Below are 288,358 nucleotides of genomic sequence, written 5' to 3'. Positions count from 1 at the left end.
CAATTGTTGTGAGCCCGCGACCAGCCCACGCTATCGACTCTTCTGCCCTCTCAAGCGTCCGCTGCGGCAACGGCGTCGCCAGTGAGTTATTCCAGACAGGTCCCGCCCTCGTTGTGTTGCTGGTGAGCATGCGTATCGTCGCACGTGCTCACCAGCACCAGCCACGGAGAATAGAATCGTTAATCATTTCAGCGTGGAGCTGTCCCGTGGGGCTGAGCTTTAAGTTCATTTATTTGGTAGAGCCCTGTGAGCCATTCGGCTCTTGAATCGGGTGCAACCGCAACAAACAAAAACATGAACAAGAAAACATCTTAAAGTGAATATGTGACTGTGCAAACAGAAAATCCAAGAAAAGACAGCAAAATATTGCAGAGAAAGCACCGTTACACACCAACGCTGTGTGCAAAAATCCCAGTGGGATGCAAGTCAAACAACAACAACCACAAGACAACTTAGATTAAGGCCATCAGTCTTACTCCGTACTACAACAAACAAACATAGCCAAACCCCAAAAAACTTTTCGAAATCACCAAAATAAAGCCATGAAAGCAATGAAACAGCCCCCCGGTGAAGCAGCAGCAGCAGCGGAGAAGTAATACTCCGGAATAAAAAATATATATTCACACACCCCTCCGCCTCCACCATCTGAATGTGGTGTGGAGTTGGTGGTCGAAGGGAGGGGGGATTCCCAGATACGATCCATCAGAAATGAAGATCTGCTCACAGAATGTATGCTTGCTTAGTCCGAGGCAAAATCTAACTTGATGTGCTTGTGTGCTAGTCTCCATTTTCCTGTGGCCAGTTAGCCAGATGACCAGATGGATTTATTGTTGTGTTTAGTTTGTTGTCCTTACCCCACCCCACACCTCCGATTAGCACGGTTGGCTACGTACGGTGCGAAAACAATAAACATACATACTGTGCAATTGTTTTGCTCGCTGCTGCCCAGGGCCTGCAAGCAAATGACTAAACAAATCCATGTCAACAAACGGAGACCAACCTTTTGCTTGCACCCATTCACACAAGGCGGGCACATTTTCAAGTAGTCCACAGAGCAAAGCGCACACGGGTGCCATTCGGCACGCTTAATACCGGTTGCTGTAAAACCGTGGCTTTTTTTTTAAGCCGCATTTCAAACTGAAAAAAAACATTTCTGATTTCGTCAAGGAACATAAGCCATCACGCGAATTCCGGTCATCCTCGCAGCGGCTTTTGGCTGGACATCGAAGCAAAGACGGTCACCGCATCGCGTGTGTTCAGATGCGCTTCTGCGGCCGTCTGGAATTCTCCTCCTGACGTTAGGAAGCCATGATGCACTTTTAAATCTCGATTGAAAATTCATGTCTCAGCCTTGCTGTGCGCTACGTTGCACCACTATCCGAGTAGATAACCTCGCATTCAATAAACCTTCAGAGCCAGGGTGAACATCCGACTCCAAACGTATTTAATGAATTGAACGAGGTAAAACTGATGGATAAACAGCACAAAATACAGCATCTGTTAATACTTGGAATATCAATACAATTGTAATGCGGGCGAAAGCGACCTTCCGGATGTGACGTCACGAGGAGGCGGAGCCAGGTGACGTGGGTGAAAGGTAGGGGGTCCTTAAGCGGGTAAACCGGAAGGAGAAGTCAGTCGGGGTGTGAATGGAAAGGTGTGGGGCCACGCGGGCGTACGAGCCGAGGGGGCACCGTCAGAAGCGGGAGCCAACCCTGGGAACAGTAGGGAGCTACTGGGAGGTGTAAAGCTGCAGACAGAGATAGGCAGTAAGGCTGTGTGTGAGGGGCAGCGAGGTGGCTGCCAAGAGTCGCAGGAGCAACGAGAAGGCGAGACAGCACGAGGCTGTCAGAGCTGCAGCAGGAACAGCCAAGGGAGCTGTGTGAGAGTACAGCAGCGGAGCTGCTGTGGGGCTGCAAGAGCGACAAGAACAGCAGCGGGGCTGCTGATGTGGACTGGAGTGACATCGGAACCAGCACAGAGAGAATAAGAGAGACAGCCGTGTGGGAACGCAGTACGGACCGAATAAAGGACACTGAGCCAGAGATCGTGGTCAAGTCTTTTATTACACTGGGGTCAGAAGTGAAACGGCATGTCTAAGCAAGTAAGGAAGAAAATTCCCCCGGCGCCAGCATCGGCTTCTTCGTCCGACGACGACGAATTCCCTCCGACCACGGATTCTGCTGGGGTGGTGGAGGAGAGCCCTGCTGAGGCGAGCACGGGGACGGGCGTGGAAGATGTCGGCGCGATGGCGGGTCCGTCAACAACATCGGACGCTGACCAAAGATGGCAACAGGTGGCAGAACAACTGGAGACACTCAAGGACGTCCTGGCGCATCTGTGTCACCTCGTTACGCCAAGGACGACGATGGAACGAGAAGGTGCTCCACGGGCCGCCACGTTGCCTGCCCTGCCGCCGCCATTGGCCACGCGGCAAGAAGACGCCATCTTGCGTGCTCCGCGGCGCCAAACCGCCATCTTGGCCACGCCGCGGGCCGACGCCATTTTGAATTTGCCTCCAGAACAACCATCATTGGTAGACGGCGTAAAGAGGAGTCGGAGTCGCCACCTTACTACAGTTAAGGAATTCTCTATCGGGGGCGATTGGAGCGCTTTCGCCTGCCGATTTTTGGCGGCGGTTCGTTCAGCAAGATGGACCGATGCGGAGGCCTTGGAAGTGTTGCCGACTCTACTGGACGACGAATCTGTTCGATTTTTCCGTTCCATAACGGCCGATAAGAAGAAGACTTTATGTGGAGTTTTTGAGGAAATGGCCGACGCCTATGAGCCACCTGACGACGCGCATCGGCGATTCGCTCAACGACAACGAGCACCCGAAGAATCGCCCGTGGCGTTCAGGGGTGCGGTGTTGGAGCTGGCCATGGCAGCATATCCTGACACGCCACAGGATCTGCTCGAGCCTCTCATATTGGGAAAAATGCTGGAGCTGTCTCGGGATCTGGGGATCCCCATGCCTGTGTGTGGGCATGAGAAGCTCACGTCCCGGGCGGCAGCAAAGTGTCTGGATGCGCAGTTTAATCTCCGTCGCTGGAAGCAAGTGGCGGCATGGACGGGTGGGCCCGTCAAGGAAGGAGGCGCGATGGGGTGGGACCCCACAAGGGCGATCTATGTGCCGGATGAGCGGGGTCCACAGGAGCTGACGGCTGCCTCCTCTCCATGGTCGGGACGCGGAAGGCCGGGGCCGCGCGCTACGCCATCGGGACGGGGCCGCCGGGATGCAAGACCTGCGCTTCGGCGCAACGAGGCCGATTGCTTCCGCTGCGGCCGTAGGGGCCATTACGCCAAAGATTGCTGGGCCCGCTTCCCGGGTCCGCCGCAGCAGGAGCCCACAACACCGGACAAGCCGACCAAGGAACCTCCGAAACAGGCATGTCGGCACGCACCAGACACTCGGCAAGGCTTTACACCTCACCCACCACCTGTGTTGCGCGATCCTATTGTTGTTGTTAAAGAAAGGCCATCGACGGGGCCTTGTCATTCAGTTACGCAGTGGCGCAAATTGGCACGGAGAGTTGTCGCGGCCGCTACGGGTTCGTCCACTGTACCGGGGTCCATACAAGGTGTGGACGTGCGCATTTTGGTCGACTCGGGAGCGTCTGCGACTATTATATCGGATGTCATTTTCCATCTGTTGGGCATTCCGCCGGGGGCTGTGCGTCCGGTTTATGGGTCTTGCGTCGCTGCGAACGGGGGTAGTATGGGTGTCGTGGGCCAGGTGGATGCTAAGATATCTATAGGGGATGTGTCGGCTTCGGGCGTTGTGTTAATATCGAGATCTTTGGCGGTTCCTTGCTTACTAGGCACGGATTTTTTGGCTAAGATGCCCATTTTGATTAAAATCAATGAGAATTGTATTGAATTGCCGGGGGGCCGTCGAATCTCGTTTCTGCCGTCGCCCTGGGGGCGACCTGCTTCGGCCGTACAGGTGCAGGCGCTGTCCGTCGCATCTGTGGACATCCCACCTGGTTCACAGATGCTTATACCCTTGCGGTATCTGAAGCCCCTGCCCGATCGGCTAGGAGCATTAGGGGTCTTGTTGTCACCATCCGCCACGATAACAACGGGATTGGCGTTAGTTGGGGCACAGACCATCGTCCGGCCGGATCAATTACCGTTTTTACAGGTGCTTAATGCGGGGGTGGAAAACATCCGTGTTCCGGCCGGTACGGTTGTGGCACATGCCACTACGGCGTTTGCGACGCACGATTGTCCGCATCGCCGAGGAGTGGTCGCTGGTGTTTCCGAGCCAAGGGGTTCGGATAATCGTGGGATCGCTACCTTATGTGACGAAAATTCTTCCCTGTCTGTGGGGCAACGTGATGCGCTGCGTAAATTGTTGCTGACGTATTCGGATGTGTTCAGCTCCGACGATTTGGATTTGGGACGCACATCGTTGCTTTCCCATCACATTGAGACGGGCGACGCTGCCCCTATTCGGTTAAATTCGCATCGGATGAGTCCAGCGGAGCGAGAACACGTTCGGGGGGCGGTGGAAGACATGTTGGCTGCAGACATTATATCGCCATCTAACAGCCCATGGGGCGCTCCTGTGGTCTTGGTTAAGAAAAAGGATGGCAACTTGCGATTTTGTGTCGATTTCCGGAAATTGAATAAGATATCGGTGGCAGATGCGTACCCCCTGCCGCGTATGGACGACTCCCTTGACGCATTGTCGGGGGCTAAGTTCTTTTCCACACTGGACCTCTCTTCGGGATTTTGGCAGCTTCCCCTTGACGAGTCCTCACGGGAGAAAACCGCATTCCGTACGCCGCAGGGGTTATTTCAATTCAACTGCCTCCCGATGGGATTGAATGCGGCCCCTGCTACATTTCAAAGATTGATGGAGCTCGTTTTGACGGGGTTGCAGTGGGAGACGTGTCTTATATATTTGGACGATATTATTGTGTTCAGCCGCACATTTGAGGAACATTTAACGCGGCTGGAGACAGTGTTCACGAGGATGCGCTCTGCCAAATTGAAATTCAAACCAAAGAAATGCCACCTACTGCAACGGTCCGTCCGTTATTTGGGGCACATTGTGAGTGCAGAGGGGGTGTCCACGGATCCGGAAAAGACGGCGTGTGTCCGGGATTGGCCGACTCCGGCCTCTGTGGGGGATGTTCGGCGGTTTTTGGGATTTGCCTCGTATTACCGAAGATTTGTGCCGGGGTTTGCGACGATTGCGAGGCCCTTGCATCTCCTTACGGGTAAAGGACGGAAATTTGTTTGGGGAGAGCCGGAAGAGGCGGCCTTTCGGAGTCTGCGAGATCTATTGGCTACGGCCCCGACATTGGATTATCCCGATTTTGATCGCCCTTTCATTCTTGATACGGACGCGAGTGACACAGGTATTGGGGCGGTATTATCACAGTCTAAAGGGGGCGTAGAGCGCGTCGTGGCGTATGGTAGCCGAGTCTTGTCGCCTGCGGAAACACACTACTGTGTCACTCGTAGAGAACTTTTGGCGGTTGTTTTTTTCCTACGGCAATTTCGACCGTACCTTTACGGTCGTTCTTTTATTGTGCGTACGGATCATGCGGCCTTGCAATATGCACTTAAAATGGACCAGCCATCGGGACAGTGGGCACGTTGGTTGGACACGCTGCAGGAATTTTCCTTCCAAATTCAACATCGGAAGGGAGTGCGCCATGCGAACGCTGACGCACTTTCCAGATTACCAGGGCGCGCCCCTTGTAAATGTGCGTCGGGGACGCATAGGTGTTCGCCGATTCTGAACCCCCCTCAGCCGCTTTCGTTGGCCGTCGGGAAGTCGGATACTCCGATGGAACCGGGACCGACTGATGGGGTTTTGAATCTGCCGCGGTCTGTCTGGATTCGGGAACAGATGATGGACGAGTCGTTGTTGTCCATGCGGAAGCGGTCTATGAGGGACAATGGGAGTCCGAGTTCGGCTGTGGGGCCGCGAACCGCTCTCCGAGATGGTCTGCTTATGTGGCAAGAAAGGTTCCAGGAAAGCTGGCGTGTGGTGGTACCAACGTCCTTGCGATTTGAGTTGATTAGAACTCTCCATTGTGACACACTATTGCATTTAGGGGTGCAGAAGACCTTGTTGACGTTACGTCATTATTTTTGGCACGGCATGGCGACAGATGTCGTAGGGCACGTGCGCGCGTGCCCTGAATGCGCCCGGCGTAAGCCGCCTAAACATCCTTACGTGCCGCCTCTCCAGTCGATTCAGGTGTCTCGAGTCAATGAATTGGTGGCACTGGACATATTGGGACCCTTCCCACCATCGGCGAGGGGAAATAAATATTTGCTGGTAGGGGTTGAGTATCTCTCCCGTTGGCCGATGGCCTGGCCGTTGCCCGATCAGTCGGCCGCGGCCATCACCGACGCCTTTTTGTTTGGGTACATTATGGACAAGGGGGCGCCGGAGAGACTCCTCACGGACCAGGGCCGAAATTTCTCTTCTAAATTATTGGCTGAAGTGTGCGCAGGCCTTGGGACTAAGAAGATACGGACATCTCCATACCATCCGCAGACGGATGGTATGGTTGAGCGGCTGAACAGGACATTGTCTGCCATGCTTTGCCATACTGTGAGTGAACAGCAATCGGATTGGGATCTGCACATCCCCGGAGTGCTTTCGGCGTACAGGATGACGCCCCATGCGGCTACAGGGTATTCGCCGTTTTACCTTATGTATGGTCGGGAAAACGTGCCTCCGGTGGATGTGCAATTGGGTACTGGGGTGAAGGGACCTCGTAAACCACTCCCTGAATACATTCAGGACACGGTTCGCCGGGTTACGGAGGCGCGGGAAAACGCCCGCGTGGCTACGGCCAAAGCCCAGGCCCGGAACGAGCGGTATGCTCGGCGGTCTGAGGGGGAGTGCCCCTGGAAGGTGGGAGACCTGGCCTGGCTCCATTGCCCGCAGGTGTGGCCGGGGACCTCTCCTAAATTGCACAAACCTTGGCATGGTCCTGTGCGCCTCATTGAGGTTCCCAATCCACAGTCGGCGCGCGTGCAGTTTGGTTCTCGCCGTTGGTTTGTTCATACGTCGCGGTTGAAACCATATGTTGCTCCCCTACGTGATGCGTCATCTCCCAATGTTGCCTTGCCGGGGTCTGTTGCTGCTGACTCTGACTCTTCCCCGCCTGCGTCCATTGATCTTGCTAGAGCACCTGTCGTACCTGTTCCAGACAGGCCGACCGTGACACCGCGGGGGAGGAGTGGGCCTGTTCGGAGGGCGCCTGCCAGGGCTGCGGGACCTTCAGGCCCGGCGACCCTTCCGACCCCGCTGCAGGCGCATTCGCGGAATACGACCAAGACTGATTCGTCAGGGACACGAGACGTCGGTGGACTTCCAATCGCAGCAGGGGAATTACCCCCTGTCATTCCTCGTGTTCCATCGCGTTCCCGTTCTACAAGTGGGCCGCCGACCGTCCGGGACGGGCCGGCGACCCGCACTCGTTCCAAATCGCTTACGTTTCGTTGATTGTATGTTGTTATTGTTCTTGTTCTTGCCGTCGTATTTATCGCATGCTTTCGTACGTTCGTCGATGTTACTTGTGTGTTGTTCTTGTTGTTATATTGCATGCTTAGTGTCCTTTAAGGGGGAATGTCGGTTCACCGCATTACGCTTTGGTGTTGTTCAGCCGAGGTCGGCTGGGTTTTTTCTATGGGGGAGGGTGGTGTAATGCGGGCGAAAGCGACCTTCCGGATGTGACGTCACGAGGAGGCGGAGCCAGGTGACGTGGGTGAAAGGTAGGGGGTCCTTAAGCGGGTAAACCGGAAGGAGAAGTCAGTCGGGGTGTGAATGGAAAGGTGTGGGGCCACGCGGGCGTACGAGCCGAGGGGGCACCGTCAGAAGCGGGAGCCAACCCTGGGAACAGTAGGGAGCTACTGGGAGGTGTAAAGCTGCAGACAGAGATAGGCAGTAAGGCTGTGTGTGAGGGGCAGCGAGGTGGCTGCCAAGAGTCGCAGGAGCAACGAGAAGGCGAGACAGCACGAGGCTGTCAGAGCTGCAGCAGGAACAGCCAAGGGAGCTGTGTGAGAGTACAGCAGCGGAGCTGCTGTGGGGCTGCAAGAGCGACAAGAACAGCAGCGGGGCTGCTGATGTGGACTGGAGTGACATCGGAACCAGCACAGAGAGAATAAGAGAGACAGCCGTGTGGGAACGCAGTACGGACCGAATAAAGGACACTGAGCCAGAGATCGTGGTCAAGTCTTTTATTACACAATGAATGAACACTACAGCATCATAACATTGTCTTAGCATGAAACTCAACAATAGATCCTGGATGGACCAGGCACCTATATTAGTACTGAATAGCTATACAAGAGAATAAGCTACTGTATTAAATAAGGTCACATCGTATAATCACCATACTGCAGCCTAAAAGTGTACAGCACTGCACATAACACTGAACTGTGGGTGAGATAGTTTGTCATCCTTGCTCTCAAAATCGCAATAAGGTTACATGGGTACAAGTCTGACTCGACTTATTCAATTACAAGTAACATTCACAATAATACAAGTGGCAGGCTTCGTTGTTAACTAGGCCTCATATTTATCATAACAATTTAACAGCGTTATAAAGGCCATTCTATCATTATAACAGCATTCCCAGTATTATAACAACATAACGATCTTACAGACAATGCTTCTTAAAGTTCCACAATGAACAGATGCACCTGTCTTCACTGAGACGCTATGTGTGCCTCCATTTATACTCTGTGTAATGGCTGACACCCTGCCGCATGGCTTAGAGGATGTCAAATCGTAACTTCCTGGTCACGTGACCAAACTCAACATCAATACAGGAAATTCCTGTGTACGCACACCCCCACACCTGCCGTGAGACAGAACAATTCATTTATTTAGAACTGCTTCTTGCTGTGCTTAGTTTGTCGTCCTTCCCTCTCCCCGCACCTCCGATTTAGCACGGTTGGCGACGTGCGGTGCCAAAGAAGTTCAACATACATGCATACAAAAAAGCAGCCAGAACAGGAGTGGTGGGTGGGTGGGTGGTTGGGGTTCACGCTGCACTGGTTGAACCAGCCCGTGGTGCCAGGGGCTTGTCGTGTGACCGCACACAGCCTCGGAGTCGCACAGCGAGCATGCGCGCGGCGCAGTCCAGCTTGTGACAGCCTGCCAGATGTGACTGGTTGTGCCATCGTGCACGGATAATTGTGCGTGCATCTATCTTCGTCGCGTTAACATGCGTAAATAAATGGGCAGGCAGCCCGTAGAGACGCAGTGTGTTTTTGCGTCTGTTTAAATTGATTGCTATGAATATAAGCTGTGGGTGGGGTGATTATGCAGTGGTTAGCGCACTGCGCTGTGAACCTGATGGCCCGAGTTCGATTTCCGACAATGGCTAACATCGACCGGTCTCCGAACTGCACCCCGTCATCAATCCGCACTGACCAGAGTGGTGAAGTATGGTCAAACATCCCCCTACAACCGAGTAGGGTTGCCACCTTTTCTACAGACCGAAAACTCGGACGTATTTTTTGGTCAGCCTAGGTCTGTTAAAACTGTGCAGGATGTGCAGGATATTGTAATAAACTTTAACACAATATACCGGTATCTGATTCCTGTACAAATCATTTCCTGCCACCCAAACACAAATGCCAATTCCTGGACCAGTGGCAAGATGACGTGAGGAGGCCATCACAGTGGATTGACAAAGGGATGCTACATTATTACCATTATTTAATTACCGTAAATCTTGACAGCATACAGTACAGGACTAAAAAATCTAGATGGCCAGCCATTTGATGTCACCAAACCTCACCGACAGTACAAGAAATACACACAGGTAGCTTAGAAAAGATCACTGAATTATTTCAGATTGTTAAACGGGCCTGTTGAGAAGTGGTGTTTGGTGCTGAAAAGCAATTGTTTTTTAGGTACATCATAACAACACAGTAAAAACTGTTGATGTTAAATTGTTCGGACCAGAATGGGGTTTTTAAAGGGGCAATGTTTCTTCGACACTCATGTGCGTGTATGTTGTGCAGTGTGCTTACAGGCAGAGGTGTGGACTCGAGTCATGTGACTTGGACTCGAGTCAGACTCGAGTCATGAATTTGATGACTTGCGACTCGACTTGGACTTGCATAACAATGACTTTGTCCCACCTATGAGATGTGGACTCGAGTCATGTGACTTGGACTCGAGTCAGACTCGAGTCATGAATTTGATGACTTGCGACTCGACTTGGACTTGCATAACAATGACTTTGTCCCACCTCTGCTTACAGGCGCTCTCTTACAGCACTTTGCCCAAAAGTCTTAAGGATATACGGGGGAATCTTTGTCTTTGTTTACAGAGGACCTTCATAGGTGCTCACTTCCAGCACTTGTACCGACAGTCTGACATTGGCTATAAACGGGGATGTTTGTCTGGCTTGTGATTACAGATGACGGGTTGTGTGTGGACCTGACACTTTGCCTCCACGCATCACTTTTGAGAGCAAAAGTTGAAAAAAAGATGAAGACGGCAGCTTTAAGTAAATTTGGGGTCAGCGCAGAGAAACACCAGATGTTCCCTCTTTGTCCCCATGGACATAAATACGATCGATGTGATAATGCAGCCTCGACGTTGAGTACAATTTGGCATACACGAAGATGCCATTTGTCTCGTGTGATTTTAAATTAGTGCACGATGTTTGACTCGAGGGGTGGCCAGATTTAGCAAAAAACAAGTGGCATTCATGCAGCCATCTGCTTCTGCAAGGGCACATGAACTGAAAGATAAACAAAAAATAACGTTCAATATTTCATTTATTTGTTTTTTACTCTCAAAGTATCATTCGCAGACAGGTAAGGATACTCAGGGTAATGTATATAGTCATCGGATTTTAGTAAGTGGACTTTTACAGAAAAGATAATGGCTGATAGTAAAGACGATTTACACTATAAACTGAACTATTTTAAATGTTACCAGGTAATGCCCACTGAGCTATATTGCTCTTTTTCGGAAGCGACCTGACCACAAATGATAGCTCACCGAAGTGGCTCATCGTCACGTGTAAATTTATAGCAGCCAAAAATAACTCTAAACGCATGTTGATTCTAAATGTGGAGGGAAAAACTGGAGACCCGGAGAAAATTCCATGTGACCCTGGGAAGAACATGTAAATACACATATATAATAGCCCAGATCTGTCCTACTGTGACTGTGATTAACACCCCTGGATTGGTTGAAGTGCGTTACGTGACCGCAAGCTGGCCACTTCCTGTTGTGGTGTGCCCCGCACCTCGGAGGCCCGAGAAGCAGCAACATCACGGCCACAGCGCCGAAGACGCAGCCACAGAAAGCTGACAGTCGATCTACTCACACACGGCTCACTCATACACATAGCTCACTTACACTTACACGCAATCGCATGCAGCTCAGAGGAGACGGGTGAGTGAGAGTGAGGCAGAGCCGTGCTCCGTCCACTGCTGCCCTGAGGGACCCCCGTGCTCTCCACTGCTGGCTTGAGGGAGAGCCGCGCTGTCTCCACTGCTGCCGTGAGGGAGCCAGACGCACTCTCTCCACTGCTGCCCTGAGGTAGAGCCGTGCTCGCTCCGCTGCTGCCCTGAGGGAGAGCCGTGCTCCGTCCACTGCTGCCTTGAGGGAGAGCCGCGCTGTCTCCACTGCTGCCGTGAGGGAGCCAGACACGCTCTCTCCACTGCTGCCCTGAGGCAGAGCAGTGCTCGGTCCGCTGCTGCCCTGAGGGAGAGTTGCGCTCTCTTCACTGCTGCCCTGAGGCAAAGCTGTGCTCGGTCCGCTGCTGCCCTGAGGCAGAGCCGTGCTCTGTCCACTGCTGCCCTGGGGCAGAGCCGCGCTCTCTCCGCTGTTGCCCTGAGGGAGAGTCGCGCTCTCTCCACTGCTGCCCTGAGGCAGAGCCGTGCTCCGTCCACTGCTGCCCTGATATGGAGCCCCGTGCTTTCCACTGATGGCCGCTCGAGGCTCGCGCTCCCGGGATGCGCTCCGTCGCTTTCAGATGTTCTGTGTTCATATTTTGTTTGTTGCGGTTGCACCCGACTCAAGAGCCGCATGGCTCACAGGGCTATACCTAATAAATGAAACTTGAAACCAAAGACCCCTTAAGAGCTTTCAAATAATCCTAACAGTTCTTTCACTGAATAATAAGTCATAGCTCTTAGAAGTCAATGTAAATATCACAACTAAAGTTTAAAGACATTCTCATTCATTCACATTACAGTTACATCGCGGGATCCTCCTAAAAGAAATGTAGAGTGAAAGTTTTAAGTGTAAGCCGCATCAAGCCGCTCTCATTCGACTTATTGAAAGTCCTCAAGTACAGCAAAGCCGTTCGCGGTGTTTTTTTGTTTTTTAATCGTAATTCACTATCAGCTATCGTGTCTCAAGACATTACGTTAATAAGTAGTTGAAGGTGAGTTCTTTTAAAATTACATCTGACAAACAATGAAACTGGAAAGCCGTGCTCTGTCTACTACATTAGTACTCGAGGTTTTTTGGTGCTTAAATCCACTGCTGGATGAAGGCCCACCGCACGCTGTGCGAGTGGATCGTAAGGATTTACTTGACCAGTCTGTTGGGGGCCGCCGCACGCTGTGGTTGTTGGGGGGTGCCGCAGGCTGTGGTTGTTGGGGGGTGCCGCAGGCTGTGGTTGTTGGGGGGTGCCGCAGGCTGTGGTTGTTCTGGGACGCCCCCGCACAACTACATATTATGTTGTTGGGGGTGCCATAGGCGCCATAGGCGCCCCCCAACAACCTAGTTACAAATATACAGATATCAGGGTCGGGATCAAACCCACGTACTCTTATATACTAGGCGATGTTGTTAACATCTCGCCACCGTGACTAACGAGTGAATGGCAGCCAAAGGGAACTCTGCATGCCGAAAAGGATTTACTGAGGAGATGGAGCAGTGAATTCAGCCCGTGTGCTGGTGCAAGGTGTATTATCACATTTCAATATCGTGAGGGATGGAGACAGCATATGGAGGTCTTTGTCCAAGCAGATGATTGGGAAATGGCTGTAAATAAAATTATTATTATCGTCATCATTACCAAATAAATAAAGAAATAAAATAAAAGAGAGTTTGTCTTGTTGAAACTAAAACATCACGACACACACAGTGGAAACAACATCTGGATCCAAAATATGCACAGATGGCGGTGGGTAATGTCCCTTTTAGGATAATTCCACCATTGCGTGCTTATTGTACCCTACCTTAACGTGGTGACACATGCGTATGTGAGTGTTATGTGCAATGTACTCATCGAGTTTCGGTATAAAAGAACATGATTAATTTCCACTTTTACCATCACAAGCTTCCCAGAGTGTGCATGTGCACCAGGTGTTGTCCGATGCAGTTCAATGAATTATTGACAAATTTCCATGAAATTCACACGTGCTCTGTGGCCACACATGTGGTTGGGCCACTCATGTCCAAGACGAGCTGTGTTCGGTATTGACAATTATACTGGTAGGAACCTCCTGGTTACACCAGCCCACAGGGGATTATTGTGGCCGTCCGTCGTGCATCAAAAAATGGTAGGGGTGAGGCTGGGTGGAGCGGGGAGGGTGGGGAGGGTGGAGCTGGGTAGGAAGGGTGGGGCTGGGTGGGGGGTGGGAGAGGTGGGCTGGGTGGGGAGGGTCTGGTCACCCCGTGGTGCCCTTATAAAACTCAACGTTTAACCTACTCACGCCGGCTTGTGCCCGCCCTCACAGTAGGCCATATTTGCAGAATACACCACCATTGACCGAGCAACCCAACGTTCCTACCAGCTCCCTCTGCAGGAATGTGTTTAATCTGCCTGATGTGAGCCCGGCATGAATGAGTTTGTGGGGCAAAAAACCGTGAATTACAATGGATAAATGTACCATACAGCTCGTAATAATATTTGTTTTAGTTGTATTTACTTCCCAGCCACCTATTACACCACCACGTGTCTCTATTTATCATGAAAGTAACAAAAACAATAACTTTAAAATAACACATTGGGCGTGTTGTGCCATGGACAATTACATTGCCATATTTCGAGCACAACCGTTTTTCATGCATGTGTAATAATCCTTCAGGAGACGGCTTCGGAATCGGTCCTTTTATTTCCACTCCACAATACACTTTGCTCACTCACTCTCCGTTGCTGGCAGACAACAGAGAGAGGACAGACCACGCACTAAGTCCCCACCGCGCACGTGGCAACCCCAGCCCCCGTCCGCGCGTGACCCTGCTCTTGTCAGTTTCAGTCTGATCCCGATCGTTCTCCTCCACTCGCTCTTAATACCTTCGTCACGTGGTTCCCCCAGCCAATCGTTCATGGACAGCTTCGACCATTCTCGATGGTTCCCTGTCAATCCCGGGACCACGCCCCTCATCCGGCTCCCCATTAGCTGGGGCCCCGAATGGCTAGGCCAATCACTCCTGATGACCTGTCGTGATGACGCATGGGCCATGGTCCCTATCTCAACCCTTATTGGCTACAAGCAGGACCGGCAAGCCAATCCCCACGTGAACCCTCTATGGTTGTTAGTACATCACCCCCCCCCCCCGGTGAAAAAATTTAGCCGTCTCGGCTGGGAAAAGGGTGAAGAACCAATTCTGCAACATCTTATTAGGGCACCAAGGTGCGTTTAACAATTTGAGGGTGAACCGGCGTTCCCGCGCCTAACAACATTTAAAACAGTCACCCATAATAATAAAAAAATTACAACATACATTAGGGCGCCCCTGCAGCGCGGTAACGACAGGGAATCAGCGAAACGATCAAACGTTAACGAAACGGAAGAGATTTCGACCGCGTACGCGACGCGGGACCCTCTCCGCTCCCAGCGCAAGGTCGCTTTGCTTCCGGATGGACAGGAGGTGGCAGGCTCGAAGAAGAAATCGGTTGTTGGTGCTTGGTCACGTCTAGGGCGGGCCCCGTTGGACGGGGGGCAGCGGGGGCTTCCTCAGCCCTCAGAACCTGTTCATCTGCAGGAGGCACAACACAATCCCCCCTGGGATCAACGGGCGTGTCAAGCAGCGTAGTCGGCCCAGCAGAACCCGGCAGCTCAGCTATTGGGGATGAAGGACCGACACGCGCGTCAACATAGGGTTTAAGTCGCGAGGAATGAACATACCACCGACGTTTGCCGTATTGAACGCGGATACTTTGCGAGTTCCGAACGTCTACGAGCGTCACAGGCCCCCGCCATGGCCTGTGCAGTTTAGGGGATGTGCCCGCCGGTACCTGGGGGCAGTGGAGCCACGCCAGGTCTCCCACTGACCAAGGCATGCGAGTATGCGATCGACGCGCGTACCGTTCGTTCCTTGCCTGAGCACGGGCCGTCGCACACCGGGCAGCCTCTCGCGCTTCCGTTACTCGTTCAAGCGAGTCACGCACGTGGTCAGGCAGGGAGCGGGACGGTTGTTTACTCGGCGTACCCAGTTGCACATCGATGGGTGGAACATTTTCACGGCCATACATCAAAAAAAACGGTGAGTATCCCGTGGACGTGTGCGGAACCATGCGGTATGCCGCCAAGACGCCTGGTATGTGCAAGTCCCAATTGGTTTGCTTTTCACTGACCGTGTGACAAAGCATAGCGGAAAGGGTACGGTTGAATCGTTCCACCATACCATCTGTTTGTGGATGGTATGGGGAGGTGCGAACTTTCTTTGTACCTAGCGCATCACAAACTTCCCTAAGCAATTTAGAGGAGAAATTCCGGCCTTGATCTGTGAGCAGCCTTTCAGGTGCCCCCTTGTCCATGACATACCCGTTCAAGAAAGCGTCGGTGATGGACGCTGCCGTTTGGTCGGGCAGAGGCCAGGCCATCGGCCATCGAGAAAAATATTCCACCCCGACCAGAAGGTATTTATTGCCCCTAGCCGACGGGGGAAGCGGCCCCAGAATGTCGAGAGCCACTAATTCGTTAATACGGGACACTTCAATGGAACGCAACGGTGGTACATAGTGGTTCCGAGGCGGCTTCCTTTTCGCACAGTCATGGCACGAGCGGACAAAATCATTGATATCCGCCGTCATACCAGCCCAGAAAAAAATCCTTTTGCATCGCGGCCACAGTCTTTTGGACGCCGAGGTGCATCAACTTATCAGCGTGCAGAGCACGGAGCAGGTCGTAGCGAAGCGAAGTAGGCACCACCAAGCGTGGTCGGTCAGACACCCCGTCGGTACACATTAGCAATCCCGACTTACCCCGGAACATCTGCCACTTCCAGCCCGCCAATTGCGATTTCTGTTTCCCAACCAATTTACGTAGTGGAGACAGCGAGGCATCGGCCTCCTGCTCGCGCAACCAGACCGCGTGCGGCAGCCGTAAGGTATCATCGGTGTCCACCGACACCTGCTGGTCCTCCTCTTTCGCTTTCGCCCCTGCGTCGTCCTCATTCGCTATCGCCCCCATAACCGGGCAGGGCGACGTGGGCGGTGCGGCGCAGCGGTGCGTGCCCGTCAGGCAAGTGCACGGAGGAACGGGCGGCAGCCTTGAGAGCGCATCAGCGTTCGCATGACGGGCTCCCTTTTGGTACGTTATATCGAAGGAAAATTCCTGTAACGATTCCAACCACCGGGCCAATTGGCCTGACGGCTGATCCAATTTGAGGGAATATTGCAAAGCCGCATGATCAGTGCGGACCAGGAATTTCCGTCCATACAGGTACGGTCGGTACAATCGAACAAAATGGACAATTGCCAAAAGTTCCCGCCTTGTCACGCAATATCGCGTTTCCGCAGGGGACAGAACCCTGCTGCCATACGCCACCACCCTCTCAACCCCGTCCTTACGTTGCGACAAAACGGCCCCAATGCCGATATCACTAGCATCCGTATCAAGGATGAACGGCTGTGAAAAATCTGGGTAATCTAACGTAGGCGCCGTGGCGAGGTGGTCCCGAAGTGCCATAAAGGAACTTTCTTCCTCCGCCCCCCATTTAAACCTTTGATTTTTGCCAGTCAGAACGTGTAATGGTTTTGCCAACGTCGCAACGTTCTTAACGAAGCGGCGATAATAGGAAGCTAATCCAATAAACCGCCGAACATCACCCACCGAAGTGGGTGTGGGCCACTCACGTACACACTTCGTTTTCAGAGGGTCAGTGGATACACCGTCCGAACTGACAATATGACCCAGGTAACGGACGGAGTGTTGCAGGAGGTGGCATTTCCTCGGTTTAAACTTAAGGTCAGCCGCACGCATTCTTTGAAAAACTGTCTCAAGGCGTTGGAGATGTTCCTCGAACGTGCGGCTAAAGACAATTATATCGTCTAGATATATGAGGCACGTTTCCCACTGCAGTCCCGCCAACACCAATTCCATGAGCCGCTGAAACGTTGCCGGAGCCGCGTTCAGGCCCATCGGCAACCGATTAAATTCAAAGAGGCCTTGCGGCGTGCGGAATGCCGTTTTGGGTTTTGACTCGTCATCGAGGGGAAGCTGCCAGAAGCCCGAGGACAGGTCAAGGGTGGAAAAGAATTTAGCATCCGATAAAGCATCCAATGAGTCATCCATCCTCGGTAAGGGGTACGCGTCCGCTACCGAGATTTTGTTCAACCGGCGGAAATCAACGCAAAACCTCGTACCACCATCTTTTTTCTTAACCAAAACGACGGGCGCGCCCCAAGGACTATTGGATGGCGAGATAATATCCGCCGCCAGCAATTCATCTACCGCCCCACGCACGTGTTCCCTTTCCGCCGGGCTCATGCGGTGAGGGTGCATACAGACAGGTGGCGATGCACCGGTTTCAATATGGTGCGACAAAAGCGATGTGCGTCCGAGGTCCAAATCATTCCTGCTGAACACATCAGCGTACTGCAGCAACAGCGAACGCAAGGCGTTCCTATGTTCATTTGACAAGGAAGAATTCTCTCCGCATAAATCCGCGATCCAGCGTTCTTGTGAACGATCATGCGGAGACCCATCAGCAGGCATCCGAGCGCGCGGCGGTTTTTCACAAGAGGCGAAATCGGTAGTGGCGTGAGCCAGCACCGATCCCTCCGGAACAACAACGCGATCAGGTCCCCCATTCAAGACCTGTATGAAAGGTGCCTGACCTGGGCGCACAATTGTTTGTGCCGCCGCCAAAGAAAAAGATTTCGATACGGAATTCGATGGGGATAATAGCACGCCTTTCGCACCCCTTCCCATTTGAAGCGGTTTTCGGTAACATAGCGGAATGAGCATTTGCGCTCCCGATGGAACTTCCACCGTAGCCGCAACTACAGCAGTAACTGCGTTACCTGTAGGCGCCTTGGCCAGCAGGGAAGGCAGGAACGCCATCCTACGACCCCCCGGCATTTCCAAACAGTCCTGGTCGACCCGTATTCGCAACGGCATCCGGCGCAGGAAATCCGTCCCCAACAAGCATGGAACAGCTAGCGAGCGAGAAATTAACACAGGTCCTGTGGCGGTAATATTTCCGATAGCGATGCTCACATCCACCTGTCCGCAGATACCCATGCTCCTCCCATTGGCGGCAACACACGCATCATTAACCTTGCGTATTCTCGACGCAGGAATGGACAACAAATGAAAAATTACATCCGAAATGATGGTAGCCGATGCGCCAGTGTCCACCAAGATACGGACGTCAACGCCGTCGATGGTACCGCGTACCGTCGACGAGCCCGACGCCGCAGCCACAATCCTGCGAGCCAATTTCTTCCACTGTGTAGCAGAGCGTGTCAATGGAGCAGGAGAAGTAAAATTGGCCTTAGGAGTGTAAGAATGAGTGCGAGTGGATGAGTGATGTGACACGACCTGCCGGGTGTCCGATTTGTGCCGACTCGCCCGAGGTTGTTGCAGCTCCGCGGCAGGTAGAGGAGATGGAGGTCCCCTTGGCGGAGGAGGCGACAGCAGAGGTCGGCAGCGGCAGTCACGGGCGAAGTGGCCCCGTCTGCCGCACTTAAAACACGCGGCCGACGTCGGCCGGTGGTCAGACGACCCGGCCCTCGCACGCGGTCGGCCCGTGTAGTCGTCCCGCTGGTCGCGCAGCCGCCGGCCCGGAATCCTATGCGGGACAGCAGCAGCCAGCATGTCGTCGTCGCCCGAGTCGTCGGAGCAGTGGACAACCAGTCGCGGAGACCACCCCAGAGGCGGCCCGTCGATCTCGGGTTTCCCCGTCCACGCCGCCATCTGGTCCCACCACTTGATATTAAACTTAGCGTCCAGGCAGCGCGCCACCCACCGCGATGAAAGCGGTTCGTGGCCGCACACTGGTAGAGAGATGTTGAGCTCCTGAGACAACTCCAGCATGCGGGAAAGGATGAGTGGATCCAAATGCTCGGCCGTTGCGTCGGGGTAGGCGGCCATGGCCATCGCCATCAACGCCCCCCGATAGGCCAACGGCGATTCCTCCGGTGCCCGGCGACGCGACATAAATTTTCTGGTGGCCGATGTCGGCGGGTCGTAAAATTCCGCCATCTCTGTGAACGCATCCTGCAGTGTCTTCTTCTTGGATGCCGGGATGGAGCGGAAGACTCCCAGAGACACATCATCGAGCAGCGTAGGTAGCGCTCCTAGCGCTTCTTCCTCCATCCAGTTGACAGATCTAAAAGCCGACTCGAAGCGCCACGTAAAAGCACTCCAATCGCCCCCGGCGATAAATTCTTTTATTTGTGGAAGGCGATGTCCGCGGTGGCAGGCGTGTGCCGCGGGCGTCTCCGGCCGCCGTTCCCGCTCTCCGCTCGGTGCAGACAAAATGGCGTCCGGCGGCCGCGTGGTAGCAGGCGCGCCCAAAATGGCGGCCGACGACTCCGGCGCAGCCGCCCCACCCAAGACGACGGCGTCCTCCCGCGTGGCAGGAGCAATGGCGGGTCCCGCTTCCATAGCAGGACCCCTTCCCGCGGCGTCCAGCTGATCGGCGATCTGGCGACCCACGGCTGGTGAGGACGCCACCGCGGTCACCAGGCTTAGCAGAATTGCGCGCAACGACTCAATCTGCTCTGCCATCAGCCGCCATTCGTCTCTCGGTCCTGCGGTGGTCGCATCTTCCCCCGGTCGACGCTGAGAGGCGTCGAGGCGAGCGTCATCAGCCGGCGGCACCAGGGCTGTAGCTCCCAACAGCTCATCTTCATCCGTCTCGACCTCTTCCTCCGACAGAGGCACGGGCAGGTTCTTTTTTCTGAGGTGCTTAGACATCTTGACGATCGTCCAAACAGTCGCAGAATTACTTCTGACACCAGTGTAATAATCCTTCAGGAGACGGCTTCGGAATCGGTCCTTTTATTTCCACTCCACAATACACTTTGCTCACTCACTCTCCGTTGCTGGCAGACAACGGAGAGAGGACAGACCACGCACTAAGTCCCCACCGCGCACGTGGCAACCCCAGCCCCCGTCCGCGCGTGACCCTGCTCTTGTCAGTTTCAGTCTGCTCCCGATCGTTCTCCTCCACTCGCTCTTAATACCTTCGTCACGTGGTTCCCCCAGCCAATCGTTCATGGACAGCTTCGACCATTCTCGATGGTTCCCTGTCAATCCCGGGACCACGCCCCTCATCCGGCTCCCCATTAGCTGGGGCCCCGAATGGCTAGGCCAATCACTCCTGATGACCTGTCGTGATGACGCATGGGCCATGGTCCCTATCTCAACCCTTATTGGCTACAAGCAGGACCGGCAAGCCAATCCCCACGTGAACCCTCTATGGCTGTTATTACACATGTGATTGCTGCTACGCTTTGTTGAAACGGATGTATGGAAAATAAGCGGCTCGCTTGATGAAAGTTTAATGTGATGCCGAGTAAAAACAAACCCATCAAAACATGTAATGACTACAGAATTAATTGCACTTTATGATTATTTAAGCTTGTGGGGTGCGACGTCCGCCCCTTCCGCTCCCTCCTCCATCGCGTCGGCTGGCTCCTGCCGGGCCCCCGCCGACCGAGTGATCAGGCGCCCCGCGCTAGCGCCCATACTCGTGCTGCTGGCTTGTAGCCACACGGAGTTAACCCACATACCCGTGCACACCACAGCTATCGCTAACGCAGGGGTGGGGGGTGGGAGTACGAACGCGCTCGCACCTGCGGGTTTAGCCATGTTTGTTTGTTGTAGTACAGAGTTAGACTGATGGCCTTAATCTAAGTTGTTGTGGTTGTTGTTGGTTGAATTTTGCACACAGCGTTGGTGTACGGTGTTTTTTTCTGCAATATTTTGCTGTCTTTTCTTGGATTTTCTGTTTGCACTCAGTCACATATTCACTTTAAGATGTTTTTTTGTTCATGTTTTTTGTTTGTTGCGGTTGCACCCGATTCAAGAGCCGAATGGCTCACAGGGCTATACCTAATAAATTAACTTGAACTTGATTATCTCTTAATGCGCGTACACGCTGCGGCTCCGCGTTCACTCTCGCCACGCGTTCCCCCACGCAGTCGCTCCACACAGAAATCACAGACACCACGCTGATGCTCTGTACTAACTTTTATCCTCGGCACAAACCCCGCACTACCCAGAGGGATATATTTTACGAGAAGTGCCTAGCCTACTGCTGCCCAAGCCCCCAGATACTCAAACGCTCTACCATGTACCTCGAAGCTGTACTCATGGCGTCGCATGGACGCTGTGAGAGGCAGAGGGAAGAGGACGAAAAAACCTTGCCTATGACTGCCTCGTAGCAGGACTCGCTGGCATCACACAGATGCTGCGAGCGGCCCGAGAAGGCAGGACGACAGGGGCGGTCTTGGCGACCAAGATGTTGAAGAAGAGTTTTTTTCGTTTGAATGGTCCCAAGCTCCTCTCTTTATCCCCCTAACTTCAAAAGCCCGGGGGTCACGTTGTACCGCGCGGCCAATCGTGTGCCTACCTGTGATTATCGCCCGTTTTTCTTTCCCTGACATGGAACGCTATGGCGGTTGCTTCGGTGACCCATTGTCCATCCGTACTAATTAATTTGTTACTCACCCTGGTTAATCTGGAAGGACGCCCGGCTGGCGAATACACACCCTGCGAGTGTGTATTCGGTATGGGGGTCGGGGGGGTCGTGGCGCTGCGATCCCCTGACCTCATGTAGAGGCCGACCGAAATTCCGTTTCGGCGCCAAAAGTTGTCAAATGGCCTCTTTCGGCATACTTTTGGTTTCGGCCGAAAGTAATTTTTTTACTTAAGTAAATTTTTTACTTTCGGTCTGGTTTCGGTTTCGGCCGAAACTAATATTGACTTTTGGTCATCATTCGTCAACCGAAGATCTATTTTTAGAATATAACGCTAGTGCTACATCTATCACTCTGCCTATCGGCCGGTCAGTCGGCGCTAGGCAATCCTATGCGATAGGCTGCAAACACACACACACGTCAGCAGCAGCAGCTTGGGAGCGAGGTTACAGCCGCAACCATGATCTGCTCATCTCGAAAAACACATTTTGCTTCTGGTGTGACGTTACGAGTGTAAGGGGTAGCCAAACTGCCTGATCTCACGAACCACATCCAAAAATATTTATATGGCTGAGAGCCACGAGGTCACAAGGAGCGGTCACAAGGAGCGGTCACAAGGAGCGGTCACGCGGCCATTTCGCTCGTGCTGGTTGGATGTGGAGTTTCAAATTTAGAAATCTGCGGGAGCGCCCCGGGAGTCCTCATAGTTGGCTCCACTGACAGTGACTAAGTGCCCCCGGCCGCTCCTGCTGCTGCACGAACACAGTTAAATTGAAAAGTCAAGAAAACAAAAATAGCCGAATCGATTTAAATATGAATTTCAAAAGATTCTAAATTTGTGGTGATATCATTTTTAACAGCTATGCATTGGCTTTCTCCTTGTTTGGAATCATCAGTAAAATATGGCCATCATATGTTTCGGGTTTTATGTGGATAGACTCTCCCTGATCACTGCGGGGAGAATTGAGTAATACTCTAGGATGAGAGGCAATAACCCAATTCTAACACTTTCTGTAATTTCTGCATAAGTTATAATCGACACTCTCAAACAAGCCTGTGCACATCAAACGTCGGTATTGGCGATGCCACGTGGCATGCCAGGCATTATGGGAGGACTGATCCAATGGTCACAATTGTGCCTTTTGATGTCTGCAAATCACTGTACAAATTATGTCTTGATTCTAGCAGGCACACATTTTCTTAGTTTCTTTCTTAGTTTATCATAATTTAGAGGGATGGTTTTAATTGGTTGCGTAATATACTTCATTAAAGTCTACAAACAAACATTTTGCACATATACCCAGCTCTTCTCTATTACATGCCTTTCTGTAAATGATTATTTATTGAAGGAGGAAAAGAAATACAGTAAATCCATTGACACGAAACATTTACTCTTTTTCGCAAGGGCGACCTGGTAAAAAATGTGATTGGTACAACTCCCTTGCTGCACCCAACCACGCTCAATGTCCCTAAAGCACACATCCATCTCCATGTTCATAACAACTAGTGATAAACGCCTTCATTCCGCCAGAAAAGAAAACACATCTCTAGAAGTACCGTGTTCTTCTCTATACCCTCTTACGTAATAATATTATAACGTTCTCTTTGCAGTCGTGTAGCAACTGCTCCGTACTCCATAAATCTTATGGAGGGGACTGTGACATGGCCCACAGTGGTAGCGTGTCTTGCCGCTTGTTGCAGAGGTTGGCGGTTTGATTCCGGCAGGTCTCCCTGGTTAGTACTGCAGGTATGTACCAACTGGAAATCACTGCTTCACAACGGACGTTGAAAGATCTCGTGACCGTCGTTCAAAATGAGCAGGACACTGTGCGCCAGTGTCATAGTCCAAATTTGCCAAGTTAAAACAAAGGAGGATTTATCCACAACTCTGGTTGTCGCCTGATGAGGCTGATTGTAATTTCCGGCGAAACATCGGATGGTGGTGGGTTTGACACACATAAATATACGTGATCTAAACCCAAAACACCTTTATTATGCAAAAAATACATATCAAAGTTCCCACTAATTGGAATATTACTGCAGACCCTGTCTGTAAAACAAAGTGACTTCGTGAGAACCTTGAGCTGCAAAGAATGCCGCAAAATACTCAGGAATTTTGTAACCTTGGGGAACTTTCTTTTACACTCTTTGCAGTTGTGCTGTATAATCTCTCCAACGTGTTTTCAGGTTATACCACGTGTTGTTCAGTATGATGTCCGACGTTTTGCATCACGTGTTCGGAGATTTTTTGTTGTCGAGAGATTGGCTCAGATTAGGACCGATAATTACAAGCAAAAGCGGGCAGAGGAGAATGGAAGATTCTCATAAAAACAAATGACAATACGAATGTGTGGAGGCCGTCGTCCACCCCACCGCCCTCGCTGGGCAGGTGGGGCCCAAAGTCCGCCCCTTCTGCTCCCTCTTCCACTGCGTCGATCGGTTCCCGCCGGGCCCCCCGCCGGGTCCCCGCCGGGCCCCCGCCGGGCCCCCGCCGACCGGGTGATCGGCCCCACCGCGCTAGCGCCCTCTCTGAGGGACATGGCTAAACTGCTGGCTCACAGCCACACGGAGTTAACCCACACTCACCCGTGTACACCACCACTCACGCCGATGCGGCGCACAGCTGCACGACCGCACCCACACCTGCGAGCGATTTCATCTTAACACGCGCGCACACGCTGCGGCTCCGCGTTCTCTCTTCTCCGCACCCTACCATTCACGCTAACGCGGCGGCGCGAACGCGCACGCATCTGCAGGCGATTATGTCCTAACACGCACACACACCACAGCTAACGCTAATGCGGCGGCGCGGACGCGCGCGCACCTACGGGCGATTATGTCCTAACATGTGCGCACACGTTGCGGCTCCGCGTTCACTCCTCTCGCAATGCGTCGCTCCCCACACAGTCGCTCCACACACAAATCACCGACACCACACCGATGCTCTGCGCTAACTTTTATTCGCAGCGCAAATACACACTACCTGGGGGAATATTTTGCGAGAAGAGCCTAGCCTACTGCTGCCTAAGTGCCCAGTCACTCAAACGTCCTACCACGTACTGTTGTATATGTCGGGTTATGAAATTTTGATAAAAATAATTAAAATCTATAAAAATAAAAAAAAAATGCGTAAATCGCATGAATTATGCTAATGTATATAATTATATGCATAAATTATGATAATTACGGAGATATTCGTATTAATTTATGCGAATGCTTGCAATTATGTTAATGTGTGCAGTTATGATAATTAGGCTTAGCTTCGTTATCCAGAGTTGTATCAATCAGGATAAAACGATTATTTTTGATGAAACATTTATTGATTATCTTAGTGTGTTTATATTATGTTAGGTCTCCAAATTCATATCTCAACGCAGGATACAGTTCTTATAAATAAGAGTTTTGCATGGACTTGGAAAGAAACACTCAAACGCTTTTGTTAAGCAATTTTAATTCTAAACAAAAATATGACACTCTAATATGCAAAGGCGAACGCATACGTCAATAGATTCATGAGCAAGATTATGCAATTAACGAAAATGAATGACTAAAACACTTCTTATTCATGTAACTCGACTGCAGCAACTGCTTTGCACAATCAGTTGATATTGAACGCACTACCTTGAAATGGCAACCTTTTTCGAAACACAAAGATAACTTTTTGAAATAGTCTTCTTCGTGTGCGTGTTGCGTGTGCGTTGTATTGTTCCCTTGATAACTAGACAGGGCGCTGTGTCGGAGCTTGTAGGGTGGGGGAGGGGTATACAACCAGCGGCCAGAGAGGTTCCCTCTCGCTTGGGCGTGGCCGCAGCGAGCCCGTCTCTCGGCTTTCTCTCTCCGCAGCTAGATTGAGCGGCGTTGGCACGATGTCCTCGACGAGGCTCGGTTGCTTGATGCTCGGTGACGCTCGGGTGGTGCTGCTCGTGCGCTCTCTCTCTCCACTGCTAGATGAGTGGCGTCGGCACGATGTCCTCGACGAGGCTCGGTCGCTTGACGCTCGGTGACGCCCGGGTGGTGCTGCTCGTGCGCTCTCTCTCTCCACTGCTAGATGAGTGGCGTCGGCACGACGCTCGCCGTCGTGATGCGCGATGATTCCATCGTCGGATAGCGTGCAGCTCCGCCACCGCTGGACGTCTTTTCTGTTCTCAGCATGTGCTGGTCTATATGTGTGTGTATTAAACACACGGCGCATTTGATGGCACTCTCCTCTTCCTCACGGGCGGCCGATCAGGCTCTTTCCACTGCTCCGTTCTCTCTGGCGATGCGATGGCTCTCGTCGCTCATCCGCTGCTGTTGGTCCTCTGCGATGCTCGCTTGGTCGATGCTTGGCGATTTCCACCCTTTTCTCCAGGTTGATTGCTTGTTGTCGCTCGTCACTCTCTCTCTCTCATTTTCTCTGTGCTCTCTCCTTGATCGCTGCCAGCTTCACACGGACACCCGCCCTTACTTCAGGGCTGCGTTGGCTCAGGCTCTGGACGACGCGGCTGTGCGCGCTCACTGGCTTGGAGCGCTCTGGCGATGAACGATGCTCTCGTTTGTTGGGTTGACGTTGGGTGTCTTTGCTGGCTCGAGAATGATAACTGAAATCTCCGTCAGTTTCACTCGCACCTCTTAAACAACTGTGAAGGCTTAGTACAAGACCACTTGTCGCAATCCTTGACTTTGCGAGCATATCAACACATCAGTGTAACTGTAGCATAACTTTCAGCGATACTCTTGTCGACTCATGCCGAACCCAACTCTCAATCACCCATCGTTACTGCTCTTTGCGAGACATAACACCCATGATATGTCGGTGCCCGGCGCGCTCGCGACGGCACCGCAAGCCCGAGCAAGGCTGAAGCAAGACTCGAACCAGACTGCACTCAGACTTCTGCGACTCTAACGACCCCTCCTCCTCCCATCTCTCCTCGAGGCACGATGCGCCCCAACTTCCTTGCGAGCCTCCCTCGCAACGCTGCGTCGCAAGCCGAGTCACAAGACTGAGCGCGACTCGAACCAGACTGCACTGCGTGATGTGCGTTTTTGCTCTAAACCCAAAAACGTGAAAAAAACCCTCAACCCCCTTCTTGTGCATCTCTTGCGAGAGAAAAACAAACCGAAAAAAACAGACACCCTCCCTACCCCTCCTCGCGACCGCCCTGACCCCCCACTCCCTCTGAGTGGGTCATCCCGAGGCCAGACCCCTCCACGGATTTATGGCGGGCCTGTTTTCGTGCCGAACCGTGGGAAGACAAAGGTGACCGGGGCTTGGTGCTGACGTTTGCAGTTTTTAATGGCATTCCACGTTTTTTTCAAATGCCTGGTGTGGCCTGTGAGGAGTAGCGGGTTATTTTCATTATTTAATTAAACAAAAAAATATATATTGGCCTAATTATTCTTAATATTAATTTTTGGAAAAAGGGGCATAAATACAACAGTACCTCGTAGCAGCACTCGCTGGCATCACACGGATGCTGCGAGCGGCTCGAGGAGGCAGGACGGCAGGGAGTGGGTCTTGGCAGCCCAGAGGTTGAAGACAAGAGAGAGAAAATCGTCCCGGGATACTATTTTTATTCTCTAAACTTCAAAGGCCCAGGGTGACGTCGTACCGCGCAGCCAATCGTGCGCTAACTTGTGCCGTCGCTTTTCTGGACCTTCTCTTCCATGGCCTAATCCCCTCACTTCAAAGGGCCGGGAGACGGCGTTTGTACCGCGCGACCAATCGTGCGCCTACCTATGGTTACTGCCCCCCTTGTTACCTTGTCCTTCGTCGAGTGCTGCGGTGGCAGCGCTGGCCACCCATTGTCCCTCGTTGCTCAAGATCTGGAAGGGTGCCCGGCTGGCGAACATACACCCTGCGAGTGAGTATTCGGTTGGCCCAGGGAACATTTTCTTTCTGTGCCCATACAATTTTAAGCCAATTTAGGGGCACCGCAATGTAACCTTTCCTGTGAGGGTCGGCCAATCTGCTGGCACCGGGAAACCGTGGGACTTTCCCTCTAGGGGCCCTTCGGATTAAAACCCGATGTGCCAGGCAATCCCCCGCCAGGACACTACGTGTGTGCACTGCGTGTGTGTGCTCAGTGTAGGGGCCAATGGTGATTCAAGGCGCTTGCGGAGTTGCTCCGCAGCCTTGGCACCACAAATGTATTTTCTATAGATAACATCAATTATGGCCAGAGTTATACAATATAGTTATACAATATTTGTGGGAGCTTATTCAGGAAGCTTCTTCAGCCGGCACGTGGAGGGAAACGTCGGACATCATGCCAAACAACACGCGATAAAAGTGGAAAAAGCATCGGAGAACTCACCTTTCCACTTGCTGCTCACCAATTTATAGTGGTTCCTCCATGTTCTAAAGCCAGAAAAAAACAACTCCACATTGTCGTTTCTTTTGTGAGCATCTGCCATCTCCTCTGCATGGGTTTGCCATTAATCAATTCTGCCCTGAGCCAATGTCTCTTAAAAAAATGTGTTTTTTCTCTTTCAACTGAGCACACATTCCCAGCTGCGCTTGCTTACTGGCCATCCCAACAATTGTTTGTGTCACTTTCCTGGCCTTATCTATGTGGGGGTTTTTTGTTGTTTGAAAACTGACCCATTTCATCTTCTCTTTCACTCTTAGAATAAGCACCTATGTCGGTGTCTCAACCGCATCTATTTTATATCCCTTCCTAGAGTGCTTCTGCTTGTTATTGGCCTTCTTGTGTAAGGTTTGCAGGAGCTGCAAACTTTCCAGCCAATGATTATCTGGAATTGCTGTCGCACTTTTTGAGTCTTCCATTTCGATTTGTCAAAATGTCTACCTGCACCTCTTGTTTATTTACCTCCCAGAGTTTGCAAATGTCAGGTCGTAATCTGAGCTTGTTTCTCAAACCCTGTATTCTATTTTGTTTTGTAACATATCTCCTGTTCTCTACTATTTAACTGTAATGTAAATGACCAACATTTAATTCTCAACGCACGGTGATATATTTTGTCCGGTTGCATAACTTTCTGTTGGGATGGGATATGAGATGTAACTAGATTATTGTCACTACTAAACTCAAGCAGCTCTGTTGCAGTGTCATTCACTTCTATTCCATGCTAAAGCCTAGCACATGTCCCTTCTCAACACAATGTACTTCATGCCGACTTATGAAATGCCATGAACTCTGAAATAATTTCTTACGCTGGCTCAGACTTCGAGTGGATTTACAAACTTTGTGGAGCGCACTCTGGCACTGTGGTGGCTGTTCAAATGTGATGATGTCTCTAATTTGCTTTTGTTCTATTCTCCATGTGTTCCTCTGTCCGTATCCCAGTGTAATTCACAGCGTGTATCTCTCCATGGTCCTCTGTGTAATTTTAAGATTGTATTTCCTTGTTCATTGTAAGAGTCAATGCTTCAAACGTCTGCAACACCGGTAATTTTGCAACCTATAAATAGAGAAAAATATGTGAGTATATGGACAACATATTGAGATGGTTTGGTTCACATGTGCAGATAAAGTTCTTCGTGTTACGAGAATAAAGGGACACACAGAGATCAGGATCCAAAACTCTCAACTCACAGATTGGGGAGGACGCATGATGATAATATCAGTGACATGTATCAGTACACACAGTACTCTATGCACATCAGAATGTCAGTAACCAATCTGTATCTTTATCAGTAAGCCTGCACATAATGCATATACATATATCAAAATGTAATGCTTGTACGGGGATCTTGCCATAATATAATGGTTAGCACACTAGACTTCCACTCCACAGGTCTGTTGGCTTGATCTCCCAGCACGGTAGTTGAAACATTGGACACATTTATTAAATCTTCCTGCCTCTGCTGACCCAGCAGTATGTATGTGTACAACACCATGAGTTGATCGGCAGACCGCGTATATATGCACTGGCGGAGCCAGTGGGGGTGGGGTGGCACGTCCCCCCCAATGATCCGAAATCCCTAATTTCGATCGGATAATTGGGGGGGAACGTGCCACCCAATCATTGGGGTTTATTAGTAATAAATCGGCATTTTGCGACCCCCACTACCACTGTGAAGCATATTATTATGTGCCAGGGACTCTATGAGATGATAGGACAATTATCTGAGTCCATACTTGGCAATAAGTAACGGCAAAGCAGCTATAAGTGACTCACAGAATTGTGCGCAGTTGCGTATACAGTACACGACTTCCCTGAAGGCAAACACCTTCAGCGAGTGCGATGCCGATCACACAACGCGGTTTGAATTCGACCCTCGATCGATGGCTGCGCCATCGCCGCACATGCGTCGAATAAAAAGCAAGGGACCAACTCCTTACTTACTAACAACTCCTATCATTTTTCATTGCGGGAGGGGTTGCCCCCCCTACCTGAAAATCCTGGATCCGCCATTGTATATATGTATATTGAACTTTTTTCGCATCCATACGGAGCCAGCTGTGCTAATCGAAGGTGCAGTGGGATAAAGTCTGGGTACTCCCACTTTTGAAGAAGTCTGGCCAGCGTGGAAGAGTAGGCCAAAATACCCTTTTGAGACGCTCGCTACAGTGTCCTTGAGTGGAGGCCCTTTCACCGGCAGTGGCATGAGCAAATAATTGCAGGGCCGCACCTTTGCGTATGCCAGCCAGTACTGCATGTTCATCGCCGTATTATTTGCTATTGCAAAGACACGGGTTACATTGAACCGTATCAGATCCGCATATGGAATCTGCAATAACCTGCCGCATCAATGCCAAAATGAAAGACAAGCCCAGCTATGCGACTGCAGAGAAGACGTCCGAACTATGAGGGCATCAGCGGTGCGTTCGCCATTTGTTTCAAAGGTTCACGATTCGAATCCAGCGGTCGCTCCTGTTTATTACTGTGGGGAATATGTGTATATGTAGTGACATAAGAAGGGAGGGGCTGCTGGGGGCTCTGGGACCCTGGGCGGCCCAGGCGCTTGGGCCCCTTGGCGCCAGGCGCTGGGTTCCCAGGCGGCCCAGACGCTTAAGCCCCTTGGCGCCACCGACGGGGGGGGGGGGGGGCTGTGTGTGCTCTGTGGGATATCTGGGGGCGCACACGGCCCCACCCCTCATTGGGGACTAGGCATAAAAGGGGAGCTCCCTGGACGATCAGGGCCAGTTGTAGCTCAAGACCCAAGACCCAAGACCAGCCATATCAGGAACCTGGGATGTTGTGAGAGCCAGTGGTGGGACTCTGGAACTCCCGGCTCTACGTCCTTGTAAGGGCGAGTTCCAGAGCGTAGCCAGAGTAGTGTATCTAGACTGTGTACCTAGGCTGTAACAGAGTAGTTGGACTGTTGGAGTGTTGGATTGTAATAAAGAAGTTACCTCTACAAGTGTCTCCAGAACCCATTACATTTGGCGTCAGAAGTGGCCATGGAGACAAGAAGTAAGCCACGTACCTTCAGTCCTGACGGCGATGTCGAGAAGCAAGTGGCGACGGGGCAGCCAACTCGGGCCGACAACGACGCCGCACCGCTGGCTGAGCAGCCGTCCACCACACCTGCCGATCCTCCTCCAGCGTCGGGAGCAGCAATGGGGGAAACGCTGCTTCGCATCACTGAGCTGCTCCACGCCACCGTCTCCATCCTGGACGACATGCGTCGCTCATAGGCGGAGACAGGAGGGAGAGAGGCGGCGCAGCGGCCGCGCCATCCCGCCGGCTCCAACACAAAGATCGCAGCCGTTCCCGGCACAAATACATGCGGGTGTGTCGTCACTTCTGCCGGGGGAGCAGTGGCCGCTGGGAGTGACATCACTTCCACCGGGGGAGCAATGACCGCTGGGAGCAATGTCACTTCTGGGCCCAGCGCGGTCCAACCAAACAACGCCGCGTCATCAGCGCTGCGTCCCTCACTGCCGGGTGACAGCTGTCTGCAACCTATCAACGCCGCATCATCAGCGCTGCGTCCCTCACCGCCGAGTGACAGCGCTGCGAACGCGAAGCCAGCTTCAGCCGGGTTGCCAGGCAACGAGCGCGGGGCTCACGTCCAGCAACGCCTGCCGGAACTCAAGGCATATTCTTCAGAGGGGGGTGAGTGGGCAGCGTTCGAACGCCGGTTCGTCTGTCTTATAGAGACGTCCGGCTGGTCGGAGGATGAAAGCGCTCCAGGGCCTCCCGGCCATGCTCGACGACGATGCCCTCGCAGCACTCCTTGTGGTGCCACGGGCGAAACGTGCCATGCTCACGGATGCCCTTCATCAGATGCGGCTGATTTATGGACCTCCGTCCGAAGCATGTCACCGCTTCGATGCGAGGAGGAAGAAGGCCTCCGAGTCGGCGATGGGGTACCGCAGCACGCTGCTGGCCATGGCGCGGGTTGCCTACCCTCGCATGGATGAAGACGCTGTGGAGTCACTCGTGCTGCAGAAGCTCATGAGCTTGGCCCGCCAGCTTCGAGTTGCCGTGCCGACAGCCGACGACGACGACGACTTCACGTCGCTACGTGCTGCCAGGTGCATCCAAGCACACCTCCATTGCGATGAGGACACGACCATCGCCGCCTGCGCAGGCCCACCTGATGCACAAGCCTATGACGTGCATGCGAGGCCTCATCAGGCCTTCGCGGCAACAGAAAGTCGCGGATCGTCCAACTGGCGATCCCAGCGAGATCACCACCAGCGGGACCGGCCAACCTCGCACCAGGACGGGGCATCCATCATCTGCCACAACTGTGGCCTTCGGGGCCATGTGGCATCCGGCTGTCGGGTCCCCCGACGCCGGACTTCAGGACCTCCGGCGCCTCGCCCACCACCGTATCCTCGGCATACCCAGGTGAGTCACGACACCTCACACTCTCGGCCCCCACTTACAACAAGCACGCACCCTCACACCACACAGGGGGGTCATGCTTCGGAGGAGGGGGATTCGGGCCCATCATTGAACAACCGGGCGCTCGGACCAGGTCAATGGTCCGAGTTGGCCCATAGGGTCGTTGCCGCGGCGGCAGGGTCCTCTGCCGTAGTGGGTTCCATCGAGGGCGTTGATGTTCGTATGTTGATCGATACGGGTGAGTCGGCGACCATCATTTCAGACATAATTTATAACATTCTGCCCGATACATGCCGTCCCTTGCAGCCAGTTGATGTGCCATGCTATGCCGCAAATGGGGGTTCGTTGGGCATCACCGGACGGATCAATGCTCAGATCCGCATTGCTGACATCCAATTAGTTGGGCCCATTTTGGTCTCATCAACCCTCGCCATTCGGTGCCTCCTCGGAACAGATTTCTTGGGGAAGATGCCCATTAAAATTATCATTAACAAAGGGTGTATTGAGCTCCCCTCCGGCCGACGCATGGCCTTCCTGCCCACACCCACTCGGTTGCACTCTGCATCTACGACGGTGCAAGCGTTGGCGGCCTGTACAATTCACATTCCTCCCGGGTCTCAGATGTTAGTTCCCCTCCGGTTTCGTAAGCCCCTTGACTACAACGCGTTCATGGGGGGTGCTGTGATCGGGCCTTCGCGTTCAGCTGAGCGGGTGTCGGACCTCGTGTGTGCACAAACGCTCGTGCGAAGCGACCACGACCCCTTTATCCAGGTCCTTAACGCGGGATTGGAAACGGCCGTTATCTGTCAGGGAATGGTGCTTGCTCACACGACGCCAGCCCCGTCAGAAGATGTGATCGTGGGTCACGTAGAGGGGCGAGTCCTCTTCCGTTGCCAAGCCAGGTCCTGACACAGGATGGCTCGACGCGCTTTGCTCCACTTCTGCCGATTTGTCACCATTACAGCATGCTAAATTACGCACGCTGCTGAGCAATTTCGCCGACGTTTTCAGTCAAAGCAAATTCGACATTGGCTGCACTAAATTGCTAAGCCACCACATCGACACGGGTGATGCCACTCCAATTCGTCAAAACCCATTCCGGTTGAGCCCGGCCGAGAAGGAACATGTACGGGTGGCCGTCAACGATATGTTGGCGGCCGATGTCATTGCGCCATCAAATAGCCCATGGGGGGCACCGATCGTTCTTGTTAAGAAGCACGACGGGAGCCTCCGCTTTTGTGTTGACTTCAGGAAACTTAATAAGATTTCTGTGGCCGACGCCTACCCGCTTCCCAGGATGGATGAGTCGCTCGATGCCTTAGCAGGTGCGCACTACTTCTCCACCTTGGATCTCCTCTCGGGGTTTTGGCAGCTACCCCTTGATGACGCATCCAAACCAAAGACGGCCTTTCGCACGCCGCAGGGACTGTTCCAATTCAACAGACTTCCCATGGGTCTTCACTCGGCCCCGGCGACGTTCCAGCGCCTGATGGAGCTGGTCCTCGCTGGGCTCCAGTGGGATTCTTGCCTAATCTACCTCGACGATGTAATCGTGTTCAGCAAAACTTTTGATGAACACCTCACGCGATTGAAGGCAGTTTTCCTTAAAATGCGGGCGGCTAACCGCAAATTCAAACCGCAAAAGTGCCACCTCATGAGGGATTCGGTTCGTTACTTGGGCCATATTGTCAGCCGCTCGGGAATTGCCACGGACCTCAAAAAGACAAATTGCGTGCGCTCATGGCCAACTCCTACCTCTGTTGGGGAGGTGCGGAGTTTTATCGGCTTCGCCTCATATTATCGACGATTTGTTGCGGGATTCGCATCCATCGCGAAGCCCCTCCACGCATTAACGGCCAAAGGGGTAAAATTCCATTGGGGAGAGTTAGAACAGGCATCGTTCAATGTCGTCCGAAAAGCACTGGTCGATGCTCCTACCCTGTCTTATCCAGATTTTACCACTCCGTTCATTCTGGATACAGACGCCAGCAACACCGGAATTGGAGGGGTGCTGTCGCAAATTGTCAATGGAGTGGAGCGCGTAGTCGCCTATGGCAGCAGGGTGCTGTCGCCCGCGGAGCAACGTTACTGCGTGACGCGCCGCGAATTGCTTGCTATCGTTTTTTTCATAAAGCAGTACAGACCCTACGTGTATGGCAGGCATTTCACAGTACGCTCCGACCACGCGGCACTACAATACGCCTTGCGAGTGGACCAACCATCTGGACAGCTCTCGCGTTGGCTGGAGATCCTCCAGGACTTTGCGTTCACTGTCATTTACCGCAAGGGGATTCAACACGGGAACGCCGACGGGTTGTCGCGACTGCCGACCAATGGGCGCTGTGCTTGTTTTTTGGGTGCGGGGCGTTGTAGGCAGCCTGACGGGGTACCGCCCCCATCCCTTGCGGCCGCGGCCGGGGATGGGGTCGGGGACCACGGGACTCCCTCCACGCAAGTTCCACAGGACGCATTGCTAGGCGTCGGGTTGGACGACTGGGGACGTCTTCAGATGGAAGACGTCTCCCTCCTCAAATTGAGACGCCGCGCTAGGGATGCCGAGGGTCAAAGGGGGCAGGGGGGCCCCGTATCATATGTCATCCGGGAAGGCGTCCTCATGCATTGGGATGGTGGGTCCCAATCCCACACGTTGGTGGTGCCCACCTCCCTGCGAGGGCGACTTGTGTGGGAAACTCACAGTCGCCTCTTGCACTTGGGTGTTCAGAAGACACTAGCTAAAATTCAATTGGAATTTTTCTGGCCGGGCATGGCAAACGATGTGGCTGACCTTGTGCAAGGTTGCACAGAATGTGCACGCCGGAAACCACCTGCTAGGCCGTCCTGCCCGCCGCTCCAATCCATTAAGGTTTCCCGGGTCAATGAGATTGTCGCATTGGATATTTTGGGTCCGTTTCCCGCTACTCCTCGGGATAATAAGTACCTTTTGGTTGGGGTGGAATATTTTACCCGATGGGCCATGGCCTGGCCATTCCCCAACCAGTCTGCAGCAGCTATTACGGAGGCCTTTCTCCAGGGCTACGTCCTGGATAAGGGTGCTCCCGAACGACTGCTGACCGACCAAGGGAAAAATTTCTCTTCCACCCTGTTGCGGGATGTGTGCAACCTGCTAGGGACACACAAAATTCGCACCTCGCCATATCACCCCCAGACTGACGGTATGGTCGAGCGATTACATAGGACACTTACCTCCACGCTAAGCCACCAGGTGTCTGAGTCACAGACTGATTTGGATCTCCACATACCTGGTGTCTTGGCCGCCTATAGAATGGCGCCCCATGCTGCCACGGGGTACTCGCCATTCTATCTTATGTATGGTAGGGAGGTTTGCCCCCCAATCGACGTACAATTGCCCGGGAGGCTGCTCAAAATAACTCAGAAGCCCGTCAGCTTGCCAACGAGCGGTTGCGGAACCTCCGCACGTCCCGCCACGTTTGGGTAGAAGGGGACCGCGCCTGGCTCCACTGCCCGCAGGTACCATTGGCTACTTCCTCAAAACTGCTTAAGCCTTGGAGAGGCCCGGTTGTTATTATTCGCGTTCTCCGCCCGCAGTGTGTCAGGATCCAGCATGGCAAGCGACGTTAGATCGTGCACCCGTCACGTCTAAAACCTTACATTCAACCCTACACACCTCCACTTCTCCGGGGCCGAGAGCGCGACATGTCCGACGAGCCACACCGCGATGATGCTGCTTCTAACTCTCGGGCAGGTCCCGCTGTCCCGCCCTCAGGTGCCTCGGGAATGAAACCCGCCACGGCCAACCCAGCGGGAACAAGCTTGCCCGCGGGATCAGCGACCCAGGACACAAGCGCAACAGCGGGTCGTCGGTCCCCTCCCGCCTCCGTCGCGACCGATGGACCTGCCACTCGGACTCGCTCCAAACTCAAACGATTTTCATGACCCCCGCCCATGAACTCTTGTCTCAACGCGCTGCCACTCACCTTGCCATCATGTATAGTGGGCGGTTGGGGCGTGCGTTCATCCTGCATATATGTGTTTATACAGTGTTGTTCTGCATCGGTGGCCTGGAGTTTTTTTTATACGTGTGACCACAGGAGGGGGAGAGGCGCTTTCTTCTCATTTTTTTCTTGATTTGTCACACACTCATTCTGATGGTTAACAAATAATTTATTGTACAATTGTATTTTTTTTGACAGCCGGGTCGGCGGGAGGCTACGTAGAGGGGGGTAATGTAGTGACATAAGAAGGGAGGGGCTGCTGGGGGCTCTGGGACCCTGGGCGGCCTAGGCGCTTGGGCCCCTTGGCGCCAGGCGCTGGGTTCCCAGGCAGCCCAGACGCTTAAGCCTCTTGGTGCCAGGCGTTGGGTTCCCGGGCGGCCCAGGCGCTTAAGCCCCTTTGCGCCACCAACGGGGGGGGGGGGGGGGCTGTGTGTGCTCTGTGGGATATCTGGGGGCGCACACGGCCCCACCCCTCGTTGGGGACTAGGCATAAAAGGGGAGCTCCCTGGACGATCAGGGCCAGTTGTAGCTCAAGACCCAAGACCCAAGACCAGTCATCTCAGGACCCTGGGATGTTGTGAGAGCCAGTGGTGGGACTCTGGAACTCCCGGCTCTATGTCCTTGTGAGGGCGAGTTCCAGAGCGTAGCCAGAGTAGTGTATCTAGGCTGTGTACCTAGGCTGTAACAGAGTAGTTGGACTGTTGGAGTGTTGGATTGTAATAAAGAAGTTACCTCTACAAGTGTCTCCGGAACCCATTACATATATATGATCCCCTGACGTCATTCACAAGAGTAGGCCATTGTCCCAGCATCGTGGATACAAATTTTCCCAATTGAAAAATTGCACCGCAAATTGCTCAATTGTAATATATATATAGCAACACCCCCCTCCCGCCCCACTCTAAACACTTGGCAGGACCCTCCTTTCAAAAAAAGTCACGATTCTCAGTGAGGCTTTCCTTTGGGAAGCCAGTGAAATAATAATTGAATCAACCGCTGCTCTCCAAAGCCAGTTCCATAGTTGAGGAATCAGTCACATAACTCTGTTGCATGCAGCTGAACTGATTATAGTTGGAAATCAATGTGCAAATCACAAATAGTCGCTCTGGTGTAGGCCCGGCTGTAAAATTGGAGATCCTTCTTTTTGAGGAACAGCCTTCAATTGTTGTGTCCCTGGAAACCGTAGAGTGGATGAGAAACTTGAACATCCACCTTTAACATTACTTTTCAAGTTGCCATAGTAAACAAGTACATGCAGTGAATATCCATTCATAAATGTCAGTATGCAGCCATATTGATGAGTATGTACTGCATGTATACTAATATACACGTGTTTGTATATCCATGACAGTGTAGTACCGTCGAATACAGATCGACACCCGGGGTTGAGGCACACTGACGTTTATTTACAATAAGCACAGGGGACACGTAATACTGGAGGGAGTAACGGCCCCCTCACCCGGATAGCTGGGAACACACGGCTATCTACCCTGACCTGCCTCTTAATCCTCCAATCTCTGGGCTAGGGGAGGCTGTCTGGCCCGACACTGGTGAGTCGGGCTACGGCACCCGGAGTCCCAGAGTCCTAGCTCTGATTCACGGGGCCCCGCCGCTGGCTCGGTCCTGCGCGGCCCTTACAAGGGCGGCGTCCCAGGGGAGACCAGGGCTCTCACTAGGCAGTCTTCAATCTTCAAGAGTTACCAACACATTCTGCCTCGAGCCCTCCGGCTCATCCCCGTATATCTTGAACCCCTGGGGTGGGCCCTGTGCGGACGTCGTTGCGAGCACCCTCCCGTGTGCTCACGAAGCCCCGCCCACTGTGCTAGTTTCTCATACGATCCCATACATATCACCTCTACACATATCTCCTCCGTAAGACCCCTACATCACCCCCCCGTGTACAGCTCGCAGCCGTCCCGGCTGCAACATTGACAATAAAAATTTAAACCATCTCCATCCGCCCCAGCGTGTGCCTCATTATTTTTTTGTTAACAATAACGCAACGAGAAGAACAACAGGAAGGAAAAGTAACCCGACGAACCCCCCCCGAATAAATACGAAATCCGTAGGACGAGCGTATATACACGTGTTTCTCTTCCTGGAACCCCCCCAGCACACACAGAACACACAGAACACACAGAACACACACAGCACGCCCAACAATCGTACAACGCAACGTGCCGGGAACACAGCACGGACGCCCCACACCGTGAGCACAACATGCGAATGTACACCGGAAAGAGAACCCACAAAAGATGCCAAATTTTTTTTTTTTTCTTTTTTTTTTTCACAAGAGTTTGCGCATTTTTGCGCGCGTCCTCGCCGCAGGCCCGTCACACGGGACAGGCCCGGCCGGCAGGTCGTCGGCCGGCAGGTGTTCATCACCGAGTGAGTCTGTTGCTGACGTCGCAAGACCCTCAGCATCCCCTGCGGGGGTCGTCGGGCATGAGCCCGTCACTCCCGGTGCACCTGGGGGTGGGACAGCCGGCAGCACGTTAGGCGAGAGCAACGGAGAAGACCCCTCTGAGTCGGACGCCCCCCCACATGTTTGGCCACGCGCGTGTGTAGTGGGATCTCGCACCGCAACGAAGGGTTTTAGCCTGGAGGGGTGTACAAACCACCGGCGCCTCCCCCATTGAATGCGCACGCACTGAGGTCTCAGGACCTCAACCACCTCGACGGGACCCCGCCACGGTCGCAGCAGTTTAGAGGAGGACGCGAGCGGTACCTGGGGACAGTGCAACCATGCCCTGTCCCCCGGCTTCCACTGTAGCACATGCGCGCGACCCATTCTGAGGCGCTCATTAGCCCTCTGCCGCCTGGCAGAATTCTGCATGGCAGCATCCCGTGCCTCCGTTAATTTTTCCAGGTTGAATTTAACATGTTCGGCCAATTGAGTTTTTCCCTGCGGCGCTGGGATCTGCAGTTGGGCCTGAACAGGTGGCTCCGGTTCGCGGCCATACATAAGGAAAAAGGGGGAAAATCCCGTCGCAGCATGGGGGGCCAACCGGTATGCTGACAGGACCCCCTGAATTTTCAAATCCCAATCTGTCTGTGAGTCAGAAACGTGCTGCGACAACATCGACGTGATGGTACGATGCAACCGCTCGACCATCCCGTCGGTTTGTGGGTGATATGGAGAGGTGCGAATCTTTTTAGTGCCAAGGATCTCACAGACCTGTTTGAGCAATTTGCCTGAAAAATTTCTACCCTGGTCGGTCAGCAGCCGCTCGGGAGCACCTTTGTCAAGGACATATCCCTGGACAAAGGCCTCCACGATGGCTGCTGCCGACTGGTTGGCCAGGGGCCAGGCCATAGGCCAGCGCGTGAAATATTCAACACTGGTTAGCAAATACCTATTTCCCCTGGGGGTGGCGGGGAACGGTCCTAGAATGTCCAGCGCGACGAGTTCGTTCACCCGGGAAACCCTGATAGATTGCAGGGGCGGGTTCGACTCCTTCGCTGGTGGTTTGCGCTGCGCACACCTAGGGCACGATCCTAATAGATCCCCAACATCCCTTGTCATGCCCAGCCAAAAGAAATCAAGTTGGAGCAAGGCCAGGGTCTTTTGGGTGCCCAGGTGGAGGAGGCGCTCGTGAGCGGCCCACACCACCCTACCCCGTAACCCCGAAGGGACCACCAGCCGGTGTCGATGGGATTTGCCGTCCCAATGCATTAACAAGCCACCGAGCATTTCCCATGCGTCGGCATGACCCCTCCCCCGCCCCCGGTCCCTGACGCGGCGGCGCAACGCAAGGAGGGAAGTATCTTCCATTTGCAACCGACCCCATTCCGTGGCAGGCAACCCCAACAGGGAATCAGAACCCTGCTGTGCGATGGAATTTGTCACTGATGCTGCGTCGTCAGCAGCCGCCAAGACCGGAACAGGCAATTCAGCAGGATGCCTGCACCGACCAGACCCCAGGAGGCATGCGCATTCGGGGGTGGTCGGCATGCGTGACAGGGCGTCCGCGTTGGTGTGGCGAACGCCCTTACGGTACGTGGTCTCAAAATCAAAATCCTGGAGAACCTCCAGCCATCGAGACAATTGTCCCGATGGTTGTTGGACTCGCAGGGCGTACTGTAGCGCCGCATGGTCTGTACGGACGGTGAAACACTGTCCGTACAGATATGGCCGGTACTGCTGGATGAAGTAGACAATTGCCAGCAGTTCCCGACGCGTGACACAATATCGTTGCTCCGCTGGAGACAACACTCGGCTACCGTACGCGACCACCCGTTCCACGCCCTCAACCACCTGGGACAGCACGCCCCCAATACCTGTGTTGCTCGCGTCGGTATCGAGCACAAAGGGTTTTGAAAAATCGGGATAAACCAGGGGAGGGGCATTAACCAGAGCGTCCCGAAGTGAGCGGAACGCAGCCTCCTCCTCCTGTCCCCAATGGAAGCGGACCCCCTTTGACGTCAAAGCGTGCAAGGGCTTAGCAATGGTGGCAAAGTCCGCGACAAAGCGTCGGTAGTATGACGCAAAACCAACAAAGCTCCTGACCTCTCCCACCGAGGTGGGAGTCGGCCAGGAGCTGACGCACTGCGTTTTGGCGGGATCGGTAGCAATACCCGAGCGTCCTACGATGTGCCCCAAATAACGTACCGATTCGCGCAACAAATGGCACTTTTGAGGTTTAAATTTCAAATTAGCAGCCCGCATTTTGAGGAAAACGGCCCGCAACCTCTGGAGATGCTCGTCAAATGTTCTGCTAAAGACGATAACGTCGTCCAAATAGATTAAACACGAATCCCACTGCAATCCAGCCAAAACCAATTCCATCAATCGCTGGAAAGTCGCCGGCGCCGAGTGTAATCCCATCGGCAACCGGTTAAATTGGAAGAGACCATGTGGTGTACGGAATGCAGTTTTTGGCTTAGATTCATCGTCCAGAGGAAGCTGCCAGAATCCCGAAAGCAAATCCAATGTGGAGAAGAATCGCGCCCCCGCCAAGGCGTCGAGCGATTCATCAATACGGGGAAGCGGGTATGCGTCAGCAACGGAAATTTTGTTGAGGCGGCAAAAATCGACGCAAAACCGCAACGATCCATCCTGTTTCTTTACCAGAACGATCGGTGCTCCCCACGGGCTGGTAGAGGGAGAAATGATATCGGCGGCTAACATGTCATCAACAGCCGATTTGACATGGTCCTTCTCGGCGGGACTCAGCCGGAAGGGATTTTGGCGTATGGGCGCGCTGTCACCAGTATCAATATGGTGACGCAGCAAATGGGTGCAGCCCAGATCGAATTTGTTTTGACTAAACACATCGGCGCAATAGTGTCCGAAGTTTTTGACGCTCTGCATCCGACAGGTCCGTCGAACCCGCACAAAGCGCCTCAAGCCACCCTTCATCGGTGTCCGAATGTGGAGTCGGCAGAGTGGCAGCGCGCACGTGATTTGCGACAGACTCCTCACAGGGCACCGGCGTTGCGTGAGCAAGCACGGTCCCTTGGGGAATTACCACGGCCTGCGACCCCACATTGAGGACCGCGATGAAGGGGTCCCCGTCCCCCCTTACGATGGTCTGAGCGGGAATCAAATGCGGCCCGCTAACCCCAGCCCTAGACGGCCCCAGCAGGACACCCTGGTCCCCAACACCCTTAGTGAAGGGTCTACGAAGCTTTAGGGGCACCAACATTTGTGCCCCCGGCGGCACGCGAACCGTTTGAACTACAAACGCGGGTACCGTCGCGAACGCCGACCGATCCGTAGTAGGGGAGGGCAAAAACGCCATCCGTCGTCCCGACGGGAGCTCAATGCAACCCTGATCAATCATAATCCGAATCGGCATTTTGCCCAAGAAATCCGTCCCCAGCAGGCACGGAACCGCCAGCGAGGAGGAAACGAAAATAGGGCCGGACAATTTAATATCACCGATGGAAATTTGCGCGCGAATCTGACCCATGATACCCAATGAGCCCCCGTTAGCAGCGTAGAATGGGACATGAACCGGTAGCAAGGGACGACTTTGGACAGGGAGAATGTTGTATATTAGTTCCGAAATGCTGGTCGCCGATGCTCCTGTATCGACGAGGATACGCACTTCGACCCCGTCAATATACCCTACTACGGCCGACGACCCCGACGGCGCAGCCAGAACGCGATGGGCCAACACGGACCACTGGGCGGGTTCGATTTGGGTCCCCATAGTGGTTCGTGTTGGCCCCACGGTGTGCAATGTTGGCCCCCCGTTCGTTGCGGTGTGTACATGTGTAACGGGTGTGTGCTTCGGCCAAACGTGGGGTGCCGCGACTCGCCGGGTCATGTCGGTGGAGCTTGGGAGGAGGAGGAGGAGGGCCGGCGTCCCGGCGAGGCGTCGTCCCCCGCTGTCGAGGGGAGCGGCACCCCGAGGCGACGTGGCCCCAGATGCCGCAGTTATAGCAGCGCGGGAGCGCAGGTGGTGAAGACGTGCGGTCGGAGCGGGCCGACCCATCCCGGTCCGCCCGTACTCCCATCCGCTGCTGCTGTCGGAAGTCGGCGGCGTAGACCTCCTCCGTCGGTGGGGTGATGGCAGCCACCGTACGCCCGGCTGCTGCCCTGCTGGCCTTCCTTCGCTGCGACAGGAGGTTAGCGTGGAGGAGCCGCGCCGCTTGGAGGGAACCCATCTCTGCGTCCTCCTGCGCGACGATAGCGACGTCCAGGTCGTCCGCCAGCAGAAGGATCTTCTCGGTGACCATGGCGTCCACGCCTTGGTCATCCATACGAGGGAAGGCCGTCTTTGCCAGCGCCAGAAGGCTCGTACGGTAGGCGAGGGGCGACTCCTTCGCACCCCGCTGGCGATCGTAGAATCGCTGCCTACACTCCGCCGAAGGTCCGAAGACCCCAGCCAGCAATTGCAGCGCCATCTGAAGAGTAGAGCGCTTGTCCCTCGGTGCAGACGTAAGAGCGGCGAGGGCGTCGCCGTCAAGGAGCGCCGGTAGCACGCAGAGGGCTTCGGCGTCTGACCACCCCGCCATCTCTTGATGCGCGAGGAAGCGCCGCTGGAATCCCCCCCAGTCGCCGTCCTCAGCCACAAACTCCTTCAGCGGGGGCAGCCTTTGGTGTAGCGCAGCGACCGCCGTGGAGGCCCGCACTTTGCTGTCCCCGCAACTCGGCTGAGCGTCAGCCCGAACGACAGATGTAATCGCCTGTCGCGCAGGTAGTGACGCTTCGTCCGAAGGTGGTGACGCGGCAGCCCCAGCGGAGCCGATGTCGGACCCCAGGCTGAGGTTGGCCACGCCCTCGGCAGCTGCAGCGGCGATGGCGGGACTTTCAAAAGTGCCGTCGGTAGAAATGGCGGGAAGGCGCAACGGCCGTCGGCCGTCCTCGCCCGCGGTGGTCCAGCAGCCCCCAGCCGAGTGATGGTCTCGAGTGTGGCGGCAGCAGCGTACAGCAGCTCCGCCAATCTCGCATGCGCCAGCCGAAGTCCGTCGGACAGCGACTCCCCTTCCTCCCGATGCCCCGGTAATGGTGCATTCGGTCCCGGCTGCTCGTTGCCCCCATCAGCCGTTTCTGGTACCGCACTTCCCGCGGTGTCCTCCGCCTCCTGCACCCCGGCCCGAGCTGTTCGGCGCGTGTCCATGTTCGTTGTTGTTTTTACTTCTGACGCCAGATGTAGTACCGTCGAATACAGATCGACACCCGGGGTTGAGGCACACTGACGTTTATTTACAATAAGCACAGGGGACACGTAATACTGGAGGGGGTAACGGCCCCCTCACCCGGATAGCTGGGAACACACGGCTATCTACCCTGACCTGCCTCTTAATCCTCCAATCTCTGGGCTAGGGGAGGCTGTCTGGCCCGACACTGGTGAGTCGGGCTACGGCACCCGGAGTCCCAGAGTCCTAGCTCTGATTCACGGGGCCCCGCCGCTGGCTCGGTCCTGCGCGGCCCTTACAAGGGCGGCGTCCCAGGGGAGACCAGGGCTCTCACTAGGCAGTCTTCAATCTTCAAGAGTTACCAACACATTCTGCCTCGAGCCCTCCGGCTCATCCCCGTATATCTTGAACCCCTGGGGTGGGCCCTGTGCGGACGTCGTTGCGAGCACCCTCCCGTGTGCTCACGAAGCCCCGCCCACTGTGCTAGTTTCTCATACGATCCCATACATATCACCTCTACACATATCTCCTCCGTAAGACCCCTACATCACCCCCCCCTGTACAGCTCGCAGCCGTCCCGGCTGCAACATTGACAATAAAAATTTAAACCATCTCCATCCGCCCCAGCGTGTGCCTCATTATTTTTTTGTTAACAATAACGCAACGAGAAGAACAACAGGAAGGAAAAGTAACCCGACGAACCCCCCCCGAATAAATACGAAATCCGTAGGACGAGCGTATATACACGTGTTTCTCTTCCTGGAACCCCCCCAGCACACACAGAACACACAGAACACACAGAACACACACAGCACGCCCAACAATCGTACAACGCAACGTGCCGGGAACACAGCACGGACGCCCCACACCGTGAGCACAACATGCGAATGTACACCGGAAAGAGAACCCACAAAAGATGCCAAAATTTTTTTTTTTTCTTTTTTTTTTTCACAAGAGTTTGCGCATTTTTGCGCGCGTCCTCGCCGCAGGCCCGTCACACGGGACAGGCCCGGCCGGCAGGTCGTCGGCCGGCAGGTGTTCATCACCGAGTGAGTCTGTTGCTGACGTCGCAAGACCCTCAGCATCCCCTGCGGGGGTCGTCGGGCATGAGCCCGTCACTCCCGGTGCACCTGGGGGTGGGACAGCCGGCAGCACGTTAGGCGAGAGCAACGGAGAAGACCCCTCTGAGTTGGACGCCCCCCCACATGTTTGGCCACGCGCGTGTGTAGTGGGATCTCGCACCGCAACGAAGGGTTTTAGCCTGGAGGGGTGTACAAACCACCGGCGCCTCCCCCATTGAATGCGCACGCACTGAGGTCTCAGGACCTCAACCACCTCGACGGGACCCCGCCACGGTCGCAGCAGTTTAGAGGAGGACGCGAGCGGTACCTGGGGACAGTGCAACCATGCCCTGTCCCCCGGCTTCCACTGTAGCACATGCGCGCGACCCATTCTGAGGCGCTCATTAGCCCTCTGCCGCCTGGCAGAATTCTGCATGGCAGCATCCCGTGCCTCCGTTAATTTTTCCAGGTTGAATTTAACATGTTCGGCCAATTGAGTTTTTCCCTGCGGTGCTGGGATCTGCAGTTGGGCCTGAACAGGTGGCTCCGGTTCGCGGCCATACATAAGGAAAAAGGGGGAAAATCCCGTCGCAGCATGGGGGGCCAACCGGTATGCTGACAGGACCCCCTGAATTTTCAAATCCCAATCTGTCTGTGAGTCAGAAACGTGCTGCGACAACATCGACGTGATGGTACGATGCAACCGCTCGACCATCCCGTCGGTTTGTGGGTGATATGGAGAGGTGCGAATCTTTTTAGTGCCAAGGATCTCACAGACCTGTTTGAGCAATTTGCCTGAAAAATTTCTACCCTGGTCGGTCAGCAGCCGCTCGGGAGCACCTTTGTCAAGGACATATCCCTGGACAAAGGCCTCCACGATGGCTGCTGCCGACTGGTTGGCCAGGGGCCAGGCCATAGGCCAGCGCGTGAAATATTCAACACCGGTTAGCAAATACCTATTTCCCCTGGGGGTGGCGGGGAACGGTCCTAGAATGTCCAGCGCGACGAGTTCGTTCACCCGGGAAACCCTGATAGATTGCAGGGGCGGGTTCGACTCCTTCGCTGGTGGTTTGCGCTGCGCACACCTAGGGCACGATCCTAATAGATCCCCAACATCCCTTGTCATGCCCAGCCAAAAGAAATCAAGTTGGAGCAAGGCCAGGGTCTTTTGGGTGCCCAGGTGGAGGAGGCGCTCGTGAGCGGCCCACACCACCCTACCCCGTAACCCCGAAGGGACCACCAGCCGGTGTCGATGGGATTTGCCGTCCCAATGCATTAACAAGCCACCGAGCATTTCCCATGCGTCGGCATGACCCCTCCCCCGCCCCCGGTCCCTGACGCGGCGGCGCAACGCAAGGAGGGAAGTATCTTCCATTTGCAACCGACCCCATTCCGTGGCAGGCAACCCCAACAGGGAATCAGAACCCTGCTGTGCGATGGAATTTGTCACTGATGCTGCGTCGTCAGCAGCCGCCAAGACCGGAACAGGCAATTCAGCAGGATGCCTGCACCGACCAGACCCCAGGAGGCATGCGCATTCGGGGGTGGTCGGCATGCGTGACAGGGCGTCCGCGTTGGTGTGGCGAACGCCCTTACGGTACGTGGTCTCAAAATCAAAATCCTGGAGAACCTCCAGCCATCGAGACAATTGTCCCGATGGTTGTTGGACTCGCAGGGCGTACTGTAGCGCCGCATGGTCTGTACGGACGGTGAAACACTGTCCGTACAGATATGGCCGGTACTGCTGGATGAAGTAGACAATTGCCAGCAGTTCCCGACGCGTGACACAATATCGTTGCTCCGCTGGAGACAACACTCGGCTACCGTACGCGACCACCCGTTCCACGCCCTCAACCACCTGGGACAGCACGCCCCCAATACCTGTGTTGCTCGCGTCGGTATCGAGCACAAAGGGTTTTGAAAAATCGGGATAAACCAGGGGAGGGGCATTAACCAGAGCGTCCCGAAGTGAGCGGAACGCAGCCTCCTCCTCCTGTCCCCAATGGAAGCGGACCCCCTTTGACGTCAAAGCGTGCAAGGGCTTAGCAATGGTGGCAAAGTCCGCGACAAAGCGTCGGTAGTATGACGCAAAACCAACAAAGCTCCTGACCTCTCCCACCGAGGTGGGAGTCGGCCAGGAGCTGACGCACTGCGTTTTGGCGGGATCGGTAGCAATACCCGAGCGTCCTACGATGTGCCCCAAATAACGTACCGATTCGCGCAACAAATGGCACTTTTGAGGTTTAAATTTCAAATTAGCAGCCCGCATTTTGAGGAAAACGGCCCGCAACCTCTGGAGATGCTCGTCAAATGTTCTGCTAAAGACGATAACGTCGTCCAAATAGATTAAACACGAATCCCACTGCAATCCAGCCAAAACCAATTCCATCAATCGCTGGAAAGTCGCCGGCGCCGAGTGTAATCCCATCGGCAACCGGTTAAATTGGAAGAGACCATGTGGTGTACGGAATGCAGTTTTTGGCTTAGATTCATCGTCCAGAGGAAGCTGCCAGAATCCCGAAAGCAAATCCAATGTGGAGAAGAATCGCGCCCCCGCCAAGGCGTCGAGCGATTCATCAATACGGGGAAGCGGGTATGCGTCAGCAACGGAAATTTTGTTGAGGCGGCAAAAATCGACGCAAAACCGCAACGATCCATCCTGTTTCTTTACCAGAACGATCGGTGCTCCCCACGGGCTGGTAGAGGGAGAAATGATATCGGCGGCTAACATGTCATCAACAGCCGATTTGACATGGTCCTTCTCGGCGGGACTCAGCCGGAAGGGATTTTGGCGTATGGGCGCGCTGTCACCAGTATCAATATGGTGACGCAGCAAATGGGTGCAGCCCAGATCGAATTTGTTTTGACTAAACACATCGGCGCAATAGTGTCCGAAGTTTTTGACGCTCTGCATCCGACAGGTCCGTCGAACCCGCACAAAGCGCCTCAAGCCACCCTTCATCGGTGTCCGAATGTGGAGTCGGCAGAGTGGCAGCGCGCACGTGATTTGCGACAGACTCCTCACAGGGCACCGGCGTTGCGTGAGCAAGCACGGTCCCTTGGGGAATTACCACGGCCTGCGACCCCACATTGAGGACCGCGATGAAGGGGTCCCCGTCCCCCCTTACGATGGTCTGAGCGGGAATCAAATGCGGCCCGCTAACCCCAGCCCTAGACGGCCCCAGCAGGACACCCTGGTCCCCAACACCCTTAGTGAAGGGTCTACGAAGCTTTAGGGGCACCAACATTTGTGCCCCCGGCGGCACGCGAACCGTTTGAACTACAAACGCGGGTACCGTCGCGAACGCCGACCGATCCGTAGTAGGGGAGGGCAAAAACGCCATCCGTCGTCCCGACGGGAGCTCAATGCAACCCTGATCAATCATAATCCGAATCGGCATTTTGCCCAAGAAATCCGTCCCCAGCAGGCACGGAACCGCCAGCGAGGAGGAAACGAAAATAGGGCCGGACAATTTAATATCACCGATGGAAATTTGCGCGCGAATCTGACCCATGATACCCAATGAGCCCCCGTTAGCAGCGTAGAATGGGACATGAACCGGTAGCAAGGGACGACTTTGGACAGGGAGAATGTTGTATATTAGTTCTGAAATGCTGGTCGCCGATGCTCCTGTATCGACGAGGATACGCACTTCGACCCCGTCAATATACCCTACTACGGCCGACGACCCCGACGGCGCAGCCAGAACGCGATGGGCCAACACGGACCACTGGGCGGGTTCGATTTGGGTCCCCATAGTGGTGTGCAATGTTGGCCCCCCGTTCGTTGCGGTGTGTACATGTGTAACGGGTGTGTGCTTCGGCCAAACGTGGGGTGCCGCGACTCGCCGGGTCATGTCGGTGGAGCTTGGGAGGAGGAGGAGGAGGGCCGGCGTCCCGGCGAGGCGTCGTCCCCCGCTGTCGAGGGGAGCGGCACCCCGAGGCGACGTGGCCCCAGATGCCGCAGTTATAGCAGCGCGGGAGCGCAGGTGGTGAAGACGTGCGGTCGGAGCGGGCCGACCCATCCCGGTCCGCCCGTACTCCCATCCGCTGCTGCTGTCGGAAGTCGGCGGCGTAGACCTCCTCCGTCGGTGGGGTGATGGCAGCCACCGTACGCCCGGCTGCTGCCCTGCTGGCCTTCCTTCGCTGCGACAGGAGGTTAGCGTGGAGGAGCCGCGCCGCTTGGAGGGAACCCATCTCTGCGTCCTCCTGCGCGACGATAGCGACGTCCAGGTCGTCCGCCAGCAGAAGGATCTTCTCGGTGACCATGGCGTCCACGCCTTGGTCATCCATACGAGGGAAGGCCGTCTTTGCCAGCGCCAGAAGGCTCGTACGGTAGGCGAGGGGCGACTCCTTCGCACCCCGCTGGCGATCGTAGAATCGCTGCCTACACTCCGCCGAAGGTCCGTAGACCCCAGCCAGCAATTGCAGCGCCATCTGAAGAGTAGAGCGCTTGTCCCTCGGTGCAGACGTAAGAGCGGCGAGGGCGTCGCCGTCAAGGAGCGCCGGTAGCACGCAGAGGGCTTCGGCGTCTGACCACCCCGCCATCTCTTGATGCGCGAGGAAGCGCCGCTGGAATCCCCCCCAGTCGCCGTCCTCAGCCACAAACTCCTTCAGCGGGGGCAGCCTTTGGTGTAGCGCAGCGACCGCCGTGGAGGCCCGCACTTTGCTGTCCCCGCAACTCGGCTGAGCGTCAGCCCGAACGACAGATGTAATCGCCTGTCGCGCAGGTAGTGACGCTTCGTCCGAAGGTGGTGACGCGGCAGCCCCAGCGGAGCCGATGTCGGACCCCAGGCTGAGGTTGGCCACGCCCTCGGCAGCTGCAGCGGCGATGGCGGGACTTTCAAAAGTGCCGTCGGTAGAAATGGCGGGAAGGCGCAACGGCCGTCGGCCGTCCTCGCCCGCGGTGGTCCAGCAGCCCCCAGCCGAGTGATGGTCTCGAGTGTGGCGGCAGCAGCGTACAGCAGCTCCGCCAATCTCGCATGCGCCAGCCGAAGTCCGTCGGACAGCGACTCCCCTTCCTCCCGATGCCCCGGTAATGGTGCATTCGGTCCCGGCTGCTCGTTGCCCCCATCAGCCGTCTCTGGTACCGCACTTCCCGCGGTGTCCTCCGCCTCCTGCACCCCGGCCCGAGCTGTTCGGCGCGTGTCCATGTTCGTTGTTGTTTTTACTTCTGACGCCAGATGTAGTACCGTCGAATACAGATCGACACCCGGGGTTGAGGCACACTGACGTTTATTTACAATAAGCACAGGGGACACGTAATACTGGAGGGGGTAACGGCCCCCTCACCCGGATAGCTGGGAACACACGGCTATCTACCCTGACCTGCCTCTTAATCCTCCAATCTCTGGGCTAGGGGAGGCTGTCTGGCCCGACACTGGTGAGTCGGGCTACGGCACCCGGAGTCCCAGAGTCCTAGCTCTGATTCACGGGGCCCCGCCGCTGGCTCGGTCCTGCGCGGCCCTTACAAGGGCGGCGTCCCAGGGGAGACCAGGGCTCTCACTAGGCAGTCTTCAATCTTCAAGAGTTACCAACACATTCTGCCTCGAGCCCTCCGGCTCATCCCCGTATATCTTGAACCCCTGGGGTGGGCCCTGTGCGGACGTCGTTGCGAGCACCCTCCCGTGTGCTCACGAAGCCCCGCCCACTGTGCTAGTTTCTCATACGATCCCATACATATCACCTCTACACATATCTCCTCCGTAAGACCCCTACAACAGTATACTGCAAAGTCAAGCAAGTAGCTATCTATGTTTATTTGGATACTTTCAACGATTCCATTCAATTTACAATGGCCGGCTTCGAAAGGTCTTCATTCAGTAGATAGATCATGGCTGCTGCTAATCATCATCCATCGATTCAGTCTGCACATCATTCTACCATCAAGATGCGCATCACGCACACGAGCACAGTATGTACAATGGTATACCAGTGTGCCAGGTGGTGGTGGTCGTGCGTGCATGTATCCAGAACTGTGGAGGTGAGGATATTGGTGCATCTCACAAATGTTGTGAAACTCCCTTGCCGTGGGCGTCAAGGTGTTGCCTTACCCTAGCTCGCCAAGAGAAGGCACTGCAACAAATGTGGACTCCACCTGTTCCAACTGTAGGGAAAAGAGTGTTGCCACCAGACACAAATGGGTTTTCTCCAGTAGCTCCGGCTTCCTCCCACATGTATAAATTCTCATAAAATTGGCTGCAAACATCTTAACATATAGATGCATGGAGGCTCGGTAATTGTTGGCACTGTAGAATTAAAGAATCAACTCTTGAGATATATTGATTTGAGATATGTGTAGTGAGCGACTTCCAAGACATGTCGTGTAGAAGACTTATTTATTATCACACTTTAAGCACAACACTGGGCGATACATCTCTGTAACGTTCTACATAGCTACACATCGCCGACCCCTCGACACAACTCTATCGTCGGCGTCCAACTGCACAGCTGTCTGACTAGCGCAGCGACGGCGATGATGAGACCCTTGGAGAAGATCGGCCACGTGGCCGGAAGATGAAGAGAGATGACGGCGAGCAGCGACGCAGCCAGGACCCAGGACCCGCAACAGCACCGAACCTCTGGTTCAGTCCCCCTTATATACACCCCAGCACGGCAAGCCCCGCCTCCAGCCACGCCCCCTTCCAGAACCTTCGAGCAGGTTCCCGGAGCTTCCCGACTGACTCCGCCTTTCACCTTTACCCCAGATACGCCCCCCCCCCTCATAATTAAGACATTACGTAACATGCCCATAACCGCGATTACTCCTTCAGGCCGACAGGTGGTACCCTGTCATTACATATGTGTAGTGGTGATACGCGCTGGGTGTATATGTCGTGTGCCAGCGCGTATGTACGGGTGTGTGTGTGGTGACGCGCGCTGACGGGGAGGAGCAGGCGTCAGTGCGCGGGTGGGGGTAGTGCTGCTGATTGGCTGTGTGCCGGTGACGCGCCCAGAGGGAGTGATCGGGTAGCAGCGCGGTGTGATTGGTCGGGGAGTGGAAACACGCGCTGAGCGGAACCGGATCGTAGGGATAGCGCGTGGGGATTGGGTAACTGAGGAGCGGTGCCGACGTTGAGGTCCGCATCCGCTCCGTCTCCCGGGAAGAAGGGGTATATAAGGTGATGCACAGAGGAGCAGGGGGAGAAGTGGAACCATCTAAGAAAGGAAGACGAAGGTGCAGAGATAGAGCCCGGAGAGGAGAGTAATGGAGAGTAATGGAGAGTAGAGGAGAGTAAGGTATAAGTGTGTAGCCAGCGAGAGAGAACGGTCTACACGAGCTGAGTAATGTATAGTGTGTAGCCAGCGAGAGAGAACGGTCTACACGAGCTGAGTAATGTATAGTGTGTAGCCAGCGAGAGAGAACGGTCTACACGAGCTGAGTAATGTATAGTGTGTAGCCAGCGAGAGAGAACGGTCTACACGAGCTGAGTAATGTATAGTGTGTAGCCAGCGAGAGAGAACGGTCTACACGAGCCGAGTATGCATACGGTGTAGCCAGAGAGAGAGGAAGGTCTACACGAGCCGAGTATGCATACGGTGTAGCCAGAGAGAGAGATGCAAAGTCTACACGAGGCGAGTGGAGAGTGTAGCAGAGGCGCAGAGTCTACACGAGGCGAGAGAGGAGTGTAGCCGAGGCGCGGAGTCTACACGAGGCACAGAGAGCCGGCAGCACAGAATCCAGAGTCAAGAGAAGCGCATTGTGAAGAAGAGAGGCCACGCGTTGTATTGTTACAAGTCAAGATTTAATAAAAGAAGTGTGTTCCCGTCAAGGAGTTTCCTGCCGTCATTTTCCAATACTTCATCTGGCGTCAGAAGTGAAACGGGCTTCCAAGTATGGAGACGAGGAAGACCCGTAGGACCCACGGGATTGACCGCGAGGAAGACCTGGACGACTCGGGGCCGCTGGTGGCGGGGGGTGAGGAAGAGGACTTGCCCACGCTGCAGGGTCCGTCGACGGCGCCGGCCGAGCGACCGGGGACAGACGCCGGGCTTCGTGAGGCGCACTCCCGACTGGCGGAGCTGCTGCTCGCCGCCGCGTCCATCTTGGCGGAGATCAGCTCGTCGGGAGGAGCGGGGACGGTGGGGGACATTTTACAAGGTCGCCCCGCAGATTCCCGCCAAAACGAATGGGGGATTCCCGCCATTGCGCCTGGGCCTACTTTTGGCGGGAACGGCGAGCGCCACGTGGTGGTGGGTTCCCAAGCGCGCGCATCGACGTCATCAGCGCGCGAGGGGGTCCGCCATCTTACGTCTGCTGCTGGAGCCGCCATCTTAGACACCGACGGACAGGCGGAGAGGAACCACGAGGCGGATGACTTCATTTTTCAGCAGCGCCTGCCCACGTTGTCAGCCTTCAAGGCGGAAGGCGGAGACTGGGGCCAATTTCAGCGAAGGTTTTTGGCGCATCAAGAGATGTCAGCGTGGTCCGATGCTACGGCGCTGCGGGCATTGCCCGCCATGCTGGACGACGATGCGCTCGCGGCCTTCAGGGCTGCACGGAAGTCGGACCGCTCCACGCTGAAGGATGCGCTGGGTTTGTTGGCCAGGGTCTACGGGCCTCCCTCTACGTGCCGCCATCAGTTCTACGCAAGACGGAAAGCGGCCACGGAGACCGCGCTGGCCTATCGCACGGCGTTGCTGGCTCTTGCTGATGCTGCGTTCCCTCGGATGGACGAGGAGGGCCAAGACGCGATGGTTTTGGAGCAGCTGCTCAAGTTGGCGCAGGACCTGGGGGTCCCTATCAACACAGCTGACGAGATTGATATTTCTTCTTTGAGAGTCGCCACGAGTATTCAAGCGCACGAGGCCCTACAACGGAAGCAAGGCGTTGGTTGCAACGCTGCTGTCGTCGCAGCCCCGGGTTTGGTGGTCGCCGAACCCCAAGTCGTCAGCCCACGAGAGGAGGCGTTCGCCACGGGACGACCAGGGGACTGGAGGCCGGGGGCCCGGTCGCCTCTGCGATCGGGCCGAAAGTCGGAGCAACCAAGATCTACTCCGACCCTCGTCACGTGCTATAACTGCGGCCTCCGGGGCCACGTGGCGTCCGGGTGCCGCGCTCCGCGGCAGCGCGCCATGGGAGCTCGGCTGGACGACGACCGAGAGCCCAAGTCATCTCTACAATCCCCGGCAAGTCGCGGCACCTCACACGCTCGGCCTGTTTATTCGGCACACATGGGACGCCGCGTTGCGGCGGAGGAGGGCCGGTTAAGGTTCGGGGATTCGGTTCGGCGAGGGGGGTTCGGCCGGGACCAGGGAGACATTGAATGGGCGGAATTGGGGCATAGAATTGTGGCTGCTTCGGCGGGTTCGTCCGTTGTTACGGGATCTATTGATGGGGTTGAGATTAGGGTGTTAGTGGACACGGGGGCATCGGCAACTATTATATCGGACCTCATTTATAATATTCTTCCGGTCCAATGTCGTCCGCTGCTTCCAGTGGATGTGCCATTTTACGCCGCTAATGGGGGATCGTTGGGCATTATCGGTCAGGTTAGGGCGTCCATTTGCATTGGAGATATCAAATTGTCGGGACCCGTTTTCGTTTCGTCTTCTTTGGCAGTTCCGTGTCTTTTGGGCACTGACTTTTTGGCTAAAATGCCCATTAAAATTCTTATCGATCAACGATGCATTGAACTGCCATCGGGTCGCCGGATTTCATTTTTGACGGGCCCTACTGACATTCGGACGGCGTGCGCTACGATACAAGCGGTGGCGACGCAGACAGTGCAAGTGCCCCCGGGTTCACAGATGTTGATTCCCCTCCGGTTGCGGAAACCATGGGTGAGGGAGGCTTCGGGACAGAGTATGCTTTTGGGTCCTTCTAGCAAGGCTGTCGGGGGTCTTGATTTATCGGTGGCTCACACTTTGGTGCGGGCTGACAGGGATCCGTTTGTGATGGTTTTGAACGCGGGGTCGCGACCAGCTGTCATTCCGCAGGGCACCGTGCTGGCTCACGCGGCGCAGGTCCCTGGGGATGATGGGTTGGTTGCGCAGGTGGGCTCGAGCCCCGCGCGGAACGTTGAGCCAAGGGAAGACCTTGAGTGGGTCCATTCGTTATGTGCCGCCTCGGACGATTTGTCGGCGGCGCAGTTGGGTGCGCTGCGCGAGTTGCTCATTGAATTCTCTGATGTATTCAGTAAACATAAGTATGACATTGGGTGCACGGATTTGTTGCACCATCACATTGAAACGGGCGATGCGGCGCCGGTCAGGCTAAATCCCTTCCGACTGAGTCCCGTGGAGAAGGAACATGTTCAGTCGGCTGTTAACGATATGCTAGAAGCCGATATTATTTCGCCCTCCTCTAGCCCGTCGGGAGCGCCTATTGTGCTGGTTAAGAAGCAGGACGGGTCCCTGCGATTCTGCGTTGATTTCCGTCGCCTGAATAAGATCTCTGTGGCTGACGCGTATCCGCTCCCCAGGATGGATGAGTCCCTCGATGCATTGTCTGGTGCGCGATATTTTTCGACTCTTGATTTGTTATCGGGGTTTTGGCAGTTGCCGCTCGACGAAGAGTCGAAACCTAAGACAGCATTTCGGACTCCAGGGGGGCTGTTCCAGTTTAACCGGTTACCCATGGGACTTCACTCCTCTCCAGCGACGTTTCAGCGACTTATGGAGTTGGTTTTGTCGGGCTTGCAGTGGGATACATGCTTGATTTATATGGACGATGTCATTGTTTTCAGTAAAACGTTTGAGGAACACCTCCGGCGATTGAGAGGGGTGTTCTTGCGAATGCGATCGGCTAAGTTGAAATTTAAACCGGCCAAATGTCACCTCCTTCGTAGGTCCGTTAGATACTTGGGTCACATTGTCGATTCTTCGGGGATCTCCACCGATCCCGCGAAGACGGATTGTGTCGGTTCGTGGCCGACACCTACGTCCGTTTCCGACGTGCGTAGTTTCATCGGGTTTGCTTCTTATTATCGGCGGTTCGTTGAGCACTTCGCCACTATTGCAAAACCCTTGCACGCTCTAACGGCGAAGGGAGTGAAGTTCAAATGGGGACCGGAGGAGGAGGCCGCGTTTCGCTCCCTCCGGGACGCCTTGGTGGGTGCCCCACCCTTGTGTTATCCCGATTTTGCCAGTCCCTTTTTGCTGGACACGGATGCTAGCAACACGGGCATTGGGGGGGTGCTATCCCAAGTCGTTGGGGGTGTCGAAAGAGTTGTCGCCTACGGTAGTAGGGTGTTGTCTCCGGCGGAGCAGCGCTACTGTGTCACCCGTCGCGAGCTGCTTGCCATTGTTTTTTTTGTGCAGCAGTTTAGGCCATATCTTTATGGTCGTCACTTTACAGTCCGAACGGACCACGCGGCGCTACAGTATTCATTGAGGGTCGCCCAGCCCTCGGGCCAGTTGTCGCGTTGGTTGGAAGTCCTCCAGGACTATCAGTTTACGACTACGTACCGTAAGGGGTTGCGACACACGAATGCCGATTGCTTGTCGCGGTTGTTGCCTTGTGATGAATGCGCATGTTTGTCGGGATCGGCGCGCTGTAAACCGACGCTTGCGGGGGAGATGGGGGCACTGGCTGCGACAGCGGGCGCACCGATTGGGGATGATTCCACTGCCTCTCAGGGTCGGGACTCGCTGCTCTCGCTGTCGCTCAGCGAATGGGGCCGCCTCCAGATGGCGGACAGCTCGCTGCTAGCATTGCGCCGCAAGGTTGGGGGTCCCGAGGGGGACCAGGAGCGTACCGGCTCCTATGTACTTGAGCGGGGCGTGTTATTGAAATGGGACAGTTTGTCCCGGCGGAACGCACTCGTGGTGCCTTCCGCTGTGAGGGGGAGGGTTGTCTTGGCGGCACACGAACGCCTCTTGCACTTGGGAGTTAACAAGACGCTTGCCCTGCTTCAGCGTGACTATTACTGGCCGGGAATGGGAAGTGATGTGGTGCATATTCTCAAGGCGTGCGTTGAGTGCGCCAGGCGTAAACCACCGGCCGTGGCAGCTAATCCACCGCTGCAATCTATTCAGGTCTCGCGTACCAACGAGCTCGTTGCACTCGATATTTTGGGGCCCTTCCCAGTCACGCCGAGAGGGAATAAATATTTGTTAGTGGGGGTCGAATACTTTACCCGATGGCCTATGGCGTGGCCTCTCGCTAACCAGTCGGCAGCGGCTGTGACGGATGCCTTCGTCCAGGGCTATGTCCTGGACAAGGGGGCTCCCGAACGCCTGCTGACCGACCAAGGTAAAAAATTTTCGAGTAAATTGTTGCAAGAGGTGTGCGATCTGTTGGGTACCAAGAAGGTGCGTACCTCCCCGTACCACCCGCAGACTGACGGGATGGTGGAGAGACTCCACAAATCCTTGACTTCCATGCTGTGCCAGCAGGTGTGCGAGGCACATGTAGATTGGGACCTGCAGGTCCCGGGAGTCCTTGCCGCGTATAGAATGGCCCCCCATGCAGCTACGGGGTTTTCCCCATTCTATTTGATGTACGGTCGGGAAGCTGACCCGCCAATAGAAACGCAACTTGGCCTGTCCGCTCCACGAACTAATTCTAATTTGGCAGAACATATTAAGTTTAATATTCACAAGCTGACAGAGGCGAGGGAGGCCGCGCGGCTTAATTCGCGGGCTCGCCAAATTGCTAATGAACGGTTGCGGGCACGGAAGGTGTCCATGCACGAATGGAAACCAGGTGACAGGGCCTGGCTGCATTGCCCTCAGGCACCCTTGGCTACGTCGCCTAAATTGTTGAGACCGTGGAGGGGACCCGTGGAGGTCGTGCGCGTTGCACGGCCCCAGTGCGTTCAGATAAAGTGGGGAAAGCGCCGGTGGTACGTTCACCCCTCCAGACTGAAACCGTTCTCGCCTCCATATGGCCTCCCCTTGTGTCGTGATGGCCGGGCGTGTGACGTGACCGGCGACCCAGAGGGGGAAATGTCTCTGCCTGATCCACACGTATTTTCGCCTGATCTGCTCCCAGGTGTCTCGGAACTGACAGCTGCCGATCACCGGCGGCCGGATCTCCGCGGCGGGGGGCCGGCCCTTTCAGGCCCGTTCCGCGCCGTCTGGAGCAGCCGGAACCGCCGGACGGTCATCAGTGTCCCGCCCCATACGATGGACCAGCCAGACGGACTCGCGCCAGGTCGTGCTACTTTGCATGACCTGCCTCGTGAGGAGTCGGGGCAGTTGGAGCGCCTCGTCACTGCGTGTAGTCGCAGGGACGTGGGGCGCGTTCGTTTCGAATTTGCTCGTATCGTGTTATTGTTGACTTTTCGGGTTCATTGTCAATCTGTACATAGTTATTCTTGTTGTTGTTGTTGTTGTTGTGTTATGTTACGGGGCACACTCGGGGGGTTACGGGGTTTTTTTTTGTTGGTTGTCGTTTTATCGTCGCGGTTGGTTGTTGTTAGCAGCCGGGCCGGCTGCGAGCTATGTGGGAGGGGGTGATGTAGTGGTGATACGCGCTGGGTGTATATGTCGTGTGCCAGCGCGTATGTACGGGTGTGTGTGTGGTGACGCGCGCTGACGGGGAGGAGCAGGCGTCAGTGCGCGGGTGGGGGTAGTGCTGCTGATTGGCTGTGTGCCGGTGACGCGCCCAGAGGGAGTGATCGGGTAGCAGCGCGGTGTGATTGGTCGGGGAGTGGAAACACGCGCTGAGCGGAACCGGATCGTAGGGATAGCGCGTGGGGATTGGGTAACTGAGGAGCGGTGCCGACGTTGAGGTCCGCATCCGCTCCGTCTCCCGGGAAGAAGGGGTATATAAGGTGATGCACAGAGGAGCAGGGGGAGAAGTGGAACCATCTAAGAAAGGAAGACGAAGGTGCAGAGATAGAGCCCGGAGAGGAGAGAAATGGAGAGTAATGGAGAGTAGAGGAGAGTAAGGTATAAGTGTGTAGCCAGCGAGAGAGAACGGTCTACACGAGCTGAGTAATGTATAGTGTGTAGCCAGCGAGAGAGAACGGTCTACACGAGCTGAGTAATGTATAGTGTGTAGCCAGCGAGAGAGAACGGTCTACACGAGCTGAGTAATGTATAGTGTGTAGCCAGCGAGAGAGAACGGTCTACACGAGCTGAGTAATGTATAGTGTGTAGCCAGCGAGAGAGAACGGTCTACACGAGCCGAGTATGCATACGGTGTAGCCAGAGAGAGAGGAAGGTCTACACGAGCCGAGTATGCATACGGTGTAGCCAGAGAGAGAGATGCAAAGTCTACACGAGGCGAGTGGAGAGTGTAGCAGAGGCGCAGAGTCTACACGAGGCGAGAGAGGAGTGTAGCCGAGGCGCGGAGTCTACACGAGGCACAGAGAGCCGGCAGCACAGAATCCAGAGTCAAGAGAAGCGCATTGTGAAGAAGAGAGGCCACGCGTTGTATTGTTACAAGTCAAGATTTAATAAAAGAAGTGTGTTCCCGTCAAGGAGTTTCCTGCCGTCATTTTCCAATACTTCATATGTAAAGATTCATTTTGATCATGCAAACGTGTGCCATGGCCAAACAAGGTTATCCTGGGTGTGTGCCCATGAGTGATAGAATCAGAAACCGTGCACAGAAGCAATTCCAATCAAAGCTGAGGTCGAACCGATGCTCAAACCCCACGCTCAAACCCACAATCTAATGCTTAGTCCCCATGCTCAATCCCATGCTAGACCCCATACTTGAACCCAATACTCGAACTCTGTAACCTGTAACCCATGTTTGAACCATGCTTGATCCTATGCTCAATCCCATGCTCAAATCCACACCTTGAAACCTGCATGCACATTCCCCATGCTCAAATCCTACACACCAACCACCCATGCTTTTTCTCAGAGCACTACAAGTAATCTTTGTATGTGAAGTATAGTAAACTACGGCGGGAAACCACTTGACGGGTAGCACACTTTATTCACACTTGGGTTGTCACAATAACACGTGTTGTCACTACAGCTCACGCTACACATTCCACCTGACACGGGTGGTAACTACTGCTCACACTACACGTTCCACCTGACACGGGTGGTAACTACTGCTCACGCTACACGTTCCACCCGGCTACACACACACGGGCATTCCAGCCCCGTAGCATCCGGGGAAACCTCTAGACCCACCCCAGCTTGGGTACGGATCACGACCACTGGGTCCCGTAGCCCGGTCCTCACATGGACGTCCGGCCCCCGGGTCCCAAGGTCCCGCCTCTGAGCCACACAGGGCCCCGGTCCCTACAAGGACAGCGGGACTAGGTGTCTCAGGGCCCTATCTCTTCCTCCTCCGTCTTCCGTCTTCACTGGTCACCAACTTCTCCTCGAGCGCCCGCGCGCACCGCCTTATATAACCCTCCGCTCCAAGGAGACGGAGCCTATGCGGACCGCGATGCGAGCACCCACCCTAACCGACCAATCATCACGCGCTGCCACACAATCCCTTCTTGTGCCAGCGCACATAACCAATCCCCACGCGCTGCCACACGATCCATCACTGTCAGCGCGCGTCACCAACACACAGCCAATCACCATCACATAACCCATGACCCCGCGCTGACCTACGATCCCTCACCATCAGCGCGCGTCACCAACACACAGCCAATCACCACGCGCTACCCCACGATCCTTACTACCAGCGCGTATCACCACTACATCACCCCCCCCCCCACATAGCTCGCAGCTGGCCCGGCTGCCAAACAACAACAAACCAACAACAAAAAAACCCCACTCCCGAAGTGTGCCCCGTAACACAACAACAACGCAAAACAACAACACAACAACACAACAAGACAACACAACAACACAACACAACAAGACAACACAACAACACAACACAACAATAACCTATGTACAAACCGACGAGCAACACAATAAAGTTATTCTGAAAAAAACGTGTCCAGTGTCTCCTTGACTACCGATCCCCCTTCCGCACGCTCCTTGAACGGGTGATAAAGTGGTCGAGCGGACGGGGAACGTAGTGACGAGACACTCCGGCCACGTCGGCCCGCATCCCCACCCCATTTATTCGGTCAGGAAAAGTTGCGCGACCTAGCGCGAGTCGGCCTGGCCGGTCCGTCGTACGGGACAAGACGCTGTCGACCGTCCGGTGGCACCGGCAGCCCAGGAAGGCACGGTTCGGGCCTGGAAGAACCGGCCGTGCCCCGGGGATCCGGTCGCCGGTGGTCGGCAGCCGTCAGTTCCCGGACACCTGGGAGCGGATCAGGTGAAAACATGTGAGGATCAGGCGAAGAAATCCCCCTTCCCGGGTCGTCGGTCACATCACCTGCTCGGTCATCACGACACAAAGGAAGGCCATATGGTGGCGAGAACGGTTTTCGCCAGGAGGGGTGAACGTACCACCGGCGCTTTCCCCATTTTATCTGCACACACTGGGGGCGTGCAACCCGCACGACCTCCACGGGTCCCCGCCATGGCCTCAACAATTTAGGTGACGTAGCCAAAGGTGCATGAGGGCAGTGCAGCCAGGCCTTATCGCCCGGTTTCCAATCGTGCACGGACACCTTCCGTGCACGCAAGCGCTCGTTGGCGACTTGCCGAGATCTTGAATTAAGCCGTGCGGCCTCCCGTGCCTCGGCGAGTTTTGCAATGTTAAATTTAATATGGTCGGCCAATTTGGAATTGGGCCGTGGCGTGGAAAGTCCCAGCTGAGTCTCCATGGGCGGATCGGCCTCCCAACCATACATCAGATAAAATGGGGAAAACCCCGTAGCTGCGTGGGGGGCCATTCTATACGCGGCGAGGACCCCCGGGACCTGCAAGTCCCAGTCAACCTGTGCCTCGCACACCTGCTGGCACAACATGGAGGTTAAAGTCCTGTGGAGTCGCTCCACCATCCCGTCAGTCTGTGGGTGGTACGGGGAGGTACGCACCTTTTTAGTACCCAAAAGGTCGCACACCTCCTGCAGCAATTTACTCGAAAAATTATTTCCCTGGTCGGTCAGCAAGCGTTCGGGAGCCCCCTTGTCCAAGACGTAGCCTTGGACAAAAGCATCCGCCACGGCCGCCGCTGACTGGTTGGCGAGTGGCCACGCCATAGGCCATCGGGTAAAGTATTCCACACCAACCAACAGGTACTTGTTACCCCTAGGCGTGACAGGAAAAGGCCCCAAAATATCCAGCGCAACGAGCTCGTTGGTGTGCGAGACCTGAATAGACTGCAGGGGTGGATTCGGCGCAACGGGCGGTGGTTTCCGTTTGGCGCAATCCACACATCCCTTCAGTATATTGACCACATCGCTCCCCATCCCCGGCCAATAATAGTCCCGCTGGATCAGGGCAAGCGTTTTGTTTACCCCCAGATGTAGGAGGCGTTCGTGTGCAGCCAAAACAACTTTGCCCCGCATAGCGTAAGGCACGACGAGTGCGTGCCGCCGGGACATATTGTCCCACCTCATTAGCAGGCCCTGCTTGAGCAGCCAGGAGCCAGCCCGTGTTCGACCCTCCTCGGAACCCCCCGCCCTACGACGCAACGCGAGCAGGGAGCTGTCAGCCATCTGGAGTCGGCCCCACTCAACGAGAGACAGTGAGAGTAGCGAGTCCCTGCCCGTAGGGTTAGCGGGAACGTCAACCATCGGCGCATTCGTGGCCGCGACCAACTCACTCTCGGGCACAGCACCTGGCGGTTTACAGCGCGCCGACCCCATCAAGCACGCACATTCAGGACTAGGCGACAACCGCGACAGGGCATCCGCGTTGGTGTGGCGCAACCCCTTACGGTAAGTGGTCGTAAATTGATAGTCCTGGAGGACTTCCAACCACCGTGACAATTGGCCCGAGGGCTGGGCGACCCTCAATGAATACTGAAGCGCCGCGTGGTTCGTCCGGACCGTAAAATGACGGCCATAGAGATAAGGCCGAAATTGCTGCACAAAAAAAACAATAGCCAGCAACTCGCGACGGGTGACGCAGTAGCGCTGTTCCACAGGCGACAAAACCCTGCTACCATAGGCGACCACCCGTTCAACTCCCCCAACGACCTGTGAGAGCACCCCCCCAATGCCCGTGTTACTAGCATCAGTATCCAGCAAGAAGGGACTCGTAAAGTCAGGGTAACGTAAGGGCGGGGCACCCACCAAGGCGTCCCGAAGGGAGCAGAACGCGGCCTCCTCCTCTGGCCCCCATCGAAACCTGACTCCTTTGGCTGTTAGAGTGTGCAAGGGTTTGGCAATGGTGGCGAAATGCTCCACGAATCGGCGGTAGTATGACGCAAAACCAATAAAGCTGCGGACCTCAGAAACCGACGTGGGCGTTGGCCATGAACTGACACAGTTTGTCTTCGCGGGATCGGTGGAGATCCCTGAAGAATCGACAATGTGGCCCAAGTACCTTACGGATTTTCGCAGAAGGTGGCATTTCGCCGGTTTGAACTTTAACTTTGCCGAACGCATCCGCAAGAACACCCCTCTTAATCGCTGGAGGTGTTCCTCAAAGGTTTTACTGAAAACAATGACATCGTCAAGATAAATTAAGCAAGTATCCCATTGCAAACCCGACAAAACCAATTCCATAAGGCGCTGAAACGTCGCGGGAGCGGAGTGGAGTCCCATGGGCAACCGATTAAACTGGAACAGGCCCCCTGGGGTCCGGAATGCTGTCTTAGGTTTAGACTCATCGTCGAGTGGCAGCTGCCAGAATCCCGACAGTAAGTCAAGCGTAGAAAAATACTGTGCCCCGGACAATGCGTCCAGGGACTCGTCCATCCTGGGGAGCGTCGGCCACGGAGATTTTATTCAGGCGACGGAAATCCACACAAAATCGCAAGGAGCCGTCTTGCTTTTTAACCAGAACGATAGGTGCTCCCCACGGACTGGATGAGGGCGAAATAATGTCGCCGTCAGCATGTCATTGACGGCCGATTGAACGTGTTCCTTCTCGGCAGGACTCAGCCGGAAGGGATTCTGCCGGACTGGTGCTGCATCGCCTGTTTCAATGTGGTGGCGTAACAGGTCCGTGCACCCAATATCATATTTGTGCGTGCTGAACACATCGGAAAATTCGATCACCAGAGTGTGCAGCGCACCCAATTGTACCCTTGACAAATCACTCGAGTCCGCACACAGCGAATCGACCCATTCAAGGTCATCACCCGATGCAATTTTCTGCGCTGGGACGGGATCAACATGTGCAACAAGGCGCTCTTCCGCAGGGACCCGTGCCGCGTGAGCAAGCACGGTGCCCTGCGGAATAATGGCCGGCCTAGAACCCGCATTTAACACCATAACGAACGGGTCCCCGTCAGCCCGAACCAACGTTTGAGCCACCGCCAAATCCAGACCCCCGACAGCTCTATTCGATGGACCCAAAAGCACGCCTTGTCCTGCAGTCTCCCCACCCAATGGCTTCCGCAACCGGAGGGGTATCAACATCTGCGAACCCGGGGGCACGTGCACCGTCTGTGTCGCTAGCGCTTGGATCGTCGCGCACGCCGTCCGTATTTCAGTAGGGTTAGACAAAAAAGAAATACGGCGACCCGATGGCAGCTCAATACAACGTTGATCCACGAGAATTTTAATGGGCATCTTAGCCAAAAAATCTGTGCCCAACAGACAAGGAACCGCTAGGGAAGAGGAGACGAAAATAGGTCCCGCCAATTTAATATCACCTATGTAAATGGACGCCCGAATCTGACCAATAATACCCAATGAGCCCCCATTTGCCGCGTAAAATGGCACGTCCACCGGAAGCAGAGGTCGACATTGGACGGGGAGAATGTTATAAATGAGGTCTGAAATTATAGTGGCCGATGCTCCCGTGTCCACCAACACCCTGACCTCGACCCCGTCTATGAAACCCGTAACGACCGACGAACCCGCCGCCGCGGCCACAATTCTGTGGCCCAACTCGGACCATTTAATGTCCCCGTCGCCCCGTACGAACCCCCCTCTCCGAACCGATTCCCCGACCCCCAATCGCCCATCCTCCGCCGCAAAGCGATGGCCCATGTGTGTCGTGTATGTAGGCCGAGCATGTGAAGTGCCGCGACTTGCCGGGGGTAGGTGGGACGACTTGGGGCCGTGGTCGTCGTCCAGCCGAGGTCCCGTGGCGCGCTGACGTGGAGCGCGGCACCCGGACGCCACGTGGCCCCGAAGGCCGCAGTTGTAGCACGTGATGAGGGACGTCGGAGGTCTCGGTTGCTCCAGCTTGCGGGTCGATCGCAGAGGCGAGCGACCCCCCGACCTCCAATCCCCCGGTCGTGCAGCCGTGAACACCTCCTCCCGTGGGCGAACGACCTGGGGCTCGGTGACCACCAGGCCCGGAGCTGAGACCCCGGCAGCAGTGCAGACGACCACTTGTTTCCGCTGCAGGACCTCGTGCGCTTGAATACTCGTTGCAACACACAACGAACATATATCCACTTCGTCGGTTGTGTTGATGGGGTCCCCCAGGTCCTGTGCCAACTTGAGCAGTTGTTCCAAAACCATAGCGTCCTGCCCCTCCTCGTCCATACGAGGGAACGCGGCATCGGCGAGGGCCAGCAACGCCGTGCGGTAGGCAAGCGCGGTCTCCGTGTCCGCCTTCCGTCGGCCGTAAAATAGGTGGCGGCAGGCCGAAGGTGGTCCGTAAACTTTGGCCATGAGGCCCAGCGCAGCCTTGAGCGTGGAGCGCGCCGATCTCGATGCGGACCCGAAGGCCGCGAGCGCGTCGTCGTCCAACATGGCCGGCAGTGCCCGCAGCGCCGTAGCGTTGGACCAGGCCGACATCTCTTGATGCGCTAGGAACCTCCGTTGGAATGCGCCCCAGTCCCCGCCGTCCGCCTTGAAGGCTGTCAACGTGGGAAGGCGCTGCTGGAAGATGAAGTCGTCCTCCGCCACGTGGCTCTCCCCCGCCGCACCGTCGGTCTGCAAAATGGCGGCCCCTATGGTAGGTGGAAGATGGCGGCCCGCAGCGCGCGCCGATGACGTAAGCGGCCGCGCTTGGAGGACCCCCGCCACGTGGTGCCCGCCATTCCCGCCAAAGATGTCCGCTCGGTAGAAATGGCGGGAACTGCAAGGTCATTTTGGCGGGAATCAGCGAGGCGAGTCTTTTGAATGTCCGCCGACGTCCCCGCTCCTCCCGACGTGGTGATCTCCGCCAGGATGGACGCCGCGGCGAGTAGCAGCTCCGCCAGGCGGGAGTGCGCCTCGCGGAGTCCGGCAACAGCCCCCAACCGCTCGTCTGGCGGCCATGAGGGGTCCTGTGGCGCAGGCATCTCCTCCTCTTCTCCCCCCGATGCCTGCTGGCCCGCGTCGTCGTGGTTATCCTCGCGGTCAATCTCGTGAGTCCGATGAGTCTTCCTGGTATCCATGCCTGGAAGACTTTCACTCTTGACGCCAGTTGAAGTATAGTAAACTACGGCGGGAAACCACTTGACGGGTAGCACACTTTATTCACACTTGGGTTGTCACAATAACACGTGTTGTCACTACAGCTCACGCTACACGTTCCACCTGACACGGGTGGTAACTACTGCTCACGCTACACGTTCCACCCGGCTACACACACACGGGCATTCCAGCCCCGTAGCATCCGGGGAAACCTCTAGACCCACCCCAGCTTGGGTACGGATCATGACCACTGGGTCCCGTGGCCCGGTCCTCACACGAACATCCGGCCCCCGGGTCCCAAGGTCCCGCCTCTGAGCCACACAGGGCCCCGGTCCCTACAAGGACAGCGGGACTAGGTGTCTCAGGGCCCTATCTCTTCCTCCTCCGTCTTCCGTCTTCACTGGTCACCAACTTCTCCTCGAGCGCCCGCGCGCACCACCTTATATAACCCTCCGCTCCAAGGAGACGGAGCCTATGCGGACCGCGATGCGAGCACCCACCCTAACCGACCAATCATCACGCGCTGCCACACGATCCATCACTGTCAGCGCGCGTCACCAACACACAGCCAATCACCATCACATAACCCATGACCCCACGCTGACCTACGATCCCTCACCATCAGCGCGCGTCACCAACACAGCCAATCACCACGCGCTACCCCACGATCCTTACTACCAGCGCGTATCACCACTACATATGTAACAAAATGCCGAGATATTATTATTGTGAGTTTTTTTTATTCCCTGGGATTTATTGAATATTCGGTGAAAGAAATGCAGTAACAGGAGCACACATTTAAAAGTTAGAGAACTTTTTAATCAACCGTGTCAGTCTTTGGTATTCGTTACCGCCATCTCTTCGGTGTCACTTATTGTCTTCTGAACTTCTTCTACAGTTTCACTATAATTAAATGTTACTTTATTACACTGAAAATCCCGCTCAGCCAGTTACCCAGCTAGCAACTGTCCGCAGCTTACTAACAAGTCATTGTTGGGGTGGATAGAAGCCCAGCCAGCATCCAGTCAGGAAACTCAAAGCATATATTATTTTATTGTAGTATGATTATCAGCATTCTATTATTTTTTGCATACACAGCACATGTATATTATGCACGCGCATACTGTATAGCAAAGATGTATACTGTATGTACATCATGTTGCGTGTACTGCATGTCAGTTATGTAAGGGCATTATTGCAGTATATCATTACGTGCATCAGTGCACCGGTAATGCACGTTCTGAGTATCAATGTGCACAAGATATACTGATACGCAGCACGGCACGCACTGCGTATCAGAATGCACATTCCATCAGTGGCCACTCAACACATTCGCCAATAACTTGCGAGTGGCATTCAAAGGATGTGGAAGGGGCGGGGAGAGGGGGGAGAGGGAGGATAAGGCATGCGACGTTTCGGGCAATGACCCTTCATCTTCTTCATCGTAATACGTGCGCTCGTGTCGAGCGAGGAGCAACGTCGTGGCAAGGGCGGTGTCGTGCCACGAGCCAACGCCGTGGCCGCATTTCCACGGCGTGCGGCGTCGAGCATCGCAGCCGCCGCCCTTGACCATCCATCGCACTGGCAGCAGCAGCAGTAGCAGCCAGTCGCTGTCTGCACAGGCACCAGCAAGGCAACCTCCCCCACCCCTCCTCTGGCCACCGTTGTTGCTTGCACGGCTGCGTGCTCTCACGTCTTCTCAAGCTTAGCAGGAGCAGCAGCAGCGGCAGGAGGCGGTGGTGGTAGTGATAAAACTGCCTGCTGGGCGTTACAATCTCCTGCTCAGACGGCATCGCTGAAAAAAAAAGATTTTCCCTGCCACCATCATTATCATCATCCGCAGCTCCACCTCTTCCAACGTCCTCCTTTCTCCCTCAACCTCGTCGTCGTCTTCAGCCTTCCTCGCTGGAGAGAGGGTGGGGTGCAGAGAGAGAATCTCCATGCGGTATTCGATGCGAGCTTCTCCTCCTCCTTACTTACGTAACAGCAGCAGTGGGCTTCGTTGGAGCGGCTTTTGCAGCGGCGTGGCTCGCTGGCTCGTTTGCTTTGCAATGCCAAAGCCACCAAATTGGCTCGAATTAGTCGAGCCTTTTAATGCGTTTGTTGATGTTGTGTTTGTTTTTGTTGTTGCTGCTGCTGTTGTTGTTGCAGTTATCGCCCGTGTTATTGCCGCCCGCGTTCATGTTGTGTTGATGTAAATCAATTGGCTGTTGTTGTTATATTCTCAAATGTTATTTTCTCAAAAGTCCTTACTATTCAAGGTAAAAAAAAGCATCTATCATTATTATCACCATCATGGTCATTTATACAGACATCCCAACGCCGGTCGTGGTGATGTAACACAAAGGGGTCGTTACGTAACAATCGTTAACTCCCGTGGCAAGTGCCGCAGGTCCCAGCCATCGCTGTCGGCCAGTCGGTGGCAGTGTGCGGAGGTCGAGTTACGTAACGCGTTTAAAGGGACAAGCAGTTGCAGAAGTAGCAGCTGCTGCAGTTACTGGCATAATCACCTCTATTCTCCCACGCCTGTGTTCGTGTTGCGTGTGTGTATAGGGGGGGGGGGGGGTGAAAGAGTAGCGAAGGATTAAGACAATGAATGGGGAAATATGTATTCTGTTTTAGTCACTTGAAACCGATACGCACGTATTGATGATGGATAGCGCGCGCAGCTGTGGGTGGTGATGGGGGGGGGGTCTTGCATTGAGGATTGTGAAACAAACATCTCGTTACATCACGGGGGTGTTTGGTGTTCTCCCTCCACCCGTCTTGTACCCACGTCCGTCTCAGTTGCAGGTTAATTATTTATTTTGTGTCTATGACGACGACGACCGCCAACAATGGAATATATAAAAATGTCTAACGTAATGCGATGACTTTCACTTGTGGTTTGTTTGCACTGCGCCCTAAACCCGGGTGAACCTGAGTTTGATTCCCGGCCACGCCTTACGTCAGCGGAGTGTGTAATTTGAATCCAGGGCTTGGGTTCTATCCCCGATCCAGCCCCTCCCTCCCTTACTTCAACCAGCGTGGTGAAGTATGGTCAAACAATATCCCACGACCGACAGCGTGGCGAGGCATTCATCCAGCAGTGGATTTATATCAAGGGTTGAACGTTGCAATTACTTATTTACGATCAACTATTGACAATGTAGGAACTCAATTTCAAGATTGATAAACAACTGAAACTAAATGATCTCTGCTTCCTACTAGAATGTGCTTCTTTCACTGTACATGAATACAATATCTGCCTACCCACCCCATATCTCACTTGCACGAGTATCACTTTGGCAGAACTGCACATTGGACAGCATGCAGAAAGAGTATTGATTTGACATTGTACCAAGCCCGTAGCCATGGAATGAACATTGGGGGGGGACCAAATCTTCTCGGAGGTCTGGGGGTCCCCCCCCCCCCCAGAAAAAAAAAATCTTAATTTGAAAACTAATTTCCTGCCTAAAATAAAAAAAAATCATGAACACGTAGGATGAACTTTTTTTTTACAATAATGTTGAATAGTATATTGTATTACATTGCTCTGTTTTTTCCCCTTTTTTACCTTTTCTTGTTTCATTGTATGTAATGGCAGAGAGTAAGGCTTAATAAAGTACAACCATAACCATAATAATATAAACAGAAATCTATTTTATACCAATATATTGGGGGGGACATTTTGAGCATATTTGAATATTGGGGGGTGATGTCCCCCCCCCCCCCAATATATATTATAATTACGGCCTTGCATTGTACTAATGTTGTGAAACTCCCTGTGAGTGTCGAGGTGCCATACCCCTGGCTCACCTGCAGAGAGCAGTACAGCAAGTGGACTCACCGCCATCTGTTTCATTCTGTACGGGGATAGAGTGTTGCCCCCTCGCGTGCGTGGGGTTTCTCCAGGTCCTCCAGTTGCCTCCCACTTTTACAAATGCTCATGGATTGGCTGAAACAAATCTTTAAATAAAAAAACCCAATGCTCAAAATATTCTATAACTCAGCGTGGCTATAATGAATAAATAAGTAAATTTAATTATTTAAAATAAAATTGTCTCGCTCCTGCATTCGAGCTGATCTCATTGCTCACCTTCCACGGAGGATGACCATCTATGGCCTATTTTCCTCCGATGTCTGGCACTCCATCATTAATCTCGAAAACTGGCCATCATCCTTTCCAGTGATGTCATGCCCAAGGCCACGAACTTTCCTTGACATTCGATATGATGTCTCTAATTTGGACTTTGTTGTCATTTACATGTGTTCCTCTTTGTCTCGGTGTAATTCCCAGCATGTATCTCTACATCTCCTTTGCATACTCTTCATCTTTTCGTCCATGTTAATTGTCAGACTTAATGTTTTTCATACAGCATAGCAGGTAATATAGAATGCACGAATTGAAACATTATTTATGCACGGTATGTTATTTTCCAAAAAAAGTTGTATTTCATCATTGTGACCTTGACTCATCTTCAAAAATTGTTATCGATAAACGTACAGGATTTTTTTCTCTCATTGTTAAGACCACGTGCAGTACTTTTGCCTAATTTAAGGATGTTTTTTGTTGTAGTGAACCGTTTGTGCATCAGTGTGCTTTAACTTGAGAACCACATATTAGTACAAGGATATGTAAGTTCCCAGTTATCCTTTCTGAGTACGTATAGTTGCAATAGCAAGACTCATACAAATTGAAACTGCTGCAGTATATGCATGGGTGGGGTGGGGGGTGCTGGTACAGTGTTCAGCATGCTGCGATATGAACCCGGCAACCCGAGTTTGATGCCAGCGTGATGGCACTAACATACGTGCCAAGTCATAGCAGAATTCAGTCCTGGCTTCCCCTCGTGCACTAAGCAGCGTGGTGAAGTGTGGCAACCCCTCCACCAATATCTCATAAATACTTAAGTACGGTAATGTCATATAATTCAAGCGTGAGATTGCTACCAAAATTTGAATATTTCTGACGTGAAATGCTGCAGGACTTGTTTTTGAGCATGGTGGTTTTTTTCAATGTCACATGATGGCATTTCATTGCGGCATTGCAGATTTGGATATTGTCATGGCATATTCAGGGTCCAACACATCATTCCAGATAATTTTACATTTCACAATTCCATAATCACTTAGTAGGTTTGTGTGGCATAGTGCTTGCTTGGAACACTGCTTTGAAACAAGCCCGCCTGATAATTGTTTTTTTACCCTTCTATCTGGCAACAAAACTGACACCTTTTTACAAGGAGTCATGTTTGCATAGACCACAATACCTGCAGCCATAATGCAAACAAAACACATAACTCTGATAATATATGCACAGTCCTTGAAGTTGATTGGTCCATACCCGAGACAGCTTTCCTTATAGCCTAGTCTCACATGGGTTGGAACAGATGACGCCTGAGTTAAACTCCTGGCCACTGCCATATCTGAACTGGTCTGAAGGCTCCTTCAACCCATGTAGACCACAGTGTGGTGCGATATCGTCAAACTACTTTCATAACCAATGCAGTGTGGGAGAGGCCTTCATCAAGTATTGCATTGGTTAATAGTTGTACTGACATTTTATATAAAAAAAATTACACATTTGTGCTTGTTTTTAAAGTTCGTTAATTTGGATTTGTTTGAGTAAAATGTCGCAATAACTTCATGTTTATACACGGTAACATACATTTTGAATGTGTTGTTCTATGTCATGTAACATTCACTTGATCCGGTAGTGCACTCGGATTAACCAACTTTTTCACGAGTGTTCGCGTGGTTACAACTGAAGTCTAAAAGTTTACTTCATCGACCTGAGCTATAAACACAGTAGTTCATTATGTTTAGGCATTTACAATATATAAATTATGGACACGCAGTGTGTTTCAGTTACATCCTAATATCTTGCAATAAAACAAAATCAAGTTTAATATCAGAGGGATTTTATAGTTCCCAAATGATTTAGATCAAGTGATTGTGTACTCCAGTATATCCCTTGCGATTTGAGTGAACCGGTTATGCCATGGGAGGTATGCTTACGTAAAATCTGATGCATCGTTACGGAGAAAATGCAGTTCTTACCACTAGTCTTTTGGGATGGTTGTCAGCAATATAGGTTCATGTTTTATCTCATAGTCGTGTGGGTTAGAAAATTGCCCCGTTTGACTATGCTGTTTGTGAAGATGTACTTTAAAAAAAAACTTGACATGCTTTATTTAAAATGCACACGCACATATATCTCCGTCGTAACGTTCATCGATGTAATATTTTAAAGGTAAACATTGACTTAATCGCGAGTGCATTATATGCAATGGACCGCACTGTATTTTTCCACGCTAGTGCTTTTCGCGATCAAGACTTTACAAATCACTTCCTGCAATTTTAAAAAACAAGATTTGATGTGTGTGTACAACTATTAGGCTAAACTGATTATGCATGACCAATTTACTATATATTTCCCCGATCAGCAATTGTGGCCCGTTGATAGAAGTGTTTGTATTGATTATTGTGGAGATGTGTGGAGCATTCATATACAGTCGTGTAGTGGTTTGAGCAGTGCCCCTGAAAACCAAATTAAGTCAGTTACATGTTCTGTTTATAAGTAACTTCAGTGGCAAGTGGTATCTGAACCAGGGGCGGTTTCTTCATTAGGGCGATTGGGCGACGCACCACCAATGTCATTCAACCACAGAGTCACGCTAGCCGTCATTGTGCCTCTGGATATAGTCCAATCAGCGTCATGCTACGTTCTGTGGAGTACCGCCTCTTTTTGGGCGATTTCCCTCCAGCTGAGAATCGCCCCGAGTGGTCCCATAGACTTACATTCAAAGATGTTTTTTTTCGAACGGGGGCGCTGCAATGCATTCTCTATGGCTTCCGGGAGGGCTCGCCCTAACGTGCTTACGTCATCATACGTGCTTACGTCATCATACGTAAGCACGTTTCATCCAACAATATAATTTGTCGCCACCTAGTGGAATCTTTAATAAAAGAAACTTGAGTGGTTTGTTTTATTAGTGAGTATAGAAACAAACAAGATGTATTGTAAGAGTCACTTTATTTTTCATTAATATTAAAGAAGTGAAGTTGTCTTTACATGCTTAAGCTGTTAATTTATCCATTGCATGGGTGGACCTTATCCTTATCAATCATCCAGACATTTGCCCCCCCTGAGAGATTTTGCAGGAGCCGCCACTGATCTGAACCTGTACAGAGTCTGCTTATGTTCACCCATTAATTGCACGGTGAGCATCAGCAATGAGAGGATGAAGGTGGCCTTGAGTCGTGCTGTCCATAGCATCCCCCAGAGCACCATGCAAGCCTTAGTAAGAGCTTGCTAACATCACTTGCCATCACTTGCCCCAACATTCTCTACGGCTAAATGGGGCATGTGTGTATCCGAGTCAATATACTCCAAAGTATGTCTCTGTATGATGTGTAGAAATTGAGTTTCTTTGACGAACAAATATTTTATCTGAAAACAACAGTCTTACTACTGCGTAGCTTTTCTAGGTGATGGTGTCCAGTATGGCTCTCTTTGATGTGTTCTTTGGGTTGTAAACGTGTTGTTCAGCATGATAGCCAACGTTTAACTCCATGTACAGGGAGATTCAGAAAGCCATTTTCAAAAAGCTCCCAGCACGTGGAGTGAAATGTCAGACATGGTGCTGAACAACGTGTGGTACAACCTGAAAACACATCAGAGACTTTAAAAAAAAACATTCTGAATGGTGGTCATTGCTTGGTGTTCCTGGGGGCATATGTTTGATAGTTGGTACAGATGTGTATCGTGAAGACAAGACGAGACCAGGGGAGTAAACATTTGTTCAACGTCATGCCACTTTTTTGGTCATTTGGGTCTGAAATTCATATCCAACTGCAACGTAGCTGTGCAAATAAACACGTGTTTGTGTTCTTTACACGACCAACTGTATTATTGGAGTGAGACCATGGATTTTTGATCTTTTTATAGTCTCTGACTTGGAAGAGACCTTCTCTCGAGACTCCAGGCAGCTGGGCATATGTGGGTGACAGAGCTTATTTTGATGTTTTGTGAGGATTACATCCTTCTTGCATAGCCTCCTCTAACAATCGAGAGTATGTGCTATTAGATCATCATCACTAGCCGTGATCTTTCCACTGCTGGATGAAGGCCTCCGTGAGCTGTTGCTGTCCGTCGATCTCTCCTGCATGTGAGCTAATCTCATGACTCCATTTCCACGGTGGACCACTCATCACTTACTTTTCTTAACAGTCGTGATCTGTGATGTCAACAACTTGCGTTTGTTCTCTGATCCATGTTTTCCTCTTTCTGTATCTCATTGTTACATGCTATCACTTGGACCCCAAAATAGAGGATATAATTGCAATCATTACCACATTACAGTGTAGTGATTTTACATACCAAAACATGTGTTTTCTTCACAACAAATCTCCCTTATAAAAAAAAAACCTCACAACAATACCACATACCTAGGTTATAAGTTCAGACAGGGAAATAAAATAGCACAAAATTGCAATAAATATCAAATGTTAAGAAAATATAATAAGGCTAACAAACAATTTAACACGTTAACACAGAAAAAAAAACATAAAAAAACATAACAAAGGTAATAAATGAAACAGTTTGTCACAATTAATGCTCATTTTAGTTTTGGGACATTGCCACACAGTGCTGGTACTGTAGCCTTTGATAACTCTTGTGATGAGTGTGAGTTCTCTGATTAACTCCTGCGGAACTAAAATGTCTAGAGGTAGGACCAATGACGTAGTGAAGCAGGGCTTCTGAAAAAGCTGAAAGGTAGTATTCTTGAACTTCGTTGAAAATATTGGAGCGTGTGAACGTAGATAAGACAAAGCAATATTGGATTCCTTCACGCTTTGGATTTCAGATACAGTCATATAGTCATAACCACTTTCAGCCAGGAATCCCTCGCTGAGTCACAAGACCCTTTTTCAAGAGGGTTCTACATTGCGGTATTTGAATAATCCCATAAATGTTTGGCACTTGGGATGAAACTGAAGTGACCCATGCATATTAGGGAGCTCTGCACAAAGTACAGTACTGTATTCCCAAGAATGATCTAATTGTACATATGTTGGAACTTCTTTCGCACTGTACATAGCCAACCGTGCTAACCAAGCTTAAACCTGCTTGGCTTCAGAGATGCGATTAGATTGGGCAATTCGGGGTGATTTGTTCATAGGCTGCATGGTATTTCATATGAATCACTCTCACACTCTCTTTGGATCTTGACTTAAAGCTTTCGTGACTGCAGGAATTAATATTCTTGGGTCTTTCGGTAAAAAAACATAGATAGGTTCAAAGAAAATAACAAAATAACAAATAAACTCCTTAAAAAATGTTTTGTAAAAACAAAGGTTTTATTAACAACTTCGTTTAACTCACGGTCGAGAAGTACGTCAATGGCGCCTGAGACACGCGGTCCCTGCTTTTTGTGCGAGCCAATTCCACAGTTTAGGGACCGCGGCGTTTTTGACCTACACAAATATATATGCATAATAAGGCGTCCATACAAAATGTAAATTGCTTTAAAGTAGCGAATTGATTTAATGCTGAATTTGATATAGGCATGCATTGTCACCGGATCTGAGTATGTGTGCAAAATGTGGAATTGGTTGGACAACGGGAAGTGGATGAAATTTTTATTACAAGATTTGACCCAGACAGAGGAATCAAGTTAAGTAAAACGGTTGAATAAAACTGTTGAAAAACTACGACGTTTCGATCACAACACAAGCAATCGTCATCAGAAGAAAAGAGAGTGGGAAAGCTGCTGAGGCAGGCTGTTTTTAAAGGTTTGAAATAGGTGTAGCCCAAGGATCATAAAGAAAATGGGAGGGGGGGGGCTAGTGATGTTAAAGTGAGAAATTTGCATGTAAATGTAAAGTCGGAGAGCTACCTCCATGACGACGGCGTGGAGGTGGCCATTGTATTGTGAGAGATTAGCATATCAATGGAAGATCGCAGAGCCACCGCCACATCGAGGACACGAGCGATGGTGGCTGTATTAGTGTGAGACATTCAACCTGTTAATGTAAAAGCAGAGTCGAAAATAACCACTAACATCGGAAGGTAGGATGGAAACAACACAGCCAGTCATTACTTAAACTGGTTAATCACATCCTTCCAATGATTGCTCAGTTTGTACCCATCTTCTCGGTTGAAATTGTGTCTGTGTCTATATTTATGGATGGCCTCATGAATGAATCCTTGTTGATAGCCAGTGGAACTGCAAAGTACCTTCGTCTTCGAGAAATCAATCTCGCGTGAGCCCACCACATCAAAACAACGATCAGCCACGGCTGAGGTATTGGGCCTGCCGCGTTTCAGATCTGCCTTATGTTCACGAACACGGTCCGAGACATGTCGCCTAGTTTCCCCAATGTAACTACTGCCGCAGACACAGCTTAGTTTGCAGACGCCGGGGATGATATCCTTCACAGATGGGATCAGATCACGAATTCCATGCACTGTGTTAAATCGAACCTGGATCTTGTGTTTGCTTATGATTTTGGAAATCTTTTTAGTGACCCCTGCTATGTATGGCTAGGTGATGGTTTTGATTGGTTCCTCAGATGGTTCTTTCCCAACGGTTGGGGTGATAGCTTTACAGATTATGTGGTCTGAATATCCATTCATCTTGAGAGCTTGGTGTACGTGTTCCAGTTCACTGGCTAGGTGATGACGGTCGGAAATACACCGAGCTCTATGGTGTATAGTTTTGATGAGGGAATTCTTCTGGGATGGATGTTGGTGGGAGTCAGGTTTTAGGTAGGAATCTGTATGGGTGGCCTGTAGACAGTGTCCCATTGAGCCATTTGGTCTCTTTTCAATTAAATCATCCAAGAATGGTAACTTGCCATCCTTTTCAACCTCCATGGTGAATTTGATGGCTGGGTGTATGGAATTGATGTGGTTGAGGAATTGGTTCAAAGCTGGTCAGCCATGTGGCCAGATGACGAACGTGTCATCTACGTACCTCTTCCACAAGCACGGACGTAGAGTGGATGCCTGAATGGCATCTGTCTCAAACTTTTCCATGAAAACATTGGCTACAACTGGAGATAAGGGAGAACCCATTGGGGTATCTTCAACTTGTTTGTAGAATGTTCCATTCCAGGTGCAGTAAGTGTTGTTGAGGCAGTGTCTCACCAGGGCCGGTACATCAGTATTCGGTCCTTGTTGGACCAAATCTTAAATTATTGCAATGGTGTCAAGCACAGGAACTTTGGTAAACAGAGAGACCACATCGAAACTAACGAGCAAATCACCTGGAGATAGTGAGATGTCCTTAATCAATGATAACAAGTGAGCTGAGTTGAGTACAGCTGAGGTGGTTTTACCAGTGAATGGTTGTAAGGTCTCAGACAGAAATTGGGCCAGGTGGGTGAGTCAATGGTTGAGACGATAGGACAAATGGGTGTCCCTTCTTTATGGATTTTTGGTAAGCCATATAATCTGGGTGGTCTCGCAGCAGAGGGTTTTAAGGAAACCCGCTTGGTTGGTTTGATCAAAGATGTCGAATCAGTGATGATATTGTTGGTTTTGTAACGAGGCGGTTGGTGGGATCTCTTTTAATTTTGGTATAGCTACCATCATTAAGTATGTCCTGAATTTTGTCATTGTATGTGGTTTTGTCCATGATGACTGTGGCATTGCCCTTGTCGGCTGAGAGGATGGCAATGTCATCTCTCTTTTTAATTGAGAAAACTCAAAGGGCTCATCTTTACTGATGTTGCTAATAGGTGTTTCCGCGTTTTTGAGGATTGCAGAGATTTCCGATCTTGCCACATCTGCAGTAATTTCCCAACCCCTTAAGGGATATGTCGACCTGGGCAATGATATCATCAACTGAGATGCGTTTAGAGGTGACTGCGAAAATTAAACCCTTTGTCTAGAACCAATTTTAGGCTGTCTAAAATTGGACTGTTACTCTGATTGATAACAATCTTGTCAACGTCTAACTTTTTGATGTGTGGATCTGGCTTCTTCTTGGAAAGGTGGTTGAACTTGGAAATCAGGTTATCTTTGCTTTTCGCTGACATTGAGGCAGATGAAGATGATAAGGTGGGCTCACACAATATTGATTTCTCTAAGACGAAAGTACTTTGCAGGCCCACTGGCTATCAACAAGGATTCATTCATGAGGCCATCCATATATAGACACAGACAAAATTTCCACCGAGAAGATGGGTACAAATTGAGCAATCATTGGAAGGATGTGATTAACCAACTGGCTGTGTTGTTTCCAACCTACCTTCCGATGTTAGTGGTTATTTTTGACTCTCTAGTTTTACAATAACAGGTTGAATGTCTCGCACTAACACAGCCACCATCGCTCGTGTCCTCGGTGTGGCGGTGGCTATGCGATCTTACATTGACATGCTAATCTCTCACAGTACAATGGCCACCTCCGCGCCGTCGTCGTGGAGGTAGCTCTCCGACCTTACATTGACATGCAAATTTCTCACTTTAACATCACTAGCCCTGCCCACTTCGTTGGGCTACACCTATTTCAAACCTTTAAAAACAGCCTGCCTCAACAGTTTTCCCACTCTTTTTTCTCGTAATGACGATTGCTTGTGTTGCGATCGAAACGTTGTAGTTTTTTGTTATTTTGTTATTTTCTTTGAACCTATCTACGTGACTTCACCGAAAGACCCAAGAATACATAATCTCTTTGGAATTAAACACTAAAAAGTCAGTTCAATCTTTGGTAAAGGTACACCAATTAGTCCCATTCAGATAATTCTACATTATAAAAAAATGTGTGTTTATTAATTTTAGGGATAACTACACAAAATAAACACGTGTACCAAATAATATATAACTGTCCCACCGCTTGCCGGATATGTTAAAGTATGTGCAGTAGCTGGGGACTCGTTAAATTACAGTACAGTACTGTATTATCGCTATGATCCTCGATAGCCCAAGGATCACCTCGCTGCTGACTGCTGTTTACTTTGTACATGTGATATGTGCACAGGTAAGTTTCTGTAAACAGAGATTCCAAATGATATGCGCCATGGGTATTATACATTGAGTTGTTGGGCTTCATACCATTGTGAGCAGCCAACAAATGGGTCTAAATTGCTTAAATTTATTTACATGTACCAGTAACAAGTGTATTTGTATATACTTTTTATGTAATGCTTATCTTTAGAGGTGCTAATTTGTAAAAATGTAATGGCACTTAACCAGCCAAGACGGCTGATGGATTTTTCAATGCTATTTTCTAGACTTTTGTTAATATCATTTTAAGATTTTAACAGCAAGTGACTGAAATTGGATTGAACGCGTGTGAGTTTAATAGGTTGTTTTTCTCTATCATGCAAAATGAGATGTGATTCAGAGACTGATGTGTTGGGAATGAGGTGCTGAAATATCTTATAAAACATCTCACCTGCAGCTGCTGGATTGAACAGATGGGCAATATGGTACTGTAGTCAGATTTTTTTTTACGAATGTTGCTTACAGGTCACACAGTAATCAAGGGCATAAGAGTTCTCAACTTCTGTGAATGCTGCAATTGTGTCATAAGCGAAACATGGGACGATCTTAGCCAGATGGTACAGTATATGAATTGTAATACAGCACTACAGAAAGCTACATTATTCATGAGGGTTGCTTAAATAGGATTATACACATTAAATGAAGTATTAGAGCCCCATGTTTTTGATGAGTTAAACTGGTAGCACTTGAATTTTATCTTCAACGTTTACACAGGTACTGCCAAGCGCAACATAACCTCCTGCAGTTTTACAATTTTGATTTATGATATAAAGAACCAGATTAAAAGTCACTCAGAAGGACTGCACGTTTTGAAGTCATGTCAGTACATACTAAAGTATTGAAACTTCGTTTAACTGAGAGGCAATGGGAATTATGCCTTTTAAAGCAATTCATGCTTCCCACAGCTTACGATGAAATAATTAAATTAGAGTTAATTCAAGTCTGTGATGCTTCATCTTGAGTTGCACTACCTAGCGTGTAAAGATAAGAATGTGGCATCATACTGTATACAAAACATAACCCATACTTTCCAAAATGACAAACAGTGCCCGATGCAAGTTTCCTCCAGTGCGCTCATTCATAGGCAGTGAATGTTTGTCCACACTTTGAAGTTAACCATCGCTGTGGTTTTGTGGGCGAGGCAGAGAGTAGATGCCATATCACACACATGGTTTGAGGCATTGGTGTTATGGAATGGGATCATCACATGCGATTGGCTTCGTCAGTGCTATATTCGTAAACAAGGAGTTAGCAGCAACATAAAACATTAAATAGCGGTTCTTTTTCAAGTGACGCATATAAGAATCCTAAGCGACAGCATTAGCACTTGTTTACGTTTGTTTAACACGGTAGTCGGTCGCTGATAACGCATTGGAAACATAATGACGGAGATGCTACATTAGCATTGCCTAGGGGCAAAGTAAAGCTATTTGACAGATCATAGCAGAGGCTTCACCTGCTCGAACAGAGGGCATTAATTAAAATTCACTCGAATGTCTCGTGTTTGTCTTCGAAATGGCAGGTGGATGTGAGTGTACTGGCAGTCTATAATGTAGACTGTAGCCTGGTTATTAAGTTTGGTGAGTGTACTGACAGTCTATAATGTAGACTGTAGCGTGGATTTTAAGCTGGTGAGCGTATTGGCAGTCTATGATGTAGACTGTGGCAATGGTTATTAAACCGAGTGAGTGAAATGGCATTCTATAATGTAGACTTATTCTTGGCTTTTTCAGTAATAAAAAAAAATAGCAAACCCATCAAAATACAGCAAGTTCTATTGAACGCTGTTTGTGGTGGAAAGGCCTCGTTGAGTTCATTGGGTGTATTATGTATTATCTGTTACATTGTGTTTATTATAATAATGTAGCTGGTGTTGAGACACAAAATGCAAGAGAAAGTAATCTGACAGTGTTCCGGATTGCAAACACCACCGAATCTCAATGATTGTTATTGTGTTGGTTACTAAACAGGTTGTATGCTCTGTAGATATTTCTGACAGATATGTACATATTCAGTACTGCAGTGCAAATTTAATATTTGAGGGATGTTTAACCAGGACTTCTTCACGGTCTCCAGTCACTGCCATTGCTGATACAAACTTGGGCCACAGCGGTACTTCTATAATGGGTTCGATTGAGGCGCACATTCAACTTGGAGGCAACACTATTAACACACTAGCTGTACAATCCGGCTTCGCCCGGGACTTGGGATCCACCACGCCCGGCCGCCTTTGTCTCCCCAGTGGCGATGTTCACACACCACAGCAGTTACTCGTTTTGAGGCTGAGTCGACCTAGGGGAGGCCCAGTCGACCTAGGGGAGGCCCAGGACTGGTTAAAATAATCGTCACCGGTGGTGGCCGTGAGCGGGAATTGAACTCAGGTTGCCGGGTTCGTAGCGCAGCGCTAACCACTACACTACAATGCGATACGCTGCCACATGCGCGGGTCACATGACAGATTTGACGTCACAGCTCACTTGCTGTGCAAAAAAATATCTGCATTATTGAGCTCCCCCCCCCACCCCAAAAAGTGTATTTTTTTTAATAATTTTCGCATGGTGTACAGTCTGGAAAGTTTGTTGCATGTCGGGAAGTACGCTAAACATTTTGAACAGACACACATTCACAACTATGCCTTTTATATATATGGAGATAACACCAACGTGGACACCATACATAAAAGGTGGTGACCACCGTTCCTAATCTCACTAACACTCGGGGAACACTACACAGCGTGACCAAGGCAGGTGACTGCTGCCTGGTCACGAACGACGATCGGAGATTTGAGGACTTCTCATGGCGTCTTCATCCCGGAATAGAACAACACCTCTCCCCGTTCACACCCCGCTTATAACCACTCCGGCGTGGGTGGCTCCGCCCCAGGCCACGCCCCCCTTCTCGATCCTTCGGGAAGGTCAAGGCCCCCAACCATGTGACCCCCAAGCTTCCCCCTGGGGCACCTGGCCCCCCTTTATCTGGTCACGTGTCCGGCCTGACGCGACCCCCCTGCAGCCCCTATACCGAGCCGACACGGTAGTGACGTCATGTCCCTACGCTCGTACAGTCACGACAGTAGTGACGTCATGTCACTACACTTATGAAACGCTCGTCATGCCAACTCCCCCTCTCTTCGCGCCATTAAAAACTACAAAACTCTTTATTTTACCAGGTAAGGCCAACTGAGCTATAAAGCCCTTTTTCAGAAGCAACCTGGCCACAAATGATAGCTCAACGAAGTGGCTTTATATCACGTGGGGATTTATAGTGGCCAACGACTCTAAACGCGTGTTGTTGATTCTAAATATGGAGGGGAAAATCCGGAGGAAATTTCACGCGACCACGTGGAGAACACGAAACCTACAAATATATAGGGTGACGATCGAACAGGCGAGGTAGTTAACATCTCAGCCACCGTGTCGAAAGGTAATGTGTAGACGCTACGAGGGATCTTTGTCTTCGTCCATGTGTGTCTGTGTTTGTATTCACATTGCGATTTTCCGTGCAAATCATGTGTCCACTGTTTCTAACAATTGTTGCACGTGCAGGAGAATTCCTCTTATCCACGACCCTATTTTCCGCGTCTCTGTCTTTCTATTATCGATGTTTTCCCGTAATTTGTACCTTTAATGCTTGCGAATCAGTTTTTAATGCTCGTGATTGTTCACGGATAAGATGAGTTAGAGCGGCATATCCCAAGCGCAGGAATATACTCAGATGGAGGCTTTCTGAATGGTTTTACAGTTTATATTTAACCTTACAGTGTTAGCAATGCATTAATAATAGTAAACAGCCGCAACAAGTATTTGACTATACGTCCTGAAGGCTTGGCAAGTGCTCAGTAATTTTTTTTAATCACCGCATTCTTGGAAGCACGAAATGTAAACACGGTACAGTATTTTTTTTAAATGCTAACATTTTTATGCATTTAATAAAGCTGCTTTGTTACTGTTATGTGTGCCATAAAACAAAATTATGCTGGGTGGTTTAAGTCAACAATCAGAACAGCAGGTATTTTGCTGCCTTTAAAAAAATATATACAGTGCATTCATAGGCAATTGTAAGACCTCTTACGTATTTGTTTTTTGTGCAATGCCTTTTGATTAATTTGAAAACAGTGCTCGGTTTTCCACTAAGCCCAGTTTTGTACAATGCAGTGGTGTACAATGCAGCCTCGCAACACATCCGTTGTGACCTTTTGACCTACTACTGTGCTTTGCGCTGGAACCAAAACAAGAAGTCATTGCGACTATTTGGATGTGTTTCTATTTAAAGCTTTCGTGACTGCAGGGATTCATATTATTGGTTCTTTCGGTAAAGTCACGTTTTATTATTTCCCTTCTACGTGACTTTACCGAAAGAACCAAGAATATTTGGATGTGCTTAACAAGGGGAAGGCGGGCGGCACATTAAGGTGGATGGACAGGATGGTTGTGTGAAACGTGTTCGTGATTTTGACTCATTGCCACGTCGCATAGAGATATAAGATTGTAGTACGAAACATTTATCTCTATTGCCAGGGTAATCCAAAGCTGCGTGGTCACATGTTTGTGTGCTACCCCACCGCTGTCTCACGAATGGAGAACATTATCTTATTGATTATTACACCTTTGGCTTGAGTACATGAGCAATGGGCAAAGGGATGGTTCATTAATATCTGCAAGATGTGTTGTGTTGCCTGCAACTCTTCTGCACAGCTGAAAAGAACATTTGGTCGCCCAAACGAAAATACAATTTGTCTCTTCCGATGAGTTATAACTTGGACGTAAATTATGGTGAATATACGGAAATGTAACTTTCCAGCAATACATATTGCAATACGAAACTCAACACGTTTTTTTTATTAAGCTATAGGACTGCATACAGATGAGTCTATTAACTTAATTTTCCACAAAATGTTACACGGAAGGTGGGAAGCCCTCGAGAAAGCCACACGGCCTGATTCAGCTGATGAAAGGAACGACGTCCCTCAAGCCCTGCCCATCGACCTCCCGTCCAGCGGCACACCTAATAACACCCCCCCCCCTTTTTTTAAACAAATCAGTTTTTTCTTTGCCAATTTTTAGTTGAGTAACACAATGACTATCGGTAGAGCAATTGTTTACTTTAATTGTTGGATATCCCTGTTGTAATCATATGCTTTAAAAGTACAGGAATAAATATAGTATAGTAAATAGTATTTTGGGTGTAACCATCAACCCTCCCGGCAATTAGATGAATTGCCGAGAATCAGATTTCCGAGTGGATGATACTATTATAATATAGTGGATACATCGTGAAACATTGTGAATTTAGCGGCCTCGAGTGGCTGATGGAGTCACATGAACAAATTACAGCTCGTACGAATCGAAAACATTCTCACATGCAAATTGATTTGCGTCCAGGATGGATCGTCAGCTTAGATAATCGATATCAATTGCTATCGATTAATATTTACATCTACTATATGCAGCACGCACTTAAGGTGTGGTTGCCAAACGTGTTTATGTTGAAGGTATATAGGGTAGAAATACCCCAACTTAAAATGTATTTCACTTTACAATATACAGTATTGCAACGTCTTATATTGGCGATTCAGTACTTTATGGGCGCACTGATTGACCACAGAATAAGTAGCACGTAAATATATATTTTATATACTGTAATCTGATGTTATTCTCTTTTGAGTACAACACTTTGTGACACAATCTTTATATCAGACATGTTCTATCCACTGCTGAATGAAGACCTCCCATGCTGTCCCCGCAAACTCACTTTCCAGCAATTCTACAATCCAGCTCGAAATACATTTGTTTAAAAAAAAACTGTCCTAAATAATGTGCAGCCTATCGTCACACTCCAGTACGGTATGTCTTAATGTAGTATGCTATACTCGTCTTTAATATACCCCGACCATCCCAGTTTACGTGCCAACGCTTGGCACGTGGTTGGGACCTTTGGACCAACGTTCCGTGTGAACTGGGATTGAGAGGACGCACACGAATGTGATGGCGAGAGATGGCAGTGGCATATAGTGGGGGAGGCCTCATCGAGCAGTGGATAAACCATGGCAAACACGGTAGAACTTCCTCTTATTCACGGTCACGTGGGGAAATAAACTCACGCTCCCTAATTTAGTGAATTATCGAATAATAAATAAGAACAGGGAGCGGATAAGCATTCTTTACTAGCTCCCACGGATAGTGGCGGGCAATAAGGTGGATAATATTTCATTTCACTACACCTATTGTAAAGGGGCGTTGAAAACGCCCGGTTGTCAGCTCATAATTGTACATTGCACCGCCAATAAGTGGCTGAAAGCTGAATATTTCTATTGGGTTTTTTGGAAAATGCGTATGTTTGTACTATATTACAAACAAAATGCATGGCTTGTTCCAATGTCCAATGGTACAACGAGTACAGTGCAGTAGCACTTGCCTTCTTGCCAATACTCTGATGATTGTTGGCCAGGCCAAGGGCGAATTGGAACCCAAAAAGCTTTAGCAGCGTCGTCTGTGCTGGGAGCATGGATTGGGGGTAGGGGATATGTTGTGGCTGCTCGCCCTCTGATCATTTCACGATGAGTGGGGACCTATCTGAACGAAACCAGTGCGGGTCGTTGGGAAGTGTTACAGTGTTATATTAAGACAGAAGCCATACTTCACCACACTGGTGTGTGTCAGCGTTGGCCGCCTGTTATGTCACTGAATTCGTTTATGAGACCCACGATACTTCAGCCACGCCTGTCAAGTCAGCACTGCATTTGGTGAGGCCATACTTCACCGCACTGGTCGTTGGTTTGTTGTTGATCAGGTCAGTGCGGGTCTTTTGGAGGCGTTACATCGCAGTAACTGTATTAGATCTCAAGGCCATACTTCACCACGTCAGTCGAGTCATTTCGGGTTGGGTCGAATGAAGTACAGTATAAGAATGTTGGCATAGCCTGCAATGAAGCGTATTACGTTTTGTTTTTTAAACAGAGAATCGACACAATTGTGTCTGGCTTGCTTATTTGGGTGGCTTTAGCCCCCCATGCCTGTTGATGGACAATACAATGTGGGCAGTTTTCGTTGTGTGTGTGGCGTTGCCTTGGTTATGTAACGTTACGTAACCCGCGTTGGGTTTTTTTTTGGTAATGCCTCGGCTGAGAACAAACAGCGTGTGTTCCCGATTAAGTTATTATTTCCACGGAAATGCGGCGATGTAAGCAACCTTATTCTTCGGATTGTAAGACGCACTTACACCCCCCCCCCATTTTCCCCGTGTAGTATTTTAAAAGCCTTAAATGTTTTGTCGGTAGGGCGGGTGCGTCTTATGATCCAGGAAGTGTGTGTGTGTATATACAGTATACTGTATGTCTTTGTGATCATAACTGTAATACGTTTATTTGATCCCGGGGTTACAAGGAAGTGTATGGGGTGGGGAGTCTTTACTTTCTGGAGCACGTCCTAACTTCCCGACCACGTCTTACTTTCCAGAGCTCTTCTGCATTTTCGGAGCGCGTCTTACTTTCCGGAGGGCGTTGCATTGGGGAGAATACGGTGGTAAGTGTGTGTGCAATCCAACATTGGGGTCCTACACACAAAAAAAAACAACTTTGAGCCTTCACACAAAAAACTCAATTGAATCCGCTTTGCCTAAAGCAAATGTATGCGCACTATTTATTTTCAGTTTTTAAGATCATTTTTGTATGCCTTAGCCACCCACGTGGAATTGTGAGCTGTGCGTTGAACAGTGCTGTATAGCATTCCCTCGTTAATTGCGAGGGATACATTCCGGAGGTGCTCGTGAGCAGCACATTTCTTTTAACTCATCACTTTATATAATCACTTACTCGTATCACATTCTCTCTCTCATCACTTTCCTTCTCTCTCGATAGATGCAGTCGTGTAGAATTTCTGATGCAACAACGGATAGCAAGTTCGCGAATAACGCGGGAAAATAACAGTACTGTACAATGAACGTGCAATGTCGATTTATTTTTTCTATCACTCTTTAGAGGTCCGGACGCTTTGGCTCCGACAATTCTTGCATGTGCATGCCTTATTAGTCCTTGCACATATAGCAATGACCGCATCGGTCGGAATGCGGCCCCCATCTCGAAGTCCTATCTCGGGATCTAACCAGGGCTTGAGACTGGAATAGTCCCTTGGATTGATGGGCGACCACCAGGTGTAATAGGTGTGGTGCAGTACAGAAGGTTTCAATTATATTGAGCATCCCTCTTCTCCCTTAAAACACGCATTGTCACCAGCGTGGTGAAGTATAGCCATGGGGAGGCTGTCATCCAGCAATGAATCGACAAACTGGTTGTACATACATGCACATTGACTGCTTGTGTGTGAGTGTTCTGTGGGGAGTGGTAGTGTAGCAGGTTAGTGTGCTGCACTACAAACCCGGCGACCTGAGTTGGATTCCCGCTCATGGCCAACACCGGTGATGATTATCTGAATCGGTCCTCGGCCTCCCCTAGGGTGACTCTGCCTCAAATGAGTACTTGGTGCGGTGTATTAAACATCACCACTGGGGAGACAAAGGCGGTCGGGCGTGGTGGTGGCCAATCCCCCACCCCCTCGTGTTGCCGTGCCGGGCTTCATAGGTGCACGCTAACAGCACTTGCCCCAAAAGTCTGTTCAGGCTATACGGGGGATCTTTGTCTGTGTATGTGCATTGTGCCTGTCCACTCTCTCAATCCGCACTTTACCCTCATCACAGGGGAAGGTTACCAGTCCGTTCCAAAGTGGGGCAGCAGATTTATCCACTTTTTTAAAATAATAATTTACAGTTAGAGCTCTTATTACTACATTAAATTATCAGCGGGATCTATAACTCTGCGAAAATGCTAATTATTCACACCCCCTGTTATTTCTATTTCTGGGTTTCTTCTTCCCGTATTGCAGAACGAATTCCTATTACTGCATCTGCAATTATTTGCTGTCAAGTGGAGTTGCGTGCCAATATCCATTCAACAACAGAGAAGATGTTGTGGATAACTTGACACATAATAGGATTCACAATGCTCGTCTCTCACATCGCCACAGATAGGATATCTACTGGACAAGTGAATCCTTGTTCATGTGTGCTTTTGTGCGCATTCAAGGTGTAAATTGCTTGGCTAAACATGGATGACGGGATCCAAGCATAGTGCGCATCATATCAGTACTCTACTGTAGTACATTTTCGTTGTACTCTTACATGCCTCTTACCAGGTGTGGCATAAAGGAAAATCAAAGAGTACAACTTTATTTGTGTAAGGCTAATCTTCTATATATATAAAAGGGAAATTTGTGAATGTGTGTCTGTTCGAAATGTTTAGCATACTTCCCGAAATGCAACAAACCTGACATTTGCCATCTGGGTACTTTCCAGACTGTACACCATGCAAAAATTATAAAAATAGACTTTTGTATATATTTTTTTTTGGGGGGGGGGGCACAATAATGCATATATTTTGCACGGCAAGTGAGCTGTGATGTCACATCTGTCATGTGACCCGTATGCGGAAGCGTAACGGAGTATGCCTGCTGATGTCACGCACCCCCCCCAACCCCCCGCGGGTGCAGTGCCATACAAATGTGTTGCAGGTCTAAGGCGTTCTTCGCGCAACATTGCTTTATTATTGCAGTCGTTTACTGCCGTACGCACCCTGAAAGTTGTGTGTGTCTGCAGCAAGCGCGTGTATGTGTACCTATGGACGCGCGCCCGTGTGTGTGTGTGGGGGGAGCGGTAGTGTGGTTAGCGCGCTGCGCTACGAACCCGGTGACCCGAGTTCGATTCCCGCTCATGGCCACCACCGGTGACGATTATTTGAACCGGTCCTGGGCCTCCCCTAGGTCGACTCAAACGAGTAACTGGTGTGGTGTGTGAACATCGCCACTGGGGAGACAAAGGCGGCCGGGCATGGTGGATCCAAGTCCCGGGCGAAGACGGGTAGTAAAGCTAGTTCTGTAATAATTGAATGAAACAATAAACCAATTTATGCTGAAATAAAACATTGCGAAGTAAACGTATTTCCAAACTTGCTCAAGTAGTTAATTAGCCAGTTGAGTACAAAACAATGGTTTGTGGTGCTTTTTACAGAATGACAGTATTTAAATAATGAGTTTAAAGTTGATAAATGGCGATGTGGATATACGACGGGTAAATTATTTTAGGCAAACCGTGCTCGTTTTTCTGCATTGGTTCACCAACCAGTCGAGGCCAATGTGAATCTGTAAATGAAACGCATGCTCAGTTTATTGATGACATCTTTGACAGAGAACACAACATAGCAGAGGGGATTGGGTTCAATGTGGCCTGATTCCGAGGGTGCAGGCTACAGTGATGGAAAGGTGTGCAGGAGATTTATCAGGTCCGGGCAATTCCTCCTGCATAAAGTTTCAATGGATCCCCACAGAGGGCTGAATTTTATATTTAGACTTGTGCAACTTGTTTTTATTAGAATACATAATGTTTCAATCTGGTGCTTGTTTGGAGTGACTAATTAAACCCTTGGACTGGCTTTTTGAGAAAATAAAAAACTCCTGAAAAGTGTTATTTAAAAAATAAAATCAGATTATAAGACTGTTATATTGTTTTTCCAAAACCTACATTTGCTTTTACATGGCTAATTGCGGCATGTGAATTTGATGTTGCAAGTCAGATTTGTATTTTTTGCATTGGGAAATAACTACTGCTAGATATGAAAACCTGAATATGTATTGTGTTGCATTAGCAAGGCATTGTCTTTGACTTATGCAATACGATGCTTACTTGGCATGCATTTTTTTTGATCCTCCGTTAAGGTGTCCCTCACATATATATTATTTACGTATTGCCGATCAGAATGTTAATTGAATTCAGCGTCTGTTTATGTGTTGGTGTCGCGCCTGTGGAAAAATGAGCCGTTTGGACGAGCAAGTCAAAAGCAAAGCCCACAAAAGGTCACATCGATTCCACGTTGCCCAGGGGTGTTTGGCATTGCAATGATGACATAACACCGCAGCAATAGACTTGTGGGCAGGTAAAAAAAAAGCCCATTGTGAAATGTGTGAATATCAAGTGCAGTTTCTGAGCTGTTATTGTTAAAAACCTTGGGCTTAGATGCAATCCAGAAACAATTGGACAATGCAGAAAACAAGCAAGTTATGTGCACACTTATATATCCCAGGATTCAGATATTTTTCAGGTGAGGAGGAAGATGCTCCAGAAGCCACATCTGAGGAGGATGAAAGTAAGAAAAGCAAATATATGTACGAGACGGTGGCAAAAAGGAGGCAAGACGCCCGAGACTAAATCCACCAAGGAGATGGAATGATGACATTTGCGGATGTATGGGAGCGAGATGGATTGTGGCTTCGCAGAACCTTGGGAAATGGCAACAATGTTGGAAGGCTTTCACTTGGCAGTACAACGAAAATTGACTGATAAACATATTTGGTAATTTTGTTTTGTCTTTTCCAAGTTTACTTCATTAGTTCTGTATAGCGTTAAATCATTGGTCCTGTATTCCATAAAACAAATCGTCAATTACCTGATGGATAAAGGCCTCGCCATGCCCTGTCAGTCATGGGGTTTGGTTAACTCGACTTCACCATGGTATCACTCGCCAATGATATTTCCCAGAAATCAAACTCGGGTCACAAAACTCAGATTTCAGGGTGCTAACCACGGTGCCACTGCTTCACGTGTGTACTGCATAATATCAAGAAAAGGATAACAGTATCCTGTAGTTTTCAGATGGAATTAAAAGATGTGGGAGTGTATGAAAGGCTGAAGTTGCATACAGGAACATGTGCACAGTGTACAGGGCATCTATAATGTGCAGTACAGTATTTGATTAGTGTTCTTATGGATAATTTGGAGTTCTTATATATATTTTGGGATAGGTTTGTAGAGCACGCGCGCATGTGTGTGTATATATACCACAAGGTGAATTATCCTGGATTAAACATTTTTTAAGAATCAGAAAATGTGAAGGCAGGAAAAATCACTTTTTTAGCTTAAATTGAGGGCCAATTTAATGTTGCCTATTATTGATTTATTAATTTATACTTGCATTTTGACTTTCATCATTGCATCTTAATTGATGGCATAATTATTATGCAACCTGACAACTGTATTAATTACACTATGTAACACAATTTTTGTTCCTGGGTAGTAAGTGTTATTTCGTAATTGCTTATATCTATAAAGTATAGAAAATGGCGATTATTCCCCACAAACAGTGATATTTTGAAATTTTCCTATTTTCAATGACAAAACGGGCGAATTTGTGTCTTTTCGTTCACATAAAGTCAGATAAAAACAACATGAATCAAAATTAACATGTATTTATACTAAAGTAATACAAAAAATGTGACAAAATATTTAGAAGTGAGTCGTTTTTTGAGATTAAAATTAATAAAAATAAAACAATAAAATCACGACGTTTCGGAGGCAACACAAGTCTCCGTCATCAGGTGGGACCGTCACAGCCAGATTTGCTGCATCAAGTGAGGGAGGGATTCAAGATGCAAGCTCTTAAATACCAGTTAAGGGGGGAGGAGAGGGGGGGAGGAGCTTATCAGAATGTGGTAGCCAATGAATGGAACGTATCGGGAGGGGGGGCGGGGCTAAAAGAGGGCACGGGGTACTCGTGGGCCTGGACGTGTTTGTGCGCAAGTCACTGTGGATGCACATGATAGAAAAGAAACGCAAATGCCCATGTTTATACCAGTGTTGGCTGACAATAAAGAGAGTACTGTTAAACGCTGGGGATGTTAACACTCAGCAGTGGTGGCATCAGCACCTTCTGGGGGTCCACCAGTGGCTCCCACTTGACGTTGTTCCTCCCCAGAGAAAACTCGATCCGCTGTGGCCAGTCTCGCTTGTGGTAGTGCGCCTTGGTGTCTAAATCTTTCGTAGTAATTTTTTTTATTATTTTAGTATAAATACATGTGAATTTTGATTAATATGTTGTTTTTTCTGACTTTATGTGAATGAAAAGAGACAAATTTGCCCGTTTTCTCATTGAAAATAGGTACATTTCAAAATATCACTGTCCTGGTCACAAAAGCAAAGTTTGTGGGGAATAATAGCCATTGTCTGTACTTTTAAGGCATAAGCAATTTGGAAATAACACTTACTACCCAAGAACAAAGAAATGGTTATATAGTGTTATAGCTGGAACAATTAGAACCCTGTGCATCGCATTGATAAGGGTTGGAATTTCAATTCTTGAATCTTTTTTTCTCCCATTAGAGTAATGGGAGTGAATTTTTGAAAGAAAAAAAATTCATAACACTTAATCGCAGAATGAATACAATCATACAAAGTAAACTTGTTCCCCTTGAGTTTTATTTACAAGGAAAAAGTGATTGACCATAATAGACTGTCCCTCAATACGTCGTCCTAGATTACTGCCTCCTGCTGTATTGTCTCCATTGAAAGATGAGTCCAACCTTAATGTGTGCTGACTGTAATGTCTCCTTTGTACCCTCTTGTATTTTGGATTCATCTGTGTTGTATATGTTTATACATTCATCTACGCCGTGTTTTTGTTATTTTATTTGTCTTTTTTAACAATCGATGTCCTCTGTACTTATGTCGGAGTGGCATCTGTCCTGTAATATTTGTCTTCTGTCAGCACCGTATTTCTTTCATCACCTTTTGTCGAACTCGGGTTGGTCTAATCTTTTGGTCCACTTTGCAAACTTCTCAATATTGTCTGCAATAATTGGTTTTATTTCATTCCAATTAGTATGTCCTATTACCTACGAGTCATCAGAAAATCTCTCATTGACATATTTCGTTGCTTCCTCTTAGTACCTTTCACGCGACGGTCAATGGTATAGTGTATAGCAGATTGTATAATAATAAATAGTATAAAAGTTTAATGTTTAATACAATGTATAAGGTAATATATAGCATCGTAATTGTATAGTGAATATACAGCAGTGTGGTATACAGTAAGGTGGGTAGAATAATACATAGTGTAATATTACAATGTATAGTCTAAGGTATAGGGTGGTGTATAGTAATACAGTATATAATTTAAAGTTGGGTTTGTCTATGGCAGTATATAGTACGGGGTAGACCCGTGTGATGTAAGAGAAAAAAGTTTAGCTGGAAGCATATTATATTTTTTGCGACATAGAATTGTAATGTATTACTTACTGTTAGTAGCTCAGGTTATTGGAGAGTATATTTAGTATACTGATGATACTGATGTAGTTTATACTTTAGTTTTTTACGTGGTGGTTTAGTTGCTGCAGCTCCATACTATTAACATTCCTTCCCTTTATTAATGCTAACCCTACTCCCTCCCTTTGATGCTGCTAATCCTGCATAATGCACGGGCATATTATGACTTTGAAACCCCCCGCCCACCTCCTACGCATTCCACAAGTAATGACTAATCCCATATCTGCATTTCCAATAAATATGCTAAATTCCTCTTGATATGCAAATTATTTAGTCAAGGCGCTCTTCCCCCTCCAACCCAGCTTAAATATACGCTCCAAGCCTGGTGGTGTTTCATTCAGACGCTGTCTTTCCGACAGACCTGTTTTTCACCTGAGGACGGCTGCTTGCGTTGTGGCCGAAACGTCGTGAGAATAATTTTATTATGTTTTATTTCTATTATTTTATTATTTCCATTCTACGTGACTTTACCGAAAGAACCAAGAAGATGAATCTTGAGATAGTTAACGCTTTGACAGTTTATCTTAACACATCTAATACTGAAGTTATCTGGAAAAAAATATATACCATGTAAATGGTAATGAGCAAACATCCCAATGCTGAATGAAATATTACTTGCAAATTATGCAACTGAGATTCCTCATATGTGAAAACCGTCCTGAATATAAAAGTGCTTGGGACTTGGTGCGGCTTTCCTGGGTAAGTAACAATAATAATGTTGCTATCTTTGGGACCCTTTTTGCCAGTATCAAAATGATGAAACAGAAGAACAGGCTTTAATAGTACTGTATACTAAAATCTTGGTTTTGCCCACATGAGCTTTACCAACTCGCACTGACCAACGTGTTCAATGTTTGTCCAAAAAAACTCCATGATTCTGTTACAAAGTATTAACCATCACCCTCCGGTCCTCAGCAGTTCTAGTTTCACCAACCAGAGCACTAATGTGATTAGATGACAAGGCAGAGAGTGCTAAGAATCACTGGGTATGAATAAAGACACCTTCTGGATTTGACTTGCTACATACTGTACAGCACTTGGACTCTGACCGATGAATTGAAACTCGTCGGGACTGAAAAATGAACTGAGAAAACTGAATTGAGGAAAAGCTGGACTAAGGGAAGTGAGAACTCCCGAGGTAAAATCGTTGCAAGTGTTTCTTTCAGAGACAGATTTAACATTAATTATGAAGGTGTGTGATTCTTGGTCTCTGGCAATCCAACAATTTTAGGATTCAATAGTATTCCATATTTGCCCAGTTAACATTCTCAAACCGCTCAAAGTAAAAAAAATCAATTTGTTCATTATCTGCTTGTAATACATTTTTTAATTACTTTTATAATACAGTCGTTTACTCTTTGGTTCTTTCGGTAAAGTCACGAAGAGAATAAAATCAAATAATAATAGGATACGACGTTTCGATTGCAACACAGGCAACCATCATCCGGTAAGAATGAATGAGAAAAAACAAACATCGTGAATTTTGATTTAAAGCTTTCGTGACTGCAGGGATTCATCTTCTTGGTTCTTTCGGTAAAGTCACGTAGAAGGGAAGTAATAAAATAATACAAATAAAACATAATAAAATTATTCTCACGACGTTTCGGCCACAACGCAAGCAGCCGTCCTCAGGTGAAAACCAGGTCCGTCGAGGCGACAGAGTCTGAATGAAACAGCACACGAGCTTGGAGCATATATTTAAGCTGGGCGCCTTGACAAAGGAATTTGCATATCAAGAGGAATTTAGCATATTTATGGGAAATGCAGGAATGTGATTAGTACTACATATGCATGTGCATTATGCAGGATTAACAGCATCAAAGGGAGCTGCAGTTGCTGCTGCTGCAGTTGCTGCTGCTGCAGTTGCTGCTGCTGCAGTTGCTGCAGTTGCTGCTGCTGCAGTTGCTGCTGCTGCAGTTGCTGCTGCTGCAGTTTCTGCTGCTGCTGCAGTTTCTGCATGGTGCAGTGTGCAGAGTAATGTATGGTGTCGTAATTGTATAGTAAATATATAGCAGTGTGATACACATTAGGGTGGGTAGAATAATACATAGTGTTATATTAAAATGGATAAGGCAGCAACTGCAGCAGCAGCAGTAACTGCAGCGGCAGCAGTAACTGCAGCGGCAGCAGAAACTGCAGCAGCAGCAGAAACTGCAGCAGCAGCAACTGCAGCAGCAGCAACTGCAGCAGTAACTGCAGCTCCCTTTGATGCTGTTAATCCTGCATAATGCACATGCATATGTAGTACTAATCACATTCCTGCATTTCCCATAAATATGCTAAATTCCTCTTGATATGCAAATTCCTTTGTCAAGGCGCCCAGCTTATATATATGCTCCAAGCTCGTGTGCTGTTTCATTCAGACTCCGTTGCCTCGACGGACCTGGTTTTCACCTGAGGACGGCTGCTTGCGTTGTGGCCGAAACGTCGTGAGAATAATTTTATTATGTTTTATTTTTATAATTTTATTACTTCCCTTCTACGTGACTTTACTGAAAGAACCAAGAAGAAACATCGTGAACTTAGAAATATAATGCAATACAACACAGGGAGTCGGCTAACACAATAGTCAACACCCCACCTGGTTGATTACGTTCTTCCAAAGATTGCTAAATTTGAGAGAGAGACAAAACACAGACACGGAGACAACATAGACAGACACAAATGCAGAGAGAGACACAAAGACACACCGAGCGAGACACACACCAAGACAAACATAATCTAGTTTTACAATAGTTTTTTTTAGTTAAATTTGGTCATTACTGCATCTCATCTTGTAAGGAATTTGAGTCTGTCATTTTCTTTCCCAACAAATAAAAAGACAGAGCTGGAGACAACAGTTTCCAAAGGTGTTGGAATTGGTTGACAGTGTGAGTTAAATAATCAAAGTACACATTGTATTACCACTTAAGTAATATAGTTTTGACTTCTATATGTGCAATTATTCATCTCGTATTACTTTTAAAAGTGGAAAACAGAAATATAAAACTTAACAGGTCAATATGTAAAAAAAGTAAAAGTGTGGATAGCAGTTGTCATGATTAAACTTGTGGAATGCAAACCTTTGAGGCCAGCCATGACTTTGGTGCCAGTTTTAAAGGATGGGGATAAAGTGTGCTTGGAATCAAGATGAAATAATTTCGTTCCTGTTTGTGAAGGCTTTCTTTTCCTTTTTGGTAGATTTTCATAACAGCCAATTCTCCTTCACAGTATTATAGTATTGGCTCATGATGTTATGTATTGGCTAATGTTTTGTACTAGATTTTTTCTTGCGCGTGGCAATATGTTCAGGAGCTAAATGCCAATGTCAAGGTCTTCTAGCCATGAGAGGGCTTCAGGAGATGGTTTGCGTGGTTTTGATCTTCCTCCAGTGAAAGAGAGTGCAGACTACAATGGTTTACTATATGTTCCGTAGTTTAGGTTGCATGGCCACGAGTGCACTGTGACTTATTTTTTATTTTCCATCTGTGAAGGAGATGTGTGTATTGACCTGTCGACGTTCTGATGCGAGTGATAGTTACACCAGTGTCTCACCAAAGCCAGGCGGTGTGATGGTTGGGTCTCAATCAAGGTGTATATTCTGGGTGTCCGTGTTCCACTCTTTTCGCCAGCATTCTTCCAGATCTGGGTGAGATTCTAGGATGGTGACAGCGTGATCCTAGAAGGGGGGATTGGGGATTTGAGTCAGTGGGGGAGGTACATTGTTGAGGTTTGGTGGATGGGAAAACGTGTAAACTAAATATTCTTGGTTCTTTCGGTAAAGTCACATAGAAGGGTAATAATACAATAATAAAAATAAAACAATAGAATTCTCACGACGTTTCAGCCAGAACGCAAGCAGCCGTCCTCAGGTGAAGAACAGAGCTGTCGGAAAGACAGCACGTCTCTAGATATTTGGTGGCAGAATGTTCACCAGAATGGGGAGCCATGGGATTGGCGTCAGTTTCCGTGTTGCGGCTTAATTGTGCATTGAACAGTTTTCTGTACAAGCTCCGGAACCAGGCTGGAGCATAATACTCTGCCACTGAGTAGATGAGTGATCCGGGTAGCAGTTCGAAGGACATAAGCTGAGGTTCCCCAGGTCGTTCCTGAACGTTTCTGTAGCAGGGCGATTCTTGATTTTGTCTTTCCACAGATCTGTTTTATGTAGGGCTTTTAAAAGTCAGGCTTCTGTTCATGATAACCCCCGATATCTTGGAGTCTGGTCATAGTGCACTGGGTTACCAGAGAATGACACATCAGTGGTGGCATCCGCTGCAGGATTGTTCAGGTGGCCAGCACTTATGGTGGTTTTGGAAGGAATTTGGTCAGTGTCTCCAGTGAGGGAAATATACCTTCAATAAAATTAGATCAGCGTTTAGAGTATTGGCAATTTATCGAAGTATGTGCCCTTTGCAGCAAGGGCTATGTCATCTGCATATATGTACTTGGGAGGTGATGTACATGGCAGGTCACTTGTATGTATGTTAAATAGGTGCTGGTAACCAAGCCTTGAGATATGCCATTGTTCATAATTCCCTTGTGGTTGTGTTTAACAGCGAGTTGTGGCCTGAAAGTACGGTTGCTGAGCACCATGTTGATGAGGTGTACAGTAGAAGGGCATCTGATAATATTGCCCAATTTCAGCAGAAGGCCATAGTTCCAAACACTGTTATAGGCAGCAGAGAGGTCAATCATTGCTGTGCCAGTTTTTTGTTGAAGCTAAAAAACATTTTATGAGAGTGGTGAAGGTAATGATCTGTTCACAGCAGGTATGGCGAGTTCATAATCTGGCTAGTTCAGGAGACAGTTGGGGTTCAATCATAGGGGAAATTCTGGAAAGCCTGGTATTGTAGTCTTCAAATATTGATGAATAAACTTCTTTATGAGGCACACTATATTTATTGTCTTTGCGACACGGTCCCTAACACACAAGGGGTATGACGGTCCCCTTACCCGATACCTAGGGAGGTATGGCCTCTGGACTCGGCGGGACCTATTCACTGGTGACCCGCTAGCCTAACGTCCTCCGACTAGGACCTAGGGGAGGCTGACTGACCCGACCACTCGGTCTGTGGGTCTAGACCACTGGTTACACTGAGCCCCAGCCCTTAGAAGGGCTGTAGAGCTTGGATCCAGGGTCCTGTCTTTCCAGGACGTATTCGTTGCGAAGCGGTCGGGGGAGAGCCCGGCATCCATGCAGGCAGGCTCCGATGTCGAAGCCGAGGCGGCGATGGTTGAGTCCCGGTGGAGCAGCAGATGAGCGTGGATGCTCCGAGCTGCCCGTAGCGAACACATTTTCGTCGTCCACCGCCTGGATGACGATGTGCAGCTCACGCGCCAACTTTAGCAGTTTTTGGAGGACGAGAGCATTGATGGCCTCGTCGTCCATCCGCGGGTAAGCCGCCCTTGCCATGGCGAGTAGAGCGGTGCGGAATGCAAGTGGCAATTCCTTGGAGTTGCGCCGTCTTTTGTAGAAATGGTGCAGGACATCTGAAGGTGGTCCATAAATGTCGGACATCCGCCAGAGTGCCGACAGCAGCGTCGCCCTGTCCCGCTTGGGGATGGTGATAAAAGCGGCGAGAGTGTCGTCGTCCAAGGTGGCTTGGAGCGCTCGTAGCGCCTGCACGTCTGACCAGCCCACCATATCTTGATGGTTGAGGAAGCGACACTGGAACGCTGCCCAGTCGCCTCCTGTGGACGTGAATTCCCGTAGAATGGGTAGGCGTTTTTGGAAGAGTGGCCGGCGGTGCTGCGTAAAGTTGTTTGGATTCTATCCGAAAATCGGCGATTGCTTGACCGATGGCGTCTACTGTACCAGGTCGCCGCCGTCATGACGCGGCGTCTGATGAGTGGTTGGAGCTGGAAGCGTCGCCCGCCAATGACGCATTATGATTTGGACCCCAACGTTCCCGAGATGCATCTGGCTTCCGCTTCCGGCGGAAGCACGTGATCCCTCGGTGGGAATTTCAAAATGTTCGGCTTGTCCGATGGCGGGAACGTTCGTTGGCGTCTGGTCTGTTCCGCCCGCAGCTTCCAAGTTGATCTAGTCGAGAATGGAGGCTCAGCATGTAGAAGTTGGGCGAGACGGCAGTGTGCAGCTCGGATCCCGTCGCCTGTGGCAAGAGGAGCGGTCGGCTGCCGGGCTGGTGGTTGGGCGCCCGGCAGCCCGCCGGCATCTTCAGTGGAGTTTTCAGCCCCCGTAGGTAAATCTGAGTTATCTTCGTCCGGACTTCGCACGCCGGTTGTTCGTCTTGTTTCCATTTTTTTTCCTTCAACCACTTTTGACTCCAGTTGTAGTGTTCAAATATTTATAAATAAACTTCTTTATGAGGCACACTATATTTATTGTCTTTCTTTGCGACACGGTCCCTAACACACAAGGGGTATGACGGTCCCCTTACCCGATACCTAGGGAGGTATGGCCTCTGGACTCGGCGGGACCTATTCACTGGTGACCCGCTAACCTAACGTCCTCCGGCTAGGACCTAGGGGAGGCTGACTGACCCGACCACTCGGTCTGTAGGTCTAGACCACTGGTTACACTGAGCCCCAGCCCTTGGAAGGGCTGTAGAGCTTGGATCCAGGGTCCTGTCTCTCCAGGACGTATTCTCCCCCTGACCACTGGCCTCACTGAGCTCCAGCCCTTAGAAGGACTGTAGAGCTTGGGTCCAGGGTCCTATCTTCAGCCCGGGCTTCAGTCTTCGTGTGGAGAGAGAACTGAGCCAGAGCTCTCAGCGCTCTGGCTTTTATACTGGTTCGTGGCTGGCTCCGCCCAAGCCACGCCCCTTCTTGGAATTTTCTGGTTTACCCTGGGAGGTGACATCCCCTCACGATCCGTCGTTTGGATCTGCTTTCACCTCTATCTGACCCCGGGAATTTCCCTAGCAGGAATTGTCGTTTGGATCCGCTCTCACCTCTGTTTGACCCCCAGCATTTCCCCAGGGAGGTAACACTACTGCACCCTGTTGACACCCAGTTGTACTGCAGGTTACTGAATGGTGAGTGGCGATCAGCTCGACAGTATGTTCCATCAACTTGGAGGTGGAGGACATGATAACAAATTTGCCTGTAACTGCAGTCTTGTGGCTTCCTGGGATCGGAGCAACGATGACTTTTTGGCTTCCATTTTTTGGTATATTGCTTGTCCTGTGTATAATGATAAAGATATGTGTTAGCCATTGTTCCATATGTAATGTAGCACTCAGAGATGCCGTCTTGCTTAAGTTATGTATATATATTTATTATATATAACAGTCCACCCGACTCGATGGCATCAGGTGAACGTAGATTGACCATATACAACTGGGTGACTCTATGTAGCTGCTACACGACGTTCACTATATAGCTGACTGACTGACTATATAGGAGCCGTCGATGTAGTAGCCACGGCGACGATACTGTATATAACTTTTTTGCTAGCCTTCCAAGACGATGAGGGCGATCCACCGTGATGACAGCGACGACAGTCCGGACCCCGAATCCCCACAGCAGCCCCGAGCCCCACTCCGCACTGCCTTTTATTTCCCCTTGGCTCTGCCACCCCCCTTTTCCAGAACTCTCTCCTTTGCCTCACTATAACACCCTGGGCGTTCCATCTCTATTTCCGCGTTGACTCCTCACTCAGTTACCTCACTTGACCCTGCCTGTCCTCATTGCAATTGTAGTGAGTCCAACTGAGTCGCAGACGTTCCTTTTAGAGGCAACACATTTATTTGTAAAACGTAACACAAGCAGTAACTTCCCCTTCACCAGATACAGCCTAGGGTGGTGACCACCCAGCTAACTACTCTATACAGAGGAGTTACTGCTATGAAGGGTCGGACCCTTACTCGGGTCTCTGACCACGTGGTTGCCTTGTAGGACGAAGAGCTTCAGCTTGAGACGTAGAGCTTCCCACTTGTAGGTGTTGAGCTTCCCGCTTGTAGGCGTTGAGCTTCCAGCTTGTAGGTGTTGAGCTTCCAGCTTGTAGAATGCAGCGACCCCGGTCCCTCTCAGGGACCCGCCTTATATCCCCCTACGGTCGGGGCCACTCCGCCCTCGGCCCCGCCCGGCTTCTCGAGCATTCTCGTTCTCTCTCGATCCTTCTCAAGAGCTCTCCCTGGACACGTGACCACTCACTAGCCCCCCCACCTGGGGCCCCTTGTGTGGACTCTCCAGATCACGTGTCTACGGGGTCAACCAAAGTGCCATGGCCCAGGGCAACCCTGCCCCTGGGCTGACGCTCACCCACTCCCCCTCGTGGGAGCCCCCACCACACGCTGTGCATGGTGCCCGCAATATCCCAGTGCTTACCAAGCCCCGCTAGGGCTGGTACTACACATAGCCACCCACACGGTGCTGTCCACGATGTAGGAACATCGAACGGCACGGCTCTTCCGGGCCGGCACCATACAGTGACATCCCCGATGTCACTACACAATCAATATTTACAGCCACTAGGCCCCGTACTGTCCTTACACATATACTCCCAGGCCCTTTAGGGACTTAGGACACAGGCCATCATATCCGGGTGCTTTGTTTGTACCTTGTGACCCCTGAGGGCCACTTCCACTATCAGTGGTTAGATCTGTTGCTGACTGAAGGTGATGTTGATTTTTTTACGGTGAGCTTGTCGATTGGTGTCTTAAAACGTAACATTCATGTGGGAAATCACAGCAATTTCTGTGGTTTTTGGTGGTCTGGGCTGTTGGTTTTGAGGTGTCTGTTCTGGAGGAACTGTGCGCTAGGCCTTACGGCTGGAGTGAGTGAAGTCCACAAGTTTGCAGTGTCTTGTTATGTACTAATGTTGGATCTCCCCAGCCTGGCAGTTGAAAGAAATGGGGAAAGTTTATCATCTCTTTGCCTCTGTCCACCCCAGTAGTATAAACGCTTACACCACAGTAAATTGGCAGGTCACGTGTGGTAGGTTACAGTGGGGGTATTCTTACCTGTTCCAAGACATGTGACCAGCATGGAACAGTAGTCCAAAAACTCTCCAGAGAGGCATCTATAGCATTCCCTCGTCCCAATCCATGCTTTTTGAGCACCAGAATATGTTTTTCCCAGTCCATAATTGTTTCAAACCATTTCATTGCTGTCTGACAGGGGGAGTGTACGTAGTGTTTTAGGGTTTTTCATGTGTTTCTTGATGTTGCAACAAGCATAAGTTAAGGGGTAAAGTCTATTATGTTGGTGTTTGAGCACCACGTGTTTTTGTCACCATGATGACACTAGCAAATGTGCACGGATGGAGAATACTACGAATAATTGTGGTGCACGTGTCAATGGCTTCGGATATTAAGCTGAGCAGCGATTCAAGTAAAATAACTGCAGACAATATGGCAGAGAACAGCTCTGGTCATCTCTTTAAGAATCATCACAGCTGTTCAATGCCATGGAACAATGGATAGCCAAAATAATTAGGCATCCTACTGAGGCAAACTGGCAAGCTGAGTTAGACCGAACATCACGAGGTTGATAGAGCCAGGTTTTAACAATGAATGTTCTGTAGTACGTAAGGTGTGACTGATGCTCTGTCCACACATACTTGTTGCTACTATTGCTCCTGCACCTTTTAAATGATCTGGGCAATTCCAGCCCCTTAATTCCCTAAATCTATTCGTTCCACTGACTTAACTAAACATTTTAAGCATTGCCTTTTAATTGATAGTGTGTTTTTCTATTATGACTGTCTATTACGGATTTAACTGAGGCGTCACAATTATATTTAAATGAACAATAGTTATACATCATATACTTATAAAACAAATACCTAAAAGCACTCTTTACTATTGGGAAAAATATCGAGTACTTTAGGTGTTCGGCTACATTGAAAGTTAATTTTGAAACGTCTTCGTATCTCTGTCCCCCTCTGTCTCTCCTTCTGTCTCTTGTCTCCCCTTTTCTCTCTCTGACCCGGTCTCTTTTCCAGGCTTCCTCTGTCTGTCTGACTATATGTTTGTCTCTGTGTCTCGTGCGTCTCTTGCTTTGTCTCCGTCATTTTTCGTCATTCATTTGTCTCTTCTTTCTTTGTCTCTCTGTCTGCCCCCTTGACTCTCCTGCCTCCACTGTGAGACGTGGTGGTCACATGACTAACAGTGGTCTGTAGTGCTTTTTTATTGTTACTATTTGGTCAAAATTGACACTATTTAAAAATAATTTGAAGAAAAAGTTAACATTTGATGCACCGCTAAATCCTAACGTACAATATTTGATGCATATTCAGTATCTGAGACTTATTGATCAATATTAATTGAGAAATACATACATTTTACACCTAATGTCCATATGAATAAAATGTAGTCCATAGGTTTGTTAAAAAAATGTTTTAATGCATATACTGGTCAGTTAAGAAAACTATTACATGAATACCACGATACAGAATATCTACATAGCGTTTATAGAGTATATTTACCTACAAAGCTATTCTGGATATTATATATCACAAGTAAAGTAAGAGTCCAGAATTGTTGACGCTGATAAATTGTGGGGAAAAAAAATCAGGCGTGTGATTAATTTAATAATACCAGTTTTATTGAGAGCACTTTATGCTGATTGCTTGCATGCTTGTGTGCTCCGTAACTGGGCAACCTCAAGTTATGGACTTTGTTAAGATTATAGAGAGAGATGTGCTTTGCTACTGTCCCAGTTGCTAATTTTGTGTGCGTACAGTCGCCATGTCCAGCCATCGTAGCCAGCCATTTAAATCGTTCAGTTTGGGATTATACAACCCCAGCAGTGCTAACGCGTAACATTTTTTTCCGTCAAAATGGTTGTGTTCATTGGCACGGCTGTCGGAGTTACCCTACCAGCACTATATTTTCAGAAAAAAATTGAGCGTGACATTCTTAAAGCAATCACGGAATAACTTGAAATAATTATATGTAATGTTTGTTTTGCACTGTGTCATGACATAACCTTTAAAATGTTACCAAATGTAGAAACGAACATTTGTGGGGATTTTTTCTCCACACCACCCCCCTACATATGTCACAAAATTATACTGGGGAATGGTAGCTCCAATCACAACACATAGAAGGTTGCAACATAAGCTTTTCTACACTATGGGAACCTCATTTGCCAGTAAAAATATGATAATTGGTTCTTTACCCTTCTATCTGGCAACAAAACTGAACACCTTTTTACAAGGAGTCATGTTTGCATAGACCGCAATACCTGCAGTCATAATACAAACAAAAGAACATAACTCTGATAATGTGCACTGTCCTTAAAGTTGATTGATCCACACCCGAGACAGCTTTCCTTAGAGCCTAGTCTCATATGGGTTGGACCAGATGACGCCAAAAGGCGCACAACTCAAAGACAATGCACCATCAGAGTATGAGAGCTCGGGGCAAGCATCTACACTATGGGAACCTCATTTGCCAGTAAAAATATGATAATTGGTTCTTTACCCTTCTATCTGGCAACAAAACTGAACACCTTTTTACAAGGAGTCATGTTTGCATAGACCGCAATACCTGCAGTCATAATACAAACAAAAGAACATAACTCTGATAATGTGCACTGTCCTTAAAGTTGATTGATCCACACCCGAGACAGCTTTCCTTAGAGCCTAGTCTCATATGGGTTGGACCAGATGACGCCAAAAGGCGCACAACTCAAAGACAATGCACCATCAGAGTATGAGAGCTCGGGGCAAGCATCTACACTATGGGAACCTCATTTGCCAGTAAAAATATGATAATTGGTTCTTTACCCTTCTATCTGGCAACAAAACTGAACACCTTTTTACAAGGAGTCATGTTTGCATAGACCGCAATACCTGCAGTCATAATACAAACAAAAGAACATAACTCTGATAATGTGCACTGTCCTTAAAGTTGATTGATCCACACCCGAGACAGCTTTCCTTAGAGCCTAGTCTCATATGGGTTGGACCAGATGACGCCAAAAGGCGCACAACTCAAAGACAATGCACCATCAGAGTATGAGAGCTCGGGGCAAGCATCTACACTATGGGAACCTCATTTGCCAGTAAAAATATGATAATTGGTTCTTTACCCTTCTATCTGGCAACAAAACTGAACACCTTTTTACAAGGAGTCATGTTTGCATAGACCGCAATACCTGCAGTCATAATACAAACAAAAGAACATAACTCTGATAATGTGCACCGTCCTTAAAGTTGATTGATCCACACCCGAGACAGCTTTCCTTAGAGCCTAGTCTCATATGGGTTGGACCAGATGACGCCAAAAGGCGCACAACTCAAAGACAATGCACCATCAGAGTATGAGAGCTCGGGGCAAGCATCTACACTATGGGAACCTCATTTGCCAGTAAAAATATGATAATTGGTTCTTTACCCTTCTATCTGGCAACAAAACTGAACACCTTTTTACAAGGAGTCATGTTTGCATAGACCGCAATACCTGCAGTCATAATACAAACAAAAGAACATAACTCTGATAATGTGCACTGTCCTTAAAGTTGATTGATCCACACCCGAGACAGCTTTCCTTAGAGCCTAGTCTCATATGGGTTGGACCAGATGACGCCAAAAGGCGCACAACTCAAAGACAATGCACCATCAGAGTATGAGAGCTCGGGGCAAGCATCTACACTATGGGAACCTCATTTGCCAGTAAAAATATGATAATTGGTTCTTTACCCTTCTATCTGGCAACAAAACTGAACACCTTTTTACAAGGAGTCATGTTTGCATAGACCGCAATACCTGCAGTCATAATACAAACAAAAGAACATAACTCTGATAATGTGCACTGTCCTTAAAGTCTGATGGTGCATTGTCTTTGAGTTGTGCGCCTTTTGGCGTCATCTGGTCCAACCCATATGAGACTAGGCTCTAAGGAAAGCTGTCTCGGGTGTGGATCAATCAACTTTAAGGACAGTGCACATTATCAGAGTTATGTTCTTTTGTTTGTATTATGACTGCAGGTATTGCGGTCTATGCAAACATGACTCCTTGTAAAAAGGTGTTCAGTTTTGTTGCCAGATAGAAGGGTAAAGAACCAATTATCATATTTTTACTGGCAAATGAGGTTCCCATAGTGTAGATGCTTGCCCCGAGCTCTCATACTCTGATGGTGCATTGTCTTTGAGTTGTGCGCCTTTTGGCGTCATCTGGTCCAACCCATATGAGACTAGGCTCTAAGGAAAGCTGTCTCGGGTGTGGATCAATCAACTTTAAGGACAGTGCACATTATCAGAGTTATGTTCTTTTGTTTGTATTATGACTGCAGGTATTGCGGTCTATGCAAACATGACTCCTTGTAAAAAGGTGTTCAGTTTTGTTGCCAGATAGAAGGGTAAAGAACCAATTATCATATTTTTACTGGCAAATGAGGTTCCCATAGTGTAGATGCTTGCCCCGAGCTCTCATACTCTGATGGTGCATTGTCTTTGAGTTGTGCGCCTTTTGGCGTCATCTGGTCCAACCCATATGAGACTAGGCTCTAAGGAAAGCTGTCTCGGGTGTGGATCAATCAACTTTAAGGACAGTGCACATTATCAGAGTTATGTTCTTTTGTTTGTATTATGACTGCAGGTATTGCGGTCTATGCAAACATGACTCCTTGTAAAAAGGTGTTCAGTTTTGTTGCCAGATAGAAGGGTAAAGAACCAATTATCATATTTTTACTGGCAAATGAGGTTCCCATAGTGTAGATGCTTGCCCCGAGCTCTCATACTCTGATGGTGCATTGTCTTTGAGTTGTGCGCCTTTTGGCGTCATCTGGTCCAACCCATATGAGACTAGGCTCTAAGGAAAGCTGTCTCGGGTGTGGATCAATCAACTTTAAGGACAGTGCACATTATCAGAGTTATGTTCTTTTGTTTGTATTATGACTGCAGGTATTGCGGTCTATGCAAACATGACTCCTTGTAAAAAGGTGTTCAGTTTTGTTGCCAGATAGAAGGGTAAAGAACCAATTATCATATTTTTACTGGCAAATGAGGTTCCCATAGTGTAGATGCTTGCCCCGAGCTCTCATACTCTGATGGTGCATTGTCTTTGAGTTGTGCGCCTTTTGGCGTCATCTGGTCCAACCCATATGAGACTAGGCTCTAAGGAAAGCTGTCTCGGGTGTGGATCAATCAACTTTAAGGACAGTGCACATTATCAGAGTTATGTTCTTTTGTTTGTATTATGACTGCAGGTATTGCGGTCTATGCAAACATGACTCCTTGTAAAAAGGTGTTCAGTTTTGTTGCCAGATAGAAGGGTAAAGAACCAATTATCATATTTTTACTGGCAAATGAGGTTCCCATAGTGTAGATGCTTGCCCCGAGCTCTCATACTCTGATGGTGCATTGTCTTTGAGTTGTGCGCCTTTTGGCGTCATCTGGTCCAACCCATATGAGACTAGGCTCTAAGGAAAGCTGTCTCGGGTGTGGATCAATCAACTTTAAGGACAGTGCACATTATCAGAGTTATGTTCTTTTGTTTGTATTATGACTGCAGGTATTGCGGTCTATGCAAACATGACTCCTTGTAAAAAGGTGTTCAGTTTTGTTGCCAGATAGAAGGGTAAAGAACCAATTATCATATTTTTACTGGCAAATGAGGTTCCCATAGTGTAGATGCTTGCTCCGAGCTCTCATACTCTGATGGTGCATTGTCTTTGAGTTGTGCGCCTTTTGGCGTCATCTGGTCCAACCCATATGAGACTAGGCTCTAAGGAAAGCTGTCTCGGGTGTGGATCAATCAACTTTAAGGACAGTGCACATTATCAGAGTTATGTTCTTTTGTTTGTATTATGACTGCAGGTATTGCGGTCTATGCAAACATGACTCCTTGTAAAAAGGTGTTCAGTTTTGTTGCCAGATAGAAGGGTAAAGAACCAATTATCATATTTTTACTGGCAAATGAGGTTCCCATAGTGTAGATGCTTGCCCCGAGCTCTCATACTCTGATGGTGCATTGTCTTTGAGTTGTGCGCCTTTTGGCGTCATCTGGTCCAACCCATATGAGACTAGGCTCTAAGGAAAGCTGTCTCGGGTGTGGATCAATCAACTTTAAGGACAGTGCACATTATCAGAGTTATGTTCTTTTGTTTGTATTATGACTGCAGGTATTGCGGTCTATGCAAACATGACTCCTTGTAAAAAGGTGTTCAGTTTTGTTGCCAGATAGAAGGGTAAAGAACCAATTATCATATTTTTACTGGCAAATGAGGTTCCCATAGTGTAGATGCTTGCCCCGAGCTCTCATACTCTGATGGTGCATTGTCTTTGAGTTGTGCGCCTTTTGGCGTCATCTGGTCCAACCCATATGAGACTAGGCTCTAAGGAAAGCTGTCTCGGGTGTGGATCAATCAACTTTAAGGACAGTGCACATTATCAGAGTTATGTTCTTTTGTTTGTATTATGACTGCAGGTATTGCGGTCTATGCAAACATGACTCCTTGTAAAAAGGTGTTCAGTTTTGTTGCCAGATAGAAGGGTAAAGAACCAATTATCATAAGCTTTTCTCTTTCTACTTATGTTTAGAGTCTTTATTTATTTAATCAGGAACCCATATCCGAAGTTTAGTTGAATTTTCCAGATTTCAAACAAATTCCTTTCAGGGTTTTTTTTTTGGAACACGTTTTGGATAGTTGCGGCCTGGATTTTGAATTGTATTGAAAGCACAATTCTAGCCACATCTTGTTTACAAAACCTAACAAGAGAGTTCACTCGGTTCATGCCTGGAATTGTTTTTAATGAACGTTTTATTTGTGTTGTGATGACATGCTGTCTCTTTAAACGGTTTTGGTAATTTCTGTATAAAATTTTTTCCATTTATTAAGGACACTGTGACAACTTGGAATAACTGCATCATACAGACGTGTACAGCCTTTTGGCGTCCTCTGGTCTAACACCTTCTGAGACTAGGCTCCGAAGAAAGCTGTCTCTGGTATGGACCAATCCGTTTCAAAGACAATGCATATATTATCAGTGTTTTTGGTTTGCATTCTGACCACAAGTATTGTGGTTAATGCAGACATGATTCCTTGTAAAAGGTTTCAGTTTGGTGTTTTAACATCTTCACACCGGTTTTGTTGCCAACAAAATGGGAAAACCTATTCTCACATTTGAACTAACCAGATTTTATGACCAAATAGTCATTTTGATCATCAATGTCAATGAACCTCGGGAAATTATTGACGAACTTACCAAAGAAGGCTGTAATTTTGCTGAATAGATAATAATTACTGGAATGTCACAAATAATAACACCAATCTAGGGTATTTATTTAAGGCAAACTAGGATTGAAATGATGGACCAGAGGCAAGTAAGAGATAGTTTGAAGTGCATTTAGAAAATAATAAATTTTATGATGAAACCCCCCAACATAGCAATGTCCTTAAATATCCAAAATTTCAATCGGTGCATAATCCCTGCTATGACATTTGGATCACGACATGGACACGAAGGAAATGGAACAAGAGCCGAAAAGTACCGAAATAAATAGATGCATGCTGGGAAATACAGAGAGGCAAAAATAGGAACAAGATTGATCAGACATGAAATGCAAATTATAGACGTCAAAAAGTAAGTGGGCCTCTGAGCAGGGTACATCAATCGAGGGGATCATGACTAATGGACAAGATTGGTGACACAGTGGCAGCCAAAGGAGAGAACACGCCCAAGAAAGTGACCACTCTGGTGTTAAAGTGATGAGATCAGATCATGTGCAGTTGCCTGATGCATTTTGGCATTGTGATTGACATTGGGAGGCCTTCATCCAGCAGATCATGGTCGGCAATGATTATAATGATGGTGACATGCCTTGGTACATTAATGCTAACCGTTATAACTTTTTTTCCTAAATATGATCTCGGGTAAGGTTATTGTGAAAAAAAAAATGGGTTTCATTACATTTCTTCAATTTATTTGAAGAAACAAAAATGTTATGCACAAACAATGGGGAAAATAATGGTACTTATAAGAGAAAATGCGTGTAAAGATAAACATTTTTCGGAAAACAGACAATGGATCATTGATGATCATCTTCCCATAATGAATGGAGGCACAATACACAGTGTTGGGTGCAGGCGTGTTGGCGCATGTGAACTTGTGCGTGCGTATGCATGCTCATGTGTTTGTGTTGGAGAGAGCCGACCATTTCTGGTGCGCACGCGTAGGACTATAGGAAAGGTAGTCCGTAGCGCATAAGCATGGCCAGAAAGTCAGGGACATACATTATATTGCTCATCTTTGTGAGAGGCAGTGCAGTCTTGACAGCAGTGGCAGAAAAGCAAGAAAATAAATAAGTAAGCGGGTTAGCCGGGGAAAAGAGTGAGCGTGTGCAAGGACGCGGGCATAAATCATTTGCCGAGATGAGTTATGGGAACAGCATGGCCCCGCTGGGTGGCAGCTCGCCAAGTCTCTGTGACGCCATGTGACCCTCCCGACTGTGGGTGTAGGCGGACCCAGGGCCCTGGTTGGTTGAGTGGGTGGTGCTTTGAGCCTACTTGGCTCTGACACTCCATGGCAGCGAGCATATCAGTGTTACAGCCTCTCCTCCTCTCCACCAGTGGGGAAAAGGGTCTTCGGTGTACAGTGCTTATTGGTGTCCTGCAAGAGGGAATGATATGTAGTTCATATGTCAGATTTGGTGGGCGACAGCGCGATACGTGAAGAGTGTACTTTATAATCGCCAATTTATATTTTTTTCTAGTGTGCGCGAGTCTTTGGCACGGAAACGGTCCTCTGATGCCGTAAAAAGTTGCGGCACGCAAGCGAGGGTTGGTGTGGTGCCAGCGCTGGTTTTGCCTGTGTTGGGACTTGCCATGTCCGTCAGCAAGGAGTCTGCTGAATCGGCTCTGGAAATAAAATCGCAGGCAGACGATATTGTCGGCCGGGGCCTACCCTCTTCCTGCTATACACTGGCCGGCATGCCCTACTCGTCGTCATACATCATGGAGATCTACCGGAGCTGGGGCGAGCCACACCCTTCGCTGTTTGTTGGCGGGGTGGGCACCAGCAACAGTGTAGGCCGAAGTGGCATTAAAAGCCCGCTGTCTTCTCCCGATCAACCAGTCTGCCTCACTGGACCCCACGGGGGATTTGTGAATGGAGGTGGAGGCGGCGGTGATGGCAGCTTTGGTAGTTGCAGTACAAGCAGCAGTGGCCCAGGCAGTAACAACTGCAGCAGTGGTAACGGCATAGCAAGTAGAAGCAAGAGCGCTAGTGGGACTGGAGCTGGCATTCTGACTGGGATACAAGTGCTGGGGGGCACGCCGCCTCACTCGCTTCTATTCCTTGCCCATCCCCACAATCATCACCAGCAAGCGAACGGCCAGCGGCAGCAGCAGCAGCACGTGCCGCAGCCGATGATGTCGACGCAGCTGCCTCCCTTGCCGCCTCCCAGCGCTGCACAGTGGCTTCACCCGGGCTCTTCTCCCCACCCACCGGGCCAGGTTTTCTTCCGTGAGCCTGGCTGGCACTCTGGGTCTCCCAGTCCCAAACCTGCTGAGCACGTGTTCTCCATCCACAGGTCAGCCGAATGCTCGCCGCTCACGCCTGGATGTTGTTTTTCGCTTGTGTTTTGTGAGGCTTGTTGTGTTTGCGGCACTTGAGTCTCTCCGAATACATCAGGTTCATTCGGTACATTTTGATGGGGTAAAAAATATAGCCTGTTAAAGGCAAAAAACCTGTGAATTTGATGGAGTTAAATTGAATAAAAATGAATGTGAATTAAGCTGTTTAACGCCAATTTGAGGTTGTTTTTATTACCTGTTTGCGTGAGCTCCTGTAAAATAGTCGTACAATGGACTTTTGTAGACATGTGTAGCAGCAACATGAACGAAAGGGACGTGCCAAAACGATATCTAATTTACAGTATGCTTAGTTGGGTGCAACATCTTTTTTTACATTAATCCTGGAAAAAAATATGAACTAACATTCTTGTTTAAATTAGTTAACATGCAGGTCGATTGAGCCGTGGCCATGGACTTTATAATGGATCGAGTTATGGATTTAATTTAGTTTGTCACCGTGTGCAGAAAGAAATTGGAGAGTTTTTGAGAACTGTGCTAATTAATATTGTGTGATACTGCAAGCCGGGCCTGGTTAATTTTGGGAAAGTGATTATACTGCAGTCAAATGCTCTACCACTTGGCTATACCCCTCAAAAATTGATGATACTGACTATGTATGCTGTATTTTCCCTGAGCAGTAGAACACTAGCTCACAATTACCTAGTGTTAATTTTTGTTCTTGTTTTTTATTGTGGAAAAGTGCTAAAAAAAAGGAAAATTTGCACAAGCTCGCAAACCCGTAAATTTCGTCTTTTTTTACAATTAGAATGCGTTTAAATCAATCCAGGGTATTTGAGTTGCTAACTTTTCCAAAGTAATTTTGAAATTCAGGAATTACGAATTTTAAAACTACCGTGTTGCATTTATTGCATAAAAGCGACGGCTGGAGTTTTAAATTCCAAATATATTTGTTCAAATTGCACCAGCGTATATATATGTAAAAGTAAATTTCGTAAACAATATGGATTTTTTTTCATGGCACCTACTCTTCTCAGCAAAACGGATATATATGGTTATGCTGTGTCGCAATTTGTTTTATATATTTTTTTGGTTAATTTGGAGTTTAATGAGATACCAAAAAAAAATCCACGATAGAATGAAAAATCTCGGCTTACGTTGAAAGATTGCGTTGAAAGATTCAATGTATGCTTTACACAGAGTGGCACGTACAATGTTTTGTAATTTAATTTTCCCCCTCACTGTTGAGTTATTTTTACATAGTGGGGCCTAAAGTACACGAATTATACTATGCTCCACTATTGTTAATAATATTTACAGGAACTCAAGCAGTCTTGTTCTCATTGTGTAAACGAGAACCTCTTTGCAAATGCTTCGTAAAACCGGGGGACTCAGTGCTGTTGTCTGGGTATTAGAAAGCCATTGAAATTCAGTTAATATTTTACCAATGAAAACGGACATTGTGTGTATATATAAAAATAATTGACACATTAAAATAATGGATGTAGGAAATTTCAGTTAATTCTAAATAATTAAATGACAAAATGTTAATGATGGTATCGTTATAATTGTTATTGCTTTCGTTGTGCATAGCGAATAATAATAATAATAAAAAGCTAGGATGTTGCATAACAGTCGTAGGCCCACTTGGGACAGAATGGGTATAAAAAAAAGTGTTGGTAATAATAACCTAAGGTGTTCCGTAATGGCCGTGGTCATAAAAAACGCATTTCACAATGTTCATCTCTTTTTACGATGAGAAGCATGAGCGTATATTCACTCTGCACACATTTAGCTACGTAAGGTGATGTGTCTGCGAGTGCCTGTAAGTGTGTGTGTTGAGATGAGTGGGTTGCATGCGGTTAGTTTACTGCACTACAACAACAGGCATCCTGGGTTTCCATTCTTGGTGCTGCATACCGATTGCAATGTTTGTGTGTTAAAGAACACAGAGACATGGTGATAAGATAGAAAAATATATTCTCAACAAATGGAATTTATTTTGCTTTGCAGATTGTTTAAATGCATCATTTCACTATCGACGTTAATGCATATTTAAAATTGCTTGCATGTGTAACGCTGCCATTAAGAGCCATTACATCGTTTCAACTGTTACGTTACAATAATTGATTCCTGGCTGGTCTTTTTTATAAAAGCATAATTCGCAAAAGTCGCATTACCCAGGAACAGTGCAACTATAAAACGTTTTACTCACCGTGGAAATCTGTGTCCCAGAATGGTTTCGCACAAATGATTAAAACGGATGCTTTATGATGCCGTGTACTTGTTTTTCAGGGGGGGGTAACTTTTCCACCACCTTGATAATGTCTGAACATTATGTGCACGATGTTTATCATTTTACTGTAGGGCCCTCACAACCTCACATCCGGACTGTGGTCAAGTTCCAGGATTTCTCTTAAAAAAAAATAGGGGTTGGCAGAGAAGATACAGAAATGCCCGGGTGTTATTTATATCGGTCCTCGCAAGGTCATTGGTATTATAAAAAGTAATACTCGTTGAACAGGAAAAAACCACTTCCAACCATATTGTGGCTGTAGAGGCGTAAGATTTCTTGCAAATGCATGGGCCACGTGCTCGGACTTTTGATTGGGCCCTTGTCACAGTGATCCTCAAAGTGAAATCCCAAATGTCCTGACCACTTCACTTAACCTTGCGCTTGATGCGAGCTATTGCATGCCATTACTCAGTCGGAGTGTGCATAGCCAGCATTGCCCCCTACTGCAAACATCTGAGCAGGAGTCTTCTGAAAAAGAGCGATTAGACATCACTGAGGCATACCTGGGCAAATAAGCATCACGGTAATAATGGCGATGAGGCTGGAGCCCTATACTTTGTTTTCTGCCTAGAAAAATAACTCTTATCTCTTACCTCATTTAAAAGAATGTGGGATTTGTATCTGTTCTACAATTATTTACGTTTAGAAATTACAAAAAACATGAAAGCATAGCAGATACAGCTTAAAGTCACTGCATGCGCGTTTTCAAGCTGTGATTGAATAACTTGTGGAATCTTTTATCTTTCAAACACTATACATGAGAGAAGTAAACAAACCCATTTGCAGTTCCTTGTTTTGAGAGACTGCAAACAAATGCCACTATGTGCATGCTTGAAATTGAAGCGATACTGGTGATGCTCATAAAGACATTTATACGAGTTATTTTCATACGTCGATCTATGCTCTTTGAAAGCACGTTGTGTTTGATTCTCATTTTGCACTTACAAATATTGAGCGAACATTTTTTTAAAGCAGGAAACTTCTTTTTGGTCACAATCAGGAGAGTAAAATTTATCCCATTACTTGTAGTTACCCACACTTGCAGTGCCAGTAAATTTTGTGAAATTAACCGTTTGTATTTTTCTCCCCAACAATGGTGTTGATTTTTTCACCCATTTACAACTCTGGTAGAAAGGAGTGCACCACTGCATGCTGGAGAATGGTCCGTGGAAGCAGATAACACAGAAATGCTTCTGAAAGCTCTTCAAGTGACTACTTATACACAATAGGGGGCAGTAACCTTCCCACCGTCCCTGCTATAGAGTCCTGTAACGTTTATCGCACAACAGGCAAACCGATATTTCAAAATCTCAGAACTGGAATTTAGCCAATCTGTGAATTTAACATGGTGTATTTTTTTTGCACAGTCATTTCTGGCTGGGCTGAAACCTTCATCAGTTCGCTGCACTTGAGCACCCCGTTTAATCTCAAGTGGCTACCCAGATTCAAACCTAGGTTCTCAGCAGTACCAGCTTGGCACTGACCTCTGAGCCACCCAGCCATCTCATTGTATATAAGTAGACAATGTCTCGCCACTTAAAAAAAAAAATTCACAACCCATCAGCCGCACGGCCTTCTGGGAGTGAATTTTAGTAGCATTGATTTCAAGACAAGAAAACTGTGGACCAGTTTCAACAATAATTGTCTCATCAGCAGTCATGCTCGCTTGAATTATTGGACAAAGCTGTTTGGAATCATCTTGGTCTCAGAGTAAATGTCTTAACAACTCTCTTTAGAGATGTTGTTTTTCATAATCACTTGCATCTGTAAGGAGTTAAATGTTAATTTCGTTGATGTGTTTCTATTCAACTCTTGCCAGTTGTGAGATTTTCCTCTCTCGTGTAATACATCATTAATTATCTTCCAATGTAGCCATGGTATATTATGCTTTCACATCAGCAGTTTGATGAAGACATTTAAAAAAATAGAATGTATAAACGTTCACTCAGCTTGCTCATTTATAGGTTTTATGCAGCTTTTGAATTTCCTGAAATTAAAATCTATTGTTTTCCAAATAAGTGATCTTTAAATGCTTGTGATGGTAAAGCTTTAAATCAAAATTTATATTATTTAGCTTACCAAAATTGCCGTTTGAAAACGAAATCATCGCAGTCATATAACCCATCTGTCCAAGCCTGAATCAGACTATTTAATTCACATATTCTTAATCCAGAAATATTTTAACACTGTAATTGTCGTTATTTAATTGTTTTTGTATCTGTTGTTTTTCCAATTTCAACATGCTTGTGCAAGCCAGGTTAAGTTGTTTAACGCACTTGGAAAGTGACTTGGAAGAGAAAGGTTTAATAAGCATGAACTGTACAAAAGAATGAGTATAAAACAGACTGACGTGGAGGGACTTAATTTGGCCCCATTGTCACAGAAGCTGTTAGAAGGAATAGAAAAAAAGAATGTTTCGATGAATAAGCTGTGGACGTCGCTTATGTTGATGTCAATTAACACCAGCAGTTTCACTGACACTAGTCGTTTTACCAGACAGAGTGCTATTCAATTTCCCTGGCTCCCTGTGGCAGACCATCTGTGGAATTCCAGCATTCCTGAAGCCTCTAAACTCACCCGTTTGAGGATAACATTGTCACCTAATTTCCTACGGGCTCTCTCTCTCCTGTCTCGGGAATGCAATTTGGTAGGTAGCAAGTAATATCAATTCAATGAAAAGGTTTTTTTGGAAATGGAGGTAGTGTTTGAAAATAAATAAACCTGGATTTGGTCAAAAATATAAAAATTCACATTCGTCAGTTGGTTTGCTTGCAAGATGCTTCCGTCGTGGTATTTGAGACTGCATGTTTTTTTTTTTGAACTAGACCTAATATAAAATAAAGCAAAACAGTAGTGTCCACATTGGACAAAGGAGATCCACACGAGCCACAACCCAACAAACCGTACAAATTATTCTTATAAATGAAAATGTAAATTATGCACTTATTGTTGATATTCGTGTCAGATGTGTTGTCATATATATGTACTGTATGTGCATTCAGACAGCGGTGTATAACAACAGTTCATTTTGAATGCTTGTACCTGTTTAACACGTGTAGAAATCGCATTTTTCCAATGCATCACTTCTTAAGCTAGCTTTTCTTTTTCATAAATATTAATTGAGTGAGTCCAATGCCTATGTTTGTAGAAAAATAACAACTGTTTATTAAGGAGTGTGGGGGGCGGTGGTGGTGGGGAGAAGCTCGCAGGAGCTTACATGCTTATATTCTGCTCTCTGTGCTCGGTAAACATAAACTGGCTGACTGCCTCATGGGCTTTTTTCTGGATTCTTTACGAAGCGACATATCCTTACTGGCCAATTCCGTAGCTAATTAACCACACAGACCTGTCTCCGTTGAGTGATGCTACCCATCACGTAGACAATAAAATGGAAGAAAAACCATACATATGAATGCATTTTTAAATGCTTTACAGTGTTTTTTTTACTCGGAAATATTCATCGTCTGGTTTTTAATCGCAACTCTTGGTTTTCTCGAGCGTAATTCCCTTATTACAACACAACTTTATACTAAACATATTTTTTAATATTGGGCCTTCATTACAAGAGTTGTCATCACATGATACATACATTTGATACAGACAGATAGACGGTCAGACAGCTAATGTATTAACACTTTAAACTTTAGTTGGAAAGCATTACAAAGTGGGGGATCACTGCACTTTTTCATATGTCATTTTCAAGGCATCATCGCTCCTACATTGTCATTCTTTAATCTGCTACATATAATGGTCCTCGAGGTTTTTTTTCTCTATTATATATAAATAAAACTCCCTGCTGGCATGCCCCTGTTGAATTAAAATTTTAAGCGCAATAGAAATGTAGATTATATGTATGCGGTGTTCATCTGTTAAAAAACAACAGAAGTAGCTTTAAGGTTTTTTTTTTAAGCACGTTTTCTAGAAAGAAAATTGCAAACTATACGTGAAATGTATTTTCGTTTGTCCGAGTAATTTGAATATTAAACGAGCATGTATTGTACAGTACGTGAGACAGACATCCCCATGGTGCCGTTTACAAAGCTCCGCTGTTTTTGTAAACACCGAGACTGCATGCATTGAATGCAAATAACCACTCCCGGGACTCATTGGTGCAGACATGCCAAGGGTTTGCCACAAAATGCTTTCATAGAAATTCCTAAGCACATCATGTTCAGAAGTGGCACGTGTATGCATGCACAGGGCCGGGATCTCATTAACCACGTCGCAGAAGTTATTAATTGCAACAAAAGAGGAGGTGAGGAGGAGAGGGCATAAAACTGCTATTTTGCTGCAGCAGCCGAGCACATTGTGTCTTTCATCTCACCAGGTCTTCACTGATTCACCCGAGCCTGTAGTTCATGTAAAAAAATTGGTCTCAAGCTGTCAGCTGTCACAGTTGTTATTAATTAAACTCGCCTCTTTGGTTCTGCGGAAGTTGTATACAGGAAGTCTGGCATTTCATATTGTTTACACATACGTGTAATAAAGCTATAGGGACTGTGAGTACAATGTCATGAGCAAAAAAAGTTTTAAGCCCTTCAAACATTATACGATTTGAGCTTAATCACTCCCACATATGTACTTTTTATTGTTTGTACATGTGGTCTGTTGCAAAAGAAGTCTGTGGGTTTGGCCAACGTAAAAGACCTTCACTAGTTGTTAAGGTCATGGTAGTTGTTTCCTGATCAGTTGAAGCGAGAGAGAGAGTCTGCTCACAACTTATTTCACTGGAGCTCATATTTTTTAAGATCAAAGAAGCCATTGCCTTTTGAATTAAATACATATGGTAGCGCACAGGATGAAACAAAAGATATAACAAGTACGAAAAGACTGTAATAGCACCAGGTGTGTCGTGAGTAATGGAACATACACCGGAAAGTGACATCTCGTGAAATTTCTCAAATTTTACATAAAAAAACCTCTGCCGCTCGTTGCCTTCCTGCACAAGTATGCACGGTATGCCAAGTAAAAAAAGGTCTCCATACGAACGTGTGGTGTCATTTCACGCTTCGGCTGGATTCACGTAGAGGAATCCTTATGATTTGGTTGCAAATCAGCTGTACCGCCAGGAATTGATGGTTGCACTGACCCATGCAAATTCGTTCAAAAAATAGTTATGGGTTTCAGCCATCGCTTCTCTGGAGCGCTCCATTGGTGGTACGACTGTGCTCATATGGAATCATATGGTAATTAATTGTTTGGCATCTGTCCTTCAAAGCCGCTGCTTTAAAGTTCACTCAACCAAAATAGCTCATGGGTTTTGCACATGAAGATATTATCTTGTGGTTTGTTCTTAACGGTCTGAAATTTTTGTTTAATTTTAAAATGTATTTTTCATTCAGATCCTGCCGTGGCGTATTGGACTTGCAATCCAGAGGCCGCTGGTTCAGTTCGTTCTCCCAGCACGGCAGTTGAGACAATGGGGCATTCCCTTGAATCCCCTCCTCCTATATCCACCCAGAGCAGTATATAAATGGGTACATTGCAGTTAGTCTTGTGGCAGGCCACACATGTTGGGGCAAAGTGTGGGTTAGGTAAAAATACTCTCGTACCGGAGGCCCTTCTGCCAAGCAAGCATTTGCAAAGCTGTACCTTTACCTTTCGTCGCGGATGTTAACTACCTCACTTGGTATACAGAAGATCGTGGGTTCAATTGCATGTTCCTCCATGTGGTCGTGTCAATTTTTTTCCGGGTAGTCCGGTTTTTCCCTCCGCATTTAGTAACTTGCATTTAGAGCATTTGGCTGCTATAAATGGTCCACGTGATGATAAGCCACTTCGTTGAGCTATCATTTGTGGCCAGGTGACTTCTGAAAAAGAGCTATATAGCTCAGTGGGCCTTACCTGGTAAGAAATATATATACGAGGTGTGTTCAGTGAAATTATTGTGTTAAGAATTTTGTTTTGCCAAAATCAATCCCTAAGATTATATATTTTTTTAATTAGGTGAATTTGGACCATAACGGTAGCACATGGTGGATTAATTTGTCGGACAATGCCAGAAAGCCCTTATCATGCACTTTACACAGATGGTGCAGAATTTATGAAGCATCTGTGGTAATTGAAGTGTAAACTATGTGCAAACTAACTCGGAGGCGATGGCAATACTGCTCAGCTGTTCACCCACTTCACACAATTATGCACCATTTCTGGGTAAATATTTCTGAGATCTAATCCAACCTTTAATTTCGCTTTTATCATTGTAATCAGCATCATTGGAATCCGCAGCAACCATGATCTATTACACTGGTCAACACACTTTTTCTGGCATAAGGTATTCCAACGGTTTTAAGGTAATTTTGGGGTGATGATTGCAAATCTGGCATCAGTTTTTGTCTATCACATCAGGTTTTTGAGATATCAAATATTGCATTTTCAATAAAAACTGCAGAAGAAAAATATTAAATAAATGTGGATATCTACATAAAATGATATTATAAACACACTATCCTAAAAATACAGCACCATATTTTAACACTAAAGCAGTCAATGACTCGCAACAACTTTCAATCATAAGTGACAGTTAATTTCGGGTAAAATCAATGAAAATGGGGTATGCCGATAGCATAAAAATTAGATGTGATAGAGCAAATCTGAGATCAGATTTGGAATCAGCACCCTGAAATTAGTCTAAAACAGCTGCAAAGGTCCAGGCCAGAATTTTTTTTTGTTGACCAGTGTTATAGGTGGCAGCCAGTGTTGGATAAAGGCCTCGCCAAATCGTTTCCATCTCTCACAGTACCACGATGCAACAATCCACAGTTCACCTCCACAGTCAAGATAGAGCGTCGTGATTCTCGTCTTTGGAAACATCTTCCAATGTCGCTGTGAATGACTGATGAAAGTGTGTCTTCTTTTCTGACACCAATTTGTAATATTTCTACTTTCTTCTTGCAGGTCTTGGTTCGTGAGAGTTTGGATGACTGTATCAATTTACATTGAGTCAAATGCGTCTGTTATAGTCAGTCAGCCAGATACATACTCAGCAGATAGCTATAGCAAAGAACATCATAGAGCCCAGAAATTCGACCATCTCTCAGATGAAGAAGAGTATGTTCCCAATGGCACATTTGTCGAAGTAAACTGTGCCCTCCAAATTACGAAAATTTGCAAAAACTTTTGGACTAGATGGTATTCACTGTGTACATCATAAAAGCAACAGGATCAGTTTATTGGGTCAAAATTAGCAACTTGTATACACAGAAATGAAATACCTCAATCATGATTTTCTTTTTATTACAGACCCTATGAGCCTGTTATCGCACACGTATAAAATGTTTGCAAATATTATTGTGAACAGAATACTGAAAAATTTAGAGGCAAACAAACCGTAAGAGCAAGCTGGGTTTCGGAAAGGTTTTTCTACCATCGACCAAATACATACTGTGAGAATAGGTTTTTCCCCTTTTATCTGGCAACAAAAAACACCTTTTACAAGGAATCATGTCTGCATTAACCACAATAACCACAATACTTGTGGTCAGAATGCAAAAATAACCATAATTTGATAATATATGCATTGTCTGAAACTGATTGGTCCACATCAGAGACAGCTTTCTTTTGAGCCTGGTACTGGCAAAGGAGGTCCCATGATGTAAATACATACTATCGATCATACTCTTGAAAAGACTGATGAATCACATACTATTATGCTTAGCAATGTTGGTAGGTGACCATAATGGGCCAAGCTTATATCCATTTTAACTACAGATTGACTGCCAAGTGTCTGCTTAATCACTACCACAACGTTATGGTGTTTTAAGTAATTCCAAGCAGGCTTAGTGGCTGATATTTTCTAACATTTCACAGATTCCTAAGCATAGTGAAAGGAAACAAGAACATTTATATTAAGTCGTGAATAATTGTAGATGATTTTCATATAATGGGCATAACAGTGGAAAGAAAGATAAGGTCATATAAAGTTATCTTCTGTTTTCAATGTTATACCCCCCCCCATCCCCACAACTGCATTCACTCACTAGATGCACTTTGAATTTAATAAACATATCCCAGCAGAAAATAAATATATTTCTTGATCTTCAAATCCAGGCAACCACAGCGACTTTGACTTCTTACTATGTAGGTTTTCCAAGGTATGCTGCTGTGCAGCTCTAAGATGTGTTTGTTTTTTGGTCGTACCACGTGTTGTTCTGCACGATGCCCAAAAAATGTTATTCCATGTGCTCGGTATCTTCTTGAAGAACTGGAGAAGCTTGTTGCACAACCTGAAAAAAAAACACAACGGAGACCTTTCTGAATTTTTCATCATTTGACCGTGCACGCCGTCTCTTGAGGTTTCTGAACTGAAGTCTAGAAAGTGGTCACTCGGGGCTAGGTCTGGGCTGGACGATTGATGGTTTTTGTTCCTCGATGCCGTATTACCTTATCTTCCTGTCCACTGACACGTGCGAGCCAAGTGAGCATGGGGCCCTTGCTGTACGGGTGGGGTTATCCGCTGGCGGTTTGTGGAGCTAAGTCAAAACCAAACCGCGATACGTTGGCCTCTCAAGACGTACCTGAATATGGCTCGGGACCAATCAGAGCTAGGACAGGGCTGACGATGCATTTTTTAACTGCAGCTTGAGGCAGTATATAACTTTCAACACAGCGTCACCGCGTCATCTCCTTGCTTCTCGACGTGTTCATTGCGTGTGAGGTCATTAGCCCGGCTGGGGTTCTGCAGTGGGAAAAAAACCCAGAAGGCTTCCTGAAATGCGCCAGGCTAGCTTGGCACGGCTTGGTCGAAGAGTGGCAAAGAGGTATCCTACAGCAGCCGGGACCTACTGGGACTTGTGACCCGTAACGTTTATCATGAATGTAAAATTTACACCACAAGGCAATGCTCTATGCCTGTTTCTCGTTCAAGGCATTCATGTTTTATTGTTGTGGTGTGGTCGCATACACTTGGTTCGTGCAGGTGTGATGAACAGACATGGCACAGCATGTCTATCTACCTATTTACCTGGCGCTCGTCCATGCTGGGGTATCACCAATTTGGAAGCCTTTCACGCCACTTCATTGGGTTGGGCTGATAATGGTCCACGGAGCCGAATGGTGATCATGACCAACACATTCGTATTTTATGAAATCGCGGCAGTAAAAATGTGTATTACAACGTAACAACCGTGGTGTAATGTGTGATTGCTGCTGAATTTTTATAACCAGAAGCATAGGGTATGACTACAAATGTGTGATTCTAAGGCCTATTACTTAGCGTTGCAATTAAATGATGGTGCCAGAGGTTTAAACAAAGCACTTCTGTCACATAGTTAAATTACAAAAGTTATTCTACCGTTCAAGCAACAGTAAAGTCTTTACGTTTGACAGCATCTGTTAAAACGTGTGCATATGATCTGGGCTATTTCCTGCCTTACACAGAACAGCTATTCTTTATAACCTGTAGCAAAATTAAAGTTAAAGGCGCAGTGCAGTACATGTTTACCACCTCGCCTGGTATACAGGAGGTCGTGGGTTCGATCGTCACCCTATATATATGGAGTTTGGATGTTCTCCCTGTGGTCGGCGGATTTTTCTCCGGGTTCTCCGGGTTTTCCCTCCACATTTAAAAACATGCGTTTAGAGTATTTGGCTGCTATAAATTTACACATGATACGCCACTTCGTTGTGCTATCATTTGTGACCAGATCGCTTCTGAAAAAGAGCTATATAGCTCAGTGGGCCTTACCCGGTAAAATAAAAAAAATAGTTTAGTTTTAATAGTTTTTAATTGCTCACGCCACTTCTGGTGGAAGGGCATCCATGAGTGAAAGCTCTCGAGAATACCTCTTGAGGATATTTGGCCTACTCTATCACACTAACTAGACATCTTGGCACAAGTGGGATCATCCACACTTTACACCACCATACTCGAGCTGCCGGTGGACGATCTGCCGATCCACGGGGGAGTTTAAGTGCCACGTGCAAGGAAATTGAATCAAACTGGGGACCTCTTGATTGCAGGTCCAACGTGCTAATCAGTAGACCACGGCAGCGTCCCATGCACACTTCACAGCATGGAACGTAATTTTTCCTTTGGTATCCTTTAGCGAGGCTTTTAAAGATTTTATTATTTGTTTTTAGTTGATTTCAATAAAATGTAAAGGCATTTTTTTTGCGCGAGTTCCTGCATATGCCACATTTTGAATAGCCTTGTAAGTCTTACCATCCCCATGATTGCACAACTTCAGTTAACTGTATTCACGGTAAGTCTCCAGCCAGCAACCTTGGTCTGGCCTTCGCCTTTAGTAACGTACTTCCTTTGTGGAAAGTTTTCAAAGCTTCTATTTTTTTTCGTAGGAAAAATTATTCATAGGTTCCTCAGCACTGCCATTATAATAGTGTGCTTCGGAACGATGTGATGTGGAATTTAAGGTGGCAGAGTATAGTAATACGTAAAAAAAATAGGCCCAGGTTTTTGTATGCCTTTCATGCAAATGCTGCGACTCCTTAACATAATTTGCGAGAGCGCACCTTCGTGGCATAGCTGAGGCTTTGTGGTAATAACCTGCCCGGCAGTTTTCAGAGTCTTTTTGTTCATGGTCTGTGACACTTTACCTTGTTGCTTATTCCCCCCCCCCAAGCTGTGTGAAAGCAATCATAAATCAATGTTTTGATTTTGTTTGGTAATTTTTTAAGTTGCAAACATAATCTCTGTGCATTTATATTACCTTTTAAATGTGTTATAGCTCTCTCTCTCTCTTATATCTAATGCTCACATGTTCGTTGCATAGCACTCTCATTCCTTTGGATTGCACTCTCATAATCACGTCTTTTGAATTGCACTCTCATACTCACAGTCCCTTTGGATTATACCCGTTGGGTTGCACTTCCTCGTCGAAGAGGCCGCTCTTCTTCTCCTTCTTTTCTACAGTTACATGCTAATTTCTCACATTAACATCATGCTAATCTCTCACATTAACATAGCCACTTCCGTGCCCTCTAATTTCTCACATTAACATCATGCTAATCTCTCACATTAACATAGCCACTTCCGTGCCCTCTAATTTCTCACATTAACATCATGCTAATCTCTCACATTAACATAGCCACTTCCGTGCCGTCTAATTTCTCACGTTAACATCATGCTAATCTCTCACATTAACATAGCCACTTCCGTGCCCTATAATTTCTCACATTAACATCATGCTAATCTCTCACATTAACATAGCCACTTCCGTGCCCTCTAATTTCTCACATTAACATCATGCTAATCTCTCACATTAACATAACCACTTCCGTGCCCTCTAATTTCTCACATTAACATCATGCTAATCCCTCACTTTAATATAGTCACTTTCGTGCCCTCATCGAGGAGGCCGCTCTCCTATCTTACAGTTACATGCTAATTTCTCACATTAACATCACTAGCCCTGGCCACTTCTTTATGACCCTTGAGCTACACCTATTTCAAACCTTTTAAAACAGTCTGCCTCAGCAGCAGACCACGCTTTCCCACCTGATGATGGACGCTTGTGTTGCGCCCGAAACGTCGTGATTTATTTTATACGTACGTGACTTTACCGAAAGAACCAAAGAGTAATAATAATAAATAAACAAATAATCCTTAACACTGTCAAAGCATATTTTAATGTTAACTTTTGCTACACTTTTGCCTGCCCATGTGGTCTTATTTGTTAATGCTGTTTTAAGTGTAAAATTATACACACACACACAGTCTATGATTGTTTAATCGTCAATCATTTTACATTCACTGTTGAACGAAGGCCTCATCAGACCTTTACCGTCCCGCATGATCCTCCGATACTATTATCCACGTTCTGCGTACGGGCTCATCCCCATTGTGTGCCACCTTTTGTGGTGGTCATCCTCTTGATCGCGTTTCCACCTTGGGTTTGCCGTTCTATCAAAAGTCTCTTTCACCAGCTACCGTCGCTTCCAGCAGTGTCTCCTGCCGAATCAGCTTGCTTTTCCTCGCAGTAGTCATAATGTAATAGCTCTAATTGGCATTTATGTTCTGATCCATTGTTCCTCTTTCATCCTCTTAGTTTCATTTCCAACATTAATCTCCTCTTTGTGCTTCTGTTTGTATTCGTAAACTTTTTTTTTCATGACACTGATTGAATACTTTCTACTTTAGGCACATTGGTTTTGTTTTTCATTTTCAGAATAAATGTCTCAAATGCGCTCCACTCAAATGCACCCCGCATTTGAAAGAAGTTCAACATAAAGTGAGGGAAAAAAGTATTTGATCCCCTGCTGATTTTGTACATCTGCCCACTGACAAAGAAATGATCAGTCTATAATTTTAATGGTAGGTTTATTTGAACAGTGAGAGACGGAATAACAACAAAAAAATCCAGAAAAACGCATGTCAAAAATGTTATAAATTGATTTGCATTTTAATGAGGGAAATAAGTATTTGACCCCTCTGCAAAACATGACTTAGTACTTGGTGGCAAAACCCTTGTTGGCAATCACAGAGGTCAGATGTTTCTTGTAGTTGGCCACCAGGTTTGCACACATCTCAGGAGGGATTTTGTCCCGCTCCTCTTTGCAGATCTTCTCCAAGTCATTACGGTTTCGAGGCTGACGTTTGCCTTCTCGAACCTTCAGCTCCCTCCACAGATTTTCTATGGGATTAAGGTCTGGAGACAGGCTAGGCCACTCCAGGACCTTAATGTGCTTCTTCTTGAGCCACTCCTTTGTTGCCTTGGCCGTGTGTTTTGGGTCATTGTCATGCTGGAATACCCATCCACGACTCATTTTCAATGCCCTGGCTGAGGGAAGGGGGTTCTCACCCAAGATTTGATGGTACATGGCCCCGTCCATCGTCCCTTTGATGCGGTGAAGTTGTCCTGACCCCTTAGCAGAAAAACACCCCCAAAGCATAATGTTTCCACCTCCATGTTTGACGGTGGGGATGGTGTTCTTGGGGTCATAGGCAGCATTCCTCCTCCTCCAAACACGGCGAGTTGAGTTGATGCCAAAGAGCTCCATTTTGGTCTCATCTGACCACAACACTTTCACCCAGTTGTCCTCTGAATCATTCAGATGTTCATTGGCAAACTTCAGACGGGCATGTATATGTGCTTTCTTGAGCAGGGGGACCTTGCGGGCGCTGCAGGATTTCAGTCCTTCACGGCGTAGTGTTTTACCAACTGTTTTCTTTGTGACTATGGTCCCAGCTGCCTTGAGATTATTGACAAGATCCTCCTGTGTAGTTCTGGGCTGATCATTGCAACTCGACGAGGTGAGATCTTGCATGGAGCCCCAGGCCGATGGAGATTGCCAGTTCTTTTGTGTTTCTTCCAATTGGGAATAATCGCACCAACTGTTGTCACCTTCTCACCAAGCTGCTTGGCGATGGCCTTGTGTAGGTCTACAATCTTGTCCCTGACATCCTTGGAGAGCTCTTTGGTCTTGGCCATTGTGGAGATTTTGGAATCTGATTGATTGCTTCCGTGAACATGTGTCTTTTATACAGGTAACAAGCTGAGATTAGGAGCACTCCCTTTAAGAGTGTGATCCTAATCTCAGCTCGTCACCTGTATAAAAGACACCTGGGAGCCAGAAATCTTTCTGATTGAGAGGGGGTCAAATACTTATTTCCCTCATTAAAATGCAAATCAATTTATAACATTTTTGACATGCGTTTTTCTGGATTTTGTTGTTGTTATTCTGTCCCTCACTGTTCAAATAACCCTACCATTAAAATTATAGACTGATCATTTCTTTGTCAGTGGGCAATCGTACAAAATCGGCAGGGGATCAAATACTTTTTTCCCTCACTGTACGAACGTAATGCACTTGCTCGCATCTTCATTTCATCATTTCGATCCCAGTCTAACTTCAGCAGTTGCCTTAGCTATACAAAGTCTGCTGTGTTTTCCAGTTGTCCCTCCAGCTGTTATTTCCTTTTATATTACATTATCTCACTTTTATTTAAAGCCCGCTTTGCAGTCTTATTTGTTAAGTTCTTCATTAGTTTCCTGGAGTTCGTTACCATTGCTTATAATGACTGCCATTATTTATCCAATTTTGTTTTTGGAAAAATATATTTGAGTGCCATTGAATAATCTTGGTGAGAGCATTTCTCCTTTCTTGACTTCTTTGCGGATTAGCATTTTGTTACCCTCTGTGTAGTAACGCTCACGACTCGTTCACACCGGATAGTTGGAGGCACACTGGTTTATTAACACCATACGTTGTGACATACACACTGGAGGGGGTATCGGCCCCCTCACCCGTCTATCTGAGGACACACCTCCTAGCTAACCCTAGCCTGCCTCAGAGTCCTCCTCTCGTGGACTAGGGGAGGCTATCTTGGCCCGACACTGGTCAGTCGGGCCCGGTACTCAGAGTCCAGACCGGCACTGGCTCTGGCTCTGGTACCACGCCACTGGCTCGAGCCTGCGCGGTCCTGACAAGGACGGCGTACCAGGGGGAGACCAGGGCTCTATCTAGGACGTCTTCCGTCTTCTCTTCTTAGCTAACACATCCTCTCGAGCCCCCCGATACATTCCCCTTTTATACACCCCCCTCCCTGAGGGGTGGGGCCCCGGGGGATCGTAGCGTCCGAAGCGCGGACGTCGTAGAGGGCACCTGCCCGTGCACTCACGTAGCCCCGCCCACTGTGCTTGTTTACCATAGGCTGCCATGCATAACGGGCTCTCTGTAACACCCCTACATCACTCCCCCCCACATAGCATGCAGCCGTCCCGGCTGCCAACATACAAAAATTTGACAATAAAGGTGCCTTCACCCCCTGACCGCGCGTGTGCCTCACTATTTTTGAACCATAACAGGAACCAGAACAAGACGCAACAACAAGATGAGAAACAACCCGTCGCACCCCCCCCGAATAAATACGAATTCCGTAAAAAAACAGCCTATATACAATCAGCAGGGAACCCACCACGCACACACAACACACGGTGAACCCAACATATGTACATCCGAGGAGCGGGGAACACACCACCCACACAACACCCAATAACCACAACAGCTATGTACACACTTTCCGGCCTCACAACAGTTTGCGCATTTTAGCGCGCGTCCTTGCAGCGGGCCCCTCACACGGGGCAACCGCGCGTGGCGGACCATCAGGTGGCGACTGTCCGTCTTGGGGTGAGCATTCATCTGACTCCGCGTGACCCTCGGTATCCGCAGGAGGGGTGATCGGGCGTGAGCCCGTCACTCCTGCTGCTCCTGAAGGTGGCACAGCCGGCAAGGCATTAGGTGAGAGCGACGGAGACGGACCCAGCAAGTCGGCCGACCCCCCACATGTTTGGCCACGCGCGTGTGAAGTGGGGTTGTGTACCGCAGCGAAGGGTTTTAATCTGGAGGGGTGCACGAACCATCGCCGTTTCCCCCACTTGATGCGCACGCACTGCGGACGTAACACCTCCACCACTTCCACAGGGCCCCGCCACGGCCGCACCAGTTTAGAGGAGGTTGCCAGTGGCACCTGGGGGCAGTGCAACCATGCCTTGTCCCCCGGCTTCCACTGCAGCATGTGCGCTCGACTCAATCTGAGGCGCTCATTCGACTTCTGACGGAGGTCAGAGTTTTGCATTGCAGCATCCCGTGCCTCGGTCAATTTGTCCAGATTAAATTTAACGTGGTCAGCCAGATTAGTTTTTCCCTGCGGCACGGGGATCCGCAACTGGGCACGAACAGGCGGGTCTAGTTCTCGGCCGTACATGAGGTAAAAGGGAGAAAACCCCGTAGCCGCATGGGGTGCCATCCGGTACGCCGCCAAGACCCCCTGAATTTGTAGGTCCCAATCCGTTTGCGAGTCCGAAACTTGTTGTGATAACATGGACGAGATGGTGCGATGCAAACGTTCGACCATCCCGTCAGTTTGTGGGTGATATGGGGAGGTCCGAATTTTCTTTGTGCCCAGGAGATCGCAGACTTGTCTGAGTAGTTTACCGGAAAAATTTCTGCCCTGGTCGGTCAGCAGCCTCTCCGGAGCACCTTTGTCCAGGACATAACCCTGAACAAAGGCCTCCACGATGGCTGCTGCCGACTGGTTGGCCAGAGGCCAGGCCATAGGCCAGCGTGTAAAATACTCGACACCCGTCAACAAATATCTATTCCCTCTGGGGGTGGCGGGGAATGGTCCCAAAATGTCCAGAGCGACCAGCTCGTTTATCCTGGACACTTTGATCGATTGCAAGGGCGGGTTAGACTCCCGTGCCGGCGGTTTGCATTGTGCACATTGAGGGCATGATCCCAACAAATCCCCAACATCCCTCGTCATGCCAGGCCAGTAAAAATCAAGTTGCAGCAAGGCGAGAGTCTTTTGGGTCCCCAGGTGTAGGAGGCGCTCATGAGCGGCCCATACCACCCTACCCCGCAACCCAGTAGGGACCACCAGCCGATGTCGACGTGACTTCCCGTCCCAATGCATTAGCAGACCTTGGCACATTTCCCACGCGTCGGAACCACCTCTTTTTCCCCCCGCCGCACCGCCAACGCGACGTCGCCACCCGAGGAGGGAGACATCCTCCATCTGGAGGCGCCCCCATTCAATGACGGGCAACCCCAACAGGGAATCTTTGCCCTGTTCAATCGAATTAGGGACCACTGTATCGTCGTCATTGGCGGCCGCCAAGACAGGTACCAATGTGTCCCCTGGAGGCCTGCAACGTCCCAACCCCAGGAGGCATGCACACTCGGAGGTGGTTGGCAAGCGTGACAGAGCGTCCGCGTTGGTGTGGCGAACGCCCTTACGGTATGTGGTTTGGAAATCGTAATCCTGGAGGACCTCCAACCATCGGGACAATTGTCCCGATGGCTGTTGAACCCTCAGGGCGTACTGCAGTGCCGCATGATCTGTGCGGACGGTGAAATGCCGACCGTACAGATATGGGCGATACTGTTGGATGAAATGGACAATTGCCAACAGTTCCCTACGGGTGACACAATACCGTTGCTCCGCTGGAGACAACACCCGACTGCCGTATGCAACCACCCGTTCCACGCCGTCAACCACCTGGGAGAGCACGCCCCCAATACCCGTGTTGCTCGCATCGGTGTCGAGCAAGAACGGTTTTGAAAAATCAGGGTAAATCAGGGGAGGAGCGTTTACCAAAGCGTCCCGAAGGGAGCAAAAAGCAGCTTCCTCCTCCTGACCCCAGCAGAACCGAACCCCTTTAGATGTTAAAGCATGTAGGGTTTGGCGATAGTCGCAAAATTAGCGACGAAGCGTCTATAATACGACGCAAACCCAATAAAACTCCTAACCTCTCCCACTGAGGTGGGAGTCGGCCAGGAGCTTACACACTGCGTTTTGGCGGGATTGGTAGAAATACCTGAGCGCCCCACGATGTGCCCCAAATAACGCACCGACTCGCGTAACAAATGGCATTTTTGGGGCTTAAATTTCAAATTAGCAGCCCGCATCTTTAGGAAAACCGCCCGCAACTTCTGGAGATGTTCATCAAAAGTTTTGCCAAAGACAATGACGTCATCCAAATAAATCAGGCACGACTCCCATTGCAACCCAGCCAAAACCAATTCCATCAACCGCTGGAAAGTTGCCGGCGCTGAGTGTAAGCCCATCGGCAACCGGTTGAATTGAAACAGGCCGTGCGGAGTACGGAAAGCAGTTTTAGGCTTTGAATCATCGTCCAGAGGAAGCTGCCAGAATCCCGAAAGTAAGTCCAATGTGGAGAAGAAGCGCGCTCCCGCCAAGGCGTCAAGCGATTCGTCCATCCGTGGGAGCGGGTATGCGTCGGCAACCGTAATTTTATTAAGGCGCCGAAAGTCAACGCAAAACCGTAACGAACCGTCCTGCTTCTTAACCAGGACGATCGGCGCTCCCCAAGGGCTGTTGGAGGGAGAAATGATGTCGGCGGCTAGCATGTCATCAACAGCCGATTTGACATGGTCCTTTTCGGCGGGACTCAACCGAAAAGGATTCTGGCGTATTGGCGCGCTGTCACCCGTATCAATGTGGTGACGCAGCAGATGAGTGCAGCCCAAATCGTATTTATCCCGACTGAAAACGTCGGAAAATTCCCTCAGTAGTGTCTTAAGACGTTGGCGCTCTAAATTTGAGAGGTCCGTCGATCCCGCGCAAAGCGCCTTGAGCCACCCTTCATCGCTGTCCGAATGTGGTCGCGGTGCAGGGACAGCGCCGACATGACTCGCGACGGGTTCCTCACAGGGCACCGGCGTTGCGTGAGCAAGCACGGTCCCCTGCGGGACCACCACCGTCTGCGAGCCCACATTGAGGACCGCGATGAAGGGTTCTCCTTCCCCTCTCACTATGGTCTGGGCCGGGAGTAAATTAGGTCCACTGACCCCGGCCCTAGACGGTCCCAGCAGAACCCCTTGAGCCCCAATGCCCTTAGCGAAGGGCCGCCGAAGTTTCAAGGGGATCAACATTTGCGCCCCCGGAGGAACGCGCACCGTTCTATCTACGAACGCCGGCACCCTCTCGCACGCCGTCCGGCTCGTAGCGGGGGATGGCAGAAACGCCATGTGTCGGCCCGATGGGAGCTCAATGCATCCCTGGTCGATTAATATCCTAATCGGCATTTTGGCCAGGAAGTCCGTCCCCAGCAGGCACGGAACCGCCAGCGAGGAGGAGACAAAAATCGGCCCAGATAATTTAATATCCCCGACACAAATCTGGGCTCGAATTTGTCCGATGATGCCAAGTGAACCCCCGTTAGCAGCAAAGAATGGTACATTAACAGGCATCAAAGGACGGCTCTGGGCAGGGAGAATGTTATAAATCAACTCCGAAATAATGGTCGCCGATGCCCCTGTATCGACCAGGATGCGCACCTCGACCCCATCGATGTGACCCACAACGGCCGACGACCCCGACGACGCGGCTACAACCCGATGGGCCAACACGGACCACTGGCTGGGTTCAATGTGAGTACCCAGAGCGGTGCGTGTTGGTGCCATGGTACGCGATATTGGCCCCCCCTTCGCTGCGGTGTTTGAGTGTGTGACGGGCGTGTGCGTGGGCCAAACATGAGGGGTGCCGCGACTCGCCGGATTATGATGGTGGAGCTTGTGACGAGGGCCGGCGTCCCGTTGAGGTGTCGTCCCGCGCTTCCGAGGAGAGCGGCACCCCGAGGCGACGTGGCCCCGGATGCCGCAGTTATAACAGCGTGGAAGCGCTGGTGGCGACGATGGATGTTGTAGACGGCTTGAACCAGCCCGGTCCTCCCGCACTCCCGCTCCGTGCTGCCGTCGATGGTCGATGGAGCAAACCGCTTCCACCGGGAGGGTGGCTGCAGCGACGGCGCGCCCGCTCGCTGCCTTGCTGGCCTTCCGTCGTTGAGAGGACAGGTTTGCATGGAGAAGACGGGCCGCTTGGAGGGAGCACATCTCTGCATCGTCCTGTGCGACAATGACGATGTCTAAGTCGTCCGCCAGCAAAAGTATCTTCTCTGTCACCATGGCGTCGACACCCTCGTCGTCCATTCGTGGGAAGGCCTCCTTCGCCAGTGCCAGGAGGCTTGTGCGGTACGCCAGGGGCGACTCCTTCGTCCCCCGCTGGCGATCGTAAAAGAGTTGGCGACAGTCCGATGGTGGACCATATACTGTAGATAGCACCAGCATCGCCTTCCGCAGCGTCGAGCGCCTCTCCTTCGGAGCCGACGTTAGAGTGGCGAGGGCGTCGCTGTCGAGGAGTGCTGGCAGCGCGCGGAGAGCCTCGGCGTCTGTCCACTGTGCCATCTCCTGGTGAGCGAGGAAGCGCCGCTGGAAGCCGCCCCAGTCGCCATCCTCGCCCACAAATTCCTTTAGCGGGGGCAGACGCTGATGTAAGGCAGCGGCTGCAGAGGACGATCGCGCTCCCTCGTCACCCTCACTTGACTCAGCGTCGGCCCGAAGCAGCGATGGCATCGCCGGTCGCACCCGTGATGACGTTCCGCCCGTGGGTGGTGACGCGGCAGGTACTGTACTCCCGCCGTTGGACGCGATGCTTAGAGCGGCCACGCCCTCAACAGCAGCTGCGGCGATGGCGGGAGTTTCAAAATGTTGCCCCGTTGAAATGGCGGGAAGGCGCTGTGGTCGTTGGCTGCTGTCGCCCCGTGGCGGTCCCGCAGCCCCCAGCCGCGTGATGTTGTCGAGCATGGCGGCTGCGGCGTACAGCAGCTCGGCCAGCTTCGCGTGCGCCTGCCTCAGCCCCTCCGTCGACGGCTCCCCTTCCTCCAGCTGCTGTGGCGCGGACGCGCCCAACCCCGGCTGGTCGATGGCATCTTCAGCCGTGTCGGGCCCTCCGACTGCAGAGGTGTCTTCTGCCTCTGGTACCCCGACTCGAGTCGTCCGGCGTGTATCCATGTTCGTACTTTGTTTCACTTCTGACGCCAGATGTAGTAACGCTCACGACTCGTTCACACCGGACAGTTGGAGGCACACTGGTTTATTAACACCATACGTTGTGACATACACACTGGAGGGGGTATCGGCCCCCTCACCCGTCTATCTGAGGACACACCTCCTAGCTAACCCTAGCCTGCCTCAGAGTCCTCCTCTCGTGGACTAGGGGAGGCTATCTTGGCCCGACACTGGTCAGTCGGGCCCGGTACTCAGAGTCCAGACCGGCACTGGCTCTGGCTCTGGTACCACGCCACTGGCTCGAGCCTGCGCGGTCCTGACAAGGACGGCGTACCAGGGGGAGACCAGGGCTCTATCTAGGACGTCTTCCGTCTTCTCTTCTTAGCTAACACATCCTCTCGAGCCCCCCGATACATTCCCCTTTTATACACCCCCCTCCCTGAGGGGTGGGGCCCCGGGGGATCGTAGCGTCCGAAGCGCGGACGTCATAGAAGGCACCTGCCCGTGCACTCACGTAGCCCCGCCCACTGTGCTTGTTTACCATAGGCTGCCATGCATAACGGGCTCTCTGTAACACCCCTACATCTGTATGCATTGTCAAAGTCTTTAAAAAAAACATAAGCAAAACCATTTGCATAAACGGAAGAGTTGCATGGTTACTGTATTGCATAGAGAAATAGTTTTCTATATTTAAGCATTATAACTATATGCTGATGGGGAAAAATATATATAATGAAGAAGATGGCCATGATTTAGAATGTAATTTCACACATGAGTAAAGTGTAAAATTAACAAAATTTCGCATTTTATTTTCCTACGTTATTTTTTGTGTTAATGCAAGTTGCACACATACTTTAAATTGGCGAATTCTCTTCGTAATTGTACATTCACCCAGCATGGTTTCCCAAATACATTTTTTTTGCTGGAAAATTCCAATCACCTTGCGAGGTATCGTATTTAAGTTTTTAAATTAATGTTGAATGCTGCTGGGGTTCAATCCGCAGACTCCTGGCACACGTGTAAGTTCTACACATTTTGCTTTGACATCGAAATTTAGTGAATCTGGCCATATTTCAGTCCCCTTCCTTTTGCTTAAAGTAAGGCCAAGAACCAGAAATGAAAGCAGAAGAATATGTAATGTCCTTCTTTTGAAGTATGTCAAAATACTTTTTTTCGTGTTAAAGCCAACTTGCCTCTAGGGACATTTTTATGCTCGGAATAGCTGAGTGTGTTGAGATATTAACATATTTAGTAACATTTTTCGAGCTTTCGTGACTGCAGGGATTCATCTTCTTGGTTATTTCGGTAAAGTCACGTCGAAGGGAAATAATAAAATAAAATATAAATACAACATAATAAAATACAATTCTCACGACGTTTCGGCCACATCACAAGCAGCCGTCAGAAAATTAGGATGTAACTGCAAGTAACTGCTAATTTTCTGACTTTAACATCCTGCTAATTCTCTCACTTTAACACAGCTTATTCAATGCTAAATTCTTCTGTTGATATGTAAACTCCTTTGTCAAGGCGCTCTTCTCCTCCCACCCAGCTTAAAATACGCTGCCAAGCTTAGCAGTGTTCATTGGAGCGCTGTCTTTCAGACAGCTCTGTCTTCACCTGAGGACGGCTGCTTGTGATGTGGCCGAAACGTCGTGAGAATTGTATTTTATTATGTTTTATTATTTATTAGGTCCCTTCTACGTGACTTTACCGAAAGAACCAAGAAGATATTTAGTAACACTTTAATTTAGCGTCTTCATATAGGATTGGTCCAGTGAGCTGTGCACATCTTTTTTGTTCCTTTTATACTGAAGTTCCCGTACAATTCCAGTTGGATACATGCACACAGTGGGAACCTTTTCTTTGTGAAAAAAAAAAAACTTTGCTGTAGATTGAGAGCCCACGATAGCTAGCCGTTTCGAAGAGCAACTTGGGATCGCTTGTGTTCTATGAGGGTGGTACGTCAGGCGTAGCATCACTTCCTCACGGACGATGCGTTTGTCGCTCGTTTTCCACAAAGCTCGCTTTCGTTATAACGATGTTGAAAAACATTTTTGGGGGATTATTTACAGGCTTTTACATTTCTTAAGGAAATAATTTGCCGCATTAGTAAAAGCCTTTACTGGAAAGGAGTTAGTCGTGTTGGTTGCTCGGAAAAGATACATTCGCCTCTGTCATGCGGTACTGATTATTTTACTAAAAAATATTTTCTGGGTCACTTGCAAGCGTTTTATTTTACAAGACTAGATAACAATTCATGGAATTGGTAATGTTACAGGTGTGCCCTGAATTCAAGGCCCAAAGTACTTGCAATAAAAGAGTGTTACGCTCGTGTTATTTACGATACAAAGCACACAGACCACGTAATGGAACATGTGAAATTATCATGACTCATCGTTAAGGTTTTCAGGCAGTGGAGTTTGTAGTTGAATAAGTTAAATAAATGCATATTGAGTGTGGTCCACATACAGGGGACATTTTGGGGGCTGGTTGTATGCAGTTGATGCCTAGTGAAGGAGGCTTCACTGGCATTGCCTAATTTTGTACCAATTGCCCACAATAACGTAGGATATATTGTTTTCTAAATACCGCTACGTAGGTTTTTGTGGTTGTGTTCTACGACTCTTCGGTGCGATTCGGGTTGTACCGCTTGCTGTTCAGCATGATGCCTGATCCTTTGCTGCATGTGCCGAGAGCTTTATTGGGGAACATTTCAGCAGTAATATTGTAAAATTAACGTATGTTTTATGTATGTTTAACTTCTTTCGCGCCGCACATAGCCAACCGTGCTAATCGGAAGTGCGCACATTAAATAACTTTATTGAAGATAGGATTCTTGTGAGCTGCACCAATGCACATTTATACACAATGAGGTCACGTACATCGTCCGGCGAGGAAAATACTATTCCTGAAGAAGCTCCCAGCAAGTGGAATAAAACAACACGATCGTAAAATGCTTCGGAGAGAGCAACCGCAGATGACGTATTTCATTGTGATGCAACTGTTGTTTGTAAATGGAGCCTTTTTTTATCGCAGCCAGCGTGTTTATATTCAACAACACACCCGTCGCTGGTCAGCGCGCTGCGCCGGCAGCACCGCGTAGTGCCGAGCGCATTAATGAGCGCATAACCCACTGGTTTGGTTTATGCGCTTTGGCAGATCCAGCTCAGATCCAGAGGCGCCCGAGGCGGGCGGCGGTTCGTGCGCGGGAGGCAGGGGGCCCGGGGGGTGCGAGCCGGTGTCGGGTGGCTCCACGTGCAGCTCCCCGACGGCGGCCGTGAGCCCACGCTCGCTGCGCGAGACGCACTACTGCGCTGTGTGCAGCGACCTGGCGTCCGGATACCACTATGGCGTGTGGTCGTGCGAGGGCTGCAAGGCGTTCTTCAAGCGCAGCATACAAGGTGGACGCTTTGCGCGGCGTGGGAGAACGGGGGCCCCGGGTCTATCCCGAGCGACGCGCGCTGTCGTGTGTCGTCACGTGTGCGTTTCCGCGTTGTGTACGGTGGTGGTAATAAAGTTTGTGAAACGAGTCGAAAGTGGTCCCCTGCTCAAATGAGGAGTTGAGCCGAGTGGCGCTCATGTCCCGTTTGCAGCCCTGAGCCAATGGTGGATATACCACGTCCCTATAGCGTAGCGTGGGCAAGTATATCCCTAGTACCACTGCTGTTGAGGGGTCAACTGCAACCAGGATTTTCAAATCCACTCATTCGCTGCTGAGCCACCTGAGAATTTGGTGGTTCTGCATTTGGTCTTTCACAACGCAATCATGGAATATATGTTTCGCAGATGGGTATAATTTGCAAGTCGGGGTAATTTTACTAATCTAGAAATTGTGGACCGTAATGCTGACACATGGCCCACTATTTTTTTTGCAAGACTAGGCCATATGCGGGTCACTCCTCATGCTGTGGTCGCCAATTGAACTTGGGTCACTGGGTTCATTCATTGCACTCTAAGATATGCTTCTGCGGCCGTCTGGAACGCTCTTGCTTCCGATATTAGGAAGCCACAGGAGCGATGCACTTTTCAATCTAAATTGAAAACTAATTTTTTTCGAACTGCTTTTGGTGTCCAGTTTTCCTTACCCCGCACTTCCAATTAGCACAGTCGGCTACGTGCGGCACGAAATAAGTTTAACATACATACTACATACATACAACATACATAAATACCACTCTTGTCTCCACGTGCAATATTTTTGTTCCATATTCTTTTTTTTTTAATGGCATACTTTGGATTTTTCTCCCATTGTTCCTTTTCCCAATTTTGGTATAACCGTGCTCAATTCAATCAACGCATACACACTTATACATGACGCCTTCAGTAGCGGAGTTTCTTGCTGGCCTCTTTGGGGCATTTTAGGCCTTGCTGAACAGCTGTGATGAATCAAATGTAGAAACCACGTGATCAAATATGGTAGTGCCCCTGCAGTATGCTAAACGATAAGAGTCGTGAGCGTTTGTCTACTTTTGTCTTTTGAGGTGTAACGACAAGTGAATTTTAACTAAGAATGACGCTGCAATATGACAACTCCAAGAATCATGACGTTATTTACAATATTTCACGCGAGTATGAATGTCATACCAATTTTACGAGGTAATATTTACCAAATTTAGATTTTTATTTGGTTTTTTTTTTTCCCCAAATTATCCAGATTGTGCTATTTGGCATCGCGTAAATAATAAAGAATTCATTTGTAACCCTCGGAGGGCACTTTGGAGAACAGTGCACAGAAGGAGTTATCTCAGAACTACTACTTAAAACCCCTTAAAGTGAGCTCTTATCCACACTCGGGGCAGCACTTTCATAGTCAGCCATTGTAAGTGCAAAACCTAGATTTTAAAATGATTGTTTTTTGTGGAGTCATTGGTGATTGAGGTGAGACTTGTGAACGAACTACACTTGAGAACCCGCTTTAATCATGGGCGGCCATCTGAAAACCACCCTCATAAATTAATTTATTTCCCCCACTCCTGGCTGCCTCCTTTGCCCCGTGTGTGCGGTGCATGTGACAGGCAAGACAAACTACATCTGCCCAGCTACAAACCAGTGCACCATTGACAAGAACCGGCGGAAGAGCTGCCAGGCGTGTCGGCTCCGCAAGTGCCATGAGGTCGGGATGGTTCGAGATGGTACGCCAGCATTCGCAGGCTTCACTAACCCTTACCCACTTCTCCTGCCAGGATCACACTTCATCCACCACCACCTCTTAACTCGCCCCACTCACGGTGTCAAAAACTAAAAATGCAGGGATGCGGTTTTGCGTTATGTATTTTGTGCGTATCGTGTAACGGAAATTTCCCAGTGCTCTTTTTTTATTATCGACAGCTTGCCTCTGCCATCATGATGCGCTCGCGAGTCGCATATATTCGAAAGGGAAAAGATTTGCAATTATGTAATAAGCAAGGATATACGTCCAGGCTACTTGATATCTGTGCAAACGATGGAAGCTCAACATGGGCAGATGACCAAAGACCCTGACATCGGAAAAAAGATGGGGAACAAATTATGCGTTATGTATTGTTTGTTCTATCTTTGAAGTTTAAGGTAATTTGACAGAACCAGATCACGGCTTGCCACCTCTGTGCAACTCGCGCCCACAGGAAGAACACAGCGGAACATTTGTTTCAGTGGAAGTGAAACAAGGTTATTCCATTGTCATTGTGGCCTCAATGAATGTTACATTCTAGATTTGAAGCTTTCGTGACTGCAAGGATTCATATTCTTAGGTTTTTTCGGTAAAGTCACGTAGGTAAAACATCAAAATTATTAAAATAAAATAAAAATCACGACGTTTCGGAGGCAACACAAGTCTCCGTCATCAGGTGGGACCGTCACAGCCAGATTAGCTTGTTATCTCGGCATGCCGAAACGTCGTGATTTTTATTTTATTTTATTTTTATTAATTTTGATGTTTTACCTACGTGACTTTACCGAAAAAACCTAAGAATATGAATGTTACATATTTCCGGATATTTTGTCCATGCACAAAGCTTTTGTAGGTACCTTTCAATATATATTTTAAATCCCATCATGTTTAGGAAAGTTTACTGGAGGCACAGGGGTCTTTTCAGGCTTTTTAAAATATTTATTAAGTTCCCAAAATATAATCCATTGTGGATAAAACGGTAAATGCACAAGATAATTTTAAAGATGCCATAGCTCGCGTATATGCTTGGTGGAAACGAATTATTTGTGTTCTCTTTGTGAAGACATCTTACGACCAACACGTTACTTGTTTCTTTATACCAAAGGACTTGACAAGCCTCGAGGCTTGCAAGGAAGTGTCACAAACCAGACACCATGTAACCGCGGCACAGTTGTCGGCAGTTATAGGCAGACTTGGACAGCATCTAGCTGCCGTGTAGGAATTTGGAACGGATCTGTTTCACGTGTAAATCAATGGACGTGGATGGAACGTAGTACAGGACGTATTTAGATATTACCAAAGAGGGATACACTGTGGAGAGGGCATTGGTCAGTGTCAGGATAAATGTCTCTAACTTGCCTTTTGCCCATCCAAGGACGGGTGTATTGCAGTAAATCTGAAACTTGCAAGCGAAAAGCAGACCGCGACGTGATATTCATTGCATTAATTCGAGTGCAATTTGTAAGAGCGCGGTGACACAGACCTATTTAATTTTAAGGTTATAATCTCGTGTTCATCATGACGTCCTTTTTACTTCGATGTCTCAATAGCGTTACGGAGATCGCGTGACTTGAGGGTTCTGCCTTTGTAGTGAGGGCTCTAAGTTGACGCCGAGGAGGGGGGTGGAGGCCACTAATTATTATGAATGGGGGGGGGGGGTGTCCATTTGGAGGATGTGACCTTATAATGATTATTAATGACGGGGGCTGTTCAATGTGGAGTGACGTCACCTGTTCATGATTATTAATGAGGAGGGCTGGTCGACGTGGAGTGACGTCACGAGCGTTGCATACAGACATTCTTAGCTCAATATAGTCGGTAATAATTATAGGGTGGTGTCCATTTGGAGGACGTCACCCGCTCATGAATATTAATGAGGGGCTGGTCGATGTGGAGTGATGTCACGAGCGTTAAGGACAGACATTCCTGGGTGATTATAGTAGGTAATTATTGACATGGCATTGTGTGGAAAAAATTTGTAAAAGCTTTGTAAAAATAACGACAAGATTGTAGAGTGAATAGCTTGCGAGCATGGATAACAAGAAAATGCAGCATGATTGTACATTCTCGTGTTTTTAGGATGCAAGTAATTACGTTCATCATCATCAGCCATGGTCTATCCACTGCTAAATGAAGGCATCCTTAAGCAGTTGTCAACAATCGCGGTCATGCAGTGCCACAATCCATGTAGCGACTGCCCACGAGCCAATGTCATCGCTCCATTTCTCCGTTGGTCATCCTCTTGGGCATGCTCCTGCCCTTTTTAGCTGCCACTATGTTAATCTCAACCACCGGTCATCACCACTTCTGATGATGTGTCCTGCCCAATCCCACTTATTTTTATCGACAGTCAACAAAACGGGTGTTGAGATGTTCAAACGCCAAATAGAAGCATTATGCAAGACGACATCAAGTCTGCACTAAACACACATACTTTTGGTGAACATGCAAATAAAACATGCTCTGGTAATTTTTGCATTGTCTTTGAAACTGATTGGCCTACACCAGAAGACAGCCTTATTCATGGCCTAGTCTCATTAGTGTCAGACCAGGTAACAATGTCGAAAAGCAAACCGTACTAAGACAATGCACGTATCAGAGCATTTATAACTCGCGGTGATCAGCTATATCATGGGATCTTTTTTTATTTATTCTGGCAAGAGTTGATCTTTATTAATCAGCACTGCAAGCTCATTACAATGCAGGCCTCGCCAGACTCGATCGGCGCGTGCCTCGCACCCTCACGGGGACAGCGTCGATCCTCCGGCATTTCAGAGGAATGAGATTTGATTCGTTCTGCGAGGTACACACAGCAATTCCCCCCCCCCCCCACCACATCATCCTCCTGCTTCTCCTCCTCCACACTGATATTGCATTGCCACGAGTCAGTCTCGCGCAATATCAGTAATCGTAGTCCAGTTTTGCGTGACACTGTCAACAGGGTAGTGACCAAAATGGGACCTTTTTTGCCAGTATCAAACTTTGAAAAAATAAGAATAGGTTTTACCCTTTCTGGCAATAAAACAGGAGGTATTAAGATGCTCAAACACCAAGTATAAACCTTTTGCAAGGAATCAAGTTTGCATTAACCACAAGTACTTTTTGGTGAACATGCAAATCAACATGCTCTGATAATATATGCATTGTATTTTGAAACTGATTGGCCTAAACCATAGACAGCCTTCTTTATGCCTAGTCTCACCAGTGTCAGATCAGAGAAGGTCCTAAATGAGCCTGTCTCTGTTGTAGGCCACACAATACACATATTATCATAGCATGTTTGTTTGCATGTTCACCACAAGTACGTGTGGTTAATGCAAACTTGATTCCTTGCAAAAGGTTTCTATTTAGTGTTTGAACATCTTAACACCTGTTTTATTGCCAGAAAGATCAAAACCTATTCATATTTTTGAATAAGGTAATGACCGTTCATCCCGAAGTGACAGTCGTCGATTTCTAGAAGGGGAGGGGGCTTCGTTAGATTCCAGTAGAACTCCTCTTGACGACGGTGATTGGTTCCACGAAACCGGTCGTAAAGTGATTTTGTCGTTAAGCGAGTATAGGAAATACATGTTAAAGGCTTTATTCGTTCCTGTAGGATCGAAAGTTACCCTTTTCACCCCGAAAAATTACTTCATATATTTAAACAATGGGTATCCACACATAAAGATACTAACAACGTTATAAACACATACTATTAAAAGAAACATGGTTAATCAATGCATTAATTAATATTTACTGTACTTACAACAGCCCATTGTTAATAGTGGAATGGTCGGAAAACGAACACATTGGGCTCTATGGAGGCACTATACTACTGTACACTACACTACTATACACTACACTACTCTACACTACTACACGCTACACTACACATTGGGCTCTATGGAGGCCCGTCGTTAAGTGATCAGTCGTTAACAGGGGTGGTCGTAAAGCATATCGATTAGTGGTAATCACATTTATCAGGTACAATAAAATGTATGTTCCAAGGTATATGTCTCACGCCTAGAGAAGTGGTGGTATATGTATATATATTTTTTTTACGTGTTGAGGGGGTAAGAACAGGGTTAGACATTGTAAATGAGATTTTGGAAGAGGTATTACACTCAGGCCAGTCCCATGTGCTTATTATAGCATTGGCTGTGATGTATTTATTGCTACTTATCCAGAGAAATCCCAGGTATAAGCCTTTGTAAAAGTAATGATAAATTGCCATATGGACATGGTTTTTAAGCTCCCTGTTTCAATGGTGCCAACTGTAATTTAAAAGCATAGATATCATAAATTAGCTAAAATGCCTGGGCCAGCACAAGTTATGATTATGTAAAAATAAGGTGGAGTCCTGTAACAGTCTCGAGCACTTAACTGTGGGAATTTCATTTCATAAGCGAACGTATGATTGTTCCCCTTGTTAATTTCAGCGACAAAATAATACCGACGTTTTGAATGTTACATTCAAAGCCTGCTGTTTGAATTCCACGGCGCTTTAAAAGGCTTCCTGTTTTAGCCGAAGCACCGTGGATATTGAGGCCAGAAAAATACGTTCACAACAGTCTGAAGCAGATCAAAACGCTGCAAGAGGTATTGTACGTCCGCACGGGCAGCGCGGTAAATTGTGGGCGCTTTCACAAATTCCTGGATGCTTGGCCAGCATGGATCAGTTGGTCTAAAATGCCCTCTTGAGGGGGCTCCCTATTGCAGAGGCCCTTCGGTCAACAGTGGCTTTAGTGAACAATTGGGAGGCCATCCCTTTAACCTTAACCTTTTACACATCGTCCGTAATATATTCACTTCACTCAACAAAACCAGTCGAATTTCGATTTAAAGCTTTCGTGACTGCAGGGATTCATCTTCTTGGTTCTTTCGGTAAAGTCACGTAGAAGGAAAATAATAAAATAATAAAAATAAAACATAATAAAATAATTCTCACGACGATTCGGCCACAACGCAAGCAGCCGTCTTCAGGTGGAGAACAGGTCTGTCGAGAACAGGTCTGTCATTCAGACTCTGCCTTCTCGACAGACCTGTTCTCCACCTGAAGACGGCTGCTTGTGTTGTGGCCGAAACGTCGTGAGAATTATTTTATTAGGTTTTATTTTTATTATTTTATTATTTTCCTTCTACGTGACTTTACCGAAAAAACCAAGAAGAAAAAAAACCAGTCGAACTTAATATATTGTCCCTTCCTCATGCCAATTTATATCCCAAGTTGCTCCTCGCAATCCACTGTCAAATCAATGAAGGTAGTGCCATGGTTATAATTACTGGAATGACTCCAGGTGAATAATATCACCCACTTGCACGCCCTGTTGTGTAACGTGTATGAGACGATAGGCTTTGGCTTCTCAAACTGCTAACCACACTGACTCAGTACACAGCATGTGGCAATTCAAATGTATGCTCTATCCCAGGGTACTTGAACTTTATTTTCCAGAGGACCACACAATCAAATGTTTTATGTGCTTTGGAGGGGCTACTCGACATCACAGTGCGCGTGTACAAATGTTACGACAACATCATGTGATGATGTTATAATAACCTGCAGCCACTAATTTATGCTACTTTTCTCCAGGTCTTCTCCCCTCTCTTGTTCATCTCACTTTCATCCCATCGATATTTGTCTCTTGTCAGCAGATCTCTCATCTGTATCTCATGTTGATCTGTCTTTTATCTCACTAAATCCGTATGTCTTCATGTCAAGGTGAGCCGTGTGTGTATATATATCCCTGCAAGCCACCCCAAGAGTCAGTTGAAAAACTCGGCCATAAAAAGTTAACAGTGTAGCTAGAATCCCTACAATTGTTACCGCTAATATGGCAGAATCGTTTCCACGAGTGGGATCTGCTAAGAGAGTTTGGTTTAGAGTGTTTTAAATCCAGTTTCCCTCTTTATTTTCAGTGGTCACATGGATTTTTCTCCGGGGTCCTCCGGTTCCCCCCCCACATTTAGAATGAACGTGCATTTTGATTATTTGGCTGCTATAAATTTCCACATAACCACTTCGTTGAGCTCTCGTTTTATAGCCAGGCCGCTTCTGAAAAAGAGCTGCATAGCTCAGTGGGTCTTCTCTTGTAAAATAAAAAGAGTAAATAGGTTTTTTTTTTATGACCTCTATTCATATTTACGATTCAAGTGCAGTTTTCCGGTTTGGGCTAAGCGTTGAGCATTTCCTCACTCAATCCTTTAACTCGTGACAACAACGCCCGCAGTAGTGCGCATTGAAAGTTTCACTTCCTAAAGAGATGTCAGCAGTAGAGCATGGCAAAGGCTCGAGAGAGGGAACGCTCAACGCGTGGCCCATCCCGGAAAAATCGCACCCGCATTCACGACGGCCACGAAAACTCGCACGTCAAATGCACTTGTGGTCGACCATTGGTCTTACCGGACGTTTATGTGCTGTGCTCAAGCGTGCCGCAGGGATCGCAGGGGTGGCGGCGGAGCGCTGAGAGGACCGGCCGGCGCCGCTGTGCGCAACCCCACGCAGAACCCTCCCAACCACAAGCGCAGCTGCAGCGAGACGGACAGCGTGACCGGGCGGCCTAGCCCGGCGCCGGCCGCCGCCTCGCCGGAGGCCCCCGAGTGCAAGCGCAACCCGGTGGAGCCCCCGGCGGTCAACCAGATGCTCACTTCCTTGATGGAGGCGGAGCCGCCCGAGGTGTTGTCTTTGCAGGAGTCCAAGCAGCCATTCTCCGAGGCCTCGCTCATGAATGTGCTCACCAACCTGGCCGACCGAGAGCTCGTGCACATGATCGCCTGGGCCAAAAAGATCCCGGGTAAGCTGCGCGATGGACGGGCGCGATCGGCGGTCGCGGATGCGCGTGGATACAATTGGATTGATCGTAAAGTGGTCGGGTTTGATTGATGACCCAGAAGTGAAGTCGCTTAAGTCACCAAGCGGCGTTGCTTGCCTGCTTGTCACCGCTCTATTTGATGCTGGTTACTGTTCCCGTGAAATTCACTCACTCATTTATTTTTACACCCATGTTGAGGACTTGGTCTATCAGACACAGCCTCGTATCTGTACTGTGTTCAACCACCATCCTGCAGGTCAAAACACTTTTCTTTATACTCGGCTTTGGACTTCCTTTTCCTCATCTCTTTCCCAACCTTGCGCTTTCAAAGAAATGTATTTACTTCCTTGAGCGTCTAGGCCTGTGCCCAACAACCATGATTTATATTTTAAAAAATGCACTTATGGAGTATATGTACATTTGTGTCACCACAAAGCCAGAGTTTTGCCGTCTGCTTGCGTTCAGACGTTTCTGCGTTCCACTAAGGTTTTTTATGCCTAGGATGTTTGAATCTTCTGCCAGTTGAAGTGCCATGTTGCTCTTGATGATTCCATCTGTTTCTTAGCGATTGTCGGATGTTTAGTGGTGACTTTGAACGATGAACGTGGTTTGAATTACTTTATTTTAAAGATGGGTTGTTTAAAATGTTTATTTTGCCCCAAGAGAGCAGTTGAAAAGATTTTCCTGCTTTATTGCCATATTAAGAAGATTTTACCATATGGCACCCACACTTTTCTTTCGTAGATCTGAAAAATTAATTAAAACGATTATCACGACTTTAGTGCGTCCAATTAAAGCGCTGACTTTAACTGCATCACGGTCAGAGAATGCTTAATTCTGTTCTCTACTTATCGCAGGTTAATCTCGATGGTGTATTGATTGCTCATTCGTCTCTTGTCATTTATCACAATCACGGCAGCACCTCTAAGTTAGCCCCATGAGACTTCTCAATGTCATGCAGGGCTTATTGTCTCACTGAATATTTCCTGGCTCGTTGGTAGACTGCGGATTAGGCGGCACGTGACTAATGGGGTATCTACAGCCATCGTGAGATGTGCACTGGATGTATATCTCTGGCGGGGAAAAGTTTTCTGAGTCATCGACACTTACAAACCTGGCTGACATTTAAGCCCCAGTGTATGTGTAACTAGGGAGGTAGTGGCCGACTATCTGGCTCCGTTTTTGTAGCACACCTTAAAAGCAAAACTGTGGCTCGACCTGTACCGAGCTTAGGTGACAAGCCCTTTAAGCCGAGATGAGGTTTTTTTTTTAATCCCGTCTTACATATTGTTCATCCACTGCTGGATAAAAGCCATTGCATGCAGGCAGTGAGGGTTATTTGACCAAACATCACCACTCTGGTCAGTAAAGGTTTGTGAAGGTGGAGGGAATACAGCACAATCGATTGTGCTGCACTACCCTCTACCACCCACATCGCATTCAACTCCACTCTTTTGTGCTTGGTGGTCCCCCATTCCGTGCATTAGCCAGGCTGAAACTCCGCTTAGCTTCCACGGTCTGATGGGATCTGGCACATCCTAATCGGTATGGTCTTAAGTTTTTGAAACTGACCTTTTTGACATTTTTATTGATAAAACGTGATGTTGCGGAAATGGAAAATGTTTAAGTAAGTTATGGTTAATTTAACTTCAGGTTACGCAAAACCACCTCCAGAGGCGATCGTGTGCAGTGAACGCAGTTCCATGCTGCACACACACTGCACACCACCTCCAGAGGGGATGGCGTGTCGTGAACACAGATCCATCTTCACGCCTATTGATTCTCGTCCACCAACTCCTGACATTGGTGGACATGGGAATGATGTTGTGTCCCGAATGCAGGACATGATTCTTTGGAAAGCATGGTGTAGGTATATTAATAATCTAGAATTTACAATCTATAATGCATGCTGTAAGTTATGCAAGAAATAATGAATTCAATGGTACTGAAATAGTTATGAAATATTAAATGAGTCATTATAACCACGAAACAATAATATTTAGATTATTAGGCAATATAATGATTGTGGATTCTATACAGTATATTGAAGTACTTTATTGCCATATATTAGCAGCCATAGTTGGTTTTTCATCTAAATTGACAAAATTACCTGAATTTCCATCTTAACAATGGTTATGCTGTCATTCACATCAAGTTTTAAATAGGTGGTTGCTCCTTCAGTAATATGCAAAATAATATAAGATAAAAACTTGTAATTCTCACCAAGAAAGGAAATCAATTACAAATAAGGACAATATTATATAGGCGGTTTAAAAGACCCACGTATTTTGCACGTGTTTCTTAAAGCACAGAAACAATTATTAAGCTTAACCTGCAACATTTAAAGTACTTTTCCTCATGTGGAATTATCTGTCCACTGCTAGACAAAGTCCTCCCCATTGATAAACAGCCGGAGGAACAGAGTGTGGCTTAGAGAACAAAAACTACTTGGAGACATCATGTTGCCTGCTAAGAAAAGTAAGTGGGTTGTGTTAAGGACACATCACTGTAGAAGGGGGGTGAGTTAATCAACGAAAGATTTAATTTGTAGAAGCCTGCAAAACTATTCGGAGAAAATAAATCAGAAAATACAACTCAGCCGTGATTCAAGATGCCATGGAAAGTAATGGGAGCATGAAAGTGTATTAAAATAAGGAGCCTGATGCTTGACCGATCACAAATGGTCGACCCTATACAGAATAATGGAGACCATATCGCACTGCAGAAGATAGAAATGTAAAATCGGTGGAGGTATTTGATTGCGAGCTATAATGTTGCCGTGATTTACTTTGATGAAAGCATTTCTCTTTGTCTGGCACGAATTATCGTATTTTTATTTCTTGTTACTTCGTATAACCTTGAGTGTGGCTGTTTAATATTTCGTAAAACAATTTACTTCCAATATATTTTGGTTAGGCCTTGGTTTGTTAGTTTTGGTGACCGTGCCAAGTTCCATCGAGGCAAAGAGATTTTCTCATTTAGAGTCAACGGAGGAAATGGTTTGCAGATTTAAAAGCAAAAACCATGAATTGTGTAACCCAGAAATCGGACCCCCTCTGAGATGGAGAGAGAGTTTCACATGTCACAGGGGTAAATGACGAGGTAACCACTTCCCTTCAAGGTTTGGCAAAAAGGGAATCTAAAATGAAATCTTGACTTAAAGCTTTCGTGACTGCAGGAATTCATATTATTTGGGTCTTTCGGTAAAAAAATTACAAAAAACTATTGAAACGTTGTAGTTTTTTGTTATTTTCTTTGAAACATCTACGTGACTTTACCGAAAGACTCAAAGAATATGGAATCTATAATTGTGTGGACTTCAGCCGAGAAATGGGACCATTTGAATGTAACAACATTAGCGGACTTGTTCACGAAATGTTTACTCAGAAATGAATTACTAAATTGTAGAATGTAGCCTAGGTCATTTTCCTCTTTCAACAAACAACTTCTCATTATCCAGTAGATTTAGGTCATGTGCTGTGTTTGTCAATATTTGATAACGTGGAAACGACATTTTGGGTTGAGATTAATTGTTAATTTCCTTAATGAGCTCAAACAAATTCAGCCTGTTGCGGAAACACACATACGACCCTGGGTGATTCTAATAAGCATAACGTCTGTCAGGGGCTCAGTTAATGAAGCACTTGAGTGTGCCTACAACTTCCTATTTGTATAATTTAAACATTTTTATAAAATTAGGGTTTAATTTAGTCATTGCCACCTTGGAACTCTGACAATGAATTTGGCTCATAGGAGGTGGATAGACGTCAACAGGGGAAACTTTAAACTAATTTTCAGTGGAATCTACATGTACGAGTTATCTAATTGGAACGGTAGGAAATATTGGTGTGAATAATTTAGATGACAAGTGTTCCGTTTCGTTTCAGCTTTCAGTTTAGTACGGATAATTGTACAGTGGAATAGAATTGTGACAGACATGTCAGTAGATGCACTCTTTTTGCAGAGTTACTATACAGACGGGAGTTTCGGACTTATTAGTTTCAAAATCGAATGGAAACAACCGTCAGATTCATGTTTCCTCGACAGCTTTATGAATGAAACAAGTTTGTCCTAGGCTTCATTTTATTTGTATTTTATCATAAATAATCATTTTAAAACAAAGCCATACATAATCTGTTTTGTAGGAAAGTCCATCCAAAATGATAATAATCTTTTACAAAGTATTCTAAAATATAAAAAAATGTTGTGGATATAATCTCATGTATTTGATAACACAATAACTCGCACGCTCATCTAAGGTACCCCTCTTAAAATAATGTGAGACGGCGTTGGCAGTGGTGCGCAAGCACAAATAACTGAGTTAACGCTTTTGTCAATAAAGCCACCCTAAAGGGAAGCAAATATAGCATAGGCAACGTTATTAGCAATGTCCACTTTCACAGTAGAGAGGCATATGTTACAAAGAAGGGCCATTTCCAAAAATGTCTCCTGTTATATATTATTCCTTTTGTAGAGTTTTTGTTACCTCTGTTGTTATCTCTTAAACGCATTGTTAGAAATGATAAGACACAAAAAAAGGATATCTTAGAATACTGTCACTAAAATTACATTACCAGGAGTCTCAAGACTTTCTCAGGATGGTTCTGCCAATTTTTTTTGCGGACAGGGACAATGTTACCTTTGTGTAATTCCATTTTCAGTAATCTGCAGATAATTATTAATCATTTGGATGGTTGGCCCCTTACGAGTGTAGTGTTTTGCAGCTATGGGAGTAAACTGGAGATCTCTGAGAAAACCCATGCAGACCAGGGGGGAGAACATACAAACTCAACACAGAAAGGGTGCCCGAGTTGGGATCAAACCTTAAGGCCTTATTGCGATAGAGATAACGAACAGGCGCAAATTCGTATCTTTTGTGATAATATAAGATGACGTGATTTTCACAGGGCCACAAGCGTGGATTTGAATGCGAACCGAGAGATGCAAAATTGCTCGATGAGCTGTCACATGCAGACTTGACTTCCTCGGATGCTGTTTTCACAAGAGGTGTTTTGACGTTGCTCTTTTACGAGGTCCAAATATGTCATGCGGAATAAATAAGTCGGCTTGTTCCTGCGAAGTCTTCATGCCAAGTCGATAGCCCTAGCAGAGCTAATCTCGTACATATTGTCCAGGTGGACAATGTAAAGTTGGTGGTCAAGGAGCATCCCCGTAGTTGCTTGCTCATGCCACTGCTAATAGAAGGACCTCCACTATATGGAGCTTTAAAGAGCTCCCCTAGAGGCTATTTTCGCTTGCTATCCCACACTGACCAGACGTCTTGAAAGAGGTGGGAGTATCCACACTTTACCCCGCCGTACAGAAGTTATTTTCTGAAAGAGACATATGTTAATGCCCCCTCGTACCATGTTCAATGGTTACTGCCACACGTGAACATCTAGTCACATATCTGCTCCACAAGGTATAGTATTCCATTATTTGTTTCAGTCTGGCCAGGATATCGTTGAGCTTTGAGGCAGTGCTTATATTCTGTCTACAGCCCTGAGCAGTGGTGGAAATCACGCATTCGCATGTCAGGGGCAAGTCTGTCCAAAAGACAAGCCCACTGTTGGCTACCCAACAAAGTAGTACTCGATTGATTGGATTTTAACTCGCCGACATTTTGAGTGTGAGCTGCTCGCTCTGCCGCTAAGCCACCTGGCCAGGATGAAGGGTGGTCCAAAAAGCTTTGAGCTATTCTACATCTGCGCTGAGTAAATATTATTGTCATTTATTATTCCCACTTTGCTCTGAAAATTATGCTCTGATCATGTAACAGTGAGTGCATTGATGCCAGGAGTCGGCGTAACTCTTTTGCATATTCATATACGCAAGGGATTTGAACGTTTGTGTATAATTATAATATTTTTCAACCCTTTGTGGACATCAGACTATTTGACCTGTTTTGCAGGGTCATGTTGTCTTTTATTATTATTGGTAAACATTCACAAAAACTAAATTACATACCCATGAACACTCATGTGATGCATGCGAAGTAGATGATTCGTAGCATATTTACATACTCTTTGGGTCTTTTGGGAAAGTCACGTAGATAGAAAAATAATAAAATATCACGACGTTTCAATCGCAACACAAGCAATCGTCTTCAGGTGAAAATACAGCAGGCGTGACTTTACCGAAAGACCTAAAGAGTATGAATTCCTGCAGTCCCGAAAGCTTTAAGTCAATATATTTACATGTGCACATGCGCCCACACAATGATTATTTTATTTCATTAACGCGAACGTTTTTTATATTTTAAACGGAAATATTATATTTCTCTACTTCCATCCCAGTGCTCTTGCGAAGCCACAACTACTTCATTTATGCAAAGAAAACAACAGGCTGAAATTTACAAATGTCGCTCTTTGTATCTAAGTAAACAGTTTTTTCCTACGTTGTGTTTGCCCTTGAAAAGTCACGTCTTTGATTTTAGTTTAGCATTTCCTGTCTGCATTTCGGTTACGAATAATGGACACGTTATTCTTGTTGTCGTGATCCTCGTACTGCCCCCTCTTTTTCCGTGTTACATAAGCGACCCTCCCCCTTCTGTCCCTTCCTCCCCCACCGCACTGCTCAAGAGCCTGTGTTTGTGTTTTATTTCAAATCCTGGCAGGCTTGTTCGCCTGTCTGTACTTGTTTGTGTCGGTGGAAACCATGCATATGTATTTTTTGCTCGCATGCGTGCTTGTGTTGTTCATGCTTGTGTAGGTGGGGGGGAGATGGCAGGGGGGAGGGTCCTGTGGGGTGGGGGGGTCACTGTCTGACTGTCTGGTTGCTTGTGCTTGCTTTCACGTGCAGGCTTCATGGACATCAGCCTGGAGGACCAGGTACAGCTGCTGGAGTCTTGCTGGCTGGAAGTGCTCATGGTGGGACTCATATGGAGGTCCATGACCCATCCTGGCAAGCTGGTCTTTGCCGCTGACCTGGTGCTCGAGAGGTCAGTCCCCCGCCTTCCCTGACCGTGCCAACCTCAACTCGGTTCAATCCTCCTTTCCTGCCTGCGCATGTCCACATACCCACTCACCCCTCCTCGCCCACCCATGTACTTGTTTCTGTATGAGCAGATTCATTTTCTTGCCTAACCGTGTGTATCCACTAGCGGTGCGCAGTTCGGATTTTTTTTTTCATTGCACTACCACTGTTCGCGCATTTGCACGGGATACACGGCCAGGATGGAGGTTGAGCAGTAGGGAGGCGTGACGTCAGCGCGACGCACGAACCCAGTTCAACGCTGTGGGATGCGGTGACGTCATTATGCGCCAGCCAGCAAAACTTTGTGTTATATAGTACGATACGATCACGTGGCCTGGATTGCAGGATCGCGAGAGATGGCAGCGACTTGGCGTGGCTGTCAGATCGCATCGAAAATCAGATTTAGAACAAATCCGTTCTGATTCATAATGTTATGGAATCATTAATAATTTGGTTTGTCAATCCTATCCGGAATGGTTTTAGAAATATATTTTAGTTAAGATACAGTAGCATACAAATAGTGGTATTTCATGAATTAATGTGTTTTTTATTCCACTTTGAGTCATACATTTTGAAAACTATATATAAATCTACAAAGAACATGTAAAACATCTGTAAAGAGCATACCGTAAATAAACTCATTGTTATGACAACCAACTTATATAAACTACAGAAAATATTAGAAAAACATGGTTTAAAAAAATTTGGCTCAAGATAAATCTGAGCAAAACAAAAGTAATGTACAACACACTCGCTAAAACAATTGAAGACAATCTGTTTTAGGGGCACAACTGGAAAATACATCAGTGTATGTTACCTAGGGCAGTTATTCATGGCGGATCATGATCCAAATTACGAAATAAAGAGGCCGATGAAAGTGGGTTGTGCGCCTTTTGGCGTCAGCCAACCCATGTGAGACTAGGCTCTAAGGAAAGCTGTCGGGTGTGGACCAATCAACTTCAAGGACAGTGCACATTATCAGAGTTATGTCTTTTGTTTGTATTTATGACTGCAGGTATTGCGGTCTATGCAAACATGACTCCTTGTAAAAAGGTGTCAGTTTTGTTGCCAGATAGAAGGGTAAAAAACCAATTATCATATTTTTACTGGCAAATGAGGTTCCCATAGTGGGTTGGAGCACTTTTGGAAAACTGAACTTCACAATGAAAAACAACATAGCAATGTGCCTAAAGACAACAATGGTGCAGGCATTGTGCTATGCATAAAATAGTCAATAATCTACAACCTTTTGTCAATCGACTGCAGGATGGACAAAGGCCTCCTTTGCCTTATTGGCCATGGGGATTGTTTGTTCGTACTTTGTCCGGGAGGCGGGGGTCAGTAGGAGCAGGGACTTTTGAATTTCAGTCATCTCTGATGTTAGTCGTGGCTGGGACTGGACCCCAGGGTGCCGGATTGATAGCGGCATGTGCAAGCGACAGTGCCACCACGGTGGCGGATGGTAGTGTAAAGGTTAGCGCGCTGCGCTACGAATGTAATATTTTCTATTGATATGCATAGGTCCACTCAAGGCCAACACCGGCGACTATTTCCTGAACCGGTTCTGGGCCTCTCCTAGGTCAACTCGGCCTCAAATGAGTAACTGGCGCAGTGTGTAAACTTCGGCACTGGAGGCCGGGCATGTTGCTGACCACCCATCCCCCAATTTTGCCGTGACGGCCATTATAGGTGCTCGCTAACAGCACTTGCTCAACAGTCTGTTAAAGGCAATACAGGGATTTTTTTGTCTTTGCCACCATTCTACTTAGGACCTTTGCATATGAATAGAAAATATTACATTGGAAAAAAAAGGAGAATAAACCAAAATGAAAGCCTAAATGAGATGGAAAAAAAGAGAATAGGCTTGTGATCCCGATTAGAGAGAAATCATTTAATTATGGTGGGGTTTGGGAGGGGGTGGGGTGATTTTCTCCCAGACAATGTTGTGTGATTGAGGGAGAACTACTCTAGCTGCTTGAGTCAGCTCCTAAAGAAGCTCCCAGCAATTAGACAAAACGTTGGGCATCATGCCCAACAACACGCGGTACGACCCGCACAAACATCGTAGATGTATACAGCACAACCGCAAAAAAACGAAGCAATAGTGCCCCTAGCCACCACCTTTGATGAGGTTGTTATTGAGACCAGAATTACTGACAAGCCCAAGCCTTACTCTGCCCATCATCTATCAACACGAAAGAGTTCATGATAATCATCTTGAGCCATGATCAGTCAACTTCTGGATGAAGGCAGCTACGCGATGTCACCTCTAGCCCTGCGGGCTGTGCCGTGATTATTTGTACCGCTATGGTTCCACATTGGAAAAAAATCAATGTTTTTACATTGTTCATGAAAATTGCGTTACAAAAACAATACTCTTTGGTTCTTTCGGTAAAGTCACGTAGGTATAAAATAAAATAAATTACGACGTTTCGGGCGCAACACAAGCGTGACTTTACCGAAATAACCAATGATTATGGATTCCTGCAGCATGAAAGCTTCAAATCATTCCAAAACAATATTTCAATTAAATAACCTTTTTATTGACTAACAAGTCACTGAGTTTGTATAGTAACGTACTCACAAATGTACAAATGTGCTCATTACATAGCTCAGTTGCTCGGCTCCTTGGGGTAGCTTGAGAGTGCAGCCTGTGGGAGAGGAGAGGCTTTCTAACTATGTTGGGACGACGTGGAAATGCAAATTTCATTAAATTAATTTGTGGGCATGAGGTGGCTGTGTGACCGAGGGGGCTAATGCTATGTTGTGAGCATTGAGCAAGGCACCTCTGAGATTTTGGGTTAATATTTTGGTAGTCACCCATGATTAAAGGCGGCTTCTTAAATGTATTGAGTTTGTGGACTCATCAGTGTCCATTGACAATGACTGTGCATAAAACACAGTCGTATGAAATATGGATTTTGACTTAATTTAGCTTTTTTCAATTCTCAGAATAAAATAAAAATGTTATTGAAATGCAATTTTTTTGATGAACATATAAAAGTTACATCGATAAAGGGGCCTATTAAACTGTCCTTAGAAGCAGTTGCATGACATAATTTTCCCGGGCCATTATTTAACACAGAATGGTGCACTCCCCACTGGGAGATCTGAGTGGTAAAATCATACCTGATCTAACGACGTGACACTGGCAGCCCAATTAGAATCTGAATGGGGTGGGGTGATTTAGAAATAGTGTAATTGTTGGTTCAATGGCCTGTCGTCTGTTAATCGACTTGATCACCCATGCTTGCACACCCCCACATGCACACCCCAAGGCTTTCCATGCTGCTCAGCCACACCTGACTATACACGCTGACTCGTGCATCGTACATGACTAAACTTGTGGACATGCTTGCATATATACCCGTGTAAATATCCACTAAATTAATGTGCAACCAGTCTTTTGCCCAATTTCACTTTTCGATAGATTATGCATCATTTACAAAACCACTTGGTAGCCCATCCAATCTTTTTTGGACAACCAAGCCTGTGTCAACGCTTCAGGTCACATGCCCCACAGTTCCACTTCATTGCTGAAACACGGAGGTATGTTTCACAAGGTGATTGTAGCCCAAGATAATATGGCTACAGAGATATGCATGTTTGTTTCCTAAGCTTTCATTATCAGCTTTACACTGGTGGATGAAGCCCTGCTCATACCAACGCCACCCGTCCTGCGATGCCCACAGTCTATCTCGCTCCAGAAAATTAGCTGATTTCTTAACTCTGTTTCCATGCTCTTGGGTACATTCTCTCCACTCTTAAATTACCTCACCAAGCCTCGCCAATTTGCCTTCACCCCCCCCTCCATTCTATTGATATATCCGGCCCAAACTCACCATATTAACCTGGCGATCTATTTCTTGCCTTGGCTCGCAGCAGTGACGAGTGATATCGTAACCGGTCCTGGGCCACCGCTGCCGTTTCACTTGACCGCACTGACCAGCATGGTGAAGTATCGTCAGGCAACCCTCATTATCAGCGTGCCATGAGAAGGCCTTCAGCAATGGATTTAGAGGGTTTGTAAATTGTTACGTATAGAGATGTATTCCATTTACTTTAATTGAATACTAATGAAAACATTTTTTTCTCGCCCTCCGTTTTGTGGCTTTCTCTTCATCCCTCCCCCCACTACTACAGCCATATAAGTCTCTGTACATTATTCATCCAGGCGTCTTTCTGCGTGTGCCTCTGCATGTGTGTATGTCTCTTGGTGTGGTGTTGCTCTGGTTATCTCTCTGGGCTGCCCAAAAAAAAATCTTTCCCTGCGTGTCTTCTCTGTGTATGTACCTCGTGTCTGTTCACGAGTCCTTGCCCTCTGTTTTTACGTTAGCATGTTCAGCCCAGAAGATGAACACAACACATTTAGCAGTCTTTTGAAATACGTGTTCAACCAGGTTCGTGTCTAACTGTGTTGTTGGCCGACTGGTTTGCGTCACGTGATGTTTCTAAGGTCTGTTTAGTTTCTCGTCTCCCATCTTCTTGTCGCATTTGCTTACGTGCAGTTTGCCATTCTCCGTGTGCTATGTACGTGGTGTCCCCCTGTGTGCTATGTGAGTGGTGTCCCTCTGTGTGCTATGTGAGTGGTGTCCCTCTGTGTGCTATGTACGTGGTGTCCCCCTGTGTGCTATGTGAGTGGTGTCCCTCTGTGTGCTATGTGAGTGGTGTCCCTCTGTGTGCTATGTACGTGGTATCCCCCTGTGTGCTATGTGAGTGGTGTCCCTCTGTGTGCTATGTGAGTGGTGTCCCTCTGTGTGCTATGAGTGGTGTCCCTCTGTGTGCTATGTGAGTGGTGTCCCTCTGTGTGCTATGTTAGTGGTGTCCCCCTGTGTGATATGTGAGTGGTGTCCCTCTGTGTGCTATGTGAGTGGTGTCCCTCTGTGTGCTATGTGAGTGGTGTCCCTCTGTGTGCTATGTGAGTGGTGTCCCTCTGTGTGCTATGTGAGTGGTGTCCCTCTGTGTGCTATGTGAGTGGTGTCCCCCTGTGTGTTATGTGAGTGGTGTCCCTCTGTGTGCTATGTGAGTGGTGTCCCCCTGTGTGCTATGTGAGTGGTGTCCCTCTGTGTGCTATGTGAGTGGTGTCCCTCTGTGTGCTATGTACGTGGTGTCCCCCTGTGTGCTATGTGAGTGGTGTCCCTCTGTGTGCTATGTGAGTGGTGTCCCTCTGTGTGCTATGAGTGGTGTCCCTCTGTGTGCTATGTGAGTGGTGTCCCTCTGTGTGCTATGTGAGTGGTGTCCCCCTGTGTGCTATGTGAGTGGTGTCCCTCTGTGTGCTATGTGAGTGGTGTCCCTCTGTGTGCTATGTGAGTGGTGTCCCTCTGTGTGCTATGTGAGTGGTGTCCCTCTGTGTGCTATGTGAGTGGTGTCCCTCTGTGCTATATGAGTGGTGTCCCCCTTTGTGTTATGTGAGTGGTGTCCCTCTGTGTGCTATGTGAGTGGTGTCCCTCTGTGTGTTATGTGAGTGGTGTCCCTCTGTGTGATATGTGAGTGGTGTCCCCCTGTGTGTTATGTGAGTGGTGTCCCTCTGTGTGCTATGTGAGTGGTGTCCCTCTGTGTGCTATGTGAGTGGTGTCCCCCTGTGTGCTATGTGAGTGGTGTCCCTCTGTGTGCTATGTGAGTGGTGTCCCTCTGTGTGCTATGTGAGTGGTGTCCCTCTGTGTGCTATGTGAGTGGTGTCCCTCTGTGTGCTATGTGAGTGGTGTCCCTCTGTGCTATATGAGTGGTGTCCCCCTTTGTGTTATGTGAGTGGTGTCCCTCTGTGTGCTATGTGAGTGGTGTCCCTCTGTGTGTTATGTGAGTGGTGTCCCTCTGTGTGATATGTGAGTGGTGTCCCCCTGTGTGTTATGTGAGTGGTGTCCCTCTGTGTGCTATGTGAGTGGTGTCCCTCTATGTGCTATGTACGTGGTGTCCCCCTGTGTGTTCCCTCGCTATATGTTTCACCCCATTCCCACCTGATGATGAGCGCTTGTGTTGCGTTCGAAACGTCGTTATTTCTACATACGTGACTTTACCGGAAAAAAACCAATGAGTATAATCTGGCTAGGGTTTACCAAAAGCAGAGGATCCTGCTACCATAAAGTAATGGTGAGCACACTGGGCTTGCAAACCAGAAGTGACCGGTTTGATCTTATGGCATTAGCACCTGATGCATGAACGAGTCTTTTTTTAAATCCACCCCCCTGCATTTGTCAACCCAGGCATTATAAATGTGCACACCACAGTTAATCAATTGGCAGGTCGCGTGTGGTGTTGAGTAAACCGTGGGTCACTCTCACCACGTCTGGCCAGTGTGGAAGAGTAGACCAACATACCCTCCAGATGGGCTGTCTCGAACTCCCTCGCGTGGATGCCGTTTTGCCAGCAGTGGCGTGAGCAAGCAATTGCAGGGGCTGCACCTTTACCTCCAGGCTGTTCTGCTGGTTATATCCATTTTGGCTTTCTCTATTGCCCAGAGGCATGGCTCCATAAAACAGTTTTACATTAGACTTAACTTTTCATTTAATTCACGATTCAGTTAATTGTGGAAGAACAGTAAGTACAGAATAGGCGCTATAAACCCCGTTGACCCTGTGGCACGTGACTGATAAATACATCGGCAGATGACTTCTTAAAGCACATTGTATGTTTTCTGCGAACAGAAAACATATGATCATCAGCAGCCTTGGTTAATCTACTGTTGGATGAAGGCTTCCCAAAGCCACCACCATCTATCACTCTTCATGGCACGACGTAATGATCCTGTACACGAGCTGGATTTCATTACTCCATCTCTGCCGTTGTCACCTCCTCTCATACTCGTTCCCGTTTGCTGCCAGACCCCATCATTGTTCTTGGGACCATCTGCCATAATCCCTTCCAGCGATCGTGGCCTGCCCAAGCGCAATTACGGCCATCAAGGAAACATACACGCCAACAAAAACAACATCGACGGCGACATGTACACTCTCAATAAATGTCACACAAAGTTCTTCAATATGTAACTTGTGTGGCGATTATTCACTTGCAGCGGCGTGGTTTTACTTGGCTGCCCTTTCAAACAAAGTTCACAACCATTGTGTTCCAACATCGTTTGGTCTTCCGATTTAAAAGAAGCATTTGATTAAAAAAAACATTCATAAATAAATTACGTAACTGGATTTTATTAAATCAAACTATAACCTGGCTATTCCCTACAATTGTGCGGTATGATTTTTGCTCGTACCGCACAATTCATATTTGATATGTGTCTTGTCCGGATGCTAACATGGTATAATAATGGTGATCACACTTGACTTGTAGTCCCGACGCAGTTGGTTCAGTTAGTTCTCTAAGTGCGGCAGTGGAAACAACAGTGCGTGTTTTTTGTTTCAAATCCCCCCCCACCCCCCATCTATGACCACCTATCATTATAAATGTGTGGACTTAAGTTGATTGGCATGGTTTGTGTGCTGGGGTGAAGTGTATGTAATCCCACCTCCTAAGACGTTTGTCCAGCATGAAAGAGTAGGCCAAATACTAGAGGAGCTCTCTAGTGTTTCCTCCAGTGGAGGCCCACTTGCCGGCATGAGTGTGATCGAGCAATTTGCAGGATCAACAATTAAAACTATAAACTGAATTGCTCCATTTACACTAGACATTACAGCTCTTTACATCCAATAAATCCAACTCTAAACAAATAAAATAATAAAAAGGTAAAAAGCAATGTTATGTTTTCTACAACATAAAATTCTTGTAGTTTTGAAGAAACAGTATTGTAGTTTATTTAATAAGCAGCACTTTTGTAAATTAGGTCATTTAAATCTAGTTTTTTTCACAACAAAACATGGGGTTTACACCCAGAATTATTGCACATGTGTACAGTATATTCACACAAGCAAAGGCCTTTTGTCAATCCACCGCTGAGTGAGGGCCTCCCCCACGCCATGTGCGTAGTTGGGGTTATTTGACCGTAACTTGAACGCCGTGGTCATTGCGAGTTTGTGAAAGCACGGAGCATAAATATTGGAGAACGGTATAGTATACAGTGGATTTGAATGCATCGCCTGCCCTCATCTGATAACATAGCCCTGCAGCAGCCTATGGCTGACTCCTGTTCGTTGTGGATTTGTCGCCCGTGATTGAAAGCACTATCTAGGCTTCTCGCCCTACTTTACCTGCCCGATATTTGACGAGAGATCAGACGGATGTATTACGGGGCATTTAGTCATTGGGCCCAAAGTGATTTTTGTGGCAAACAGATTTGGGTGAAAGGCTATGTACGCTTGCCCTGGTGGGGGTCGCTGGGTACGTAGTTAAACAAAAAAAACAAAGCGTCGGCCACATGGCGCGACGTGTGCAACATTCTCGAAGTGGTAATTTGAGAGCATTTGTTCACCTGGATCGATTTAACTAAAAATAATTTGCAGACAATTGTCATTGGCCCTGACAGCTTGTCAGAATGCCCAGTTTTTTTTGTCAAGAGTTTAGGAGGAGTAATGCAATGGGAGATAACAAGTGCCAAACGTGTTGACATAAAGAACGCTCCAATGAAAATCAGGGCTGCAGAGCACTTTCTCAATTCCTAATAGACGTGTCTCCATGGTAGCACCGTGCAACGATGATGCTTTTCTTCTGCCCCAGAGGCAATGGTTGATTTCGTTTAACTCCTTAATCAACCGTTCCCCTGGACACAGCGAACTGTACCGTGTTCATTTGAGAGAGAAGGCGTTCTTTAGAAGTGTTTGGCTGTTTTGCCTTCCCTAGGAATTTCCCATATTAATATTGTATCGTGTTTGCTTTCATGCTGTTTCTAAATCATCGTTTTATCTGTTAGCATGGGCTTTTTGAGCCTTTGCCGTTTATTTGGGCAGGGAGAAGCGGATCTGCATTTGTGAGCACACTGCGCTGTGAACCTAGTGACCTGAGTGTGATTCCAAGCCATATCAGTGTCGAGTGCTATCTCTGAACCGGACTTGGCACCCTCCCCCTCCTTCACCAACTGGCACTTGCCAGCGTGGTGAAGTATGATGAAACAACCCACGTGACCTGTCCTTCATCCAGCAGTGGATTGACAAAGAGCTGTAAAGAATATTTTGATGTATTTTTTTATTTTGTGCTACCTTTGATTTTTAGCTTGCCACGACAGTATACACGAGGCATGCTTTTAGATTGTGTTCTGCCTGCATTGTTATTTATTATTAATTCGTAACAATTTATTGGGCTACGTTATCAGCAGCAGACAACATAATCCCTTTCTGTACTGTAATACGCTCCCATGTCTGAGCTCCCGGCCTTCACCGACATGCACTGATTGGCGTGGTGAAGTATGGTCCAGTTACTCCCATGAACCGCATGATGTAGGCAATCCCTCATCCAGCAGTACAAGGATGTCTTGGGTTCCTTGAACAACAGCAGTAACGTAAAAAAACATAACAAATTGCATTTGCGCAAACGTACTATGCTTTCACAATCTCCTCTATGACTTTGAACAATGACTGGAAAGCAGTATAAAATGATGGTCCCAACACATTTGCTGGAATGTGTACGTTTATTATTTCACTTGGGCAAATGGGCACACTTAAAGTAAAGTGGACGCCCATTTAATAGATGTAGCGCACTTCTCATGAAACGGTTTTATAAAGAAAATAAACAAGTCAATTTCTGATGCTAAAGTGCTTGCTTGTTTGTAAGGAGATTTATGCTTACTGGTGCAGTGCAGTGGCTTTATTTGCTCAATCCTGAATAATGATGCAATTTATTTAAATAACGGACATTATACTGGGGGCCCTGAAACACCTCGGTTCAACAATGATATATAATTACTACCCTTTGTCCAATTCACTGTCGGATCAAGGTCTCCCCCACACATGTTGGGAGTGAAAGCTATTTTTTTTTTTACCACCACACTTCACTGCATCGGCCAGGGGTTGGTGCTGGGGCCCACAGCAGCTTCAGATTTCACCGGCCACTGACATTAGTCGTGGGCGGGAATCTTACTCGGCTTGTTACATACATTCCTAGCACGGTTGCACGCATTACCGTGACGCTCCTCCACCGCACACGTGCTTAATTCAGCCGTATGTTTTGCGATAAATCTTTTATTTGTCAATAATATACAGGGTGATCCATTTATAGACACCCCACGAAAATAATGGGCATAAGTTATAGACGGAAACAACATATATTAAAATATACGTACAAGCCTATTTTAAAAATATATATTTTATTTTAAAACCCTCTGCACGTCTCCCATTAATTTCAATGCACTTATTTAAAAAAAATTATATATGTTATCAAAAATAAGCCACCACTTTCACACATTCTATCACCTGTTGAGAATAAAGTAAGACGGTCATTAGATATCAGTGGGATATCATTAAGTGGATCATGCTACACTAAACATGTTTTGTTTTTTTACAAAGCAGGGAGATTTTTTGAAAAAACAGTTCCACATTGTTTGCAAAGAGGTGCTTTGCTTCTTCTTGGTTCTTTCGGTAAAGTCACGTAGAAGGGAAATAATAAAATAATGAAAATTAAACATAAAATACAATTCTCACGACGTTTTGGCCACAACGTAAGCAGCCGTCCTCAGGTGAAGAACAGGGCTGTCGGAAAGATAGCTTTGCCAATATGATGGTCACCCATTTGTTGACGGTGGTCAATTTATCAATGACGTGGGTGCATAGCGGCCTAATTGTTGCAGAGAGCAAGAGCAGTGGGATCCTTAACAACGGCAGACAAGTGGATAGTGCAATTTTATTCTTACAAATGAACGGCTGCAATGAGGTGCCAATTAATAATTTGACAGTGCCATACAGCAAACTAACATCACTCAAAAGTATAAACGTTTGTAATGTGTAAAGTTTCTCGTGGTATTCCGGCATCGCACATTTCCAGGCTTGGGCTGCTGGGATGGTCAGGAGTTGGCAGTACAGCTAGGGATTTACACAAATTTATAGTGGAGCTTGAGTGTTATCACATCATGATATCATGCTTCACGCAAGTATAAAACAAGTCCCAAAGTGCCAACAGAATTAAGAAGCACAGTGGAACAGAGCACAGGACACACATAACGTTAGAATCTGGTGTATCATAAACTACCGATTAGACCAACTTGTGTATAGTGACATGATTGAAAGCTTAACATATACTAAGTATAGTACAAGCGGAATTATACAGTATGCGACGTACTCTCATCTTAGTTCTTTGTCCTGCCATAGGATGACTGCAGGCTAATTTTATACTGCAAATGTTATTGAAATTTTAATTTCATGTTTCTATTCATTTATACCCTATATCTAACCTATATCATTAATTTTTTTATTTGTCTGTCTATCTATCTGTCTGTCCGTCCGTCTGCGTACGCTCCCTTGCGGGGGATGTAGCTCTCGGACCGTGGGGTTCGCCGAGATTAAATTTTGCAGGTGGGCACGCCCCCGGCCCCGCGGTAAACTTAGGCATTTCCGATTTTTCGTCTCTAAACTTTAAATCGGCCCGATTATCGATTTAGTGCGATTTCTCTTTAGTTATTAATTTAAACCTTTATTTATTTAATTTTGCCGGCCGGCGCGGACCACGGCGGTTGCCCCTGGCAACGGGTAGCAACAACTTCGCTGCGGGGTGGACGCCATTTTTAATTTCCGTTAAAAATATGCGCACGCATTAACACGCGACTCTGAGGTAAATTCATCAAAGTTTCACGTCCTCTTCACTCCCCCCCACCCCAATGTGTGCAATTACTATTATAGGGTCGGTAGATAATAAAATTATAGAGATTAGACAGTATTATTGTAGCGCGGGGGGGGGGGGGGTTAACGGCCCCAGTACCCAGCCTCAGACGGGTGGGCAATCTAGGCGAGGCCGGAGGCTCTGCACGGTACTAGGCCTCGACACGCAAGTCTGTCAGGCGTCGACTTTGTGGTATAAACTCGATATACCCAGCGTTGCCAGGGGGAAAAATACATTTAAAATCTTCTGATAACTTTAAAACATAACATCCCAATGAAAATACAACTGTGTAATTAAAACTCTAAACCCGACCGCGCCAAGAATCGATTCTCTGAATCGCGAAAAGGAATCGAAGGTTGTAGATTCATTTAGAATCGCCTTATTTCCGTTTAATATAAGTTGGTTATAGAGTTGATATAAACTGCTACGAATGGGAAATATCCGGCGTTGACCGGGGCTAAAATATAATTAAAAACTCCTGAAAACTTTAAAACATAACATAACAATGAAAATAAAACTCTGTAATTAAAAATGGAAACCTCCTATGCGCCAGGAATCGATTCTTTGAATCGCGCAAAGGAATCATGGAAGGTTGTAGATTCCTTTAGGATCGCCCTTAACATGTGGTTAGGGGGAGAGTGGTGAGGGGGAAAGTGGTGAGGGGGAGAGTGGTGAGGGGGAGAGTGGTGAGGGGGAGAGTGGTGAGGGGGAGAGCGGTGGTGGTGTGGGTGAGGTTGAGTGGTGGTGGTGTGGGTGAGTGGCGAGTGGTGAGGGTTAGTGGTGAGCATGAGTGGTGAGGGTGAGTGTTGAGCGTGAGTGGTGATTGTTGAGGGTGTGATTGGTGAGGATGAGTGGTGAGTAGTGAGGGTGAGTGGTGAGGGTGAGTGGTGAGGGTGAGTGGTGAGGGTGAGTGGTGAGTGGTGAGGGTGAGTGGCGGTTGTGAGTGGTGATTAGTGAGGGGTGAGTGGTGAGGGTGAGCGTGAGTGGTTAGGGTGAGTGGTGAGGGTGAGCAGTGAGGGTGAGCAGTGAGGGTGAGTGGTGATTGGTGAGGGTGTGATTGGTGAGGATGAGTGGTGAGTGGTCAGGGTGAGTGGTGAGCGGTGAGGGTGAGTGTTGAGGGTGAGTGGTGAGTGGTTAGGGTGAGTAGTGAGGGTGAGTGGTGAGCGTGAGTGGTGAGTGGTGAGCGTGACTGGTGAGGGAGAGTGGTGAGGGAGAGTGGTGAGGGAGAGTGGTGAGGGAGAGTAGTGAGTGGTGAGGGTGAGTGGTGATTGGTGAGGGTGAGTGGTGAGGGTGAGTGGGGAGGGTGAGTGGCGGTTGTTAGTGGTGATTAGTGAGGGGTGAGTGGTGAGGGTGAGCGTGAGTGGTGAGGTTGAGTGGTGAGCAGTGAGGGTGAGTGGTGATTGGTGAGGGTGTGATTGGTGAGGATGAGTGGTGAGGGTGAGTAGTGAGGGTGAGTGGTTGTTGTGAGGGTGAGTGGTTGTTGTGAGGGTGCGTGGTGAGGGTGAGTGGTAAGAGTGAGTGGTGAGGGTGAGTGACGGTTGTGAGAGGTGATTAGTGAGTGGTGAGGGTGAGTGGTGAGGGTTAGTGGTGAGGGTGAGTGGCAGTTGTGAGTGGTGATTAGTGAGGGGTGAGTGGTGAGGGTGAGTGGTGATTGGTGAGGGTGAGTGGTGAGGGTGAGTGGGGAGGGTGAGTGGCAGTTGTGAGTGGTGATTAGTGAGAGGTGAGTGGTGAGGGTGAGCGTGAGTGGTGAGGGTGAGGTTGAGTGGTGAGGGTGAGCAGTGAGGGTGAGTGGTGATTGGTGAGGGTGCGATTGGTGAGGATGAGTAGTGAGGGTGAGTGGTTGTTGTGAGGGTGAGTGGTGAGGGTGAGTGATGAGGGTGAGTGGTAAGAGTGAGTGGTGAGGGTGAGTGACGGTTGTGAGAGGTGATTAGTGAGTGGTGAGGGTGAGTGGTGAGGGTTAGTGGTGAGCATGAGTGGTGAGGGTGAGTGTTGAGCGTGAGTGGTGAGGGTGAGTGGTGATTGTTGAGGGTGTGATTGGTGAGGATGAGTGGTGAGTGGTCAGAGTGAGTGGTGAGGGTGAGTGGTGAGAGGTGAGGGTGAGTGTTGAGGGTGAGTGGTGAGTAGTGAGGGTGACTGGTGAGTGGTGAGGGAGAGTGGTGAGGGAGAGTGGTGAGGGTGAATGGTGAGGGTGAGTGGTGAGGGTGAGTGGCAAGTGGTGAGGGTGAGTGGTGATTGGTGAGGGTGTGATTGGTGAGGATTAGGGGTGAGTAGTGAGGGTGAGTGCTGAGCGGTGAGGGTGAGTGGTTGTTGTGAGGGTGCGTGGTGAGGGTGAGTGGTAAGAGTGAGTGGTGAGGGTGAGTGACGGTTGTGAGAGGTGATTAGTGAGTGGTGAGGGTGAGTGGTGAGGGTTAGTGGTGAGGGTGAGTGGCAGTTGTGAGTGGTGATTAGTGAGGGGTGAGTGGTGAGGGTGAGTGGTGATTGGTGAGGGTGCGATTGGTGAGGATGAGTAGTGAGGGTGAGTGGTTGTTGTGAGGGTGAGTGGTGAGGGTGAGTGATGAGGGTGAGTGGTAAGAGTGAGTGGTGAGGGTGAGTGACGGTTGTGAGAGGTGATTAGTGAGTGGTGAGGGTGAGTGGTGAGGGTTAGTGGTGAGCATGAGTGGTGAGGGTGAGTGTTGAGCGTGAGTGGTGAGGGTGAGTGGTGATTGTTGAGGGTGTGATTGGTGAGGATGAGTGGTGAGTGGTCAGGGTGAGTGGTGAGGGTGAGTGGTGAGAGGTGAGGGTGAGTGTTGAGGGTGAGTGGTGAGTAGTGAGGGTGACTGGTGAGTGGTGAGGGAGAGTGGTGAGGGAGAGTGGTGAGGGTGAATGGTGAGGGTGAGTGGTGAGTGGTGAGGGTGAGTGGCAAGTGGTGAGGGTGAGTGGTGATTGGTGAGGGTGTGATTGGTGAGGATTAGGGGTGAGTAGTGAGGGTGAGTGCTGAGCGGTGAGGGTGAGTGGTTGTTGTGAGGGTGAGTGGTGAGAGTGAGTGGTGAGGGTGAGTTGTGAGGGTGAGTGGTGATTGTTGAGGGTGTGAGTGGTGAGTAGTGAGGGTGAGTGGTGACGGTGAGTGGTGAGGGTGAGTGTTGAGGGTGAGTGGTGAGTGGTGAGGGTGAGTGGCGGTTATGAGTGGTGATTAGTGAGGGGTGAGTGGTGAGGGTGAGCGTGAGTGGTCAGGGTGAGCAGTGCGGGTGAGTGGTGATTGGTGAGGGTGTGATTGGTGAGGATGAGTGGTCAGGGTGAGTGGTGAGGGTGAGTGGTTGTTGTGAGGGTGAGTGGTGAGGGTGAGTGGCGGTTGTGAGTGGTGATGGGTGAGTGGTGAGCGGTGAGGGGTGAGTGGTGAGGGTGAGTGGTGAGGGTGAGTGGTGAGGGTGAGTGGTGAGGGTGAGTGCTGAGTGGTGAGGGTGAATGGTGAGAGAGTGGTTAGTTTTGAGGGTGAGTGGTGAGGTTGAGTGGTGAGGGTTAGTGGAGAGTGGTGAGTGGTGATTGGTCAGTGGTGATTGGTGAGGATGAATGGTGAGTAGTGAGGGTGAAGTTGAGTGGTGAGGGTGAGTGGTGGTTGTGACGGTGAGTGGTGAGGGTGAGTGGTGAGGGTGAGTGGTGAGGGTGAGTGGTGAGGCTGAATGGTGAGGGTGAATGGTGAGAGTGAGTGGTGAGGGAGAGTGGTGAGTGAGAGTGGTGAGGGTTAGTGGTGAGGGTTAGTGGTGAGAGTGAGTGGTGAGGGTGAGTGGTGATTGGTGAGTGGTGAGGGTGAGTGGTGAGGGTGAGTGGTTGAGGGTGAGTGGTGAGGGTGAGTGGTGAGGGTGAGTGGTGAGGGAGATTGGTGAGGGAGGTTGGTGAGTGGTGAGTTGTGAGGGTGAATGGTGAATAGTGAGTGGGAGTGGTGAGTGGTGAGGATGAGTGGTAAGGGTGAGTTGTGAGTGGTGAATGGTGAGGGTGAATGATGAGTACAGTCAATATGCACTGCTGTTATCATACCAGGTACCACCACCACAATATGTACTCCTCTCATCATAGCAGATACCACCACAGCAGTATGCACTGCTGTAATCATAGCAGGTTCCACCACAATATGCACTGCTGTCATCATAACAGGTACCAACACAGCAGTATGCACTGCTGTAGTGATAGCAGGTACGACCTCAGTCGGTATACACTGCTGTAGCGATAGTAGATACTGCTATCGAGTTGGTAGATACCGCTATAGTAAATACTAAAACAGTCAGTATATACCGCTACAGTCAGTCAATACTGCTACAGTCAGTATATACTACTATACAGTCAGTACATACTACCACGGTGAGTAGCTACTAGAGTCAGTAGATACTATTATAGAGTGAGTAGATACTGCTATAGATTTTGTAGTTACTACTATAGTCAGTGGATACAACTATAGAGTCAGCAGATACTATACAGTTAGTCGTTACGAGTATATAGTCGGTAGATACTACTGTAGGCCCAGTAAATACTACTATGGTCAGTAGTTATTACAGTCACTAAATACTACTACACAGTCAGTAGCTACTACTGGCTCAGTAGATACTACGGTACAGTCAGTAGATACTACTACAGAGTCAATAGATACCACTTCCTCTGTTGTATGTAAGGTGTTGTTAGTATATATACCTACGAGGGGTAAAGATATTTTTTGAGGGGGGGGGTAGACCGCAATTTTCGGAAACCTTTTGACATCAACTATTTACCCCACACTTTCTACAACTTTTTGGACTTGTGAAAGCCTCTTATATATTTGTTGGTGGAGAAATGTACAAACAGCCCACCGGGCTTTGACAATACCTTAGTATCTGTGTATATATATGTAAGGTTTTTAAGAAATATATTTTTCACCCGGGAAACGCCGGGTACTTCCGCTAGTAATGTATATACTTGCTTAACCCGTTTTGCTTAACGCCACACTTTTCAGGAACGCATCTACTACCTCATTAAATGAGGGATTACCGTACTGTATATTTATCACGGACGCTGAGCACATGCCCCGAGACCCCAAATGCCAAGCAGCTGACAACAAATATCACTACTGAGGGTATAAGAGATAAGCGTCAATACGTTTCTTAAAATTGCGCAAGGTTGTAAAACTTTAGGAAAGAGACGATGGGAGGGGATGCCAAAAGCAAAGCAGTGCAAGGAAAAGAGCAGAAAAAAAAGTGTTTTGACGTGCTGCTGTATATATGTTGAACTTCTTTCACACCGTACGTAGCCAACCGTGCTAATCGAAGGTGCTGTATTGTGGTTGAAGACGGCGAGGATGAGCAAAGCTTTCAGGTAGACGGAGTCCTACAATGTGGTTGGAGAAATTGATATGCATAACCACTACTGCCACTCGAGGCTTTACATTCACTGCAATGATAAAAAAAAGCATTTATTCTTGATTGGAATAACAACCCCAAGTCACGACAATTCACCAAATCATGAGGTTGGCGAACCGCAACGAACTTAGTGATTAAATCTGTAATATGCAAAACGTGTTAAGATGATTTATATTAATTTATTTCAATGTGATGTCAACTGTTGCATGGTTGTGACATATATTTTATACAATATAAAATGTAATGCTCCTGATTATACATCGCCACGTTGTTCAGCGTGCATTGGTGAATTGAAAGCATCATATATTTTCATGAGAAAGCATCATATTTAATGCATTTCTGAAACATCGCTGTGTTGTTAGGAGTCAAATGGTATGCAGATGTGGTAATTAGATGGAAGCACATTAACGTATTGAACACTGTTGGGGTCAACAGTAGCCAAGAGCAGAACTTGGAATTGCTCTTTGGTTTATGAGAGGGGGTTTTCATTCTTGTTATTACTACACTAGTGTACCCAGAAAAGTCTCAGTGTCCCATGACTCTTTTTATGGAGGGTCTTGCCAAGTTTTAGCAATTTAGGGGCAACTCAGTAATTTGCAGATGTTTTGTAAAACTTGGCAAAATTAGTACCACGACATTGGCATGCGATGGCCTACTGTTGCGAATTACATCACGGGATCATTAATGTCCACTGTGAAGCAGGTTTGTTTTTTGTTTTGTTAATACACACACATTAATAACCAGGGTGGCCACTGGATTCTAACTGTGAACTTCTGGAACAAGTAGTGAACGCGTTACTGGGTGTTTCAGTTGATCATTGGCAACTTACTCTGGAAGATATTCACGTATAATGCCTTTATTTTTGCATTTGTAGCCTTTGCTGTGTACATCTCAGGTGAGTGGCGGTATCTGCATGCTAGTTATCAAATCATCTCGATAGTGGGCCAATGAAATTTCAAGCTTTCATGCGCTATTTGTTAACCAAGAGTATAGTGACCTAGCATGTGTGTTTGCTTGCAAATTGATTTTAATTGTATTGTTATTTGTCAAATGAAGAAGTACGAAGTGTAGTCTCTGCTGAATCTTTTTTAAAAAACGTTTTTTTTTTACTACTCTGGCAATACCGTGTACGCGTATACGCACGGCGCTTTTGTCAGTCCACCATTGGATGAGGGCTTCCGCGGGATGTGGGATTTTTCTGACCTCTATTCTTCTCGCTTGTCAGTGCCGATCGGGAAGGCAGGCATATACTGTAGGAAAGAGAACAAAAATGTTCTATTCATAAACGTGGCACTGCACTATAAATTGAACGTTACTGAAATGCCTCTCGGTAACAAAAACATTGGTTTGGAACCATATTGCCGGAAATGTGTGACGATTTCGCAAGCAATACAACTTAAATTTGCCACCATTCTCAGTATTTCAGAAAATGGTATGTGTAGCTTGATGCCAAGGAGGTTGGGAATCCACCTTTTATTTTCGAGGGAAGGACAGAGCCTTGGCAGAAAAAAACACAACTTTTCGGCAGTAAGGTTGATGTGCACGTCTGTTTATCATCAAAATTCCAGGCATGTCGCCTCGCGATCACAACAAATCTACTTGCGTTTTATTTTCAGCCACCACATTTCAATGTGCATCGTTAGGTTGTCTGTGTTTACACATTGTCAGTGGTATTTGATTAATGTTTTCCACTGCTAAAATTGGTTGTTTTTCTTGCACAATCTAATTGTTATACGTATGACAATGTTTATGTTATATTCTTTTCCTGCTGTAATAGCCTATCTTTCCTGCCATCCCACGTTGGCAATCGATGAGCCATTCCGGTTAGGCGTATGTCAGTGTATTCGCGCTTTGGCAAAGAATATATTGGACACGTAACAAAGCAAATGAGTAATCAGTCACGTGAACCCCAAACCATTTATTGTATGCCCGGGAGTGTTGGCAGCAAAACATAAATAATTGACATGTAAAACTCAATTCTGTATTTATACACAATCTATAACTTGCTTGAGAAGCTCAAGCAACACATGTTTTTTTAATTTGTTAGGGAATTTAAACGTTATTGTGATTGCCTATGGACTACTCCAAGGCAGAGCTTAACATTACATCCAGGACATGATTTTGCTTATCATCTGTGAAATATTTTTTTTTGTTATCTGATGTTGCAAATGATGACGTGATGTAGGACGTTCTATACTGTTTACCTGGTGAATATTTTCTAAAGCAATTTTGGATTGCACTCTTAAGGATATCAGTTTTTAGGTAACAATTAGGTTCATGGTGACAATTGCAAACAAATCCGACAATTGCCTGGGAATTGAATTTGTCACAAAGGGCAACCATAGCACCACGTGGGATGAAGCAGCATGGGGGGCACGGGGTGGTGAAGTAACTCTCTGTCCACGGCACTGATCTGGCAACTGTTTGTGGTCCTGAGAGATTGAATCCAGATAGCCACCTGTAATTAACACAGGCTTCTCAAGTATAGTGAGTGTCGTGATTATTGTATCAGCCTGGTCACCAATGACTTTCACACAAACACAATCCATAACGTTAAATTCAGTTCTGCACTTGGGCTAAATTCCAGTTGTAAGAATTCACATGCCTGTTTTTTGATGGGTCATGCAATTAGCATTTCTCTCAGTAGCAGAGAGGATGAGAAAGTGTTGCCCCCTATTTGTGAAACAGAGGTCACTTTAAAGGGATCTCAGAAGTAGCTCTGTAGTGTTCACCTCTGTGGGCCATTCTTTAACGTGAAGGGTTGCACGGTTCTGATGACATCATGCCAATTACATGTTGTTACCAAGTTGTATGTATAGTTTCTTATTTTTTTTATCTCTTGTTTGTGCAGTTTCGTTCACTCTGTCAGCCTAATGTAACATTTGTTTTTCATTTTCTCATAATTCATATATATACATAAAAAAACATCGATTCTTACACGTGTTTGTATTGGAAGCCTTAAGAATTGGCATAAATCGATTAATAGTTTCACCTCAAGTTCTAACCTCACTGGGAATTCAAATGTTAGAAACCTCTTTCATATTTTCACTTGGTGTCATGTGGGAAAAAATGTATTTTCATCATGAAACATTTATTAACAACTAACGTTGAGAAAAAAGTCTATGGCAAGTTCCATCAATGTAGCCTGCTGACAGAGCTATTGTTGATTTCGGCAAAAATAGCAACACTAATTTCACTAAATTGTTGCTCACTGCTCCCAAATGTGACATTTCTGTTTATCATGCAGTTGTCATTGCTTTTGTAGTCAATATTACAGACCCATGATTAGCTTTACCAATGGCAGAGTAATTGTTGAAGGGCATGGCAATTTTTATTGTGCTTGAATTGCTTGTTTGAAGATGTGAAATGCCACATCATCTTGCAGTACCTTGCAATTTTAAGAACTCGCAAACGAGACACACATTTTCAGTCGACGGAGTCAGACAACAGTAAGAAGCCACGTGGGTTTGAGGATGCGTTGGCGACCGCTGGATATGTCACGGACGCCGGCAAAGATTCTTCAACCGGCATGAAGATCCATGCGGGAGACAAGTGCTGCACTTCAGTTTTGCTCTAAGACCACCCAGCTAATGTGGACTTTCTGGAGACCTATATAGCCTTGCTTTGTATGTATGTGGAACCTCTTTCGCACCTTACGTAGCCAACTGTGGTAATCAGAGGTGCGGGGGGAAGACAACAAACTAAACACAAAAGGCCTTGCTATGACTCATGTGGAGCAAGCATTACAGGTTCAGTTGTTAGTGATTTAGCCATTAAGTTGCTTTGTATGAGAGTTGGTGGATTGCAGATGCTCCCACCCACCGCCTTCACATTTATGGGCCTGGCATTGCGAAGTGACATGCTCCATGGTTGGAGTTCATAGGTGCAGTCGCGTACAGCAGAGTTTAGATTTTTTAATGTACCGCTGTGCAAAGTCCACCCTAGGCATATGTATGTACATGGGCTGAGTGGCTTTTTTCTGTGACCTCCAGGACAAACTGAAAAAAAATTGATGAGACAAAGAGCAAACAGAGGGTGGCTGCCAAAGGGCAGTGATTTGGCCAGATGGGAAAGCTCAACTGTTGTTCCCACAAAGGGAATTAGATCCTTTGTGGTACAATCAAAGGCAATGAGTACAGATACAATGGCAGATGCTCTTCGTAGCTCTACAGACAAGTAAGCCAGCTGACTGTCAGTAAGCTGAATATCCCTTGCAGTTTGAGCCCCTTTATACTTCTGGTAGGAAGTTTGTCGGCTTTCCAGAACTAGAGTCTAGTCTTGACTCAGACCACTGGGTTCTGTAAATAATAATGAAAGACTATGCACTGGAAATCATGAGCAGACCTGGTTGCTCCATCACGGTGGTGACAGCTTTGCTGAAGAATATGACTAGTGGGGTGGCACGATTGGAGGAGATGGACCAGCTTCTGTGCTTCTGGAGGCCATGGGTCAGGAGGACTATGGGTTCTAATCCTGGTAATTTATTTCCCCAAAGTCCTGTGGAAGCTACAGGTTGAAATGTACCTGTGGGCGTTGAACTTGGATGTGAATACCAGAAAGTTCAAGATCGAGAGTGGATTGTATATGCCGATGTTACCAGGTGACTGGTTGACATCAATAGACTTTGGAGACATTTCACATTCCAAAAGCGCCATCCCACAGTGCCGAATGACGTTTGCGTTCAGGAATTTTGCAGTTCTGGACTATATGCCATCTCCATGCTGATCATAATTTATTTGGTACGCGTACCACACTCACACTGGGCCAGGGTTGTGTGAATATATTTGCAATGACTAGGGACTAACACGAACACGACATGTCTGCAGAGTCTGGTCATTGGTGCAAATAACAAAATCTGACGAGATCTGGCTTGTTCATGCTATGGTGTTAGAATTGAATTGGTGATGGAGATGGGCTCTAAAGCTCTTTTTGACAGATGTCCAGTCGTTTTCACAGATGTCCGGTAGACACTGTGTCAGTGCTGGAAGAACTGCTTCACTTTAATCTAGTCACTCGTAGACTTCCTTGTTTATTTGCTGACCTTTCTCTCTTTGCACGTTTGTTAAAGTTAATTTTTGTTCAATGCCTCTACTTGTGCCTCGGGGTGTGCCGTTGGGTACTTAAAACAAAATGATCGCGTCACTTTTTATTGCCAATCAACAGATACACACGGCCAATATCTTTATTTTGTTTAAAAAAATAATTTTCTTACACGTGCATTTCAAATGCAGGGCTTCTGCTGTATTGTCAAGGCAACTGTTATAGGGGACCTAATTTAAATTCCCACGATGGCTACGTGATGGAACATAATGCCCAAAAATGTCCAGTGTGTAGCATCTGCTAGGCGCTGGACCGCTTCCACAGTACTAAACAGGGTAATGTTACCCGTGTCTTGCACCGCAATGCCACGGGGCCTGCCGAGAATATATATTATATTGGAATAGGGCCAACTCCGTGGAGAGCTCCAGCTATTAGTGTCGCTTGATATTTAATGTAAGTGCAATGTACATGTAATTCCAAGAAGGTCAGAACCTCATCAGACGTTTGACAAGATTGTGACTAGATGCTCGATTTTCTGCTTTGCTTGAATGTGATTAAAATGTATTATTACTCAGAAACGAATAGAATAATTAGTACACGTGTATAGGAGCCTACAAGCTCATTAGCATTCATCTGCGATGGATGGGTTGGTTAATATCATGCAAATCTATCATTGTGTTTTTCTGTTATAATGGCTTATATCGTCAGAAACTCTTGACATAGTTGATATTCACTCCTATTCATATTCCTGGATCTTTCGGTAAAGTCACGTAGAACAGAAATAAGAAAAATAAAACATAATAAAATTCTCACGACGTTTCGGCCACAACACAAGCAGGACGGCTGCTGTGGCCGAAACGTCGTGAGAATTGTATTGTTTTATTGTTATTATTTTATTATTTCTCTTTTACGTGACTTTACCGAAAGATCCAAGAATATGAATCCCTGCAGTCACGAAAGCTTTAAATCGAAAGATATTCACTCCGTTTATGTTTACGCTTTTACTTGTGCTCCTACTGCTGCTGCGAATGATCTTGGGTAGAGAGCGTATTTACCTTGCCCAACACTTTCTTTTGTCACTTTCTTTGGGTTTCTCCAGGATAGATGAAGATTCTGATTCTGAATCCCCCAGTGTTAAATGATTTTGATCATTTGCTAAAAACATTTGTTATGGGGCCCTGGGTGTGGGAAAGCTTAATTTGTCTGCATACATTTCTACAGAAAGACGTTTTTATTTTAGTCGAAATTGAATGAAAAGTTTTACGTGCCCATTTTCACATTTGTGATACAAAATTTAGAACCATGTACAAAAACAGACGAGCACAAGTCACATTGTGAGTACTAATGTATATAAAGAATAATATTTATTTTTTTAATTGCGAAATATCAAACCCCCTGCACCCATTAGTAGTGTACAATCAGTGAAGCAGGTGGCACAATTGAAGTATTGGAAATGACGGCAGGAAACTCCTTTGACGGGAACACACTTCTTTTATTAAATCTTGACTTGCAACGATACAACGCGTGGCCTCTCTTCTTCACAGTACGGTCACCATACAACGGTACAACTCGTGACCTCTTCTCTCCGCTCCACACTTCTCTCGAGTCCCGTAGATTCTGTGCTGCTGGCTCTCTGTGCCTCGTGTAGACTCCGCGCCTCGGCTACACTCTTCTCTCGTCTCGTGTAGACTCTGCGCCTCGGCTACACTCTTTACTCGTCTCGTGTAGACCTTACGCCTCCGCTACACTCTTCACTCGTCTCGTGTAGGCTTTACACATCTGGCTACACACTCTTCAGTACCCGTCTCGTGTAGACCTTACATCTCCGGCTACACACTCTTCAGTACCTATCTCGTGTAGACCTTATACTCTCTCTGGCTACACCGTATGCATTACTCGGCTCGTGTAGACCTTACACTCTCTCTGGCTACACCGTATGCATTACTCGGCTCGTGTAGACCTTTCTCTCTCTCTGGCTACACCTTGTACATTACTCTCCATTACTCTACATTACTCTCCCTTACTCTCCATTACTCTCCTCTCCGGGCTCTATCTCTGCACCTTCGTCTTCATTCCTAGATGGTTCCACTTCCTCCCCCTACTCCTCTGTGCATCACCTTATATATCCCTTCCTCCCGGGAGACGGAGCGGATGCGGACCTCAACGTCGGCACCGCTCCTCAGTTACCCAATCACCACGCGCTATCTCTACGATCCGTTTCCGCCCAACGCGTGTTTCCACTCCTCGACCAATCACACCGCGCTGCCACCCGATCACTCCCTCTCAGCGCGTCGCCGGCACACAGCCAATCAGCAGCACTACCCCCACCCGCGCGCTGACGCCTGCTCCTCCCCGTCAGCGCGCGTCACCACACACACCCACGTACATACGCGCTGGCACACGACGTATACCCCCAGCGCGTATCACCACTACATCACCCCCTCCCACATAGCTCGCAGCCGGCCCGGCTGCTAACAACAACCAACCACAACGATAAGACGACAACCAAAACAACACAAAAAAAAACCCCGTAACCCCCCAGTGTGCCCCGTAACATAACAACAACAAGAACAACAACAAGAACTATGTACAAATTGACAACGAACACAAGAAAAGTCAACAACAACACAATACAAGCGAATTCCAGAAACCGAACGCGCCCAGCGTCCCTGCGACTACACGCAGTGACGAGGCGCTCCAACTGCCCCGACTCCTCACGAGGCGGATCACGCAAAGTAGCGCGACCTGGCGCGAGTCCGTCTGGCTGGTCCGTCGTATGGGGCGGGACACTGACGACCGTCCGGCGGTTCCGGCTGCTCCAGACGGCGCGGAACTGGCCTGAAAGGGCCGGCCCCGCCGCGGAGATCCGGCCGCCGGTGGTCGGCAGCTGTCAGTTCCGAGACACCTGGGAGCAGATCAGGCGAAAATATGTGTGGATCAGGCAGAGACATTTCCCCCTGTGGGTCGCCGGTCACGTCACACGCTCGGCCCTCACGACACAAGGGGAGGCCATATGGAGGCGAGAACGGTTTCAGTCGGGAGGGGTGAACGTACCAATGGCGCTTTCCCCACTTTATCTGAACGCACTGGGGCCGTGCAACGCGCACGACCTCCACGGGTCCCCTCCACGGTCTCAACAATTTAGGCGACGTAGCCAAGGGTGCCTGAGGGCAATGCAGCCAGGCCCTGTCACCTGGTTTCCATTCGTGCATGGACACCTTCCGTGCCCGCAACCGTTCATTAGCAATTTGGCGAGCCCGCGAATTAAGCCGTGCGGCCTCCCTCGCCTCTGTCAGCTTGTGAATATTAAACTTAATATGTTCTGCCAATTTAGAATTATTTCGTGGAGCGGACAGGCCAAGTTGCGTTTCCATTGGCGGGTCAGCTTCCCGACCGTACATCAAATAGAATGGGGAAAACCCCGTTGCTGCATGGGGGGCCATTCTATACGCGGCAAGGACCCCCGGGACCTGCAGGTCCCAATCTACATGTGCCTCACACACCTGCTGGCACAGCATGGAAGTCAAAGTTTTATGAAGTCTCTCCACCATCCCGTCTGTCTGCGGGTGGTACGGGGAGGTACGCACTTTCTTGGTACCCAACAGATCGCACACCTCTTGCAACAATTTACTCGAAAAATTTTTACCTTGGTCGGTGAGCAGGCGTTCGGGAGCCCCCTTGTCCAGGACATAGCCCTGGACGAAGGCGTCCGTCACAGCCGCTGCCGACTGGTTAGCGAGAGGCCACGCCATAGGCCATCGGGTAAAGTATTCGACCCCCACTAACAAGTATTTATTCCCTCTCGGCGTGACTGGAAAGGGCCCCAAAATATCGAGTGCAACGAGCTCGTTAGTGCGCGAGACCTGAATAGATTGCAGCGGTGGATTAGCTGCCACAGGCGGTGGTTTACGTCTGGCGCACTCAACGCAACCCTTCAGAATATTTACCACATCACTTCCCATTCCCGGCCAGTAATAGTCACGCTGAAGCAGGGCAAGCGTCTTGTTAACTCCCAAATGCAAGAGGCGTTCGTGGGCCGCCAAAAGAACCCTCCCCCTTACAGCGGAAGGCACCACAAGTGCGTTCCGCCGGGACAAACTGTCCCATCTTAATAACATGCCCTGCTTAAGTACATAGGAGCCGGTGCGCTCCTGGTCCCCCTCGGGACCCCCCACCTTGCGGCGCAATGCTAGCAGCGAGCTGTCCGCCATCTGGAGACGGCCCCATTCGCTGAGCGACAACGAGAGCAGCGAGTCCCGACCCTGAGAGGCAGTGGAATCATCCACGATCGGTGCGCCCGCTGTCGCAACCAGTGCCCCCATCTCCCCCTCAAGCGTCGGTTTACAGCGCGCCGATCCCGACAAACACGCGCATTCATTACAAGGCAACAACCGCGACAGACAATCGGCATTTGTGTGTCGCAACCCCTTACGGTACGTAGTCGTAAACTGATAGTCCTGGAGGACTTCCAACCACCGCGACAACTGGCCCGAGGGTTGGGCGACTCTCAATGAATACTGTAGCGCCGCGTGGTCCGTTCGGACCGTAAAGTGACGACCATAAGGATATGGTCTGAACTGTTGGACAAAAAAGACAATGGCAAGCAGCTCGCGACGGGTGACGCAGTAGCGCTGCTCCGCCGGAGACAACACCCTACTACCGTAGGCGACAACTCTTTCGACACCCCCGACGACTTGGGATAGCACCCCCCCAATGCCCGTGTTGCTAGCATCCGTGTCCAGCAAAAAGGGACTCGTAAAATCGGGATAACACAAGGGTGGGGCACCCACCAAGGCGTCCCGGAGGGAGCGAAACGCGGCTTCCTCCTCCGGTCCCCATTTGAACTTCACTCCCTTCGCCGTTAGAGCGTGCAAGGGTTTTGCAATAGTGGCGAAGTGCTCAACGAACCGCCGGTAATAAGAAGCAAACCCGATGAAACTACGCACGTCGGAAACGGACGTAGGTGTCGGCCAAGAGCCGACACAATCCGTCTTCGCGGGATCGGTGGAGATCCCCGAAGAATCGACAATGTGACCCAAGTATCTAACCGACTTACGAAGGAGGTGACATTTGGCCGGTTTAAATTTTAGCTTAGCCGATCGCATTCGCAAGAACACCCCTCTCAATCGCTGGAGGTGTTCTTCAAATGTTTTACTGAAAAAATGACATCGTCCATATAAATCAAGCATGTATCCCACTGCAAGCCCGACAAAACCAACTCCATAAGTCGCTGAAACGTCGCTGGAGAGGAGTGAAGTCCCATGGGTAACCGGTTAAACTGGAACAGCCCCCCTGGAGTCCGAAATGCTGTCTTAGGTTTCGACTCTTCGTCGAGTGGCAACTGCCAAAACCCCGATAACAAATCAAGAGTCGAAAAATATCGCGCACCAGACAATGCATCGAGGGACTCATCCATCCTGGGGAGCGGATACGCGTCAGCCACAGAGATCTTATTCAGGCGACGGAAATCAACGCAGAATCGCAGGGACCCGTCCTGCTTTTTAACCAGCACATGAGGCGCTCCCCACGGGCTGGAGGAGGGCGAAATAATGTCGGCTTCTAGCATTTCGTTAACAGCCGACTGAACATGTTCCTTCTCCGCAGGACTCAGTCGGAAGGGATTTAGCCTGACCGGCGCCGCATCGCCCGTTTCAATGTGGTGGTGCAACAAATCCGTGCACCCAATGTCATACTTATGCTTACTGAACACATCAGAAAATTCTATGAGCAACTCGCGCAGCGCACCCAACTGCACCGCCGACAAATCGTCCGAGGCGGCGCATAGCGAATGGACCCACTCAAGGTCCTCCCTTAGCTCAACGTTCTGCGTTGGGCTCGAGCCCACCTGCGCAACCAACCCATCATCCACAGGGACCCGCGCCGCGTGAGCCAGCACGGTGCCCTGTTGAATGACAGCTGGCCGCGACCCCGCGTTCAAAACCACTACAAACGGATCCCTGTCAGCCCGCACCAAGGTGTGAGCCACCGATAAATCAAGACCCCCGACAGCCTTGTTAGAAGGACCCAAAAGCATACTTTGTTCCGAAGCCTCCCTCACCCACGGTTTCCGCAGCCGGAGGGGAATTAACATCTGTGAACCCGGGGGCACATGCACGGTCTGTGTCGCCACCGCTTGTATCGTAGCGCACGCCGTCCGAATGTCAGTAGGGCTCGTTAAAAATGCAATCCGGCGACCCGATGGCAGTTCAATGCATCGTTGATCGATAAGAATTTTAATGGGCATTTTAGCCAAAAAATCAGTGCCCAAAAGACAAGGAACCGCCAAAGAAGACGAAACGAAAACGGGTCCCGACAATTTGATATCTCCAATGCAAATGGAGAAGCAGCCACAATTCTATGCCCCAATTCCGCCCATTCAATATCTCCCTGGTCCCGGCCGAACCCCCCTGGCCGAACCGAATCCCCGAACCTTAACCGGCCCTCCTCCGCCGCGACGCGGCGTCCCATGTGTGTCGAGCATACAGACCGAGCGTGTGAGGTGCCGCGACTTGCCGGGGATTGTAGAGATGACTTGGGCTCTCGGTCGTCGTCCAGCCGAGCCCCCATGGCGCGCTGACGCGGAGCGCGGCACCCGGACGCCACGTGGCCCCGGAGGCCGCAGTTATAGCACGTGACGAGGGTCGGATTAGATCTCGGCTGCTCCGACTTTCGGCCTGATCGCAGAGGCGACCGAGCCCCCGGCCTCCAGTCCCCTGGTCGTCCCGCGACGAACGCCTCCTCTCGTGGGCTGACGACTTGGGGTTCGGTGACCACCGAACCCGGAGCTGCGACGACGGCAGCGTTGCAACCAACTCCTTGTTTCCGTTGTAGGGCCTCGTGCGCTTGAATACTCGTGGCGACTCTCAAAGAAGAAATATCAATCTCGTCAGCTGTGTTGATGGGGACCCCTAGGTCCTGCGCCAACTTAAGCAGCTGCTCCAAAACCATCGCGTCTTGGCCCTCCTCGTCCATCCGAGGGAACGCAGCATCGGCAAGAGCCAGCAACGCCGTGCGATAGGCCAGCGCGGTCTCCGTGGCCGCTTTCCGTCTTGCGTAGAAATGATGGCGGCACGCCGAGGGAGGTCCGTAGACCCTGGCCAACAGACCCAGCGCATCCTTCAGCGTGGAGCGGTCCGACTTCCGTGCGGACCTGAAGGCCGCGAGCGCGTCGTCGTCCAGCATGGCAGGCAACGCCCGCAGCGCCGTGGCATCGGACCACGCGGACATCTCTTGATGCGCCAAAAACCTCCGCTGAAATTGGCCCCAGTCTCCGCCTTCCGCCTTGAAGGCTGACAACGTGGGCAGACGCTGCTAAAAAATGAAGTCATCCGCCTCGTGGTTCCTCTCCGCCTCTCCGTCGGTGTGTAAGATGGCGGCTCCAGCGGCAGACGTAAAATGGCGGACCCCATCACGCGCCGATGACGTGGATGCGCGCGCTTGGGACCCCACCACCACGTGGCGCTCGCCGTTCCCGCCAAATGTAGGCCCAGGCGCAATGGCGGGAATCCCCCATTCGTTTTGGCGGGAATCTGCGGGGCGACCTTGTAAAATGTCCCCCACCGTCCCCGCTCCTCCCGACGAGCTGATCTCCGCCAAGATGGACGCGGCGGCGAGCAGCAGCTCCGCCAGTCGGGAGTGCGCCTCACGAAGCACGGCCTCGGTCCCCGGTCGCTCGCCCGGCGCCGTCGACGGATCCTGTAGCGTGGGCAGGTCGTCCTCCTCACCCCCCGCCACCAGCGGCCCCGAGTCGTCCAGGTTTTCCTCGCGGTCAATCCCGTGGGTCCTACGGGTCTTCCTTGTCTCCATACTTGGAAGCCCGTTTCACTTCTGACGCCAGATGAAGTATTGGAAATGACGGCAGGAAACTCCTTTGACGGGAACACACTTCTTTTATTAAATCTTGACTTGCAACGATACAACGCGTGGCCTCTCTTCTTCACAGTACGGTCACCATACAACGGTACAACTCGTGACCTCTTCTCTCCGCTCCACACTTCTCTCGAGTCCCGTAGATTCTGTGCTGCTGGCTCTCTGTGCCTCGTGTAGACTCCGCGCCTCGGCTACACTCTTCTCTCGTCTCGTGTAGACTCTGCGCCTCGGCTACACTCTTTACTCGTCTCGTGTAGACCTTACGCCTCCGCTACACTCTTCACTCGTCTCGTGTAGGCTTTACACATCTGGCTACACACTCTTCAGTACCCGTCTCGTGTAGACCTTACATCTCCGGCTACACACTCTTCAGTACCTATCTCGTGTAGACCTTATACTCTCTCTGGCTGCACCGTATGCATTACTCGGCTCGTGTAGACCTTACACTCTCTCTGGCTACACCGTATGCATTACTCGGCTCGTGTAGACCTTTCTCTCTCTCTGGCTACACCTTGTACATTACTCTCCATTACTCTACATTACTCTCCCTTACTCTCCATTACTCTCCTCTCCGGGCTCTATCTCTGCACCTTCGTCTTCATTCCTAGATGGTTCCACTTCCTCCCCCTACTCCTCTGTGCATCACCTTATATATCCCTTCCTCCCGGGAGACGGAGCGGATGCGGACCTCAACGTCGGCACCGCTCCTCAGTTACCCAATCACCACGCGCTATCTCTACGATCCGTTTCCGCCCAACGCGTGTTTCCACTCCTCGACCAATCACACCGCGCTGCCACCCGATCACTCCCTCTCAGCGCGTCGCCGGCACACAGCCAATCAGCAGCACTACCCCCACCCGCGCGCTGACGCCTGCTCCTCCCCGTCAGCGCGCGTCACCACACACACCCACGTACATACGCGCTGGCACACGACGTATACCCCCAGCGCGTATCACCACTACACAATGTTAAGAGCGCTGCACTCTGAACTTGGTGAACCGAATTTGACTTCTGACCACAGTTAACATCGGTGATGAGTGATATCTAAACTGGTCCTGGGATCGCCTTCACTAACCTGTCACTGACTAGGATGGTGAAGTATGGTCAAAAATGCCCTTGGCCAAATAGAACATTGGGAGTCCTTAAACCTAATTCTAGATTTGAAGCTTTCGCGACTGCAAGGAATCATATTATTAGGTTTTTTTGGTAAAGTCACGTAGGTAAAACATCAAAATTAATGAAAATAAAATAGAATAAAAACGTCGTGATTTTTATTTTATTTTATTTTCATTTGATGTTTTATCTACGTGACTTTACCGAAAAAACCTAAGAATATGAGTCCGTAAACCTCCAATGGATTGACAAGGGGCGTTCAATAGTTGTAGAAAAAAATCTTGATTTGAAGCTTTCGTGACTGCAGGAATCCATACTCTTTGGTTCTTTCGGTAAAGTCACGTAGTTATTTCTAGATTTGAAGCTTTCGTGACTGCAAGGAATCATCTTCTTAGGTTTTTTCGGTAAAAAAACCTAAGAAGATCACGTAGTTATATTTTATTTTATACCTCTGTGACTTTACCGAAAGAACCAAAGGGTATGTCGATATAATATATATTAAATAGTTGTGTATATATATAATTGTCAGAATTTTTCTTTGTGGGATAAAAAAAAAATGTGAAGGTAAAGACTGACGGAGGTTGATGACTGCTTCTATCACTGATTATTTTATTGTTGGTGCCGACACATTTTGCGCATTCACCTCAGTTTATGTTCATGCGCATCTAAGTTTATAGTCACGTATTCCTCTGTTGGGCCAAATTGACAAAATGCCAACATTGACCTTGAAAGTTATCTTCATCGTTATTTCTTGCTTGCTCGGGGCAATGCAGACCTTTTCAGAGAATCGTATCATTATGCCTGTCCCGTCGCTTTTGTTTGCCCTATGTAGGGTTGGTGAGGGTTGTTCGTTTGCCGATGGCTCTGTGCTCACACCTCAGATTTTCTCTAATCTAGTCACCTGTGGATTTCGTGCGCACGTTTCTTAAAGATGCTCGTTGCCTGTCGTGCCTCCGCGTGCGCCCTTGGGTATTTTCAAAATGTGCTCACCATGTCGAAGGATTCCTGTCAATCATAGAGAAGTGCTGCCAATATCTTTATTTCAAAACCGTTGGCTTATCCCTGCATTCCATATTTGAGGCTTTGGTTGTCGGGGCAAGGAGCATTTTATTACAATTTCACGACGGCTGCTTGGTGGTTCATAATTGTCTAAACTTTCCATTGTGTAGCAGTTGATAGACTAAACTGCTTTTATCCACCGTCTGCTCTATGCACGACGCTGTAATGTCACTCATGCGGTATACTATTTTACTACATGGCCAATGGGAATATTGATACATTATATATTGTTATTTGTGTCGCTTGATATTTTATATAAGCGTAATCTACACAAGTCCACGAAGAGGGTCAGAGGTTCATTGAACTCCAGCCACGAGTGTGACTAAGGACTCTGATGTTCTGCTTTGCACTCACATGATTAGCATGTGTTCTTGCTCAGATATGAAAAACTATATATGCATGATTTACACTTTTGTATGGCTTTAGCGGCGGTAGAGTGCTGAGCGCGCTTCGCTCAGAACTCAGCAACTCAAATTCGATTGTTGGTCACGGCTACAATCGGTGACAATTGATACCTGAACCGGTTCTGCCCACCTTTACTACCCGTTCACCAGCGCCGCACTGACCAGCATGGTGAAGTGTCGTCGTACAACCGCATGAGCGACATGGTTGTTCATGGTGGATGCAGAATGGCTGGAATAAACACTCACCTCGGAGTTGGCAACATCATTTTATTTCTCTCTGCCGCAATAATACTAATTACATTTATATAGCACTTTTCATCAAGGTTCTCAAAGCCCTGTACAAGACACAGCAGCAGCAGACACTTGGCATGAAAATAATTTAATAAATACATTTAAAAAATCTTTACTAAATGAACTAAACGTTCAATAAGCGGAAGCATATACATAGGTTTTAATAAGCACTTTAAAAATGTCCACAGATTCAGAGATCCTGATATATCGTGGAAGAGCGTTCCATAGCCTTGGGGTTACACAGAAAAAAGCTAGGTCACCCATAGACCAAAACCTCGACCTCAGAATACAGAGAAGATCTGCATCCCCAGATCTTAGGGACCTTGGGGGGACAAAGATGCCTCTTGTTCATTGCTTCAAATCGGTTCATTGGCATAACTTGTTTTTTCCCAGCTACAAATTTAACGAGCCCAGCTATCTCGCTTTCTTTCGAAACCCCCCCACGTGTGCGGCCTGCTCCTTCCAGGGACGACGGCTGTTGCGTGGAAGGCATCGTGGACATCTTCGACCTGCTCCTGCGGACAGCCTCTCAGTTCATCGAGCTCAGCGTGACTCTGGAGGAGTTCATCTGCCTCAAGGCCATGGTGCTGCTGAACTCGAGTGAGTGGCTGTTGTCGCTATTTATTCCCCCCCTCCCCCGCACCTTTTGTCACACACGTGTTCTGTCCATATAGGGCTGCCCAGATTGTGCTGGTGTGTGTTGGGGGGGCAAAAGGGGAACATTTTTCTGCACATCACGCACAAAAGAGGGGGCACCACACTATTAAGGCCCCCCCACCATGATCCGCGTGCCATTCTGCCCCGGAGGCTCCAGGCACTTCTGGGCGGCCCTGCGTCTATGCGTGTTTTTATTTTCCTCCTCCTCCTCCTCTGCTACCCCATTGCATAGTTGAGTTAAAGAGGTGAAAAGATGTGGCCCTGCAATTGCCTGCTCATGCCACACGCGGAAGGGTCTCCCATTAGAGGGAGCTCTAGAGACCCCCCCGCCAACCCCCAAGGGTATTTAGAGCTACTCTTCCATGCTGGCTTCACATCTTGTGAGAGATACAGGTACCCACACATAACCCCACCACACGCGACCTACCGATATGCTGACTGTAGTGAACCCGATTATTCTGCTGGGTGGACAGAGCCCGGGGGGGATTAAGAAACTCGCCCATCGTCTCGACGTTCGTGCAAGAAGATCCAGTGTGCCAACCGTTACATCCACGGCGTTATCTTGCGTATGTACCAGGTTACGTGCCTACTCAATTCGGGCGCATTATTTTTACGAATATTTATTTTATAAAATGGACCTACTGTATAGCCTTAACTAAATATGATTTGCTATTTGCATATATTTTAAAGATTATATTGGTATTAATAAAGGAATTTACTCAAATGAAACAACGTGCAGCTCCTTAACCAACAATACTTAACGAATTTTTTTTTCCCCAGAAGCCTTTGTTAAATCAATGCAAACCTTGTGCTGGTTTTGTCTTCATCAGCGCAAAGTGGCCTTGAAAATCAATGCCACCGACTAAGCCTGATGTTTTTAGACGGCAGCGGTCACCACGTGCCATTCTTGATTAATGAACTTGGTCCACGTCCTGGCACCATCAGCATTCTAACAAAGAGGCATAAATTCAGCTCTCATTGGAGGACATTAGCTCCAGACCCTGCCAGATCAAAGCCATTGAGCTCAAGCTATTACCCCCCCTGCCCCCCCCCCAAAAAAAAAATCCCCTGCTGTGCTCCGCACCACATTGTTTATTTTATCGTGGTTCTCCGACATGTTTTTGGGTTCATAATGAACTGAATATTGGCGTTGCTAAAAAGTTCCCAGCGCATGGAACGAATGTCGAACGTCGTGCCGAACAGCACATCGCAAACCCGGGAACGCATCGAAGAGCTGTGCAGCACAACCGTGAAAAACTTCAGTTTCCGGTGTTTGCCAATTATGCTGTCAGCCTCACCGTGTGCCTCCATGAATTTACTGGTTGTGGTGGAGATGCTTTCACGAACACAACTTGACGACGTGATGGTAAGGTGGTGCACACCTTTTTTAAGATGCTGCAGAGAACTGCCTGAGCTAAAATACCAGTTGCAGCCTTCCCATAAAGTGCTGCAGCTAGGTTCTCTGTTAAATACAGATTCAAGGGAAGGATTTCTTGTGACAGTCCCATGAATACAACAGAGTGGAGGCTTCAATAGAACGTATTATTTATGGTCTTCTTAGTTCATCTTTCCACAGCCACCTAACTGATGAGGTTGACCAGGTTCCATGCAGTAGCGTCTATTAGACCGCTATAACTCGGTATGCGGAGAGATGAGGCAAAGATGGAGAGGGAACCCCTTCATTATGTGCTGGCGGAGTTTTTTGATGTGTAAAAGCCACAAGATATTTTCCTTTACAGTGGTTCGGGTCAGAGCTGGCATGTATCTCGGCTTCCCGCACAGAAGTTGGAGGTTGCTCATTTGGCGCTTCTAGGCTTACGTGGGGGGAGGCTGTTGGGAGCGATGCGGCAGGAGTGCCCACTGATTAGGCTCGCCGTTCCCCTGTAGAATTTGAACATGGTTCTTCATGCTCCATGTGAGCCTCCCTTTTAAAGTGCCATGATGTGGACCAGGTTTGTTTGTCAAGAGTGAAGCGTGTTGACTCCAGAACCCAGGCTCAACGTCAGTGCCCAAAATGAAGTTTGCAGTAAGGTGTAACGAGCATCAACAGTTTACCCGCTAATGCTAGATTCATTAATGTGCTTACTCGGTGAAAAGGCTTACGTATTTACCAGTTCATTCACCTCCATAGTGGAAAATTTCACGTGGTTCAGTGTTGTTGCCAATAAGGCTGATAGGATGCAGCCGCTCCTTCGTGGGGGTGGCCTGCGTGCCCACCAACTGGATAAACACTCTGATTGAGAGCAGAGCAATGTTGCAGGAATCCCTGAACGCTGCCTTTACAACCATGCCCGCATGACTGCGCCCACTAACACAGCAGCAGCACATGTGCCCTCTGATTTCAACAACGTTGACCTGTCAATTCACAGCATTATTTACTCACTTTGGCCTTCACACCCATATTTGCACCATGCTGCCCTTCGATAAAAACGGCAGATTTATTGAACGAAAGTTAACACGGGCACTTTTTTTGTTTTGTTTTTGTCTTAGATTTAAAATACTTTGCGCATTCTTCAATAACACTGCCTTCGAAGGATATCACTCGCCACTGATGTTAGTTGCGGCTATGAATGGAACCCAAGTTGCTGGGCTTGTTGCACAATTTTTAAATGCACGGTGCGACCATTCCACAAATTATAAATTGCATTTAAGCTCTTAGGCAGTTAAATATATGTCAACTGTAAACATACGATCTTTTATGTTCAGCTCAAATGGTCATAATCAATCTTTGCACAAGTTCAAGCCCATGCATCTCTGGCACCATGTGTCGAGTATTTTTTTTTAATAAAGTTAATTAAATTATGTATAACCTGGTAAGTAGCTCTTGGAGACAACACATGTATTGAGCAAATAACTGCATCTGTGATATCACGTGAATAACTTTAATTATTTATTCGGTGCATTTATAGCTTTGAATATCAAACTAAATTTCAAATAAATTACGTACGGTTGCACATTAAACAAATAACTATATTGTCACTGGCTTTAATTCCCTCCTTAATTGCCATGTTTATTTGTCAAGGGCGGCATGTTTGTCATTTGATTAAATGCAATTATTTTTTCTGTCTCGCGTTAACATCTTCCCACACCTCCGATCAGCACTGTTGGCCACGTACGGTGCAAAAGAAGTTCACCATACATAACGTGGACAGCTTTTTGGCATTTATTTATGGCAGCCCCCCTCCAAGCCCTCGAACAAAGATCGTCAGAAATGGATCTTTTCTTTATAATGGCAAAATCGCACCCGGACTTGCGTCAGCATCTTCGACATTCTAGCCTCGAAGGGTGTGTGGTGTGTGGCACTCTGCCCACACTTACAGTATGGTACGCTTGTCCAGAGTAGATTTTTAACATGACGCGATAAAAAAAATAACCATCCGCATAAGCAAAACAAAAAGGACCCCCAAATATATACAGTACCCACAAAATGGGGTGCTGCCAAAAATAACATCCGCATTCATTTTCACGATTTAGTATTTTACTGCCGTTGTTTTATTTTGCTATCAAAACCTTAAACGGTTGGAGGTGGAGGAAAAAAAAACGCAAGTGTCTTGTACCACTTTTGGATTTTTTACAGCAGAAAAAAAAATAGCAGCAGTGAAGTGTGAAAAATCAACCTGGCAACCTTCTTTGCCGACTATAACTATCCTACAACACCTCGGTAGAGAAGAGGACATTATGTTCCTGTGTAGTGTCAAATTAACCTACCCGATATAAAGTAGTTTAACATATTACATATTATTTAAAATGGTTCTGTTCAAATTAGTGTTTTATACCATGTTTGCCATTCCTTTACGAAAGCGATGGGTAAAGAGATTTATAAATAATTTATCTCGGATATATTGAGATATGGAGATTGAGCTTGAGCTATAATGTACAAACGTTTGTGGAGACTTGAAGAACTTGATAGGTTTACCGCTTGCATTTGGGATAAAAATGAAATATTTTAACGTGCATTTTTGTTCCTTTTCTACACGTTTCAAGTTTTGTCGCACCTGGTTCAATGTGCGCCAAATGTTTGTGTGGCTTGACGTTGTTGTAGCAATGCACAGTGAGTTTTTTTCTAATCCTCGAGTTTTCGTCTCAACGGTTATACAGCATGCAAATTTTCTAAATCTTTCCCACTCTCCTTCCTCTTCCAAGCGTTTGTCCCACTCCTGTGGGGCCCACTGTCCTTGCCAACCTTGTCCACGCTGCCCTGTCCTACGCCATCTTTCTTTCCGCTCCTCGGGCCACCATGTCCGATCGCACCACACTTCTTCTGCCTTTCTCTTGATCTCTTTCCTTCCACTTGCAACACTTGCACCTTCTGGCGCACGTAATTTTCGTGTTGTCTGTCCACATAACCAAACCACACCAGCCTTTTCTCTCTCATCTTCTCTGTGTTTTCTACCACCTTGAGTCTTCCTCTCACTTATTTTTTCACCGTCCTTCTTTGTTAAATTTATCTGGCTCTTCACTTCTCCACTCTGGTAGGTCATCAAATGTCCCTCCTGCTTCGGGAAGTAGGTATTCACCACTGCAAGATCATTTGCCTGGGCCATTCGAAGAATGGCCCCTCCTCCCCCATTCCTACTGCCATATCCGTATCCTCCATGGTTCCTTTCATAGCCGTCCTTTCCTCTTCCCACTCTTACATTTAAGTCTGCGCCCATCACCACTGCTTCATCTACCAGTAAGATTTGAAACTCCTGGTCTAAGCTCTCCCGAAATGCATCTTTCTCTTACCCACTGCAGCCCATCTGCAGGGCATATGCACACATCACATTTACAACCCCACTGTCCAGTACTAGTCTGACTATTATTAGTCTGTCATTTACACTTCTGACTTCCACCACCTTTATCTTCATCTCCTCACTCAGCACAACTCCAACCCCATTTCCCTTTGCTGTGGTTCCATGATATAACCATTTTAACCATAGACAATATCTTTCGCTCTGCTCCCTTTCCATTTTGTTTCCTGGATGGATGCAATCGACTTTCCTCCTTCTCAAGCAGTCCAATAATTCCTGACCTTTTCCCGTAAATTTTCCAATTTATTATGGCCAACCTTATCTTCCTCCCGAACAACCTTATACTCCTTCCATTTTGTTTTTCCATCTTGATATGTGCAGACAACGTAACTACCACCGCCCGGGTCTGCACTCCCTGCAGCAGCAGAGTCATTGGGTCCCGAGATTTTTCACACCCTCTGCCCACTTAAGGGCTGCGGGGCACTGAGGGTCATTGGTTTGCAAGGACTCTCCATGTTTTGGCTTTATAGTTTTACGGCCGGTTGTCACCAGAATTCTAGATTTGAAGCTTTCGTGACTGCAAGGATTCATATTCTTAGGTTTTTTCGGTAAAGTCACATAGGTAAAAAATTTAAATTAATAAAAGTAAAATAAAAAATCAAATGAAAATCACGACGTTTCGGAGGCAACACAAGCTTCCGTCTTCAGGTGGAACAGCACGATAGCTGTGACGGATTCCACCTGAAGACGGAAGCTTGTGTTGCCTCCGAAACGTCGTGATTTTTATTTTACTTTTATTAATTTTAATTTTTTACCTACGTGACTTTACCGAAAAAACCTAAGAATATGGTTGTCACCAGACTCCAACTCTCCTCTTTCCCACTAGTTATTTTGCTTTTAAGGTTTCAAGAAAGTCAGTTTATCCTTTTGCATGATACACTGGCATACAGATGAACAGATGTGCATGCAGATAATCAACAATGTTAAATAAAACTTGTGGGAGGCCTGGCTATGGGATGAAAGGTTTACAATCTTTTTACGTCTCAAATTATTGAGTTTTTTTTCCCTACGCCCTACATAGCAGCTATTATCGTCGCTTGACATAAAGCCAGTGGCTTGATCCCTGTTATTTTACAACCAATTTTAACACGCTAAGAAATAATGTGTTCCTTATGGTGTGAAGATGCTATTTGAGAAAGTTTGGGCTGGTCAATAGCTGGCATCCACTGATCCGATCGAAATCCCTAATTTCGATCGGATCATTGGGGTTTATTAGTAATAAATCGGCATTTTGCGACTCCCACTGCCACTGTGTAGCATATTAGTACGTGCCAGGGACTCTATGAGATGATAGGACAATGGTCTGAGTCCATAATTGGCAATAAGTAACGGCAAAGCAGTTATAAGAGACTCACAGAAATGTGCGCAGTTGCGTATACAGTACACGACTTCCCTGAAGGCGCACCTTCAGCGAGCGCGATGCCGATCACACAACGCGGTTCGAATTCGATCCTCGATCGATGGCTGCGCCATCGCCGAACACGCGTCGAATAAAACGCAAGGGACAAGTCCTTACTTACTAACAACTCTTATCATTTTTTGCCCCCCCCGACCTGAAAATCCTGGCTCCGCCATTGCTGGCATCACTACCATGTGAACCCTGCAAATTGCAAATGTCAAAGTGTTGTTATCCTGCTAGTTTCTTATTTAATAGAACGAGTGGGCAAGGCGCTCACAGTCGATGACAATATTAATGTTAATTTTTTTCTGGGACACCTCCATCCAATGCCATTAATTCGTATTGGTGACCTTGAAATATGGCATCCGATATTTATTTTCAAGAGTTTTGGGCGCGGAAAATAATCAAAGTGTTAGGAGATTGTTTTTTTAAATCTGCTTGCCCCATGAAGTCGCAAACTCCTGAAAATACTGGTAATCGCTTAAGTGGGGAGAACATTTTCCTTTTACTTTTCTCTTTGCCATCAGTGTAAAAGAAACAAATGCATCTGATTTAATACGTCAGGGTTGAAGCCACTTTTTCATGATTGCCGTGCCCATAGAAACCCACACACGCGTGTTTTTTCCAAAGCTTACAATCTGGATGGCTTCCCATCCAAACTAATTCATCCAAGTGTGGCATTTGAGCCTCAGCCTTGGTCTGATTTTCTGTTCCAGGAAATCGACTTATATGTATATTTCTAAAAGCTCAAATGTCATAGCCCATGGGTTGTTAAAGCTACGTAAGTCGCTGGATGTTGATGTTAAAAAAATAGACGAGTATTGTATTCTTGTGGTCGAGTCTTGCAATCGTTTTAATTACTCGGCCATCAAAACAAATCGCGTTCGTCTGCCGTGGAGCAAGACACGCTCCACGTTTGCCGATGCAGCGAGCTGTGGGGCCGATATGACGAGCGATCCGAGTGCCCTATGGGATGATGCAGGACCTACAATGGCATTTGCACAGCGATTTATGGCGTAAAGGAACCCTTTTTATGAAATGATGAAGTGAGATGTGGCTCATTGAGTGCTGAAGGGACGTTAAGGATGGGCTCAGGCTGCATTCCCTTAGGATGTTCTGGTAAAGAACTTGAGCAGAAAGATCTGGGGTTCAAGTCTGGAAAGCCTCCCAGCCACTGTGACATCTATGTGTGCATCATCTTTGCTCTAGGCTACATTTATTCTGTGGATTTTATTAAATGTAGTTTTCCCCTTTCATTCTGAAGTTGGCTCTTGGTCCTCTGATAATATTCCCGAGTATCTTTGATGGCATTCAAGAGAGACGCGCAGCAGCTGGGGGCATCAACATCGTTGTGTCGTTTAATAAAAAATCTAAAAAAAGACAATTATCACGAAATGCCACTGTTGCAACACGTGTGCAATTGCGGTAAATCCATAGCAATCTCTAGAAGGTGATTTGTGGATCGCATAAATGTGAGTACTTTGATGCTACCGTGGTGTGATGGTTACCACACTGGACTTGCAATCCAGTGGGCACTGGCTCAGGTCGATCTTCCCGCGCGGCAGTTAAAACAAATGAGCGAGTTTCTAAAACTACCCCCCTCCCCTGCCTCTATTCTCCCAGTAGTACTAATCGGGTTGGTCGATCGGCAGGTCGCATGGGGTGGGGTTAAGTGTGGGATATTATCGCCTCCAATTTTATTGAGGCACTGTGTGTTGTCTTTGTGTGGTCTGTATTTATGTTGCACTTCTTTCGCGCCGTACGTAGCCAACCGTTTTTGCTGCCTTTTTTTTTGTTACTGTCACACCATACAGAGCCAACCCCACTAAGCGGAGGTGCGGGGGAAGGAATCGAAGGTGTACTCATGCCATTGGAACGTATATACTTGATCTATTTTATTCATGTATTTGTCGTTATTTAATTATTTTTCCTATACTTTGCAGCCCTATCGTTTTTCTTTATTGTTTGTTGTGTTTTTTTTATTGTTTGGTGTGACTTCCTGACCCTTACTGGACATGTGTAGAAAAAGAGCTTCATAGCTCATCGGATTTTCTGATTCTGCAGTTAGGCCACGTAACCTCTTAGAGTTCCCACCTGTGGAGGCCCTGCCACAAGCAGTGGCATGAGCGAGCAGTTGCAAGCGCTGAACATTTTGCGGAGGCTATATTGAGTTGGTATGGTTTTTATAACAACACAGAATTGTAAAAAATGTGGAGAAATGCACTTGTGGTTTTATTCCCGTGTAAATAAATTGCATCTCCCAAGGAATAAATGCACCATTTGTTTGATCATTGTTCATCCGTTTTTCCCCCCCTGCATCTGGATAAAACGTAATTCAAGCATAACCTTATCCCTCAATTACAAAAGCATACTCGGTGACCTATGCATAATAATACAGTGTTTAGTTTAATGGCAGCTTATTAAAAAAATACAATTGGCATGACAACGGTGGTAACATTTGCCACAATAAATGTGTGTTTTACATTGACAAAATGCAATAAAACTCAACGTGGATTTACTTAGCGCTGTTTTGTAACCCACATATAAAGAGACGGTACAGAAACAGAGGGCATAATTATTTTGTAGAGAGAGGCAGCCTGTTTGATCATAGGCAGAGGGACTAAAAGTCAGGGCTCGCGCCTGGACTTGAGAATCAGAATCTTTATTGAGACTGGAGGAATCTGATGAGCTATAAAACTTTTTTTCACAGATGTCCAGTCAGGGCAGGTCAGAACGTCACAACAACAAACATTACAAAAACACGATATGAGTGAAAAGTATAAAGGGGGCTCGGAGGCCCAGGGGCTCGGAGGCAGGGTGGCTCAGAGGCTCAGTGGCTCAGATGCCGAGTGGCTCATAGGCCGGGTGGCTCGGAGGGTTCTGGGTGCTGAGACGGCACCATTGAGAGACCTGGGTTTAAAGCTGGGGTTCAGCCACCGCACGTGATTAAATCGGATCCTCAAGTCTAGCGAGTGAGTGGCCTCAGCCTGGTCACAATTGTTTGAAACGACAACAACAAAAAAACATCACATTAACTTTTGTTTTGCACGTGATGTGGCTCAAATTCCAGCTCTGAGGAATGTAACGCATTCGTTTAACTGTCGTGCAATGTGTAGAGTAAGCCCTCGCTTTTCGTGTTTTCGCTATAACGTGGTTCTTCTGTGAGGGAATACTTTTCGCACAAAGCGGAAGGCGCACCGTTATAATACAGTTCCTGAGCTTTCAACAACGGTCTACTTGAGCTGCGAGGCTAAGCAGTATGATACAGTACGGGGAATGATACAGTACGCGTCAAACCCTCATCTCAGTTCTTTGCCTCACCTTGGGATCACTGCAGGCTGATTTGGGGCACCATTGTGGCGAAATGTTAACTACCTTACCTAGTATAGAGGAGGTCGTGGGTTTCATCCTGATCCTGACGCCTGTATATTTTGAGTTTGCATATTCTCCTTGTGCTCACATGGATTTTCTCCGGGTCCTCTGGTTTTTCCCTCCACATTCAGAAACATGCGTTTAGATTATTTGGCTGCTTGATGAGCCACTTTATTCAGCTATAATTTGTGGCCAGGTCGCTTCTGAAAAAGAGCTATGTAGCTCAGTGGGCCTTACCTGGTAAAATAGAAATAGTAGTTGAAGTAGTAGTTTGATTTTATAGTGAAAATGTGACTACGTACAGTTATTCTTCGCGAAATGCGGCACTTTTCAGGAACACATCTACCACGTTTTTCGAGGAATTTCCATACATACATGACTTACTGTCTGTAGCAGGGTTGGTGTAAAATGCTGTCCCCAACTGTATGAAATAGAGGTCACTGGGAATTTGTCTTTAAATTCTGGAATCGTTTAGCGAGTTTTGTACCGGATGTTAATCTGAAAAACTGATTGACATTTTGACATTATTAAATAACTTAGATTAGATGCAACGTTGGGTGTCTTGTGTGAATTTTTTTGCCCATGGATTATATCACTCAATTCTCAATTTGTGTACTGCTGGTGCGATCTGTGAACTTTTGAGATGCAAGTAGGTCTTATAATTGATAAATAACATACTGCCTAGACGACACAATGAGAATAATTAATTATACTTATTTAGACGTGCTTACACAGCAACACTGGAAAGGATTTCAGAGGAGCGCTGTGATATCTGCTTCCGTGGGCCATTCTCGAACACAAAGAGGCCGGCACTGCTCTGCGAGGGATCCAAATGGAGACTTGGTCTCACGACAAGATGCTGAATAGTAGAATCGGGATACAATGTGGGACAACAGAAAGCATTTATTATCATCTATACAGTGAAGCTTGTCCAGATACAGCACTGTACTGTGTGGCACTCAAGTTTAAAAACACAATAAACAAAGTCCTTGCAGTTAAAACAAGCTAACTATAAGGCATGTGCTGTGCTCGAGGCTAAATTCATGTTCCTCAAACTTTGAGTCATGTTGACCAGCAAGAGAGCAAATGAGCACACAGAAAAGCTTGATTACATAATACGTGGCCTAGAGGTTTGACCAAGGGATAAAAGCAGACGTGTTGTATAAGACTTGACCAACACATCTAAATTATAACACTGCACTGTGTAACACGGTTCCATTTGTTCCCGGTTGATGCCAATATATTTATCATAAGTATTCAAATTCTAGGAACTGAGCGAAATAGACTTTTTTATTTCAAAGAAACAAGCTTACAAAGAACATTTCGACACATGCTAGTTTTTTTTACCGAATCCAAGAGTAGCATCCCCACTGTGAGATCTCTAATTAACGTAGAAGACAGTACGTGGATCACCAGTTGGTGAAAGGCACAGGTTGGAGCCCGGCAAAGTCATACGCAAATGCTCGTGGTAGGGCCTCAACTATAGAGAGCTCCTGTAGTGGGTATTTGGCCTACTCTTACATATTGGCCAGACATCTTGGAATAAGTACGAGTATCCACCCTTTACCCCACCGCATGAAACCTGCTAATTGACCAGCTGGGGCGCACACATTTATACCGCTGGGTGGTCGGGGGAGGCGGACACCAGAGCATTGCCACCATTGTTTTAACTGCCGTGTCAGCATGGTCGAACTGACGACCTCTGGATTGCAAGTCCAGTTGCGCACTAACCACTACACCACAGCAGCAGCAGCATCCATTACGGCCACGGTAGTGGCAGTGAGCGGATTTCTCTTTCCATCAGCTTTTCATCTTTCACCGATTAATAACAAAGTAGGACTCGGCCTTTCATTCCTTCTGCGCCAGTAGGTCAAGTACCACTTTGTGGAAAGCCATCAGTAGTTGTCATGACTTATCCCCACTATAGGAATATGGAATTATATCACTATCTCAGATGCGCACTTCCACACGTTTCTTTGAGCGGGTAACCGACGTTTTTTCCCCCTGTGACCCTTTACATTTTTATTTTTGCATGCTGCATGTGCCATTATCTTTTCTGATACAAAGCTTAAGTGTGCAATGAAATGAAACGCTCAGTTGTGGTTGAAAGATGCGACTTGTTCATTGTGTTGGAGATCCGCACACATCCTCATCCCACAGTTTTCTTGATTTCAGCCATCTGTATTGTGTTCCCTGGAACATATCCCTCCTTAATCTCCTCCGGCACAGGAGACAATATCTTGCCCTGTAATAGTATTGCTTTTCCACCAAAGTGATCTCATTATATAGGTGCTTTAAGAGTATTCTTCCGTAGGGTGCCATCAGTATTGTAAAATTGCCAAGTTTTATCTAACGCTGTATGGCAAACGAGGTTTCCCTTTGTAGACGTTCACACCAAATGATTAATAACGTGCATGAGGCAAGACTGTTTTTAATGCTTTCCAACTTGGCTTAAAAGCGTTTACTCAGCAGGTTCCATTGGCCTGTTTGTCGGGATGGGTGTGGAGGCATGATAACTCTTGCAAAGGTGATCCGTTACAAATTTATCTTTTGTATAAAGTCGTACTGCGACGAGCAACTTACCCTCATGAAAGGCGGCCAAATTCATCAGAGTTGCCCAAAGCTTGACAACACAAAGCCAGAGCATAAAGGACGAGTTGCAAACACGCTGTTCGGTTTGGCCTTCACGGGCCACTCCATAGCTTTCCGTGCCGCTCCTCGTGTTGGAAAAAGCGTTACGTAATCTCTGTGCGGATGCACGATTTTTCATTATTGCTTTAGCGGGTAGATGGGTCCAGAAGTGTTGCCTGCTTCCACGTAGGATGGCAACAGGGTCCAAATACACCTTTGTATTCTGACGTCGAGTGTAGACGTGTTTTACTGATGCTCAACCTACTTTTTTTCTCTGTCATCTGCGTCATTGATTGCCAAAGGGATTTAGCAATTGTCCTTGGTACTCGGCTATTTCAATTCCAAATCCAACGCAGACATTGAACAATTACATTATATTACACCACTGTTTGCTAAATTACGTTTGCCTATTTTCGAACGGAGAAAAATGAATTCAGCTGTGCTATATTGCCCATGTTACATTAACGTTGCACATTGATATCATGCCAATGATGAAATTCCAATTATTAAAAACATTTGTATTAAATTTCGATTTGTATTACACATTTCTATGGCACTACACTTTCCAATTGCGCTGCTGAAAGTGATCTTACTCGTTGGGTTACATAAACCTTGTTGCTTACCTTCACCGCATCAGGGTTTTAGTGACGGTGATAAGAGAGCGAGGGAATTTTGTCACGTACATGCTCCCATTTGCCCAGTAACAACGGCATTCTTTATACCAAACTCGTTTCACGGATAAAAAACAAACAAATAATAGCATCGCACCTCGTCCTCTGTTACTCAGAGCAATGTGGCTGTTTGTTAAGGAGCCCTGTGCATGTGGTGCTTTCTATCCTTGCATATGGCGGCCGATATGTTCAGGAGATAAATGCCAATTTAGAGGTCTGCCAGCCACACCGAGAGGGCTTTAGGGGAATGTTCGCGTTGTTTTGCAGACTACAGTTGTTTACCATGTGTTCTATAGACTTATGTTGCCTATAGCCAACATTGGTATTAGACTAATATTGCCCATATGGTATTCTTGCACTTTGCAGCAATGTGTTCAGGAGATATATACCAGTGAGAGGGCTTCAGGAGAGATTTCATGTAGGTTTTCTCTTTCTCTGTTGAAGAAGCACTGACTGCAGTTGTTTACGATGTGGTCCATAATTTGGGTTGCATGACTACAATCGCACCACTGTGGCTTGTCTTGAGTTTTGAACAGGCAGCATGACCACGCTGGAAGAACATCAAGCTTTCTTTCACCAGAGAGGCCCGACACTACTGAGGAGTGGTGTAGCTGTCAATTGTGAGCCCAGTATTTTTGGAGCTTCGAAGGAGATATGTGTCTCGTATTGCTTGGTGATTCCAGACAGGATTCTAAATATAAGGGCTCTTCACAAAATCAGGGGCAAGTCGCCAGATAAACAGCCAGTTTTTTTCCCACCTCATTAGCAAGTATCATTGCTTGTTTTTTATGTTTTAACAAATTTCAGCTGCCGCCGCTAATTACACATCAATTGTTGTTACACTTGTATGCATTTGCTCATTGTGGTGTTTGCGCCAAAATTTGCCAAATAATGGGCTGAAATTTGAAGGCCATTAACAAGTGTAAGTGCACAAATAAATAAAAATCTGCATCTATTTTATTGGGTGCTTGGTTTTTATTGTCTACACGAAATGTGCGCGCTCGAAACTAATTTGCAATATACTATGATATTTTTGTCGACTAGGAATATTTGTCGTGGTCAAAAAAAATATTGGTGATCTCCATTTGACTTCCACTTTCTGTTTGTAGTTCTTGGTAATTAAACTACCTTGCATTAGTTTTTTTATTCAATAATGCTATTTATTTAGCGTTCGTTGAATATAGTAAATGGAGGTTATTAGTAACAGAAATTTGTTCACATTTATAACAAAGCAGCAATATTATGCAGTCGCGTAGTGTAGTCAACTTAGGCAAGTGACTTGTTTGTGTACTTAAACCGATAATTAAATGCATTAACTTAGCTTCCTCGAATGGATAATTGTTCTTTGGTGTCATGCTTCACAATATTTTTCACATGAATGTTTTAGAGTTATAAAATACCCTTTCCTAAACAGAGCAGCATGGTGGTGTTATTGATGTGATGAGTACGTGTCTTTGCAATTCCACTGCTAGATGAGGGCCACCTCATCTGTGCAGATTGTGGGGGTAATTTGAGCGTTCGACACCACACTCGCCAGTGCAGGTTGGTGAAGTTGTGGAGCTTGTGTGTGGGAGCATAGAAGTACAATACAAACATTACCTTTGCTGAACGTATCTCAGCTGCCTACAGCGTAGCCGCTCGGCAATTATCCAGGCTCAAACCTGCTTGGCGTCCGAGATCGGGCAGATTCTGGGTGATTTGGTCATAAGCAACGTGGTGAATACCACTGTCAAATATATGTAAAGAATGCAGAATAGCAGGGATATGAGTAATTAATTTTCATGTCTGATACAGTATGTCATCAGTAGCCATGATCCATCCGCTGCTGGATGAAGGCCTCCCCAAGTCGTCGCCATCCCCGCATGATTTCACGAAGCAACAATCCTAGCTGCTGAACCAGAGTTTATATAATCCTTCCATCTCCACGATGAACGTCCTCTGATATCTCTATGTTCACAAAATCGTAAGATGTCTGTGTGTATGTGTGAATATATGTGTGGTCGTGTATTTGTATGTGTGCAATTTTGGTACAGTGGGGATCACATGTGGTACCTCTGCCAGTCATCTCAATCAGTTAACCCATAACACCTGAGTCTGTCCCGTGACCTCTTGCCAGCAGCAAACCTTCAACACTTCATGTGGCCTCAAAGTTAATCTAGTTTGGTGCAAATGCTGTGATTTGTATGTGGTGGCGGTGTTGTTGACACTGCATTGCTAACCCAGCAACCCCAGTTCAATTCATCGCCACAGTGCTGCATGATATCAGAAATTGTCCAGGACCTCCCCTAAGTCCTGGTGCATGGATGTAAACTGTGAGATTTCACAGGTATTTTTAGTCTAGAGTAAATGTTTTTACAGTTTTGATTCATTACTATTGACCATACATTTGATGTAGGATTTCACGACCAATATTTTGAATCATAATTAGATTATTTAGGGAAAGCTTGTGTAGGTAGAATGTAAATAAAAATACATTACCACATGATGAGCCTTTGGCCATATTCATGAAAATTACAATGAAAATTAATCCACGGCTACCTACCACGTGAATGTGATAACGGGGGGAGGGGGTGGAGCTTGCATGTAATTTCCTTGATATTCTTAATCGTATTAACTCAGATGCTCCTGCCACGCAGTTCAGTCGCAAAAAGAAAGAGTCTGTAAAAACACATTGTATTTTAATTTGTTTCTCTTATAAAAGAATAATGAGAAACATTGATTGTGTAATTATGTATTCTGAACTCAAGTCTCTCCTCCACGTGTTCCAGCAAAGTCGTTGTTGAGCCCTCATGACTTGGCTGTGCGATTATTCTAATTCTCTTGTCAAAAATAATGATGGACTGGTAGCCAAGGAATTGATTGCATCTGAGAGGATGTCCATCCGGGAGCGAGAATTTTTAAATCAGCTTGTGTGGAGGTGCATGCTGGATAATAACATCGCAAGAATTGTGAGGGATAGTGACCACTTGGAAAGGCCTTCATTCAGCAGTGCATTGATTATGACTGATGATAATCATGACAACTCTTCAATTGATAAACCGTTTAAATCAAATTGCCTATCATTCAAAATTGAAAACGAATTTCTTTAGAACTGCTTTTTGTGTTTAGTTTGTCCTTCCCCCGCACCTCTGATTAACACGGTTAGCCAAATATGAAGTTGCATACATACATACATGCTACTTCATATTTTTGCAGCTAAACTCCAAGTGAGCATTCAATCCAAGAATGTCCTGTTCTTTTGATCTAGGGGAAGCGGCTCATAAATTTCTGCTGAGTGACTTTCGTTTCTGCGTGTGGCAGGCCTGTTTCCGGTGCTGCCCCCACCATCAGCACCGCCACCCACGTCAATTTCACAACCCATCCCGATGCTGTCCGGAATGGGCCCTGCTGCTGTTGCTGCCGCTACAGCCACCACCGACGCCACATCCCCTTCGGTTTCAGCACAAGCCACAGCCACCGCCATCACGACCCCTCACCCCGCCGACCCTTGCTCCGTGTCTATCGCCGACGTGGCATCGGCGCTGCCCCAAATGTCGCCAGGCCAGGCTGTCTATTCACTGGCGGGCCGGAGAATCGAGCAGGGTTCCGGCAGCAGCAGCGAGAAGGTGCGGCGCATCCTGGACGGCGTGACGGATGCGCTGGCATGGCACATGGCTCAGTCGGACATCCCCGTGATGGAGCGGCCCCGTCGCCTCGTCTGCCTCCTACTGCTGCTCTCGCACATCCGCTTCATCGGGTAAATTATGCAGCCACCAATACTCGTCCGATCCGATTCAATCTGATATGATCTGATCTCGCGATCGAAATTTAATGGCAAACGTCGCGATGCTGCGTTTGGCAGTGGTGCTCGAAGTGCAAATGACAAAGCTCACAACACGTCACATTACAGATACTAAGCGCGTTCACCAGTAACACTGTACTAAAGAGGAAATAAATTATTTAAAAGTTTGTAATAATATCATAAGCCGAGTTTCAGGCAATGGCCCTTGATCATAGCTGTTCTTTGAGTTTTAGCTGTGGTGATGCAACAGACGATCGTCTGTGTGTTTGTTTACTACTTGTTGGAAGGTCCTTGCCCACCATCTGCCAAAATAGCAAGTCGTCATTTTATCCATATTTTTTCTGTACTTCTCTGTGAGTTGGGCAGCAGAAAGCAATGCAATGGAATTCATTGTTGTACTGTATTGCTCTGCTCCCGTGTCTGTGCTTACCACCTTCACTAACCCACACTGACCAGCAAGGCGAAGTATTGCCAAATAATCTTCACGACCCCCCAAAAAACCACCATGATTACGTCCAGCGGTGGATTGACAAAGGTCTGCACAATTTACAGTGCTAAATGACCGCGCATATTTTAACGAATTGCTTTTGCCTATAACACCAGGCAACCAACCAGCATTTTTTTAAAAGGTCACACCATGCTGATGAATCTTGGGTAAGCAGAAACCAGTCCAGTTCTCGGCCTGTTTTATTATTTTTTTCTGGAAAACTTTGGTCCCGAAGGTTCTTCGACTTGATGGATGACCTAAATGCAAATTTTTTTAATGGTGAAAAACCCCAGTTGGATGTTGATATCCCTGGCCGAGGTGCAAGCAACACACGCCAACAGTTTACTTTTGCAGCTGGGGCGCTTGCTAATGTAAAGTGTCCAGAAACAAAAATGCCGATGACTGACTGTTCCCCACTCTATAATGTGATCTCAATCACGCCGTACTTTTACTAAATATAAAATACTGCAACTATTGTCCCCGTGAAGCACATGCCCCACTTTGTGTACGGCTTCCGGAGATGCAGTAGCATTTGAACAATTTATGAATGCAAATTGTGTTTTGCAGTCGCTTGTTTGAGCGGCTAATTTGGTACAAGTGACACTCGTAGCAAGGGCAGGCCATTTTGTGCCGTTCTATTATAATGAATGTAATTAGCATATTCTCTAATTCTCTAAAAGTAATCGTACACTTTTACGCTGTTGTGATATCGAATTTATTTCAGTGCTCAGAAGTGGCTCACTTTGGCCCCGATTCTGGCATGGAGCTCGAGGCAAGATCCTATGATCTGTGGGGCCTCAATGATTTAGTGGAGGCCAGCCCTGGGCCTTACCCTTGTAATGCATGACTGAGATACATGGAGCAGCTAAGCCTAGGCTAGGCTAGGTTGTATACATGTGTGTGCATATACATATAGTGGGAAGCAGGAGTGTAGCGTTTAGCGCGATGCGCTACGAACCTGCCGTTCCGAGTTCGATTCCCGCTGACAGCCAACACCAGTGACAATTACATGAACCGGTCCTGGGCCTCCCCTAGGTCGACTCAGCTTGAAATTAGTACCTAGTGCGATGTGTAAACATTGCTACTGGGGAGACAAAGGTGGTTGAGCGTGATGCTGGCCACCCACCCCCTCGTATGCCATTCCAGTCTTCATAGGTGCTTGCTAACAGGACTTGCCCCAACAGCCTGGTACAGGCTATACAGGGGATCTTTGCATTTGTCTTATACATATATACGCACATACAAGTTAGATGCATCAAATTGGCTCTTTAGAAAAGTGCACTTGCGCAATACACGTTGCTAGATGGGATATTGGCCAGTGGTCGAGTCTAACGACAGAGTGGCAGCCAAAGCTAAACTATACAACTAAACTATTCTTGAAACTGAAAACTAAACACATTTTTTTTTTACCAGGTAACGGCCCAATGAGCTATATGGCTCTTTTTCAGCATTGACCTGGCCACAAATGTAAGCTCAATTGAAATGGATTATCATGTGGAAATGTACAGCATTCAAATGCTACAAATGCACATTGATTCTAAATTTGAAGGGAAAAACCGGAGGACCTAGAGAAAAATCCACACGACCAGGGGGAGAACATGCAAATATAGAGCAGGCGTCAGGGTCGGGATCAAACCCACTACCTTCTGCATACCAGGTGAGGGAGATGAGATCTCCTTAGCCACCATGTGGGGGGTGGGTGCGCCCGAGAGGACGTCCACCGCGAAGATGGAGCCTTGAGATCAGCTCGTGTGCATGAGCTCGATAGATCGTGTGTTGGGTAGGCCTTCATGAAGCGGTGCCTAGATCATAGCGGATCATGGTAATGATGTAGGAAAAAAAATGAAGTAGGAAAAAAAAGTTAAATTATGGCTTCAGGTTAGGTTCATCTACGAAAAATGCTTTGCTTATGAAGTTCAGCCATCAACTGATGAGTACTGCTGTGTCAACGTGTACGAAACGTGTTACTTTTGGAAATAAAAGTGTGAGCTTCCGAGGCTTTACGATCCCCAAGGTGTGATGATATCACAGCCATTGTGCGCTGCGCAGTTAATGTGTTTTTTCTCGTTGCAATTCCGCTGGCGGGCGACGAAACTTTCCAACAGTTTCCCCGCGGCTCTTTAACTGGTGTCTGCGTTCCCATTATGCAGGGCTGTTTATTCCCCTTAGAACAATCTCATTGCCATCCCCCCCCAAATGTGGCATTTTCAGCAATGGGAGATGACAAATGACTCTCCCGTCGTGTCACTTGCTTACGAGCATCCCTTGTGTTTGCACAAAGCTGAAGTGCAAATACCCATCTTGGGGGCACTCTTCCTGCTGCAATTCTTGAGTGTGTGTGTATTGTACGTGCGCACTTGTAGGAGTGTGCAGACCACACACCGCTGTTTACTACAGAGGCACACGCTTGCACTCAATTGGGATTTAGTACGTGTGTGTGTTTTTGTGTGCAGCTGGGAACAGTCAGCAGCAATTCTGTAGTATTGGTCAGAATGCATGCGTATGTATTGTGTGTTCTATTATTATTTTTTCTATTTACGTGACTTTACCGAAAGAACCAGAGAGTATGTATTGTTATTTACGGAGATTTTTGCTATGCAACTGTGTGGGCGTATGCCAGCACACGTCTGTTCGATGTATTCTCTGTGTTCCCGAAAAATACCATTAACAGCCCTTCAATCTTTGTTTATTATTGACGTGAATCGGTATTATTTATGTAAACAAATGTGTGTGATACGAAATTATTATAATGTAATGCAAACTGTAAAAAAATGGGTCAGCTTGTAGTTTCAATCAAAATATCCAAACACAGTTTCATAACTTTGGGTCATTAAAAGGAAGTATTTTTGTCATTTGGTCTATGAAAATGGGAGTGCCATTGGGGCAGGACATCTCACTAAATGGTCGGGACTAAACGATGAAGGCGAGAACATGCCAGATTGCACGTCCACCGCGGAGATAGAGCCATGAGACCAGCTCATATGCAGGAGCTAGATGGATTGTTGCACCACGAGACTGAATGAGCATGGTAAATGATAACAAAGTAACGCAGAAAAACTGCTGCAAAGATTGCGTCGTGTTTGTACATCTGCATCCAGAGTGACTCTCGCAGTGAGAACGGGGTCCACTTTTAGCAGCTTGGCAAAGGTGGGCAGCAAAACAGCAGCCGCCGTCCATTTGTCAAAATGAACCGGAGCTCCTGCTTCTCGGCTGTGCCAGGATCTAAAGCACATCGACCCTAACATGCTTGGCAGTGGAAGGGGTGCTCACAATGAGGTGTTTTCACTTTGTAAAGTCCGCTGATCGGATCAACAGTGACAAGCTCAATTACATGGCGCCCTCCCGTCATAAATATAGAGTAGGGGCAGTTGCATTAATTACGGGGATTGAGCCACGGTGTCGGCAAAGAAATGATGATGATGGGGATTTTTCTTGGAATGTGCGCAGTGCAACCCCTTGAACGAGGCACCCTTGATTTGTCATCGGCAGGGCTGCTCTGGGCAATTGCATTGCGAGGCGCGGTGTTAATAATAACTGATGATCATTGCGATGGTGGGTGGAGCGAGTTCTAAACTTGCAGTATTTCTTAAAATAACCTTGCTGAGTTAAAAAACAACAACGTGTGAACACTAATTGCAAACGTGGGGTAGTGCTGTTTGCTGCTGGCCGCTTGACATATTGGGCCTTGGGGTCCAGTGCTCGGCAACTGTGTGCAAATAAATAAATAATGCATCCTCCCCACTCCTGAAATGAATACGCGATGTGGAGCTCTCGGTGACGCGGAGCGGCAGCGCCGGGGGTTAGGCGCTGTGATATGATCTGTCGGCTTGAGTTCAATTCCCCGGCCACGGCTAACGTCAGTAGTGGAGTAATAACTCTGACACGAGTTAAATTTCAGGCCATAACTAAAACGACATCTGAAGTGATCTTTGGCCATCCCCTCCCCCCCCATTCACCAACCTGCACTAGATCGGCCTGGTGAAATACGGTGAAACGGTACCTATCATCAATGCCTATCACAGTGGATTAACAAAGGGCTGTATGTTGGTATGTTTATTTATTTAAGACCTATTATTCCTTCATAACAGATAACGTTAAGGGGGGGGGGGGGATAGTATGAACACTTTTATTACAAAACATATTCAAAGCACTTTCCCAAACTAATAACGCATTATACAAGCTGGGTAATAGCCAATGATTTTGAGTGGGAATTGAGTGAAGCTACACAAGTGCAGACAGGGAAATTGTCGAGGTTAATGAAATGTCAGCCATCTGTACTCTTTGTGTATTTATGCTGGAACACAAAGTTACTTGAAAAAAAATATGAACCGTGTTACTATGGTACAGGGTAGCCCAAAAAGAGAAAATATATTTTGTTTTTCATTTTTAACTCTTTGCGGAGGTAATCGACAAATGCACTTGCAGCGTTATTCTGTATTGTATGAGTCGAATGCAATTTGAACTTACGCACCCAATCTGCAATCGCATTGTTTTAATTCGTGCGCAATAAAGTAGGGCTTGAGCCAAAAAAAATCAATGGAAGGATGAACTCAAAAGCCAGCGTTTTAAGACAGCTGAGCGAGACGAGAAATGCAATAGTGATTCAATGTGGAAAGGTGTCTGATGACCTGAAAATGTGTTTTTACTGGCAATGGGTTGGCATTTATTGACGCTTTGATGCTGTTAGCACATCGGGTACAGAGTCATCAGGTCGGTGCTTTAAGGCTTCAGGGTTAAAATTTTACTGGGTTACTCATGTAATCTGATGATTGATTCTCCTGGGGGAGGAGAGGAGTGGGAGCAATTTAGGCATTAACTTAAAATAGAGGTAAGTTTGTCAGTGCTCAAGAAAGTGTGGAGCAGCGCTTGTTTTTTTATTTGTGTCTCTCAGCTAGTGGTGGAAAAATATGACAGGGACCAGTCAAAGCGAAGAACAAAAAAAGTGATGTTCCAACGTATTTTGTTCTGGCTGAAGCATAAAATGCGTTTTTAAAATTTTCCTCCACTTGAATGTGAACTGTTTTGCATGCTGCATACAAATATACTCACATCATGTAATTATTACACCGGCGCATTCATGGCTTATTGGTGTGAAAAATTGGGAATCGAGTTCAAATCCTTTGAACCTTGGATTCACAAGCAAAAGCAATTTATTACCAAATCGTTGATGTATAATAATTTTTTTACACGATTCGATCGTTTTCTAAAGTTATGCAAATTCATTCTTTCGTGATTGTGTCAGTTCTAAATTTCTCCGAGGTTAAATGTTGAGTATTTTTCTAATTTTATCATACGGCTTGCAATGCTGAATATTCATTTTAGAAAAAATAAATATTTGTGTTGGAGAGGCGGTGAGGGGATTAACTGTGAAGAGCAGGAATTACGCTGTGGCATTCATCAGACCTCGTGAGAATCGTGACTAATGGAACACACAGTCCTTAGCATGACATCAAATCCATCTCTCGGAGTTAATCCCCCCCCCCCCAAAGCGACCACCACCGTTGTTTTTTTTCCTTCGTACAAAACATGAAAACAAGTGTGCAGTGACTGACCACATTTTTTAAAACATTTGAAACAATTATTTGGAGATACTGTGTTGGCAGTGGGGTGCACGAGCACAATTCGAAAAAAAAAACGCAACTAGATTTTGTCAGCAACACTTTTGCTTTAAAAAAAATATATAAATATAATGGCACGCAGAGGGGTAGAGATTTTAAAAGGCAAGGGCAAAACCAAAATCCTGCAAGTGCGCATAGAAAGAAAATATTCAGAATAATAAAATATCATTACCCAAACCTTTGAATTACATAATTTACCAAGTGTATATGGAACCGTTGACATTATCGGTAGTTAGGGAATGTCTAGACTTTATATAAAAATGCATAAATGTGCAGATGCACAAGGACTTGAACCGAGGTAACTACATTTTTCTGAATATAAATTCAGGTTTAAGCCTATTTGTTTAACCAGGTTAGAACTCAAGAGATCAAGATGTCTCATTCGCAAGCGTTTCTTGGGCCACCAAAATGACAAAAGCAAAACTAGAAATACAGCAATGTGGTGATGGTAGTTATGAAGCAGGTGTTTTGTGGTGGTTGTATTGATAATGTGGGTGGCAGTCGTAGTATAGCGGTTAGGGCGCTGCACTACCACCTGAGTTTAAATTCCTGCTCACAGCCAACACCGGTGACGAATATTTAAACTGGTGCGGCATGTAAACATCGCCACTCGGGAGACAAATGTGGCCAGGCGTGGTGCTGGCCACCCACCCCCTCCCTCGTGTGCCGTGCTGGCCTTCATCGGTACTCGTTAACAGCACTTGCCCCAACAGTCTGTTATGTCTTTATATTGTTGGTTGTCGTGGTGTTGGTTGCAGTGTGGTGGTAATGGTATTAGTTGTTGTGATGATGATGTTGGTTATTTACTGTGCTGTTAATGCAGTTATGGATTATTTAAAGCTGTCATTTTGAAGTCCCTAACTGTGCTAAGATGCCAAGTAACACCTGCATATGTTATCTTAAAGTGTCACTCTATCACCCAATCCTCTTATCCCCTGCCATTGTCAGTGTAAGCTAGGGCTGAACGATTTGGGGAAAATGTCTAATTGCGATTTTTCTGACAGATATTGCGATTTGATTTGCGATAAAAAAAAATTTAAATCAAGCTTCTTTCTTTCTACGTGACTTCACTGAAAGAACCAAACTCACGAAAGCTTCGAATCTAGTTTGAACTGAAGTTCACTTTCGTCCTGCTTGCAATGGTGATTGAACAGTAAAGTGTTCGCTGTCATAACATTTACATGTTGTGTTTTTGGCTTAAACGTAACTGCACAAGGTGCATAAGAAAATCTATAATGGACAGCCCTTTGTCAATCCACTGCTGGATGAAGCCCCCTCACGTAATGTGTCAGCCTTTGGTTGTTTGGTCATACGTCACCACGCTGGCCAGTACAAGTTGAGTGACCGTTTCACATATTACTCGTAGCACAGTGCAAACCACTGCGCCACAACTCTAAAATCATCAGGCCAAATATAACTTGGTGCTTGTAACTGTGAACAATTTGTAAAAATAAATAGTTGCTCAATATTTAGAATTTTAAAAAATTCAACACATTTGTCAATCACACTGAGCTAAAAGGACACACATATACCAAACTTTCCAGATTATAAAATACCTCGTCCTACGTTTTAAAGAAAAACTTAAGGCTGCGTCTTATAATCCAGTAGATGTATGTACGTGTGTGACAATAGTGATAGAATTTTATTCAGGAACCTCTTATCATCCCCGATTGTGGTGCTAAGGCAACAACTTCCGGCAATGGGGGGGGCCCTTCTTCGTAGCGAAGAGAATGTTTAGAGCGGACCATTTACCGTGACGTCGTTCAATAATTCCCTGCTTTGCCCGTCTCTGTTCTCCGTGGCGTGCAGCAATAAAGGAATCCAACATTTGTACAACATCAAGCGCAAGAACGTGGTGCCGCTGTACGACCTGCTTCTCGAGATGCTGGATGCGAATGTGCTGAGCGAGCACAGCGCGTGTTCCAAGACATCTCAGGCAGCTGGCACCCAGGACACTGGCAGCGGCGGTGGTGGAGGTGGCAGCCAGTGCAAGGCCATGGAGAACTCGCGCAACTCAATCAAGTCCCCCGCTTTGCAGTCGAATGACGAGCCACCATCGGCAAAGATCAGGATGACGATGGGCAGCGAGCAACCCTTTGACGCTCTGGGTTGACTGAGTGAGGCGTCGATCCGCATGTGTGATGTACACGCCGCGTGAAAACACTACGCCCAGGCCATTTTGTATCCAAATATCAACTGTCACTGGGTTTTTTTTTGTTTATTTGTTCGTTCCGAATAACCGCCGAGATATTACAGGATTCGATTTTCCTAACTTATGAGCTTCAGACGGAAGAGGCAGGTCAAATCAAGGTACGCCCAGCTGGTGGAAAAATCAGACATGCGGTAAATGTTTGCGAGTGGTCTGAAAGGCTCGTGAAGACTCGTCGTGGTTATTTAAAATTATAAATTGTTTTCATCACGGATTGAAAACATTTTAATTGCATTTGAAAACTGGGGCATTTGTGAGGTCTGTTTAATTGGTGTGTATTCTTTGTTCCACATCGATTGTTGTAAACATACGTGATGGTGCATAACATTTATATATTTTGAGAGTACCCTGCCCCACCGCGTAGCGGCACACCTTGTTGATTAATTGCACTCTGGTTTCTTTCGACTAATTGTGTAGCTCAGGGGTGCTCAACCAGATAACGTGGCATTCTGTATGGAGTGGTTTGGACTTGGAAACCCACGCACGCACGTGTGTCAGAGCCTTGACGATCTGGACCTCAGATTCCCAGATGCTTTAAAAAAAAATCCCGATATCTGTACTGTCAATCGAATTGTCATGTATATGAATAGGTGGCCACGGAACTTAACAAAACATTTAATTGTGCAACTAGTTCCTTAAAAAAAAGTGCCAGCATGTATTTGCTAAGTCGTCATCCAATTGGCTAAATAATTTCGGCCTGAATAACTTAATTTTTGTTCTCCGTTGGCCACACGAAGTTAGCATCGTCATCGAAGGTATACCAGGGATACCATGATTGACTAAGTTTCAGCCAATTCCACTTATATATATTAAAAAAAGTTTTCAAATGTACTCGCATCCATTATGTGCACCCATATTGGGTACATGAAAAACCTGGAAAGATTTGGACCATTTATATAACAAGCTCTGCACTTGCATATCCTGGCATTGTTCAAATCCAGATTACTATACATCTCATTTATTGCTACATTGGGATTTTTTGAGGTTGTGTTTTTTTATTGTGTGTGTGTACATATACACAGGCACACAAATGTATATTTGTATTGCTGTCTCAAGATTAGGAGCTAGTATATTTAAAATATCTATATTGACAGTAACCATCAGAGGTTGTTCTTTCTAAAAAAAAAACAATTTTGTAATAAGGCTAATTAAAAATAAAAAAAAATCACTAAATTGGGCAGTATGTCACTGCTTAAGCCTCACAATGTGGATGTTTCTGAACATTCTCATTCAGTGCACTCTTCGTCTGCTGCTTACACGCTGGATATATTGCAATAGCGGCACTAGCAATGCAAGTCAATGCATGCAGGGAGAAACTGCAACCGCTTTTGGGTGTGCTTGCCAACTTGTTGTTTTTTTTTCCCTGAAATTTTCCACGGTCTGTTTCTGACGCTGAGCACAAAGTGCTTCGATAAATTGACACCTCCGATGTTGTAAACGCGGCTCTGTGTTTGGTCTCGATGCCAACTAATTATGGAGAGAGTGAGTGAGTGCGTGCGAGTTGAAAAGTGCAGGAGCATGGATGGTCTTTTTGTTCCAATCGGGAAAGTGGAGACGGCACTCGGGAAGAAAGAAGAAATAAAACAATGAAGCACAATCGCCGCACAATCGCTGCACAATCGCCGCACGAGTCCTGTGCGCGGTGCCGTTGTACTACGGTGGCGCAAGGGTTGGTGTGTACAGACGGACGAGCAATGTGACAGCAACGCACGAGGAGTGTGCAGTTTTTTGGACAAAGGCGTTTCTCCGAGTTAGAAATTGCTGCTAGCTTTGTTGCCCAACGTTAACGTTTTTTGCTGCTGTAAAGCTTAATCAAAGTACCGTCTGCTTGGACATGTCGCTTTTTATTTTAAAATGCTGTTCGTAGCACAATTTGCCAAAGCAATGGATATTGCAAATTGAAGATGGTTGCTGCTAAGGTGCATTATGACGTACGTTACTCGTGCCCCCCCTTCCCCCACGGCAATTATTGCAACATTCCATGGCAGTGAAGGCACATATCGGTAATGTATTGGTGTGACCTTATGGTTCCAATTCACTTCACTGTGTAAGGGTAGCGTACTTTTACAACATGAACGCAAATGGATATTTGTTCTTGTCGTAGCCGTAGTCATTATTGTTGTTCTTAAACTGTCGGTTACAATCAAAAAAATTGTACGTGTATTAAAAAGAAAATGGAGCAGTGGTTGGCTTGACTTGATGGTAAAAGTGGGCCTTATTTCTAAAATGACTGTTTAATCAGCCTGTGACACTCCGAATGGTGTTCATCTGATTAGCCAAGGCATTTGTGGCGTCGCTCTAGGCCTGGCTGATTTAACAAAGGAATTTCTTGCTCGGGCCTTCTCGACTGCTGTGCAGTGACGAACGCCGGTCCATACACCTGCTGCCATAATTGTCGTGAACTTTGCTCGTGCATACTTTTAGTTATTTCGTTTTTTTTAGGGGGAAATCTTGCTCGTTATATATGAAAAGAATTACAATTATTGGCGCAATTGTACGTACCGGTGTTCAGGTGGCGTTGCATGAATCGGAGCATTAAGAGGGCCAGTTTGAACCGACTGGCACTTACGGTTTAAAAAAAGTTGCACTGTGTTTGGGAGCTGCACTATAATATGCAGAGGATCGCCTCTGTAAAAGCCTGCAGAGTGAGCCGAAGTGGAATGTTATGCGTTTCACACGATGGTTTTGAAACGTAGCTAACCGAATACCGCGTGCATAATAATGTATATGCAATGTTCACACACAATTTAGGAAATAATGATGATTCTACAGCAAGACAACTTTTTGTGCACCTTAGTGGAGCCTGGTGGCAGATCAAAAATGTCGTATAGTGCAGATTCGTACGTGTTCACGCATCGCCGGCTAAGTAGTTCTGTAGCAAAACGTTCAGTCACCTGTCGCATGTGCTTGGTTTAAAAAAAAAAGCCGTCTTTGGCACGTGTAAGAAAGGGTATTTGTGAATGCCGACTGTGCCAGTAGTAGGCCGTCTTTTCTGGATTACATTATGGGTGGCCTCATATTTGTAAGCAAACAAAGCAATGACGGACCAAGGAGGAAGCAAAAGCCAGTAAAACAACCGTCAAGGACGCATTAAATGGGGGTTCTTTTTTACTTATAACAACTCGCAACTTTGTGTACCTGCTTAACACTTTCGGTACACCGTTGGCTGTATTTTTTAAGCGAATGACCACACTTGAGCCTCGTCAACAGGGCTCCTGGTGGGAGAGAGTGATAGGTGTTGGTACACAGAGCAAGGGAGTTTAGATGGGGGAGAAGAAGGCATTTTTGTGGAGGAAACAATGGGTCAGGGAGAAGGCATGCGGTCGATTGTACAAAGAGGGCTCGTATGCTGTAAAGAAATGCTGCCTTGTGACTTTTAGTAGTCATTTTGTAAGCAGAATACTATGGGTACATTACGAATATAATGTATTTTTTTAGCCAATTAAATGTTTTGTGAGCCATGTGCCATATGATGGTAGTGTTCTTGTCTGTGTCGCTGTGGCTTCTAAGCAGCTTTATTTTTTAACTTGCACTATTTTATACTTGCTGCAGTGGTGTGATTTTTATGTTATTGCATTAATTTTGTGTATTTTTCTTTCTTATGGTTTGCACTGCGAATCAGGCCAAAAAAGAGACCGTTAAGTTAGTCTCGTTTTTTTTATTTTGAACAACAGCGAACCTACTTAAAATATAGAGTTTAATATTACAGCACTAGTTTTGTAAAGACGTTGAAATTTGACGAGATGCAACAATTATTAAAATACACTGAAATGTATAGTTATTCACATTTGACGATTAACTTTTTTTTTATGAAAACCAGAATTTAATGCAAGAGTAAAATAATCCCGTTTTAATTTCCACGAAATTTTGGGCAATCAGATGGAGGGAGTGGCTTCGTCTACTGACCTGCAACTCAACCGTTCACATCGAATCATGTGCGTTCTCTCCCTGATATTGTGTCAATTGAACCTTACCAGTAAGAGAAGGCTCTCCGCTTTGCTGAGAATCGAAATATTTTTTTTTGTTAACATATATATCATCTTCTTTGGGTCTTTCGGTAAAGTCACGTAAATAGGTTCAAAGCAATTAACATAAAACTACGACGTTTCGATCGCAACACAAGCGTTCGTCATCAGGAAGATGGGGTTAGCTTCTAAAGGCAAACTGTTTATAAAGGTTTGAAATGGGCATAGCCCAAATGTCAGCAGCCAATGTTAATGTGAGTGGTGGGCAGCGACTGCGACGATGGTGGGTTTTCCACCAATCAAAGGGCTGCCAAGTAAGAATTTGCATGTCAATGTAATACTGTAACGTTGAGCGGCCTCCACGGCCAGTGCCCTGCGGTGGCTATGTTAATGTGAGAGATTAGCATGTGAATGGTAGATCGCAGAGCAGCAACCTCGAGCTCGGCGAGCGAGGTGGCTGTGTTAGTGTGAGAAATGTAACCTGTTAATGTAAAATCAGACAACCGATCGTTGAGTGGCCTCCATGGCCAGCGCCCTGAGGTGGCTATGTTAATGTCTGCTGACATTTGGGCTATGCCCATTTCAAACCTTCGTAAACAGTTTGCCTTTAGAAGTTAACCCCCTCTTCCTGATGACGAACGCTTGTGTTGCGATCAAAACGTCGTAGTTTTTTGTTATTTTATTTGAACCTATCTACGTGACTTTACCGAAAGACCCAAAGAAGATGAATTCCTGCAGTCACGAAAGCTTTAAGTCAAGATATACATCATCATAAATGCTTGCAGGTAATGGAAGATGTTTGGTGCATGCGTGCGTGTGTGCAAAAGCCCACTTCGCCTGCTGTTCTCCAGATGTCCTCATATACTGTGTTTAACTGTTGCTGAGCTTGATGGTACAGAGTGTATGAAGTTCATAAGTAAAATAAAAGTAAACTAAATGCCACCGTAATAGCTTGCTTCTGCCACTGTTTTCAATCGTTTTTTTCTTTCTACGTGCAGGGAGGCCCCTTTTGAAATTAAAACATGTTGCCACATACCTTTTTGTTTTTGAAATGTATCATGTATTATGTTATTCCATTTGTATGTAGACTCCAAACAGCGCCTATTTTCGTACTCCTAAAGCAACATTTTAATTGGGCTTTGGGTATGCATTACTTTTGGCGAAATGTTTAAAAGCAGATTATTTCACCTGCGATTTGTCAAAACGCTACGTTAATGTAATCCATTTTAGCCCGCTTTACAAAAAGCCAGTGTGATCTGTGGCCAGGGTAAGATGTAGAGCCGTCACGTTTGTTAATAATTGCCAACTTTCAACACACCTCATCTCTCACAGCGTTAATAGTATTTTGATGTGGCTTAATTTGCAACTTCAGTCATAAAAGTGTTTTAAACATTCTCATATGCTAAATATAATGTCTTACAAAAAAACATTAAGCAGGTTATAAAATAAAATACAGTCATGGCAAACAATGTTTGTAATCCACAGCGCCAAACCTATCTCCGTGTTTACAGACCGCGTGGATAAGTGCATCTGATTTAATTAACATTCAGATTAGTTTGGATACAGCATAAAATGTTATTTACTCGTGCAGTAGCTCGTATAACGTTTTCAAAAGCTTCAATGAAGCCAATTTCAATATTTAACATTTACTTGACGATTTTGGTGCCTTAATAACGTCTAAAAATACACATTACTTTCTGATGTCTTTGCTGTTTAAAGGTTACAATTTGCATCAAGTAATTGTACAAGTTAGGCTGCCTGTTTGTACATATGCATTGTAATAATACTTATTCAAATAATATTTGAGCTTAAGAAAATTCAGTGGCATCTTCTTTTCTGGTAATTAACCGCAGGGTTTTTTCCCAATCAGCATAATGCAACTGGCACATCGTAGAATACATTCTGGCATTACCCATTGTGTTTCGTATTACTACGACTGCGTGCGTGCAGCTTGTTATTTGATCCAGAGAAGTGAAGGCAAATACGTCCGTGTTTGCCTCTCTCTGAACACTTCGCAGTTGTACGTTTTGGCCAAGAGAGCTGCATCAATTTTTCCCACTGCCCTCTCAGTATTTTCGCAGTGGAAACTGTAATCCCATCACATGGCCTTCTAGGAGCCAGGAATATCCACCAGTTGCAATTTAACTGTCATCTAAAAAAAACGTTAGGCGCGACGTGGCTTTGGTGGCGCGTGCTGTCCATTGGTCGTGAATTACGTTTGCTGGGCCGTCCGTTTTTTTTTGCTAAGCTTAGAGATAGTGCTGTCTGTTGGAGCTCGCCTTAGGTGAGGTTTATCGCACGATGCCCCTCAGTTTACAGAGCTTTACTGCAGAGCGAAATATAACCGAGTCTGGAAAAATATCGGTTGCGTGATTTTTATGGCGACGTAGCAAGCGGTGACCCCGTGCAAACAATGCTGCGATGAGTTGAACCCAACAACGGCGGCAGACGTGTAAAGTCTGTCGGCCAGGTTTTAAATTGTCAGACTTTGATTTTTTTCAAATTGTCCCAAAATGGGTTATATGTTTACAAGCCTGGCATTATATGAATAGTCTTTGTGTCCAGAGAGATTTGTGTAGTTATTTTAAAGCAAAGGTATTGCTTTTGTGTGTGTACAAAATTTAATGTTAGTCATTCTTCGAGCAAGTTTTTGTTGTTGTTCAGCTTCGTCACAATGCGTTAATATGAGACATTCAGGAAAGCAATTGGGGCAGATGCTGCAATGAATAAAAATTGTAAAAACATTCATAACAAAATCATCCAAGATGCTTTTCCAACAGTCCAGCTCCATAAAGAGGTAGGCCTCTAATAATCATTTACAACCCCCCCACTAAATGCAAATTAAATCTATGTTTCCCCCCACTATGAATACAGCTGTTGGTTTTGATGACGACGTATAGTTTCAGAATAAAAAATATATTCGCAGAGGTCCGTGACTTCATTCGACCAGGTGACCCAACCAAATGCAGGTGCAGAGAGGGATTGGCAACTTTTTTTTTGTTCAAAGTGTAAGACTTTGGTTTTCATGTTTTGCAAACAAAGGCACAACACATCAAGCGGGCGAGCAACAAACAGAACTGTCAAGGTGTAATCTACACGAGTAAATATGTGTTTCTTGAATGGGTAAAGATTATAGGAACTTACACGAGAAGGGGTGGGAGGAACAGACGACGGGACGAGATTGAAAAGTGAAGCTGTGCCGAGGTGAGCAGCAGAGAAAGAATTGGAAGAATTGTGTCGACCGGACGTGAGGTGGATGCACTCAACGGTATGGATGATGGTGATGATGGTGGATGGTGATGATGGTGGCTGTCCTTTGAATGCCAAGCCATGGGGTTGAACATTGGCTCAAACATTATGTTGGTCAAGTAAAATGCATACGCATGTTGGTATATTTTGCCAAATACGGTACATATGAAAAAACATACAGATTATTATGCTAGAAATTATTGCCGCTTCAGTGACGCAAAGCAAACTTCATAAGAAGACGCCATTATAGCTGACCGCTGTTTGTAAAGATATTGATGCGCAAGGTGTGTCGTCTAAAATGGTATATTTCTTCTCTTTAAGGGAATATATGTATGAACTATTTAAATTAAATGGCATTCGCTCCTATGTATGTATGTTGAACTTCTTTCGCATCGTACGTTGCTAACCGTGCTAATCTATACTATGCACCTGTTGGCCAGACTCATAACAAACACATAACTAATAACTCCACGACGTATTTGAGAGATCCAGCTCCTGGATTTGAGAACCGTTCAAAGGCACTGCGTAGGTTTTTTTTTTGCGATTGTCCTATGCAGCTCTCCGTTGTGTTTTCGAGTTGGACCGTTTGGCACGATGTCTGGCATATCGCTGGGCATGCTCGGGGCTTCTTTGGGGGCTTCCGGCACGTGGAGCAAAACATCAGACATCAGACGCATCGTTCCCACGGGTAGAACCCAAAAATGCATCACAGATATATCTTGATTTGAAGCTTTCGTGGCTGCAGGAATCCATACTCTCTGGTTCTTTCGGTAAAGTCACGTAGGTAGAAACAATAATAAACGAAATGTCGTGTTCTTTTATTATTTTTTCTATCTACGTGACTTTACCGAAAGAACCAGAGAGTAGTTTCAGCCGTAATTAATGCAGTGTATGCGGTATTGTAAACATGGTGGCATCAAAAAGTTATGGGCGCAAGAGTGACTTTAAATTGGCAAATTGTGTAAATGCATTAGCTCGTGGCTTGACACTACTGTCCTCAAGAAATCGAGATCACATTGGATATAGATCCGAAAAGTTTGAAACCGAACGAAGTCTCGGCGCATTCACAGCGATTTCAGATGTTGGTCAGTTTTACTCCGGCACGGCGTCTGTGCCGTGGGTGGTCACGCGGTGAAATAGCCTGTCTCGCAGGGTTGTGAGTTTGAGGGTAATCGTCAGAAATATTTAATACAATAACTTAGGCTACCATAAATGTCTTCACATGCAGTTTGTTCCGGACTCTTAAATTCATTAACGGGGCTAAACTGCATTGTCTCAATTTCCCTTCACTCAAGAGAAGGATGTAATGAAAATAACTGTAGCTGTTGTTAGCTAGACGTCTCATCTTCTGTCTCCTCATATAAACTAAAAAATACGCCGTTAGTCTTGGCTTTCCAGAGCCAATGTTATCAAGCGGTCTTTGGTGTTGTCGGCAAACTCTGAACCGGTTTCAACCTTCTAGGTCTCATCAGCAGAGTCACTGCTTGTTGAACAAACCCTGCTCTGGATCACCAGATTTTATTGGCAAGAGTTTTGTGTGTTCACTAGCTACGGATGAAAAAGTTAAAATTAAACCCCCCAAAAAACCCCATCCAACGGGCACGAAAAAAGTCACATTTTTTTATACTGTTCAATAACAACTCGTTTCCTCCGTCTCACTTTCATTAATAACCCGTGCACAAATCAAAACGCGCTTGCCAATCCGGCCAAGCAAGCAGACTCTAAAATTGCTCAACACCTGCCCAGTGTGGAACTATATCAAGGTGTGGCGGTTTCAATCTCGTCGAAGAGTGCGCCGACTCCTCGCGCTTATTATCTTACTCCTGTTCTTGCAGGTGTTACTTTTATAGATAAAGGTAAATGTACGGGGTGGGCGTGGGAGGTAGGTGCCAGACCTCATGGTGACGGCTGTTGCACTTTATACGTTGGTGTCAGATTAACACGTGGCGGAGTTCACGTTTTGCATCATCTCCCCTTGCTGCTGTTCTGCATTTAAACGTTTTTTTTCTAATTTGTCCATGCCGTTTACACGTACGGGAAAGCCCAAAGACAATTAACTTTGTTTCGAGAACGATTATGAGAAATCTGTACTTTTTGCTTGCAAATGAATCAAGTATGTCATGTTTTAATTTTCGTAACATTTGAATTGAAAAAAACCCCACGTGCATCATTATGGCCGTTTTCAGTGCATTATGGTATGTGAGTGTAAGGCCCGGAGTGAACGGCAATGCAATTTAATACTTTTTTGAGTAATTATAGCATTAAGAATATGATCATACCTCAAATATTGAGTCACCTACATTCTCACCATTTGCCAATGTTCACAATTTGCTTACTTCGAAAGTTGGTTACTCGGTACATTTCAATAACATTCACCGAAGCTTTATATATAATGTACTGTATATAAAATCGGGCTTAAAGGGTCCTTGCATAAACAGTTGGCACGAAGCGCAGATATAATTGAGGCGTGCTTGCACTTGTATTTACGTTATATGTGCCAGTGTATTCAATGTATAATGTTGGTATATTAATGGTGAAACTGGTTTAGAGGGAAGCTGCAGAGGCAGAAACTTGCAGACTTTAAATTGATTGGCAAGCGCCCACGACTCTTTGGCAGAACTTACGCGTATACAATGCGCGCATATGTGTAAGTATAATTACCATTAGATACGAGATATTTAGTAGTTTTGGCATCAACATGTTTCGATAGTTTGCAACAACGCAAAAAACACACAGGGAATTAAATTGACGCCGAGAGAGAAAGATACAAAAGTTTTGTTTTACGTTTAATCAAATCGGCTTAAAATTCAAGGCAAATCCGCGTCTGTCAGAATTTAAATTTGCTTGTTTTTGGTTGAGCTGAGAGTTTGTGGTGTTCTTATATATTTGCTTGTACGTTTTATTGCGTTAAAGACCTGTGCACAATGCTCTTAACTGTACCCCTCCCCTAAGCTTGGCTGTCGGTGCATATTTATTATTGTTCGACAAAATCTTGCAAGAATCATGTACTGTGTTCATAATGATTTGTGAATTAAAGTTGTGTGTTCTACGTGTGTGGGCCGAGTTTGCTTGGCTTTTTTTTCTCCAGAGCAAATATTTATATTTTTGTTCATCGCCTGCACGCAAATGTGGGTTAGTGCACGTGGTTGTGCCGACCCGATTTTGGTTCTAGAAATTGGCCGCTGTGCATCGGCGGTGGTTTGGGGTTGCAAGGCAGCCAGGTGGAGAAAAGGGCACCCAGGGCAGCCAAAGAGAGGGCCGGCTTTCATACAATAAACCTTGAATTTTAATCAAAAGGAAACATTTGCATATTACACACCGCTTGAATAAATAAATACATAATAAGACTTTGGTGCACAGTGTTCCGTGTTTGACATATTTACGAAATGCCAACAAAGACGAGCCTTTTTGAGACGGCACAAGCCTGGTGGCTCCGACGACTCAATATTTCACATCAGTTTTCAGAAACCCCGCAATGTAAACAAAACTAAAAGAGCATTTTAAATCATACATATATATTTTTTGTGGAATCTGTCATGGCAGGGGACTGTAATATCGGGTGCAGTTTGATGGGAGGAAAAAGTGGAAGCAGTGTGAACGATTTGAGAGTTACCTCTTGTTTACTCGTGAGGCCGTGTGATGTTTCTCGCAAAGCGGACCTGCGAACAGCCAATTTCCCTCTAATGCGACACAGCATGCCGACTTGTCTCTCCCGCTGAACAGTTGGTTTGACTGGCGCATTAAGTCCCTTCGGGTAGGTTATTCTAACAAAAGAAAATATAAAACCTCCGAGAATCACGCACCTGTAATTATTTGTTAAGAATTAGTGCGCTGCATTGTGAATCGATTTGCAAAAGAAGAGCTAACGGGATTTACAGGTAAACGTTTTTCTTACAATAACGTTTAACTTCACCCGAAAATAAACCACGAGTGCTATTTTTGAAACCGTATACTGCGCTTAAGAGAGTTCGAAAAATAAAGGGACTTTTGTTGTTGGATTATTGGTCTGCCCACTCGGTGTCAAAGCCTGACAGCTTGGAGGTCGTAATGCAATCAAAACCGTGGTACCCCAAGAGAAATTACTCCGATTTTTCAACGATACATGTTTTTAAACCGGTAATTATATTAATAATCGGTTACCAATTCCGCAATGTCAGAAACCACTCACCGTTTGCGGTGAAGGATTTAAGAACTGAGAGCGCTCCATTGGCACCAACGTAAGACTCTCGCTTATAAGGCAAAGAGGTGCGCAGCCTCCCTTTGCGATGCTTTCTTTGCTCATGCCACTGCTCGCAGAAAGGGCATCGACTTCGTGATTCGACTCTTCTGCCCTGACACACTGGCCAGGTGTGTTCGAAGAAGCGGTCGGCGTACCCACACTTTGCCCCACTACACTTTACCGGTCACTTTACTTTAACTGTTCTATTGCGCCCAATTTATACTGCTGGCTGGCGAGATGCGTGGGATTTCAAAATTTCGCACCATTATTTCGGCTGCCGTGGCGTGAGATTCAATCGAACCAGAGAAACCTCTGGGATTGCAAGTCCAGTGTGCTGCTATCCATTACAGCACCGTGGCAATTCCCTTCGGTTTTTATCCGTTGCTTTAAAAAGTGAAACGTGGAATGTTTATTGTTCGAGACATTTACATACGTGCCGGAAAAAAATAAGCAAGTACCCTGGCTAAATTTCGATTAAAAGCTTTCGTGACTGCAGGGATTCATCTTCTTGGTTCTTTCGGTAAAGTCACGTAGAAGGAAAATAACACAATAAAAATAAAACATAAAATAATTCTCACGACGTTTCGGCCACAACGCAAGCAGCCGTCCTCAGGTGAAGAACAGGTCTGTCGGAAAGACAGCCACTTTCTTTCATGCGATAACCGCCTGAGTGCAAAAAAAAACCTATTTTAACAACCCTAATATAAATCAAGCATTTGCATTGCAATGTTGTGCATGCGACCCGATGCGGGGGCGGGGGTGAAGTTATTGTTTGTATAAAACCCCCCAATGCAAATGTCAACTGGATATAAACAGAAGCTTGCAAGCAGAAATGTGTTCTTGGCTTCCGAGTGGAACTCGACAACAAGTTGACAAGCCGAGGCCTTGCCACCACTTTCTTGCTCGCATGCCACGGTGCGGCGCAGGGAGGGGGGGTAGAGACACAGAGTTGTTTACTATTAACACCGAACACAGCGCGCTATTGTGTCTTGCGATACACATCAATGAAGGCTTTGTTTTGTATGTTATTTCGAATCAAGTATAAACTCGGGGTTTTTTTCTGGGCCCAATAAAGAACAGGATTTTTTTTCTCTTTCTTATAACAATCGGGCCACGGCTCGGAATCTTGATGGGGTCAACCGCCACGGATAGATTTCATTTTATATATTTATATTAGACGCCGACTACTGTTGCGTTCTAACCAGACAAGTTGGTCAGCAGGTTGTGTGTGTGTGTGGTGGTGGTGTAAAGTGTGGGTAAGCTCACCTCTTCCAATAAGTCTCGCCAGCGTGGGGGAAAAAGTCGGTCCAAAATATTATCTGTATTCGACGCCCTCTTGTGGAGGGCCAGTCCGCCAGCAATTAGTGAGCAAGAAATTGCAAGGCTGCACCTTTGCCTCGACGACCGGCTTTTTGTACGACAATGAAATGGCACGCGAACACAGGGATTAAAATGCATTGACAAAAATAACGAATTTATTTGAACTTTTCCCACATCACGTTTACTTTACAAAAAACCCGTCAAATGTCAAGTAGTAGTCGCAATCGCAGTTGGACGTGTGGCCTTCGGACATTTTTCAATTCCTCTGCCATGTACGACACAATATCCGTGAAAGAAAATCAGGTTGTCAATTTGTTCAACATCAATTTCAAAACTCGCCATACATTACACACAAAAAACACTAAGATTACATAATAACGGCGTAACGTAAAACTCATTTATAAAACAAAGACGGAAGCGCTCAAGCCAACGGGGTCAGGATGCACTGAATTTAGCTGACTCGTGTGGGCACAGGTGTCAGGGGCTTTTTGGGGTTGAAAAACATTCGTAGACTTGTTGTTTTTGCTGTTGTTAACACTGTGACCAAGTGTCAGAGGAGCGAGCCAGCATCGCCAAGATTCTGGCTGGCATCTTTGGGATTCAGCCACTCATTAAAAATGCCTTCTCAAGTGCATTTATACGGCGATGGCCGCAGCCCGGTCACAAACGACAATAAAATATAACCAAATGATTAGGTCACAAGCGTATGGGAAAAAAATACCCCGTGCTGCATTGCATACATTTTAAAAAAAATGAACTTGGCTAAATTCCACCATTGATACTTAAAACGATTTCTTTTGGACATTATAACAATCACTAAATTACAGGGTAGTATAAAACGTGTGCCTCTTGTGGATAGAGGCCCAATTGATGGGGCTTCTGTGAGCGGATTTCATAAGGACACACACACACACACGCGTTTTTTTTTATTGAACAGACCACCATAGGTTAGATGGAGTGCTCTTGCCAATTACATCTGGTAACCCAGCAGCAAATGCCGATTAAACCCTGACACGTTAGACCGGTCCAGAGATTGTTTCAACAAACAATTTTCTTGCTGCACAATATTGATCTGAAAAAACAAACGCGATGACCCACAAGTAAAAAAGATATAGTTGAATGTGGAGACACCTAATGGAGTTTTGCTGGCATATGGAAACTTAAGAAGTACTGTAGTTCTGTGACGTGGTCTTCCGGGAACATCCTCCATCAAGACAATGCCGCAGACAGCGTAATTGTCATGTCGGAGAAGACATACATTGTTGTTCAGCACGCAAGAGCACTCATCAACGATGCAGAAACAGCCTCACATTTTTTTTCACGGAGCTGTTTTTGCCTCGGCTCATTTGTAAAATAAACGTTATAAATTTATTTTTAAAAATGGGTTAAAATGTACCTCTCACCCTTGATGTTTACTTCACACACGCACACTGTATACTGTATTTGTGTTAAGCCAGTAAAAAAAAATGGGCATGGCAAGGCTTTTGATTGCCGAGTGCAATCCTGTGTCCAGACTTTAATCCCCTAAGGTACAAGTCGACCCTAGATAGGGTTGTGTTGTTGCACTCGGCTGTGGTCTGATGCTAATGGGCAGTGTGCTGTCGACGAGCGAAATTCACGCAACATTTTTTTCTCTTCTACCCAAGTGGTACGCTCAAAAGCAATGACCTGGACGCTGCCGTATGTCGGCACACTGGACTTTCAATCCAGAAGTCATCGCGAATCGATCGGTAGGTCACGAGTGGGGGGGGGGGTAACGCGTGGGGACTTCCACCCATTTCAAAAAGTGAAATGAATGTTTATTTGTTAAACAGAAAAAAAATGGCTGCCCAGTTGTGGAAGATTTGGTCAAATACCCTCCCGAGAGGGTCTTTCTCTAGCAGCCCGGCAATTGCTCGCTCTCACCGCCGATGGCAAGGAGGTTCTCCACACGGGAGAGGGGCTCTCCGAGGCAGCGGTGGTGGTTTGAGAAAGCACTTGCGGGGGCTGCACCTTAACCTGCTAGGGGAGAGCAACGCAATGGAATTGTTGCATTGGGGTCTCAACGGCACGCGGCGCCTATTCACAGCACGCTTCACATCACACCTGTGCTAGCACGGGCGCAATGCTATTTTAGTACCCACTTAAATAACCGCCACGGTGAATTAAAACACAAAACAAATGTTATTTTTAATTACATCATATATACGTATAAAAAGATTCACAAACGCAGGTCGGTCAGCTGCACTATGTCCGCCCGTTCGCCCATCGTTGCTCGGAAGGTGACGGACAGCGATGTTGCCAACGCTTCTCCTCGGTCGGCGCAACCTCTCGCGAGCTGGGTCATTCCACCGCCACTTCCTCTTTGCCCCTTCTGCCTTCAATGTTTTCCAATGAGGCTACGAGTATAGTAGTTTGGCTCTCTGCGCTCTGAGAAATCTTTCATCGAGTCCCCTGCACATCACCATTTCAGGATGGGGGGGGGGGTTTCTAGCTGTGTCCTAGTTTTCCCAAGATTATCCTCTTGACGAGGATGTAGCTGCGGTCCTTGTAAATCTGCAGTCTTCCAGGAAGGACAGTAAGAGTCCAGTTGTCAGCTGCATAATAACACCACTCAAGACAATGCATTCACGTGCAGTTCTACCTTCTTCCATATATTTCACCACGATGTCCCAAACAAATGTCCAGGTTGTTTTTTTAATCACTTGCATTGAAAAGCAAGGTCCTATTCTGTTTTTTGCGACATCTTTCCGCTCCGTTTTTTCATTACGCGTCCTGGTGGGTATTTTTAATTTCCAAATTTTTGATTGCGGCATCAGGACGTGGCGATCCTAGGAGGGCGGCAAGCGGGGCACTCCGCCAATCGAGATGCACCCTGCCCACAGCAGGAACCCAGCAGCCGCGAGCATCACCACGAGCAGCCGGGGCAGAGACCGGAGGGTCCGTAGAGCGCGGCAAATGTCCGTCCAGCGGCACCGCCACCCAGACGCCCTCCAGCGCCACGGCGCCGAGCGAACTCTCCACCAGATGGCGGCGCATGGCGAGGGCCTGCGCGGGCCCAGCCACGGGCCCTCGCCCCTCTCCAGCAGGTGGGCCAGGTTGACGTCGCAGCCGCCGATGCCATCGTCGTCATCGTCATCGAGCCTGGCAGATAGGCGCGGGCGTTTAGGATGATTCGTTTCATTAATGCAAAACCCAGCGGCGAAGTTTTTTTTTCTTCCCCCGGGTTAGATCGTGTAAATGATTAATGTGTCGTTAACCCACCAACACCCGACGCAGCCAATTAGTGAGGGTTGTCAAGTAAACAACACGTGGCAATTCGTGACTACTTCAACACACCGGTGTGTTTGAGAGTAAACCCACACAATTACAAGTTGAGTACCGTGAAGTTTCGTACAGTTATAATTAAATTAAACAACAAAAGGGCGGTGGAGGGCAGATCAAAAATTCATTTTTAAAAATGTTATTTGCACAGGGTGCCCATAAATGGTGTTGAGAATTATTTAGATTCACGACGAGAGGGGGCGCCCCCCACGACCAAACTCGCCCGGAATGCGCCCAATCTCGTTAGATCTCAGAAGCCAACCAGGGTCCCATCCCCCCGAACGTTGGTTCAACGTTGCGCGTTTACTGGGGTTGAGCCTGGATAGTTCTTGGATGGGCGACCAACACGATTAGCACATGTTGGGGGCGCGGGCTCGTTTTAGAGCGCGAGGTTCAACGAAGGTGGCACGATTCACAGACGGGGGAGAGTCTGCCGTAGATTCACGGTGGAGGGAAAGTGGTTTTTTATCCTTTACGCAAATGTGGGAGTACATTTCAAATTTGGCCCAACAGGTATTGGAGGCTGCTGCGGGGTTACATCGTAGGCAGTCTGAGGGCAGTGCAGCACAATTCATTGTTCTACTGTACTACGGTCCTGTGACACGTCGGACAACATACAGAGTAACCAAGAGTGCATTGGAGAGCTCCTCAAAATTTATATTTTGCAGAGAAAATACGTTGAATATTTCAGGACTGCCCCCCCCCAAGCCCACCCTGTAATCGCGACCCCCAAGACATTTCTATGACCCCCTCTGCAGACAGCTGTACACGCATTCAGGGTGGCAGGGTGGCACAGAGGCAACGCTCGCGGCTCACAACAATAAGAGCCCGGCTTCAATTCCCAACTCGGGCCGCTTTCTGCGTATGTGTGTGGGGGGGGGGGTTGCCTGTTCTCTCCCTGTTCTGCATGGATATCCTATGGGTTCTCCGGTTTTCTCCCAGAGCTAAAATATACCATAACAATGGAACTGATATTGGGCCAATAAACATCCCAATGCAGAAAATTTACCAGCACGTTAATCCAATCGGGGCTTAAACGAAGCAACGTTGACCCCCCCCCTCCCCTATACTGTGAAAGCTTTGCAGGAGCCTCTGGGAAAAAAAAAGACGAGGCTTGAGACTCAGTGATGCTTTCCTGGGTAAAACAAGTGTAATAGTAACAATAATAAACAATGCAATGAGTAAGCAGGCAGCTGCGCCAAGTCACTTGTCATCAAGACTTACTCGGTCCGCTCGAAGGAGGGTTCCCTCGGTGAGCACGAAGCGTCTGCTCCTTGCTCCCGGAGCTGCAAAACAAATTTCAGATCGAATGAAAATAACACGTGGTTCCAAAGGCTCTCCACACACACACACAACTCAAATGCATCTCCTTTTGAATGGGGATAAATAAATAAATAAATCGCACGCACAAAAAATTACTTCCCCCCCCCCCATCTCATTTTAAATCATAAAACTAATAATCAGAGCCCTGTGTCAACACACTGCTGAATGAGTGCCCTCTCCACACTGTGGCGGTCATTTGTTCGACTATAATTCAACATGCTTGCCGATGGTCGATAATGATAATAATAATGGACTGGCAGACAAGGAATTGAACGTGCAGGAGAACGTCCAGCGGGGAGATGGAGCGATGAAATCTATTTGTGTGCAGGTGCCAGATGGACGGTTCGCATCACAACATTGTGAGTGGTGGTGGTGGTTTGGTGTAGACCTTCATCCAGCAGTGGATTGACCATGGCTGATGATGATGGAGGATGACGATGATGAATGATGATGATTACGACGTTTGGGCCAATAAGTCACTGATGTTTTGCCATGGCCAGGATTGAACTTGGGTCAATGGGTTCATCGCCCAGTGCTCTAACCACTGCACCCCACATCCCCCAGTGGAAATTAGCTTAATGTCACACTATTTATACCATCCAATGTCAACTTGTGTTGAATCATTACTTTTTCATGTAAAACGATCCTTTCAGTTAAATTTGGCTTAAAAATGTAAACACCAGAAACCGACAACGGAATCGAGCAAGAGTCGAATTGGGCTCCTACTCTTGAGACGGGCCGCACGTCGAGGTTCCTAACTTGCATTCTCTCTTACTGAGAGAATCAGTGCCTTCGATCGACTAAAAGTGCGGAGAAACAAGGATCTATGCACCGGCGTACTTAAACTATGCAATTCCATTAATCTGCAGGATTCCGTTAGCCTTAACGGCAAAGTAAACACTCCCCCAGCGTCGCTGTTTTACTGCACTGAGGCAGACAGCACTTCACTTCACGAGCCGGGCAATGAGTTGCAACAAAACAACAACGACCATGTCCCTCTCCGACGCGTTTCGGGTCGTGCCATTCAGCACGACGTCGGACGTTTTCGGCTCCATGCACCGGACACAGTTAGGTTCCAAACTGTTGTTCCTTACAGAACTTCAGTTTGATTGACGCCACGTTGTTCACCGATTTGTTTCTCCAGTTTGAATCCTTCGCGGAAGCTCCCGGGGCAGCGGGGGTGGGTGAGCGAAACGTCGGAACATCGTTTTCTCGATTTATTTATTTCTCAAGAGCCGCGGGTCCCTCGCGCACACCTCCCGCGTGCCGTCCACCTCGATGACAACAAGCGGCCACCAACTTGGCCCCTCGCCATCGCCCGCGGCGGCGCGACAAGTCGAGCGGACGAGGCCGTCGTTCGCGGCCGCGCATTCTTTTTTTGCTTTGCGTCTCGCGCGATGCGTTTTGCATGCCCGACGAAAACAAAGCCCCCGTACGTAAACCAGACGGATTAGCAGTCTGCCTCACAATGAAGTACCCCCCCCCCCACCCTTTTACAAAATTAATGCAGCCTCGACGAGGGGATGACGTTCGCACCGACACGAGTGGCGCTCACCCCCCCCCTTCCGGACCATCCCGCCAGTGAACTTCGCACCGCTGTTTCCATGGCCGCCCCCCCAGCCCGGGCCGCTGACGTTGGTCGCGCACAAGCAAAACAAGAGTTGGCACCTCGATCGGCGGCTGTGCCCTTGGAAATGCTACACCAGAGGTCGTGCGGATTTCTCTGGCAGCGAGACGGAGGGGCTCGCGAGGAGAATTTGGCACGCCCCGGCTGGTCTGTGCAGCCACAGCAAGCGCAGCTCCCCAAACCCGACTAACCCCCCCCCCCCCCAACTGGGTCCCGACAACATTGGCCAACGTTGCTGGTAGATGAAGCCGTGGCAAAGCCCAGGGACGGATTTAAGTTTTGATTGAGGGGCCCTCCCGAGCTGTCATGGTTTTGTGGGGGCCGCTAGTTGTACATTTAGTTAAATGGTTTTTACTATTTAACCAACTCTCCCCTCCACAGTCACAATATGATGTGGCTTTATACAGCAGCATCTAAACGGGACCTGCATCCCAAGGCTCTAGACATAAACAGAGAGTTGTATTTATTTTGTAGAGAGGCAGTCCGTTCGATCATAAGCAGAGCGACGAAAGGAAGGGCCTCGAACCTGGACTTGAAACTTGAATGGGGGACAGGGGGCCAACAGCATGGATGACTGGGGGAAGGGAGTTCTAGGCACTGGGTGCAACCTCCCACTGAGTGATGGTTGAACGGGGGGGGGGGGGTCAACATAGCCTTGATTGCTGGAGCAGATGGTGGCAGTTTTAAACTATTTAAACTAAACAATTGTTTATTTTACCAGGTAAGGCCCACTAAGCGATATAGCTTCCTTTTCAGAAGCAACCTGGCCACAATTGATAGAACGAAGTCGCATATCATCATGTGGAAATGTATAGCAGCCAAATCCTCTAGACACATGCGTCTAAATGTGGAGGGGAAAAACCAGAGGAGCCAGAGAACAATCCACGTGACCACGGGGAGAGAGATATGCAAACTCCAAATATACAGACGTCAGGGATCGAACCCACGCTCTCCTGCGTAACAGTCGAGGTGGATGGGGAGAGGGTGAGTGAAATGAGGGTGGAGACCAAGGAAAAGGCGAGTCCAGTTTCGATCTTGAAATTGATTTGGGATGGGATTGGAAGCCACTTTTAGGGACTGGAGCATCGGGTTCATTCATGTGGTCTGAATTGCCGGTTGCGGAGAGTTGGCAGCGGGACTCTCTTTGGATCACGTGGAATCCGGAGGCGAGAAATTTTGGGAGGCCGTGCAGGAGGAGAGAGTTGCGCAATCGTCGAGCGGGCACGCGATGAAGGAGCAGACGAAGGTGTCAGCGGTAGCTGGGGTAAAAGGAATGGCAGATGCGGGAGGTCCTGCAGAGTTGAGTTGCGTGCGGATAGGGGATGAGAGTTCGGCATCAAAAACGGGTCCGACGTTTCGCAAGCTCTCTTCAAGTGAGAGTCAGATTTTATGGAGGTGCTCACTCAAACTGAAGTCTTCATTGAGAATGGACTTTTTTTTTCTCTTTACGAGGGGCTTGCGATCAACGACTGCGCGCCGCATATGGCCATACGACGCTCGAGGAAATTTATTCTCGGCTCGCGTGGCCAAACAACCGGTCTGACTGGTAATAAAAAAGCGCCATTCATTATGGGTCTTACATTGTGGGTCTTACATTGTGGGCTTTACATTGTGGGTTTTACATTGTGGGGTGCGCACTCGCTGGGGGGGGGGGGTGGAAGATGTTGGTTAGGCTTGGTACCTACACAAGTCTCCATTACCCAACCCAACAGTCGCTTGAAAACGAGCTCTCGAAGGTTGTGGATCGAAAGGACGCTTTATAAAACCTTTTTTTTACGAACGTCATGTGGTCGTTTAACCGTGGCAATTTAACGTGAAAATTGGTTTATTTTGTTCATCGTCTTATTTGCAATGCTGCAATGAGTCATTGCAGCATTGCAATACTGTATGAAGAAAACGTAAAAAAAAGACATGAAAGTAACCGTAAGCCACAGCTGCTAATAAGTCATATTTTCTCGCAAATGTTTTTTTCGGTTTGTTCTGTATTCATCCATTATCGTCTGAATTGGCCAGCCACGACCCAGGAGCATATAAACCAGGCCCCCACAGGGACCGGGGTTCAGCGTTGTTACCGTCATCTGAAGATCTACCTTCAAGAAGAGTCACCAACACGTGGCCCTAGACCCAAGCTGGGGTCTGGTCCGTTGGAGCTAACTCCAAGTGTGTTTCTTGTAGTTTAGCCTGGTGGTCCACCATCATAGGCTGCTATCTGGTAAAAGGCAGTTACCCCTTTGTGTTAATGTGTTGGTACACAATGGGTTGCCTCCAAGAAGTACGTCTGCGACTCGGTTGAATCCACTACACTTTCATACAATTCGGTGAATGGCTAGCGCCCTCTCTTGGCTGCAAGCGTGACAACCCATTACATACAACACGTACGACTTGAAAAGGTCAATTCGTCCGCGTGCTATTTGATGCACGTGTAGGACTTGGAATATGGCGCGCCACGCGTTCTCTTGCGCTGTTGCTATGCAAGAGAGCAGTGTACAGTGGGGGGGAGGGTATTTGAGGACGATGTTGTTGTTGCTGAGGCGTGAGGGAGATGCCGTTAATTGGCGTAACAGGTGTTAAGGGTAACCGGGGATACAGGCCGGTGATTGGTTAAGAGGGTGAGTGCTTAATGACTGGCGTCGCCCAGGCGGGAATAACAAGGCCACGTGAGGCTGTGGTTTTACCTAACGATGAACAGTAATCATGGGTCGCTGGGTTGTATTTATATTTTTTGTCGTTGCAAAAATTAAGCATTTCAAGAATACAGCCAAAAGATTTGGATGACTGTGGAGGAAGAAGCTCCACCCAGCCTCCTCTGAACCACGTGGGAGCGGCTGCCACATGCAGCGAGTGCCGTCTTCACGCACGTGCCACGTGTGTGTCTGTGTGTGCGCACCTGGCCAACATTAGTGACGATTATATGAAACGGTCCTGGGGCCTCCCCTAGGTTGACTCAGCCTCAAATGAGTACCTGGTGCGGTGTGTAAACATCGCCACTCGGGAGACAAAGGTGGCTGGGCGTGGTGGTGACAACCCACCCTCTCGTGTGCCATGCCGGCCTTCAGAGGTGCTCGCTAACAGCAATTGCCTCAATAGTTGGTTAAAGCTATGAGGGGGGTCTTTGTCTTTGTTTGTGTCTTTCCACGCATCTATCTCGGTATTTGTAACTGTGTATGACTCTCCCTGACTGCTGCCTCTAAAAGCCTGTCTGTGTCTCTGCTTGTCTTTCAGTATCCATCTCTCCATAACGCCCCATATCCGTGCTTCTCCGAGTCTGTGTATAACACTCTCTCTGTCTTTCCTCTCTTTGTGCAAGTTTCTCTTTGCCTCTCTGGGTAAATCTCTCGCTGCCTCTTTCCCTATTTGTCCACGTCTCTCTGCATCTGTCACTCTGTTGTGCCTCTGCTTCCGTGTGTGTGTGTGCGCGTGTCTCTCTCGATCTCTCTCCGTGTCCCTCTGCGCGCATTTGTCTTTGCCGGTGTACCCCTCAACAGCCCCTTCGTCCCTCTCGTCTGCACAGGAGCCCCCCACTTTGCGGTGGCTTGTTACGAGGCGAGCTGCTCAACGACGTGGATTGTGTGCCGGTCAATCCGACCAGGGCTGGCGAGCCCCCCCTTTGAATGTCAAACGGCCGTTACGCAACGACACATTTAACGATCCAAGGACGAAATCAATTCCTTACGAACTCATTCGTCTTGTTCCGTGACTTTTTTTTCCTCACCTCGCGTGTAGAAGTTGGATCCCGCTCCATTAGCCTACAGGTGAGATTCAGCAAAATAATTGGCATAAAATCAGCCACGATTTCTAAATAAATCGGTCCTCGCACCCACTTTCATTCCTGCACCACCAATTAGTGCGGTGGGCTACGTATGGTGCGAAAGAAGTTCAACATACGCACACATACGCATTTCATCGCTCCTGGAGGGAGAAAGCATTTATTGTGTCGCTAACAGGCAACGCGAGCCCCGGACAGCGCGCAAAGTTCGCAGAGGGATTGGGAAGGGCTCAATGGGCTAGTGGCATAAACCGTAGTTGGGTGTTAGAGCGGCATACAATGGTAATGCCACACGCTCTTGGCAGTGTCTCTAACTGTAGCCAAGTGTGCGCGACTCAGACGCACCATTGTGCCAAACACAACTTGTTGTCTTCTTGTCTGGCACAGGAGCTCCACCGTCACAGACGTTGTAGACCAGCCGTGGTGGCGGCGCTCGGCATAAGCAAACTAAATCTCGGGGCCGAGGGAGCCCCTAGCCGCTGCTCAAGGGGCCAGTAATATTAAATAAAAGATACAAAATTAAGAACTGTTGTAGACTCCAGTAAGTCAGTGGCTTGGAACCCTCAATCACCGCTCTGTGTTTGAGCTCAGCAATCATGGACAGCACTGGCCAAAAAAACAACAAGACCAAAGCTCTGTCTTGATTCTCAGCACAAATGCTGATAACGCTTTGCCATAGAATTCTGTGGCGATCCCACACCCTGAATTACAGGAGATTTTATAAAATTTCGATCTGCATTTCACAAAAATTAAACTTCATGAAATTACTTAAAACCCATGGATTCATGAAAAAAAAACGGTACGTGCAATATCAGCTCAAATTCATATCCTAAAAAACCCATGCAAATTAAAAGTATCCTCTCCACAGAGATTGTCAGTTTAACACAGGCTTTCACGATCAATATCCATAATAGTGGGTTTTGTTGTTGGGTTAAAGCGCATAAATATATAAATGTGTCATTAAACGCGCAACTACCCAACACAGCCAATTCGTAAGGTTTGTCAGGTCAACAAAACGTGACAATTAGTTACTACTTCAGCACACCGGCTTGTTGGAGTACTACGCTTCGACGATAACTACAACCAGCCTCATCAGGTGACAGCCAGGGTTGTGGAGAAATCCTCCTGTGTCCGTCTTAAATGAAGAGGGGTAAATGTGATGTCGTCAATGTCAGCCAATAAGATTAATCAAAGCGAATGAATGTCTCTCATCTATACCTAACCGAAAAAAACAACTTTATTATGAACATTTATACCCTGTGTGCATTTCTCTTAGTCTCATACTCTCTCGATGTGTGCTCTGGGTCCTTTCTCAAAGACGTCAGGCAATCGTTGCCTTCCATCAAGCTCTGTCCATGAGATATTACTCAATAATGTTGGAATTAGATTAACCTAGTTGCATTCAGTTGTCCAAATTGCTTCGTGTACTTATTTCGTTGTCTTCCCACTCATCTACATTCCCCTAATCTCACTACCTCTATACATCTCTCATCTCGAAGCTGTTCTGTTATCTCATTGGGATTTTATACTGGTAGGAACCTCTTGGTTACACCAGCCCACAGGGGATTATTGTGTCTGTCCGTCGTGCAGGCAGGGGCTGGGTGGGGAGGGTGGGGAGTGGCTGGGTAGAGAGGGGCTGGGTGGGGAGGGTGGGGCTGGTCACCCCGTGGTGCCCTTATAAAACTCAACGTTTAACCTACTCACGCCGGCTTGTGCCCGACTTCACAGTCGGGCATATTTGCGGAATACACCACGCCGCCTTTGACCCTGGCCATTGACCGAGCAACCCAACGTTCCTACCAGCTCCCTCAGCAGGAATGTTAAATTGAAAGCCCCACTCCCCCCAAATATAATGTCTATCTTGGAACCCCAAGGGGCGACCACACCACTATTTTGTGCAGTCGCAGCAGTCACTAGCTCTTGGTGTAAAATTGCAGTCAGTGGCGTTACGCGAGTTGGGTATTTCACCCATTCCACCCTGTCGTTATTAAAAGAAAAATCACGTAAATTACCCGTGGGAGTGCGAACAACAACATGGTGGTCCTCGAATTGTTACTTTTATTTGAAAGATGTTAACTGCAAGTCGTTAAGAATGATTAATATTTTTTAATAGGGCAGTGTTTTTTTTCGAGCGCAGCAACACAGACAGAGCCTTGTTTTGCTTGTGAGAACACAATACTCATTAATTATCAACATTTTCTCACGGGCTTTACACAAGACTGGTCAACACAAAGTTCCTCACCAAAAGGAAGATACTTTTTCGTCCGAGTCTCAAAGCTCAATTCATGCAGCTCGCAGATCAGGTTCAGAAAGCACAAGGCACAAATCTGCGCTTGAACACTGCAAACACGAACTTTACTCGAAGATGGCCATTTCCACTGCATACATCGTGCCCAATAATTTGTCAGTTTCCACACACCGCTGCGGGTAATCACCAAAGCGGAGCATCCGCTGTTTTGCGGATATTAAAGATCCCACAACATTGCTGCATTTACAAAAGTGTGGCAGTCGTGAATATCAATGAAGTGTCCTGTCACTAAACGATGCAGCCGAATAATGTGAGTGTGTACGTGTTACCAAGTTAATTATTTTTTCCCGTCACTTGATGAGAACAATGTGGCTTGAGAATCCAATTGCACAAGGGGATTTTGTTATGAAACGCTATCAATATGCAGTGGCATATTGCATGGAAAAAAACCCAACCTGAACAAATCTGTATTAAAGAAATGAAGGATGGGGTTTACATCCACGGCCAATTATTTTAATATCACGGGAGGGGGTGGGAAAAAAATAAAAAAATAAATGAATCTGTGGTCTTCGGTGTGTAATACCATTGAAAGCGCTGGTTGCACATGATATGGGCAACACAAGTGTGCAGCTACCATAGAGGTGAATTAATTACCAAACCGTGTCCTGGCACTCTGTAAGCGATAGGGTTAACAGGAATACAAATGAGGTGGAGAGTGGCGGCCAAAAATGGACGAAGTCAATTCCGACTGTCCTTGCTGACGGAGGTCTCGTGCTTCAGACATTGGTTCAAAATCCAAAGGCGCAGCCCCTGCAATTACCGGCTTGCGCCTCTGCTGGCGGTAGGGTCTCCCCACTCTAGGGAGCTCTAGAGAGTGTGCCCGCCCCCAAAAAAGGTACTTGTGTAGTGACTGTGGTTGTCACTATATGGTGCCGGGGCTTACAAAGCCACGGCGGATGTGTTGTCATTATGGGCAGCCCGGGTTACGGGGTGTAGTACCAGCCCTAGTGGGGCTTGGGTGAGTGCTGGTTAGCGCGGAGGCACCGCGAGCAGTGTGCGGTGCGGGCTCCCGGTGAGAGAGCGAGAAGGAGCGTCAGCCAGCCAGGGTTACGTTGGGGCACGATATGCTGGTTGACCTGCTGACACGTGACCGGATGATATTGGAGGGGGGCTACCAGTGGACGGAGGCCACGGGGTGGTCACGTGGTCCAAAAGAGCTCTCGGGAACCTTCGAGAAAGAGCTCGAGAGACCTGGAAGGTGGGCGGGGCGAAGGGCGGAGCCAGCCCCAGCCCGGGGGCATATAACGAGGGCCCCGTGAGGAGCTCGGGGTTCTTCGTGTGCTGGTGTTATGAAGATCTAAGTCGGGAAGAAGCCTCTAGCCACGCGGTCCGGGACCCAGCTTGTGGTCCGGACCGGGATAGTGAACCGTGTCTAGTTCTGCCGTAGCATGGTTAGATGGGCATTCGAGACCTGAGTGTAGATCGTGTTGTGTTGCGTGCTGTTGTATAATAAATAGTGTTGCTCCCAAGATAATGTCTGCGACTCAGTTGGACTCACTTAACTGCAGTGCACCCATTTATTCTGCCGAGCAGGCAGAGGTGGGGATTAATTTTAGAAAAGTGCCGCAAGATCGAATCGAACCGGCGACCTTCTGGTCCCGCAGCGTCCAGTGCACCGACTGTCGCATCGTGGCACGTGACCGCAGTCCGCGTTGTAGGAGGCGCGATGATACAAACCTGGGAGATGTGGGTGGACTCCTTCTTCCGCAGGAACAGGTGGTTTTCGTGACTGGGTGCCTCTGCGCCGTCCATCCAGACACCGACGTCACCGACGTCTCCAACGGCACTTTCTGAAAATGCAACGGCGACGGTAGCCATCAGCGCCAGCTGTGACCGCCAGGCCAAAAGTGGGCTAGCCACTTGGAACGATTGTCTTCCAAGACGTGCGGCCAGCATGGACGATTAGCTGGAAATACCCTCTATTAAAACGGGCTATACGGCTCCCGACATTGGAGGTCCTTCTGCTAAACAGTGACACAGGCAAGCAATTGCAGGACTGCACATTTACCTGTACCATACAACCTAGAGGTTGTAACGGGTGTCCAGTGCTAGTTTTGTTCATGAAATTAGTGACGCAAAGTGTTTTTTTACGTATATATTTTATTTCGGCCAACGGTGACTATATTTTAGTTTGGTTATACATTAAAGCGTATCGGGATGACGGCCACGCATTAAAACCCGCTCACGGGAGAGGGCGGCCATTCCGTGTGTGGCACATTAGGAATGGATCACTCTTTTAATTATGTCCTTGTGCAGCAAGGGAGTAAAGTGTGGTTCTGTGAAAGTCCTGATGTGCTGTGCAGTGCATCAATGCATGTGTGTACAGCAGCATGTGATGACCGAGTTGGGCCTGTAGGTGGCTGGCAGGGTTAATGAATAACTGCACGTGTAAACTAGCCACATGGTTAATGGCGACTCAGAAGAATTGCTGCGTGTAACACGTGCTGTTGCATTTTACAGGTAAAGGACCCAAAGGTTGTTTTTGATCGTTATATAAATGTTCTAAAACTTGTTCTAGACTTTAAGCTTGGCTTTGAATTGTTCGTTTGTGATATATGCAATTAGAGGTGTTTTAGCACTGTGCATTGTAAAGGGATGATGTACTGTAATTAGTTACTGTCATTGTAATTCTCTAACTCTAATACTGTTTAGTCTATAACCATGCCCATGTACCCAGAGTATGCCTACTTGCAATGCTATTGAGAATAGAACACATGTAAAGTAGTAAGCTGTACAATGGTGATATACAGTACGTATACTGTACACATACAGTACATATAATGGGTGTAAGATACCGATATAAGTGGATGGTATAGATAGACATACAGCTTAGGATTAAAGTAATATTCGAATAGTGATGTGCAAATGTGATTGTCAAAGACAAAGATGGTTTATCAGTAGTAGAATTGGGTTTAAGAGAAAGGGTTAATGAATAACCGCACGTGTAAACTAGCCACATGGTTAATGGCGACTCGGAATAATTGCTGCGTGTAACACGTGCTGTTGCATTTTACAGAGTGACGGTGCTGTTTTTCACAAGATTAATATTAACCACAATAAATAAATGTGCTTGCCCTCGATTTGGAGCACCTGCCCACGTCCTTCATTTCGAGTGTGCAACACGTGAGTCACGGAGATTTCCGAATGGATGCTTCACTGGTGTTAGTTGGGGGGTGCCATAATCGTGATGCACTGGATAATATCGGTTTGGAAATCGCTACAGGCTGGTGAACACTAAACGAATATCTATGTTTCTGTGGAGAGACGAATTCATTGATATAAATTTAGTTATTTTTACGAGTAACGATGCAGATGTGCATGTGGAATTTGTGGCTTTTCCATGACTTGAGCCAATTCACCGAGCTGCTGCTTGATGCATGCCATCCTAGTCTGCCATTTCGTTGGCAGCCAAGGTTAAACTTCGACATTTTTTTCATATTGCTAAGAGAAACCTATACTGTATTGCGATTTTATTTCTTTACTTTCCGAAAGCATTCTTGGCTACCCTCCATAAAAAGTAATCGCCATCGCAGCAAACGTCACCATTAATATTGACGACGGTAATGCACAGGCACACCAATGGGGCAGCAGGGTGGCACAGTGATGACGCTTGTGGCCTCAGCATGAATGGGACTGGATTCGGGTGCCTTGCTGGTTGGAGTTTGTATGTTTCTCCCCCAGTTATGCATAGGATTCCTCAAGATTTTTTCCAATTTCCTCCCATAGTCGAAAAAAAATCATCCCCAATGCTTCAACGTTTAACGGTAAAGGATTCAAATCGGGATTACGCACAGCAACTTCGCCCCCGACCACGCAAAACTTGGCAGAACCCCTTCTGAAAAAAGTCTTGAGGCTCGGGCTATCCTGGGCAAGTAAAATAAAAGATTTAAAAAATAACTGTTGTGGACTCCTTTGAGCCAGTGTCCTGGAACCCCTCTTACCACTGCTGTGTGTTTGCACTCCGCAATCACGAACAGCACTGGCCAAAAAACAACAACAAGAGCAAAGCGCTTTCTTGATTCTCAGCACAAATGCTCATAAGCACTTTACCACGTAATTCTGCGGTGATCCCACACCTTGAAGCACAGAAGATTCAATCGAATTTCAATCTGCATTTCAAATAAATTAAACTTAAAAACCATGTAACTGCTCTTCCTTCTAGCTATATCACGGGACTCTGCCAGGGTGTAAATGGCTTTCACGCTGGACTTTTCATCCGGTGGTCGCTGCTTCGATTTGATCTTCCAGCACGACAGTTGAAACGTAGGGAAATCGCATTCATTGGCCACGCCTCCATTCACCGAGCAGTTTAAAAATGGGTACAGCACAGCGAGTGGATCGACAGGTCTCGTGCAGTCGGGTAAAGTAATAAGTTTAACCCGTAAAAACAAAGTTTTTCACTATAAATAATTTATATGCATGGCAGCGAACTTAATATAAAGGATTTTAAAATATATTCGCCAGTGGAGGACGCGGGGATCGATCCCGCGACCTTTGGCATGGGAAGCAAGGGCGCTACCAACTGCGCTACTCCGCCACGGCCTGTGGAGGGGTTACGCTCTGGGCTCTTATACTGTGAATGAGTTCTATTTGATTATATGTAAAATAAAAAATTTTTGCCTAAAAAGTGTACAATTTTGGGAATTTTTTTTCACGAACATTAATTGTCTCGCACAACGAGTCTGTGTGGAAAATGTCAGCTCGATTGGATCACGGGAAGTGGGTTAAAAAACGACCGAAAGATTTGCACGGTCGTAAGCAAGCAAGCTAGCACGCAAGCATGCAAGCGAACTTAATATAAAGGATTTAAAAAGACACTTGCTCCGATGGAATCTGGGCAGCGTAGAAGAATAGGCAAACTGCTCTCAAGAGGGGCCCTTTCTGGAGCTCCCTCTAGTGGGGGCCCTTCAGCCAGCAGTGGCATGAAGGAGAAATTTCAGGGCTGCATCTTTACCTCTTTTTTACCTTTGATCAATAGCCTTCCACTCTGGTTTTGTGTGTAAAGTCCTGACCTACATTTAACTGTTACGAGCTATAATATTGTTTGTTGTACTGTTGGTCAGTATTTTATCCGTATTAAAAAAATATATTATACAGTGCAGCCAATTTCTACGTAACCACCCCCGTCCCCCCACCACTCAAGAAACCATTACTCACATATTACACCTCCAAGTACTGTTTGTTGCTAGCCACTTGGAATACTGGGCATATTGGGCCTTTGGGCCTGTGCTCAGCCACTATGATAACAGAAGCTGCGGCAACAAGACAGTTTCTATCGATGGTGCCGTTTGTGTGCGTTTTTTAGTCTCTTCAATCAATACTTACTGCAAATCCGTTTGCCTTCATTCCTACACGCCTTTCTCTCCGCCTGTCCGCATGCGCCGCTCGCTCTGCTATTCACAGCGTCGCCCTCCTCCGGCGACGGCATTGTCTCGGTGGGCGCGAGTCCCAAAGAGTTTTCTCCCTGCAACTCTCCGCCAGGCATCACTCTCACGTCGTAGCTGTCCCACTCCAGGGAGAGCGACGGGCTCCCTTGACGGGCGTGTGCAGGCCTCAGGGACCAATCGAGGCCGGAGGGCGACTCGCGAGCAAATGACAGCTCGGCGTGAGTTCTCGCAGACACTCCACTCTCCTGGCCGTCCTCGCTCGCGGACGCGGTCCACGTGTCAGACGCGAGCGATTCCCGACTTGATGCCGGCTCGTAATCGCGCCGCCATTCTGCTGAACAGTCGTGCTCTGCAGGTCCCATGTAAAGTAGTTCTCCTCCGGAGGCCTCCTCCGAGGTTTTGCGCGACGCGTCTTCAACGGGGGTGGAGGTGAGACGGCGACACCGGCCCGCGACGTCACCTGTCGGTGTCACCGCTTCGGGGCTACGATGTCCCGGCACCGGCGAGTTCCGAAATCCCAAAGGGCTGAGCGAGGTGTCGCCAATGACGCTGCCGGAAATTACCGCCAGTGGCGATGCAGGTGGCTGATGATGGTGGCTCACGCGGGTCTCATGTGGCCGACAGCTGCGCTCGGGTTTGGGAATTTGAGATTGGCTGCAACCTGGTCCATTGGGCTCGACACTAGTCCTGGGTTTCGTCACATGAGCGGCTCCGGAAGTCTCTGGAGGGCTTCCCTCACCCTCTCCAGAATCTGGTGGCTATCAGAGAATGACAACAAAGAAACAAAAGTCAATTGAGTAGATCTAATTAGCTAATCAAGATGTGCTAAACACCTATTGTTTAGTTTTTGTCTTGATAAAAAAAGTTTCCATTATTCATAATAAAAGTGTAGAATTAATTTCCTCGTCAAAGCATAATGAACCACTGTATTTGTTTAATAAAGACCGCACTGATGTTCCTAATTAAAATCCCTACCATACCTATCGGGGTGGCCCCCTTGTTTACACGGTCACCCCGCTGTCTCCTGGCCATACCATGGAGATGTTGGCAGACCTGCCGAGGTATCGGGTGACGCGGACCGAGGTCTCCGTGAAGTACTTGAGGGCCTCCTCCAGCCTGTGCCCGGCCTGTCCCACCTCCCCGAGTCGCTCGGCCTGCTTCCGCAGGCTGTTGAGAGTCTCCTGCCTCTTCGCCAATTCTTCCTGGAATGCCTGTGGGTGGGGGGGTGCGGGGGTTAAACGCATGTGAAGAGGGAAAGCAATGAATCAAAGGGGGTTTTAAAAGGCAAGTATTAATTTGCCAGGCACAGAAACATTGGGACGTTGAAGAAGAAGAAAACAACTCTCACTTTCCATGAATTACCTTAAGTATTCATTAACATTGAAACTTCTTTTTTGTGCCGTTGTACTTTTTTATATTTAATAGGCAAGTCCCAATTACACTATAATCTCTTTTACAAGGCGAAGCCTAGCCAAGGAGGCAGAAGACCAGCTTGGAATCGTAAAACACAATCCTTACGCAGCGCCGTTAGCCGTTGCATGTGTCGGCAACTCAAAACCGAAATCCCATTATCACACCAATAATCCCCCGTTAACTGACATCGTAAAATCTAGTAAAGTGGATTTCATATAAGCAGTATATTTATATAGCTCTGGCAATAGGAGCAACTGGGACTTATGTTAAAGTGATAAAAATAAAAAGTAAATATAACTGTGAAGGCTTTGGCGGTTGTGCTGTGCAGCTCTCTAGTATATAATTACATAAACATATTTCAGGGTTGCACCGTGTGTTGTTTGGGCTCCCAGCACTTGGGAGTGAAACGTCAGACAACAACACGTGTTTTGCGACCCGAAAAACACCTTACAAATAAATTAATTAGTGTGCCAAATTGTAAGCTCTTTCTACCAAACTGCTTAACCCTTTTGCAATGCTGGGAAGGACGGTTTTAGAAAATGTGAGATTCAGAGAATCGTTTTATTTCAATACATCTCGCTTTGCTTGGACACTGTTGTAAAGGCACCGAGGGCATTTCAACGAATATGAAGAGGAAAACTGAAAGACTCATCGGCTGAAGACTCCCAGAGCTACTTCAAGCAGCGACGCATCCACCGATGAGGATGATGTATCGGCAGGATTGGCACCTGTCCAGGTTTTCCCAGGATAGTCTTTCTTTTAGAGATAGTGGCCATCTTGTGAAATCTGTTAAGTCTTCCCAGGGCATTAAACGTCCTGTTTTGTGTCATGTCAGTTGTGTAACTAATAATAAGACACCACTCAAGACAATGTGTTTACATGCAGTTCTCCCCTCTTCTGTTGTGAGATATTCTTCTTCCCATGATATGCCATGAACATTTGGTTCAAAGTTGGCATGTGGTTTCGAAGCATCGGGAAAACGTTGGTCCAACTTTCCACATTTATTGCAATGTTCCTTTTTGTTTTTATCTCAGAGGTGGCAACCCAGTGCGGATGGTGATCGCTTCTAGAAGGAGGACCCGCATTTATAAGCACACGGCTGAACGACTATGAACGGACCAAAATTCAGCTTAACACGTAGGCCTTCGCGACCAATATTATTCATAATAAAGGTTTTTAGGTTAGAGCATAAAAAATTAATGTTATTAATCCACCACCACATGACACAGCAAATTAGTAAGGTTTGACACGTAAACAAAACGTGCCAATTAGTAACGACTTCAGCACACCGGTGATGGGGAGTAAACCCACAACATCTACAACTGTGGGCTTATTTGGCACGTAACAAACCTTACTAATAGGCTGTCAGGTGGTGGTGGGTTAACGAGACATTTATATTTACACAATCTCACCAAAAAAAACCTTTATTATGAACAAACTCATTCTGCAAACTCTTTGGTTCTTTCGGTAACGTCACGTAGGTGGTAGCACCTGGGTCACTTTACTCCAGTGACCCGGGTGCTGGTGCGGGCTCCACTTTCTGCCCCGCCTCCTTCCCCACCCCCCCTTCTCTCTTCCCCCCTACTGCCAAGGCCTATATAACCTCGTGCCACGGCAGATCTCTCGCCGACCTCAGCAGTTTTTTCTTGCTGTGGTTGTCCCACCTGATGACGATTGCTTGTGTTGCGATCGAAACGTCGTGATCTATTATTTTTCTACCTACGTGAATTTACCGAAAGAACCAAAGAGTATGGATTCCTGCAGTCATGAAAGCTTCAAATCAAGATCATTCTGCAAACTTGTTTTAAAGGCCGCTTTGCATCTCCACTTCAGAATGCCCTCCTACCTCCATCGTTTCTTTTCACTCCCGCACACGTTCTTAAAAAATTTGCTCAAATCCAGACACGTATTTACTCTCGCCGATTACAGCTTCACAAGCGCTATTTGGTACAGGCCCAACTTGACATTTTGGGCCTTCAGTCCCCGTGCTGAGAGACGGTAAAATACACAAACGATCCATACCCTGAGCTGGTCGCTCCGGGCCTGCGCTTCGCACTCGCCAAAGTGCTCGAGGTTTGTGAGCCGCAGATCCGTCTCCGTGAGCCACACCATGAGGTCCTTGCACGCCCCCTCGAACTCCTCCCACTGAGCCACAGAGTGCTACAAAAGTGCACGGAGAGACGAGCGTGTCGCGCAACCATTCAGAATCCCAGCGTGGCGCAAGTTTAGAAACGACTCGCCAAACGCAGCCTCACTGTGTAAACTACATGCATTTCGACTCGTTCATCGCATGCAACGTCCATCAGTTAACCGCGAGGACACAGGGCCACCACACCACCTACAAGCGCCTTGACTCTTTCACTGCGCGACGTCCGTCAGCACGACCCACACACGCAGCATTGCCACATCGTCTACGCGCGTTACAGGCCCGTTCCACCGCATGTGATGTCAGCAGCAGGGTTCGGTTTCTACAGTGGAAAAAAAAAAACCGGGCGTGCCTCCCTCGATCCACGCCAGGCCGCGCCGGCGTGGCTCTGTCGTGACTCTGTCGTGCGGTGGAAAAGGAGGCACCCCGCTCACCCGCAGGGTTTTGATGATCGTTGCCACCACCTTCTTGAGGCCCACCCAGCGGTGGTTGCAGGCCTGCACGCGTGGCCGCTGCATTGCCACGGTGCCCGGGTCGTGGGAGCACAGCAGCTGGCGGTGCCGCACCTTGAGCTCCTCGAGACGCGTCAGCCCCTGCTGCACCTCGTGCTGCACTGCCTGGCACACAGGGAGGGGGCGGCGGTGGTGGAGAGTGGGGGGGTACAGGCAGCGTTAAAGCCAGGAACCAGCGGGAGAAATATGGGTTGGGGGGAGAAGCGGGGTGCGTAACTTTCAGCAGCTTTTTTCTCTCTCTTTTTTAAATTTTAACCAGCCTCCGGTTTATTTTGCGTCAGCTCATTGGACTTGCGGTCCAGAGGTCACCAGTTCCATTCCATCTCCCAGCTTGACATTTTAAGCAATGGGGCACGTTTCTTAAATACCCTCCAGTATTCTGTTCAACCAGCAGCTTTAAAATGGGTGTCCCCAGGTCACATGTAGTGGGGGGTACAGTGTGAGCAACATTCTAGGATGCCTGGCCAGCGTGGAAGAGCAGGCCAAATACCCTCCGCAGCAGCTCTCCCGAGTGGAGACCATTCTTCCAGCAGTGACACGAGCATGCGATTGCAGGGCTGCTCACCTTAACCCTTTTTTACCTTCACAAATAGCCAGCCTTATTTGCCAGGGATACATTTTTCACGTAAAAGTTGTTTTTTTTTTTAAATCGCTCCTAGGCTGGGCGTAGGCACGTAGTTAGGATCCACAGCCAATAGCGAGAGGCACCCTGGATGTGGCGTGCCGGGTGCGTAAATATTTCCCTGGGGGAGTGCCAACTGCGACGGGGGTGAAGCGATTCCCAGGGTCACGGCTGCGTGGCGATAGTTACCACGAACACGTTGAGCTCGTCGCGGCATTGGGGAAACTCGAGCCTCCTCACGGAGTCGCGAGCGGAGACTCGGTGCTCGAGTCGGGCGAGCCAGCCCTCGAAGTTCTCGCACATCCTCGCCAGGGCCAAGGGGCCCGGGGACGATTCCTCTGCCTCGGCGGTCCACTTGTTCTCAGCGGCGGCGGCGGCAGCGGCAGCAGCGGGAGCCCCGTGGGGCTCCAAGTCTTTGGCGTCTTTGGTTTCGACAGCCCCGGCGTCATCCCGCAGCCCAGCATCGCCACCATTCGGTTCGCCGTCCAGAATGTCGGACGGCTCGGGCATCTCCGCCCGCCTTCGCGTGCCAGTGCCGGTGCCCTTCGATGCTGCTCGCTGTTCCACAGAGGTCGGTTCGTCGGCGCCGCTGTCGGCAAACGTCCCCTTGAATTCTTGCGCCGGCTCCAAGTCCGAGTTGGCCTCGCACACGTCGGCCAGAGCCTTCGGAGGTGGCCGCGCGTCAAATTGCGTGGGCCCATCCCTGGCACCCGATGGGGATGGCGCCATCCTAGTTGGCGAATTATCACGAATCGCTTGCTTAACACAACGGGAGATTAAGCCTCCGCCGTTTGCCAATTCGGGCAGGACCCCCGCGTTGTCAGCCTCCACCATTAGAGCAGTCAGCGGGCTGGATGCAGCCACTTCTGCCGCAGCTGTAAAATTAAAAGGTAGAGTTTCTGAGTTGGCGAAGTCCTCTTCTGATCGTTGATTTTCCTTCGGTATTGGTGGCGGAGCTGCAAGAGGGGGAGGAGACGGCACGTCCGCTGTCGCTTGGCTCGCGTCGATCAACTGGGGGTCCACTTCTCCTCCGCGTTCTTGCACGATCCGCTCGACCGCAGACAGGAGGGCCTCTGGTGTGAAAGTCTGGAAAAATGCAATGTCCTGCAAGACAAGATGCCAAAAATGTATTGGCTCGCCCATGAGTGCTTGACGGTTGTGAGTGCTGTCGTATTAGCTTGCCCGGACTCTCTACCAAATAAATGGCCACACTACTCTCTGAATAGATTACATCTCAGTCTACTTCTAAAACTGACACACTGCTGCCAAAGTAGTTTGGAATCTTGATTGCATTAAATTGTATTTCCCCCCCCGTGGTGGAATACACGTCAATGATGGTCAGGAAGTAAATGCGGAAAAGTTGGACTCACCCACGATGTGAGGCTCAAGAACTGTACCTGACCCTGTTCATTATTATTATTTTATTTATTTTCAAATCATATATATTTGAGACAGTGAGTGAACGGAGTGCTCCTGACGGCATGAGCTGTCATACCCGATCAAGTGATGCATCGTCTGCGTTTATCGATGGAGAGCCGCAGCCAGCGGGAGGGACCATCCCACAGTCGCCATTCTCCCACTCCTCCTCCGCTTCCACCAGTGGTGGCAGGATAAGGGGAGGCCCAGATTTCCTCTGTAACAAAACGCAGGATGGATGTGTGCACGTCGTACGTGCATGTGACCTGTGCCCAATCTCTCATCTGCACATGCTCATTCCACCGTAATATCAGGCAGTTCAGGAAATTATCACGCGGGTCCAAAATGCAAAATCTATCTCAAAATTTTCATTGCACAATTTCCAAGCCAGTAACCACATATGAATGATTGTGATTAACGTTCGATAGAGAGTCCTCCTTTACCGCCGGGGATTCTAAGTGACTTGCATTGCATCTTGTTTCAAACAGTGGCAGCTGTCCCCTCAGCACTTGGCCTGCTATCGGGCATCAGTCTGCCAGTAGGAAGTGATGACTGCTGCTGTTTGTAATACCAATGGAGTCATTTTTAGCATTTGGATCATGGCACAGACACACAATGGCCTACTCCTTTAAAACGATGTCGGGGTATCTTTAAGGCCCACTGAGAAGCAGACCGCACATATTTTCTGGTTAATATACCCACAGTTATAGATAGGACAGGCCTGCCGGATTTTAACTGGGGTACCATGGTGGTGAGTTACTAACTACCTCACCTGGTATGCAGGAGGCTGTGGGTTCCATCCAGACCATGAAGCCTGTACATTTGGAGTTTGCATGTTCTCCCTGTGGTTGTGGGTTTTTCTCCGGATCCTCCGGTTTTTCCCTCCACATTTAGAATCAACATGCGTTTATAATTTTTGGCTGCTAGAAATTTCCACGCGATAAGCCGCTTTATTCAGCTATCATTTGTGGCCAGGTTGTTTTTGAAAAGAGCTGTCTAAGCTCAGTGGGCCTCACTTGGTAAAATAAACAAGAGTTTATCTTAGAATGCAAACCTTGCAACAAGAGGCAGATGAGCTACCAATGAGCCAAGTCACCTCCTCGACCTATCAACAACTTACCAACAACATTCTACGTGTCCCGAGCAGAAGTAGCATCAAGCAAGTCAATAGGGCAGCAATATGTTCAGTGTTGATGTAACTGGAGGTAATGGTTCTAACCCCCATGCGTTTGTTGTACGTTGCAATTTTATTTTAAGAAACATTAGCGAGGAAGGGCGGAATGTGGTGACCCTGTTTAATGCATTACAACATCTGGGGAAGAAACAAAGACCCAGGGAAAGTTGTGTGAATTTCTATTTTGGTGTTTTTTACATGCCAATTATATTTTAATTATGCTATTGGTGTCATAACGTGAGATAAAGAATTCAAGTGGAACTCGAGCAGACTTCATGTATCACCCTGTATATACGAGAACGCCCCATAGAAGGTGATATACCTACTATAATCACCCAGGAATGTCCTGAACACTCGTGATGTCACTCAACGTCGACCAGCCCCCCTCATTAATATTCATTAGCAGGTGCCGTCCTGAAAATGGACACCCCCTCACCCCTCCTCATTAATAATCATGAACGGTTGATGTCACTCCATATTGGGTACCCCCCCCCCACGCGTCATAACGATGACGTCACTCCACAAGCAGAAAGGAGGAGCGGAAACTTAAATTTGTTTAGGTACAATTTCGTGCACTTTGCCATTATACCTACTATAATCACCCAGGAATGTCCTTAAAGCTCGCGACGTCACTCCACATCTACCAGCCGCCCTCATTAATTATTCATGAGCAGGTGACGTCCTCCAAATGGACAAACCCCCCCCCCCCCCATTATTATTACCTACTAAGCCAAGAATGTCTGTGTGCAACGCTCGTGACATCACTCCACGTTGCCCAGCCCCCTCATTAATAATCATGAACAGGTGACGTCCTCCAAACACCCCCCCCCCCTCATTCATAATAATTAGTGGCTGACGTCACTCCACATGTGGGGCCGAGGCGCCTCCTCCCCCCTCACTACAAAGGCAGAACCCTCGCGTCACGCGATCTCCTTAACGCTATTGAGACATAGAAGTAAAAAGGAGGTCATGATGAACAAGGGATTATAACCTTAAAATGAAATAGGTCTGTGTCACCGTGCCCTCACAAATTGCACACACGCATTAATGCAATGAATACCACGTCGTGGTCTGCTTTTCGCTTGCAAGTTTCAGATTTACTGCAATGCACCCGTCCTTCGACGGGCAAAAGGCGAGTATTATATAACGCCTTCTGAAATATCTCCAAAGTGACCTTTCAACCACCGAAATCGGAGCTGCACTTTTCCATACTCCTGGAGATATAGAACATGTATTTTGTTATTGCATGGCAATCAAATGAAAAGGTTTAGTTCGCAAAATTATTCCTTTTGGCAATTTCAGTGATTTTTGTTACGTGATTCTTTTTGTTGTGTGCTGCCATTCCTAACCGGGCTGAAACTATAAACTCAGCTCGTATAGAAGGACCAAATTTAATCATGGGTGGGATTTAGCAGCGCTGGCTCATTGCTTGGATACTTTGTTCAAATCCGGGTTTTTACCCAATTGTGAAATAAATTGGAAATTTCAAGTGCAGCAGCAAGTTGATGGCTTCAGCCCAAGCAGCAAATACTGCACAAAATATCTCATCAAATACGCCTTTTGTTTATCACATGGAGATTGACAGGGTCGATCAGAGGTCACACAGGGTTGAGATGGTACGCTGAGACCCGATCCTAGGTTTGACTTCAGGGCAGCCACCTTTGATTAAACTGGATTCTCAAGTGTATTTTGTATTTTTGGTTGATGGTCTGAGTCCAGTCACCAATGACTATGAAAAACACATGTATGTTGAACTTCTTTCGCACCGTACGTAACCAACCATGCTAATCATAGGTGCGGACGGTGGGGGGGGGACAAACTAAACACAAAAAGCACTTCTAAAGAAACTAGTTTTTAATCTGGATGATGTAAAGTGCATAGCTATAGTGACTTCCTAATATCGGAAGGAAGAGTGTTCCAGACGGCCGCAGAAGCGCATCTGAAAGCGTGAGATGCGGTGACCGTCTTTGTTCGATGGCTAGCCAAAAGCCGCTGCGAGGATGACCGGAGTTTGCGTGATGGTTTATGCCCCTTGACGACATCACAGTAAATCTAGGTCTGCACTTAATTTGGCTAAATTCCAGCTTCGAGAATGAAAACATTGCCGTGAATGTCACGTGAAGAACCTTACTTCTCTGTACCAGACCAGGTGGGAATATGCTGCTCCCTACTGTGTTGAACATAAGTCACTTAAAGGGATCTCAGGTAGATCTCCAATTTATCTCCGACACAGACTGTTGCACTGCAGTTGTGGGCGTTTCAAATTAATTCTTCATCTCGTGACATAACACCGATACGTCAAATCTTCGTAAAATTGTGGAAAAACAACCGTTCGCTTTTCATTCCATTTGGCTAAACCTCAGCTCGGAAAATCGAATATTTCACAAGACAAATTATAATTATAAAGCAGTTTGTGTGTTGGGAAGTGTACCCCCCCCACCCCATGTGCAAGCATCATAATAATAATAATAAACACTTTAAGGGCGTTTCACAATAATTCCTGTGAAAATCTCAAATCTCTGACTGCCAATCGAAGACAAATGGGAATACCCGTGCTCTCGTGTGATGTTTCTGAACAGAAACTTTGTCTTGTAATGTGACTCTGCAAAAGTGCCCCAGGAATAAAACTGGGAGAAGACGCCAAAACATATTTATGTGTGCGAGAAGCAAAACAAATTTTAACAAAAAAACCCTAAAGCCCTTCTCTCTTCAAGTCACACAATTACTGCTGGGGAGGTCAGGTGAGCACACATGGGACACAGGAGTTCACCACTGTTCTTGCTGATGCTGCTGCTGTGACCTCTGGGCCGGGGCAGACATGGTGGCAAGAGGTTAACTATCTGGTTTTAATGGGATGCCGTAGGTTCGATCCCGATCCTGACGCCTGTATATTTGGAGTTTGCGTGTCTCTCCACATTTAAAATCAATACGTGTTGAAAGTATTCGGCTGCTATAAATTTCCACACAAGCCACTTCGTTCAACTATCATTTGTGCCCAGGTCGCTTCTGAAAAAAAGAGCTATATAGCCTTACCTGCTAAAATTAAATTAGTTTTATCTACGTGATCAAAATTCGTCCCCCGGGAGCAGCTGAGCCGATGCCAGGTGTGTAGAGAGCGAGCGTGGGCCCACACACACGGCACACACACAAATAGCGCGCGCACACACGGCACACACAAATAGCGCGCGCGCACACACACACACGGCACCCACAGGGCCGCTCGTCATCGGCGCATAGCTTGTGTTACGGCCGATCATTGAGAGCGGCCACAGTACATATGGTGTGTGGTGTTGGGTCCTTAAAAATGTACAGAACTGCATGTGCCGAAGATATAATTGGAATCAGCAAAAGTTGATTTGCGCCGATTTGTTCCCCTTTTTATGGCTTTGCAGAAATCCGCAGGGGCCAGCTGATTAAGGGCCATTTGGCACAAGAGAGGGATTTCCAGCCAGCAGCTGTCTTAATGAGAGGTACAGAAAGGGGTCATGATGTGAAGGCCGGCAATGTTATTTTTTAAAATTATAATGTGACTCAGCTGTGCTTTGTTGCCCATTAAAGTGCACAACAATGTCTGATTGAGCGAGCACTTCACTAAATGATCCGGCCCCTATCCCAGGCGATGCCTTGCAAGTTTTCTGATTAGCTCTCCGACGTATTTTCAGGGGGTTGTTGCACGGCATGTTGTTCGACACGATGTCCGAGGTTTCACCGTACGTGTGTCAATTCAGTTCCTGAAGCTCCCAGCAAGTGGAGTAAAAAATAAACTTTGGACATCGTGCCATACGACACGCGGCAAGACCCTGAAAACACGTCGGCGAGCTCTGCAGCGCGACCTTTAAAACCTAAATCTTTTCGTTGCGCAAGTAAAAAAGAATTACCCATGTCATATTGAACGCAACATTACACAAGGTCTATTTGGCTGGCATTGTTCAACATACTACAGACCTCCAAATATGCAGGGTCAACCTCATTTTGTTAACACTCTACAATGTATTGTTCGCTTGCCTCTATGAATGCCAAGCCCACAGACGTTCGTAAAGTATGCTTCCTCTTCAGACTCGCCGTGGGAGTGTGTAAAGGCACCAAATAACCAAGACGGTCTGGCTAGGCATTCACCATTGTGGCAGGGTGCCGGGATCGTCTCCTGACCAGGTCGCCCTTGGCCGTCAATCCAGCGATGCTCTCCCAGTAGCCTCGTATTCGCCTCGCCAGTGCCTGCATCAATCCGAGACAGACACACATGCAGAAGCATGGGTACAGCGTGGTTTTGTGCGAGAGGGAATCTGGATGTTGCAACCACCAAGTAGGTAAACTATATATTAAAAAAAAAACTAAATCATTTTTGTATTTTAACAGGTAAGGCCCACGGAACAATTAGTTCTTTTTGAGAAGCGACCTGGCCACAAATGACAGCTCAACGAAGTGACTTATCACGTGGAAATTGATAGCAGCCAAATACTCTAAACGCACGTTTCTAAATAAGGAGGGATAAACTGGAGGACCCGGAGACAAATCCACGCGACCACAGGGAGTACGTGCAGTAGCGTGACGGTGTGGGGGCCGTGGTGATAGGCAGAGGGCTTACGGCCAGGTCAGCAATCCTTTGACGAGTTAAACAGCATGTCAAAGTAACCATGACGACCTCTGTATGCCGACCCAACCACGGCTGGGTCTTCAACCACCACCCTCATTTTCCGCTCCGCAGCCTTGCCAATTAACGTGGAGTGGTGGCACAGCAGTTAGCGACTACGCTCCGGTGACCGATTCGATTAGAGTGATACCTCAAACGGTTCATAGGCTCTCCATTCACCAAACCGCAGTTAACAGGATGGTGAAGTATGGTTAAACAACCCCTATGATCAACATTGTGTGGGAAGGTCTTCGTTCAGCAGTAGATGGCCAAAGGGTTGATTTATATTTGTAAATGTTAATTTATTTAATGGTATTGATGTCAAAAAGATGCTGTCGAGATATATTATTATTATTTCACAACACAAATTGTTGCTGTGTCCAATTTGAAATGAACATTGAAATTATTGAATTAATTGCAATAAATCCTTCAGAGGCAAATAAATCAGAGCCGCCAACTGCGATGAGCACCATCCCATTGCTTGTTAGAGCGGGAAGGCACTTTGGCTCGACTCGAACGCGGAGTTTAATTGCCATGATCACAATGCAGCGTTCCAAACAACTAAATAAATAATATTGTGTGAAGCAACGCAAATCCACGGCACGGAGTTGACAGACCTCTGTGATAAAAGTCAGGAGTAATTTCTGGAGCCACCTCCGACGTAAAGTGAGCTCTTCATTTTTTTCTCAGCGTGTATTCAATACGAAAATAGCTATACCTGTTATTGGCGTAACGATCCCGACTAATTGGGTTTATTTGGCGTCATTTGACTATCCTTACACTTCCTTCGCAGTCCCTCATTACAAAAAACTGCACTCAATATTTGTGTAAATGAACGGCACGTGCGAGAATAATTGCGTGATTGTGAGCTTCAAGTAAAATGCACGCGATAAGATCCAACATCTTATTATGGCTTCGTTCTGAAGCAGTGGCACGAGTGGATAGCATGTTGCAACTATGAAACCGCCGATCTGAGTTGTATTCTATCCACAACTAACATCAGGTGGAATGATATCTTCAACAATTCACATTGACTAGCATAGGGTTGCCACCCGTCCTGCTTTCCCAAGGATCGTCCTCTTGAAGAGGCAGCTGCTGTCCTGGGAAATCGGTCAGTCTTCCCAGGACATTAAAAGTCCAGGTTTTTTTTGTCAATTGTGCATTAATACAAATACATCACTCTAGATGATGGCACTGCGAGATTACTCTTCTTTCCCACGACGTGTCCCGGTTTTTACATAACACAAAGGCGGCACCTCTAGGTGTGCAAAGCACCAGTTGTAATTCCACTCTCCACTGCCAGCTGCGGCCAGGAATTGAGCTCAGGCCCCCAACTTAAGTGAGGGTTGAAACCTGTCCAGCATTTGTCTGCCGAAACAAAATGCAGCTGGAAAACATTAAAACATATCACGCTCATGTCCAGAGGCAAATGGAAGACTTAATTTACTTCAATGTGCCTACAAGTGTTTGTTAAATCGTATTAATTGTTTTAAATTAAATGCTGGCATTCGCTCAAAGATTAACAAAGACCATAGGGATAAAAAAATTCCAATAAAAATCGTGGGTGGATGGGTGAGAGGGGTAGCTATTTTTGTGGTCGTTACCAATCCAAAGGTGGTACACCTTTACTTCCAAAGGAGATTTCATTTAATGATCATTGTCAAATATGACAAAAAACGCGGAACCACACCGCACAAGACGATTCCTCCGATGTTGTTAAAACATCTGCGGAGTTGCAAAAAAAAAGAGGTTGCGCAATGCATCGGTGGGAAACTCCCCCCACCTCCCTCTGCTTCTCCATTTTAAAAATCGCTTTGCTCAGTCCCACGAGATCTCCTCCATCTGTCAACACACAGTCCGCACGATTTGCAAAAGGGGAAAATAATGTTTGAGGATTCCTTTGTGCACTGCTCAAGCAATGTCAACACTTAAGCGATGTCGACGGGCCTCCGGGGTGTCATTTTATTACGACTGCGTTACATCATTATACCGCTGTGTGCTGTAAGTAAACGATATGCACTGTACACGTGCGGAGCTTTTTGTTGGATGAGGGTCACTGTGTATGCCGTGTGGGTCACCCAGGGGGGTTATTTGCACATACTTCACCAGGCTGGTTAGTCCGAGTCTGTGAACGCTAGGAGCAAAGATATGGGAGAGCAGTACATTACAACAATGGGTTTTGTTGCATTTCCCTCTGCTGCTCAGCACATAGCAGTGTGGTTGGAGCCTATAACAACCTGCCATGCATGGTGGCTGTCCGTCTCGAAAACTGCTTAGCTTGCGAGATCTAACGAGATTCCTGGTGAACATCGGCGCACTTTGCAATAACACTTCTGCGACCTGCCACGTAGCACCCTCGAACGAGGAGAGATCAACATGACAAATGGAGGGCTCGAAACAGCAAAAAAATAAAACACAACGCAGGATTGTCAATCGACCAGCCGTAACATTACCTTTAAATTTCGATTTAAAGCTTTCGTGCCTACAGGGATTCATATTCTTGGTTCTTTCGGTAAAGTCACGTAGAAGGGAAAAACAATAAAATAATAAAAATAAAACAATACAATTCTCACACTTTTTTCAAATTTTCTTGCTGTGGTTTTCACACCTGATGATGATTGCTTGTGTTGCAATCGAAACGTCGTGAGAATTGCATAGTTTTATTTTTTATTATTGTATTGTTTTTCCCTTCTACGTGACTTTACCGAAAGAACCAAGAATATGTAACATGACCTGTTTTAAATCTTGACTTAAAGCTTTCGTGACTGCAGGAATTCATATTCTTTGGGTAGATAGGCGATAGGTTCAAATGAATAAAAATAAATATTAAATAAACAAATAACCGACGACGTTTCGATCACAACACAAGCGATTGTCATCAGGAGGAAAAAAGAAGGGGAAAGCTGCCGACTGCAGACTGTTTTAAAGGTTTAAAATGTGTGTAGTCCAAGGGTTATAAACGAAGTGGGTGGGGCTAGTTATGTTAATGTGAGAGATTAGCATGTTAATGGGAGATCGCAAAGCCGCCGCTGCGTTGAGGTCGGCGTCTGTAGGTGGCCACGTTGGCGCGAGAAATGCAACCTGTTAATGTGAAATGGGAGAGCCGAAGCAACGGGGGAAAAAAAAAAACTAACATCGGAAGGTGGCAGGATGGGAACATCACAGCCAGTGATGACTTAAACTGGTTGATGATGTCTTTCCAATGATCGCCGAGTTTGTACCCATCCTCTCGGTTGAAATTGTGTCTATATGTGGATGACTTCATGAACGAATCTTTGTTGATAGCCGGTGGGCTCACATTAACAACAGAATATGACTCGTTTTATTTTACCATCGGCCGTCTCGCCAAACAAGCAAATCGTTAACGGTCAAAAGCGCCAAGGCATCTGCGACAATCACTCGAGGCCCTTTACTGCAAACGCCACAGCAGGAAGGGAGGCAAGAGGTGGGGTGGTGGGGGGGGGAGTAACGGATGCGTTTCTTTCAGCGATTTTTTTTCTCCCCACTTTATTTTTTTTAACAGCCTCCAGTTTCTTAACGGCTGCCACATTCCTGCCATGCCTACGCGAAATAATAAAGCGTGCTGTTTGTACATAAATAACCACCCCCCCCCACTTCCACCACAAATAATGACAGAACTATTTATATTTTACGTGTCCACGCAAGTTTGCAAATCGGCAGCCGCGCATCGTAGCGCTAACTCGGGAAATTTAAATTAAGCCCGTCCGTCAGCTAAAACAACGCGACAATGAATATTCCAGTGACGCAGCCAATTTTAGCTGCAGGCTGAGAGGTCTAGACAGAAATTTTGGAAGTGCGGCTGGCAAAAACTTAGAAGGCCGGTCTCATCGCAAACAGTGGTGGATGCTACCAGATCTAAACGAGAACTCTAGGCTGGCGGAAACCGCGCATGGTAGGTGGGTTTGAGGGGGCTCAGCAGGAAGAGGAATCTGCGCAGGAAGTGAGGAGGGCAACGTGTGTGGGTGGCAGCAATGACTGGGGCACCGCTAGAAAAATTATTAGTGCACACGAGTAATGTTGAACAGCGGTCTTCTTCTTTCGTATGGATTAATAGTAGCAGATTAAAAGATATAATTTTACATTTGTTATCCACTCAATTGTCTGTCCATTCCTCCTTCAAAGGAGTGAAGACAGCAGCAGAGTGTTTACTATGCGGGTCGTTTGGGATTCGTCGCCGCACACTCGCAGGCCGCCGAATCTTTGATGCTCCATTCGTGCATCGGGTGGCCGCATCGGCAATGCCTGGTCCCGATTCGGACGATGGTCGACCATTGTGCACTGTCTGCTTCACCACAGTGGGCCTCAAAGATAACCCCTGACATAATTCTAAAGGAGTAGGCCATTGCGTGCGTGTCCCTGTCAACTTTTTTTGGCCAAATGCTAAAACGGTTGAGCAACGGTGAACCACGGGCTTTACCAGTTTGCGTACGCCTACGCGCGGAGCGTCGCCGTGTTTGGAAGCACCGAGGATCCACAACTCCTCCTCGGCCTGGGCGGCGAGCGTCTGAAGCCGGCGCGTTTCACCTGCACGCCACTCAGCCTTGGCCAGCGCAGCCTGAAAAATTTAAAACGAAAAGACGCTGGCCTCAAGGGGAAAGGGGGGGGGTACATTTTTCTTGCGGTGGTGGGGAGGGTGGAAATGGGACAGCCAGGGGATAAAATGTGCCGTACACACTTATGGAAACTAAGATAAGCCTGTAAATAATCTATTATTATTTCAACATAACTTTTTATTATTTTTGTTACGCAAAACCATCTCTCCCCCACTCTGCTTGCCAACCTTTAATTCGTTACAAAGCATTATCGTCGGCATGCACGGATAAGTTCATGCGATTAAATGTATATCTTTATTTTTAGTTTCAGCACTTGCTTGGTTAAGCCATAGTTTTGAAAGAAGCTATTAAAAGGCTATCTACTGCGATGCCTGGAAAATATTATGTCCGTTTGTCCGTCCATTTGATTGTGGAAACTTGTTCTTTCTTAAAAACAAAACTCCCTAAAACCAATCACCGCAAAACTTACCACCCCGCTTACCAACAACCAGTGCCCATATCTGGATAGTTTTGTGGGGCAAGATTACAATTGAAGCACTTAACGATTTACTTAATGAAAGTCAAGTATAATATTGCACTGCGTGTTAGGGCGATGAGCACGTGTGTGTTAGAACAAGCAAGCTTGGGTATACACTAGCGTGCCGAATGTATGCGTCGATTTGCGCGCTGGCGTTTTATTTAAGGCACACATTTCCTACCGCGATCGAATTGCTTTCAAAATCGAGGCTTCGACAAGCGTAGTGTACAGTCAGCAATGACCGCACGCAACATAAATACAAATTTTGTTATGCATATTTAGCAAAAATTCCAGCTCTGAAGAATAAAATATAGGTGTTACTGCAATGTTACGAGCATTACTCTCATATGCGGAGTGGGTGCGGAAGTGCTGCCCTCTACTTGTAGGACCAGAGGTCACCTTGAGGGTATCTCAGAGGTAGCTCTGTGATACCCGATTCTGTGGACCCATTCTCTAACACGAGGTTGCACTGCTCTGCGAGATACTTTAATGGATTCTCTTTTCATGACATTTTGAAGAGCACATCGGGATAAAATTAGGAAAATAACGATTATTTTTAATGTTAGGCTCTGTTACAATGACCTGGGGGTTGCCAGCTTGCATTTTTTATTTCCCTCTCGGTTTGATCAACACACCTGCAGTGCAGCGCATTGCTGCTCGTTCACATCTTGCAGATGTACGATCGCTTCTCGGAGAACGGAACATGTGCCAGCCCTCGAGAGCTGAGCCACTTGTTCTGCCAAAGTGCCGAGCTTGTCCAAGAGCCGCTGGAGAGTGGGGTGGTGGGGATAGGTGGAGGAAGGAGAGACGGGCATGAGTGTGGGGGGGTCATCGGCAGAGTTAATCTATTACAGAGATGGGAATACACGAACGTAAGTTCATTGGGTGAATAATAGTGCTTTGTTCTCGTTTGGCAAAATTTACAGAAGACTTTGCAAACAATAACGAACAAGATTAATAAACGTGGGGTAACCCTTCGAACTGGGTTGTTATTTTTACGGGCAAAAAATATAAACTGGGGGGTGGAATATAATTTACATGCACATCGTTGTGCAACTGTGAATGGCTGCGATCCCAAAGACTCTAAATATTTGGGGGGAAACATGTGGCCAAGGCTAGCTTGTACAGATCCAGCCCTGGCGGGTTCATTAGGGTGCAATGCATCCCACCTGCATTCACTCAGCACGACACGTTGTTACCAAACATCTCTCGACACATTCGTCAATAAGCACGTTGTTACGTTGGCACGGAAGGATGCTCAAGACACGTTTTTCACACACCAGGCGCGCAATTGGAGCCACGAATAATAGCACACTTATGAAATGCAAGTTTGAGGTCACCACAAGTCAGTATTGCGCAACAAATACTTTTGGTTGAAGTTACGGGACGTTGAAAACGACAACGTTGGTTATAACGTTAGTTATCGTCTTAGGCAAGCTTGACCCGATTTTCTATCAAACCAAGGTTGAGATGCAGTACGTGTTAAACTTAACGATATATATATACACACACACCTATATACAGCATTGATTGTACAAGAGGAGAAATGTACAGAAGTGAGCTGTCACCTGACTGCGAATAAAGGGTTGCTCTGTTTCAGAGTTCATGTGCTTGTCTGGCCACACCCGAAATCCCAGAATGCGAAGCAACTGCTTGCTTGTAAGTGTTCAAAATACATTGACAATCTCGCCGATAACTGAACTAAACATAACTTCTATAATAATTGAAATTTATAAAAAAAATCATCTAATATGTTTTATAAACTCAACTTTTTTTATTTTACCGGGTAAGACCCAGGCAATAATGTCAGGGCCAAAACAACCACACAAAAGATAATAATCATAACTGAGAAGTGTCTCCTGCTCATAGCGTGACTTCGCCTACCGATTGTGAACTGAAGCAAGCACGGTGATCAATTGTTTCGAATAAAAAAACCCCACAAAACTGGGAAATTGAACAAACAGAACGCGGGCGGCTGTACCCTTCGGAGGGCGAGCTGTGGAGCTTGTCCACAGGCGTTCAGTGCTGGGGAGGAGAGCTGCGACTCCAGCAGCTGGAATTCCGTTTCCATTGCCGCCAACTCATCCTGCGCGACACAAAGAAGGGCCCGGTCGGCACGTGAGCCTTACCCACGCATCCGCAGCTTCAATCAACATCTCTTTTGGTCAATCCGCGGACTGATTGGACGAGGGAATTTGCCATGCCCCGTCGATCAAGGGGGTTTTGTTTTGGCCGTGGGCCTGGCGGTGGCGCGTTCGCCGCTGTGCTAAGTTCTACAGGCCACCTTGGTTAATACTGCTGGTGTATTAAAGTTTAAAAAATTTAAATAAAAAACGCGCCGTCCGTTCATGGAGGATGTTAAAGATGGTCCCCATCTTATTTCACTCGAAAAGAGGAGGCCCATTTGTGTGCTGGCATCATGTTGCAAATTTGATTAAATTAGAACTAAATTACCCACAGGTTACTCAACTTGAATTACACAGTAACATCACCCACCACCCCCCACAACTGCCACTGGCAGATTTTTTTCGTCCGTGAAACACGAAACCTTCACGATAGTCCTGCGCTGTAAGAACGGCACGAATAGCAAATGTACCAATGTATTATCATCGAACTCCATTATTATTTTTATTATTATTGGTGAACCGTGGCAGTGATGTGATGGTGTGCAGTGGCGCTCACCTTGCTGGGCCCGCACAAGCGACGCAGACGAGCCTGCAGCGTGCCGTGCTGCGTCGTGGTGCGCTGGTCCAGCTCGGAGACCTGCTGCACTAGGCGCTCCACGGAGCATGCCTCGGAGAGGACGTCCACGCACTCCACCATGGCCTCCAGGCCGGCCAGCACCTCGCGCGACTGCTCCAGCAGGGCCTGAGAAGGAGAAGGCCGGCAAGTCGAGCGACCCGCACCGCCAACGCCGCCATCAACAACACTGCTCCTTGCCCACTTCCCATCCGTTTGAGGTGGCCGGTTAGCGTAACGGATGGATCGGAGAGGAAATTTGGCAGCAGTTCGCAATAGTGGACATCCGTGAAAAAGAGCTTTATCACTCATCGGATTCCTCGAGTATAAATACACATTTTATTATTTTTTATTATTTAGTGTTGTTACTTTTTACGTATATTTTATCCAACCAAACAGAGTAGAAATTGCGGAAAATATCTTTTAATTAGTGTTGTAATCCTCGTTCTCATGAACTGAATGACGTATGTATACAAGAGGAAATTATTTTTCACCGTATGTAGCGAACCGTGATAATCAGAGGTGCAGGGGAAGGACAAACTAAACACAAAAAGGCAGTTCTAAGAAAAAAAAACAGTTTAATGACAACACTGTTTCGCTTCCTGTGCATTCAACAAGCTCCCGTGCACTTGAACAGATGGACGAGGAGGCAGCTGCTGCAGCGGTGTTGCAAATGTCTTTATGAAATATCGGGAAAGAAGAGTTAAAGGTTTGAGTAGTATGTCTTTCCTTTATTGTACAAATGCTGTTTTTTCAGAAACTGAGCGACAGTCGCTCAATGTGTACTTCTGGTCAGATCAACAGTCAGGGGCCGAGCAGAACTGGTGGATAATTTCACAGCTGTTCTCAACCATCGATAATATATTTAATTAAGTTAAGGTAACGTTTAATTTGAGGAAAAAGCTTACATATTTAGCGCAAATGCCCGTTATCGTTAACCGAATAAAATGACTCAATGCAAACTTTCTCTTGGTTCTCACTCGGTTGAAAGGGAATCGAGACACGTTTTGCAGAAGTTGTTTATCGTACATTTCGGGAAGTGGGAGGAAAAAAAAATATCACTTCATGAAATGAACGAGAACACGAATATAATAACACTCTTTAAATTACCCTGGAAATTCTCAGAGTTTCGATAAATCTCTTTTTTTCATTAGGGACAAGCATTCTTTACGTTTGGTCAAATGCCACAAATGAGTGGTTTGGGCACGTGGGAGGAAACCAGAGAACCCATAACAAAACTAATCATGCATACATACGAACGAGATGATAACACTCCAACAACATCTGGCATTCTCAGGCAGGCTTCATCCAAGTTCGAACTAGGCCCAAACCTGCTTAGCTGTGGAGATTCAATGAGATGTGGTATATTTAGGGTGATTTGATTAAATTAATACATTTCATATGTAGGCTTTCACAACGCGTGTTGTGATTCATAATTGGTTTCTTTTGGGTTAGATCATGCAGGTATAGTGTCAAGTTTTCAACTAGAAACCTGCCACCACCCGACAGTCACGTCATGGGCAAATGTGACGATTGATTTTGTTTTCCAGAAAAGCGAGCAACGCTTTTACAACTTTATTCGACACTATTTCCAGCGAAAACATCCAGCATCATCTGGTGTTAACAAAAGCTCGGCAAACAAAAGCTAATAACGGCATAAGGGTCCCGTAGATCCATCATTGTTTCACTTGCTGCACAAAGAGATCCGAATGAACCGGTGACCAGTGAACTAACCATTAGTCAATGGCAGCACACGGGCTTATATTTCGCCACAGTAAATTTTAGAGTCGTTTTTATTTAAATCGGTCTTCATCTTGCATTCCAGTGATCCATTCTCCACACCCGTGGGATGAGGTTGAAATACGAACGCAAATTAATTCACCTGATGCGCGCCGATGTCGTCAGCGTCCACAGCTTGCGCCCGCTCCACCCACTTGAGCACGAACCTACGCCGCGATTCGTACTGCTCCATCAGAGACTCGGCCTGCCGATTCACACAGATGAGGGTTACTGGTCGATCCGTTGGAGATGCGGGGTGGCCGATAACAGAGCACGACACCATTATGCGTGTGTCGACGTGGGGTGGAGGGCTCCAGGCTGACATCCAAAATCCGCCACGTGTGCGCACAACCGTGCTAACCTCCGATTAGCTACGTACGGTGCAAAAGAAGTTCAACATGCATGTGTGCATCATGACCACTTGCGGGGTCACTTACGGCAGCCGCAGGGTACTAAGATTGGGTATTCAATTATTTGCAGTGCTATCCCCAAATGTTCTTCATTGAACTGCGAAAAATTGCAGAGAAATGAATGAATTTTCCAAATGACTCCACTTAAGTGCAATTCTTTTTGTGGATAATCCCGGACAATCGGAATAGAGGCAAGGATAGTAAGAGTTTTTGTGGACCATACAGCTCATGCAGATAACAGGAGTCACAGGTATTAGGTTTGTGGATAAGGGGAGTTCTCTACTGTATGGAGGCAACACTGGATCCATGGACATCAGTCACCCTGCTGGGACACCTGAATATGACACATCAGTGGTATGCGAGGGTTTCCTGATCGGTATGTACATGTGTGCGGGTGAGTGTGACTGTGATCATGTATGAGTATATGTATGTTTGCGTGTGTGTGCGCACGCGATTGAGGTAGTGCAGCGGTTGACGTGCATCACGCCAAAACCGTCGACCCGAGTTCGATTCCAGCTCACAACCAACATCGGTGACGATTATCTGAATGAGTGTCCGGTGCGATGTGTAAACATTGGGAACTGGGGAGCCAAAGGCAGCTGGGCAGGACGATGGCGACCCACCTCGTCGTGTGCCATGACAGCCTTCATGTCGTTGCTAACAGCACTTTCCGCCAAAGTGTGTTCAGGCTATACGGAGGATTTTTGTCTTAATATTTTACGATTCCAAACACAAGTACAACACGTGCAAGAGAAAAACTGCAGTCATATTTTTTCCCCCCAGGTTTCCTCTCAATCTATCCCTCGAATCCAAGATGGCTAAATCAGAAGTGGCTAAACCAAGCGTGGTTAAACTTTTCGGTGAAAAATGTTGAAACTACCAAAACAGAGGTGGGCAATGAGCTACAGTAGTAGTCTAACAATAATCCATGGAACGACCAGGAAAGAAAGAACACAGCTGATGGGTAAAATAGCAAAATATACAAAAAATAGGTTATAACAGGGTCAAAAAGTGCTGCTCATTTTCTCAATAGGGAGAATCGGCCGCGGGCACTGTCAGCGAGCAAACAACTCACATTTCAGACACCGGTGAAGACAGGACAGGGACTGAGAGGTGGCAGAAATGTGTCAGGCAAAACATTCTATGCAAAAACAGAGATCTTTCCTCCCAGACTCGCGGCGATGCACGAGCGGCGCACTTGCCCTCCTCAGCTTGGCCGTGCGACGCTCCGCCTGGCTCCGCAGGACGTTATACAGCTGCGCCAGGGTGAAGGCGGCTTCGCCCAGGCCCGGCGCCCTCTCCGGATGCTGCCCCTCGTAGTCCTGCATCGCCGCCTCTAGCAGCGCCATGCGCTGGTGCCAGCAGTCCAGCTCGTCCCACACCCACTGCCCGGCACGCACACACGAACGCACCGCAGCGCAACGTCAGCCGCCGTCGCTTTGCGTGTTCCAGGACTCCCGTAAAAAGAGACACCCGAGTGCTACTTCGCCGCGCTTTTTCGCACACAGAAGATGGCCGTCACGAACTCCACTCTGTCACTCGATGATAATAATAAAAGGAGAATATTCAAATACCGTAAAAAAAATTTAAAGTACAAAGTAATTTTTTTTGTATATATAAGTTGTTAAAACGGCTTAAGCAATATGGAAGCTATATGATTTACTCTTTAATGCACCGCACATTATGGTGACTGTTAAGAAACTTGAATGGGGCTCAGGCGGGGTACGTCGATGGAAGGGATGACAGCCGGCGGTCGAGGCTAACGACAGAGATACAGCCAAAAGTGGAAACAAGTCCTGGGGCACGTCCACCGCGAATATGCAGCAATGCAACCAGCTCGCACGTGCAGGTGCTCCATGGATCGTTACATCGCAGAAACATTGGAGGTGATGATGGCTTGGCGAGGCGTTCATCCAGCAGTGGATCGATCGCGGCCGATGATGTTGATGGTGAATGTAAAAATTATATATATTCTACTTCGCAATTCCCCGGGATCTGTGCCATTATCATAAACCTGGCCTGTGATGCAAGACACAGATGCCAGTGACAAGCCGGTGCAGAGACAATTATCATGTCCTGCGGAGATCTATCAAAGCAGCAGCAGCAGCCACCAGTCAGCGATGCCACAGGTGCACCCCACCGCAACCCCATTTAGGGTGACATTCACAGTGACAAGCAGAAATGCATTCGCCCACCGCACGCCAAAGGCAATCTCCAAGGGTATGCCGTGCGGTGTTTATCTAAAATATACATATATTTAAGAACGAGGCTAAAAGAAAACGATGTATTGGCCGTGAAGTTTCATCGCCAGATGAAATAGGAGCGCAGTAAAGAATCCCAAAGAAAACACCAAGAGCCACTCTTAAACGGCTCAGAATCGCTTGCATATTAATTCGCTCCCGCTTTAGCCTTCCATCCTTATTTACTTGATGGGGGGGGGGGGGAACACGTAGCAACATCGCCGCCTACTGGCAGATGATACTCGTCTGTGAAATGTCGCGCCTTCATGATGGAATACTAAATGCAACTAAACTATGATTAAGACTTGATTTGAAGCTTTCGTGACTGTAGGAATCCATACTCTTTGGTTCTTTCAGTAAAGTCACGTAGGTAGAAAAGAAAAATAAATCACGACGTTTCGGGCACAACACAAGCGCCCGAAACGTCGTGATTTATTTTATTTTATACCTCCGTGACTTTACCGAAAGAACCAAAGAGTATAATTATGACTGTTATCCAATCGGGTGACACAGTGGCAGAGTACATGGCTCGCAAAGTCATAACTCTGCGCGTTCCAATCCGAGTCAGGGGGTCGGACTCAGTCCTTCATCGCTACTGGGTCAACAGAATGTACTGGTAGCAGTGTTGTGTGGGGGTGGAGGTGGAGGGAAGTCAACAGTTGTCATTATCTGACAATACTTGTTACTGCCATCGATATGTGCGGGAGATGAGTTCTGCCACGGACTTTTCTTTCAGCTTTCACTCGAGTCAGTCAAGAAACGCGATACCCCCAAACCCACTGTGAAAATGTGACGGGACAAGTGCCGTCTATAAAATGTCGTACGGCGTGTATTAGGCGCATACTGTGTCCATCACTACTGGAAAAATGGGACCCCATCTCTCCGAAGGACTTTGATAAAATTCTGAGAATCATTATCAGCTCCGAGGGAAAAATTGAGGGTCCTTGGTGCTTGAAGGCTAGCGAAACAGAGCCCCTAAAAGCACCCAGGCCAACTCTGATATCAAAACAAGATTTGTTGGCAATCTTTTGCGAGTGTTTGTGCATTATATTATTCGACCCTGAAATGTAATAAATGGCTTAGCTGCAGTTTCTGAATCCCATTCGTACAATTAATTACAATATACAGCTCAACATCGCTTTTGGGGTATGGCAAACACTCAAAACAAATCAATGTATGTATTCTATTACAGGGTCCCACCGAGCGAGATCCAGTATCAGAAAAACAAAGCCTCTTTACGAGGACAGTTTAATAAATAAAACGTCAAAATACAAACCATCCACGCAGCAAGGGTTTGCTGACGTCCAATGCCAATTAACGTTGCATCTGCCAGTGAATTCTTCTACCAGTGATGCGGATTAAGCGTCGTCCTTGCCTGCAAATCTTTCATGGCTACGGCGATATGCGTGGCCTTCGTCTCCAGCTTTCGCGCGATTCTCTGCAGTCCCTCCTCGATGTCGCAAATGGAGCTTTCGAACTCTTTTAAGGCACCACTCCACTCCTGCCGTCAGTGCCACCGTTTGCAATGTGAGAAAGGACAACACCGTAACTCAGAAATCGAAGGACTCCTATTTCGGACAACGAGACTCTTATTCGGACGTTGACATTTGTCCGAGCCATAAGTTAGGATTGTTTTTCTTTTCTTATATGTGTACGTTAAAATGTATCTTAAAATGTTGAAATTGGCACAGAATCTGACAACGGGGGGGGGGGGGGGGGGGTGGGGGGGGGAATGTGTTGAATTTAAAGTTCATGTCCGTGGTTTACAAAATGGGGTTTATTATTACTACTGGAACCGGTGATTTCCGCGAATTCACCGCGTGTGCTGGCTCGGTCATAGACCTACCGAGCAATAGAATGACATCCAGCAAATGGGCAAGATGAGTTAACGTTGGTGGTTTGGGTATGGGTGGCGGGGGGGGGGGTGATAGAGTATATTCATATTAACAATGCAAGAGTGAATTTCATACCATGCCTCCATTATATATATTTTATATGGTGTCATGAACAAAAAAATTTAAGTACAGGGATGTGTTCCCCCTCATAAATATCAGAAAATTGCCACGATCCATTGCTGGCAGAATCATAAGAACCGCTGTTCGCCACTAAGTGGCGGTGACGTCACCACGGAGCTAGTGCCAGATTAGGTACACACACACATAGTGTGTCCGATGACAGGTAAAGAGTGTCGGTCAGTGTTAAATTTGTTCACGGAATTAGTGACAAAAATATTCGTCAACATTTTTTTTATATTTATAAATTCAGTCAAAGATGACTGTGAGCCAACAAACATCATGAAGTGGGACGTTGGCCACAACTTGCTGCCCACCAAAGAGCGAAGCGTGATTCGACTGCAATGAGACGAGTTAACGAGTCTGAATGAAGGCTCAGATGAAGAGAATATAGTTATTAGAGACTGCAGTGACTAGATGGCCAAACATGGTAATTGGCAATGTATTTACTTATAAAAATTTACTCAGAATTGACTCGCAATAATATGATGGGGGTGGTAATCGCACTCCCCTCACGCCAACATTTAATACAAAAGCGTGGACTAAACTTTAACTGCTATAGGCGACCAGATTAACAGAACGACCAAACTGAAATCCAGAGTCTTGGCTGTTACGTCAAAGATTCCTGGTTGAATAGACGAAGAGAATGGCGAAATAAAATCCACAGACAGAGACTTGACTACAGCTCCGCAGGTTGCCGTCGGCTGGACTTAAGAGGCCAGTAAACTAAGATTGTAAAGAGAAAACGGCTAAATTGGCACTGCTGTAGCCGGGAGCAGGAGGATTGGGGCCCTCACCTTGGCGGGCAAGTAGGGTTTTGGCTCCACCTGGTGGTGTCCGCCGACCCACGCCGTTGCCAGCCAGCTCTCGCACGAGTCCTGGTACCCTCCCGGTGATGGGGGCAGCCCACCGCCTTCTTCGGCTTCCACATTCAAACCCTAAAACACACACACACACACAAAGATCCCCTGTAATGAACCCAACTATCAAGGCCGGCCACGGCACACTAAGGGTGCGGGTGACCAGCACCACACCCGACCGCCTTTTTCTCTTCAGCGGCAATGTTTACACACCGCACGTAGATTCTCATTTGAGTCCGAGTTTAACTAGGGGAGGCCCAGGAGCGGTTCAGATCATCGTCGTTGTTGACTGTGAGAGGGAATCGAACCTAGGTCGCCGGGGTTCGTAGCGCAGCGTGCTGACCGCTACACTATCACTTCCCACATACACGCGCACACACAAAAATACAAAGATCCCCCGTATAGCGTTAACAGACTTTAGGGGCAAGTGCTGTTAGCGAGAACCTATGAAGGCCAGAACAGCATATGAGGGAGTGGGTGTCCAAGCACCATGCCCGACCGCCTTTGTCTCCCTTGTGGCAATGTTTTTACGCACCACACCAGGTACTCATTTGAGGCTGAGGCAACCTAGGGAAGGCCCAGAACCGGTTCAGATAATCGTCACCGGTATTGGCCGTGAGCGGGAATCGAACCTCGGTCGCTAGGGTCGTAGCGCAACGCGCTAACCGCTACACTACCGCTCCCCACTACACACACGCGCAGATTACCCCACACCCCGTCATTCAGCCAGACAGACTGTGGAGGGCAAAGCACTGGGCGGTGGCGGCCACCCACGTAGGCTGACTTTAGTGCTGTGGGCTCCCTCCCTCCCTGCCAGTAGCTGCTACACTTCCAGAAGCGCCGATGCTTGTGCACCGCCACGATGGCAAGATGTTAACTGCCTCGCCTGGTTTACAGGAGGTCGTGGGTTCGATCCCTACCCTGATGCCTGCTGTATATTTGGAGTCTGCATGTCCTCTCCTATCTGCATGGCCGCATGAATTTTTCCCTCCAGGTCCTCCGGGTTTTCCCTCCATAATTAGAATCCTGTGTTTAGAGTATTTGGCTGCTATAAATGTCCACGTGACAAACCACTTTGGTGGGCTATCATGTCGCTTCTGAAAAAGTGCTATACAGCTCAGTGGACCTTACCGGGTAAACTAAAATAGTTAATACAGTAGCAGTTAGTTATACATCCTACCTGCTGCAGTCAATTTCATATGGGTCAACATACCAAGGGGAGACCAGACAGTTGCGTTAATGCCTAGATGGCAAATGAATGGATTACCTATACAGCTCGTGTCATTATTATTGGCTTTTACTTTAGTTTCCAACCTTATCTATATTGTGAGTATAGTCATTCTTGATTTGTCATTGCTATTATTATAGGTTTTTACTGTATTATTCCAATTAGATTATATCGTTATGTCCAAGTTGAGTTTTTTTTAAGTATTGGGCTTTGAGATATTTCAATAAAGGCTTTTAAAATAGAGATTTTTACTTTAATAATTATTCTATTAAATGAAGATTATTACATCAGTCAAATGGATCGTTACATCGCAGAATCGTGAGAGGTGGCGACGGCTGGGGAAGGCCTTTATCCACCAGTGGATTGAGCATGGATTTGATTAATCATCATCATCATCTACAGTCCTGCTTATTTTACTTGCTTGAAATCAAGGGAGGTTGGGAGCGGTAATGCAAAAGAGTGAAGTATGGTGGAACAACCCCCTACTACCAAACAAGCATGGGGTGCGCCCTTCATCGAGTAGTGGAATTACAAATGGCTTTGCATTGTTACTATAATTACGGATTCTGGTAAATAATAAACATTGCATCATGGCTTTATTTCATAAGTCATAACAAATATTTGATAAGAAGAACATGAAAGAAGTGAAAGACAAAAAAGCCTAAACAAATCTGGCTGTTGTTTTGGAGATGGTCCCCAGATACAGACAGTGTCCTGTGTTCAATGTGTGAAGGAGGCTGTGGAATGTCAAGGCGAGTTTTGTTGTTATCGAGTGGTTTCTCGGCCAATTCTGTGGACAGTCTCTCACATAAGCGGGCATCTTTTACGAAAAGATAAACATGCTTTGCCACTTTTTTTATGGGGACATTTGAAAGATTGGAAACATTTCCATATTTACACGATTACACAATAGCCTTCAGAGCCACGCTTTTACCCAGGGCTGCCTCGACTTTTCACTTACCCCCAAAATTGCTCGCAAATGCCGGCAAGCGGTACGCGGGTGTTATATCACTTTAATTGCATAGGGCTCGAGCAGCGCACAGATTGCAACACATTTCGTAGAAGGAGTAAAATCGGCGCACAAAACACAATTTATTTTGCTACAAACGCCAAGCTAGATTCGATAAATAAAAAAGCGGCATATGGTTCGAATAACGACGCAACATAAAAAAACAACAGACATCCCTCCGCCGAAAAACATCGAGGGCTTCTTGCGGAAAATTAAAAGCACTCAAGCCGGCTGACGTGGGCACACAATGTACGCACTTACACGGCAATAATCTAACCCCACCGTGCCCCATCCCTCCTCACCCATTTCTTTTTTTACGAGAGCCTTCGCTCAATCTTGAGCGTGGGCGAGTTTTTCACATCCGTCGTCAGGGGAACCTGGCGACGGGGGTTATTGGCCTTGGCGTGCATCTCCCCCCCCACCCCGTGCTGAGGGACTGAGCTGTGTGACGTGGGGGGGTCATTAGGGTGCGTCTGGTCATGACTGCCGATAGGTGAATGCTCTTAAAAATAAACACTTTGAAACAAAGCGTTGCTGTTTCACAAACTCTCGCTCTACTTCTCAGGAGGACAGAACATGAAAGCAGAGTATCTACTCATTATTATTGTTTTTGTCTATCCAGTCCCCCTCGTTACGACGAGGGGAGGGAGAGGGACAGGCCGCTGGCTACACACCCCCCCACCCAACCGGGTGCTGCACCTCGCTCCAGGAAAGCGGCAGATCATTGGGCTGGCCGTTCTCGGTGCAATCTTAGGGAAACGTGGGAACGCCGAAACGTTGTAATCAGCCAAAATTACACGGTTGCTTCATAAAAAACAATCGTGCTGTACGCTGACGCAACGAGGCCTAACGACTCCGTTAGCACTGAAGACGACAGAGTCAACAAACAAGCGGGCGGCAGGGTAACTGCGCCAATTATTGCGCCTGTCGCAGAGCCAGATCACGCAGACTCAACGGTTCAATTCCCACATTGACCCAGAATTTTTCTTTATTTCTGCGGACAGCCAGAATATGCCATCTGCTATAAACTGGTAGCCCTCACACTCACATCATTGGCCAGATTCATAGCTCAGTGCTCCGACCCACTTTGCCACCTTATCATCTTGCATAATAATGCACAGTAAGTTCACCCTGCAGGCATCAGGTTAGGGTTTAAAGGACACATACCATGAACTGACGTGAGACATGCCATAACATGATGAAAAAAAAATATCTTGCCTAACTGCTGTGTGATTGATTTCATAAAAGATCCATATTCTTTTGTCGACGTCGCATTGAATGAATGGCATGTACATACACATTTGCAGAGCGTCGCATAGTTTCTGGAATGCAGATAGGTGGGGACAATCCTATATTGTGTTGATTTTTTTACAAAAAATGTGAATAAGGCTGCATAGCATCCAGAGGAAGGTGTCGGTACTCCCACCTCTTAACAAGACGTCTGGCCAGCGTGGAAGAGTAGGCCAAATACCCTCTAGAGCAGGTGTCTAAAAGATCTCTCTCATGGAGGCCCTTCCACCAGCAGTGGTATGCACGAGCAATTTCAAGGCTGCACGCTTGAACTTTTGCCGGGCAATTGGCCAATTTTCAACAGCCTGATGAATCTCAACTATTCCAGTGATCCATGTAGTATCTCTATCACGTGCACAAACTCCACCAGCCCCAGCCACCGAAATGCTTGCAGCACAGCGATCTTGTAACATCCATGTCCTGTATTTGTGCAACTTGCATTATTAAATTAATACGCTTGTTTTGCCAATGAAAGCCTCACCCGAGTCTCAAGTCTCCTGCCAAGTTTTTCGCAGTAGGAAGCAATGCTGCTATGTGTAAATCCCAATTGAGACATTTACAGATATTTTTTTCCAATTTTCTTATTCTCTGGCCAATACCAATTAAATCGTGTTTTTTTTGGTTTTACCATGGGAAGAACCCGTATAACTAAGAATGTTTGCGATCGTTGGTACATGCTCAGTTTCTTTGCCCTTCCCACCACACCATAAAAAGAAACCATAATTAATATACAAAACAGGTTGGTAAACACCCCTTGCACATAAAAGTTGTCATCAGTAAATACGGAGGACTACTCACAGGTTCCGACTGGTCGCTGTAGGTGGATGGCGAGGGCAGGTGAGTTGTCACCTGCACGCGACTGTTACCGCAACCGCCACGGCCTGTAGTTTGTCCTCCCCAGTCCATCGACCCTGCCATTTATGGCCACTTCCGCCACCACAACCCTTCACTTCACTATCCCCCCCCCCCACCTTATTATTTTCCTTCTTCACCGGCAGAATCTCCGGGGCCCCCCCCCTAACCCACTCCACCCCTAAGACCCAGTCTCCAGCAACCCTCTCAGTCCAGTTCAGCCCCCACCCTCCCCCTCGTGTCTTCGCTCGATTCCTCCCTTGGAGATTGAAGAGAAAACCACAGGCGGCGTTCCCTCGTCACCTGTCAATTTGCCAAGAGGCGACAAAAAGAGAAAGGGCGAGAAAGAGATGTTGACATTTATATATTTTTTTCAATTAATCTGTGCATGTCACGCAAAAGCTGCGACAGCCACAGAGCTTCGACGAGAAACCGCAGCGCCTCTGCTACAAGTACGAAGGTTCCAAGGGTAAAAGTAAAAAGGTTAACAAGAGAACGCAGACATTGTGAAAACAACCACCAAATGAGAATTGGCAGCAGGCAGTTCCCTCTAAAGAATGTGCGGCTTTGGAACCGGCTCAAACGAAGTAAGCAATACACACGAGTTGCCACACAGGCTTAAAAATCAACCCCGCCGCAAAGAGCTGTATGATTTCATTGAAGCGATTGTTTAATTGGGTTTGTACACAATATGCAACGGACGCATCGTGCAGAATTGTTAAGTGTTCTTAAATAACATGTTTTATTTTTTTTCATACGTAGGCTTTCATTTTTGTGTGGGATAATGTAAATGTTTAGAAAATAACCCTCCACCATGAGACAAAGTAAAAAACAAATAAAGCTGTTACTTCATGGGCAAATGTGTTAATTGATTTTATCAGCAAACTTGGACGTTGAAATTCAACCGAAAGTTTCCTTGCCTGTCAGCATTTATTTACGTGTAATTCTCATCCAGTGACCAGCATGGTGAAGTATGGCCTAACGATCCCTACGACTGATATGGTGTGGGGGAGGCCATCATCCAGCAGTGGACTGACAAAGGGCTGCAATTAATTTCTATTTTACATACGAGGTATAATTGTTGAAAAAATAATTTAGCATATTCCATGGGTCTTTCGGTGAAGTCACGTAGATAGGTTCAAAGAAAATAACAAAAAATAACAAAAAACTACGACGTTGCGATCGAAACTATCTACGTAACTTTACCGAGAGAGCCATAGAATATGGATTCCTGCAGTCACGAAAGCTTTAAGTCAAAATAATTTAGCATTTGGCCACAACCAAATTTAACCGATTGGCCTTAGGTCAGAGACCACTATTGGATTTAGAGCCAATGCTGTGTACAGCTAAAAATATATATTTACATATTTCTAGATTTGATGCTTTCGTGACGGCAAGGATTCATATTTTTGGGTTTTTTCGGTAAAGTCATGTAGGTAAAAAATTTAAATTATAATTACTAAAAGTAAAATAAAAATAAAATAAAAATCATTTTACTTTTATAAATTTTAATTTTTTACCTACGAGACTTTACCGAAAAAACCCAAGAATATATATCTACATACTCTTTGGTTCTTTCAGTAAAGTCACGTAGGAATAAAAGAAAATAAATCATTGTATTAAAATAAATCATTTTATTTTATAGCCGTGACTTTACCGAAAGAACCAAATAGTATGGATTCCTGCAGTCACGAAAGCTTCAAATCAAGATTAAATATATCTACACTCAAAGAAACAGACAAGAGCACGGTGCTGGAATCCTTCGCTCGTGCCACTGCTGTCAGGAGGGCCTCCGCTAGAGGGAGTCCCTCTGGGCGAGACTTTCCACCGACTATTCAACAACCTCTTCCAAAACGTTCAGCCAACATTGGCTGAACATCTTGGAAGAGGTGGGACTATCCACCCTTCCCCCCACCGCATGAAACCTGCCGATTCACCAACTGTGGTCACACACCCTCTTGATGCCGCTGGTTGGACGAAGGTGACGGTGGGAAGGGAGGGAGGGAGGGTGTGGGATTTCATGAACATCCCCCATAAAAAAATAGAAAAAAAAATACTTAAGCGTATATAAAACATCTATACTTTTCTGTACACGTAATAGCATATAAATATCTACACTTCAAGACATGCGCGCTATGTTAAGGGTATTTTTCATTTCACGAAAATCATTGCAGAACTTTGTTTTTACCCTATTAACAACGGAGCAACGTACAAAATCAGTTGTTGATTTATTTGCTTTTTTAATTAACAAAAGACAGGGGGGCTCGGAAAGCGTGGCCCAGCTCGGGAAGCAATGTGACCTGCTGCCCCCGGAATACTTGCGGCGTCAACCACTGGCAAGAGAAGCACTTCTCGTGCGTTTCAGACGATTCCCCCAGGTACTCCTAAAGCTAAGTGAAATTACATACAAAAAAACAACGCTCCGATGTCCGTATTTTCCTTGTGCAAAGGACACGGATCACACGGCTTCGCTTTTGCGGTCAGAATAAAACGAGCGGTTGAGCAAAACGGCGTGTGTGTGTGTAGAGTGCCGGCAATAAATGACAAAAGGATGGCCGTTGTGTGGCTGGAAATGCTATATGCCCAGAGAGATTGTAAAGCAGCACACTGTGCTTTTGTGAGAGAGAAACTGAAAATAAATCGTTGCACTGCCAAGCAAGATCATGCGTTTTGTAGTGCTACCCCGACAAAAGCTTATGTACAATCACCTCTCTCACCATTGTTGGGTCCATAGCTCCCAGCAAAGGCTTACTTTTAAAAGCAAGCAAAAAAAAACACTCATTTCAGTCTATTGAAATCGCGATTGAATGGCACTTTAATTAAATTGATTTGCTCGGTAATTAACAGCCGCACGTAGCTCATAATCGAAGAGTGAATGTTTTATTTTTTGTTTGGTAGCAGCTCTTAAATATATTCAGCTCTTGTTCACGAAATACTTAAGCACAACGTCTACAAATACGAATTGTATTTACGACTGCCACGATGACTACGTCAATGACAAGTACTGTTATCTCCAAAGCCACCCACCTTATACATAGAATTCTGCTTATCAGGGGGACATGGGCGTTATGTAGTTCAGTAACATTTGTTATTTTTTTAAAAATCCACTTTAACACGAAACTATTTTTTAAAAATCCACTTTAACACTATGATATTCGGTGATGATGCATTGACAGTGGTGCACAAGCACAATTAAACAAACTCAGTCAACCAGTCCCTCCAGAAAAACGCGATTATGCGATCGCAAGATTTCACGCAAAATCAGCCAAAGTCCGCATATTTATGCGGGGGGGCGCGTTTTTTCAAATACGCCGCACTTTCGCCGCATAAATTGCAGATTTCCGCGCGCAAAATATGCGGGCTTGCATGATTTCATAATCCCCGCATTTTCGTTGCAAAAAGTCACATATATCTTAGCAGAAAGTTGAAAAATGTTGCGTTTACTTCACACAAGCGCAGCCATTTCCCCTGTTGCCATGGGAACGTTATGAAGTGACGTCACTCATTACGCGACATCATTGAAAAGCTGCAAACCCCGCGATGCCAATGAAACCATGATGAAGCCCGCAAATCTTTCTCATTTGCCAACAAACATAAGCGCAAAAGACCGCGCAAAGCAGTTCCCCAGTGTGTTACATGACAGTGGGGGCAAATTATTTTGCATAGCTACCTCTGTAAAACAGGAAGCACACATTTTATTTTTTAATATTTTATTTATTCATTTTTACAGAAGTTGTAGCATATTCATTTTGTAAAGCAACAGAACTTGTTCGACTCAATGTTTTGTAAGTTTGAGCCATCTGTTTGTTAAGGTCTGAAATAAAACAAGATGAGAACTTAAATATTCCCAGCACTTTCTGTGATGTAGTATGCTTGCTTATCATAGGAAGTAATAAGAAATGACTCTTTACATTAAAGTAGTAGCCTAGTGAATATGGGGGTTGGGGGAATCACTTTTTTTTCTCTTTTCATCAAACCGCAGTTTTTGCAAGTTCCCGCAATTTTTGCAAGTTCCCGCAATTTAATCGCATAAAATTGCATAAATATCCCGCATATTCCATCGCATTTTTTAAGAAAACGTGCCGCATAATCAACGATTTTTGCCCGCAACAATCACCAAAAAACTCCGCGTTTTTCTGGAGGGACTGGTCAACACATTTCGGGCAATGGTCCTTCCTCAGAGCACTTAAATGTTTACGTGCTATGAAGAAGGGCCATTTGTCCATATATTGCTCATATATATTTTTGCCTTTAAGGTAGTGTTGTTGCTGAGCATATGGAGTTGTTTTTGTAAAGATGTTTGAGAGTGGTTGACCGAGGTCAGAGTTCAAGTCCAGGTTTTGACCACCAATGGTGATCGAGGTTCTCAAGCGTAAGGGAGTCTACAGGATCAGCCCGGTTACCGATTAACGTCCGAAAAAAAAGCACCGTGATAAATTAGAGTTAACTTAATTTGGGTAATTTGCACCTCTAAGCATAACAAATCATATCATCAGGCGACAATCTCACAGCAGAATGTACAAGGAAGTGGGACCTCGACCATGTAATGAAAAAAGGTAATGGAGAGTATTTTTAAGAGGTCCTCTCATTATTATTTTTTAGAGCCGTTCTCTAACACGAGCTGCACTGCACTACGAGATTTCCCGATGGATTTTTCATCCCACTTTATTTTTAAATGTAAAAACTGGGACATTTTATAACATTGTATACATTCCGCAAATATAGAAATGTTGCATTACAGTTTAAAGTACAAATTGTAAGAGTCCCCAATATGTAATATATTTTCGACATTTGGTGTTGATAAATTTAGTTTTTTATATCGGACAATGCTATTATGAAGACGCTAGATTTTACAGATGGGGTCTTCCGGTAGGAGTCAATAGTGCGGTTGTACCAGTTCAGTAATTTGCAGCTACTATTCAAACGAAACATTTTGGAAACTTTTTAATGTGATGCTGGCACGCATAGCCGACTCTTTTCAAATGAACGTCACATCATCTACGACGATCGCTGCAAAGCCGATAGCGCATACCTTCCTGGTTCGCACGCCCGCACAGTGGTGACAAGGGCGGTAGAGTCTGGACTCCTCGCTCCTCTGCAACGAGAGGGAAAAGCGCGCTAATCACCCCTGGACATGTCGAGGTGATATGCTTGGGCACTACGCTCATCAAAGCGTATTTTATTAAGCACCCGCAGCATTGTACAGTATCGAAAAGCTAATTTAATGTATTAATTATACAACATAAAATTTGCGGGGGCGGCGGGGGGCAATCCATAACGCTATTAACCGTGTTTGCTTTGGCCCGTTGCCAAGGCATAGCAGGGCAAGCTTGGAAATACCAGCAAATGCAACAAGCCAGATCTTGCAGAGGGCCCACATTACACTTGGCACCCGACCACCACCTCATGCATGTTAATGTCATACTTTATATGCCTATGACCCAGCCACAGGTATTCATTCAGAGTTCAAGTTTCAAGTTGATTTTGTTTTAAATCAGGTGGGAGAGAGCGGAAGAGAGTCTCATTTGCAAGAGTGACCCGAAGTCACCATAATTGCAACACAATTAAAATAATGGACAGCAATAAAGAGAAATCAGAGCAAATGGATCGACAAAAAAAATCGATGTTAAATAGTAGATTCCCTGTAGTGCAGCTTTATTTTTAGACTGATCATAGCTACAATTACAACGTAAGTTACAGAAACATGGCACTGATATGGGGCGACTATTTTACTCTGCTGTAAACAGACGAGGATATATAACGAAACATAATGCACCGCAGTTTTAACCACCTCCACCGTCAGCAAGCTTCAAGTTCCAATTGATAACTCCCCCCAGGGTACATTTCAAAGTTTTATTAAACGCATTGAATGTCCCGCTGACACATGACCATCAACGTGTACCTCACAACATAGCCAAATTATCGTCAACATGATCAAACATTCTAGAATGTTTACACGCACAGAATATTTACAAAAAAAAACACTTAGCTGTAGATACATTACGGAGCACATTTTGGGTCGGTTGCCACACTCTTCAAAAATAAGGACAAAGATCCCGTGTGAACATTGTCGTACTATGACATGCTGGCTAACAGGTAATTTGGAACAATGGTGTGCACTGACGCACGCTACTTAAAGAATCAAACTCGTGTCGAGGGGAACACCCACGTCATGTATGTTCTGTCCATGCTAATTACGCTGCGGGAAGGCCCGGGGGTAGAATGCCACGTGGGGGGCCCATCTTATTCCACCAACCACCGTCCCCGGTTGGCTATGTACGGTGCGAAAGAAGTTCAACGTGCGTACACCTGCACAGAACGGCCAAAATATGACACTGCTCAATGTTTCTGTCGCATTGCTGCCGACGGAACCATCAGGCAAAAAAGTATCGTGTGGATTTGGTCACGTGTAGTGGTGGCGCGCCTTCACAACTTGAGTTTAAAAACCCAGTCAAAGTTAACATTCAGGGCCAAATAACATCCGAACCGGTCCTGGGAAAGTCCCTTCACCAACCCGCACTGGGCCAGCATGGTGAAGTATGGTCGAACAACCTCCGTGGACTGACAAGCCGTGGAGGTTGTTTATGCAAGCAGTGGATTGACAATAAATATTATTATGATAATTTGTTCTAAGTTAAATATGTATATACACTTCAATGTCATCCATAATACATGTCTTTTTGGGTTAGATCGCGTAAATATATGTGTCGTTAAACCCACCACTACCCGACACAGCTAACTCGTTAGTAACGAATTGGCATGTTCTGTTTACCTGACAAACCTTACTAATTGGTTGTGTTGGGTGGTGTTGGGTTTAACGACATGTTTATATATTTACGCTATCGAACCCAAAAAAAAACTCTATTATATAATAAAAACGCACACTAGGCCACATTTTATTTCCCAGACATCTCTGGATTTGAAATTTGTGGCAATTAAAGTCCTTGTTATTGCAGAGGTAATGGGACCCCTTGTTATTGCAGAGGTAATGGGACCCAGGAATGCACTGCCAGGGGAGTCGTGCCTTGTTTGTTCGAACAAGAACAGACCTTTCCATAATGCATTGTGCCAGCAACATTTAATATTACTTTTAATATATAAATGTGTATTTTGTAGTAAAATTGAAAGGGGTTGTCCATTACTCAATAGCTCCTCTTAGGTAACTATTCATATGCCTATTTAATAACTGGTCGTGAGAACATTTAGAAATATTTAATTCTAATCAGACCCTCATGGTGTTAAGTAAATTTTCCAACTCTTATAATATACTCCGTCTCTCCGGACTCTCTGTTTATGTAGTATGACACTTTTCCCATTATGTTTTCCTTTAAGGCCACAGTGTTATTGATGAGTGTCGAGTTTCTCTTGAAATACTCTAAGTTCATTTGACCGCTGCTGCTGCCACAAGTATCGGCTGCACAAAGCACAAAAATAAAACAAAAAAGAATCCATTATATAAAATAATGACATTTTGAAGGGAACAAATTGTTACAGATGTACCACTTACAGCTCCCCCCGAGTTACAGAACCAGGTATGGCTACACTTACCGTTTCATGTAAAGGTAAAGCGGCAGCCCTGCAATTGCTTACTCGTGCCACTGCTGGCGGAAGGGCCTCCACGAGAAGGAGCTCCAGACAGCCCCATCTAGAGGGTATTTGGCCACGTTGGCTGGACATCTTGGAAGGCATAAGAGTAACGCCACTTTGCCCCACCACGCATCTCCTGCTATTCGACTGCGGCGAATGCTGCTGGGTGGACGGAGACGGCGGGGAGGGTGGGGGGATTTAAGAGACTTGGCCTGGTTGTTTCAACTGCCATACCTGGAGATCGAATCAAACCGGCGACCTCTGGATTGCAAGTCCAGTGTGCAAACTATTATACCACGGCAGCATTCCCCCGTGCACTGTACATCGTCTACATTCCCGTGGATACAGGGCACTGCCAGGCTTCTCGGAAACTCTACTTAAAATCGCATCAGACCCAGCTTTTCTTACCACTCCAATGCCTCAACCTGTAGATGTTTGACTCACTCGCAGTGTGACCTACTGAATTACTTATTTAATCCAGGAGGGCCACACGGAGTGATAGGGGCTCTTTTTGCAGGAGGGTTTCTTTCTGCAGTGGTGTATTGTTTAAAGAAGCTTTCAGCCAATCAATCAGTGTTTATTGTTATACAAGTGGGAGAAAACCCACGCGTGCGAGGGGACACTATCCCTGTACATATGGAAACAGATGGCGATTCGTCCACTTTTCTGGACTGCCTTTTACTGGCGAGGCAGGGTATGGCACCTCGACACCCACGGGAGTGGAGTTGTAACAACATTTGTGTGATCCACAAACCCACGCCGCCACAGCGGTGGATGACAAGTATGTGCCACCACTAAACCGTTCTTGTATACAAGTCCAAATTGCATAAGTATACAAATCAACCAGCCAATTCATAATTCAGTTGACCACACCATCAAGCATTCACCCTACAATCAAGACAATCACAAAACCAACCAACCAACTTTCCAGGCAACCAAGGGATCAGCCAACCAACACCACCGGTCAATCAACCACACAAACATTCATCCAATAGTTGTGTGGTTGGTTGTGTGTGTTGTTATCAATGTGCGGTAGTGCAGTGGTTATCACGCTGCACTACGAACCTGGCAACCCGGGTTTGATTGCGGCTCACGGTCAACACCAGTGATGGTCATCTTAACTGGTCCTGGGCCTCCCCTAGGTCGACTCGGCCTCAAATAAGTACCTGGTGCAGTGTGTAAACATCGCCACGAGAGAGACAAAGGTGGCCGGGCATGGTGTTGGCCACCCACCCCTCTCGTGTGCTGTACCGGCCCTTCATCGGTGCTTGCGAACAGCACTTGCCCCAACAGTCTATTCAGGCTATAGGGGGTGGGGGGGTTAGCAACGCGCATTCTGGTATTTTTCAATGCTAGACTCCCAAGCTGCGGACTCAGTTTCCAGGTGAGGGCATTAGCTTTCCGAGCCACTACATTTGCAAGGTTGGTGCCATTGTGCTCATCACCTGTGTGTGTGTAGAGTGGACTGCTTAATGGGCCACAGAGACCAGACTCCTGGCGCCCTTATTGAGGCGTGGTTAGAAATGTATGGCCACTGGCAAAATAGAGTATTTATAAACCATTGTGAGAGGGATATTGCTTGCCACAGTGGTCCATACATATTTTATAGCTGCGCATTAGATGGACGTGAATGCAGGAGATGGATACAGCTTTGTACAGACAATTCTGGTTTATCTGCTCACCTAGGGGTACACGACAATCTTTGCCCTATTATAGCCTGACCGAAGCAATATCGATGGCGTCAAGTGGGTTTTGAAAATACTGTGGTATTGATAACACTTTTAGTCTCCCCCCCTCCACCTCTCCAGACCCCCACGAGTTCATTAAACACGAAGACATTCAGCGATGCTGCACTCTGGCAGTGGTGCACAAACACAATTAACAAACAAAAATAGTAACTCACTCATTAACACTGCCTTAATATAATAAAAATATATATTTGGTCACGTTTCGGAAAATGGCTCTTCTTCATGTGGCACGTGTACTAAAGGCAGCGGTTTTATTTTAAAACCTTGTTTTGCCACCTCCTTTACAAAGTTTGTTTTTCCAAATCTTCTTTTATACAAATTCGTTTGTTCTAATCATCTAAATGTAACTAAAATCGGCACATAATTTGTATCTATTGTATATAATGTAATCAATTCTTACACACAACAATTCAATTTCATCGATTGTATGCATCACTACTGGATGTACTTAATGATCCCCAATAATATTTTATCCCCCAGGAAAGTGTCACTGAGTTTAGAGACTCTGTTGTCAGGAGGGGTTCTGCATTGAGATGTTTGGCCAAATCATTTTTTTTGGCATGTGGGAGGAAACTGGAGTACCCGGAGGAAACCCACACTTATGAAGGTGGTGACACTTTGGAATACCATCTCCTGACTGTCTTGCAGCGCCATAATTAATTTACAAAAATCCCATCCACCTCAATTTATAGTCCTGTTAATCACAACATTGCCTTGTAGATTTATCAAAGAACTGTGGAAGTGTCCATGAAATGGCAGTATCCACGTCACACCAATACACACACACACTCATGAATTGTTACATATTTTGAAAATAAATAAGTTAATAGTCCTTAAACTTTTGTCAACGCACGTCATGTCCCTCAATACACGAACAGCTGGCCCCCTGGGGTGAGAAGACTCTTCCCATATTGAGATTAATAGCAAGCTAGAGGCAACATTCACCTGTCAAACCACATTATCTTTGCTGGAACTTCGAGGCCACTAATCGGAAGGCTTAGCTGGGGCTGACAGCAAAAGGTCAATTTCTATCCCGAGGCTAGGCAGAGCAAGGGTTACTTCCATTATTTAGTATTACTATTTTGTATACTTGTGTGTGTTTATATACATATATACTGATATAAACACACACCAGTAGTTAATTTTGGATTACATTTTTTCAGATATTGGATTTGTGATTTGAGACCCAATATCAGAAATCATTTTGTATTTTCATACTTTTGGAAATGTATAAAATATAGATCGCTTTAAGTGTGTATGCACTACATTGAAAATTGTTCACGTATTTTAAAACACATTTTTTATATTTCCAGCAAGACAGGACTGCAGTTTAAACGTTTATTTTAAACGTATTTTAAGTATTTCATCGTCAACGCGAAGTCCTGCAATAGGACTTTTTAGGAAAGTTCAGAGGAGATATTAATATATTAATATATTGACCAGATTTGTATTTCTCGAATTGATCCAAAAACCAGGAACATATCCATAAAATACAAGTTAGTACAGTTTACAAAAAAATCCACAAATATGCACATAAATTCGAAATTATGTAAACTGGTATTACATATATACTGCTATTGTTATTAATGACACAAAAAATGCAATACTGAAAGCAAGAAAAAAAACTGCTTCCAACACCTGCTTGGAATAGTTTCCAATTGTTAGTCAATCAATATTTAACCTGTATGGCTCTTCACTACAGTACGTAACAATGAAGTAGATAAACATCTGCAAACATTGACTTTCGGAAACCAAACAGATAAATTACAGCAGAGGTGCCCAGAGGTTTCTTGAGACTTGGTGCAGATTACCACTGGGTGACCCCCTTATTCATTAGCAATAACAACAATCCAAGAACGGTCGTAGGGGTCTCCATTTTGTGCGAGATCCAGGGAAAATGTTCCTCGAGTACCCCCCCCACCTCCACTCTGGGCGACCATGGTTTACAATGTCATGGCTACTTTCCCGCACCTTCGATTAGCATGGTTGGCTACGTACGGTGCGAAAGAAGTTCAACATACGTACTTGGATGGATGGTTCAGTGTCAAAAACAACTTCAGGAATCAAGTCCTCAACAGTATTTCCACTGGTGGCACTTTTTTTAAAAGCATATCAACTTGGTGGCATTAGCCCAATAAGATATTTAAATAAAAAGACGAGTAATAAAAAAGCTTGCCTACCCATGGATTTATGTAAGTTTCCAAAATGTATTCGTCTTTAGGAGGTATTTTAATTTAGCGTTACGGAAGCTATTTCCATGCCAACGTTTTGGCAAGGTTTGGGCAACCCTTTGATCAACGTGGCCTGTTTTAATAGTGTAAAGTCCCTGATAAAAACGCAACTTTACACGAAGGTTTGGTTCACAGTGGATCATCTTGACAACACTTAAACCCCCCCCCCCCCCCCGTGTTAAGGACACAGCAAATGCGGAAACACTTTCAACCTTAAATGGAGAAGCATTTGAAAGATCATAATAATTGATGATGTGATTTTATGATACTCGGTTTTGGGAATAAACTAAGGAGTCACATTGTGGGGACTTCAATGTAATTTACACAGCAAAAGGGTGCCCTGGTTGAGGGCTAATTAGTTAATTGAAACGTAAATACAATGAGAAAGAAGACCTTCGGGTCTTTTTCTTGGACTTTATCCTGTCAACGAAAAGTAGGTCACAGCTGCTGCCTATTGTACGTACATGTCAGCACGCTAGCCGTCAGTGTGGATTCGTGAAGGTGAGCACCAAAGGCCGCGGGGAGCATAGTGCAGTGCAACAATTGATATTGTTGCATTGCCATCTACAACCCCAGAGCACGGCCCCACACAGCATGCAAGTGCTATCCAGGCTCAAACCTGCTTGGCTTTCGATATTGGACTGGACCAGGTGCATTCTGGGCGAGTTCGTTAATCACAAAGATTCGCTTACTATTCAATGTCTACTCGGCAAAAAAGTCAATCCGAAAAAACTAATCGTTGGTAAACTTTATAGAGAACAAAAATATGTAGTTTATGAGCACCAAAGTGTAAAGTGTTAATTCCCACGATGCGCTCTCAGCTCTGAATAAGACCGATCGCCCAAAACGTCTGAACGCGACATGTTCTGTTACAATGCTGCGTTAATGATGTGTAGTTAGTATGCAAGTGGTTCTAAAACTAAACACATTTTGCTCTGTACCCCTTGACACTGTACACGTACGATGTCGGTTAAAGCACAAACTACATCTTAGGATAGTCACATGATTATTATTGGACTATGTTAATCACTACGTAAATATCCAGACATGTTATACTGATACCATCACACATTGTCTACCGGATCAATACAGATCTAGCAGGTTATATACGAGTGAGTATGATGTCAAAGGAATTTAAAAACATTTGACTATTACCAGACATTTTCTGAGTACGGTGATTTCTGTAATTGCGCAGTTCATTCAACGTTTTCATTTGTTACATTCGTGGGAAAATCATTGCTTTAACAATACTTTATAAACAACTTCCACGGGAGATGACGAGAGCTTATAAAAAAGTTCAACTTACGTTTAAAAAGAAAGGTAACCCGCCACCGCATTACAAGTAACCCACCAGCATAACATCGCTTACTTGGATCGGCACAACACGCGACACGGATGAACAAACCAGTGGACAAGTTTGTGACAAATGCGTGCGGGTAGCCGTCCTTAAAACCTTACTTACTTTGTATCCGTGATTCTTCCACGCCCCAAGGAATTTATCGCATCCGCATTTCGCCGACCGTGGCAAGCCCGATGGTGCCAGCCTCCGACCGCTCCAACGTAACCCAACGTCCTTCCGTTTGTAACTCAACGTCCCTCCGGTGGAGTATTGCCCGCACGTCTGACAGGAGGCCGATGACTGCGACGACGATGACGATGGCACGGGTGGGGTAAGCGAGCTCTTTTTATCCCAAAAGGGGCTGCCTCGGGATGGTGAATTGGCAAGAGAATCTGAGTGGAGGAGAAACTTGCACACGCGAGTCGCCAGCTACTGGTTTTTTTTTGTGTGTGCCAACGGTCAGAGTGGGTGGAACCCAGGTGAGGGAAGGGCAAGCCACAAAGGCGTAATTTTACGAAAAGCCGCGTTCAAAACTCCGCCCTTGGCTGGACACGATTGGTAGGATCGAGAATGCCAAGTTGTGACTCGGCTTGCCGGACAGGTTATGCCTGTCGGTCGCAAAATGCAATTTCAAGCTGCTCGTGCTTGCCGCGGGCTATCACATGGTTACCCGATGGCCCAATGAACGAGTGCTTTGTTATCATCGCGATCTCTCCCGCGATGTCCCAACGTGCCAGGTTGTCTTCGCGTGCAACGCGCTTGTTGCCTGTCTTCACAGCTTAGGTTCGGGGGTGCTAAAACTGTGTGTCAAACGGTCAAAGTACAACAGCACAGTGCTCACGTTAACTTGGCCACACTCGAGTGGGCCCTCTGCGTCGCCTATCGAACCAGAGACGGTGGCGAACGTCGCTCCCACCTGGCACAAATTAGATCGCCTGGGAGTGCTATTATCTCCCTCGCCTGGTACGCAGGAAGGTCGTGGAGTTTGCACGTTCTCCCCGTGGACGCGTCCATTTGTCTGCGGGTCCTCCCGGGTTTTCCCCCTCCACGTTTAGAAACATCCATTTAGAGCATTTGGCAGCTGATTAAAAAAAACATCCCCGCGTATGACAAGCGACTTCGTTGAACTATCATTTGTGGCCAGGTCGCTTCTGAAAAAGAGCTATACAGCTCGGTGAGCTTTACCTGGTAAATAAGTAAAATAAAAACCGTATTCCCTCTGTCACTGCACTGCTGGAATATCGGCGTCGGTGCCATCCTGTAAGAATCCAAAGATGTTGAAATCACACTTTAACATATTCCCCGGTGCCTCTGAAGCTTTTTTTATTATAAGTTCAACGTGTGCGAATTATAAATGTAATAACGAATGAAAGAATGTCGAATAAACGAAAAGTGCAATGAGGGAGTGGTGTCACAGCGGTGCAGTGGTTAGCACATTTTGCCGTGAAACTTGACCCCTGGGTTTGATTCCTGGCCACGGCTAACAATCAGTGGTGAGTGACATCTGAGCCTGATCTTGGTTCACCAACCCATTCTGACCAGCATGATGAAGTAAGTCGAAACTAGACTCCCATGATTGACAATGGGGATACCTTCATTCAGCCGTAGATTGACAGA

At 47.1% G+C, this 288,358-nt stretch overlaps 2 protein-coding genes across 7 annotated transcripts; one reads left to right on the top strand and one right to left on the bottom strand.

Annotated features, from left to right (window-relative positions):
- Window positions 1-67,946: 67,946 nt before the first annotated feature.
- LOC144944025 (estrogen receptor beta-like) lies at window positions 67,947-222,213 on the top strand. Of its 4 annotated transcripts, none has more exons than XM_078872034.1 (10): window positions 67,947-68,400; window positions 86,907-86,972; window positions 111,810-112,018; window positions 137,749-137,990; window positions 139,605-139,721; window positions 146,146-146,511; window positions 153,331-153,469; window positions 186,795-186,928; window positions 203,152-203,587; window positions 211,547-222,213. In XM_078872034.1, the coding sequence occupies exons 3-10, from the start codon at window positions 111,855-111,857 to the stop codon at window positions 211,848-211,850; spliced, it is 1,902 nt and encodes a 633-aa protein (XP_078728160.1). In that variant the 5' UTR covers window positions 67,947-68,400; window positions 86,907-86,972; window positions 111,810-111,854; the 3' UTR covers window positions 211,851-222,213. The 4 variants fall into 4 exon arrangements, with proteins under 4 accessions (XP_078728160.1, XP_078728159.1, XP_078728161.1 ...); XM_078872035.1 differs by having other exon boundaries at window positions 68,269-68,371; XM_078872033.1 differs by lacking the exon at window positions 86,907-86,972.
- Window positions 222,214-224,874: 2,661 nt separating this feature from the next.
- On the bottom strand, window positions 224,875-287,272 carry LOC144944024 (uncharacterized). 3 transcript variants are annotated; one of them, XM_078872029.1, is made up of 21 exons: window positions 286,865-287,272; window positions 278,869-278,931; window positions 273,783-274,139; window positions 269,395-269,535; window positions 267,961-268,086; window positions 265,548-265,730; window positions 264,039-264,140; window positions 262,100-262,285; window positions 261,399-261,503; window positions 260,053-260,184; window positions 258,765-258,902; window positions 253,813-253,911; window positions 248,602-248,739; window positions 247,296-248,210; window positions 246,407-246,589; window positions 245,849-245,986; window positions 243,448-243,624; window positions 242,352-243,171; window positions 238,704-238,816; window positions 229,227-229,288; window positions 224,875-227,822 (listed from the first exon to the last, which is right to left on the bottom strand). In XM_078872029.1, exons 3-21 carry the CDS (start codon window positions 273,900-273,902, stop codon window positions 227,510-227,512), a joined length of 4,191 nt encoding a protein of 1,396 aa, XP_078728155.1. In that variant the 5' UTR covers window positions 273,903-274,139; window positions 278,869-278,931; window positions 286,865-287,272; the 3' UTR covers window positions 224,875-227,509. The 3 variants fall into 3 exon arrangements, with proteins under 3 accessions (XP_078728155.1, XP_078728156.1, XP_078728157.1); XM_078872030.1 differs by lacking the exon at window positions 278,869-278,931; XM_078872031.1 differs by lacking the exons at window positions 224,875-227,822; window positions 229,227-229,288; window positions 238,704-238,816 and having other exon boundaries at window positions 242,983-243,171; window positions 243,467-243,624.
- Between the last annotated feature and the right edge of the window lie 1,086 nt (window positions 287,273-288,358).

Source organism: Lampetra fluviatilis, chromosome 33 (genome assembly GCF_964198595.1).
Source record: "Lampetra fluviatilis chromosome 33, kcLamFluv1.1, whole genome shotgun sequence".
In the NCBI taxonomy this organism is placed as follows: Eukaryota; Metazoa; Chordata; class Hyperoartia; order Petromyzontiformes; family Petromyzontidae; genus Lampetra; species Lampetra fluviatilis.
The sequence above is the reverse complement of the archived record's forward strand: the minus strand, read 5'-3'. Positions and strand labels throughout refer to the sequence as shown.

Coding starts and splice junctions, on each gene's coding strand:
- LOC144944025 (XM_078872032.1), top strand. CDS start 111,312: ATGTCCGTCAGCAAGGAGTCTGCTGAATCGGCTCTGGAAATAAAATCG. Junction 146,512..153,330: donor CTGGGCCAAAAAGATCCCGG/GTAAGCTGCGCG, acceptor TTTCACGTGCAG/GCTTCATGGACATCAGCCTG. Junction 203,588..211,546: donor TCGCACATCCGCTTCATCGG/GTAAATTATGCA, acceptor CGTGGCGTGCAG/CAATAAAGGAATCCAACATT.
- LOC144944024 (XM_078872029.1), bottom strand. CDS start 273,902: ATGGCAGGGTCGATGGACTGGGGAGGACAAACTACAGGCCGTGGCGGT. Junction 262,286..264,038: donor ACGACATCGGCGCGCATCAG/GTGAATTAATTT, acceptor TCTCCTTCTCAG/GCCCTGCTGGAGCAGTCGCG. Junction 248,740..253,812: donor CCCGGCACCCTGCCACAATG/GTGAATGCCTAG, acceptor GTTTTGTTACAG/AGGAAATCTGGGCCTCCCCT.